The 288,358-nt window shown below is 40.5% G+C and overlaps 6 protein-coding genes and 1 long non-coding RNA gene across 16 annotated transcripts; 4 read left to right on the top strand and 3 right to left on the bottom strand.

Moving 5' to 3' along the window:
• Positions 1 to 19,358: 19,358 nt before the first annotated feature.
• On the top strand, positions 19,359 to 73,945 carry rhd (Rh blood group, D antigen). Its single transcript, XM_043717645.2, has 10 exons — positions 19,359 to 19,575; positions 23,612 to 23,798; positions 31,925 to 32,075; positions 37,072 to 37,219; positions 41,200 to 41,360; positions 46,132 to 46,269; positions 48,071 to 48,204; positions 50,340 to 50,422; positions 60,330 to 60,403; positions 70,903 to 73,945. Exons 1-10 carry the CDS (start codon positions 19,434 to 19,436, stop codon positions 70,927 to 70,929), a joined length of 1,245 nt encoding a protein of 414 aa, XP_043573580.2. The 5' UTR covers positions 19,359 to 19,433; the 3' UTR covers positions 70,930 to 73,945.
• A 4,547-nt stretch (positions 73,946 to 78,492) lies between these two features.
• On the bottom strand, positions 78,493 to 96,069 carry tmem50a (transmembrane protein 50A). Its single transcript, XM_043717647.2, has 7 exons — positions 95,981 to 96,069; positions 90,311 to 90,410; positions 89,018 to 89,130; positions 84,060 to 84,127; positions 83,201 to 83,293; positions 81,325 to 81,385; positions 78,493 to 81,187 (listed from the first exon to the last, which is right to left on the bottom strand). The coding sequence occupies exons 2-7, from the start codon at positions 90,407 to 90,409 to the stop codon at positions 81,142 to 81,144; spliced, it is 480 nt and encodes a 159-aa protein (XP_043573582.1). The 5' UTR covers position 90,410; positions 95,981 to 96,069; the 3' UTR covers positions 78,493 to 81,141.
• Positions 96,070 to 96,164: 95 nt separating this feature from the next.
• On the top strand, positions 96,165 to 97,389 carry snrpc (small nuclear ribonucleoprotein polypeptide C). Its single transcript, XM_043717646.2, has one exon. The coding sequence runs from the start codon at positions 96,192 to 96,194 to the stop codon at positions 96,675 to 96,677; it is 486 nt and encodes a 161-aa protein (XP_043573581.1). The 5' UTR covers positions 96,165 to 96,191; the 3' UTR covers positions 96,678 to 97,389.
• Positions 97,390 to 97,981: 592 nt separating this feature from the next.
• On the bottom strand, positions 97,982 to 115,100 carry mgst3b (microsomal glutathione S-transferase 3b). 2 transcript variants are annotated; one of them, XM_043717648.2, is made up of 4 exons: positions 114,847 to 115,099; positions 108,752 to 108,874; positions 107,702 to 107,774; positions 97,982 to 99,033 (listed from the first exon to the last, which is right to left on the bottom strand). In XM_043717648.2, exons 1-4 carry the CDS (start codon positions 115,000 to 115,002, stop codon positions 98,930 to 98,932), a joined length of 456 nt encoding a protein of 151 aa, XP_043573583.1. In that variant the 5' UTR covers positions 115,003 to 115,099; the 3' UTR covers positions 97,982 to 98,929. The 2 variants fall into 2 exon arrangements, with proteins under 2 accessions (XP_043573583.1, XP_087832954.1); XM_087976828.1 differs by having other exon boundaries at positions 98,928 to 99,056; positions 114,847 to 115,100.
• A 1,751-nt stretch (positions 115,101 to 116,851) lies between these two features.
• On the top strand, positions 116,852 to 127,389 carry rsrp1 (arginine/serine-rich protein 1). Of its 7 annotated transcripts, XR_015752149.1 has the most exons (8): positions 116,852 to 116,952; positions 118,751 to 118,803; positions 120,732 to 121,577; positions 122,524 to 122,684; positions 124,739 to 124,829; positions 125,694 to 126,124; positions 126,273 to 126,368; positions 126,836 to 126,876. XR_015752149.1 is itself a non-coding variant. In XM_043717650.2 (6 exons), the coding sequence occupies exons 1-6, from the start codon at positions 116,879 to 116,881 to the stop codon at positions 126,977 to 126,979; spliced, it is 1,374 nt and encodes a 457-aa protein (XP_043573585.2). In that variant the 5' UTR covers positions 116,853 to 116,878; the 3' UTR covers positions 126,980 to 127,389. The 7 variants fall into 7 exon arrangements, 2 of the variants coding, with proteins under 2 accessions (XP_087832955.1, XP_043573585.2); XR_006315678.2 differs by lacking the exon at positions 125,694 to 126,124 and having other exon boundaries at positions 126,836 to 126,974; XR_015752148.1 differs by having other exon boundaries at positions 125,694 to 126,368; positions 126,836 to 126,890.
• A 33,386-nt stretch (positions 127,390 to 160,775) lies between these two features.
• Positions 160,776 to 174,162, bottom strand: syf2 (SYF2 pre-mRNA-splicing factor). Of its 2 annotated transcripts, none has more exons than XM_043717651.2 (7): positions 174,129 to 174,162; positions 172,388 to 172,486; positions 169,857 to 169,982; positions 167,971 to 168,088; positions 164,198 to 164,288; positions 162,676 to 162,774; positions 160,776 to 161,552 (listed from the first exon to the last, which is right to left on the bottom strand). In XM_043717651.2, the coding sequence occupies exons 1-7, from the start codon at positions 174,144 to 174,146 to the stop codon at positions 161,387 to 161,389; spliced, it is 717 nt and encodes a 238-aa protein (XP_043573586.2). In that variant the 5' UTR covers positions 174,147 to 174,162; the 3' UTR covers positions 160,776 to 161,386. The 2 variants fall into 2 exon arrangements, with proteins under 2 accessions (XP_043573586.2, XP_087832956.1); XM_087976830.1 differs by lacking the exon at positions 174,129 to 174,162 and adding an exon at positions 173,383 to 173,463.
• A 137-nt stretch (positions 174,163 to 174,299) lies between these two features.
• On the top strand, positions 174,300 to 224,458 carry LOC122563646 (uncharacterized). Of its 2 annotated transcripts, none has more exons than XR_006315680.2 (4): positions 174,300 to 174,497; positions 213,067 to 213,206; positions 219,753 to 219,843; positions 222,486 to 224,458. It is a non-coding gene; the product is annotated as an uncharacterized LOC122563646 (long non-coding RNA). The 2 variants fall into 2 exon arrangements; XR_015752151.1 differs by lacking the exon at positions 174,300 to 174,497 and adding an exon at positions 206,203 to 206,244.
• Positions 224,459 to 288,358: the final 63,900 nt, after the last annotated feature.

Below are 288,358 nucleotides of genomic sequence, written 5' to 3' on the forward strand. Positions count from 1 at the left end.
CTGTATTGTTCTATGTTCTATGTTCTATGTAAACCCATTATCCTACCACTGCAATACCCAACCCTTTTTGTTCAGTTCTGAAGAAGATTTACTGGACTCAAAATGTTGACTCTACTTCTTAACCACAAAGCTTGCTCAGACCTGCTGAGTTTCTCCAGCAATTTCTGTTCTCAGTGCACTCTGCCCAGTTTTGCCATGCCTCTGGGCCTCAAAATATTGCAATACTCTAGCATTCATTCTTGCTTCCCTATGGGAGCCTTGTACTTTCTTCTTAGTATCTTCAAATGTCACACTTATCTCTTCCTCTAGCCCTATATCTCATAACCCCTCCTTTCTGATTCTCCCAATCTTTGCATCTAATGTGACTGCATTCCATTATGTCCATCCTTAAACTTAATGAAAACTTTCAGATTTTAGTAAAAATGAAATATTGCAGATGCTGGAAATCTGAATGTATGTGTGTGTGCTCTAATGAACGCTTAATTGATAAATATTATTGAAAAATGTAGTTAGTTTTAAGGCCAATGGTTTACAGTCTCTGTCAAATGTGCACAGTAAATCTTGAATTCAAGTATCAAATGAAGGTCTGCAACACTTCATTAAAATATCTTATTCAGTTAGAAATGCACTGAAAACAGTGCCTCAGGGAATTCACTAATTATAGATAAGGAATGAAATATTGATAATATATTATTAAATAATTCATAAATGTCGTGGCTCAATGAAAGTAATGCACTAATGTTGTAAACTTTTGTAATTATTTTACTTATGTGCATTTTTAAAATTGTTGACTGAAATGAGAAGAGAACTTTCGTTTTTAAAAAAAGGATTGCGAGGATTATTGCAAGGTTTGAAAGCAAGTAACTTGATACCCATTATGAGAAATGTATGCACAATTGTGGATTACAGTAGTGGTTGTAGATCAGCTGGAGTTGATGGGTTATGTGAAATGAAACTTGATTGACAACAAATAGCAAATTAGTTTGGAAACGTGACCAGTTTTCAGTGACAATGTTGATCACTTGCTAATAATTATATGGTTCATTCTCAAGTAGCTGAACAGCTTGGGATCATGAACAAGATACAGAAAGGCCACCAGACCTCCTTCAGGAGCTCTCTCTGTTCTCTGCAGTAAAAGCCACTTAAAGCCTGAAGAAAACCAATTTGTCTTTCCTTCAGCAATTGCTGTAAGCTTTGTTTCCAGTCAATAAGTAAGAGAACTTTTATAAATGAACCAGCCAACCAGTGCCTCTTGCAAACCAATAGAATCATCCAGAAGAAGAAAGACCAAACAGCATTTTGATCATGACAAGAAATATCTCGAGATCCTGTGGACAATGATCACTAAACTGCTTTCCCATTCCATCCTTCCATAACACTCATATATTCTTGTGTGTGTGTGTGTAAAGAAAGTGGAGTTTATAAGGACATTAGAGTTTTAATGTAGAGAGTTATATATCAACTGTTCATAACTGTTTACCTGTGGAGTCTATTTTACTTGTAATAAATAGTAGTTTTTGTAAGTAGAGTATCCTGGTCAATGCTTTCTGTCAATCTCGGTTCAAGGTCAGGTAAATTGGGGAATTATGCAAATTTTTTAAAATCTTTACTTCTTGCGACATCAGGAATACCAGTTCACTACACCAGCAAGTAATGACATATCCTCTTTCTTGAAAGCTACTAATTGGATTATACAGTAGAGCAAAACTATTTGCGTCAAAATAATTTCATATGACCTTCTGTATTTGACAGCTGTTATTGATGTTTGCTAAACAGACATTTGTTGCTAATCAAGATATAAGTTATGTCTCATTACAATCAGATATTGTTTTCCTGGCAAGTAGATGACAAACTCCAGACCTTGTTCCAAAGAACATTCATGTAAATAATAGAACATTTCATCATTGTCAGCATGCTTAAGATATTTTCATTTACACTCATTTTATTTTGTATTCCAATTTTACAGATGTCCAGAGATAATTAATGAATTACCAGAGAATATCTGCAATTTAACAAGATCTGTTTCGATTGTGGTTATGCAGGGCTTGGTACTGAGTCCTTTGAATTATATGATATATAGGATTCTACCAGGGCTACCCAAACTCAGACTCATTTTCAGCTTTAGTCGAACTTTGGACAGAAATGCTGGACTTTTGAAGTCAGGTGCCCCTGATATCAAGGCCGCATTTGACAGAGTGCAACATCAAGGAACTTCTCAAAACGAAGTCACTGGGAATCAGAAATACAACATTCAGGTGCAGACAATTAAGTAACCAGTAATGATTACTTCACCTAAGTGCCAGGCAGTGAAGGAAGAATCCTACTAGCTCTCATTCACAGTTAACAATATTACTAGTTGTCACTGACTAGAAACTTAACTGGTCTGTACTGAGGCTACAAGAGCTGATCCTGACTCCTCCAAGTCTGTCCACCATCTACAAGACATAAGTCAGGAGTTTGATAGAGAGTTCTCTGTACCTGTCTGGATGAATGCTGCTCCAACAACACTCAAGTATCTCCATAATATCCAAATTAAAGCAGCCCACTTGATCAGCATCCCATCTGTCTTTATATACATTTCCCCGTCTACCTCTCGCACATTGTAAGAACAATGTGTACCATCTAACAAATGTTTCTTTTCAAGAGCATCAAAGAAAAGGAAAGAGGAAGAGAGACAGATGTGTAAGGTTGAAGCTCCAAAACTTCGGAGCATGGCAGCCGAAAGCACAGCTGCCAATGATGGAGCGATCAAAATCAGGGCTACTCAAGACACCAGAATTGCAGAAACATCAAAACGAGGCTGGTGCAGATCAGGAGAGATGAGGATGCAGGAATGTGTAAACAAGAGTGAGAATTTTCAAATTATATTGTTTATTAACTGGGACCCAAAGTAGATCAGCAAACGCAGTGATGATGTGTGAATGGGACTTGGTGCATGTTACGATATTTTGGATGAGCTCAGATTATGGAAGGTGATTGTTGCAGGCCAGCCAGGAGTGCACTGGAGTGGTCAAAAATGATATTACAAAGGCACCGATGATGAGTTCAGCACTAGATGAGGGGTAGGGGTAGTGACTCTGATTGCCTTTGTGAGTTTCTAAGTTTTTATAGCTACTTGGACTGATAAGAACAGCACTGAAAATGTGTTGCTGGAAAAGCACAGCAGGTCAGGCAGCATCCGAGGAACAGGAAAATCGACGTTTTGGGCAAAAGCCCTTCATCAGGAAAAGAGACAGAGTGCCTGCAGGGTGGAGAGATAAATGAATCTCTCCATTTATCTCTACACCCTGCAGGCACCCTGCCTCTATTCCTGATGAAGGGCTTTTGCCCGAAACATTGATTTTCCTGCTCCTCGGATGCTGCCTGACCTGCTGTGCTTTTCCAGCACCACTCTAATCTAGAATTTGGTTTCCTGCATCTGCAGCCCTTGTTTGTACCCTGATATGGACAGCAGGTAATATCACAGCATGTGCTGAATCCAAATGGGCCCAATGTTAATGCATTCAGCCTGCTGACACCAACAATTCTATAGTGAATGGTGACCACGCAGGACATGTTCAGTTTTTAAAAACTGGGTAAGTGCATATGAAAGCACAATATAAAGCTGATCTGTAAAGATGAAGAAAACAATTCTGCCTTGTTCTCCTCCCTAACATACTCTTTTTTTTTTAGGTTTTTTAGTATTTGTCACTCTTTATTTGAATATGTTTGAAAGATTTTGCTGCTACTGTGCATGCTTCTGGATGTTAGCAAATGCAGTCTTTAAGTAAAAATAAATCATAATGGTGTTCTGTTTGAACTTACTTTCATCTTTGTTGTTACTCTAATAGAATCACCTTCATGTCAATGTTTGTTTGCAAATTCATTTTGATTTTCTGTTTTTTTTTCTGCTCAAACAGTTCACTCTATAATACCTTTACATTAAAAATAAAAGATATGGAAAAGCATATGTTTCTTGTTTCCAGATTCATTCTTTTGTTCAATGAATATTACTGTTACAAAAGATGGTGATCTTTAAACGAGTTCAATGTCAACATTTTAGAAATTAGAAGTAAAGAGATATTATAATTCTCCTCCACTCCAAAATCATACTACATTTTTAACAATACAGACACTGTGCTACATATTCACTCCACATGATATGTGCTTTGGATGGGCATGATATGAATTGCCTGGTACATCATATGATAATATTATTCATTCTATCAGGCAGGTAAGAGACGAAAGGTCTTGGGAAATGCCACCTCATGTAAAACATTGCTGTCTGGACTAGTAATCAAGTTATAACACAAAGAACAGTTGCTGGGCCAAAAGATGCAATGTTCATAATCTACAGATGTCACATAAAATTTACAAATGGGTGTAACATCAGAATTATATCTAATGAACGGATGATATAAGAACTGCATAAAGAATTAAAGATTTATTTAATAAAGCATTAATAGATAGAGATTTTGTTAATGATTTGTGGAGAGAAGGAGCTGTGAAAGAAAAGTCCATTGAGGTGTCAGAAAGAAACTTAAAGCCAATGAATTTAATATACCGTTAAGAAAACCATTTTGTATCATTTTAAATTGAGGTAGCTAGTTTGGACAGGGCAGTTCCTGTCGGTTTGCATAGTATAATGTATTATACAATGCAAATATAATTATTTATTGTGATTATCTGTTAACTGAAGAAAGCAGTGAGAATGTTTTCTGTGGAAAATGTGGTTGCTTGATAAAGCTTCACTTTCTAAAAAGTTCTGATTCCATACTGAAGTCAGGTGCTTAAATTGCATTGTATTCTAAAGGTAGAGAGCTAGCTCTATCTGTTTGTTGCTTTCTGGGTGTTCTTGCTTTTCCATGATGTAATTTTTTCTGCCTGATTAGTATAAAATTAATGGGTAGCTGTAATGCTATGGTACTCCCTCGTGAAGCATTTGTCAAAATAATCTTATTTGCATTATCACCTTGGCTCAGTAACACCCATAACTGAGTGTCAAGGGCTATGAATTTACTATAGCCATTCCTGATGAAGGGCTTTTGCCCGAAACGTCGATTTTCCTGTTCCTCAAATGCTGCCTGACCTGCTGTGCTTTTCCAGCACCATTCTAATCTAGACTCTGATCTCCAGCATCTGCAGTCCTCACTTCCGCCTCACTGTGGATTTACCCCCACGTGAGGTTTACACAAATATGTGTAATGTTTGGAACCAGGGCCAGATGAATCTCATTGGTTAAGAGATCCTTAACTGGAGTTGTTAACATAGGCCAATCAGGGAGCCCTGGCTGACAGATACAAACAGGAGAAAATATATATATAACTAGGAGATTGGAAACTTCTCAGTTCAGAAAAAAAGGAGATTCAGAAGGTGCCCTCAGTCTAGGGACTGTCTTCGAGTTGGCTAGTCAGAGCCTATGTACTGTGCACACATAAATAAAGGGTAACTTGGTGACAGGATACTGACCTCTGTGCAGTTATTTCAACATAAGTTGACACTCCGATGGAATCCTATGATTTTATAAATCAAGTGTATGGTTGCACTATATCTGAAGGGAGAAGGTTTCTTTCTCACTCTTTAGTTTACTTTGCATGTATTAGCATAAGTGTCTTTTTTTTATAAGATTAATTATCTTAGGGAAACCCCACCACTCTTCAAAGAAAGGCTTCACCTGGTGTCCTGTCCAACTTTCTCCCTTCAATAAACATCAATAAAGCAAAATGGGTCATTTGTTTCATTGCTTTTTCTGTTTCATTGTCATTTGTTTCATGTGAAGTAATTTGAGATATATCTGAAAGAAATGATAATCTCCTTTGCATGTGCAAGTTGTTTACTTTTTCCATTGATATATTTGGTAATGTAAGTGGGGTATCATACACATTCATTTTGCCATTATCTTTGGATCTGATTCCTGTGGTAAAGTGTCATGGATTCCATATATGTCAACACCAAGGTAATATCTACTATAAAAACAATAAACAAACATGTTTATTTTGTGAGTAATAAGTCATCTTATGTTGAAAACTTGGACTGTAGAAATAAGATGCATTTTAAAATATTGAGTTGCAAACAAGTTAGTTAAAATATTGAAGAGGTCCAGGAGGTGATGTTTAATTACAATAAACCAAAATGATTTGTTTATCTTAATATATTAAAATTAATATAGCTGTATGTCCAGTTACTACAAACCAGCTATCACATTTCAGATGTTACAATTTGCTGCAGATGTAAAACAATCTTCAAAAAGCCTGTAACTGCCAAGCATTTTCTAATCTCAGATTATCTCACCAAACAAGAAAATGACTTTTGACTGACTGATACATCTATATTTACTTCACAGCAATTAGACTTTACAGACTTTAAAGGGTATAATTTTGCAGCAGCAAAGTAATATTTTGTGCACTACCTGGTATAGCACCCCTTATAAAACTGTGCATCACCTGACTTTCTTTCAGCACCTTCACAGCCGTTCCACATTGTATTGCATCCAAAATGTAACTTTTTTACTACAACTCCTGTGTGACACTTTGAATGTACAACCATACATCTTAAAAAAATCCTGTGTCACACTTGCATTTGATTGACTGGAGACACATGTTCATAAAGCAATTGCAAATTATAATTGAGCTGATAGAAAGCACCCCAATTAAAATTCTAACCAAACAATAGTTGTTAACTAACAGCTACCAATAGCCAAGGGAAGTTGGTCAATATATATTTATCAAAATGTTTTTGGTCCTTTTCACTGCTCATGTAAGGCAATAGAGATAGAAAAAAAAGAACTTCTCTTCACATTGGGAAATCTGAATATTGCAAACAAAGTTACAACAACAACATGTATTTATTTAGTGTCTTCAATGAAGTTAAATGTCCAAAGGGTCTTCAGAAAAGCAGCATTGAAAAAATGTTGGTAAAGTATGACATAGAGAGGTATTAAGGCATGCGTTCAAAAGTTTGGCCATAGACACAGGTTTTAGGGAGTGGCTTAAAGGAGGAAAGCAGGAAATTATATTAAAGAAAGTTAGTGAGGGAAGTCCAGAGTCTAGAACCTTGGCAGGAGACGGAACACCATGTAAAATTATGGACACTTACTTGTTGAATTACTTTCTAGGTAAAGTACTCGAAGAGTGGTAGAGTTTACAAACAGTATATAGTGTACATTGTAAATGGTCAGCCATAAAAGCAATTCTGGAAGTGGTAGACAAGAGAAATGTTTGCCAAAACTTTTCATTTTGCACTCATCAGGTCAAGCACAAGAATGCCAAACCTCAAATGATCACAATAATTTGTACAACAAGAAAAGGGATATTAATTTGATGTCAGATCAACTCCGATGGTCTGAGGCATCACCCTGGAGAAAACAATAGGAAATTATAGATTCCCAAAGCTTCAAGATAACTTAGAAAAGGTGAAAGTATTGAACATACTCCTTTAGTTTGCAGAGAACAGGTCTCTGTTTATAAATGTAGCAAGTATAAACAAGCTGCTTTATAAACTTGACTGATTCTTAAATTGGTTTAGTGTAACTGTTAGCACACACAGGACTTTACATTATGTGCTGCTCAATCTCAACATCACGTATAAATGGTAGAGGTTTTGATGATGAATCAAACAGTATGTTGCTTTTTTACGTGTAATAATCAGAGTACAAACCATACTCAAACAGCCTGAGCTTTCAATGCTCAAATGCAAGAGTTGTGTAACTACATATTGCAACATTTCAATGTGGATTCATATGATTAATTATGGTTATGTAAGACTTATCTTTGTTATATTGACTATTTAAAGTGAAATGACTTTATTTGAAATTTCATTCGCCTGTTAATTCATATGTAATTTGCAATGGTTCTGATTCATGTTAAAGTAACAGTCACAAAAAATTGAATCTTGTCAGTGATTTTTTTCATTTGCAGGTCATTTAGAATATTTGGTTATTTTGGTTTATACAGTTTCCCGAAAGGGATCATAACAATAGCATAATAGATGTTGGACAAACAAAACTTTCAGCTTAAACTTTTGCCTTTATGTTTCATTTACAGTTGTCTAACTGTTCTGAATTAATTATGTTTAGATTAATTAGTTACATTTTAAAGTGTATTTGAAAAAGATTGTTCTATTTTCAAATTCAGATAGAAGTTGTGGATGCAAGTAATGAATTTAGATATTTTAATATTGTGACTAAATTGGTTTTCAGAGAAGGTCAGGTTTACAGTTGAGTTTCCCAAGTATCTGCATTGGGTCGCTACACTTCCTGGAATACAATAAAGGAAGCTGCTGCAATAAACATTGTAACATCTGCAAGTTTTGAAATTAAATTTGCAAGTATCATGAACCATAAAGAGGAAGGCATCATTTTCAAAACGAGATATACAAACTTATAGAATGGTTTGACTCATAGCAGATGATATTTAATGCAGAGAGGTTGGAAATTATTCATTTTCATAGAATCCTTACAGTGTGGAAGCAGACCACTCAGCCCAACAGGTCCACACTGACCCTCTGAACAGCATCCCATCCAGACTCACCACCCTCTACCCTGTCCTATAACCCTGCATTTCCTTTTGCTGATCCACCTAGCCTGCACTTCCCTGGACACTATGGCTAACTTAGCATGGCCAATCCATCTAACCTGCATATCTTTGAACTGTGGGAGGAAATGAGAACTCCTGGAGGAAACCCAACCTGACACAGGAAGAACGTACAAATTCCACAATTTAGGGAGTGGCTTAAAGGACGAAAGTAGGAAACTATGTCAAAGAAAGTTAGTGAGGGAAGTCCAGAGTCTAGAGCCTTGGTAGGAGAGGGGACGCCATGTAAAATTATGGACACTTACTTGCTGCCACCCGAGGGTGGAATCGAACCCATTTTGGTAGGACGAATGCAGAGAAATAATATAAAATGAAAGGTAGAATTCTGAAGGGAGAGCAGGAACAGATAGACTTGGCTGTACCCATGTAAAAACCGTTGCAGGTGACAGGTTGACAGAGCAGTTAATAAAACATGGACAACCTGGTCCTTATCAATAGACATATAGATTATAAAAGGTAAAGCAGTTATGTAACACATGTTCCCTTCTCAGGAGCACTTTTCTACATAGCCGTCCTATTGTAAAGGTTTCACAGGACTATCGTCCTGAAATTTCAAAATGAAACTAAAGTTTTTCTCTCTCAGCTATAGGTGTTTCCCCATTGCTTAAAAATAAATCCAAGTTCCTGAATACTCTCAGAAACCTTGAGACTACATCATTTCCCTTGTTGAGTCGCAAAACAATCTAAATAAACAAAAGTCAATTTAGACTGCACAAAACCCACTCTGTCTAAAAGCCAGGCTTCAAAAGCTGTTTTTAAAAAAAATCACCATGGCTACAGAATTATTTCCAGGCTAATTATTAACTTCAGACACACAGAAAACCCACTAAATACTCACGCAAAACCCAGAAATCCAAACTCACGGCAAATACCATTATATATGTAAATTACATAATTTACATCACACAATGGCATTGTAATTCAAAGAACTGATCGATATCAATACAAATTAACTCAAATTATTTGGTACTTTTATGTTTTTAGCATTAAGTTGTTCTTCATAGATTGATTTACATTGTCTAAAGTCTAAACCAGTTAGACATTTCAATTTTTATGATGGAAACATATTTTATTGTCAGAAACTGACAGTATCAGGCTAGAGGAAAGTAATAAGGCGGTAGATTGTTCAAGAAAAGAACCACAATAGATACAATGGCTGTCATATTTAAGGGGAGGTGGGAAGAGTGTGGGGAGGCAGAAGAGCCTGGCACAGGCCAGGACATGGACCGTTTTGATGACAAAGGTGTCTCCAGCAAACAGCAGGGAGAAGGTTGGCCATCAGGGCTAAGAGAGAGATTGGCACTTGTTATATGAGAAAGACAGGTTACTATATTTCAATGTTTCCTTTAAATACCAAGTTGTGGGAAGAGTGGGGTGAAGCATTCCCTTTCATTTTGACCCTCAAGGATAGCTAGAGTAGACATACATCAAATGAAGCCAGCAATCCAAGCTTCCCTTCCACTATGAACCTCCAACCCCATGCGGCTCCAATGTACGATTGGAGTCTATTTAGTGGATACGCAAATTCTATGGTATCTGTGACCAAACTAAGTGGGCATGTATGAGGCAAATTGATAGCCTGTTCCATATATTTAAGTCTTTGAACCCTCTCCTGTTTGATAATGTTCTAGCTGATACTCAAAATGGGCTCCTTCTGAGGTATAAATTTTCATGAGTTCTATGGAATAATTGACGTATAACAACATAAGGCCGTGTATGATGGCGTGTGAAAGAATACCTGACAGTTAAAGGGAAATGAGCAAAAGAAGGAAACATCAATTGCAGTGCACCATATCAGTCATTCCAAGAACATTGGTTGAGACAGAAGAGCCGAGAGTTGGGTCTGTTTTAGATTTCTGGAAGAAGGAAGGTTTAAGCTTCTTGATTTGTTTTGATCAAGTGAAGTTCACTGTCTGCTGTTTTAAACAAAATTGGGTAAGTTTGTATTGTGGCAATAAATCAGCAAAATGAAGTTTTAAAAATCATGCTCATGACAGGTTACATGATGGGAAATTAAAATAGTTAAGAATACAAGTTGTTTTCAAATTCAATTTGATCATTATTTGCTTCTAAATGAATCAACGTATACTATTATTGCTACATGTACACTCTTTGGTGAATGGAATAAATTTCCTTTGATATTTATCTGTCTTCATTGTTTGCTTTACTTTAAATCTATTCTATCAGCTGGCCTCATAATCTTAATTACTATTCAGTGAAATACCTGCACACTTAATTGTTGTCCCACAGTCACCTCATGTAGGCTGGTTTACGCTTCAGAACTGTTGGAAGCAGACATTTTGGATAGAACTCCTGTTTCCTGTGACATCATGAATGAAACGTTCTACCCACAATGCATTTTCCAATTCATGATGTTACTTTGGATGGAACTTTATGAAAATCTCAAGAGGAGACATTTGGTGTTAACAGATCTGCTGCCAGGTTGCACAAAATAGGGCACAAGAGGTAACTATGAGACATGGGCTTGAATATTCAGTTGGAGTGGTTCCCATTTGGAAGAGATCAGAGTAGAACTCTTAATTGTCTTAATGCCGAGTCATTTCCAGTGATAAAGAGTGGACTTCAGGTGGAATCTCCACCCATGAGAGAGAGAGAGCACTGTCTATTGCCAGAAGGGAGAAGCAGTAATGATGTAACAAGACATGTCCAAAAAGCTGCATGTCCCACTTAAAAGGGAATCGGGAGACTCCCCTCTCACCAAATATTACGGACTTCAAGCGTAAGTGTGGTACCACAAAGAAGGGAGAAGATCTCGCATGTAGGTTTTCTTTTAAAATTTAGGGAGTAAGCATGCTTCCCGTGCTGAATGATACATGACCATTTGTGTCCAGGTAGTCACCAAAGCTGGCAACAAGTGAAGCAGGGAGATTTATTGTGCCTCTGGGTTTCTTTTATCACCACTGTGCAGTGAACAGGGTCCCTATATCACTGGCAGTGGCAAGGAACAATCAACAAACCCCTTTGCCCAAATCCCCTTGATTCCCCAATAATATTCATTCCAAATTTCTAATGAAAACTCCAAATGATTTTAATTTGGTTTTCAATTTTCTCTGACAATATTCTTTACTTCAATGATAGGCTCCAGTTTCATTAAGGCTAGAGCCTCCAAGTACACCTTACGTGAACTCCTTTCCATCTCTATTGAATGTACACCATACCGCAGCAAGATTTCTTCTGCCCACAATTAATTCCACAAAGTATCACATCCCACTGCTTGACTGAAATTTTTCTAGGATGAAAATTTTAAAAGTGAGGTTGGGAAGCTTAATTTGGATGTGATGCAAAAAATTCAGTTTTCGGACCAGGGGTTACAGTTTGGATCTTAAAGTCTTGGAGCTAGTCAGTTTTCTGATCTTGATAGTTTGTACTGTCTTTCGCATTCAATATCATGCCACAAATACTCATTAATACAGCTGCCCACTGACATTATGTTCACAGTGCAATCTAATTGGGCAACACGGGGAAACACTATTGTTCACAAACTTGACTATATATATATGTGAGGTATGTAATTGGTGGATAGGCATCTTTCTTGAAGCTCCAATGAATTAAAGCATCTTCAGTAACTTGACTCCTTCATATCTAAGTTATGCTAACAATATAATAGGTAAAACCTGGCCAGGTTAACTAGTTCATGAGAAGTCTCAGTCGTATGTGGCTTTGCTTGTTGTTGTGTACAGTGTAAAAATGAAGAAAACCCAGGTCATCAAGTTGGCCCAGGTGAGGCAGCCACATTGGCTGAGACCAGCAAACCTGACTGGGGTAGGCAAGCTTAAATCAAGAAGAGCTTCAACTCAAAACAAAGGTTCTCAACTCAAAAGGTTTGGATAAAAGTTGGTTAGAGAGAAAAGAATGGAATTTAATGTGTGTGGTTGTCAGGGACACTTGAAACATCCTGAGGAATGGAGGTAGAAAACTGGAATGCAGAGGGAAGAATCACAGTGATAGGGACAAGAGGGACAAAGAAGGGTGGGAGCTGCACATTCTTTTGTGGGATGTACAATAGTGTAATTAGGTGCACCAGGGAGAGAGAAAGAACAGCGTGGGGCGGCACGCTGGCTCAGTGGTTAGCACTGCTGCCTCACAGCACCAGGAACCTGGGCTCGATTCCAGCCTCGGGTGACTGTCTGTGTGGAGTTTGTACATTCCCCCCGTGTCTACATGGGTTTCCTCCCACAATCCAAAGATGTACAGGTTAGGTGAATTGGCCATGCTAAATTGCCCAGAGTGCTCAGGGATGTGTAGGTTAGGTGCATTAGTCATGGGTAAATGTTGGGGAATAAGTCTGGTGGGTAACTTTTCGGAGAGTCGGGGTGGACTTGTTGGGCTGAAGGGCCAGTTTCCATACTGTAGGGAATCTAATCTAAAAAAACAGGTGAATTGAATAAAAAGCATAGTAGGGCTGAGACTTGGCACTACTATCTGAAATGACAGTAGACTTCAGGGAAGAGCAGGAACTCTGCTTGGCAAATGCAACTAATGGGGTGCCACAGGATCTGGTCCTCAGGCCCCAACTATATACAATCTATATAAATGTAGAGATAGAAGAGAGATATAAATTTGCAGATGACACAAAAATAGTTGGGAAAGTAAGTTGCAATAACGAAACAAGAAATTTACACTTGGATAAGGATAGTTTAGATGAATAGGCCAAAACTTGGCTGATGGAGTTTAATGTGGACAAGTATGAGGTTATCTATTTTGGTCAGTGGAATAGAATGGTAAATTAATATATAAATGGAGAGAAACTTCAGAATGTATTGGTACAGAGTGATGTGGGTGTCCTCATACATGAAGAGCAGAAAACTATTATACTGGTAAAGCAGGTAGCAATGATGGCAAATGGAATTTTGGCATTTATTGCTGAAGGAATAGAGTGTAAAAATAGGGAAATGGTGCTGCAACTGTCCCAGGCATTAGTGAGAGTGCTGAAAATGTGTTGCTGGAAAAGCACAGCAGGTCAGGCAGCATCCAAGGAGCAGGAGAATCGATGTTTCGGGCATGAGCCTTTCTTCAGCATCCTTGAAGAAGCTCTCTTCACTCCAGCATCTGCAGTCCTCACTTTCTCCATTAGTGAGACTGCACCTGGAGTATTGAGTACAGTTTAGGCCCCCTACTTGAGGAGGGATAAGACCATAAGACATAAGAGCGGAAGTAAGGCCACTCAGCCCATCGAGTCCACTCCGCCATTCAATCATGGCTGATGGGCATTTCAACTCCACTTACCTGCATTCTCCCCGTAGCCCATAATTCCTTGTGACATCAAGAATTTATCAATCTCTGCCTTGAAGACATTTAGCGTCCCAGCCTCCACTGCACTCTGCGGCAATGAATTCCACAGGCCCATCACTCTCTGGCTGAAAAAATGTCTCCGCATTTCTGTTCTGAATTTACCCCCTCTAAGTCTAAGGCTGTGTCCATGAGTCCTAGTCTCCTCACCTAACGGAAACAATTTCCGAGTGTCCACCCTCTCCAAGCCATGTATTATCTTGTAAGTTTCTATTAGATCTCCCCTTAATCTTCTAAACTCCAATGAATACAATCCCAGGATCCTTAGCCGTTCCTCATATGTTAGACCTACCATTCCAGGGATCATCGGTGTGAATCTCTGCTGGACACGCTCCAGTGCCAGTATGTCCTTTCTGAGGTGTGAGGACCAAAACTGGACACAGTATTCCAAATGGGGCCTAACCAGAGCTTTATAAAGTCTCAGTAGCACAACGGTGCTTTTATATTCCAACCCTCTTGAGATAATTGACAACATTGCATTCGCTTTCTTAATCACAGACTCAACCTGCATGTTTACCTTTAGAGAATCCTCAACTAGCACTCCCAGATCCCTCTGTACTTTGGCTTTACGAATTTTCTCACCATTTAGAAAGTAGTCCATGCTTGTATTCTTTTTTCCAAAGTGCAAGACCTCGCATTTGCTCACATTGAATTCCATCAGCCATTTGCTGGACCACTCTTCCAAACTGTCTAGATCCTTCTGCAGCCTCCCCACTTCCTCAGTACTACCTGCCTGTCCACCTAACTTTGTATCATCGGCAAACTTCACTAGAATGCCCCAGTCTCTTCATCCAGATCATTAATATATAATGTGAACAGCTACGGCCCCAACACTGAACCCTGCGGGACACCGCTTGTCACCGGCTGCCATTCTTAAAAAGAACCTTTTATCCCAACTCTCTGCCTTCTGTCCGACAGCCAATCTTCAATCCATACCAGTAGCTCTCAACTCGAACACCATGGACCCTCACCTTGCTCAGCAGCCTCCCGTGTGGCACCTTATCAAAGGCCTTTTGGAAGTCTAGGTAGATAACATCCACTGGGTTTCCCTGGTCTAACCTACTTGTTACCTCTTCAAAGAAATCCAACAGGTTTGTCAGGCACAACCTCCCCTTACTAAATCCATGTTGACTTGTTCTAATCCGACCCTGCTCTTCCAAGAATTTAGAAACCTCATCCTTAATGATGGATTCTAGAATTTTACCAACAACCGAAGTTAGGCTAATTGGCCTATAATTTTCCATCTTTTGTCTTGATCCTTACTTGAACAAGGGGGGTTACAACAGCGATCTTCCAATCATCCGGGACTTTCCCTGACTCCAGTGACTTTTGAAAGATCTCAACCAACGCCTTCGCTATTTCCTCAGCCACCTCCCTCAGAACTCTAGGATGTAGCCCATTGGGGCCAGGAGATTTATCAATTTTAAGACCTTTTAGCTTTTCTAGCACTTTCTCTTTTGTAATGGCAACCATACTCAACTCAGCCCCCTGATTCCCTTTAATTGTTGGGATATTACTCATATCTTCCACTGTGAAAACTGATGCAAAGTACTTATTAAGTTCTCCTGCTATTTCCTTATCTCCCATCACTAGGCTTCCAGCATCAGTTTGAAGTGGCCCAATGTCTACTCTGAAGTGGCCTGTCGTTTGTTTCTTATGTATTGAAAGAAACTTTTACTATCATTTCTAATATTACTGGCTAGCCTACCTTCATATTTGATCCTCTCCTTCCTTATTTCTCTCTTTGTTATCCTTTGTTTGTTTTTGTAGCCTTCCCAATCTTCTGATTTCCCAGTGCTCTTGGCCACTTTATAGGATCTCTCTTTTTCTTTGATAGATTTTCTGACTTCCTTTGTCAGCCATGGCTGTCTAATCCCTCCCCGGATAATCTTTCTCTTCTTGGGGATGAACCTCTGTACAGTGTCCTCAATTTTACCCACAAAGTCCTGCCATTTTTGCTCTACTGTCTTCCCACTTTTGTGAGAGGCTGTTTTCATTAGAGAGAAGAAGGTTGAGAGGTGACTTAATAGAGACATATAAGCTAATCAGAGGGTTAGATAGGGTGGACAGGGAGAGCCTTTTTCCAAGAATGGTGACGGTGAGCATGAGGGGGCATAGCTTTAAATTGAGGGGTGATAGATATAGGACAGATGTCAAAGGTAGTTTCTTTACTCAGAGAGTAGTAAGGATATGGAATGCTTTGCCTGCAATGGTAGTAGATTCACCAACTTTAAGTACATTTAAGTCGTCATTGGACAGGCATATGGACGTACATGGAATAGTGTAGGTTAGATGGGCTTCAGATTGGTATAACAGGTTGGCGCAACATCGAGGGCGGGAGGGCCTGTACTGCACTGTAATGTTCTATGTTCTATGTTCTATAATACCCAAGATTCTATTTCACTGAAGTATAACTCCCATCTCCATATAATCTAGTCCACTTGAGATACAAACCGGCATTCCATTAGCCTTTCCAATTGGTTTTTATATCTGTATGCCAGCTTTAATTTAGTTTTGAATTTGGATGCCCAAATCTTTTTGATCCTTTTTGTTTCTTAACTTCTCTCCATTTAGAAAGTTCTCTTAGAAAGTTAACTTTCCTCACCCCAAAGTAGATGGCCTCATGCCTGCCCACATGAAGCTCCATTTTCCATTGCCTCTCTAACTCATTACATCTGTCTATGGATTGAATTGGGGTTTTTTTGGCTAATTCTGAGTTGTGTTTTGGAGAATTTTTCAATGAGAGGCCTAATGAGTTCTCTCATTGTATCTTAGCAAATTTCTGCATTAATTACCAAGCGACCCCCAGGAGTGTCCCTTGTGTCCGCTTACCACACACTGTTCCTGGAACATGTCTCCACTCACCAATGTACACTGAAAGACCGGCATCCCTTGTGCCCATGCTACCTTTGAAAGACTGCTGTACACCTGGACAAATGTTGGCAATCTGCTACTGTCCCTCCCTAGAAATATGATGGCACAACAGCCATAAAACACTTTGCTCATGACACACATCCGGGCATGGCTGACACTCCTTGGCACATACAACTTCATTCTTTCACTCCAGTTGCCATTTAACCACAACATCACAAACTTTACTTGTCCGTAGATCCATCCCAACTGAGCATCTGCTAAGTTAGTGCTACCGTTTCCCTAATACCTACTATAAACCCAAAGCTGGCCATTGTTCACTTGGGGAATGTCACATTTTGGACAATTCCAAAAACAAAGGCTTTGATGCACAGAAAGCAAAAGGAACACAAATAGAGGTTCCGGTTCGCCCTGAAAATGCAAACCAGATTATGGCATCATGAACATAATAGTTTGCAGTCCACAATTATCTACTGCACCCAGCTCTCATTTATTGGAAGGGGATGACAATGAGGTTCGGTTTGGCTTTCAGCTGCTGACACAGCGGAGTTCTCGCACGGAAAAGAACATCCTCCTCCCCAGTGGCAGCCCCCCTCCTCCTCCCCAGTGCCCCTCCTCCTCCTCCTCCTCCCCAGTCCCTCGTCCTCCTCCTCCTCCCCAGTGCCCCCCTCTCCTCCTCCTCCCCAGTGCCTCCTCCTCCCCACTGTCCCTCTCCTCCTCCTCCCCAGTCCCTCTCCTCCTCCTCCCCAGTGCCCCCTCATCCTCCCCAGTGCCCCCCTCCTCCTCCCGACTGTCCCTCTCCTCCTCCTCTCGTTCCCCCTCCTCCTCCCCCCACTGTCCCCTCCTCCTCCTCCCCAGTCTCCCCCTACTCCCCAGTGCCCCCTCCTCCTCCTCCCCATTGTCCCCCTCGTCCCCAGTGCCCCCTCCTCCTCTCATTCCTCCCTCCTCCTCCTCTTCCCCACTGTACCCCCTCCTCCTCCCCAGTCCCCCCTCCTCCTCCCCAGTGCCCCCTCCTCCTCCTCCCCACTGTCCCCCTCCTCCTCCCCACTGTCCCCCTCTTCCCATTGTCCCCCTCCTCCTCCCCACAGTCCCCCTCCTCCTCCCCAGTGCCCCCTCCTCCTCCTCCTGCCCATTGCCCCCTCCATCTCCTCCCCAATGCCCCCTCCTATTCCTCCCCACTGTCCCCCTCCTAGTCCTCCCCAGTGCCCCCTCCTCCTCTTCCCCATTGTCCCCCTCCTATTCCTCCCCAGTGCCCCCCTCCTCTCCACGGTCCCCCTCCTACTCCTCCCCAGTGCCCCCTCCTCCTCCCCACTGTCCCCCTCCTACTCCTCCCCAGTGCCCCCTCCTCCTCCCCACTGTCCCCCTCCTACTCCTCCCCAGTGACCCCTTCCTCCTCCCTACTGTCCCCTTCCCCCTCCTACCCAGTGCTCTCCTCCTCCTCCTAGAAGACTGCTCCTATTTCCCCAGTGCCTCAGCATCCAACTGTTGCCTGCTCTAATTGTGCAGCAATACAGAGCAGACCAAGATCACCTGGCATATTCTGTTAGGAGCAACATTCCCGCAAATATGTTTTCATCAGCATGAACCTCCACGGTGTGTGCATAGCAGTGACTTCCAACATTGGAGGTTAATGCTGTGAAAGGTGCCGGAATGCTGATCTCCATGCATGAACCCTCAAAGTAGCTGCAGGGAATGTTGGTCCAGACTGTATTGGAGGGCCCATCCCTTGACCGGCCCAAGTAACAGAATGGTAAATTCAGCAGCCCTATCGTTGGCTCCACACACCATGGTCAAAGCATTAAATCTGTGCTCTGCATCAGTTAATGGAAAGTGTAGCCACTGCCATGTTGCCATGAGCCATGGTCTCAGCAGGTAGCCCTTGTAAAGCACCCAGTTCTCCAAAAGCATCAGCTACTTGAGAGTGCTCCAGAGAGAGATGTCCGTTACTAGGGTAATGAGCACAAACCTTGAGGAAGTGGAAATAGTGAGCAAAGATGATGTGTCCTTTAATCGAATGGAATTTCTTCCTAATGATGAATTTGGCAATGTTGTGATACGAGCCTCTCAGTACCACATATGTGCACTCAACGGTCTGAAATACAGTTGTATTGATTTTGAAATATAACTCTGTTTCCTTCACCACAGACACTTCCAGAGAAGCTGCTGTTGAGTTCCTCAAGCAGTTTCTGTGTTTGTTTCAGATTTCCAGCTTCCACAGTATTTTGCTCTTATTTGTTCTCCCTAAACTGGACCCTAAGCACCTTAATTTGTTCCTGGTGGATGATCAGGAAGGTGCATAATGTCCATTATCCATGTAGCAATTATCAAAGTCAATAAAATGTAACAACAAATGGATTTGCAGATTAAGATCCTAAATACAAACTTGTATCAAGAGATATTAAAGGAGATGACAAATATTAAGTATGATTTGATTAAAAACATAAATGGGGCAACAAACATATTTTACATGATAGTTAATTTGTTCAATGTGTTCATAACTTTGCATCTGATTAAGTCGCAGCCCCTTGAAGATATAGGTGTGGCTAATAAACTTATCTAAAAGCAGCTTTCGCTCATGACTACGTAATAATAAACGGGCAAAATACGAGGACGTTACACATATTCATTTTATTGACATTTAATCGAAAGGAAAAAGTGGCTAAAATATTTAGAAAATCCACAATGTCTCCAAAATTAGGTCCAAACATTGGGATTAGCTTTGCTTTGCTGGCTCTGAGTTTACAATGTATAATCATAGTATTATTTGTATTATATTTGGATTACCCTGAATCTTGCTCAAAGAAATACACTGCGACATATGCAGGTAAGTGTACTTTAAACTATTTTCTTTGCAGTTAAACTCTTAAGTGTGTGTATTTTGTAATGATTAGTGCTATGAATTCCTATCCAATAGAAAATGGATTATGATTAACAAAACTTAGCTCATGCTGGAACCATCCTGACTGTCAGAAATAGGAAATCTACAACCACACTATTCGGGTTAGATTTGGAATTTAATTTAAGAAGGAAGTGTTCGAACATTCTCCAGCACCATCATTGACCACTAGCAGGCTTTCGATACAGTTAATTAAGCCCCCTTTATGTGAAGGTCAGTAACAAAAATGTCCTCTACATCCGAAGCTGTATTGGATTATTATTGCAAATTATGCAGTCAAGAACAAGTATAAATTTTGAGGTAAAGATTGGGTTGCATGCATCAAAAATACTTGAATTAACAAAGGAATCAGTTCATATTGCTCAGAACAAAAATAGGTAGCTGTAAATATAAAATGTTGTTCCCTGTTTGTACACATGGCCACTTCTTTCATATTAATTAGTTAACGAAGAAAAAAATATAGCTTTGGAATAAAGGCAACAAGATGAGAACACAGAGATCAAGACTAACGTTTCCTGAACTTTAAAGTTGTTGTTAAAGAGATGACAGTGGCAGACCTTGACATCAAGGCTGTATTCGACCGCATATGGCTTCAAGGAACCCTAACAAAACTGGAATCAATGGATATCAGGGCGCAAATTCTTCACTGCTTGGAGTCACACGTGGCACATTGGAAGATGGTTGTGTTTGTTGGAGATCAGACATCTCAGCTCCAGGACATCTCTGCAGGAGTTTCTCAGTGTAGTGTCTGAAGCCCAACCATCTCCAGCTGCTTCATCAGTGGTCTTCAGCCACCATAAGGCCAGAAGTGGGGATGTTCATCAATGATTGCACAGTGTTCAACACCATTCACAGCTCCTCAGATACTGAAGATGTCCGTGTTCAAATGCAACAAGATCTGGACAATATCCAGATTGATTTGGGTTGAGAAGTGACAAGTACCATTCACAACACTATTGGCTATTTCCAATCAGAGAAATCTAACCACCACCGCTTGACATTCAAAGGTGTTACCATCACTGAATCTCCCACTATCGACATCCTTGGGGTAACCATTGACCAGAAACTCAACAGGCTTTGTCACATAAACACAATAGCTACAAGTGCAGATCAGGGGCTAGGAAAGAGTTCCCCTCATGCCTGGATGGTTGCAGCTCCAACAAAACTCAAGAAGCTTGACACCATTCAGGAAAAAGCAGCCCACTTGATTGGCACTACATCCCCAAGCATCCACTCCCTCCACCACAAACGCTCAATGGCAGCAGTGTGTACCATTTACAAGATGCACTGCAGAAATTCACCAAATATCCTTAGACAGCACATTCCAAACCCATGACCTCTTCCATCTAGAATGACAAGGGGACAGATATATGAGAACACCACCACCATCAAGTTCCCCTCCAAGCCACTCACCATGCTGATTTGGAAATATATCAGCAATCCTGGAATTCCCTCCCTAAGGGCACTGTGGGCCAATCTACAGCACATGGACTGCAGCAGTTCAAAAAGGTTGCTCACCACCACCTTCTTAAGGGCAACTAGGGATGGGTAATAAATGTTGGCCTGCCAGTGAATATAAAAGAAAATACCACTCATTGGAGTATTTAATGTGCTGATGTCTGATGCTTATGTTTATGTAACATTAGCCCAATGCAACTTTTGACTTTTCTTACTTCCACATTTTCTTCATTTTTGTGTTAAAGTTCTCTTCTCCTTTCTGTACATCTCTTTGCTCTTCATATCTTCTTTGACTGACATTTGTTAAGTAGGAATGTATATGGCTCACTCTCAAACTTCTTGCTATGTGCAATGGGGAATAACCCAACATCAATCTTTCCCTAATGCACAGCTAACATCATGAATTTTTTATGCTTATGCTCTGAATTATAAGTGAAAACTTTGTTTATTGTTGTTAGTTGGAAGAACTCACTGGAGCAAAACTTCTTGCACCACCACTATGTTCTTTAGGTGTCAAGCTTCAAAAAGTAGTTATATATCCTATTCCAGCATTATTTCTTAATTCATAACATTAATACAGAAAGGCAATTGCACTTAGAAATATGTTATGAACTAAAATGTTACATCTGTAGAGTGCCTTGGGCTGTTTCCTTACGTTAATTATTTAATTACCTTTCATATAGTCAAAGAAAACAACAGTGTGTATATAATTAAATAGATTGAATAGCAGTCTCCAGTGATTGGAATTATTTATAAACTAGAAAACAAATTTTAATTACTATAGATTAAAGCACAGGACCAATGCCATATTGTTTAAATTACTGGGCAATACAAGTCATTTAAGTTAAAGTATATATTTTATGGTATGTTCTATAAGGCAACATATGAATAACAAGCCAGATCATTATGGAATATGGATTTTCTCCCAGTTATATTTAAAAAGCAATTGGAACTAAATCATAGGAATTCAAGCAGGTTTTAATATGCTCATGCATTTCAAAAATAAATTAAATAATCTCCAAACCCAAATGTAATGTCAGCAGGTTGGTGAGCTTGTTTGGCTAGTTTATGGTGTGCTGTGCACCTCATGATTTTAAAACTATATCGCATACTGTTTTAAACATTATCCTGTCAATATCATGTTACTAGTAGCTGAAAGCAGCAAAAGTGAGGCACAGAAATGAAAATGTCTGAAATCTAGGATATCAATGGAGATGTTTGAGCGTTATGTTCTGGCTTCTGACAGAACATGTTTGGGCGAGACTATAAAGATCAGTAGCTCACAGCAGTGACTTCCAAGATATGATAAAACCAACCCACTAGGTCTAGTATCAAAATAATTGGGCGTTAAAATCTGGAAGTTCTGATAAGAGAAATCCACAACTGCTTCCTTTTTAAACTCATTTTTGTATTTTAATTAGTTAGATTTTAATATTTAAACAGGAAGTATCAGAAATGGAAATTAGAATAGCATGAGAAGAATTAGAAATCATGAAGTAGTTTTTAGCCATATCGATTTACATAATTATGTATTATTATTATTGCAAAAGTTTCACAGTTACGTATCACCAAGTCAAGTTTGGAAGCATTTCTGAGGAGTTCATGGGCAGGCAAACATGACAGCCAATTTGAACAAGCAAAATCCAACAATATGGGTGAATGAGCATGAGCTTTGGTGGTATTGCTTGAGGGGCAGAATGTTAGTCAGGGCTTTGGGAGAACTATTTTCTCCACTTCAAACACTGACCTTGAGATCTTCAGTGTCCACCTGACCCATAGATTTGTGGACGATTAAGAACACAAGTTAATTGCCATTGCAACAATAAACATTGGTACATAGAGCATGTTCACAATGGAATCCAGATTCAGCATTAACTGCTGTAGACTTTAGGCAGATTCCTCTTTCCTGGAGGTGTTGAGCTTGGAGGCGGGAGTGACAAACACAAATCTCACCACCATTTTGCCTCTAATGGAATTACGTTTGCCATGGGAAGGTACACGGTCAACCTTCTCAGCTCACTGTCAATGGTCACCCTTAATTGACCAATTGAGGGTCTCTGCTTGATGTTGGAATTCACTCAGCTGTGGCCAGTCTTGCCTGCCTTCTGGTGTGCATAACCCAGAGTGAAACTGTGAGAATAGCTTGTTAGCTAGTGAGGGAATTTCCTCAATCAGTGCCTGTTTCTGGGTATCCTACCGACGTCAACCATGATTTCCATTGTGCAAGAGCTACAAGCATTTGACAAACTGACAGCTCTTCCTGGGCAGGTGAAGGGTGGCCAGGGTGCCATTAATGGTATTAGATTTGGTGAGTCTTCCCTGGCTCTCCAACTGGATGACAAAACTCTCAGTCCATCAAGGTTCTATTCGAGCGAATCTTCAGAATTTTATAACATAGATATGAAAGATAATTTTGGTTCACACAGACACACACACACAAAACTATGATGATCTCAAAAAAACTCAAAGTACTGCATTTCCCTCTTTCCCCTTTTTACAACAACAGTATTTCAAGATGTCAATACAATGGTCTTTCTTGGCTTTGGCTTCATGACTACGTTCCTGAAGAGATACGCACGGAGTGGCATTGCCTTTACTATGCTTCTTGCAGCCTTTGCACTTCAGTGGGCCACAATCCTAGAAAGTTTGTTCTTTGACTCTAAGAACTCGAAGATACGAATAAACATGACCAGGTAAAAGTTTCTTTGTACCTCATTATTAGAACAGACTTTAAACTAATATTTTGTTCAGAGTGTGAAAATTCTCAGTAAATCTATATTTTATATTTTTGTTTAGTTACACCTGTAGCCTAAAGTAAATTGCATTGGAATAGTAAATAATTCTATCTGTAATGGGATTATTTAAGAATGCAGCCATTTTGAGAAGCTCTAAGACAGCATGCTTGAGCTTCTCTTGATCAGGTCTTTGTTTTCCAAGGAGATCACCTGTATTTAAGCTCAACAGGTCCAACTACATTGATATCTATTGCTGGGCAGGTAATGTTGACTTGTAAAAACCGAAAGCACTGGAGAAACTCAGCAGTGAGTTTTGAGAAGGTTTGTAGCTCAGGTTTAGGTTTTGAATGTAGATTTGCTTGCCGAGCTGGAAGGTTCATTTCCAGACGTTTTGACAGTCTATTAGGTAACATCTTCAGTGGGCCTCAGGCAAAGCACTGTACATGATTCTTGCTTTCTATTTATATGTTTGGGTTTCTTTGGGTTGGTGGTGCCATTTCCTGTGGCGATGGCATTTCCTGTTCTTTTTCTCAGGGGGTGGTAGATGGGGTCTACCTCGATGTGTTTGTTGATAGAGTTCTGGTTGGAAAAACATGCTTCTAGGAATTCTCATGCGTGTCTCTATTTGGCTTGCCCTAAGATGGATAGGGTGTCCCAGTCGAAGTGGTGTCCTTCCTTATCTGTATGTAAGGATACTAGTGACAGGGGGGTCATGTTGTTTTGTGAAAAACACTACATTGGACAAATAGGCAGAAAACTAGCCACCAGGATACATGAACACCAACTAGCCACAAAACGACATGACCCTTTGTCACTGGTATCCTTACATAGAGATAAAGAAGGACACCACTTCAATTGGGACAACACATCCATCTTAGGGCACGAGGTTTCCTAGAAGCATGGCATTCCAACTGTTCTAGACATTGAACAGATTCATATGCTGGATCAACTGTGACCAATATGTAATGAAATTCCTATTAAAATGTCTGAAACAATTCCTCTTCTGACAGGTTTCTTCCTTAGCATAATTCCCAGTACACTGGGAAAACATTGCTGAACCATGGGTGAACATTTGTTCAGAGCATAGAATCTCTACAGTGTGGAAACAGGCTATTCAGCCCAACAAGTACACACTGATCCTCTGAAGAATATCGCACCCAGACCCATTCGTATCTACTATTACTCCACATTTTCCCTGATTAATACACCTAACCTACACATCCCTGAAAACTATGGGCAATTTAGCATGACCAGTTCACCTAAACTGCACATCTTTAGACTGTGGGAGAAACCAGAGCACCTGGCAAAACCCATGCAGACATGGGGAGAATGTGCAAACTCCTCACAGACAGTTGCCCAAGGCTGGGATCAAACCCGTGTCCCTGGTGCTGTGAGGCAGCAGTGCTAACCACTGAGCCACAATGCCACCATTATGTTTGATGAAGAAGGATAAAATATACTATTACCACTTTTTAGCATGATTACAATTGAAATGTTGCATACTTACCTCTTAATTTATCTGGTATATTAATGACATTGCCAACTGCATTTCCCATTATTACAGGATAATACAGATATCAATTAGTGGAAGCTATATGTACTCAGTAAACACAGAGTTGGCATGAAATAAGATTAAGCACAATATTAGAGATACCTTGCATCTCTAGAGGTTCTGCTGTTTTTGTTTTAGCCAATAAAATCTGTACACTAGTGATGGGAATTTAGAAAAATTGTCCATGGTTTTGTAAAGACTGATTGACAGCCTTTCGGGTCTTGAAAAATTTATGGATGGAATTTTTCCAGCCCCTGAATGATGTGGACAATAGCAAGACAGTTGGGAAAAAATTAGATTTTCAACTTAGAGAAATGAAGTTGGATTTTCCACCCAATGTTTGAACGGTGAGGCAAGAATCTTGCTAGTGAGTGACAAAGACTCATTCGCATGAATTAACATCTCATTGTCACCTTTATATGCACTTTGCTATTCTTCCATGCAGCAGAGAGAAACTAAATGCCAACAATTCCTCAAATGAAAGTCAAAACAGGTACCTAGCAGCTCCAGCTCACTGTGGTCCTCTGCCATCTTGGCCAGCATTGCCCAACATCTCAGAGCATGCTCATTGGGTAGCTATTACCAACACCACTTGTTCAGGGTGGTAGGCACCAGATATGCATGAGCCTCACCATATCATTATGGCACACGTCTGACTCAGAATACAGACATCCACTTCAATGCTGCACTTTCAAGTGCATCGCCACTTGCATTGTAATGCCATTGCTGCCAGGCTGACTTGCATGCAGATCATTGAATGGTGACATTCCTGATGAAGGGCTTATACAGTCATAGAGTCATACAGATTACAGCACTCAAACAGACCCTTTGTTCAACTTGTCCATACTGACCAGATATCCCAACCCAATCTAGTCCCACCTGCCAGCACCCAGCCCATATTCCTCAAAATCCTTCCTATTCATATATCTATCCAGATATCTTTTAAATATTGCAATTGTACCAGCCTCCACCACATCCTCTGGCAACTCATTCCATACACATACCACCCTCTGCGTGAAAAGTTACCCCTTAGGTCTCTTTTATATCTTTCTCCTCTCATCCTAAACCTATGCCCTCTAGTTCTGGACTCCCCGACCCCAGGGAAAAGACTTTGTCTATTTATCCTATCCATGTCCCACATGATTTTATAAACCTCTATAAGGTCACCCCTCAGCCTCTGACGCTCCAGGGAAAACAGCCCCAGACTGCCTCAGTCTCTCCCTATAGCTCAAATCCTCCAACCCTGGCAACATCCTTGTAAATCTTTTCTGAACCCTTTTAAGTTTCACAACATCAGTCTGATAGGAAGGAGACCAGAATTGCACACAATATTCCAACAGTGTATAGTACAATGTCGTGTACAGCCGCAACATGACCTCCCAACTCCTGTACTCAATAGTCTGACCAATAAAGGAAAGCATACCAAAAGCCTTCTTCACTATTCTATCTACCTGTGACTCCACTTTCAAGGAGCTATGAACCTGCACTCCAACCCTTTGTTCAGTTACACTCACTAGGACCTTACCATTAAGTGTATAAGTCCTGCTAAGATTTGCTTTGCCAAAATGCAGCACCTCACAGTAATCAAAATTAAACTCCATCTGCCACTCCTCAGCCCATTGGCCCATCTGATCAAGATCCTGTTGTAATCTAAGGTAACCTTCTTTGCTGTCCGCTACACCTCCAATTTTGGTGTCATCAGCAAACTTACTAACTATACCTCTTATGCTCACATCCAAATCATTTATATAAATGATGAAAAGTAGTGGACCTAGCACCGATCCTTGTGGTCCACTGGTCACGGCCTCCAGTCTGAAAAACAACCCTCCACCACCACCCTCTGCTTTCTATCTTTTTGAGCCAGTTCTGCATCCAAATGGCTGGTTCTCCCTGTATTCCATGAGATTCAACCTTGCTAACCAATCTACATGAAACCTTGTTGAACGCTTTACTGAAGTCCATATAGATCACATCTACTGCTCTGCCTTCATCAATCCTCTTTGTTACTTCTTCAAAAAATCCAATCAAGTTTGTGAGACATAATTTCCCATGCACAAAGCTATGTTGATTATCCCTGATCAGTCTTTGCCTTTCCAAAGACATGTACATCCTGTCCCTTCTGAAATGTCAATTCTCCTGCTCCTCAGATGCTGCCTGACCTGCTGTGCTTTTCCAGCGTCACACTTTTCAACTCTAACTTGAATGCAGGCACAGTTATCTGGCTCATGGATTAGAGTAACTGGTTTCTCAGAGCCCTTTGCTTACTGACTTAGCACTCATTCACTTTATCTCTAACTGGATGCTCAAACATTCCTGCTTTGTCTTTTTGCATAATACTGCACCATTCAAAACTTACAGATTCACCATACATCATCTTGCTTTCCCACTTATTAGTGCACAAATCAAGGCAGCTTGTCAAACTAGTCAACAGTAATCTATCAAGGAAGCAGACATGTTGCTTTATGATAATGGTACATCAATGTTGTACTGCAGCATGTGTCAGCAGCTTACATGGCAAACACACAGTATGTGCATCAACCAAATAATCATATATCAAAGTCAGGAATTCTCAGCCAGGTCAAGGTGGTCTGTCATCAGTCGGTAAGTGCCAGCAAAGGAAATTAAGTATGTGGCTTGTCATCAGTCCAGGGACCTGTCTGGTCAGTAGGTGTTTGGGGCTGGTACAGTCAAAGTTTCCATATCATTAGAGACCAGGGAGTGGCTCACAGTCAGTCCTGAACAATAACAAGATGTTATGCTACTGTGGGCAATAGGGAAAGAGTAGCAACCTCTTTAAAAGAGTTCTAACATGGTATAGCACTAAGGATGTGAAGAACTTGATTCTTGTAGCTGCTCTTACAGCTGATCAGGTAGATAATGATGTAAAGTTGTAACACATTTAGCATGAATTTCTATTTCCAATGAAGAGCCAACATGCACGTTTGTGCCCTCAGAAGCTTCTATTTTTCATTTCCCTCCCATTACATTTACTATCTAGGACTATTCGCAAAGACTGGCAGTGATTTACCTGGTATGTATCTGGGCTCTAAATGTGGCTCCAGTCGCAGAAAACCTATAAGGTCCTGAAAATGCTGAGTATGTCTGCCTTTGGTAAGTGCAAGGTGGCACAGGAATGGGGCTACCTAAGTGGGTAGCATAAAATAGTGCGAGAAAACTTGCTAGAGCTCATGGAGAGAAACATATGAAACTCTCTGAAATTATGGTAAAATTCAGCTCAGTGTTACAATCTTGGAGTTTCATTTCCTCAGATGAAAGCTAATGCCAGAGATGTTTTGAAAAATATTTCTTCAAACTTATGTGTAAAATATAAACATTTCCACGTTAGTGTCAGAAATTCTGAGAAGTTGCAACATCCCTTGGAGTTCATTGCTATCTGTACTCCTGCTAAACCAACACATATACTCTTCAAATACTGATGATATCCATGTTCAAAGGGGGCAAGACATGGACAATGTACAGGTTTGGGCTGACAGGTGGTAAGTAACATTCATGCAACACAAGTGATTGCTAATGACTATCTCCAACAAAAGAGAACCTAACCTTGCTCCTTGGCATTCAATGACATTACCATCACTGAATCTCCCAATATCAACATCCTGAGGGTTGCCATTAACCAGGAACTGAACTGGACTTGCCATATAAATACTGTGACTAGGAAAGAAGGTCAGAGGCTCAGAATTCTGCACTGAGTAATCTACCTCTTGACTCCCCAAATCCTGTCCACTATCTACAAGGCACAAGTCAGGAGTGTGATAGAATACTCTCCACTTGCCTGGATGAGTACATCTCCAACAACACTCAAGAAGCTTGTCACCATGCAGAACAAAGCAGTCTGCTTGAATGGCACTACATCCAGAAATTGTCACTGTCTTCACTAGTAATGCTCAGCAGCAGTAGTGTTTAGCATCTACAAGATGCAGTACAGAAACTCACTAAGGCTCCTTAGACAGTACTTCCTCAACTGATGACCATTACCATAGAAGAACAAGGGTAGCAGACGCATGGGATCACCAAACCTTGCAAGATCCCCTCCAAGCCACATACAATTCTTAATTGGAAATGTATTGCCTGTCTTTTAATATTGCTGGGGCAAAATCCTGGAACTCCCTCCGAATGGCCCTGTGGATGTACCTGCACCAAATGGACTGCATTAGTCCAAAAGGCAGCTCACCACCACCTTCCCAAGGGCAACTAGAGAAGGGAAATAAATACGTGCACAGCTAGTGTCACCCACATTCCATGAGTGAATTAAAAAATAAGTTTCAAAAAAGTGAATCTGCAACTTCGATCTCCACCAGAAATACTTGATCAATCTGGTCCAATGCAAGTGAATATTTTGAGGTTGGAAAAGTCTCAAGCTTGTCTTGAAGCCATCTATGTGGGAATACTTTTAATTGGCAGAGTTTTAAACAGGAAGGCAACATTTCATCAGAGTTGGAAATCTGTGTAGAGAATTTAAAAGTTATGTTGTACAGAGTTCAAAGGATGAATTCAGTATAGATGATTACACTTGCCAGACAGGCATAGCTTTGAGGTGCTGTTTCCATACAGTTCTTGCCTGATCATTGCAAAAGAGACAGCAGAATATTACCAGGTAAAGTGAAGGGCTACAGTTTAAATTTCACTTCTTGAAATAATTGGGCAGAAATCAGGGAGAACCACGTGTAATGTTGGACCTTGGTCTTAGACTATCCAATGGGCTATCCAATGAAGTCTCACTTTTATCCATAATGCTAAATCTGTGAAGCTTCATATTGAACGTTATGAATTTCTTTCTCCTGATTTTCTCACTATGTCCAAAGGATGACTTTTTGAGATTTTCTTCTATGAACTGTACTATGAAGAAGTAAATTCACCATATTATGCACCAAAAAGAACAGGATTGCACAAATGTGGAAATAATCTCAACTGGTTATGCTTATAATTGGTATTAGAACAGAATTAGCAACACAAGAACACTGGAAATGCAACAAAACACTGGAGTGGAGTTACACTACAGCTAAATTTAGATTTAGGTTTTATTGTCATGTGTACTCAAGTATTGGTTACAAAGAATGCAGTGAAAAGTGCACAATGTTGCCACACGCTGTGCCATCGTAGGTACAAACTTTTAGTTACAGAAGTAGAAAAATAAAGAAATAAGAAGTTCAGTACCACAATCTTCTTTGTATAAAGTGGAAAAGTAAAGAAATAAAATTTTAAAAATCAAACATTATACTCCATTCTTAAGCTGTCGGCCTGCAGATGCTCCAAGCTGGGCTTTCCCCAAGAGTGCTCGCGTTTCCCTGCTTTGGGCATGCTTTCACTCACACTGGGGTAAGACCTGCCTGTGTTCACCAGTTGCCCTTGCTGCCAACCACTGCTGCTGACCCCCATAGGGCACAACAGGCCTCACCACCTCCTCTCACAAGGCTTCAGCCAAGACTGCTGACTTGCTGCTGCTGCCATCCTTGACTGCCCCACCATTGCTGCCATTTGGCCCCCTGCTGGGCCCCAGCTGCTGCCAGGTTCCATTGCGACTTCAGCTGCCTGCCTGCAGAGTCCTGCTTCAACACTGCCAATCGTGACCAGCCGCCTTGTGGCCCACCATGAAAGTCCCCCAGCCATCGCCATTGCTGCCTCCACCCCTGAGCTCCAAAGGACAATGAACCAAAAGAGAAAAGAGAAAAACGAGAGAAAAAGAGCAGTTGCAGCAATGAGCCTCAGTGAGAAGGCCTACTCCTTTGCCATCTTGGGTTTTGCAAGCTAGAAGTAACTGTTTGGAAGTACTGCAGAAACATTGCAGAAAATAGTGTACATTTTATCAATATTTTTCTCATCTTGCACTCTATTAGGACATTTCACAAGAATAACATGAGAGGAGGCTTGACAGGAGAGCACTGATTGGTTAGATGTGCACTCTGATTGTTTCATTGCAGACATTAAGAACATGTATTTGCACTGTGCCTGTTTCAACTCAACAAATTTGGTGACATTCATTCAAAGATTCATTTCTCAGGGCAATGCACTGACCAATCAGAGTCAAAGTTAATCTGCTGATTTAAAATTTAAACTAGGCCTGGTAGTGAACTCTTAAATCAGTATTAATGAATGTATTCTCCATGTCAATACCCTTACCTCTCGTGCAATGTAAATGTCAGTTTTGCCGTTGAATTGGTATTCTTGAGAAATGTCCAGATGAGTATAAGTTGAAAGGCTTCATCAAAATATGTCTTTTTTCAGCACTATTTAAACTAGAACTGATAAGGAAATCTCACACCACTTTGCTTTAGCATACTGAATGTGAAATGAGGATCTGACTCATTCGCCAATACTTACATTGATGCGTTGAACAATGGTGCTTTAAATGAAACAGCTGGTTAAAGCTCAGTAAAATTACAATATATACTTTCAACTGGTGTTGCTCAAAAGACATCGATACATTTCATGTTGTCCCGATATGCATTCATTTGCCTTTGATTCATTTTTATGATCGCTTATCTTGGCTAATCGAATTTACTGTTATTTTTAGCATACTCCATGCAGACCTGAGTGCAGTGTCTGCATTGGTTTCAATGGGTGCTATACTTGGAAACACCAGTCCTATACAGTTACTTCTGATGGCCATCCTGGAAGTGACATGTTTTACTACTAATAAGTGGCTTCTGATGTATTTGTTTCAGGTAAGCGAACAAAGTGAAGTGAAAAGCTGCATTTGGAAGGTTTCAATTGAGATATTAATTGCATTTAATTGAAAAATTACAAGGGCAAAAGAAGTCTAAGTTCTCCCTACTGTGGTATGTCAATGCGTTTTTATATCTAACATTGTCCTGGTTCAATTTCTCTGTAGGTGATAATAGGACATTTGGTCCTTTGCTATATAAATATCAGAGGTTCATGGATAATAATATTATCTGCAGAATAGTATTCTTTTCAATTATCTTCCCTGACTTTTCACCTTATTGCTTTAGAGTCATTTTAAGGAATGATTTCACAGGCACCAATGATTATGGATATGTTACTTAAGTGATCCAGCATACAAATTCAGAGACTGATTGTTGGTAGGTTGAATGACTCATTTACAGAGCAGAAGGAGGCTATTTGGCCCATCATTTGTTGGTTAGTCAAAAAGGATCTGATTACACTAATTCCACTTTCCAGTTCTTAGTCCATACCTCTGGAGACGGTGACCACATAAATGAATATCTAAGTACTACTTGCCAGTTAAGAGAGTTTTTGACTCAACCACTCTTCAGATAGTGAGTTCTCTATTCACTTCTGCTCTTAGCCAGCCACTTCTTACCTTAAATTATGCCCCCAAGAATAGAAGACTAGCTCTCTACAAATGGAAAAATGCCTTCAATTCCATCCCATTCATATAGCTCAAAAGCCTATCCACTTCTATCAGGTCCCCTTTCAACATTCACTGCTCCAAGAAAAACAGCCCTGCAAGTGAAAAGAAGTAGGAACAAATTACTGCAGATGCTGGAACCTTTTCTAAAAATCTGAACCGCTGTTATCCTCAGCACATTCAATCTTTTCTCATTCTTAGACCCTCCAGCCCTGGCAACATTCCGGGAAATCTCCTCTGCACCCTCTCAAGTATAATCACATCCTTTCTATAAGGTGTAACCAGAACTGCACACAGGTGTCCCAATTGTGGCCTAACCAGTGTTTTATACAATTTTGCAATATACCCCCTGTTCTTGTATTCCATGTCTCAAATAATAAAGACAAATATCCTCTTTGCCTTCTTAGCCAGCTTTTCTACCAGCCTTGCTACCTTCAGGGAGCTGTCCATATGACTTTGACCTTCTGTACCTTCCTAACATTCATAATGTAATCCCTTGCTTTGTTAGTCCTCCCCAGCAGCTTTATCCCACACTTTACTGGGTTTAATTCCATTTGCCACTGGTCTACCACCTGAGCAGCCCGTTGATATCCTCCTGCAGTCTACACCTGTCCTCACTGTTTATAACCTGACCAATTTACACATTGTAGAATCATAAAGTCATACAGCTTGGAAACAGACCCTTTGGTTCAACAAGTCCATGCTGAGCATAATCCTAAACTAAACTAATCCAACCTGTCTGCTCCTGGCTCACATCCCTTTAAACCTTTCCTATTTGTGTTCTTACACAAATATCTTTTAATGTTGTAATTGTATCCGCATCCACCACTTCCTCTGGGAGTTCATTCCAAGCATAAATCATGCTTTGTATAAAAGATTTGCCCCCATGTAGTTTTTAAATCTCTCTCCTCTCACCTTAAAAATGTGTCCCCTAGTCTTGAAATCCCCCATCCTAGGGTAAAGCCAACTACTATTAACTCTATCTATACCCTTTATTATTTTATAAACTTCTATAAGGTCACCGATCAACCTCCGTTACTCCAGTGAAATAAGTTAAAGACTATCCAGCCTTTCTTTATAACTCAGATCTTCAATGCCCAGCAACATTTTTAAACTTCTTGATCATACTCTCAACATTCAAATCCAGATCATTAATGTCCATCAAAATAACAAGAACCCTTGTAGCAAGCCCTGCAGATCCCCACTTGAAACAGACCCAGTCACACAAATATTCATTGACCACTGTCATCCATTTTCTGCCTCTCAGACAATTTTTGTTTCCAGTACCTTGCATTCAATGAACTCTTCCTTTCCTGACCAGTCTGCCATAGGGACCTTAACAAAAACCTTGCTCAAGTCCACGTAGGGAACATCCAATGTATTAGCTCCCTGGTGACCGTCTCAAAAGATTTGATCAAATTTGTCAAACATGATCTTCCCTCCACAACTCCATACTGTCTATCCCTGGTTGTACTGTGTCTATTTGGGTGCAGACATATTCTGTTCCTCAGAATTCTTTCTAATTACCTCCCACCACTGGGTTAGACTGATGTAATCTCCTGGATGCAATTTAAGAAATTTGCTCCCTCCCTGCTTAGCATATTAAAACTATCTCAGTTAATATTTGGATTGCTAATATCCCCCTATCACGACTCTCTTATTATTCTTCCACTTCTCTGAAATTTGATTCCAGATTTATCTTCTATTTTTTGCCTACTGTTTGGAAATCTAAACCACCCAACCATTAATGTGTTTGCATCTTTTGTGTTTTCTATTTCCACCTGTATGGTCTCATTTGATGATAAATCCAAGATATCATCCTCCCTCTCTGGGTTAATTGACTCCTTGAGCAATAATGTAACATTCTATTCTCTTCTCCCCCACCCCCTCTGTATCTTGTCAAAATATTCTATAATCTGATCTGCCAGTCCATCCATCTTTCAGCCAAGTCTCAGTCATAACTATGACATCATCCTCCTACGTTCCTATCTGTGCCTGTAGCTTGTCTGCCTTATTCCTCCTGCTCTTTGCATTAAAACACATTCCATCTAGCCTTGCTAAATTCACTTCTTTCTTATGTAGCCTATATTTCCTCTGCCACACTTAGTTGTGTTTTAACTTCTAATTTCATAACAGCTACTCTCCCCTTTAAACTGCTTCCCATCCCCCTGCCAAATGCAGCACAGTGGCTCAGTAGTTAGCTCTGCTGCCTCACAGCACATGACCCGGGTTCGATTCCAGCCTTGGGTGACTGTCTGTGTGGAGTTAGCACATTCTCCCGTGTCTGGGCTTCCTCCAGGTGCTCTGGTTTCCTCCCACAATCCAAAGATGTGCAGGTTACGTGGATTGACTGTGGGAAATGCAGGGTTACAGGGATATGGTAGGGAAGTGAGTCTGGGTGGGATACTGTTTGGAGGATTGGTATGGACTCGATGGGCCGGGTAGTCTGCTTCCACACTGTAGGGATCCTATCATTCTAGGATTCTATAATTCAATCCAGTTTAAAATCTGCCCCAAAAGCACTAGCTAATATCCCCAGAAGGGTGTTGGCCCCATTCCTGTTCTGGTGTAACCCATCTGAGTTGTTCAGATTCCACTTCACCCAGAAGTGCTCTCCATGCCTGAAACGCTGAGTTCAATGTCATCTCTTCAGCCATGCATCCATCTCCTTAATCCTTCTGTTCTTACACTAACTAATGTGTAGCATCGGGAGCAATCCAGAGGTTACTACCATTGAAGTCCTTCTTTCCAATTTTTTTACCTAACTTCCTAAGATCTGCTTGTAGCAACTTATTTCTTTCTTCTTATGTCATTGGTTCTAATATGGATTACTACCTCTGGCTGTTGACCCACCACATTAAAATTGCTCTGTAGCCCTGATACCTGGGAGGCAACATATAATCAGAGAATCATAGAGTGCCTACAGTGGAGATTGTAGCCATCCGGGCCATCAAGTCTGCACTGACCCACCAAATAGCATCCCAGAACCATCCTTCCCCCTGCCAGTCTATCCCATAACCCGACATATGCCATGGCCAAGCCATGTAGCCTGTACATTCCTGGATGCTGTGGATAACTTAACATCGCCAATCCACCTTACCTGCAGGCTACCACTGCTGCCTCACAGCGTCAGGGACCCGGGTTCAATTCCAGCCTTGGGTGACTGTCTGTGTGGAGTTTGCATATTCTCCCCATGTCTGTACGGATTTCCACTGAGTGCTCCAGTTTCCTCCCGCAGTGCTAAACACCAAGTCACCAGGACTATCCTGGAGTCCTGTCTACATCTGCAAGAGCACTTGTTTACTGTCACACCTCACTGGCATACTTCACTGGAAATCATGTCCTGATGTTCCCGGAGTTGTCACAAAATGTTAAAGATTTTTCAAATAAGTATGTAGTATTCCCAAATTTACCTGTAGTTTAGATTCAGATTGACATGAGGCATGGATTGGAGTAAGTATTTATTGCAAAATGTAAAGATCCTAGCTACAGGTTAACAGTTATGAACTATCAACATATAACTCCACTAGTCTAAACTCTAAACCACTTATAAAATTCCCCCGCTACACACACATACAGACAGATACAAGAAAAACATTGGTGATATGGGTGAAAGGAAAACAAGTAAGGCAGTTTAGTGATCCCATTAGGTTTTCTGAGATGTTCCTTTTATGATCAGAATACTGCTCCTCACATCTCCTGTGTCTCACCCTGTGAGTGGCTAATAAATCTCCATTTGGTAAGGGACCTGTACCATATCGTCACCCAGCATCATTATATCAGCAGAGACTCTCGAAGCTATCCTCTTGCTATAAACCTCTCAGCCCATGAATTCACGGATGCCCCCAACAGTTTGTAAGCTGGAAAACCCCGGATACCCAGAGGCACCTCTTGTACAGGATCACACCCCTCAGATTGCCATGAACATTAAAGGGATCATCATTTACAACATTGTCACTCTCTGCCTCAAAAGGCTGTGAGTGCCAGGTCAATTACGTTTCCAAAATGAGATAAGGACAATTTAGTGTGGCAAGTTATCAAGGGAACAAGAATGAGTAACAAGTTGGGGCACACATCAGCCATGATCTAATTGAATGGTGAAACAGGCTTGTGGTCCGAAATGGATTAGAGTCCTGTGGCCACGTACTTTCCAAACTGGGCTGACAATCTGTCTTGATGTATCTCATGGGTAAGCCCTCAGGGAGGCTGGAAGTGGAACTGATGCTACTTATAATGTTGCTTTGGAATAAGAGAAATAATATTCAAAATTAATTCATCATTTAATTGAATTGGAAGCAGAGTTAAGTTCTCATGCTCTTCCACTACAGATTGACCGCAAAACTAGTGCCATGCATCTGCACCTTTTCGGAGCTATGTTTGGATTGACGGCATCACGAATTCTCTATCGCCCGGGGCTACGTAAAGGCCATGAAAAAGAAGGATCGTTGCGAATATCTAACCTTTTTTCCATGATTGGTATGTACCAATTTGGGGGTCAGTTAGCTGAGTTGGTGAACAGCTGGGTTGCAATGCAGATAGTGTTGGACACAACTCCTGCACCAGCTGAGACTACCATGATGCTCTGCTCTTCTCAACTTCTCTCCTTCCCTGAGATATGGTGAGTCTCAGGTTAGATATTAGCAGTTATCTCTCTCCAATGAGAGAAATTTACAGGTTGGTTTTGAAACTCAAAGATACCTTCATGTATAGAGAGTGTGGTGCTGGAAAAGCATAACAGGTCAGGCAGCATCTGAGAAGCAGGAAAATTTATGTTTCAGGCATAAGCCCTTCATCTCCTGCTCATCGGATGCTGCCTGACCTCTGCTTTTCCAGCATATGCAATCCTCACTTTCTCTTATATCTTCATGGATACCCATCAGTTATTTTAAGGTCTGTTTTTCATCTCTGCTACTCACTGCAGGTGCTTCATTCCAGCTGGCACCTCCATGAGCAGGATGCATAATATGTGATTACCTGTAAAGCAGGTTAGGACAACTTACTTGAGGTTGCGATAATTGGTTTCCAATTACACTAACTTCTACCAATTATCATTCCCTAAGGGAAACTTTAACTCCCTCCAGTCAATGAAGTATGGTTGAGAGATTCAAATGGAAGTAATTGGTTGACTGCTCCACTGCTATTTTTTCTCATTGCTTTCTTCATAGAGAGGCCTCATTATGCCTGCAAATTGGAGAATTAACATTAATATGGAAACCTGATTTCAATTTCACTGCCTATTTCATGAAATAGCAAAGAAGATGCTCTTTCTATACAATCTGAGACAATAGAAAGTGTTTGAACAAGTTAAGTGTTGAAATTGTTTTTGTGGAGAAGGAATGCTCTGCCTATTTTATCCACCCAAGTTCCCTCAGCACATGATCACAATTCTTCTTTCTCCCTCTGCTCTAAATATACCTGTTTCTCCTTGGTCACTCCTTGGCCTCCCTGTTGTTGCCTTGGCTTAGTGATAATGAGCTGCATGAGGCTACCTATTGTCACATTCAGCCTCTTAGACTGCAAGGGAGGGTTTGACTATAGTGGAAGTGGGTAAAAGAGCAGTTAGTGGTGCTACATGAAGAGAGATGGTGATGTGTCCTGAGTGAGTGAATGGCAAGCACAGAGACGAGGGATTAATAGTTTGAGACAATGAGTAGACTTGAATCATTTAATATTGAGAGTTGTAGTCCATGAGCCTTGGTAAGATGTGTGCTCAGTGGCAGAGTTAGAGTGAGCATTGGCCCTGTGGGTGTGAGATACCAGAGAGATGTGGAGAATAGAAGATCATTGACTTTCTTCCTGCATTGTTCAGTGTTCTAATTCACTCAGGCCACAAATGGCCAGACTGGTTGGATCCATTGCCTTTTGTAACAGTCAGCTGGAAAAAGGACTGTCCTCCTTTACACCACACTGTTCACCATCACCTCCAGGACTCTGCTGGGAAACCGGGAGTGAGGTTTTCTCTCCTCTATTGAATGTTGAAGTTTGCGTACCACAGGCTGAGGGGCAATTCCTGGCTTGCAGCATCTGAAGTTTGTGTGTTGGACTTTAAGTTTGGTGCCAGAGGCATAAATGGTGGTGGCAGTGATGACTACATCCGGCTCTCTGGCCATCTGATTCCCTGAGAAAGGAGCCCCAGAGCCTAGTTGCATACCTATTGAAGTAAAGAATGGAAAATTGCTTGAATAAAATCATTGAGCCATGGAGGACCAGATGCCATGAATTCTTATCCGACAAAACACATCCAAAAAATTCAGTCCAATATCTCAATATAATGTGAAATAAATACATAGTATGCATAATGTTTTTGTATTATTGATAACTCAATGTTTGCATTTTTTAAAAGTTGTGTATTACATTGAAAAAAAAAGTTTAATCAAAATCAAACCATGTCCTTCACCCTGCAGTGTGGAAGAGCCATTATCATATATTGCAATGTGGCAAATATGTCTGCAGCCCTGCACATTATATTTCATATTTCAAATTGTCAAAAGAACTAAATTATGAAATAGCTAATATAATAGCTATAATAATAACTAGGCTCACTATTGTTATTGGAAACATGTCTATACATTCCTGAAAACAAGGGAAATGATAAAACCTGTCATGAGGCTTTTCTTTACATAGTAAGAGGTAGCTAACAGGTTGAGGTTTTACATAGTACATTAAGAAATGTAATAATTTTGGCCTGGAGTTTGCAGTCAGTCTCTAAGCAAAGGCAGTTGTTGTCAATCTCAGACAAAGCTACCAACAAAGGTCTAATGATCTCTTTGGAGTGAATTTCACCTTTCCCAAATTAAACTTGATTCTGGGGCCAAGTCAGGGAGATCACCAGAGTCCAGCAACAACGATGTCATCAAGTTGGGCAAGCAACCAATCACATAAAAGAAATTCCATCAACAGCAAATCAAGCACTGACCAGGCTTGTAGTATTGGTTTACCAAAAATGAAATAAAGATTGGGAAATACACAGAGGATACCATAAAAAATAAGCATAATAAACATGCTTTAAATAACACGAAACATAAATGTATATTTTTGGTCCTAGGGGAGAAGTTTGACATTCTATAAATATAGAATCAATTTTTCATGGTTGCAGTGGTGGTTTTGCAACATAAATGAACAGCCTACATAGTTAAAAACCTACGTTATGCCTCATTGAAGAAGATGTAACATTTCAAAGGGTTTTTGCAATGTGTCTTATACTACAAAAATGGAAATTCTCACCACTGCTTAGCCTGCAGATGAGTGGAGAATCACTGAGAGGAACTACTGGATGTCTGTATTTAATTGCATGTATGAGGGCTCCAGAAGGTCCTGCCAGTTTCAGATGAATAACAAAAATGAATGCTGACAGTTTCACAATCATTCATACTGAGAAATCAAGCCAAAATCAGTTCTGGTCTCATGAGAAAGTAATGTTTTTTGGAAAATGGAAAATATTTAAACACAATGAACAGAGACTAAACTAAAAATGAGACACTTCTCCACTAGTTAATTACTTATTTTTTATATTCTGGCAAGAAAGGAGGAGTTGTATTTCTATGACTTCAGATATATCTGAAAATATTTCATATGCACAGAATCTAAATAATAATTGTGTGGGTAAACATAGCAGCCATTTTCCTTACAGCAAGATTTTGTAAACAGCAAGATGCTTTTGGCAGTATTCGCTAACAGAAAAATGTTGGTCATTACATGAAAACATTTCCCGGCCTTTAATTATGCCAATAATGTTTGGCACCACCCTTTGGACCACTGCACAACAGATAGGACAACAGATCAATACTTCCATCTGATGGTGTTTCACAGCTGTTTATCAAATGGAATTATTCCAAAACAATCTGCATTTATCAGATTTTAGAATCCAGTCCTATCCCTTTGGCTACAATCAGGTTTGGTTTCACTTTTGTATGCTTCTAATTACTTTTCAAAATTTACAAAAGGGGAAAAAAAAACTGTAAAATGTCTTTAAAAACAGCAATATTATTATAAGTAAAGGAAACAGTCAATCAAGGCACGTGTATGCAATGAACTGCCAGAAGAAGTGGTAGAGGCTGGTGCAATTACAATATTTAAAAGACATCTGGATGGGTTCATGGAGAGGAAGGATATGGGCCAAATGGTGGCCAATGGAACTAGATTAACTTAGGATATCTGGTCAGCATGGACAAGTTGTTTCCATGCTATACATCTCTACGACTCTATGATTCTATAAATGAACAAATTCAGTAACTTTCCAGGAAACCTGTAAAGTTACTGAATTTGTTCATTTATAGAACCTGTAAAGTAGTGTGTGATAGTCCACTTGCAATAATACATTGAGAAATATTTGTTACAAGTAGACAAAACTATAATATGTGTTTACAGTTGTTCTTTGTGCTTTTTCTCTACAACTGACATATTGAATATCTTGCAGTTCTAAGTCCACTGACTAAAATCCATCCTCCTGTCCACAGGTACATGCTTTCTGTGGATGTTCTGGCCCAGTTTTAATGCAGCACTTCTCGATGTGAATAGGGAAAAAGCTGTTTTCAACACCTATTACGCTTTGGCTGCTTGCACTGTTGCAACGTTTGCAATTTCCAGTCAGATCCATAATGAAGGGAAAATGGACATGGTAACAGAAGACTTTTCATCTACTTCATTTAACTGTGTTTATCAGTATTCTAGCAGTGACAACCATTCTTATTCCTCCGTATAATTACTGTACTACTGTTGCACAGTTATTATTCTGGGTTGTAAACAATGAGCTTGCGTGGGATCACAATGCTTCATTATTCACTCAAAGGGAAAAGTATATACCATTAGAACACTGCTTAAATAATAGATTTGCTTTAGATTTTTGAGGTAAGCATGCAATTCATTCCAGTTTTAAGCAGACTAAAAGCTAAGGTGTATGATCAATGTATTTGTCTCCAAAAAGTACTTTATTACCATGCCAAGATATTACATGCTTCTATTGTTTCTCTGCAAGCCTTACGTTTAAGTCCCAAAGTAGCACATTCTGTTCACTGGGACAGGGAAAAATACTCAGTCTCATGTTTTACCTGAAAACCTGTGCTACATACTGTTTTTAAAGCTATTTTATAGAAGTCAATGTAGGGTTTTACTGTCATAAAACAATCCTGAAGATGAGTCCTATTGGTCTTAAATGTTAATTCCATTTCTCTTGAAACTGCTTCAGTTTCTCCAGTAATTGCTGTTTTTATTTCAGATTTCCAACATCTGTCGTATTTTAGCTCTCTATAGAAATCTTTAGAGCCCTACCATCTCATTTCATAAGAATTGCTTTCCACACAATTCTTGGAAACAAAAACATATTATGCTGGAATAAAATGAACCAAGAGCATCTGAAAGATAAAGAATTGTCAATAACAAACAAGACCAGTTCTCAAGAAGGGTCACTGGACTTGAATTGGCAACTCTGCTTTCTCTCCATAGAAGCTGCCAGACCTGATGAGTTTCTACAGCTATTTCTGTTTTTGTTTCAAATCTTCAGCATCTGCAATTCTTTGTTTTATTAAAAAATGACCAATATCTGACTCTGTGGCAGGGTCTTGTCTGAAATATTAACCAATGTTATCTCTTCAGATTCTGCCTTTCTTTCAAATCTCTAGTGTTGGCCATTGTTCTTACTGACATAATTTTTATTCATGCGGAGACGTTGAAACTAATTACAAGACCAAACTGAGCATTCCATCGGTTTCAGTTGCTCCTGAATGGAGTGTTGAGGTGGTGTCACAAACTCTTCACAGAACTCACAATTTCAAGTACCTCAGTTTATTATAAAAAGAGGATTTCTTCTCCCAGTCACCGACAAACATAAGAATAATGAGCAAGAGTAGCCCCTTGAGTCTATCCCGCCATTCAATAAGAACATGGCTGATCTGATTGTAACTACAAATCCACATTCCTGTCTACCTTTGATATCATCACTCCCTTGCTTAACAAGAATTCATCTGCTTTAAAAGGATTCAAGAAATCCATTTCCATCACTTTTTGAGGAAGAGTTCCAAAGGTTCACAATCCTCCATATAAATAAAAGATTCACATTATCTGTTTTAAATGGAGAATCCTTTAATATTTAACAGTGAGCTCTACTTATATATTCTCCCAGCTGAAGGAACAGCCTCTCTGTATGCCCCTGTCAAGCCTGCTAAGGATTTTATGTCACAATCAAGTAATTTTTTATTCTTCTGAACTCCAGTGGATGTGGGCCTTTCCTCATTAGACAACCAGGCCATTTCCAGACATTGGTCTAATAAACTGTTTCCAATGTATTCAAATCCTTTCTTCAATAAGGTGACCAATACAGTATTCAGTACTCATGGTATAGTCTCACCAGTGACCTGTAAAACTGAAGCATAACCTCTCTACTTTTGTATTCAATCCCGCCATGATAAATAATCACAATCTATTAGCTTTCTGCATTAGTTACAATCCTTGCATCCTAACCTTGTGTGATTCATGCACGAGGACACTCAGAAACCTTTACATCTGAATCTGCACTTCAAAGTCTCTTTGTTCAGCAACACTTCCCAGGATCTTAGCACAAAGTGTATAAGTCCTAGACAATTACAAAAACTGAGTCTCTTGTGCTCCTCCTCTTTGGGTCCCCTTATCTGTCATACTCTCCCATCCCTGAACACTGACCAAATGAGACAATCCTGCATTAATTGGCATGATTGCCACTTGGTACAAAGAGTCCAGGCATCTTTCCCTATTCCCCATCAGGAGTGTCTATTATTCAACCTCTTGTTCATAAACCCTGAACCAAAGTTTCTCGAATTTCATATTGTTGCCACAGGCATATTTGCTTTGGTCAAAACTGACAAGCTGAAACTCTGATGCACAATTTGTCTTGCCCCCTTTTCTAAGGAACTACTTTATTCAATTTTATGTTCAGTTATGTTTTCACATATTTTGTTTTATTATTTGTCATCAATTGCTATTTTCTGTTGAACTTCAGGATATAATAGATCTTAGTTACTTATTAGATACTCACCAAGTAACCAGCTTCTTCTATTGTCGCACACTAAAATCAATTCCTGAGGCTGAAAAAAAATTAGGAAAAGCAAAACTAACAGAACACCTCTTTACCTCCCTCCTCTTAACCCTCTTAACCACTTAACTCTGGCACTCTATTCTAAGTCAGCCTTTAGTGCTGAATTGCACAAAGTTGACTGCGTGAAAATAAAATCAATCCACCAAAGCAGAGGAGGTTTAGATAATGACAAGCTGAGTCACCCAGGTCAGAAGTATGGCTATACCTTTTACTTTCACTCTGTGTTAGATTGGTTGCCAGGGCAGTGCTAATTTGTTCTGGAATTGTTTCTGACATCACTGCATTACAATGAGACAATTGACCAAAGTACCTGCTCCTATTCACTATCAGGCATCATCCACTGGAAGTCAGGAAGCTGTGTGAGGACAAGATGCAGAACGTGTCCATCCTGTATTTAAGCAATTCGCTCACACTCATGTATTGAAGCTCACATATGTACAGAACACCCTCAGTTTTCTGAACATCAATTATCCGAATGTTTGATTATCCGAACAAGTTCTCAAGGTCCTGTAAATGCTTCCTTTGTTTATGATCAGATCAGTTCGTGGGTGGCACGGTGGTTAGCACTACTGCCTCACAGCACCAGAGACCAGGTTCAATTCCCACCTCAGGCGACTGACTGTGTAGAGTTTGCACATTCTCCCCGTGTCTGCGTGGGTTTCCTCCGGGTGCTCCAGTTTCCTCCCACAGTCCAAAAATGTGCAGGTTAGGTGAATTGGCCATGTTAAATTGCCCGTAGTGTTAGGGGCAGGGGTAAATGTAGGGGAATGGGTCTGGGTGGGTTGTGCTTCGGCGGGTCGGTGTGGACTTGTTGGGCCGAAGGGCCTGTTTCCTCACTGTAAGTAATCTAATCTAATCAGTTATCTGAACAAAATACTCTCAGCCCATCTTGTTCGGATAATCGAGGTTGTTCTGCAGATGACAATTTCGTGAGATACCAGAGTGTATCTTATGTCTTTGGAATTATGTGCCAGGAAGGAGTCAATGCCTTCTGCAAGCAAGAAAAATGACTTCCAGGAAAAATAAAATTTCTGAGTTGAGAACATTCAATCAATTTTGGTGTGGAAATTGAGTGTTCCACAAGCAGAGATGCAGGTAAATGTGGCAAAAGCTATCTCCACCAGGTTTCCAACTAATCATAATTCCTTATCATTTTAATATAATTCAAATAAAATGAGTCTATTCAGTGTAGGTGACAATTTTATTCCAAAGAATAAGGTAGGGAACAAAGTAATAAATTTATTTGCCTGGTCAATGCTCACATTTCTGACCTATACAGAAATATCTCTCACTCAGGATTTGGGATGAGATTATGGCAAGGCAGATCAGCTCGGAGAGCAGTGCATGATGGGATTTCTAGCCCTTTCATTTGAATTCCTGTTCTTTGAAGTCTTGCTTTACCTCTTGTGATCTAAAAATTTTATTCTCATCTTTTTCTCGCTTTTGCTCTTCATTGTGACTCCACTTCCAGCTTTCTCTCCATGTTACTCTTTTAGATTCTGATGTTTTCTCTGTGCTGTGTGACTTATCAACATACTTCTGTGGACCGCTCTTTCTTTCCAATAAATAATTTACATGTCATTGATTGCACAGAGTTTTACTTAATGATCAAATTTTTTATCTAACATCTGGAAAGGTGCTCATAATTTATAACATTTTTGGTTAATAGTTTTTTGATGGTCCAGAACTTGAGTATTGTTGAAAACAGACACATTTCGTCAAAGATTTTTATCTGGCACTCATCAGGATAATTCACAAGAATATCAATTTAAGATCTTCCCCTTCAATTCATATTCTTGTGAACTCTACTGATGAGCATAAGACAAAAGTCGAACAAAATGTGCCTTTTTACCTTTTTTTGGTAAAGACAGACTCTATAATATTTGAGAAAAATATTAGAATATTAATATTAGCAGTGCACCACCACTTCCCCTATGACCCTTCACAAAGTTATAGCTTGTATCAGTGGACCAGAGCTTTGAGACTTTCAGCTTTTGAGATTTTACAGAGAGCAGGCAAGAGTTGTTGAAAAAAACAAGAGTAGAAAAACTCTAACAAATTAAACACAAGACGCTAATTTATGAGAGATGAAGGAGACTGATCCTAAACAATTTTGTTGCTGCGGTTTGCTGTACCTAAAAATGAATAGTTAGCAACCTCTGTTCATTTTGAACACAATTTTAAATAATATATCCAAATCCATGCCATGAAAATTTGAACAACAACCTATGTACAGGATTCTATCTTTCTACATCCAGTGTTTAAAATCATTGTTCAGAAATAATGGATGTATTACACAAATCTTTTAATCATGTCCCTACAGTCACATATCCGCAATGCTACGCTGGCAGGAGGAGTTGCTGTTGGGCTTTCTGCTCCTTTGATACCATCTGCTTACATTGCAATGATAATCGGCTTCATTGCTGGTGTTATCTCTACCCTGGGGATGAAATACTTGAAGGTAATATTGAAACTAAATCAGATATAAAACATTTATACAGGTTCCTCTTCAATTCTGTTGTCATTTAGTGTCTTTTTCAAACACCAAGAGTGAAAATTGAGTTTGCAGGACTTGCAGGACCAGCAGTTTGCAGTGCAAAGTCCTGTAAAACCCAGGTTGTTAAATGAACCTAAAGTCTCACAAATGCAGTGCTGTGAGCAGTTCTGGCCACCTCCTCTTAGAAAGGAAATATTGGTCTCAGAGGTGTGGGACATAAATTTACTAGAAAATAAATGGACTCCCAATCAATCTACATGGAGAGATTAAACAAATAGGGATGTATTCTCTGAAATATAGGAGCCTAAGGGATGAGTTTTTATTAACTCATTCATGGGATGAGGGCACCAGTAGATAACCAGCATTTATTGCCCATCCCTAATTACCCAGAGGGCAGTTAAGAGTCAACCACATTGCAGTGGGTCTGAAGTCACATGTAGACCAGACCAGGTGAGGATGGCAGTTTCCTTCCCTAAAGGACGTTAGTGAACCAGATGGTTTTTTTCCCAACAATCAGTGATGTATTTCTTGTCATTACAGACTTTTGATTCCAGATATTTAGTGAATTTAAATTCCACCATCTACCATGGCAGGATTTGAACCCAGGTCCCCAGAACATTACCTTGGGTCTCTGGGTTAAGAGTCCAGCAATAATACCACTAGGCCATTGCCTCCCCGTTAGTTGACTGAGCATTCAAGTTGGTAAGGGTAACAGACAGGGTAGGTTTGGAGAAAATATTCCCATTGAATCCACGACTGGGGAGGTGGCCATAATAAAAAAAATTACAGCCAGATCTTTCAAGGGTGAAATTAGGAACCTGAATGGGGAAGGGATAGACATTTAGAGCTCTCTTATGCAAATGAAAATTGATGAAAGAACAATTGTTAACCCGAAAACTGAGAATAATAGATTTTTATTGGTCAAAAGTGTTAGAGTATGGAGACATTGTACATGTACAGAATTCACTCACCACAATCTCTCTAAATGATAGAATAGACTCAAGGGACTAAATGGCCTACTCTAGTTCCTTAATTCCCATTCTGTTAACATGACAGATCTTATATTAACTGGCCCATCATAATTCAAGAATACATCTTTTCAATGTTTGTCAGCCACTTACTGGATTTTCTGGAAGCTACTGTTAGTACACAGATGGTTATCAGAACAGTTTGGAGAAAGTCTGCTTAAGAAGCTCTCTAGCTAAGCAAGCCAAATGCATAAACATATGTCAATGTAAGAATGCATTCATCCATGCAGACTGCAGGGCCTGGTTTTGATCTCTGGTTTCTGTAGATTTGGCTCATCATAACTGAACTGCTGTACTAAGGCACAGAGAAGGAAAGCAGTTGACAAAACACCTACTGTTGATTGATGTTCAGTGACTTGGACTGGAGAGTGTACAACTGTGGGGAGTAGGCATATGTTCAGTCCTGGCACACATCCAAAGTTGAGCTACCTGCTAATACTCACTGTCAAAGCTTACATGTGACGAATGGGCAGTTGGGTCAGGAACCAGAGGGTTACAGGCATATGTGAAACTGTACACCTGCAAGAGCAATACTTTGAAGAGAGGGAGGAGAAACCTAAAAATATATTTTTTAAAAGGTGCTTTCACTGTCAAACTAATCATACTCACATGGTCAAGGTTCCATTATTGCATTTGTCAGGGTTAATTTTCGATAAAGTGCTCTGAAGTGTAGCTGCTGTCTTTGCTTGTTTACATATATATGTAGACCATGTCTAACATTCTAGCATCTTTTCTAGGGCAGATTGGAATTATATTTGAAACTCCATGATACTTCTGGCATTTTATATACCCATGGCTTACCTGGAATTATAGGATGCATAGTGTATGTTGTCCTACTTTCAGTGCCCTCTGTGAGTGAGGATTTGCAAAGGTATGTTTTCAAAGGTAATGCTAAAATTACTATCTGAGACATCTTGCTACATACGTGTCTGAGTGCATGATGCATTCATACACAAATGAATTTATTCATCATTTTAATGAAGGAGTTATTACATTAAATCTCTTTGAACTCCTTATATATGACCTTTCTTTTACATCAGTATGATTCATGTTGCTTTCTAAGAAACATTCCACTTTCATTTTCAGTAAGTTCTGTATCATTCTCTCTTTTTATATTTTTTCCAAATTTATTTTTAGTCTAGTTTCCATGAAGTAGAGAATTCTTCAGTTTCTTTTCCTATTTCATATAATTTTACATTGAAGAATTGAACATTTCTGTTTTTAGCATTTGTGTCAGAATTATACACTTTCAACTGAAACAGACTGTCCATAAAATTGTCACAGACTGACCAAGTAAGCATGTTGGTCTTTGAATTAGATTTTAGTGTAATTTTAGTAAGTTATTTCATTTTCAATTAGTCTCAATATGATTTCCATAAGTGACCCACTTCACACGTGATTCTGTAACTTTGGAATACTTCTCTCACAGAAAATAATAGTTTTACATAAAGACAAGAGAACAATGTTAATTTACCTCACGCTGAACAATTGGGGAGTTAATAAGTGCTAAGTCCAGGTGGCAAGCAAAAAACCCCTCCAAATATACAGTTGTGTTTGGAGATATGGAGGGCAATAGTCTCACCTGCAGGAAATATTGGCTTACTAATCATTGAACATTTGATTGTCAGGTGCAATTGGATTTTCTATACTAATTTGTTAAATAAATTGGTTTCTGCTCAGGTTCACAAAGTAAAGGTTCACAAAGTCCCTTTCTTGAAACGTGGATCACAATTGCTCTGGCAGAGGAAAGAGAACTTGACAAAGTAGAGGTCCAAGATGTTCCTGAGCAGGAGGGTCAATTCTCCAAGATTTAATAACAGTGGAAACCACCTTTGAATTTCACCTGAGCATAGAATCAGAAAGATGTGTTATCTGAGTCAGTATTAGTGTTCCATCAATTCATATTGGTGAGTGCTGAAATTTCTCTTTTGTTCCCAGCTCAACCATGTTTGTTGGTTGTATTGTTTTGTTTTTGAATTCAATCTTCAGTTAGAAGATGATCAGCTATATTAGGCTTGGGGCAACACAACAGCAACCAGATGGAGTGGTGATAAGAATGGACCAATTCATAGCTGTGGGAAAAACCTCTAGCACCACTATGGGCTAAACTGGTAGAGCTTGGAGCACCTCTCTTTTAAAATTAGATGGAAAAGCCTTGGTTGGGGTTTGGGCAGTAATCTTTGGTGAGAGCACTACACAGATACTGACTATAGTCATTGCAGGGAGAGCAGTTTACTACATTTGATTGATAGCCTGTGGCTTGGCTGGCTGGTGACAGGAAACGGACTGACTACAGATTGATTAGTAAGTTAGTTCCTGTCCACAGTCTGTGCATTCACTCTTGCTCCATTGCTGCTTTCTGTACCTTCTTCTTCTCCTCATCTGAGACCATATGTTTAAAGTTCAAAGAGTTGAGATCATAAATATTACCTGTTGCATCATCCTTAAGTCATAGCTATACTTAGTTCATTTGGCAATGTGCCACAAAATCTAGATTCCTTTGCTAAATCGATTAAATTGGAGTGTTCTCTCAAAAAACCAGCACAGGTACATTGGGGCAAATGGCCTCTTAAATGTTCTAAGGTTCTCTCATTCTATGCAAAACCTGATATAAGCTTTATAGCAAAAAATGACTTTAAAGTTGCAGAATTCTAGTGATCCTGCTTAATACTGACACTAGGAGTAAAGTTGAAGAGATATCCTATTCTGCAGCAATCATGTAATTTTCATTAGCACAAAACATGATGTATTTATCTTCCATCTAACCATATTCTAATTAGTTTATTGTGATTTCTATGGTCTCTGATTCCTAAATAAGAGTGTAATTTTCAAGTCCACCAGTCCAGCCCAAATTGAAAATACACATTTATGCCATAGAACTTTTCATTTTAATGTCTGCCTGCATGACTAATTTTTCTTGATGATGCCCCAACAATTCTGTAGACTTGTAACAAGTACACTCATAGGTTTCTCAATTTTATACTCTGTGGATTTTTCTGTTTTCAGAGTTAAGGTGTCGCATACAGACTACTGGCAAACAGCTTTGTTTGTTACCATGACAATGGGCAGTTTAACAGGATTTGTCACAGGTGAGAGACAGCTGTCATCCATGAGTGATGCAATAGAATCTGGGTACAGAAAATGATCTAACTAGTTCTGAGAGATTAAAATTTCTCCAGCCTAATGATTTTCTAAATATTTTAAAACTGTTGTCAAGCAAACAATGAATGCTGAGCGGGTTTGTGTAACTGCCAACATTACATCAGCATTACAGAATTGTTAGAATGAATGTCTTTTCCTGACAGAATTTTATGGCCACAACAACTTGTATTTAGATGACAGCTTTAATATAGAAAAAGTCTCCAAAAGTGCTTCACAGGAGATGTCTATGTGGACAATGAGACAAATGTAAGAATTTACAAAGCAAGTGTTGCCTTTGGCAGACTTCAAAGATAGCCTGGGAATGAAAAGGAATAACTCTGCCACCCTAACTGAGAGTTTGTAATGTAATCACCTGCCTGCTCTGCTACACACCCACAAGACTTGGGCAATGTAGCAGCATTTTACCAAGAAGCTCAATTAATGGCATAGCAGCTGCATTCAGAATCATCTGAAGATCAGATAACAATGTGAAATACCAGATACTCACATGCTCATTCAAACTGGCATGCCAAGTATCCATACCATTTTGAGACAGTCACAACTGAGTTGGCCTGGTCATGTAAGTGGAATGCTAAAGTGAATTCTTCATTACAGAGCTTGTGTCTGGGAGTCAATACAGTGATACAAGTTTCACTTAGGAATTTTGATAAGAACTTCAAGCCCTGGAAGAAGTCTGTCCAAGATTGCAGAACCTAGCACAACAAAAAATAGAAATGGTAAGTGGCGTCCTTCCAAACCAAAAACACATCAGGCAGAGGGAAAGCAGAGGACAAGAAATCTCAAGTCAGCAACTCATCCAAAATTCAATCATCTGCTGTATCCTGTTCAATGTTTAGCAGAATCCTCTGGGCATAGACTGGCCTCAGTGGTCACTTAGGATCCATGGGAACCCTGCCAACATCCAATCACTTTCTGAAAAAAGAACAAAGTTTGACACTGAGCTGCATGAGGTGTTATTGGGATTTGGTCAAAGAGGTAGATTTTAAACATTTTTTTTTAGCTTGTAAAGAGGGAAATAGAAGGAATTTCTGAAATTGCAGAACTTAGGGCCTAAACAGCTTGGGGAGTGGAAACCAGAGAAAGAGTAATTAATATCTGGAATGCTCAAGAGGGTAGAAGTGAAAGACTGCAGATGGTTTTTGGGCTGGTGGAGATTATCAGCATAAAGAGATGAGACCGTGCAGGAATTTGAAAATAAGGTCTCATCACTGATGTAGAAAACTCATGTGAATCATCTTGGAAGATTTTAGTAGATTAAAAGCGCTGTGTAAACACACATTATTGTGGCCATAAAATTCAGTTAGGAAAAGACCTGCATTCTAATAATTCGAAGATGTTAACATAACGTTGGCAGTTACACAAATCTGGCCAGTATTCAAAGCACCGTGGGCGGCACGGTGGCACAGTGGTTAGCACTGCTGCCTCACAGCGCCGGAGACCCGGGTTCAATTCCCGCCTCAGGCGACTGACTGTGTGGAGTTTGCACGTTCTCCCCGTGTCTGCGTGGGTTTCCTCCGGGTGCTCCGGTTTCCTCCCACAGTCCAAAGATGTGCAGGTCAGGTGAATTGGCCACGCTAAATTGCCCGTAGTGTTAGGTAAGGGGTAAATGTAGGTGTATGGGTGGGTTGCGCTTCGGCGGGTCGGTGTGGACTTGTTGGGCCGAAGGGCCTGTTTCCACAATGTAATGTAATCTAATCTAATCACTGGGTGAATGTGTCTTCGTGCAAGTTAAAAATCACACAACACCAGATTATAGTCCAACAGGTTTAATTGGAAGCACACTAGCTTTCAGGTGATGAAGGAGCGATGCTCCGAAAGCTAGTGCCTCCAATTAAACCTGTTGGACTCTAACCTGGTGTTGTGTGATTTTCACTTTGTACACCCCAGTCCAACACCGACATCTCCAAATCGTGCAAGTTAGGACAAAAACAGTGCTAACATGGAAGATCTCAAATTCATGGAGGATAGAATGTGGGAGATCAGCATGGAGTGAATTGGAATAGTCGAGACTAGAGGCCACAGGGTTGTGGCCTTTTTGATGGGTTTTCAGCAGCAAATGAGGAGAGGAGGGGTTTGAGCACTGTTATGGTGCTAGAAAAGGTGGTTTTAGTGATAATGTGGATTCGTCATTGGAAACTCATCTTGGGTCAAATATGAAATCAGGTTGTGAAGAGTCTTATTCTGCAACAGGCAGTTTCCAGGGAGTGGGATGGAATAGGTGACTCAGGAATGGATTTATTTTTACTGACGAGTGAATAACTACAATATTCTGTGTGTTCAGCTGGAGGTAATTTCCACTTATCCAGTACTGGATGAAATAGCCTGACAGTTTAGATACAGTGAAGAGGTAGGGGTACGTGGTGGTGAGTTAGATCTGGGTGAGATGGTGTGCACATGGAACTGTCACTCCATTTTCAGACAGTGTCACTGAGAGGCAGCAAGTAGCTGTGAAATAGGAGGGGGCTGAGATCGAAGAACACAAGAGATAACAACACAGTCGTAGGAAGAGAGATCATTGCAGATGATTTTCAGGCTGTGGCTGGAAAGGTAAGATTGGAAGTGAGTGAGTGCAGTGTCAACTATATTACAACAGTAGAGAAGCTTTGGAGGAAGATGATACAGTTAAACATGTCAAAGACTGCATACAGGTTGAGTACGATGAAGAGTTTTTGATAGGAAAGTAATCACATTGTATCTTTTATTGGATTAGATTGAGGACAATAAAAGTTGTGAATGCTGGTGATGACATCTTTGAAGGAACTCTTAGGATTGTCTGATCAGTTAAAGTGAAAGATAGACTATTATTGATGGTGGAGTTCAGGTAATTGGCTTAGTTTTGTGGTACGTTCTCTCAGGAATGGAAAGCTTATCTTTGCATGAGGATAATAGACTGCGTAAAGCAGAGAAAATTCTTGTGGATTTTGACAGAGGTAGGTTGGATGGTGACAATGATCATCGAGAGTTGGACAATGTATTCATGGCTCCTCGGATGCCGCCTGACCGACTGTACTTTTCTAGCGTCAAAATTTTTTATTCTGATCTCCAGCATCTGCAGTCCTCACTTTCTCCATATTCATGGATTAGGACAGATGACACTAATACTTGAATTGAAGTACTGATCTCAGAAGAAATAGTGATAAAGGTAGGGCGGTGTTAATGTGAAAAAAAACAAACTATAGCCTTAACAAATGAAATGCATTCCAGAATGAAAGTTCCTTAATTTGATTGTGTAGGAACTGTAGCAATACATGAAAATCGATGGAAGAACATAAGTAATTAATTAATGAAAATGTTATTTGAATTATCATTTAAACATTGTAAAACTAAAGGATTCGTATTTGCAGAGGTTTCAGTGATTTTCAAGTTTGCAGATTGAGAGTCAAGGCAGAGAAACTTTCAGTTTCAGCGGTATCTCAGAGAGTACGCAGAGGAACCTTGATTATCTGAACAACACGGACAGGGAGTATATTGTTGGATAGTCCATTGTTTGGATAATCAAATGCCGGATAAGACAGTTTAGCCAAGCATCGGGACCTTCAATCTCGCTGGATAATCCAAAATTCGGATAATCGAATGCAGGATAATTAAGTTAAAAATCACACAACACCAGGTTATAGTCCAACAGGTTTAATTGGAAGCACACTAGCTTTCGGAGCGATGCTCCTTCATCAGGTGATTGTGGAGGGCTTGATCGTAACGCAGAATTTATAGCAAAAAATTTGCAGTGTGATGTAACTGAAATTATGCATTGAAAGATTGATTGTCTGTTAAGCCTTTCATCTGTTAGAATACAGTGATAGTTTAAATTCTTTCATGTGTAAATCACAAAAGCCTTTTTTTTAATGTTGCATTCTCGGGTTAGCTGTTAACAATGGTGATAGCTAGACAATATGTTGAAGGTGTTAGCCCACTGTGTTCTCTGTCTATGACCTGATGTTTAGATTGATTCTAATCTAAAAAGTGAGATAACAGAGTTTTACATAAATTCATGCAGTTTTTGAGCTCAGAGTTCTACATGAATGTATGCAGTTTTTGAGCAACACACCTCACAAAGACCTTTCCCACAATGTAACTCTGCAAGTACAAATTCACCACACAAAATATATGTGTGCATGTGGGTCTTTGTCTGTCTGTGTGTGTATGTCTGTCTAGGGTGAGGGTTGTGAGTGTGAGAAAGTGTGTGTGTGTAGTGAGTGCAGAGTGTCTTAAGTCTGTGAGGGGGTGCATGTGTGGGAGTGTGTGTGTCTATAAGGGTGTGTGTGGGTGTCTGTGTGCGCGTCTGTGTGTACCTGTGTCCGTGTGTATGTGAGTGTGTGTGTGTGTAGGAATATCTGTCTCTGTGTGTGTAGTGCAATGGTGATCACCTGTAATGTGACATGAACCCAAGGTCCCGGTTGAGGCCCTCCCTATGGGTACCGAACTTAGCTATCAGCCTCTGCACTCTCCTATGCTGCCTGTCCCGAAGTCCACCTTGGAGGATGGTCACCCGAAGGTCCGAGGCTGAATGTCCTGGACCACTGAAGTGCTCCCCAACTGGGAGGGAACCCTCCTGTCTGTTGATTGTTGTGCGGTGCCCATTCATCCGTTGTCGTAGCCTTTGCTCGGTTTCTCCAATGTACCATGCCTCCGGGCATCCCTGCCTGCAATGTATAAGATAGACAACGTTGGCTGAGTCACATGAGTACCTGCCATGTACAAGGTGGGAGGTGTTCCTACGCGTAATAGTGGTATCTATGTCCACAATCTGACAGGTCTTGCAGCGTCCACCGTGACAGGGTTGTATGGAGTTGTCCTGAGAACCGGGCAGTTTGCTACGAACAATGATCTATTTGAGGTTTGGCGGTTGTTTAAAAGCAAGTAGTGGAGGTGTGGGAAAGGTCTTGGTGAGGTGTGTTGCAGGTCACGAAGAACATGGCGTAATTTTTCAGCCCCTGGGAAGTACTGAACAACAAATGGTACCCTGTCAGTTGCAGCACGTGTCTGTCACCTGAGGAGGTCATTACGGTTCCTTGCTGTGGCATGTCGGAACTGGCGGTCGATGAGTTGAGCATCATACCCCGTTCTTGTGAGGGCATCCTTGATACTTCCAGGTGTCTGTCACGTCCCTCCTCATCTGAGCAGATCCAGTGTATGCATAGGGCTTGTCCATAGGGAATGGCTGTTTTAATATGTTTTGGGTGGAAGCTGGAGAAGTGTAGCATTGTGAGGTTATCTGTGGGTTTGCGGTAGAGTGTGGTGCTGAGGTGTCCGTCCTTGATGTGGTGAATTTGTACTTGCAGAGTTACATTGCACTTTGCTCAAAAACTGCATACATTCATGTAGAACTCTGAGCTCAAAAACTGCATGAATTTATGTAAAACTCTGTTATCTCACTTTTTAGATTAGAATCAATTTAAACTTCAGGTCATAGACAGAGAACACAGGGGGCTAACACCTTCAACATATTGTCTAGCTATCACCATTGTTAACAGCTAACCCGAGAATGCAACTTTAAAAAAAAGAGTTTTGTGATTTACACAAAGAAGTGAAACTATCACTGTATTCTAACAGATGAAAGGCTTAACAGACAATCAATCTTTCAATGTATAATTTCAGTTACATCACACTGCAAATGTTTGCTATAAATTCTGTGTTACGATCGAGCCCTCCACAATCACTTGATGAAGGAGCATCGCTCCGAAAGCTAGTGTGCTTCCAATTAAACCTGTTGTACTATAACCTGGTGCTGTGTGATTTTTAACTTTGTACACCCCAGTCCAACACCGGCATCTCCAAATCATGATAATTAAGGTTCCTCCGCATTTATCAACTGAACCACATTGTTTTTCTAACTTATTAAAGTGACACAATTCCTCCCTCTACTGGTCATTTTGATCATTGCACCAGAGTCTATCTCAGTACGTTTTTCAGTAATTGGTGATGGCTTTGTTCAGAAAGGTAAAAGTTAGAGTCATAGAGAGGTACAGCACGGAAAAAGACCCTTCAGTCCAACTTGCCCATGCTGACCAGATATCCCAACACAATCTAGTCCCCCGTACCAACACCCGGCCCATATCCCTCTAAACCCTTCCTATTCATATACCCATCCAGATGCCTTTTAAATATTGCAATTGTACTAACCTCTTCCATTTCCTCTGGCAGCTCATTCCATACATGTACCACCCTCTGCATGAATACGTTGCCCCTTGGTCTCTTTTACATCTTTCTCCTCTCACCCTAAACCTATGCCCTCTCGTTCTGGACTCCCCCACTCCAGGAAAGAGACTTTGTCTATTTATCCTATCCATGCCCCTCATGATTTTGTAAACCTCTATAAGGTCACCCCTCAGCCTCTGATGCTCCAGGGAAAACAGCTCCAGCCTGTTCAGCCTTTCCCTATAGCTCAAATCCCCCAACCCTGGCAACATCCTTGTAAATCTTTTCTGAACCCTTTCAAGTTTCACAACATCTTTCCGATAGGAAGGAGACCAGAATTGCACGCAATATTCCAACAGTGGCCTAACCAATGACCTGTACAGCCGCAACATGACCTCCCAACTCCTGTACTCAATACTCTGACCAATAAAGGAAAGCATACCAAATGCCTTCTTCACTATCCTATCTACCTGCGACTCCACTTTCAAGGAGCTATGAACCTGCTCTCCAAGGTCTCTTTGTTCAGTTACACTCCCTAGGACCTTACCATTAAGTGTATAAATCCTGCTAAGATTTGCTTTCCCAAAATGCAGCACCTCGCATTTATCTAAATTAAACTCCATCTAACACTTGTCACCCTTTGGCCCATCTGATCAAGATCCTGTTGTAATCTGAGGTAACCTTCTTCACTGTCCACTACACCTCCAATTTTGGTGTCAGCTGCAAACTTACTAACTATACCACTTATGCTCACATCCAAATCATTATATAAATGATGAAAAGTTGTGGACCTAGCACCGATCCTTATGGCACTCCACTGGTCACAGGCTGACAATCAACCCTCTGTCTTCTACCTTTGAGCCAGTTCTGTATCCAAGTAGTTAGTTCTCCTTGTATTCCATAAGATCTAACCTTGCTAACCAGACTCCCATGGGGAACCCTGTCAAACGCCTTACTGAAGTCCATATAGATCACGTCCACCACTCTGCCCTCATCAATCCTCTTTGTTACTTCTTCAAACAACTCAATCAAGTTTGTGAGACATGATTTCCCATGCACAAAGCCATATTGACTATCCCTAATCAGTCCTTGCCTTTCCAAATACATGTACATCCTGTCCCTCAGGATTCCCTCCAAGAACTTGTCAACCACCGACTTGCTCACTGGTCTATAGTTCCCTGGGCTTGTCCTTACCACCCTTCTTAAACAGTAGCCAACCTCCAGTCTTTCAGCACCTCACCTGTGACTATTGATGATACAAATATCTCAGCAAGGGGCCCAGAAATCACTTCCCTAGCTTCCCTCGGAGTTCTTGAGTACACCTGATCAGGTCCTGGGGATTTATCCACTTTTATGTATTTTAAGACATCCAACACTCCCTCCTCTGTAATATGGACATTTTTCAAGATGTCACCATCTATTTCCCTACATTCTATATCTTCCATATCCTTTTCCACAGTAAACACTGATGCAAAATACTCGTTTAGTATCTCCCCCATCACCTGCAGCTCCACACAAGGGCTGCCTTGCTGATCTTTGAGAGGCCCTATTCTCTCCCTAGCTACCTTTTTGTTCTTAGTTCTTTTTCTTTAAAATAAACTTTTTTTAGAAATATTTCATCAAAGTTTGAAGTCATGAACATGAAACTGGACTTTGTCTTGTTGTAAAAAATCTAATTGGTTCACTAACGCCCTTCAAGAAGAGGTCTGTCAACATGATCCAATCAGGTTCAGTAATCACGATGAAACTCATTTATATGAGGAAAATCAGGCAGACCTATCAGCCATAAAGTCAATCTAAAACTAAGGTAATGTCAGCTCAGTCAACTGTGAGAAATCCTCTACATCAAAACTTGGTGATAACTTGTTCAAAAGAAGACAAAGAAAACAATTAACCGTATTTATTGCAGTATTTTTCTTAAGATTAAATTTTATATTTCCGGACTGGTCCAAATCCGGATTGGATCCACCGAAGATTTCCAATTCCCATTCCTCAATATTAACCTTTCCCCAAATGACATTGCAGACCAGAAAAAAACACACAATACCAGTAATAATTTTGTAACTAGTGAGGTGCCATGTGGATTAGTGCTGGGATGACAATTATTAACAACATATATTAATGACTGAAGTGAATATACCATCGGCAAGTTTGCAGATGATACAAAAAAGGAAGGTAAATAGTGAGAATGACATAAAGAATCTACAGACGGATAATGTCAGGCTAAGAGGCTGGGAAAAAAAACCTGGTAGACACAATATAACATGGAAAAATATAAGCTTATGAAATTTGATGGGAAGAATAGAGGAGCTGAATAGTTTTCAAATGGAGAAATCCTTTTAGAAAGCTGAAGCACTGAGTGATTTGGGGCTCTTTGTGCATGAATCTCAATAAGCTAAGTCAGCACATAATAGCGAAAGCAAATGTTCTGTTGGCATATATTTCAAAGGGAATGGAATATAAAAATAGGGAGGTCTTGCTAAAACCATGCAAGGCACTGGTCAGACACAGCTGGAATACTGTGAACATCTCTAGTTCCCTTGTCTAAGGAAAGATATATTGACATTGGAAGCGATCCAGAGAAGGTTCACTAGGCTGATATCAGGTACGCAGAGTTGCATGAGACATGGGCGTCGCTGGCTGGCCAACATTTGTTGCCTGCCCCTAAGGTGCTTTTGAATTAAGTGGCTTACTAGGCCAATTTTCTTATGAAGAGTTGTTGAGTGGGACCTGAGGGCATAGTCTCAAAATAAGTGGTCGCCCATTTAAGACAGAGATGAGGGGAGTGTTTTCCTTTCAGGGGATATTGCCTGTGGAATTCTTTACCACAGAAGGCTATCAAGGTTCTGTCATTATACGTATTCAAGAATAAGATAGATTTTTAATCAGCAAGGGAATCAAGGATTACATTAAAAGGTAGGTAAATTAAGGATTGTATGATCAGCATTGATCTCAATAAATGGACCAGATCTGAAGGGCCTACTACGACTTTTCAATCTAATGGCTATATATTTCAAGATTTTATGTTCAGAATAAACCTTCCTGGAAGAACTATTTTGAAATGAAAACTCTTAAAAAAGCATTTCGTTTTTACCAATGGCAAATGAAGGTGGGATCCAAGGCACCTGCCTCACCTGTTCATGTGAAACTCTGAACGCAGAAAAGCATACACATTGATTCTGTGCTGCAGATATACCCACAACTGAAAGAACAATCAGTGCAAAAAGTTTAACTCACTTGGGAGGGATAAAGCTAAATTAACCTAAAATTAAATTATGTTTTTCAGAAATCTCTCGAGACATCTGTTGTTCTGTGACCTGGTTTGAAGTCCAATGATTGTTGATATCAAGCAAATGTTGTATCCATTCCTATTGTAAAAAAATTCTATAAACAGTAATCAATGGTCAGTTGTACTGGTTTTCGATTATTCTAACTGAAAGAAAAGTGTTGACCAGAGCACTATGGACCAGTTTTCTGCTTTGTGTGACATTAATATATCAGCAATTTCAAGTATCAAAGTAGATACAAGGAACCACAGTTTAATATTTTATCCTAACTATGACATCTCTGACAATGCAGCAAAATGTTGGAATATTGGTCCAGATACTCAATTCTTGAATGGAAGTTGAATGTAGTTTCAAAACCATTGCGTTTGTGCCTTTAAGGATACAAGCTTACAACATTTTGTTTTGTTCACAGGTTTTATCCTGAAGTTAAATATTTGGAAGCAGCCCTCTGATATTAAATGCTATGATGACCAAATTTATTGGGAGGTAAGGAGCAAACTACCTGTGTTGCACAGAAGTGACAAAAATGTTACTGAGTTCTAAATGAGATTTCACTCACAAATTCAAAAATTAACATTGAATACATTTTAATTTTGTGAATAATATTTATCGTTGCGGCAGTACAATTCTGGATGTGAATTTCCAATTATTTGATATTCTTTGACTTGATAATTCATCAGACGTTTCTTCTCTCCCCTCCCCCAACTCCAGTGGGAGTGTCTGTTCTTACCAGTCTGTCAGTTAGACACACCATTGTTCTGCCTTTCTCACATTTCCGCTCACTTAACCTGCACTGTCTGTATCCTTTCTCCTTCTGGATCAGTGGTGCTGGAAGAGCACAGCAATTCAGGCAGCATCCGACGAGCAGCAAAATCGACGTTTCGGGCAAAAGACCTTCATCAGGAATAAAGGCAGAGAGCCTGAAGTGTGGAGAGATAAGCTAGAGGAGGGTGGGGGTGGGGAGAAAGTAGCATAGAGTAGCTTCAGGGCAGAGGAAATGACCTGGGAGTTGCAGTGGGAGAGGGACTCCCTGAGATTCTTGTAGAGAGAGGAGGAAAACTTCTTCAAGGCAGGCATCCTTGCAAGAGGATTCGCAGTAGAGTTAAAATCAACAAGGTAAAAACAATGACTGCAGATGCTGGAAACCAGATTCTGGATTAGTGGTGCTGGAAGAGCACAGCAATTCAGGCAGCATCCGGCGAGCAGCAAAATCGACGTTTCGGGCAAAAGCCCTTCATCAGGAATAAAGGCAGAGAGCCTGAAGCGTGGAGAGATAAGCTAGGGGAGGGTGAGGGTGGGGAGAAAGTAGCATAAAGTAGCTTCAGGGCAGAGGAAATGACCTGGGAGTTGCAGTGGGAGAGGGCAATCCGACCCCTTCCTCCACCCCCCCATCCCCGAACTACGGCATAAAACCGCCCCTCCTCCACCCTTCACGTCAGCTCTGATGAAGTGTCATCTCGATGGGAAACCTTAGCTTGCTCTCTCTTCATGGATGCTGCCTGACCCACCGTGATTTCCAGCATCTTTTGTTTTTTAATTCATACCAATGTTTTAAACAACATCTTTATCTTCCTATTTCTCTTATTTCTTACCTCATTCTGCACCCAAATCAATGGGCAAATTACTTGATCACTGACTCTCAACGGCATTGTTTTTTAACCAGAGTGAGAGATAGATGACTATGATTGTCTCTGTCTCCATCTGGGGAATTACCTTCCATCATTTCACATCTCTCAATAGTCATGCAGCTGAGGTCAGCAATTCATTGCTGGGGGCAAGGGGACAAACTGGAAGTTTAAGAAGGAAATTGAAGGGAAAGTTAGCACAAGGAAGTCAAGAAAGACAACGGTATCAATGAAGCAGAAAACTCAAAAAGGGATCATGCCGTAAGGTTGAATGAAATAGGGGCTGATAGGAAGGGTGAGGGCAGTAACAAATTAAAAATACTATATATGAATGCACGAAGTATTAGAAATAAGATGGATGAGCTTGAGGCTCTTTTGGAAATTGGCAGCTACGATATTGTGGGGATAACTGAGACGTGGCTTCAAGTGGACAGGGCCTGGGAAATGAATATTCAAGGCTACACATGCTATCGTAAGGACAGACTGACGGGCAGAGGGGGTGGGGTGGCCATGTTGGAAAGGATGATATTCAGTCCCTTGCACGGGGGGACCTAGAATCAGGGGATGTAGATAGAGCTGAGAAATTCTAAGGGTAAAAAGACCCTCTTGGGAGTTATCTAGGCCCCCAAACAGTAGTATGGACGTAGGGTGTAAGTTGAATAAGGAGCTGAAATTGGCCTGTCGCAAAGATGTAACTACAGTTGTAATGGGGGATTTCAACATGCAGGTAGACTAGGAGAATCAGGATGGCATTAGACCTCAAGAAAGAGACTTTGTGGAGTGCCTCCGAGATGGATTCTTAGAACAGCTGGTGCTGGAGCCTACCAGGGAGAAGGCAATTCTGGATCTGGTATTGTGCAACGAACCAGAATTGATCAGGGATCTCGAAGTGAAGGAGCCATTAGGAGGTAGTGACCATAATACAATAAGCTTCAATCTGCAATTTGAAAGGGAGAGGGTAGAATCGGTAATGACAATATTTCAGTTGAATAAAGGGAACTATGGAGCTATGAAGGAGGAGCTGGCCAAAGTTCAATGGTGCAATACCTTAGCAGGGATGACAATGTATAATGCAGAAGAAGCAGGATCAGTTCATTCCAAAAAGGAAGAAAGAACCTATGAGGAGGCAGGGGTGGCCGTGGCTGATGAGGGAAGTTAAGAAACACATAAAGTCAAAAGAGAAAAAGTATAACATAGCAAAGATAAGTGGGAAAACGGAGGACTGGGAAGCTTTTAAAGAACAACAGAGGATTACTAAGAAGGAAATACGCAGAGAAAAAATGAGGTACGAAGGTAAATTGGCCAAAAATATAAAAGAGGATAGTAAAAGCTTTTTTAGGTATGTGAAAGGGAAAAAAATGGTTAAGACTAAAATTGGGACCTTGAAGACAGAAACAGGGGAATATATTACGGGGAACAAAGAAATGGCAGAAGAGTTGAATTGGTACTTCAGATCTGTGTTCATTTGGGAAGACATAAGCAATCTCCCAGAGGTAATAGTGGCTGAAGGACCTGAACTGAAGGGAATTTATATTTGCCAGGAATTGGTGTTGGAGAGACTGTTAGGTCTGAAGGTTGATAAGTCCCAGGGGTCTGATGGTCTACATCCCAGGGTACTGAAGGAGGTGGCTCTAGATATTGTTGCGTTGGTGAGTATTTTCCAGAGTTCGATAGATTCAGGATCAGTTCCTGTGGATTGGAAGGTGGCTAATGTTGTCCCACTTTTTAAGAAAGGAGCGAGAGGGAAAACAAGAAATTATAGGCCAGTTAGTCTGACCTCAGTGGTGGGAAAGATGCTGGAGTCAATTATAAAGGATGAAATTATGACACATCTGGATAGCAGGATAGGTCAGAGTCAGCATGGATTCATGAAGGGGAAATCATGCTTGATTAATCTTCTGGAATTTTTTGAGGATGTAACTCTGAAAATGGACAAGGGAGATCCAGTAGATGTAGTGTACTTGGACTTTCAGAAAGCCTTTGATAAAGTCCCACATAGGAGATTAGTGAGCAAAATTAGGGCACATGGTATTGGGGGCAAAGTACTGACTTGGATTGAAAATTGGTTGGCTGACAGGCAACAAAGAATAGTGATAAACGGCTCCCTTTCGGAATGGCAGGCGGTGACCAGTGGGGTACCGCAGGGATCAGTGCTGGGACCGCAGATTTTTACAATATATATTAATGATATAGAAGATGGTATTAATAGTAACATTAGCAAATTTGCTGATGATACAAAGCTGGGTGGCAGGGTGAAATGTGAGGAGGATGTTAGGAAATTACAGGGTGATCTGGATAGGTTAGGTGAGTGGGCAGATGCATGGCAGATGCAGTTTAATGTGGATAAATGTATGGTTATCCACTTTGGTGGCAAGAACAGGAAGGCAGATTATTACCTAAATGGAGTTAAGTTAGGTAAAGGGGCAGTACAAAGAGATCTGGGTGTTCTTGTACACCAGTCAATGAAGGCAAGCATGCAGGTACAGCAGGTAGTGAAGAAAGCTAATAGCATGCTGGCCTTCATAACAAGAGGGATTGAGTATAGAAGAAAAGAGGTTCTTCTGCAGCTGTACAGTGCCCGGGTGAGACCGCACCTGGAATATTGTGTGCAGTTCTGGTCTCCAAATTTGAGGAAAGACATTCTGGCTATTGAGGGAGTGCAGCGTAGGTTCACCAGGTCAATTCCTGGAATGGCGGGACTATCTTATGTTGAAAGATTGGAGCGACTGGGCTTGTATACCCTTGAGTTTAGAAGACTGAGAGGGGATCTGATTGAGACGTATAAGATTATTAAAGGATTGGACACTCTGGAGGCAGGAAACATGTATCCGCTGATGGGTGAGTCCCGAACCAGAGGACACAGCTTAAAAATAAGGGGTAGGCCATTTAGGACAGAGATGTGGAAAAACTTCTTCACCCGAGAGTGGTGGGTGTGTGGAATGCTCTGCCCCAGAAGACAGTGGAGGCCCAGTCTCTGGATTCGTTTAAGAAAAAGTTGGATAGAGCTCTCAAGGATAGTGGAATCAAGGGTTATGGAGATAAGGCAGGAACAGGATAAGGACTGAGGATGATCAGCCATGATCATAATGAATGGTGGTGCAGGCTCGAAGGGCAGAATGGCCTACTCCTGCACCTATTGTCTATTGTCTATTGTCATTGAGATGCAGAAATAAATGAACATTGTCTGGCAGCATGTAGTAGTGCTCCAAACACTACACTATTGTCTATGCTTCTGTAAGGAAGTTTCTTGGTTATGTTTGCTGTTAACTTTAATCATGAATTTGAACAAAACCATTTGATTTAGTGGTTCTCACACTATGCTCTCACACTCAGGCCCCATCAACCTTGTCTGATATTTTTTACCGCAGTACCTTGACTGATCTTAGCAAAAATAGAGAGGATGAAATTAATCTTAAGCAGCAACAAAAATAGGCAAGCATGCATCAACAGTCTATTTTATGCAGTTTCCAGTTTTCTTTCCCATTGACTTCAATCTATCTCTTGTTAAAATTTCTGTTCTCCTTCACATGAAGATTTGGACAGGTAGGAGTAATCCATCCAGTCCCTCGAGCTTGCTCTGCATTTAACAAGTTCATGGATTCATCTGATTGTAACCGCAAATCTATGTTCTTACTTTTCCCTATAATTTTTCAACTTCTTACTCATCAAGAATCTATAGAGCACTGCCTTACAAATATTCAGACTCCCTTCCACTGCCTTTTTTTGGAAGAGAGTTCAAAATACTTATAATCCTTTATGAGAAAAATAAAGTTTGTCTCATTTCTGTTTTAAATGGACAATGCCTTCTTTTAAACAGTGTCCTCCAGTTATAGTAGAAAGTGAGGACTGCAGATGCTGGAGACCAGAGTTGTAAAGTATGGTGCTGGAAAAGCGCAGCAGGCCAGGCAGCATCCGAGGAGCAGGAGAATCGACGTTTCGGGCATAAGCCCTTCTTCAGGAATGAGGCTGGTGTGCCAAGCGGGCTGAGATAAAAGGTGGGGGGGGGGGGGGGGAATTTGGGGGAGGGGCACTGGGAATACGATAGGTGGAAGGAGGTGAGGGTGATAGACCGAAGAGAGGGTGGGGGCGGAGAGGTCGGGAAGAAGTTTGCAGGTCAAGAGGGCGATGCTGAATCCGGGGGTTGGGACTGAGATAAGGTGGGAGGAGGGGAAATGAGGAAGCTGGAGAAATCTACATTCATACATGTGTTTGTTGGAGGGTTCCTAGGCGGAAGATGAGGCGCTCTTCCTCCAGGCGTCCTGTGGCCAGGGTCTGGCACCAACCCAACCGCCCCATGGCTGAAAACTTTAACTCCCCCTCCCACTCCGCCAAGGACATGCAGGTCCTTGGCCTCCTCCATCACCAGACCCTGGCCACACGACGCCTGGAGGAAGAGTGCCTCATCTTCCGCCTAGGAACCCTTCAACCACATGGGATGAATGTAGATTTCTCCAGCTTCCTTAATTCCCCTCCACCCCACCTTATCTCAGTCCCAACCCTCGGATTCAGCACCGCCCTCTTAACCTGCAATCTTCTTCCCGACCTCTCCGCGCCCACCCCCTCTCCGGCCTAACACCCTCACCCTCACCTCCTTCCACCTATTGTATTCCCAGCGCCCCTCTCCCAAATTTCCCTCCCCACCTTTTATCTCAGCCCGCTTGGCACACCAGCCTCATTCCTGAAGAAGGACTTATTCCTGAAACGTCGATTCTCCTGCTCCTCGGATGCTGCCTGGCCTGCTGCCCTTTTCCAGCACCACACTTTTCAACTCCTCTAGTTATAGACTCTCCATGAGAAGTATCAACTCTCCACAATCACCCTGTTAGAGTAATAGAGTCATAGAGATGTACAGCATGGAAGCAGACCCTTCGGGCCAACCCGTCCATGCCGACCAGATATCCCAACCCAATCTAGTCCCACCTGCCAGCACCTGGCCCATATCTCTCTAAACCCTTCCTATTCATATACCCATCCAGATTCCTTTTAAATGTTGCAATTGTACCAACCTCCACCACTTCCTCTGGCAGCTCATTCCATACACATACCACCCTTTACATGAAAAAGTTGCCCCTTAGGTCTCTTTTATATCTTTCCCCTCTCTCCCTAAACCTATGCCCTCTAATTCTAGACTTCCCCACCCCATCCTATCCATGCCCCTCATGATTTTGTAAACCTCTACAAGGTCACCCCTCAGTCTCTGATGCTCCAGGGAAAACAGCCCCATCCTATTCAGCCTCTCCCTATAGCTCAAATCCTCCAACCCTGGCAACATCCTTGTAAATCTTTTCTGAACCCTTTCAAATTTCACAACATCTTTCCGATAGGAGGGAGACCAGAATTGCACGGAATATTCCAACAGTGGCCTAACCAATGTCCTGTACAGCTGTAAATGCCCTCGTAACTCCTGTACTCAATACTCTGACCATTAAAGGAAAGCATACCAAACGCCTTCTTCACTATCCTTTTCTGCGACTCCACTTTCAAGGAGCTATGAACCTGCACTCCAAGGTGTCTTTGTTCAGCAACACTCCCGAGGACCTTAACATTAAGTGTATAAGTCCTGCTAAGTTTTGCTTTCCCAAAATGCAGCACCTTGTATTTAACTGAATTAAACTCCATCTGCCACTTCCCAGCCCATTGGCCCATATGAACAAGATTTCTTTATAATCTGAGGTAACCTTCTTCACTGTCCACTACACCTCAATTTTGGTGTCATCTGCAAACTTACTAACTATACCTCTTATGCTCGCATCCAAATCATTTATATAAATGATGAAAAGAAATGGACCCAGCACCAATCCTTGTGGCACTCTGAAAAATAACCCTCCACCACCACCCTCTGTCTTCTACCTTTGAGCCAGTTCTGTATTCAAATGGTGAGTTCTCCTGTATTCCGTGAGATCTAACCTTGCGAATCAGTCTCCCATGGGGAACCTTGCCGAACGCCTTACTAAGGTCCAAATAGATCACATCTACCGCTCTACCCTCATCGATCCTCTTTGTTACTTCTTCAAAAAACTCAATCAAGTTTGCGAGACATGATTTCCCTTCACCCTAACAGGAATATACTTTCTCTGGATTCTCATTTTCTCATTTCTGAAAGCTTCACATTTTCCAAACTTCCTTTTACCTGCGAACATGTGTCCCCAATCAGCTTTTGAAAGTTCTTGTCTAATACCATCAAAATTGGCCTTTCTCCAATTTAGAACTTCAACTTTTGGATCTGGTCTATCCTTTCCCATCACTATTTTAAAACTAATAGAATTATGGTCGCTGGTTCCAAAGTGCTCCCCCACTGACACCTCAGTCACTGCCCTGCCTTATTTCCCAAGAGTAGGTCAAGTTTTGTACCTTCTCTAGCAGCTACATCTACATACTGAATCAGAAAATCTTTTTTGGATTAGATTCCCTACAATGTGGAAACAGACCCTTCGGCCCAACAAGTCCACACCAACCCTCCGGAGAGTAACCCACCCAGACCCATTTCCCTCTGACTAATGCACCAAACATGGCCAATTCACCTGACCTGCATATCTTTGGGTTATGGGAAAAAACTAACGCAGACACAGGGAGCATGTGCAAACTCCACACAATTGCCCAAGGCTGGAATTGAACCTGGGACCCTGGTGCTGTAAGGTAGCAGTGCTAACCACTGTGCCACCCTTCTTTGTACACACTTATCTAATTCCTCTCCATCTAAACCCTTAACACTATGGCAGTTGCAGTCTATATTTGGAAAGTTAAAATCCCCTACCATAGCCACCCTATTTTTCTTACAGATAACTGAGATCTCCTTACAAATTTGCTTCTCAATTTCCCTCTGACTATTAGGGGGTCCACAAAACAATTCCAATAAGGTGATCATCCCTTTCTTATTTCTCAGATCCCCCCAAATAACGTCCCTGGATGTATTTCCGGGAATATCCTCCCTCAGTACAGCTGTAATGCTATCCCTTATCAAAAACGCCACTCCCCCTTCTCTCTTGCCTCCCCTTCTGTCCTTCCTGTAGTATTTGTATCCTGGAACATTAAGCTGCCAGTCCTGCCATCCCTGAGCTATGTTTCTGTAATTGCTTTGATCTCCCAGTCCCATGTTCCTAACCATGCCCTGAGTTTATCAAATCACCACATATTCTTCCAAACTCCAGTGGTTACACCTAATCTTTCCTCATGAGACCACCTGCCCATTCCAGATTGGTCCAGTGAAAGTTCTCTGAACTGCCTACTTACACCATTCTTTAAATACGGTGACCAAAACCGTGCACAGTATTTCTAATGTGGTCTCACCAAATACCTTTATAACTGAAGGACCATCACCTGACTTTAGTATTTAATTGTATTGTGCTTATGAAAAATGATGACACTCTATGAGCTTTCTAATTACTTGCTGCACCTATGTACTGGCCTTTTATGGTTCATGCGCTAGGACACCCAGGTCCCTTTACATATCAGAACAAAACAATTTGTTTGATTAGCACCACATCTACAAACATTTAGTCCTTCCACTGGTGTTGCTCAACATTGGCAATGGAAACCATCTACAAGATGCGCTGCAGAAATTTATGAAGGCTCCTTAGACTGCACCTTCCAAACTCACAACCATACCACCTAGAAGGATAAAGGCAGCAGGCACATCTGCAAGTTCCCTTCCAAGTCACTCACCACTCTGACTTGGAAATATGTTGCTGTTTCTTCAGTGTCGCTGGGTCAAACTTCTGGACTCTGTACCTGTGTCAAATGTACTGCAGAAATTTAAGAAGTCAGACGCCCAGTACCTTCGATAGGACAATTAGGAATTGGGCAATAAATGCCAACCCAGCAACCCTCACACCCCATGAATTAATTTAAAGGTCTATCAGAACCCAAGCATTTATCAATTCACTGTGCCATTAATTTACTCAGTACCATCTTGTACATACTTGCTTTTGAAATGTTCGCAGAAATTCCTCCTATCTATCTAGCTTTCTTTCACACTCTAATCTTTCCCTCATTAACTCTCTGATTATCATTTGCTCTTTGCTTCCCCTTTATGTCCTCCGACGTTGAACAGTTATTTGTGCCACATTGCTGTGGTTAATTAGCTCATCAACTGTGCAGCACCCACTCTCATACAAATAAGCTGAACAAACCTCAAACCTCTTGGATCCTTTCAAAGCCTGAGGCTCCAATGCTCCTGTCCTCTGGGTCCCCTTACCTGCCTCAAACTTTATCTTGCTATTTTTCCTTTTTTGTCCTCCATGGAATACTGGGAGAACTAGCTATTTGGATACAGAACTGGCTCAAAGGCAGAAAACAGAGAGTGGTGGTGGAGGGTTGCTTTTCAGATTGGACCAGCAGTGTGCCACAAGGATAGGTGCTGGGTCCACTGCTTTTCGTCATTTATATAAATGATTGGGATGTGAACATAAGAGGTATAGTTAGTAATTTTGTAGATGACACCAAAATTGGAGGTATAGTGGACAGCGAAGAAGCTTACCTCAGATTACAACGGGATCTTCATCAGATGGGCCAATAGGCCAAGGAGTGGTAAATGGAGTTTAATTTAGATAAATATGAGGTGCTGCATTTGTGAAAGGCAAATCAGGGCAGGACTTATACACTTAATGAAAGATCCTGGGAGTGTTGCTGAACAAAGAGACCTTGGAGCGTAGGTTCATTGTTCCTTGAAAGTGGAGACAAAGATAGACAAGAGAGTGAAGAAGGCATTTGATGTACTTACCTTGATTGGTCAGTGCATTGAGTATAAGAGTTAGGAGGTCATGTTGTGGCTGTACAGGACATTGGGTTGGCAACTTTTGGAGTACTGCATGCAATTCTGGTCTCCCTCCTATAGCAAGGATGTTGTGAAGTTAGAAAGGGTGCAGAAAAGATTTACGAGAATGTTGCCAGGGTTGGAGCAATTGAGCTACAGGGAAAGGCTGAATACACTGGGGTCATTTTCCCTGGAGCGTCAGAGAATGAGAGGTGACCTTAGAGAGCTTTATAAAACTATGAGGGGCATGGATAGGGTAAATAGACAATGTGGAGAAAGTGAGTACTGCAGATGCTGGAGAGTCAGGGTTAAAAAGTGTAGTGTTGGAACAGCACAGCAGGTCTGGCAGCATCCAAGGAACAGGAGAGTTGACGTTTCAGGCATAAGTCCTTCAACGTGAATGACACAAAAAACAAACAGCCAGAGTAATATTGAATGAACTGCAGGGAGATTAACCTTTCGTTATATCTAATTTTTCTTTGTAAGGAAGAATTCTGTGAAGAACAATTTTTCTGTGAGCCGTTATGCTGTAAAGAATTAATGTCTGCTGTAAACTGGGCTCTAAGTAGTTGACAATGGAGCTGATTCATTTTTCTTTTTTTATATAGTTTCCACACTTAGCAACAATAATTTGAAAACATTCACCATCATTGTTGCTATTTGGGCACAACAAGACTACAGGTGATAAATAATTTCCAAAAGGTTGAAGTAATTTCACAAGAAGTGTACAAAAGAACAATGGACTCTTGAATTTAAGCAAACAATAATGTATGGCTTTGTCTGCTGATACCACTGCCCAAATGTAATATGAAACATGTCCATGCATGTTGAAAACACACTGGACTGTATAAGCATTTTTCAAAATGCAAGAGCTTTATACAATACTTGGTTGTTTCTGTTTTTGATTAAGTATTGTATTGATTGTGTGAAAATTTGTATTTTCTGATCATGTGAACCTTGTAAGCCAGCATTAAAAACGTTGAAGAAATTTTGATGTAGTAACTATTTAGAAAAAGTGAATCTTCCTTCATGGAGTATTTAACAAATGTAATAGCTGTATGACAGCTAGTCATACAGACCAGAAGTTTACATGCTCAAGATTCCATGGTCTGTGCTGTTAGATAATGTCATCTCAGCCAACTATATGGTTTTGTAATACCTCTTAGATCCCTTGGAAAGGAATAGAAAAATCAGCTTGTGTTATTATTTCTATCCAGGATTTTTGGTGGAAAAATATCCACAAATAAAAAAAATCAATCCTTCACATCCAAATAATCTGCCAAAGGCAACTGTTTGGGTTCACTTATTTTAAAAAATGTCATTTGGTAATATTATTTTTTTAAGGTGAATGATTCCCCCCCGCCAAAAGTAGACAGTATAAATTTTACTAATCTGTCCACCACTGGCTTTGTGGGCCAACAGTATACGAGAGAGATTTGGAAATGAAGGACAGCATACCATGTTTTACAAATAATTTCTTTTAAATATTTTCCACACCTGAAAAACCAAATCTGAAATCATCCAAAGTAGACAGATATTCCAAATTTTTGACATTTCCGTAGTGCAAAAAGATCTAGACCAACTGCATAAATTCACAAAATGCATTTTTATATTTCTACAAATACAACACCATCCCTGAAAATTGACATCAGTTTATTTTCCTGGTTTATTTGAAATAAAATTAGTAAAATTGAGAATTTTACAGATGCTACAAGTACAATCAGAAATGCAATAAGATTCAATTATTTCAATTCATAAGCCTGACTCAGCCATATACCCACTTAACATTGAACCCAACATCACTCAACTCCAGAAGTGTTCTTATTTATCTTTTATTCGGTAAGATGACAGCAGCATCATTGTTATATCGTGAACACATTTTCCTGATTTTGATTCTTATCTGCAATGTAAGTCACTTGAAAAAAGAACATATGGCTTGCTTATGTGATGCAAATGTTCTTATCACATTTTAGAGTCTTTCTGTAGTATTGTACTAATTTCAATCCAACTGCAGAGGTTGGATTGTAGATATAATGATGATATAATGTGTGATTATTTGTCAGCTAAAGATTTGACATGGAATATTAAGTGTGGGGTGGTGTTACAGTTCACTTGGAGTCAAAGTTGCTGTGTCAACATACACTTTTAGTTGTTTTCTCTTACTGCATAATAGATTTCTGTTTTATTACTTTCATATAGCATAAGCAAGCATAGATATTGAGAAATTGTGCTGCTTCATTGGGGCCATTGTATTAGCATAACATGATATACACCAGAGGTAGAGAGAAATTATGCTATCTCCCTGCAGTTCATTCAATCTTTAGAATTGGGTGTCACTTATACTCAACGGCTGAGTATCTATATTCAATTCAAGACAGACGTTGATAGATTTTTGGGAAATTGGAGAATTTTGAAATAATGGAGTAGCACGGGAAAGTGGAATTGAGGTAGAATATCTGCTATTAAGTGGCTGAGCGGGTTCAAAAGCTTTATTTTAAATGCTCTTATGTGCTCATTCACAACCTCTCCTTATTCTATTAACAATCCAAGCTGACTTGTAAAATACTTAGGAGTGCAGTGGAGCCATTTTAGATTTAAATTTTTATTGTCACGTGTAGAGAATTACAGGATTAGAGTGAAAAATGTATCATGTTGCAACACATGGTACCATCTTAAGTACAAAGGTACCTAGGTACAAAAAAAAACTTAGGTACAAAGTAGCAAAGGAGACAAAGTTAAAAAAGGTTAAGCATTATCTTCATATAATAAGCAGAAAAATAAAGAAACAAGGTCATAGTTAACAGATTAAGGAATTTAGCAGAAAAGGTATGTTTAGTGTAGGAGTGGCCCATACATGCTTGTACCAAAATGGTCTGTCAGCTCACAAAAAATTGGCCTACAAGGATTATGTAGATTGAGGCAGCCTGTCCCAGCATTAAAACCCTAAATGGCTGAAAATAGATAAACGACACAAACAGCCTTTTGATAAGAGCATGCCTAAAGACAAATAAGTGATGAACCGCAGCCACATTAATGAAAGTATAATTGGCCCAGTAAAAACATTTAAACCTCGATCTGGGGATTAATTAGCTTTAGGAACTGACTTCTCTTATGCCCTGAACAAAAGAGGCTGTTCACAGCCCACCAATCACAAAGTGCTACCAACACTAGTTGTATAATTTTACACGTTATAACTAATATCATATCAGAATTCAAGCTGTCCTTAGACATAAGCCAGCCTGAGACAGATCCGAAATTGTAAGTTTGGAATGCGAATGATTAGGATGCATAGAAAGATCCAAGGCCTAGAGATTATTGTGTCTGTTAAACACTATGAGACCATGGGAATCTGAGGTTGTCTGCAGGGATGCCCATCATTAACTAGGTGTCCATCATTGATTAGGTGTCCCTTAGGATTGGATATATGAAGAAAGAAGGAAGGACAGTTATTGCTGTATTTGATTATTGTAACAAAATGTATAAGAATATTGCTTTTTACTGGAAAGACTGCGTGTCATTGATCTCTTCTGATCTAAGCTAAAGACTAAGTGAATAATTAAGTTTGTATGTCAAGGCTAGATTTGGGGGAAGATCCTTTGGCCCTCTCCTTGCTTTAAGTGGTTTCTACTTAAATAAAAGAATCCTGCCTGCCTCCTGAGTCTTCATCCACGACTGGGGATTACGCTCCTATATTTAGTTTCAGGCTTCCATTAGCAGGCTTGCCATCTTGAAACTACAAAATAACTTTACTTATGATTAGTCCCCTGAGCATGCCAGGTACTGGTCTAAGTTAGACTTCATTGTTCCCCAATTAATTTCCAGGAAAAAGAGATGGCAATATATATGGCAATTTGCAGTTTGGCATCTTTTTGTGGTATAAAATGAGCTCGTGTATCAGCAAAATATTTGAATTGATTTTTAAGACTGATCAGCTGCAAGGTAACATTTTTACAAAATGCTTGGTCCTGTTATATAATCTGGGACAGATTACACATCCAAACAACTTCCAGTGACATGAATGCTTTCTCGTATAGGTCATCTCAACAGGTCAGAAATGGTTAATTAAGAATCGGGCTAAAGTGCTCCTAATTTCAGAGTCATTCTCAAGTCAAAGTGAATATTATCTGCCATATTTTCACTCATTCACTTCATACAACCAACTGCTATAATGGAATTAATGAGACTTCTTCTGAACACAAAATCTTTTGGAAAAAAAGTACTCATACAAAGATCCTGGGGTGTGTTGCTGAACAAAGAGACCTTGGATTCTTAAAAGTGGAGTCTCAGGTAAATAGGATAGTGAAGGCAGCATTTGGTGTGCTTTCCTTTACTGGACAGAGCATGGAGTATAGGAGTTGGAAGGTCATGTTGCGGCTGTACAAGACATTGGTTAGGCCACTTTTGGAATATTGTGTTCAATTCTGAAATCTCTCCTATCGGAAGGATGTTGTGAAACTTGAAAGGGTTCAGAAACAATTCACAAGGATGTTGCCAGGGCTGTAGGGCTTGAGTTACAGGTAGAAGCTGAATAGGCTGGGGTTGTTTACCTTGGATTATCAGAGGCTGAGGGGTGACAGTACAGAGGTTTATAAAAGCATGAGGGGCATGGATAGGGGAAATAGACAAGGTCTTTTCCCTGGGTTAGGGGAGTCCAGAACTAGAGATCATAGGTTTAGGATGAGAGGAGAAAAAAGGGATCTAAGGGGCAACTTTTTCACACAAAGGGTGGTGTGTATTGAATGAGCTGCCAGAGGAGGTGGTGAAGGCTGGTACAATTATAACATTTAATAGGCATCTGAATGGGTATATGAATAGGAAGGGTTTAGAGGGATACGGGCCAAGTGCAGGCAAGTGGGACTAGATTAGGCTCGGATATCTGGGCAGCATGTACGAGTTGGATCAAAAGCACAGAAACAGACCCATCTATCGCTATAGCTCTCTGACATCCAGACCCATTTCATGGTAAGAGAAAAAAAAGAATTAATACTGGAGGCAGCATGGTGGCTCAATGGTTACCACTGCTGCCTCATAGCGCCAGTGACTTGGGTTAGTTTCATCCTTACTCCCGCCCACCTTCCGAGGACCCCTTCGCCCACCTCCAACACACTACATCCACCTGGACACCCCGCGCTGGCCTATTACCTGCCCTCGACCTCTTCATTTCCAACTGCCGCCGGGACATTAACCGCCTCAACCTGTCGACCCCCCTCCCCCACTCCAACCTCTCACCCTCACAACGCGCAGCCCTCCAATCCCTCTGCTCCAATCCTGACCTCACCATCAAGCCAGCGGACAAAGGGGGCGCAGTGGTAGTCTGGCGCACTGACCTCTACATCGCTGAAGCCAAACGCCAACTCGAGGACACCTCTTCCTACCGCCCCCTTGGCCATGACCCCACCCCCCATCACCAAAACATCATCTCCCAGACCATACACAACCTCATCACCTCAGGAGATCTCCCACCCACAGCTTCCAACCTCATAGTCCGGGAACCCCGCACTGCCCGGTTCTACCTCCTTCCCAAGATCCACAAGCCTGACCACCCTGGCCGACCCATTGTCTCAGCATGCTCCTGTCCCACTGAACTCATCTCTACCTACCTCAACACTGTCTTATCCCCCCAGTCCAGGAACTCCCCACATACGTTCGAGACACCACCCACGCCCTCCACCTCCTCCAAGACTTCCGTTTCCCCGACCCCCAACGCCTCATCTTCACCATGGATATCCAATCCCTCTACACCTCCATCCGCCATGACCAGGGCCTCCAAGCCCTCCGTTTATTCCTCTCCAGACGTTCCCAACAGTACCCCTCCAGTGACACTCTCATTCGTTTGGCCGAACTGGTCCTCACCCTTAACAATTTCTCCTTTGAATCCTCCCACTTCCTCCAGACCAAAGGGGTAGCCATGGGCACACGTATGGGCCCCAGCTATGCCTGTCTCTTTGTTGGCTATGTAGAGCAGTTGATCTTCCGTAATTACACCGGCACCACTCCCGACCTCTTCCTCCGCTACATTGATGACTGCATTGGCGCCACCTCGTGCTCCCGCGAGGAGGTTGAGCAATTCATCAACTTCACCAACACATTCCACCCTGACCTTAAATTTACCTGGACCATCTCTGACACCTCCCTCCCCTTCCTGGATCTCTCCATCTCCATCAGTGACGACCGACTTGACACTGACATTTTCTACAAACCCACCGACTCCCACAGCTACCTGGATTACACCTCTTCCCACCCTACCTCTTGCAAAAATGCCATCCCGTATTCCCAATTCCTCCCCCTCCGCCGTATCTGCTCCCAGGAGGAGCGGTTCCACCATAGAACACACCAGATGGCCTCCTTCTTTAGAGACCGCAATTTCCCTTCCCACGTGGTTAAAGATGCCCTCCAACGCATCTCATCCACATCCCGCACCTCCGCCCTCAGACCCAACCCCTCCAACCGCAACAAGGACAGAACGCCCCTAGTGCTCACCTTCCACCCTACCAACCTTCGCATAAACCAAATCATCCGCCGACATTTCCGCCACCTCCAAACAGACCCCACCACCAGGGATATATTTCCCTCCCCACCCCTCTCCGCCTTCCGCAAAGACCGTTCCCTCCGTGACTACCTGGTCAGGTCCACGCCCCCCTACGACCCACCCTCCCATCCTGGCACTTTCCCCTGCCACCGCAGGAACTGTAAAACCTGTGCCCACACCTCCTCCCTCACCTCCATCCAAGGCCCTAAAGGAGCCTTCCACATCCAAAGTTTTACCTGCACATCCACTAATATCATCTATTGTATCCGTTGCTCCCGATGCGGTCTCCTCTACATTGGGGAGACTGGGCGCCTCCTAGCAGAGCGCTTTAGGGAACATCTCAGAGACACCCGCATCAATCAACCAAATCGCCTAGTGGCTCAACATTTCAACTCCCCCTCCCACTCTGCCAAGGATATGGAGGTGCTGGGCCTCCTCCACCGCCGCTCCCTCACCACCAGACGCCTGGAGGAAGAACGCCTCATCTTCCGCCTCGGAACACTTCAACCCCAGGGCATCAATGTGGATTTCAACAGTTTCCTCATTTCCCCTTCCCCCACCTCATCCTAGTTTCTAACCTCCAGCAACTCGACTTGTCCGGACTTGTCCGACCTGCCCAGCTCCTTTTCCACCTATCCACTCCACCCTCTCTTCCCTGACCTATCACCTTCATCTCCTTCCCCACTGACCTATTGTACTCTATGCTACTCTCTCCCCACCCTCACCCTCCTCTAGCTTATCTCTCCATGCTTCAGGCTCTCTGCCTTTATTCCTGATGAAGGGCTTTTGCCCGAAACGTCGATTTTGCTGCTCGCCGGATGCTGCCTGAATTGCTGTGCTCTTCCAGCACCACTAATCCAGAATCTAGTTTCCAGCATCTGCAGTCATTGTTTTTACTTCATCCTTGGGGTGACTGTCTGCGTGGAGTTTGCATGTTCTCAGTGTCTATGCAGGTTTACTATGTGTGTTCCGGTTTTCTCCCACAGTCGTTATATGAGCAGATTAGGTTGATTGGCCATGGTAAATCACCTATAGTGTCCAGAGATGTGCAGATTAGATGGATTCACCAAGTGAAACACGGGGTTACATGGTTCAGAGTCTGGGAGGGCTACTCTTTAGAGAGTCTGTGTGGATTCGATAAATCGAATAGCCTGCTTCCACACTGTAGGTATTTTGTGGAGTCTGTGGCCTTTCATCATAACACTTCTGACAAAGTCACACCCCTAAAAGGTTAACTGTTTTTCTTGTTTGACAGCTGCTATCAGATGAGTATTTCTTGCTTTTTCTATCTTTGTTACAAACTGTCCAATAAATTTTCCTTGAAATAAAAATTCTTCTCTCTTTTGGGCCATGTGGTATTCCAAATCAAGACCTGCAAAAAGTAGTTGCCAAATCTCTGCAAATTGGCTGAACTGCCAATTAACCAAATATAAGTAAGCCCTGAGTAACTTCCACAATAACATTTTTACCCTTATGAGGAGACAACCTTTATTATTGTCTTGGTCGCCTGAGTCAAAGTGTCAACAATGCAGAGATTTATAGTTAATCTTCTTGCTGATTATTTCATTGTTTATCTTCCATGGCACAGCATATCAAACAATGGCTTCTTATATCAGAAGGAACATGGAGAGTTCTAAGTACTACAATAAATAGATCCAGTTATTGCTCATCATTTTTGAAATTTATGATTTTAATACTTGGTAATTTTGCAATTGATGGATTACACATACACTTCATAATTAAAACAAATGAAAAAGTATTGATTACACAAAATAGCAAGTAATTAAAATATATGATTGAGCCCCATGGTAACTTTAACAAAGCAAAAGAAAGCTCATAAATGATAAATCTGCACTAAAGTCAACTTTTCATTACTTGCCTGTGCAAAATCAAGTTAGATACCAAAGAATTATTATTATGGCATTTTATAGGAATCCTTTTTACTTTTTTATTTTTAGGAATGCAACAACTATAGCAGAATATATAAACAACAATTACTAATAAGCTACAACTTAAAAGACCCTGTGTATGTCTGTATGAGAGGGGTCAACATGATTTGTAGTGGACATGGCTGCCAACATAATTCCTGAATCTCAAGATTTCACATAAACTAACATTCTAAGAATGCCACCACTGATCACTGGAGCTTCTCTATCATCAGTATTAAATGTTAGAAATATGTTGATAATTACCTTCAATTTAATCTTAAAACTGTCATTACAATATTCCCTCACTGTATTAGCACAGCTTTCTCCAAATCTGGTAACAGTCATCTTTCTTTGAACTACCCAAGTCAGTTATTGCTACTTACTTTTTCTGTTCAGAATATAACAAGTCATGTATTCCATCAAGTTGGACTTCTCATTGGAAAAGGGAGAGCATAAGAAAACCAGTAAAGTTAGAGGGACATTCGCCAGGAATCTCCAACTTACAAACACCAAAATCTTTAATGCAATCTTGCAGTGTTCACAAATACATCATTGTTTTAGCAAACAGGGGGTTTTAAGAGATTGAACAATGCAGATCTTATTTAGTAGGTAAAGTACCGAGATAGTAACTACACAAAGTATTTACCTGGCTCGAAACACCCAGAACATCTTAAGCTTGTGTAGAAGCATCATACAAACTAACATTAGTTTTAAATCCAAGAGCTTCTATATTTAAAACAAATATTAGGAATTTCCTGGAAACTTCTGCTGCAACAATATCCATAATATAAAGTTGCTTTCCAGCACAGGAGTTGAGGAAGATGTTGTGTGGGATAATCTGGTCAATGCTATTCTATTTTGGCAGAGCATTTCTGAATTAGGTTAAAGTGCTCGTCAAACTCTCCAAAACATAACAGGTCTGTCCCAATTTAGAACCCTGCAAAAACAAATTTTTTAGATTCATGCTAGTTGTAAGACAGTTATACCAAGTAAATCTAGACAGAGTGGGTTTGATATCAACTAATGTAGACTGACTCAGGACTTTCTGTTAAGTAAAGCTATTTGAAGTTTGATTTCTGTACTGCAGAATTGATTTTTTTTTCTAGTTTCCTTTTATTGGCATTTTGCTTGGATCAAATTTCCAAATGCAGAGATCAGCAAGTTCTAAATGTTAATAGTTATAAGAATCCCAAACTACTCATCATGTTCAAAATGATATAGTAACTGCACTGCCTGCCAGATTGGATATTTTCTGGTTATTCTAGAGGATGGAGTCTGAGACAAAAGGCAAGGTGGAGACGAATACCCATGTTAGAAGACAACAGCTATTACTTCCTCACTCCAAAAATGTGGTAAGAATGGACTTTCTAGATTAACAAAATAGATTATGTAGTGGGAGAAAAAATTAATATATATGATCAGTGAGTGATAATTCACCTTGAAACAAAGCAGAAATACAAGGCGGATTTGTGCCAAATAATGAGGCGGCTGGACATGAGCATTATTGTTGATGCTCCCGCTTTTAAGAAAGCTTTGTCTGTACAATACTTGCATTTGATTTGAATTTGCCAGTATGCACTTGGATTACTTTCCATACAGCATGGAAAGGTTAATGCAGCATGTTGTCTTTGTTGCATTTGCCAGTGCAATCAAGCCATCAATTATCAGGTCAGAAAATATCTCCAAAAGGTGTTAATTGCTGCTTACGGTTCAAGTCAAGCAGTCACATGACATCTTCAGCGCTTTTATTCCTTGTTCTATGATGAGAGATTGACTCCCTACTTGACAAGATCTGAATCATGAACCTTACAATTAGGCATGCATGGGAATTACAGTATGGGAATACTACAAAGAATGAGGAATATGTGACCAATGATCATAGTAGGACTAGCCAGAGAAGCATAGAACACACGGACAGAAATAGTTGAGCACCTTGTGAAACTATGCCCACCTTTGTATTACACTTCTTCCAGGGTTGATGGAACAGCATGTTTGCTATACCCTGTATGAATTAGTTTCCTGGAAATTATGGAATAAGGACATCACTGGAAGATTAACAATAAAACCAGTGACTCCTAACCCACCCTGCCCAGAAAATCCCAATCATTCTAAAAAAATAATCACAATGTTATACGGAGACTATTATCCTCCATTTTGAGTTCAACTATTGCTAGGTAACATTTTAATCTGTTCTACATAATTATATACCACTCATCCTAACAATGCCCATAAATAACCAAAAACATATCAAAGTCAAATATGAGCTCCAAATGGAAAAATGGTACAGCGTCAACATGTAAACTCAACAGTAAAAGTTACATTAAATACAGCAAGATGCAAGTTGTGAGAAAATACAAAATACGTAGTCAGTGAACCTCAGTGCCACATATTTACTGCCACAGATCCTCGGTACGTCCAAACTTGAAGACCAGACCTCTGCGTGAAAAAGAAATTTCAATTTTAAAAAAAGTTCTAAATTTCAGTTGCTCTCAATTGCTGTGCACTTTATTTTCTAAAAGGTTTTGGAAATAGCTCTCACATAGAATTTATATTACTGTAACATATATGCTTACCCAAAGAAGATAAATGCATTTTGGAAGAAGACAGCTATACCAGGGTAAACATCTGACTTTTCTAGAAAGAAAACATTTTTTTTTAAAAAAAACAAAGTCTGGAAATACTGAAAAGCAAAATAGTGCACATTTGTATCACACCAATAATCTTCAATACTCTCTGTTTTGCCCACAAGGCATGTTGTCTACTCAGTCTCACATATTCATATATTCATTGCCTACATATTCAGTTATATTCCAGATTTCAGGTTTAATAGTCCAATAAAAGTAAAGAACTTGCATTTACATAGCAATTCTCATATGATTAAAAAGTACTGAATAACTTTACAGCAAAACACTTAAACTGAAGGGGAGATTTTAATACCCTCCCCTGTGCTGCGTTTCTTGCGAATCATTTCAGAGAACATCTCTGGGACACCCGCACCCATCAACCTCACCGCTCCGTGGCTGAACACTTCAACTTCCCCTCCTAATCCGTTAAAGACATGCAGGTCCTGGGCCTCCTCCACCGCCAAACCGTTACCACCCAACACCTGGAGGAGGAACACCTCATATTCTGCCTTGGGACCCTGCAACCACACAGGATCAATGTGGATTTCAAGGGCTTCCTCATTTCCCACCCCACATTATCTCAATCCCAAGCCTCCAATTTGGCATAACCCTCCGGACCTGTCCATCCCCCTCTGACCTATTACCTTCTCCCTCACCTTCATCCACCTATTGGGCGGCACGGTGGCACAGTGGTTAGCACTGCTGCCTCGCAGCGCTAGAGATCCGGGTTCAATTCCCGCCTCTGGCGACTGACTGTGTGGAGTTTGCACATTCTCCCCGTGTCTGCGTGGGTTTCCTCCGGGTGCTCCGGTTTCCTCCCACAGGCCAAAGATGTGCAGGTCAGGTGAATTGGCCATGCTAAATTGCCCATAGTGTTAGGTAAGGGGTAAATGTAGGGGTATGGGTGGGTTTGCGCTTCGGCGGGGCGGTGTGGGCTTGTTGGGCCGAAGGGCCTGTTTCCACACTGTAAAGTAATCTAATCTAAAAAAATCTATCGCTTTCTGAACTACCTTCCCCCAAACTCCAACCCCTCCCATTTATCTCCAAGCCCCGATCCACTAGCCTCATTCCTGATGAAGGGCTTATGCCCGAAATGTCAATTCTCCTACTCCTCGGATACTGCTTGATCTGCTGTGCTTTTCCAGCACCACACTCTCGATTCTGATCTCCAGCATCTGCAGTCCTCACTTTCGCCTTGTCTATATCCTTTGGCAGACTGTTATCCACATCATTTGGCTACCCACTATTTTTATGTCATCTGCAAACTTAGTTATAGTACATTCAATTCCACATTAATATATATTGTGAATAATTGTAGCACCAATACTGGTATCTGAGGGGCACCATTAATCACAGATTACCCGAAAATATCACCTTTATCCCAATGTGCTATCTTTGATTAGTTTATCAAGTCCTCTATATATGCTAACATATTGCCTCCGAAACCAAGAGTTTTTATCTTATTAAGTAGCCTGTGTGGAACCTTATTAAATGCCTTCTGAAAATCCAAATAGGTTACATCCATTGCTTCCCCTTTATCTAACCTACTTCAGTAAATTTGATATTGAATATTCAGGGAATATTGAAAACAATGGAAATTCCATTTTAAAATCTCAACCATTGTTAAATAGCAACCTACATGAAAGCCTGAAATTTACTAAGCACTATTCACAATGATTACATTACTATCAACCTTTTTGCGCTGTTACTTTCTCTTTAGACTTTGAGACACTAACAAAGAAGTGACCTAACAACAGAAATAAATTATACTTAATCACTGGAGTTTCACAAAAGCAGATTAGAGGAATTACTTGCATTCACTTACGTGGCACAACATAACCACCAAAGAGGATCCACATGGACGCAATGAGAGATCCAAATGCCAACATAAAACCAATGAACAGCCAAATTCGAGCACCTGAAAAAAAAATCAATTCTCTTAAGGGAGTACAATACACAAGCACGGATAGAAAACTGTTCATGTTTGATCAAAATATACATTTGCAACTGCAGGACACATGCTCGGGAGTCTTTCCAAAAGTGTGCTACAAATTCATGTGCATTAGAAAGAAGATTCTCTATTAAGTAACAAGTTGGAACCAATGTGAATTAGAAAAATATTGATAAGATAATCTATTGCAACCATGTTATATTACAATAGCAGTACATTTTTGCTATGATTAAAATGACAGCCAGATTATTTTTAATAATAAGTCATAGATGCAATAAATTTCCTAAGATGATTAGCAGAATTGTTTTCCTATTGCTAATCTACTGCATAAATAAATACACAAAAGACATCTGGCTGGCCATGAGGTGAGCAGGAGCACAAATCAGATCCTTCAATGGGCAATACAAATCAACAGCAGAAATTCTGATGAAAGATGGACAAGAACATCCTGACCCTCATGGGTTACATTTGTGGGCAAAGAAAAATTGGTGTAACAATTCACCAATGTACTAACTTTATATATTTATTTTCTACATTTTTCTGTTTCTAAATCGATTCTGTTAAAGCAGCCATCAAACTAAGAGGATTCAGGCTCAACTTGATTACAGAGAATCCACAATACGAAAATCAAAACAAAGTAATAAAAAAATCAGGAACAGAATCTTTCTGGGAACAACCTTAGAGATAGCACAAATCACACCATATTATCGATTCGAATGATAAAGAAATATACCTGTCTGGCCCATACAACCTTCGCTATAGCCATCACCACGAACTTGTCCATTTGAAACAGCATTTATCCTGAAAGAAACAAACAATTTCAAATAAAGCTTTATCGCAGAATATGGTTGAAAACTTATGCTTCTGAAACAAATGTCCGATTTCCTGCTGATTCCATTAGGCAATTCAGAGACCATGTATAATTCTGCAACATTACATTGCAAGCACAACACATGCTTGACTAATGTAGTGATGATTTGGAGATGCCGGTGTTGGACTGGGGTGCACAAAGTTAAAAATCACACAACACCAGGTTATAGTCCAACAGGTTTAATTGGAAACACACTAGCTTTCGGAGCGCCGCTCCTTCATCAGGTGATTGTGGAGGTTCCAGTGCATTAATTAGAATTATGCATTCAATTTCCAGGACAAAGCAACTCCTTTCAATAGAAATAATCAAGAGTTAGATCCATTGCAAAATGTAGATGCTTATCAAAAAGAACAAACTTGGACATGCAACTAGCCCGGAAGGGCTATCAGAAATGAATGAGAGTATTTTTGAAGTAGCCAATACAGTGAAAACTTGAGTATCTGAACAAGATGGGCAGACACTATTTCATTTGGATAATTGATTATTCAGAAAATCGATTAAATGCTCGGAGTTTTAAAGTCTGCTCCCCATTCAGGAGACTGCAGCAGCAGATATTGTGCAACACCCCGCCCCCCCCACTCCCGTCCAGCACTGCCCCCCAATCCGGTCCAACCCCACCCCCGTCCCCAACACAAAGCACACGAGCTCCCCCTCCCCCCACTACAGGGTAGCCAACTGTACACCAAGACTGCTGCTGCCTGTGTGGGGTAAGTCTGAAATAGTACACACACAACTTTTTGACAGGTTCCATGTTTGCCCTGTACAGGACGATGGTGGAGAGATTATACCTGGGAAGCAGGGGTGGGGGGTTCGGGTACACCCCTGTGTAGAACTCCAGGGAGAGGGAGGAGAGGGAGGAGAGGGAGGAGAGGGAGGAGAGGGAGGAGAGGGAGGAGAGGGAGGAGAGGGAGGAGAGGGAGGAGAGGGAGGAGAGGGAGGAGAGGGAGGAGAGGGAGGAGAGGGAGGAGAGGGAGGAGAGGGAGGAGAGGGAGGAGAGGGAGGAGAGGGAGGAGAGGGAGGAGAGGGAGGAGAGGGAGGAGAGGGAGGAGAGGGAGGAGAGGGAGGAGAGGGAGGAGAGGGAGGAGAGGGAGGAGAGGGAGGAGAGGGAGGAGAGGGAGGAGAGGGAGGAGAGGGAGGAGAGGGAGGAGAGGGAGGAGAGGGAGGAGAGGGAGGAGAGGGAGTCATTTGGAGACGGTGCTGGTTTAATCACTGCAAACAAAAGACGCGATCACTGTTGGAAACACGTCCTTGATGTAATGTTTCTATCAGGACCTCGAGATCTCTTTCGGATAACTGGTATTCGGATAATCGAAGTTCCTCTGTATTTATTACCATGTTCAATTTTCCTCAGGATTTGTATCTTTTCAAATATTAAGCAATCTAATGCTTAGCAAATAGACAATAATTGTGCTCAAACAAAAATTAATTCTTAAACATCCTGCTCTATTGTATCCCAACCATTATTTATGTAATAGAGAACTCAAAAATTTAAAAAGTTCTAGTATCCTTTTTGAAATCTGTCACACCCTATTAAAAGGGGTTACATTTCCTCAGCTCTTTACAGAGTATCATAATTGACCACATTAAATTAAATATCTTTGGTTGTTGGAACAAACTCTATGTTTTAAATATCCAAATAGAATAAGTTCAACTTGATTTTAGACTTTGCCTCTTCCTTTTTCAGTTTGGTATGCCCATAGTGTTCAGGATGTGTAGGTTACATGCATCAGTAAGGGCTAAATATAGGATAATAGGGTAGGGGAATGGGTCCAGATGGGTTACTCTCCGGAGGGTTGGTGTGGACTTGCTGGGCCAAAAGGCCTGTTTCCACATTGTAGGGAATCTATTCTATTCTATATACATATTAATCTTAATATTTTGTCAAATCCACAAGACTTGGTTAGAAAAAAGCAAAGTTCCCTTTCACACACATATAGTTTACTTAATTTATATGTTAAAAGGAATTATACAATCATGAAAAGTTAAATAAAAAAAAAGACCTCATCTTAGCACAAGCATTTGAAATACAAAATATACAACAAACATTCTACTATATTCAGTTGGATCAGGAGAAAGCAGGCCTCTACAAACACTGATAAACACAAGAATTACTAATACCTAACAGACCAATATCCATACATTGAATTAGATAACAAAAGGTTTTAGATATTTAGAGGCATAGAAGTGTACAGCATGGAAACAGACCCTTCGGTCCAACCTGTCTATACCGACCAGATATCCCAACCCAATCTAGTCCCACCTGCCCATATCCCTCCAAACCCTTCCTATGCATATACCCATCCAAATGCCTCTTAAATGTTGCAATTGTACCAGCCTCCACCACATCCTCTGGCAGCTCATTCCATACACGCACCACCCTCTGCGTGAAAAGGTTGCCCCGTATGTCTCTTTTATATCTTTCCCCTCTCACCCTAAACCTATGCCCTCTAGTTCTGGACTCCCCCACCCCAGGGAAAAGACTTTGTCTATTTATCCTATCCATGCCCCTCATAATTTTGAAAACCTCTATAAGATCACCCCTCAGCCTCAGACGCTCCAGAGGAAACGGCCCCAGCCTGTTAAGCCTCTCCCTGTAGCTCAGGTCCTCCAACCCTGGCAACATCCTTGTAAATCTTTTCTGAACCCTTTCAAGTTTCACAACATCTTTCTGATAGGAAGGAGACCAGAACTGCAAGCAATATTCCAACAGTGGCCTAACCAATGTCCTGTACAGCTGCAACATGACCTCCCAACTCTGACCAATAAAGGAAAGCATACCAAACGCCTTCTTCACTATCCTATCTACCTGCGACTCCACTTTCAAGGAGCTATAAACCTGCACACCAAGGTCTCTTTGTTCAGCAACACTCCCTAGGACCTTACCATTAAGTGTATAAGTCCTGCTAAGATTTGCTTTCCCAAAATGCAGCACCTCGCATTTATATAGAAAGGTTTTATTGTAAATCTATAATTGAGCATCACCAGTTTCTATATTTTCTTTCTGAATCCATGTCCTATCTGGAAGCCAACCCACTCGTGGTGAAAAACCAAACTCTTCTTTCAAAAATATTTTCTAATCACCTTGTTCGGAGTTGTTATTACACACTGTTAGAGCAGGTGGGGCTTGATCTTCAGTCTCCTGGCTCAGAGGTAGGGACGCTACCACTGTGCCACAACACCCATAAATCAAGTTTTAAATTTTCTTTTAAATCAACGAGTTTAGAGATGCTACGACACACCTCTAAAGCAGGTGGCATACAAACCCAGGCAGGCCTCCTGGCTCAAAGGTAGGAACACATTACTAAAGTGCCACAAGAATAAGCCTAACCCAAGCTTTTATTTACAATAATTGATTTGAAACTTCACTACTGCCATGATGGGATTTGAACTTGTATCTCCAAACATTAGCGGCCATAAACTTCTTTTTAAAAACCGAATTCACGTTTATTTCAGTTGGCCACACTTCATCAAACTCACCCGTTTTTTTACTACCTCCACGTCTTTATGCAACTAATTTAAATCTGCTTGATATATTTCCTATTCAACTACTCAGAGATGTTAAGACACACCTTTGAAGCAAGCTGGATTTGAACCCAAGCTTCCTGGATCAGAGGTAGGAACACTACCACTGCACCACAAAAGCCCCTAACATTTTTAATCCAGCTGTTCACAGATGTTAAAGCACATCTCTGGGATGGATGGGACTTGAACACAGATCTTCTGGCTTAGATATAGAGGTAGAGATACTGCCACTGGACCACAAGCTCTTGATATTTTCTAACCAACCTGTTCGGAGCGGTTATTACACACTTCAGGAGTAGTGGACCTGGACCTGCTTGCTCCAAGGTAGATACACAATCATTGCATCACAAGAACACTTATCCAAGTTCTTTTTTTCCCCCTTACTCTGAAGGGTTATCACATACAACCGAGTGACCCTCCCACCATCAAAATTACCGTGACTTCTTTTTGCATTTTTAAATAAAGTAATAATCACCACCAGTGAAAGCACCCATGTAGCAACTGAGCACTTTCAAGCAAAGCCCACCATGGGCAATGCAAATCATCATATTTTTTGGGGGTGCGGAAAGTAAGAAGCAGGAAGGCACTAAATCAAAATGGAGTTGGAGGGGGAAATAAAGCACTGTATTGCCCATCCTATCCTACCTATCTCTCTCTCTCTAAAAGGCATAGAGAATACTGATGGGCACTGTGTGCTCCCTCTCCCAGGACACCCAGGCACAAATGTAACCAGAGAATCCAAGCTCTTAAATATTAAGTCCAATGAGCATCATCTATCCTTAAGTAATTCTGGATCCATTTACAGTTTATACTTAAAGCATATTGTCAATTTTTTTTCTCTCAGAAGATAGACAATCTGTGGAATTCTTTACTGCAGAAGGCTGTAGAGAATTGATCCTTAAGCATATTCACGGCTAAGATACACAAATCTTTAATCAGAGGGGAGACAAGGGTTAAGGGGATAAGAAATGAAAGTAGAGTTGAAGTAGGGCTGAATGGTTGACTTCTGTTCGTGACTCTTGTGGTCTTATGATGCGGCACAGCTTATTAGAAATAATAAATGCAAATATAAATAATAACTTTCAATATATAGCACCTTTAATGCAAGTAAATATTCAATTATACTTATCAGGAATTGACTGCACAAAACTGGAGAACAACAAGGACCTAAGGGTGCACCATATCAAACTCAATGAAAATAGCAGAAATGAGAATTACAAGAAAGATTGGGGTGGCTCTCTGGTGGTAATGGGGAACTGGCATCATCTTCAAGACAGCTAAAGCCCACTTCTACTTACATGAGAAATGCAAGTGTTGCTATAACACCACAGGTGTGGTAGGAGTGGTTGAATTTGTCCATTTCAGGGTACTTCACAGCAGCATCAATGATAACCCACCAGCCTGTGAAAAACTAAAGAAACAAAATACTTCAAGATTCTATAACTGAATCATATAAATAAAATTTATGACTCGATTTCATCAAATCAAACAGCCATATTTCAGTGTACAAATAAAATACCTTATAAACGAAATTAACGGACTAAGACAGGGCAAAAGAAGTGTTCACAAAGTTCGTTAACACAGAGAAGATTCAATCTCTCCTCTCCTTCAAATTTAGTTGTTCTAAAACCAAGACAGCAGCACCAATGTTTTTTACTTACCTCAGCTTATAGGTTGTGATAAAGTTACTAGATACTTGCTCTTGATCATATTATAAGCAACCTTTGACAGCACTTTCCAAAGCCATAAACTCTCCCAATTTGAAGGCATCAGATCCACCTGCAAGTTCCCCTCCAAGTCATACACCATTCTGATTTGGAACAATATTGTATTCCTTTATTGCCACTGGGTCAAAATCTTGGACCATTCTTCCTAACAGTACTGCAGGTACTCTTACATTGCAAGGTGGCAGTCAACACCTCCTGCTCCAATTAAGGGTAGGCAATAAACATTGACTTCACTCACATCCAGTGAATGAATAAAAAAAAAACATACATACAACATTGGGTAAGAATGGGATTTGGGCTTAACTACAACTATCCTATAGTCAAACATATGCCAAGACTTACTTCTGAATATTAGTTCGAGTAAAGTAGTAACCGCTATCCAGCATCTATGCAATTGCCAAATCCAAGGTATTAATGTCTTCAGGATAAAAAAAATTATGAAATTTTGAAGAGTGGAGGGAGAGGGGAAGAAAAAATGATTTGTGTTGCACAGAAATGAGTAGACTTCAACTAGCAGCTGATCCACTTGACTGGACCAACCCATAAACTGTGTGCACTTTCCTATTACTATACTTACTACTTAAATGCTGAATCAGTTGCATAGATCAACTATAATAATCAATTCCTGAATCAACATATCAACGCATATTCAAGTGATGAGGATACTACTTAATTGTGGAAGAGAGCAAAATAGTGCAACAGGTGGTATTATAAGGATTATGGTGAGAACAAGATGCTCTAGAGCTTAGTTACAACATCAACTTATTAGCGCTTCTTCATCAGGGACAAATCTTGCACCCAATCTAGTCCGAAACATCAAATCTATGATTATTTCTTACAGAGCAATAATGCAGGGATACATACCAACACACCAGCAGCCATTGATGCAATGGCATTTCGTTTTTCACTCCAGTCAATACATTCACATTCTGGACATCTGATGTTATCTAGAAATCCAGACATCCTGCAAGCCCAGAAAAAAGTTTTTTTACATTTAGTTTTTCTTTTCCAACTAAACACACATCTATATTCAAACTGATAAATATTACAAAACCAGAATTGTTCAACACATTCAGTTGCTTCAATCAACATTTGATCTTTTGAAGAATAATTCAGTTAGCCTCATTCCTCCACTCTTTCCCTATATCGTTGATTTTTTTCTCTTCATTAATAGCTGTTCCATTCAAATTCCAACCCCTTATTATGTAAAAACAATTTTCCTTACGTCGCCTCTGGTTCTCTTGACTACTTCCAAATTTGTGCAATCTGTTCATTAACCTTTCCACCACTGGACACACATTCTCTATTTCCACTATCAAAATCCTTACTAATTTTGAATCTTTAAAATCTCTTATCCTTTGTTGTCCAATGTGGAACAATTTACAGTCACATAGATCAACTATAATTATCAAATCATGGAGCATTCCAGGTCAAGCTGTTTAGTATACTGCCTAAATCCTTATGATGGTGTGGTGTCCAAAATTAAAGACATTTTACCAGCTGGGAATGAACTATTTTAAATAGATTTAGCATAACTTCCTGACTTTTGTGTTTTTGAGAACAGAATCACAAAGCAAGGTTTTGAATTGAGGGATGATCACAGCAAATTGGGCCAAATTGCTCATAGGTCAACCTAAAGATAAATGCTGAATAATATTCACTATGATACAAAACCAGTTTACATCCTTGGTGCAAACACCTGACTTGGATAGTTACTCAACCATGGTCAACAAATAAGGTGAGAGATATTCCTGTACAAAAACTAGTAAAACCTACACTGTTGAAAGGATTTGATTCCACTGGAGAAGGTGCAAATGAGATTCATCAGGATGTTGCCTGGGGTGAGAAGTCTCAGTTATAAGGAGAGATTTGATAGACTAGGTTTCTTTTCCTCGGAGAAGAGGAGGGCGAGAGGAGATCTGATTGAGTTATACAAAATGATAGGAGGCATAGACAGAGTAGATCAAAAGAACCTCTTACACACGGCAGACATGTACATGACCAGAGGGCAGAAGTTTAAGATGAGGAGCAAATGGTTTAAGAGAAGATATAAGAATAGGAAGGGTTTAGAGGGAGATGAGGAAAGGCTTTGTCCCCCAGAAGGTGGTAAGACATATGGAATGTGCTACCTGAGAGGCTGCTGTAGGGAAGTGCTCTCAACGAAACACCAACCCTCTGAAGAGTATCCCACCCAGACCTGCACCCTTATCCCATTATTTTACATTTTCCCTGACTAATGCCCCTAACCTACACATCCCTGAACACTATGGGCAACTAAGCAGGCCAACTCACCTAACCTGCACACCTTTGGACCGTGGGAGGAAACCAGAACACCCAGTGGAAACCCACACAGATATGGGAAGAATGTGCAAACTCCACACAGTCACCCAAGGCTGGAATCAAACTTGGGTCCCTGGTGCTGTGAGGCAGCAATGCTAACCACTGAGCCACTGTGCCGCCCACTTAAGAAGCATTTGTATGAGTACTTAAAATGCCAGGGTATAATAGGCCATGAGCCAAGTGCAGGTAAATGGTAATAGTGTCTTTTGATGTTTGTTGATTAGCATAAACACAGTGGGCTGAAGGGCATGTTTCCATGCTCTAACTGATGCCCTATTGTTTAAAGGTAGAGCTTTTCCAAAAAAGTGCCTTAATCAGAGTTGAATAAATAGGGGAAAGCACTACTTAACATCACATTATCTCCACAACTTCAACTCAAATACAGTCTCCAGCCACTTAAACTCAGGCAGAAATCACTTGAAATAACTTTAAGGGCCTGGAAAGCAGACAGTTTCAACGAGGGAAAAAAAAACTTGCATTTGTCTAGCATATTTAACATCAAAATTAAAAGTCCCCATTTTACTTCACAAACAGAAACCAAAATAACTCGGGGATATTACGAGGAATGACAAAAGGCTTAGCCCAAGACTAGGCTCCAAGGAGAGTCTCATGCAGAAACGATTGTAGCCAGGAAAGTTTAAAGTGATTTTAGTCAGATGGGCAATGGGCCAAGGAGCAGTAGATAGAGTTTAATTGCAGATGGAGTTTAATATAGATAAATGCAAGGTGATGCATTTTGGAAAAGTGAATCAGGACAGGACTTATACACTTAATGCTAAGGTCCTGGGGAATGTTGCTGAACAAAGAGACCTTAGAATGCAAGTTCATAATTCCTTGAAAGAGGAGTTTCACGTAAATAGGATAGTGAAGAAAGTGTTTGGTATGCTTGCCTATTAGTCAGTATATTGATTACAGGGTTTGGGAGGTCATGTTGCAGCTGTACAGGACATTGGTTAGGCCACTTTTGGAATACTACATGCAATTTTAGTGTACATGTTATAGGAAGGATATTGTGAAATTTAAAAGGGTTCAGAAAAGATTAACAAGAATGTTGACAGAGTTGGAGGGCTTGAGCTACAGCTGAATAAGCTGGGGCTATTTTCCCTGGAGCATCGCAGGCTGAGGGGTGACCTTCTAAAAGTTTATAAAATCATGAGGGGCATGCATAAGGTGAATAGCCAAGGTGTTTTCCCCTGGAGTGGGGGAGTCCAAAACTAGAGGGTATGGGTTTAAGGTAAGAGGAGAAAGATTTAAAAGAGACCTAAGGAGCAACATTTTCATACATAGCATGGTGTATGTATGGAATGAGTTGCCAGAGGAAATGGTGGAGGCTGAGACAACAACATTTAAGAGGCATCTGGATGGATATAAGAATAGGAAGGGTTTAGAGGGAGATGGGCCAAATGCTAGCAAATGCAATTAGATTAATTGGGATATCTGGTCGGCATGGAGGAGTTGGACCGAAGCTTCTGTTTCCGTGCTGTGCAACTCTATGACTCTATAATTCCAAGGTCTGGAGCCCAAATAGTGAAGATACATGTATCAATGGTAGGGTTCAGACAGTATGCACAAATGGAAGGAATAAAAGGAAGGACTCCAGGGATTGCAAAGGAAGTTGCAGGAATTAAGGAGGTTATACAATGAAGGCATTAAATATGTAAATCAAACTTTTAAGCAAGGACATGGGTGATGTGTGCAGAGCTCTAGATGATAATAATTTATTAAAGTATAGAATGAGGTACCAGAATGACGATTTCTGTAACAGATGAGTTATTGGAGGAGCAGGCAGGTCATAACACAGTAAATATGAGACCATAAGCTCAGCTCACAGACTGAGGACAGGGACAAAGTGCCAGAATGCAGGGTTTGTGAAAACATAAGATAGAATGATCATGCAATATGCTCAATTCAACATGAGATCAACTAGTTGATCTGATAATATAAATAAGTAGTTTCAATAATTTAATATAGGCATTGTTCAATAGTTCGATATTACTGTTTGGAATTTCAAAGAATGACAGGTGATCTTTGAGACACACAAGATTCTTAAAAAGCTTGACAGGATAAATACTGACAGGATGTTTCCCCTCATGAGAGAGTCTCGGATCAGTGTACATCGTCTCAGAATTAAGGGGCACCAATTTAAGACTGAGTTGAGGAGGAACTTCTTCACAACAGAAGGTTGACAAACTTTGTAACAAGATTAGAGTGGTGCTGGAAAATCACAGCAGGTCAGGCAGCACCTGATAAGCAGAAAAAATTGATGTTTCGGGCAAAAGCCCTTCATCAGGAATGAAGGGCTTTTGGAACACTTTGCCACAGACAGCTGTGGAACCAGAGTCATCGTGTACATTTGAGAACATAGCAATAGCCCTTCAGCCCCTTGAGCCTGTCATGCTACCATTTAATGGATTGATCTGTGGCCTATCTCCAAATACTTGCCTTTGTATAATGTCCCGTAATACATTTGCTTACCTGAAATGTATCTAGCTCAGATTTAAAAGCAACAACTGATCCAGCATCCACTGCTGTTTGTGGAAGAGTTCTGAACATCTACCACTGCGTATAGAAGTACTTCCTAACATCTCTCCCGAACAGTCTGGCCCTAATTCTCAAACTATCCCCTAAGTCTACAAAGTTCAAAGGCTAGGATAAATATTCTTGATGAGTAGGAAATCATGAGTTAAGGAAAGGGCAGGAAAATGAATATGAGAAGCCATGTATTGAATATCAGGCTCAAGGGGTCAAATGGCTTACATCTTGGAGTGCAAGTTCATAGCTCCTTGAAAGTAGAGTCACAGATATCTAGGACAGTGAAGGTGGCATTTGGTGTGCTTTCCTTTATTGGTCAGAGTACTGAGTATAGGAGTTGGGAGGTCATATTGAAGCTGTACAGGATGCTGGTTCAGCCACTTTTGGAAAATGCAATTCTAGTCTCCTTTCTATCAGGAGAATGCTGTGAAACTTGAAAGAGTTCAAAATAGATTTACAAGGATTTGCCTGGGTTGGAGGATTTGAGCTATAGGTAGAGGCTGAATAAGCTGGCGCTGTTTTCCCTGGAGCTTTGGTGGCTGAGGGGTGACCTTATAGAGGTTTATAAAATCATGAGGGGCATGGATAGGGTAAATAGACAAGGTCTTTTCACTGGGGTGGGGGAGTCCAGAACTAGAGGGCATAAGTTTAGGATGAAAGGGGAAATGATATAAAAGAGACCCAAGGGGCAACATTTTCACGCAGAGAGTGGTGTGTGAATGGAATGAGGATGCCAGAGGAAGTGGTGAAAGCTGGTATGATTGCAACTTTTAAAAGGCGCCTGGATGGGTATATGAATAGGAAGGGTTTGAAGGGATATGGGTCAAGTGCTGGCAAATGGGACTAGATTAGATTGGGATATTTGATCAGCATAGGCAAGTTGGACTGAAGGGTCTGTTTCTGAGCTGTATATTTCTGTGACTTTATGATTCTGTCAGTTCTTATTTCTTCTGACTTCTTCATTAAAAAAAAAATCAGTTCTGGTACGTCAGCATACTTTAAAATCTACCTACATTGAAAATAAAACCATTCTAGCTCCTTCCAATATAGAATAAATATTCTTAAATATAGTATCATGAGAGACTGAAATTTGCCTAAGTCATGAATGTCATCGAGAGGCATAACATTTGCTTAAGTAACTACGTACAGCTTCTTAAACAAAAACAGAAATCGCTGGACAAACTCAGCCGTTCTGACAGTATCTGCGCAGAGAAAGCAAACGGCCGAGTTTTTCCAGCAATTTCTATTTTGTTTCAGATTATCGTCATTCGCGGTTCTTTGCTTTATTTTACCACTACCTTCTGGACACGATAGGAAATAACCATGTCTTTAAAACATGGTTATTTTTGGAGGAGGATGTAAAGCCATCACAAATTTTAGACTGAGACAAGCCTGAGAAGCGAAAGGCTCGGCCTTACAGTGCTCTCGGGATTTGTAGTCCTGCAGAAATTTCACTTCTTCCCGGGAGCTGAAGACACAGCTTCCAGAAAACTACATTTCCCAGTGCGCATGCTCCACCCAAAGCGGTGCCGACCCTTTAGTGCTCCAGCAACGCCTCAATATATCTCTATTTATAATAGTAGCAACGACGACGTCTACTGCGAAGCTGTAAGTTAAACGATTAAACTTAAAAAAAAACCGGTCTATACGAGAAATCCATACTTGCTCAGCCACCGATAGAGACGATCACAAACAATACTGCATCCACCCTCCAACAACAGCTGGAGATGCGCATGCCCGTTAGGGTCGGACCATCACGTGATCAATGATGGAATCGGCGTAGTGACATCAGATGGAGTGACGCAGAAATAGGTATATAAAGGACTGTGGCGGGTCCGGCGCATGCGCACCACCTCGGCGTCCGGCCGACAACATGCCGAAGTATTATTGCGATTACTGCGATACTTACTTAACACACGACTCGCCGTCTGTCCGCAAAACCCACTGCGAGGGCCGCAAGCACAAGGAGAACGTCAAGGACTATTACCAGAAATGGATGGAAGAACAGGCCCAGAGCCTCATCGATAAGACCACCGCCGCTTTCCGCCAAGGGAAGATCCCGCCCACCGCACCGTTTCCGGCGCCGGCCGGTCCTCCTCCCGGTGGGGCCGCTATCCCGCCGCCTCCCGGCAATGTCGGTGTCCCACCGCCGCGGCCTGCCATCCTACCGGGCCCCCCGATGGGAGGGCCGCCCATGATGCCGATGATGGGCCCCGCGCCTCCCGGTATGATGCTAGTAGGTCACGGGATGAGGCCGCCTATCGGGGGCCCGATGCCCATGATGCCGGGGCCTATGATGGGGCCTCACCGGCCGATGATGGTGCCTTCCAGACCTGGGGTGGTCCGCTCGGGAAGATAAGCAGTGATTTACATTGTGAGGTTTACTCAGTGCAACTTTTCATATTTTTCCCCCACCGAAGCAAAGGCCGCTGAAGGACAGCATCGGCGGTTGAAGATCAGATTTGTAAACTTCTTTTGTTTTAAGAAACTGCAGCAAGTCGCATGTCAGCCGCCATCTTCCCGGCCAACCACCAACCATGGTTAATGTGAGCGCGTTTCTAAATGACGAATCGTGATTCAAACTGAAATACTCTCTAGAAATCGCCATTTACATTCGGAAATGGCTGATACCCGTTTTCGAAAGCGTTTTGTTGATTCTGGCGTCCTCTAGATTGTGCAGGAAACATGGCCCAAGTTGCAATTTTTTTGACTGCCCCCAATCTATTTCACAGTTCAATGGCATTTTGTCTTTCTAAGTAATTTCAGTTCGAGTTCCTCCTCTGCCATTTATACTGTAATTCCTTTTTTTCTTTTACCAGTGTAAATTTTCCTAACTTTCTAAAAGATCTCCAAACACACTGGTTGACTGTACAAGAAGCAGTGAGCCATTAACATTAGGTTAAATTGTAATTGGAATGTATTGTTTGTTCCTTGATCTTGGGTAATTGAACAACCAACTGCAGATCTTAATTTGAAAATACTTATATTGAACATGTTGCATTTATTTTGTAATCCTTAATTTAGTGTTTGAAATATTACATTTTAAAAATTGTAATAAATGCTATATGTTGTATGATTTGTCGTCTGCATGTCTTTGGGAACTGCAGTTTCTAAGCCAACCGAAATAATTTTCATCTTGTCCAGAAATAACTTGTAATTCATTTGTTCCAGTAGAAGTTATGCATTTCTGCTCTTTCTAAATACCTTCTCAGTGGAATGAAAGTGCCATGTTCTATTTGCAATTATAGACTCAGTACAGGTATATTAGGATATCAAATATAATTTATAAGGGGTTAAGCTTCATTTCCATTAAAACTATGGACAATTACAGCTCCAGTGTAGCTGCACCAACAATTAACTTGAGTATTTGCAATACTTAAAGCTGTAAACTATAAAAATTGTCATAATTTGGTTGCACTGTACTGTATGTAGATCAATATAGCGAATCAATTCGTTTCAACTTTGCCTACTTAATGTCTGCTTGCAGTATATGAAAGGTTTTACCATTTTGATTTTTCTTCAGTCTGGAATTTGAGTTGGAAACAACAATGGCTTACTGGCCATAAGTGAACTGCACTATACAGAAACACTCATTTGTGACCATTGTTGTTCCTAAAGACATGTACTGGTCTTTCTGAAATTTGTTTCAAAAATATTCTTAAATGTCTTTAAATTCATTTTTAATTAGAAATGAAGTGAAACATACAGCTACAGTAAGATTTTATTCCCAAACAAACATTAGTTTAAACATTTCTTAATCATATAGGATCCTGATAAATGGTTACATGAAGAGTTTTATAGATAGCTAAGCAAGACAAAATTATACCTTGAGGCATTTCATTATTTAATCTGCAAAAAGTTAAACTAATCGCTTTTAATGGTGCTGATAAACTTAATAACAACCGAAACTGGAAAAGTAAAGAACAATGAATGTTTCATTTTATTAAAAAAAACTCCATTGTTCAGAAGTAACTTTTCAGCTTATGAATATTTAAATTACCCCTGTTCATCAGCCTGATGTGCACTTTGCCATTTTGTTTGTCTTTTGATTTGATATAATTTCAAGACATCATAATACATTCTGCTGTTGTGAGGTCATATTGAAAACTGTTCAAATATTGAGTACCTTTGGGAGCAGAGAAACATCTGAGGTCAGATTCAAGGTTAAATTTAATTCAAGATTACACAATAAATTTAAATTGGGAATTACATACCCTTAGCTGGAGTGAAGAAGAATTCTGTTACAGCAGAGAACGTAACAGCCAGTTCAATTATTTGGGATTTCAACTATAAATGCCTAGTTTGTATAAAATACAACTGTTTTACAATTTGCAATGCATCATTTTTGTTAAATGATCAGAAAGTATGAAAACATGTTGTCCCACAAAGTCTAATCACAATGGAATGCTTATGACAGTAACACTGATATTAAAGAAAACACCCATCGATGGTTGACAATGGTAAAAGGGATTAGCCATTAAACAAAGAGATGGTGAAGATAATCCTCATTTCAAACTGGCTGAGTATGTAAAGTACTAGAGAACCACAGCCGTGCTGTCAGTCACTGATTTTCTTACGTTCATCACAGTAGTAGCGTTAAAATTACTCTTTTCATCCTGACGAAATAAGGGTTTTAAATGCGACAACTATAGACAGAAAAATAACTCCCAGTAGACCAATGTATCCGTAGGAACCATTCATTCTTTTCTCTGGCACTGCGAAGAAGCGGAGATAACAGCTGAACAAAAGTACACAATCTGATATGGTTTCATTGAGATTGCTAATACTATACAGAAAAAAAAAAGGCTTATACAGTCTATAAAGTATGCATACTGGACCATATAGACATAAGAGTTTCATTTTAGTGTCAAGATTAGAGTGGTGCTGGAAAAGCACAGCAGGTCAGGCACCATCCAAGGAGCACGAAAATTGACGTTTTGGCCAAAATCCCATCATCAGGAATGAAGGGTGTCATGTAGTACTGTGAATTTTATAGCACCCTACCGCCGCCTCCTAATTTGCAGGCCACCGACAGATCAATGGCAATGGCTGGAAGGAACCAAAGAGTTCAGTGAAGTTTGGTAACTGTTTAGGGCCTAGAGAGAAAAACAGGCCGAGGGAGAGATGAGAAAAGCAAGTACAGTAGGAGAGAAAGAGAAAAGTGATATTTGTATAGGTACAAAAATGATCAGAAATGCAGAGTTTTGGAAATAACCAGTCAGCCAATGCTTGTGAAGAAATAAATGGTTGGTAACTTATCTGACATATCTGATAAGGTCACTTTCGCTAGATTGGGAAAGGGATTGAATCAACAAATATACCATCTGGAAAGTGGGATTAAATGAGATGTAATTGGCTTAAGGCATAAATAATAAAAGACTTAAGACAGAAATGCAGAGATAAAAATGTGCAAATAATGTGTCAAAAGACAGGAAATGCCATGTGAATGAAAATCTGAGACGAAACAAAGTGTTAGAACAAAAAATAAGGCCACAAGTAAAACAGGAAATTAATACAAAATGCAAGTCCTAGTAGAAATTGTAAATAGTTTTATGTAATTACGAAAAATGTAGGGACTTTTGAACAGCTTGAATCAAAGAAGATAGTGTGGAAAAGATGTCAAAACAGCAAGGTGTCAAGGAAGGTCTGCGAGGGGAATTGAAGGAGCATAAGTGATCTCTGAAAGGTGTTCAAGTGTGGAACCTTGCTGACTTGTAATGCTGGGGAAGGGAAGGGTACAAAAGAGACCAGAATCACCAAATGACAAGTCTGCTGCAGGGAATGGTAGTGCCAAGTTGTGTGTGACCCAGTGTATCATTGAAACAGGTGAGAAGCAAAAGCATGAAGGGATACATTTAAACGTGAGTTGTTCAGAGATTTTTAATGAGGAACTTCTGTATAATTAATGTTTTTTGAGAAGGTAACAAATGAAAATAAATGCCTGTCTGAAAGCAATGGGGGAAAGTGAGGACTGCAGAAGCTGGAGATCAGAGTCGAAAAGTGTGGCGCTAGGAATGCACAGCAGGTCAAGCAGCATCCGAAAAGCAGGAGAATCAATGTTTCAGGCATAAGCCCTTCATCAGGAATGTGGGGTGGAGGGGAAGGGAACGGAGAGATAAATAGGGTGGGAGTGGGGCTGAGGGGAAGGTAGCTGGGAAGGCGATAGGATGGATACAGGTGGGGGTCGTTAGTGATAGGTCAGAGGGGAGGGTGGAGCGGATTGGGGGGGTTGGTAGAAGAAAGATGGACAGGTAGGACAATTAAAGTGGACGGTGCCAAATTGGAGGGTTGGATTGGAGGTGAGGGGAAATGAGGAAACTGGTGAAATCCACTCCAGGCACCTCTTGCCGCTGCAAGAGGTGTAAAACCTGTTCCCCCATCTCCCCCATCACCTGTGTCCAAGACCCCAAAGAATCCTTCCACATCCATCAGAGATTTTCCTGCACATCCAAACACCTCAGCTCCTGTGTCCTTTGCTTTCAATGGGGTCTCCTGTAAACAGGACGCCAACTCATGAAATGTTTCAGAGAACATCTCTGGGACACATACACTTAACAGCTCCACCGCCCTGTGGCCGATCACTTCAACTGCCCCCCACCAGTCCACCAAGGACATGCAAGTCCTGCGCCTCCTCCATTGCCAAATCCAACCCACCTAACGCCTGGAGGAAGAATGCCTCATCTTCCACCTTGGGACCCTCCCACATACAACATCAATGTCAATTTCACCCATTTCCTCATCTCATCTCTCCCCCCACTTCATCTCAGATCCAACCCTCCAAATCGGCATCGCCGTCTTGAACTGTCCTACCTGTCCATCTTCCTTCCCACCTATCCGCTCCAACCTCTCCTCCGACCTATACCAACATCTGTATCTACCTATCGCCTTCCCAGCTACCTTCTCTCCAGCCCCACCTCCATCCTCCTATTTATCTCTCAGCCCCCTTCCCTCCACCAAATTACTGATGAAGAGCTTATGCCAGAAATGTCAATTCTCCTGCTTCTTGCATACTGACTGACCAGCTGTGCTTTTCCAGTGCCACACTTTACAACTATGAAAGCAATAGTCAAGGTTCCACCAAAAGGAACTCTTAAAGGGGCAGCCAATAGCTTTGAATAGGGAAAGAATTTGTTAGGAAAGAGGAACAATGATCAGGAAACAATAAGTACGTATTCAAATCTCTAGAATTTGATCAGTTATTTTGTACAAAAATCACAAAACTAATAGGGACAAAAATTAATTGAAAATGCTAATAGAATGTTGGCCTTTATCTCAAGGTGGCTGGAAATCAAAGGGGTGAAAGTTATATTCCATATTTCGCACTTCAGACAAACCTGTTTTGCACTGTGTTTGGACAATGCACCTCGGACAGTGTACACAGGATTTGTAGGAGCTGTAGTGTAGATTCAATTGAATGATACTGTGACTAAAAATGATTACATTATGAAGGGACAGTGAATGGAATAGGCTTGCATTCTTGTGAATTTTGAAGATAATGGATTAATCTAATTGAGGCGTTTTAAGATTATCAAAAGATTTGTGTGGAGCTGCAGAAAATGGGGGAGATACTAAATGAATATTTTGCATCAGTATTTACTGTGGAAAAGGATATGGAAGCTATAGACTGTAGGGAAATAGATGATGACATCTTGCAAAATGTCCATTTTACAGAGGAGGAAGTGCTGGATGTCTTGAAACGCATAACAGTGGACAGATCCCCAGGACCTGATCAGGGGTACCCTAGAACTCTGTGGGAAGCTAGAGAAGTGATTGCTGGACCTCTTGCTGAGATATTTGTATCATTGATAGTCACAGGTGAGGTGCTGGAAGACTGGAGTTTGGCTAACGTAGTGCCACTGTTTAAGAAGGATTATAAGGACAAGCCAGGGAACTATAGACCAGTGAGCCTGATCTCGGTGGTGGGCACGTTGTTGGAGGGAATCCTGAGGAACAGGATGTACATGTATTTGGAAAGGCAAGGACTGATTAGGGATAGTCAACATGGCTTTGTGCGTGGGAAATCATGTCTCACAAACTTGATTGAGTTTTCTGAGGAAGTAACAAAGAGGATTGATGAGGGCAGAGCAGTAGATGTGATCTATATGGACTTCAGTAAGGCGTTCGACAAGGTTGCCCATGGGAGACTGGTTAGCAAGGTTAGATCTCAGGGAATACAGGGAGAACTAGCCATTTGGATACAGAACTGGCTCAAAGGTAGAAGACAGAGGGTGGTTGTGGGGGGTTGTTTTTCAGACTGGAGGCCTGTGACCAGTGGAGTGCCATAAGGATCAGTGCTGGGTCCTCTACTTTTTGTCATTTACATAAATGATTTGGATGCGAGCATAAGAGGTACAGTTAGTAAGTTTGCAGATGACACCAAAGTTGGAGATGTAGTGGACAGTGAAGAGGGTTACCTCAGGAGTTAGGAGGTCATGTTGCAGCTGTACAAGACACTGGTTAGGCCACTGTTGGAATATTGCATGCAATTCTGGTCTCCTTCCTATCAGAAAGATGTTGTGAAACTTGAAAGGGTTCAGAAAAGATTTACAAGGATGTTGCCAGGGTTGGAGGATCTGAGCTACAGGGAGAGGCTGAACAGGCTGGGGCTGTTTTCCTGGAGCATTGGAGGCTTAGGGGTGACATTATAGAGGTTTACAAAATTATGAGGGGTATGGATAGGGTAAATAGGCAAAGTCTTTTCCCTGGGGTGGGGGAGTCCAGAACTAGAGGGCATAGGTATAGGGTGAGAGGGGAAAGATAGAAAAGAGACCTACAGGGCAACTTTTTCACACAGAAGGTGGTACGTGTATGGAATGAGCTGCCAGAGGAAGTGGTGGACGCTGGTACAATTGCAACATTTAAGAGGCATTTGGATGGGTATATGAATAGGAAGGGTTTGGAGGGCTATGGGCCGGGTGCTGGCAGGTGGGACTAGATTGGGTTGGGAAATCTGGTCGGCGTGGACGGGTTGGACCAAACGGTCTGTTTCCATAGTGTACATCTCTATGACTAATTGATGGGATAATAGAGATATTAGTTCCTCAGGTCTGGACTCCAAAACACAATGGTATAGGATTAAGATTAGAACTATGTCCTCGAGGAATGATGTCAGAAATGACTTCTTTACATAAAATATGCTGTGAATCTCACTGTTGAGGTGAGGTCAATTAAATTTCAGAACTAGTATAATTAATACCTTTGTCTAACAAAGCTTTAAAGGTTATGGAACCAAGGCAAGTAGATAGAGTTAAGGTATAAAATTGAATAAGATAACATTGAATTCAGCTACGGAATCGACTTACGGCAGAAACACCTACCCCTTTTGATTAGATTAGATTAGATTTTATTCCCTACAGTATGGAAACAGACAACTTTAAATTTGAAGTGGTGATCCACTGGGAGGAATTTTCTGAGACTGAGAGCTTGAATCAACATCATTTCTCGGGCCTATCAAACTCCTCCCCACTCCCAACAAAATTCCAGAGCAGCCAGTTGAGAGGCTGTCTTCTGGAATGCTGTTCAGTTAAGGTTGGTGAACTGGTTCCAGGGATGGCAGGCCTAATTGGAGTGCTTACAGCCCTGAAAGATGGCACTCCTACTGCCAGAGGTGGGCACAGCCAGTAAGAGAGAGGAGATTAGGCCACCTCCATCATGACGCACCATTTGAAAAGGTTTGATTTCAATTAACGGAAATCTGATTGCAGAGCAAGAGTTTCCCCACGACAGACTGGATGGGAGTGGTAGCAGCTGTGCCTCACTGATAGTATTGACTATGGCAGGAGATTAATACATGAGGCCCTGTGGACTAACTGCTAGCAAGTTGCCATGCTTGACCCACATTAGGCAACCCATCTACTACTGGGAAGATCCTGGTGGCAGTCCCAAACAGCTCAGAAGTGGGCAGTTAATTATGGAATATTGACCACTCACTATGCATCTCAGAAATACCTCCCTGTCCTGACTCAAAACCTACCCAAAACACCTGGTAGATTCCACCCACTGGTTTGATTTGATTTATTATTGTTATGTACTGAGAAACAGTGCAAAGTATTGTTCTGTGTACTGTCCAGGCAAAACATACCTTACGAAAGTACATCATTGAGAGCCAGTGCAGGTGAGAGAGAACAGTGATCTTTGGGAAGCAGTTCATGATGCCAGTACTCTGTCCATAATCAGAGCTTTGGAAATTTTACAGAGAAAAGCTCACTAGGAAAAGCATTCTAATAGTTAACACTGGCGGTGACAAAGTCAGAAATGAGAGTTGAAGCTTCAGATGGATTGAATGGAGGTAAGTGCAGTTCCAGAAATGGAAATAGTTGTTCTTCACTGTCATTAAAGGCTTTTATTGGCTGTTAGCTCATCTGTGGTTGTTCATCAGCATTTATCAGTTTTCTAAAGCTAGCATCAAGAATGCTGAGGAAATAAAATAGACACATTTCAAATGAGTAGTATGATGGGAGACCTAGAAAAGGGGTGCTTGAGAGCAAGGGTCAAACTATCCCCCACCCTGTGGGCTCTTCCAGACGTTGTTCAATGACTACAGTTTTTGTTCTCTAATTTGTTCATTAAATGAGATGTAATCATGTAGTAACAATCGTGGAATTAGAAAACTTCAATATCTTCAATTATCATCACTCAAACATTAAACTTAAAACTACAGAACACAAGAAAATGTTTTACTTCCTATATAATGACAACATTAGCATAAGATAACAGGCAAAAGTTAGCAACAAAAGCTTTTTAAAAAATCAAAACAGTTAACATACCCCATAAAAAAGCACTTTTAATTTGTAAAGAAATCATTATCTCAATGTCTTCATGTTTCCACAGTTGCCAGTTAGCCAAATATTGCTTTGTTGACAGGTTTAAAGCTCTGTTCTCCTTCATAGTCACAGTGCCATTTGTAGCTACCTACTTCTCACACCTCCCCTTTGAAGGCATTCACATTTCTTCCCAATTCCTCTTTGCAGCCATTTGCTTCTCCCCAGCCTTGCATTTTTCCTGTGGTCTCACCAAAACTTTGATCACCACAACTTACCAGAGACCCGGGTTCAATTCCCGCCAGAGACCCGGGTTCAATTCCCGCCTCAGGCGACTGACTGTGTGGAGTTTGCACGTTCTCCCCGTGTCTGCGTGGGTTTCCTCCGGGTGCTTCGGTTTCCTCCCACAGTCACAAAGATGTGCAGGGCCAGGTGATACTAAATTGCCCGTAGTGTTAGGTAAGGGGTAAATGTAGGGGTATGGGTGGGTTTCGCTTTGGCGGGTCGGTGTGGACTTGTTGGGCCGAAGGGCCTGTTTCCACACTGTAATGTAATCTAATCTAATCTAATCTTACCCTTTCACTGTTGCTTCAATGCAAGTGATCACATCTGTAGCAAGTAAGTAGTCTGTAACTTGATGGGCAGTTCTTTTCAAAATTTCTCAATTTCACATAAGGAGGGTGATTTTTCTCTGATTGGTCGCACACTGAGTTTTGGGTATTTTCAGCATTGCTTGCAAAACCATAGATTCTGGGGTGTCAAGATGTTGATGAGACCAGAGACCTGGATCAGGAGATTTGCTTGTGAGGCCAAAGAACTGGAGGTGGAAGGGTTTGATAATTATCAATGCAGTCAAAGAATTGCCCAACCTCCAACTATGCTCCTTGCAAAATTCCACTTGTCAATACTTCCCTCATGATTTACCTTTCAACCCCACTGATGCTCTGCATGTTGCCCCACTCCACATTGTTCCCATCACACAAACATACACACCCTTCCCTACCATTTCCACTCAGATCCTCTTTCCACACCCCTTTCTAAACACATTCAACATATCCTCAAGTCAACCTCACTCCTTTACCAATTCAGCAACCCCATTTCCCATCTGTTATGCCTCTGGTCAAAAGTCTTCTCACCAATCTGGTGCCCCATCACCAATTCAGTAGCCCCTCTGCACTATATCCCCCACACATCCCCAGCACTGCTGCTAGCTCTTCTTGAGTTGCACGCCTGCTTGGTCCTACTGCTGCCCACCCATAGATCCCTGCACATTTAGCAACATTTTAGCCCCCTTTCAGATTCAAAGGCATGGTACAAGCCAGTCAATCCTCCTTGTGGCTGAGTGAGCAGCATAAAGTGCAGCATATCCACCACCCCACCACCCACATGTACAGCCACTAAAAATATTTGGACAGAAGCAAAAGGAAACTGCCCATACGTTTTCCCAGTTGCTACCGAGAAATATGAGACAAATGAAATCCCGGAAAGCAAACACATAGGACTTGGGCAAAAGCATAAAACTGCAGGTCACCTGGTTAGAATATTTGTATCATTATGTAATGAGGCACTTAACCAAGAGAATTCTACATAAACTAAAAGGATGTTATGTGTTTTGATTGAGAGAAACAACTCCTGCTTTTCTGTTATTGAACTTGTTATTTTGCATTCTGGTTTGTCTAATTTGGTATTGCCTGCCTCCACTACAAAAAATAGGGTCAGAAATTTAATATTTTGTTACTGCATTGGAAAGGTTACCCTTCAGAAGAGAGATTAAACTCAGGTACAGTTTGCATGTTTTGGTGAAATAAGATCAACTAGCTGCTCATCTAATTTCTGTTGTGAAAATACTAGATGCACTTACACTGAACCATACAATTATTTATCACCAATGGAGGAAATTGATACTTTTCTGAAGGACACTCGAGTTATTATTATCTATAGAATCCATCTACCAGGCCTGCTGTCAAGGAAAGGCCGCCAGCATTCTCAAAGAGCCATCCCACCCTTTTAATGTTTTTCCACAACCTCTACCATCAGGGAGAAGGTACAGAAGCCTAAACACATACACCAGCCAGTTTCAAAACAGTTTCTACCCTATTATTGTTGGAATACTGAATGGACTCACATTCACCTGTACCTGTGTTTTTGTTTTTGCCGCTATTTACCTATTATTTACTTATCTATGCTACTTAGCTATGTGATCTGCCTGTATTGCTTGCAAGACAACGCTTTTCACTGTGCCTTGGTACACGTGACAATAAATTCAATTCAATTCAATATAATTCAAAGTACTGTAGAAAGGGTAGAAGCAACAGATTCGATAATAGAATTCAAAAGATAATTGATTTAAGTACATGAAAAGAAGCTATGACAGGGTTCTGTGGAAAGAGAAAGTGAGTGCAGTAAATTGAATAACTCAACAAAAAGTTAGCACAATGGACCAAATAGGCTCCTTCTGTGCTGTATCATTCTGTGAGGAGATACATTATCCTCAAAGTGAATCCTTCTCTCCCACTAATCCTATGGTACACATGATACTTTAAAATAACATTGTTAAATACAATGAGATGCATTTGTTTTCTTCAGTAAATACAAAGAGTAAAAAGGGAATTTGAATACACACCTCCTGAGTAATATCCCCACGCATATGTAAATCGACTGGTTACCCAGATGATGCCAAGCAAAGAAGCAGTGATCTGAAATATTGAATAACTAGATTGTCACTATTCATTGCATGTAATATGAATTAATATTAAGAAACTGCAATGAAGTATATCTTTATGAAATACAAATATCATATGAAAATACTTCGCAAATGAGGCTTGTCAAAAATTAATATCATCTCTCTGGTTGTTCTAAATGTCACTGCACTTCAAAGCATGTAAAGTACTTTGAGATGATTTTTAAGGTGTATCCCAATGTTATACAAATGGTAGGATGCAGGAGAAACCTCTTTACCTCAAGATCTATAATAATGTTTAAATACAGTAACATAGTTTTTTTATTAGGCAATGCACATGCTGACTTGCCCATGGTCGAGAGGACAGAAAGCATTAATATTTGTTGTTTCCAAGGGGGAAAGAATCACTAGTGTACCAACATTTCCCACAGTGAAACTGAGGCATGCTAGTTTGAGTGGCAGTGAACATAAGGAAAACATTTTTAGTTAGCTGAAGTTAGATGACTCAGGTAATAGTTCGAGGATTTTTTTTTGCATTACTGTATTTAGAAATAAAGATAAATTATATATTTCAAGAAAAATATTTGTGGAAACACCAGGATAATACTTAGAAACTCATGAATTTTAGTCCTTTGGATAAAAGTTAAAGAGTTCTCACACTGTCAGTAACACAAGACTAGTGGCCTTACTGGCTAAAAGGTGGCATTAAAAAAAGCACAGAATATTGACTGAAAACAACAAATGTTGGAGATCACAGTGGTTCAGAAGGCATCCATGGAGAGACAGCAAGCTAACATTTCGAGTCTAGATGACTCTTCATCAGGGCTGAAGTGAAGTATGGAGGGTACAGCATTTACTTGCTCTCTCTCCATGGATACTGTCTGACCTGCTGTGATCTCCAGCATTTGTTGTTTTCAAATTATATTCCAGCATCTGCAGTAATTTGTTCCTCACACAGAATATATCTTTGGATTACCATTTCCTCATCCTTACCGGATAGACAACTCCAGCTATCAGTTGGAAGATCAGCCACTGAGGATATATCTCCACCGTACTTTGATGTGCTCGTTGGATGCAGTTGAATAGTGGATCCTTATCACTGTACATGTTTGGATACTGGAAGGAACTATTATGCATTATTACCAAGCTAATGTATGATTGCATGACTAAATTCCAGAACTCTTATGCAAGTTTCAGCTTTTAAAATGTCCATCGTTAAAGACAGTGAGTAAGAAATTAATCTAAATAAATCAGGCATAAGGGGCAACTGTTTCACACAGAGGGTGGTACGTGTATGGAATGAGCTGCCAGAGGAAGTGGTGGAGGCTGGTACAATTGCAACATTTAAGAGGCATTTGGATGGGTATATGAATAGGAAGGGTTTGGACGGATATGGGCCAGGTGCTGGCAAGTGGACGAGATTGGGTTGGGATAGCTGGTCGGCATGGACGGCTTGGACCGAAAGGTCTGTTTCCATGCTGTACATCTCTATGACTCTATAATCTGAGTAAACAGAACAAAGCTTTCCAGAAATGCTTCAAATTACTTGGGCAGTTCATAAACTAGTGCATTTTAATGCACTGTAACGGTGAGATTAAGAATTCAAAAAATGTCTTCCAATTAAAATCTTTTCCTTCAAACCTAAAATTAGCAATTCTTGTTGAAGTCCACCTGGAGGAAGTATAAGTCAAAGTAACCAAACAATTCACTCTTCATAGAATTTTCATGGAACATGAATCCTAATCAATGTAAATTAAAATTGAATTAATGGGCATGTGATGCTTCAACTAAAATGGTCAATTTTAAATAATCAAACAAAGATACTTAACAAAAACATCCCAGTTCATGTTTTGGCTACTTGTGGAAAACAGCCAACTCTTGAGGGTGTCTAAGCTATTCATATTGCTACCCAGATTTTAGTTATTCACACATTACATCCACAAGTTCCACTTTCTTTTGTGCCAACAGAGAAACTGATGCTCTTCCTCACACAAGAATTCTCAGTTCCCCTTTCTGTCTCCATCTGCTTACTGTTTGTGTCTGCATCTGACTCTTCACCTTCACCCACCAATAGCTGCTCTACTTTTAGCTCCCCATTGTAGCTGCAGCTCTCTGCCAGCCACATGCCTTCTTTTGTAACTTTCTTCCTGTTGGGACTGCTTCCAAGTTAAGGGTAATTGGGTCATTTGGGTCAGTATTCCTTGTTATCCATAAAATTTACTACTGATCGCCTTACAGTTGATGCAAACCTTTAAAAGTCCACTTCAAATATCCTTAAAAACAATTACAGATTTCTTGGGCACGTTTTTGTAAGGTTACAAATTTTCCTTCCAGTACTGTTTCTGGATGAAAGTTTAGCTCACTGTGAAAATTGCAGTAGCTCTGTTCTAACCCACTGTATACCAACTACAACTGGAAGAGCAGTTAAGTTGGTAGAAATACAAATAATACCCTCTTAATTGCATAACTTGAGTTTCAATACCAAATTCTACTAAAGTAGAACATTTCTATGACTGATTCTTAGACAGCTTAACATGGAAAATTCCTGAACATGTGGTCTTTTATAAACAATAAATACTTGGGGTATGAAGGGAATCTAGTCATATAAACTTATTTTATTCTTTCGCAGTATGTGGAGGTCACTAGTTAGACCTCCAATTATTACCTATCCTTTTTTGCCCTTGAGAAGGTGGTGGTTAGCCTCCTTCTTGAATTGTTGCAGTCTATGTGGCATAGGTATATCCACAGATGAGATGACAAGTTGTTGGAGCTACAGTGCAGAACTACATGCCAGCTAATTAGAAGCAGCATACAACTGATAGAGAGAAGCCATCCCACAGTCATGGATCAGAACAAATCTCTGCATGCCTGCCTCTTGCAGATATGAATGATAACAAGCACTTAAACAACTGACAGGAGAAGAGGTCTTTGTGAGCTTTTTCCATTCTCAATGCCAGTAGAGACCAAAACATGAATGCAAAACACAAGGTTGAAGCAATTGGAACCATCTTCAGCCAGAAACGCTGCATAATCCATTTCAGCCTCTTCCTAAGATTCCTAGAATCAAAGAATCCAATCTTAAAACAGTTTGATTAATTCCACATCACATAGAGAAATGGCTGAATGCTTTAGTTACAACAAAGGCTATGGTCCAACCAATATACCAGCTGCAGTGCTGAACATGTGTGCTTCAAAACTAGATGTGGTTCTAGCAAAGCCATTTCAATACAACTACAACATAAACATCTACCTGACAAAATAATTTTAAAAATTCCAAGTATGTCTTACCCACAGAAAGCAGAAAAAATCTATTTACTAATTCATCAGAGTAGTCTCATACACTGGAAAGTGACGGGAGCTGTCATTGATAGTGCTTAAAGCAACACTGTCGTCAATTTAATTTGCTCACCAATATCAGGACCATTTGCTTCAAGACCTCTCCATAGCTTAGCTCCAACCATTCATAAAACAACTGAATTATGCTGAGATGAATGTGATTTCACTTGGCACAAAGATATGATGTAGTGTGACATCAGGAGTCTGCTCAAAAACAATGTCAATGAGAATCATGTGGAGAATTTTTCACTGGCTGAAATCATACCTAATGCAACTTTGGCGGCTAATCAACAGCGTCAGGATAGTACTGCAGAGTTTCACATGATAGTATTCTAAACTCAACCATCTTCAGCTGTTTCATAAATTATCTTTCTGTCCACTGTAAGGTTGAAAATGAAGATGTTCACTTATTATTACAGTGTTCCATTCTATTTTCAACTCCTCAGAAAATGAAGACATTGAGGTTTTGGGCTGGTAAGTAACAAGTGACACTTTTGTTTTATATTGCTTCCTGGGATGTAATTTTCCATCCATTATTGCCCTTAGGAAAATAGTAGTGAACTGCCTTCTTGAACCACTATAGTCCATGTGCTGTACATCTTCAATGCTGTTAGGAAGAGTTCCAGGCTTTTGGTCCAGTGAAAGTGAAGAAAAAGCAACATGGTTCCAAGTTAAGGTGGTGTATGCCTTGGAGGGGAATTGTAGTGACAGGTAATGACCATCTCCATCAAGACAGAGTTTAACTAGCTAACATTACAGAGATCTTAATCAATTGGGTCAATGCTCTGAGGAGTGGCAGATGGACTTTAATTTGGATAACTGTGAGGTATTGCATTTTGGTAATACAAACAAGGACAGGACTTGTACAATTAATGGTAGGGCCCTTCGTAGTGCTGAGAACAGAGCGATATAAGGACTCAGGTACATAATTCTTTGAAATTTGCATCACAGATAAACAGAGTGATTAAGAAGGTGTTTAGCAAGCTTGCCATCACTACTCAGATCTTTGAGTATAGGATTGGGACATCATGTTGAGGTTGTACGGGACATTGGTGAGGCCTCTTCTGGAATACTGTGTGCAGTTCTGGTCGTCCTACTATAGGATGGATATATTATTAAACTGGAGAGGGTTCAGAAAAGATTTATGAGGATGTTGCCAGGAATGGAGGGGTTTGAGATATAAAATTACACTGGAAAGACTGGGACTATTTCCACTGGAGCATGGGAGGTTGAGGGGTCACCTTATTGAGATTTATAAAATCATGAGGGGCATAGATAAGGCGAATGACAAGGGTCTTTTCCCTGGGATTGAGGAGTTCAAAACTAGGAGCATAGTTATAAGGTGAGAGGAGTGAGATTTAAAAGGGACATAATGGGTGATCTTTTAATGCAGAGAATGGTTTGTGTGTGGAATAAACTGCTGGAAAAAGTGGTGGATGTAGGTACAGTTACACCATTTAAAAAGACATTTGGATAAGTTCATGACTAGGAAAGGTTTGGAGGGATATGTGCCAAGCGCAGGCAGATAGGACTTGTTTAGTTTAGGAACACTGTCAGTGTGGATTCCCCTTGATATTAATGAGACATCATAATAGAATCCCTCATCGTCAAGACATATAAATCTTGTGTCAACAAGAACAGATATAAAGCTGAATTTTCTGAGACAAGTGACATATTTGCTTACTTGCCAAAGCTTTTCCACCATCAACAAGGCACAAATGGCTGATAATGGGATGCTTCTTCATCAGAATATTTGTGACAAACAGGGAATGTTTTGTTTTTCGTTTAAAGTTTTCTGTTCACCTAATTTCACCCATTTTTTGTTGTTAATAGCTAGTCAGCTGTAATTTAATCCACTCCTACAGACCTTTCACCTGAACAGTGGTTATGTTCCAATGAAACATCAGTATTTTTTCCATGAATTATTCTGAAATTATCAGCCACATATTTTGTAGAAAATAGATTTATAATTTTTTTCTATTCAGATTTTCTAAGGCTGTAAGTAACTGAAGGGACATCTGTGGTGTAGAGGATTATGAGAAAACGAGGACTGCAGATGCTGGAGATCAGAGTCAAAAAGTGTGGTGCTGGAAAAGCACAGCAGGTTAGACAGCATCCGAGGATTTGACTGTTTCAGGCATAAGCCCTTTATGAGCAATTACGACAATTCTAGAAGAAGCAAACAAAGAAAAGCCTTTTCCAATAGCAGGTGACACAAGAACTACACAAGGACTATCGAGTCATAGAGATATTCAGCACGGAAACTGATGCTTCGATCTAACTCGTCCATGCTGACCAGATAGCCTATATAAATTTGCCAGCATCTGGCCTATATCCCTCTAAACCCTTCCTATTCATATACCCATCCAGATGCCTTTTAAATGTTCTAAATGTGCCAGCTTCCACCACTTCCTTGAGCTACTCAGTCCACATACGCACCACCCTCTTCGTGAAAAAGTTGCCTCTTAGGTTCCTGTTATATCTTTCCCTTCTCACCTTTACCTTATGTTTTGGACTCCCTCACCCCAGGTACTTACCCTATTCATGCCCCTCATGATTTTATAAACCTCTATAACGACACCCCTCAGCCTCTGACCCTCCAGGGTAAATAGCCTCAGCCTATTCAGCCTCTCCCTATAGCTCAAACCATCCAAGCCTGGCAACATCCTCATAAATCTTTTCTGAACCCTTTCAAGTTTCACAACATTCTTCCTACAGTATGGTGTCCAGAATTGCAAACAATACTCCAAAAGTGGCATAACCAATGTCCTGTATAGCTGCAGCATGACTTCCCCAACTCCCATCATCAACACACTGACCAATAAAGGCAAGCACTGTTGCTGGGGTGGTACGGTGGCTTAGTGGTTAGTACTGTTGCTTCATAGTACCAGAGACCTGCGTTCAATTCCCACCTCAGGCAATTGTCTTTGTGAAGTTTGCACATTCTCCCTATATCTGCGTGGGTTTCCTCCCACAGTCCAAAAATGTGCAGGTTAGGAGAATTGGTTAAATTGCTTGTAGTGTTAGGTGAAGGGGGGAAATGGGTTGCTCTTCAGAGGGTTGGTGTGGACTTGTTGGGCTGAAGGGCCTGTTTCCACACTGTAAGTAATCTAATGCCTTCTTCACTATCTTATCTACCTGTGACTCCACTTTCAAGGAACTATGAATCTGGCAGATTTGTGGTTTTGACAAAAGATGTAAGGGGAACATATGGAAGAACCATTTTATTTGGTGTGATAATGACCTAGAAACTGCTGCATGAAGGTTGGGTTGATCAATCAGTGATTTCAAATCAAATTTAGATGAGCAGTTTTAGGGAATACAGCAAAAAAAAATAGACAATGGAATGTCCTATAGAGAGAGCTGGATATGATCATTGCCTCCTTATGTTATATAATCACACAATGACTGAATCAACATTTGAGTCCTATCACTGGAAGTTCAGTCAGAGGCCATGGAGCAGAAACCCAAAAGTCACCTTTCAAACTGGAGGCTATTAGAAAATCCTAGATTCTTTAAATTGCAAACCTTCCAAAATAATCATAGCTGAAAATTTCATTTTTAAGAAAAAATTGCAAAGACCTGAGCAAAGGATGAATTAAAAATAAAGAGACAGCGCATGGCCAAGGGGCAATGGGCAGGAATGTGGACACTTCACATTGGTTAGAGCCTGGTTGTAACAATCAGGGTGTGGTGACAGTAAAGCTGGCGAGTGAGGCCTGTGCTGATGGTGCAGTGTCTTTCTCCTTTACCTTGACATTGTATTTCTTCCTGGCAAGGCCCACTTTCAATCCCAGGTAGGCCAACATGACCCAGCTGTAGATAAACACCAGGATCACATAGCCGAAGTGCGGGTGTATGAGTTGGTTCGAGTGGGCCTGAATATTCTGCGTGGGAACGTATTGCATTAGAGACGATGGGGTCCACAGCGACTGGCAGAGGGGTTCCCTGGAGACTCGAACCAAAGGGGTCGGAAACCGAGCCCCCCTCCGGGTCGGGCAGCCGTCAGCGACCCCTCTCGCTCTACCAGAGGCACTGCAGCTCCTGGAGGACCGATCCTGCGCATGCGCTTTACGAGGTGTCCGGGCTGAGGGAGAGGAGAGTGGCACCTGGCAAGGACAGGGACACTTCTGCCAGTCCACTCAAACCTGAGCAGCTTCACAGAAAAACACCCATGGGACACACTGAAATAGCTCGGATACTGGTTCTGAAGATATTACACTCGAAACGCCAACTATTGTTTTTTCTTGATCTCCCTGCACAGGCCAGCTGGTTAGCCCCAGCATTCCCTGTTCTTAATTATATGGGACATAATTGTTATTAAAAATATTTCAAAACTTTATTCATAGAAAATACATACATAGTCACGAATGCAGTTCGGTTCTGTACAATAGCATGTGAAGGAAACAAATAAAATTGAGTTTGACCCTATCCAAACAAACCAAGGACATCTCTTATATATGCTGAAAATGTGTTGCTGGAAAAGCGCAGCAGGTCAGGCAGCATCCAGGGAACAGGAGAATCGACGGCTTATGCCCGAAACGTCGATTCTCCTGTTCCCTGGATGCTGCCTGACCTGCTGCGCTTTTCCAGCAACACATTTTCAGCTCTGATCTCCAGCAACTGCAGACCCCACTTTCTCCTCATCTCTTATATATGCAAAACTACTTACATGCATTTGAAATACTAGGGAACATACTGATGAGCAACATAACAATGGCTTATTTTTATGCAGGTTCATTGCCACATGAGATAGAGTTGGACTTCATTGTTTAGACACATAAAAATTAAAGACACACGAAAACACGTTCCTAATTAAAGGTCAGAGAATGAAAATCCATGTAGGAGACTTTGATTTTATGATTGTGCATTGTAGTGACTATTTACCTCAGTAGTCCTTTACAGGGCAAGGTGGTTGTGCAATCATGTAATGGTAATGCTTGCTTCTTATCTATCATTTATCTATTTTTATATTATCTATTGCAAACGTAGCTTTTCGTGATTGTTTGTATTTGTCACCACAGTAAAGAAGCAGTATTGTTTACTGCTGTGTATTGCGTCAACCAAACAAATGCTGATTCTGCTGAAGAGGACGGGTTTTGTTGTGTGGGGGCCGTGGGGGCAAGTCAGTGACTACTGATGACAATGAAATCGACAGTTAGCAGGAGTAGATGAGAATTTGGAATTCTAAATACCATCAGACCAGTCTTTATTTTGTTCACAGCAGGCTCGTGGGGCCGAATCGGCTTCTGCTCCTATTTTGTGTGCACTTTTATTTAAAATAGGGGGTTAATAAACTAAAACATCACGCCCCAGAGTGTAAAATTCAAATAAAGTTTTTTAAAATGCGAATGGTGTAATGACATGTATTTCAAATGAAAGAAGCTTTGAGACGGGTTTCAAGCAGTATTTACAGCTAAAGCATTAACATTATCTTCAAATTCCTTCTAGAATTTTCTGTGTATTTGTTTGTTTCAGACTTGCAGCATGTGCAGCATTTTACAGACGCCTGCGTCTTCTTGTTGATTGACAGCGCATGTGACCAATGAGGCGTCGAGTCGCCGGCAACTGCGCGGGCCACATCGTGACTGACAGCTCCATAAACCAATAGAAAGAGAGGTCCTACCAGCACCCACCGTTCTATAGGCTAATATCGCAGGCAGTTTCCAAACAAACGAATAGAGACGGCGATCACGGAGCGATAGCCAATGAAAAAGGGAGGTGGAGGCGGGATCAAATAGGTTATAAAAAGGGCGAGCTCAGTGCGATTGCCGCAGTGACAAGATGGTGGTGGTTATTGATGGTCACGTTTGTGGTAGTCCAACCGCATCTAAGGTTCAAACCGCCCATTATACTCGGTGAGTCTTTTTCAGTATATGAAGGAGGCGCGCTATTAAAAAATGTTCTTCCATTGAAAATTTCTTGAGAGGGGTATGGATGATGTAATTCCGTGAAACGGTTTAAACTTTCGGCCTAGGGTCTGACGCAGTTTTGACCAACTGGCGAAATGAGGGGGGAATGAGATGGTTTGAGTTGGGATCGAGATTTTGTTGGCTCGGGTTGTCGAGGTCTGTGATAGATGTAGAGCATCGTTTAGGTTGCCGTAGCAAGTAAGGTGCTATTTGGGGGAGTGGGGCCACAGCTAATGGGTTGGGCTGTGGGGAAGAGGAGAATGGAATGGAGTGGGGTCAAAGTCAATGGGTTGGGCTGTAGTGGGGGGGAGAATGGAATGGAATGGGGTCAAAGTCAATGGGTTGGGCTGTAGTGGGGGGAGAATGGAACGGAATGGGGTCAAAGTCAATGGGTTGGGCTGTAGTGGGGGGAGAATGGAACGGAATGGGGTCAAAGTCAATGGGTTGGGCTGTAGTGGGGGGAGAATGGAACGGAATGGGGTCAAAGTCAATGGGTTGGGCTGTAGTGGGGGGAGAATGGAACGGAATGGGGTCAAAGTCAATGGGTTGGGCTGTAGTGGGGGGGAGAATGGAACGGAGTGGGGTCAAAGTCAATGGGTTGGGCTGTAGTGGGGGGGGAAGAATGGAGTGGGGTCAAAGTCAATGAGTTGGGCTGTGGGAGTTGAATAGAGTGGGGTCAAAGTCAACGGTCTACATTAGTGGTGCTGGAAAAGCACAGCCGGTCAGGCAGCATCCGAGGTGCAGGAAAATCGATGTTTCGGGCAAAAGCCCTTCATCAGTCAATGGGCTGGGGAGGGGGTGAATGGAGTGGGGTCAAAGTTAATGGTTTGGGCTGTGGGGGCAAGCTGAGTGGGGTCAATGTGCATTTTTCGAAGTGTACTCTTAAAACAATTGTGGAAGCTTTAAGTGCTTGTTTGTTTCCTGTTTTACGGTGTCATAATCAGGTTTAACCTGTTGTTTCTATTGTTAAAACTAAAGTTGTCAACATGAACCATTTTCATTGTTTTAATTTTCTGTGAAATGAGAAGCTGGATTTCTGCATAACGGTGTTTACACTGGTGAAAGCCAAGCCCTGCTGACTCATTGTAGATTAGCTCTGTCCTCTGGCCAATTGAAATCCTTAAGCAGTGGGGAATTTTCTAGAAAGTGACTCACTTGGGTGGTGATGTAGCTAAGTGACATAGGCACTTGTCTTTCGCTTTAGGTTTAAAGATAATCACTAACTTATCAAATGAATGGAATGAAAAGGCTCCAGTGTAATAGCATCTTGCATTGTATGATGTAAAGCATTGCAATATGCTTCACCAAAGTAATCTTACAATTTTAAAAAAATCAATCGGATAGTGCGGGTGATAACATTAATTAATGCGAAGCTTAGATGGTTAAAGGTATCAGTCAAAGGAAGGGCAGGAAACCTATATTGTCAGGCAGTTGGAGTAGTCGAGCGATGTATGGCATGAGACTGGCTTTTGCCCGAAACGTTGATTTTCCTGCTCAGATGCTGCCTGACTTGTGCTTTTCCAGCGCCACTCTAATCGTGATGCTAATTTAAATAACTCGAGTTAAGACTTTGATTGTTCTGGGAGCAGTGGAGACACTTGTCATGTAAGCAGTTTCAGGGGTAATGCAATTTAAAATGAGGTGAAGTTTCTGGAAGGATTTTGGATTTACTGTTTAAAAATCATGTTCTAGTATTATAATTCCAAACCAAGCTTTGTCTATAATATGTATTTTTTTGTTACAGGCTAAATTCCTCTAATCTTTCCTGGGAAACTCTGGAAGAGAAATCCAGCTATGGTAAGTTTTAGTTGTAGTTGAAAATCAGTGAGTCCAGCATTCCATAATGCCCAAGAGAAACTGTTTAGAGTTAGGGAATAATTTTTGTACTAAACAATCAGTATTCATTTGAGTGAAGGCATTGTTAATGTAATGGCAAGGATTCATTCAGTGTGAATTTATTTTTCCTCTTAGGTTAATGTTGGAACTGGAGTGAGGTATTTGAGAGCTTACCATTATTTAGCACTGTTAATGGATAATAGAAATAAAACTGTTTCATAACTCAGGTTTTTGTGCTGTTGATTTGTGTATGCATTCCAAAAAAATGCAGTCCCAAAATGTCTCTTTCCAATTGTGTACCAGAGGCTAATGCTGACTGAAGGGGTTGTTTAGTTCAGCTGGATAGATGGTTGGTTTGCGATACATAGTACTGTCAACAGCATGGGTTCAATTTGCCCACCTTGTGTTTACTGTGAATTGCACACTCCAATCCCTCCCTTGCCTGAAGTATGGTGATCCTTGGGTTAAATTCATCACCAGTCATCCCTCCTTAATGAAAGGGAGCAGTCTGTGGTCTGGTAAGACTATGGCAACTCGCATTAACGTTTAGTGCTGACTGATTATAAATCCGATCAGTTCTAGTGCATGGAGCACAAATGTCTGGTGGCATCAATATATAGAGAAATGCAACATTGCTGTAGCACCAAAATATGCAGTACCTGTTAAAAGCATTTCTCTGCTTTAAAATTAATGGCAAAAGAATACTTCAAAAATGGGACAGTGGCACAGTGGTTAGCACTGCTGATTCACACTGCCAGAGACCTGGGTTCAAATCCCGCCTTGGGCAACTGTGTGGAGTTTGCACATTCTCCCAGTGTCTGCGTGGGTTTCCTCCCGCAGTCTAAAGGTGTGCAGGTTAGGTGAATTGGCCATGTTAAATTGCCCATAGTGTTAGGTGAAGGGGTAAATGTAGGGAAATGGGTCTGGGTGGGTTGCTCTTCAGAGGGTTGGTGTGGACTTGTTGGGCTGAAGGGCCTGTTTCCACACTAAGTAATCTAATCTATAACTCTGGTCATTGTCTCCAGGTGATTTGAGTTATTGAAAACAGGGTGGAAAAGCATTGCACTTCATTTTTAAATGATCACCTGTTGAAACTGACCCATTAGATCATTTTGAAAGATGAAACTGAAGCTGAAAATAGTTTTCCACACTGAGTTTAAAATTTGAAATTTCTGTAAATATTGTACGGAAGGTTAACTTACAAACTTGGAAGAAAAATGCTGTAGTTTCTAGTCGACTTGCAACATAAAAAACTTCTGATCCTTTCAGAAGCTGTATATGATGTGTTGGGCAGGGCACGGCAGTGATTTTTGGGGGTGGGTTTGGCAGGGCACGGCAGTGGTTTTTTTGGCTAATGATGCATGACTTGTTCTGTTGAATGAAGGGGAAATGTGATAGCTCTCAATGGAGCAACACAAATCAAAGGGAGATTTATTGGCGATGTTCCAAAGTTTAGGTTTTGCTCACTTAAGAAAATGTTTCCTGTCGCAGGTAGGTTAGTAATTGGAGACAGAATTATGATCTGGTTACCCTACCTGACAGGTGGGAGTAGATTTAATGGAAAATTTCAGCATATAATTGGAAATATGCAGCCCTTAAAATTGAAGGGAAAAAGGTGCATAGCTGTGGAGAAAGGGCATAGAATTGATTTAATAATGCCTTTAAAGCAGATTGGCGTAGTTGTGTACTAAATAAGTACCTATGCTTCATAATTGTCAGATGCTAGTGATTAATACGAGACCCATAAATGTAATCTTTATAAAATAATGGAAAGTAGCAACATGAAATTGATTTGTTGCACCATCTACTAGATTTGGTTCTTGTGTAATGGTGTTCAGTATGATTAACAGAAGATTTGACTTCATTCTAATGTTTGTTGATCCATATAGGTAAACCACATTTACAGCAAGTGTGTGATAATGTTCTGAAATCAAATGCAAAAGTGGTGCAGGTGATGGAGAAAGACATTGAAATGGATTGTGAAACAGGTGGGTGCCATGTACAAGAACAGAAGACTGAAAGTATATTTGCTGCTGTGCATGAATTGAGACTTAATTCTCCTTGTCAAGGAACTGACAAGAATCAGAGAATGTCGCGTTCCAGAACACTTGCTATCAAACGATCTAAAGATTCCCGATCGAGTTCAGCATCCTCTTCAGGCAGTTCCCGATCTGGTTCGATGTCGTCTTCGGGCAGCTCCCGGTCAAGTTCTGCATGTTCTACAGGCAGCTCCCGGTCAAGTTCAATGTCATCGTCAGGTCGTTCCCGGTCAATATCAGTATCATCTTCGAGAAGCTCCTGTTCAAGTTCAGCATCATCAGCAAGCTCCCGATCAAGTTCATTGTCACCTTCAGAGAGGTATGGTTCAAGTTCGGATAATGTCTCTTTCTCTTCGAGAGGCAGATACGTATCACGCCAAAGGAGCTATAGAAGATCAAGGCGAAGCTGTTCAAGGTCCCGGTCTAGAAGCCGGTCACTGTCTTGTTACCGAAGATCCAGATGTCGAATGTCTTACCGGTCACCCCAAAGATACAGGTATAGATCCAGATGTTCCAGATCATACCAAAGACAAAGGTCCAGCTTGAGGTACAGAAGGTCCAGGTCCAGATCATGGTCTCGGTCCCCGTCCAGATTTCGGAGAGGTTACTACGGCTTTGCTTACAGAACACAACCACGATCCCACCAAAGGAGTCGAAGCAGATCAAGGGACAGATCTTTCTGCTTAACGCAAAAAGGTAGTAGATTTTTTGAATAGGAGTAAAACCTTTGCAGTTTTTTTCAAAATGGGGATATAGGTTCAGCTGCAATGTGCATTTTGTTAATGCAAATCTGCTGTAACACGATTGGCAAATTGGGTACACGGTTTCTAAAATGTGAACCTTTAAACTTGTGCTGACTGTAATGTGATTATATTGCCAACAGTTTGTGCTGTCTCTAAAGCACGATTTTTCTGTAATTCAGATTTGTGCAAGAACACAGCCAGAGTGCTATTGAGGAACTGTCTGTTTTATAATCTGGTCACTATCCCTGTTAAAAAGTGGGTCTTTTAAAGTATTGATAAATTGCTGTTTTATCCATCAAGTTACAAACTAGTCTGTTTGAACAAAATCCTGGGAAACTAGAGCAATTTGTAAATCTCTTGATGCGCAAAACTAAGTTTGCAGCTTGCTATTGAAGTTAAATAGCATTAGATTGCCCCATCAGCTAATGGCAATGGATGTTGGGACAGTATACTTTTGGTGAATTTATAAATGTTGCAATGTGTCCATTATAAAACAAGCAATTTACGATTATTTTCTAAACAACATTACATAATGGTTTAATCCGCCTTTCAGAATCTGGGAGAGATGTCACTTGGTCATGTGATATCTTTAATAAAAGACCACAGCCAGTTGTTTTTAAGTTTTAGGTGATTATTCAGTATTGTACTTAGAGTTCTGACTGCTCACTGTGCACTGTTATGCAAACACAAAAATGTTTTACCTATTCAGTGCTACATCATGAGACCAACAGACTGCAATGATATTCATGGATACCACCACAAATATTTTAATTTCATTTTCAGTTATTTTAAATTGTACCTTGTGATTTAGTACTGTTATTGCCTGTCAGCACTTCAAGCTTTTGACACCTTTATTAAATGTAGGAAGAATTGCAGCCTAAAGTGTTTTTTTGTTTCAGATAAACAGAAGTTACTTGAAATTGCAAAGGCAAATGCTGATAAATTATTGGGAAAGGGTAACATCTGGTTGCCTTCTAACTTGAGGCCTGCCAATCCTCTCTCTGAGAGACTTTTTGAAGTGAAAAGTAACAGCGATGCAGTAAAAGCAGTAACCAGAAAGGTGAGTGATAAACTATTTGTTTAATAAATTGATTTAGCTGCATGCCATTGTCAAAACAAGTGCTTTCTATATTGATATTTGAGCACTTGCTCACTTGTACAATGTATTGTATGATCTTTCTTAAAGTGGCTGTTGTCAATTTACCCAAGTTTTGACATTCTTGCCGATTGTTGCTACTGCAGCAAGATGGAATAAACTTGGTGGGTTTAATCCTTTTCAACTCAACCATTTTTACAATGGTTTAATATCCAAATTATGCTTGATAAGTAGATCAGTTTTATTCACACAACGAATTGCAGCATGTAACTATTCTTAAAAACTAGTGGAAATTGTACCATGCTGCCTTATACTCTAAGGGAAAGAGACAATTTACACTTGTATTGTGTTTTTTGTGACCTCAGGTTTCCCCAATGTTTTTTATAGCTGATTAGTACTTTGTGTACTTTTTGTTGTAATGTACAGTAATCGTTAAACTCAGTAGCTTGTCAACATGTCATTCAAACGCTTCCCATATATAAAAACTAAAGTTGGTTTGTGTGACTTGATTTATTTCTGTTTTATAGAAGCCTTGAAATGGACTGCACTTCTTGAAGATATGAGGTGGTATCTTTGTATCTGCGTGTGTGCAGTGTTTGGGGGCAGCTAGGCCAATATAATATAAAGGACAATTGCCTTTCAAATATTCTATATAAATGAAACTGGGGCATTGTCACCGCAAAAAAAGTTAAGTGGGAAGGATGCTTAGGGTTTTTGTGTAATGTTAATACATTAGTTTTTTATGACATTTCCTGGGACTAAGGGGTGAGCCATTTGGCTCTCTTCCTGGGGAATCCTACAATTAGCTGACTGCCCACTATTAATATGTGGAAGGATAAACCAATGTGTATGAACTTTTACTGCTGCTGCTCCTGTTTTTTGTTTGTTGGGTCAAGGAGCTCCGTGATCTGTCAAGCCAGAAGTATGGTCAAATGGGGCAACTAAGGAAAATGTGGTAAGCTAGGTCTCTGTTGTGCCACGCAAGTCAAGGTAGCACAGTATGTTGGTTCTTTAATATATTGTATTGTCCCTTTATGAAAGGAGATTTATCCTGATGTATTAGTGTTCTGACATCTGATACTTAGTCTAAAATCTTGATGATGATATCAACAGATGCATCATTTCTTCATGTCCCATATTTTCAGAATCATTGTTTAGCAATATGGTCAAGAATTTTTAATGGAAATATAACTACATAGAACATAAAGCACAGAAATGGTGATTCTCCCCTAATAGACTGGGTGTTCACATTTCATGAAGTCATCTCCAGTTCTATTTACCTCTCGTCTGCCATTCAGCATTGTTTTCCTTTTTCTCATGTATTAATCTAGTTTATTTTTGGAATCTGTTTGAGCTGACAACTTGTAATAAATTCCACATTCTAGAATTCTTTCTATTTAATTGAATACATTCTTTCACAAGCAAAACCATGCTCCTAACTGTCCAATCCTATCATTGTTTTCAAAATCTTTTGTAAAGTCAATTTTCTTTTAAGAAAATCTTAAATCTCCCATCTTGTGCCATTTTTGAATACATCTTTTATTCTCCAATTTGTGTCCCTTTATTGCATAGGATCTAAGCAGTACACCATATTATCCCTCATGTGGCATCATTGGCTCCTATATAAGTTTAACTTCATTACTTTCAATTGCGTACCTCTAGAAATTGATCTCAATGGTTTATTAGCATTTGAATTGCTTTACTGATCTGGAGGGCTGCTTTTGATTTGGTCACCTGTATTTCTAGCTCTTTAGACCTCCTGCTATTCAATTTTTTAATTTCCAAGGTGTTTTTGTTTTGTTTGCCACTTAATTGTGCAATTTACAATTCTTCTGATATATCCATATGGTATTTAGCTTTTTCCTCTTATACCCTCCAGTTTGGAATTAGCCAAAATTTCAATAGTTTCTCAAGTACATTCAGTTATGAATAAAAATGGACCCATCCTTTGTGGAGGATCACTTTTTTGTGCTGTAATCTGAATAATAGTTTTCTCTTACTCTGTTTTCTATTTTTAGCCAATTTTGTATTCATCCACCAGTTTATTTCATGATTCCACCTGCTCCCTGGCCTTTGTTACAAGCCTAACTGAGTGGTATCTTATAAAAGGTATTTTGATTACCGGGAAATGTAAAAATGTCTGATTGCTTTCCTAAGTACTTGTAATAGAATCTCAAGTTTTGAGCATTCCATACATATAGCAAATCAATAAACCCAGTTTAATTTTAACTAGATTTGCAAATGGATACACAAATTTAGTTATGAATTAATGTCAGTGGTTCAAGTCACCCAAGTGACCTCAAATACCAGAATGGTCCCCTGTAGATTTTGTTTCAAAATGTTGGCTGCTTTGTAGCTGTGTTCAAAAGAAGCCTGGACAGTCTATTATTTAAATGGACTACGATTGCCTGTTTCCTTATTCTGAGCAGGTCTGTGCCCATAGTATGCACTGGTCTGGCCATTTAATTTTATCATGTAATAGGCTGTAAGTGGACAAGTTGAGTTGTCAGTGTACTTTCTTGGTTGAGATGTAGTGAGGAGGGAACTTCATTTTCAATGTATCCTTGTTTCACTTGACCTTGGAGTGCTTGATCTGATACTGGGTCCAAAAGCATTTGGTGCCCACTCCGTAGAGGAATCCAAAACAGTGTGACTGCAAAGCGCTTTATGCTGTAATTCTGTACCCTACAGAATCTACTTCACAAACTATTCCCTATGGTCTAGGTCAGAGTGGAAAACACTAAATTTTCCAAATCTGGATAATGATTGTGCTTATCAGTTTCTACGTGCTGTCAGCGTTTCAAGTTGATCAATATTATACTTTTGACTCACTTTGTAATGTGAGAAATCATACTGCAAATTCACTTCCTCCTGCGGCTTGACTAGATGCTGCTTTTGGAATCAGTATTGATCATGCTTTACAGCTTTGCTCTAGGATTTTCTTGTCCTCATAACTTATTCACTGTGTTCCAGGAAATTTTGAATATCAGATCTTTGCCGAAGAAGAGGCCAACAGTTTTTTTGAAGATAAGTTTATTGGCTAATATAGCCTAGAAAATATACCTTGTCAACAGCTGCATTTGTAGTGATTAATGTGTTACTGAAAATGCTCAGAAGCATTTTGAGCTCTGAAGTTGACATTGTCATTGAAATAACCGACATTGGGAATTCACATTGACCGGAGATATCGATTATATTGCAGTAGTTGATACCCATTCAGCTTGATCAATGGTCAGATATTTTGGAATTTATCACTCCAAATCTCACTCTTGTATCCTTGGGTCAGCATGATAAAATCAGGTTTGATGTGTTTTAAACTGTTAATTGTTTTGGTGAAAATTTACAGAATTAGTGTCAAGCCAGAAGGAACAGTAACAACTTTACTACAAATTCTGCCACATCAGGTAGAAGTGCCACTTATTACTCAGTGTTGGGTCTGTCCAACCAGTGCTAAAAATGCTTCATTTATAAGGGACTGTCTAATGTGGGTCGCAATATATTACTTTGGTCACTTTTAAGAGTAACCTGTGGATATTCTGTATTTTTGTGTAGGACTACAAAAAAGAAGCTGAAGGTGAACCACTTCAGAAATTAACCAGTCCCCCTGCAAAGAATGAAACAAACCACTGGATAGCTTTCAGTGTTAAAGTAAGAAAGAGCATAAAATGTTTATTGCATTATTTCCTCCTTGACTATCCTTTAAATTGATTATAAATTCTTGCTTGGAGAAATGTATGGATGTGAAGTTTACAGCACCTTGCTAAGCCTAGTCTGTAGCTGTTTTTCCTGCTTTGATGTGACAATGTGCTATCATCTTTGTTTACCAATTTTTTTATTGGTTTCCATTGTGAAGTTCTTTTATGTATTAGTATATTGTGCCGATACGGCAGTTTTGTATCAACATTAGTTGAGGTGGCTTCAAACTTGTGCTGTGCTTGTTACTGTGACATAATATATTGATGAAATAGCAAGCTATAATCCATTCAGGTAACACTTAACCTGAAATAATGGCATACTTAAATTATTATTCAATCTATACCTATAATGCTAAACTAAATCTTTGCAGTTCTGGTTGCTTTTGGCAGCTACTAAAAATCTATTTATTCCTTTTGCAGAATACTGTGGCAAAACCATTGAGTCAAAAAACAGCAAACACTTCTAGAGACTCTCCTGAACAGAAGCCGAAAGGAAGCCCGTATGGACAGTGGGTACTGGTTCATAATGGCCACAAGAACACTGATAAAACAAAGACTTGTTGAACACCTTTTGAAATGTTTTAAAATATATATTTTTGTACATAAGACTAATTATCCTGAAGACCCTGGTAGAACTGTTTTGCTGAGCAGAATATTGTGATAGCACTCCACTTAATTTGTGAATCATGTACCATTTAGCTTAATCCCAAGTGTTCTAGCTTTTGTAAAAGTTAACAACTGGAATAACCGTGTGGATCAGTATGTTGAGTGGACAGATGTTTAGACTTTGATAGTTATGCCAAATGAAATACCATATTTCTGAAATAAATTGCTGTTTTGCAGGTAAGATACTGGCGATTTTATCCAAGATTTCAGGTGGGACTTCATTTTGTTTTTCCACAGAAATACTTCCATTTGTTTTGTCGATATTCACTGTTTTGCAAAATTCAATAAAGGTAATTTGTGAATTTAAATTGTTCTTGTATGTTTTCTTTTCAATAAAATATTTATGTATATACTGTTATAGTTCACAGGGAGACCTTTTATAGATATTTAAAGAAACTTTAGGATGGTGGGCAAATACCCACCACAGAAGCAAAGAATATTGATAGATCAATTATGCAAGTGATTTTTTTGTTTGAATTATTGGGGTTTCACAGCTGAATTTCCCAAGACTGAGTGATTAAATGCAGTGAATATAACACTTGGATAACATCAAATAATATACAGCTCCCAGTATTGAATTTCATTTAACAATACTTTATTAATTTAACCTGGTGCAGTGTTTTGTAGAGGAATAAGACTTTTCTGGGCCTGTAGATTGTAAATGATCAAAAATGGTCTTTAGTAGAGTATGCTCATGTGGGAGTTCAGGCAGACTTTACAGATTAATGAGAATTATATCTGCAATAAATGCTGTTGATTGAATCCTAAAGGATCGAATGGATTGGTTGGAGAGACAGTTAGAGGCAATGAGGAATTTACAAGAGCAAGGGTGGCAGTTATAGGAAGGGGATACAGTCCCATGAGTTAATTCCAGGAAAGGTAAGAGGCAGGCAGTTAATGCAGTAGTTTCCTGTGGCTATCCCTATTTCAAACAAGTATGCTGTTCTGGAAAATGTAAGGGGTGATGGATTCTCAGGGGGTCATAGCACAAACAGCCAAGTTTCTGGTATTGAGACTGGCTCTAATGCAATGAGGGGTAGGTCTAGTTCCAAGAGATCAATTGCTAGGGGACTCTCCAGTCTGAAGTACAGACAGATGTTTCTGTAGCCAGCAGTGAAAAATCATCAGAATGGTGTTGCTTCCCTAATGCCAGGATCAAGGATGTCTGAGGGTGCAGAATGTTCTCAAAGGAGAGGGGACAGCAGGAGGTCATGGTACACTGGAGCCAACCACCTAGGAAGGGGAAAGGTTGAGATTCTGAAGGGAGATTAGAGTTGAGTAGGAATTTAAAAAGGAGGTCTTCTAGTAGTAATAACTGGATTACTCCAAGTGCTACAAGCTAGTGAGGGTAGGAATAGGAGGAAAGAGCAGATGTATGGCTGAGAAGCTGGTGTATGGGAGAAGGATTCACATTTTTGGATCATTAGAATCTCTTTGGGTAGAAGTGACCTGTACAAGAAGGACGGATTACACCTGAATTGGTAGGGGGCTAATATACTGGCAGGGAGATTTGCTAGAGCTGCTCAGGATTTAAACTAGTAAGGTAGGGGGAGAAACCCAGGCAGATAGTGAGGAAAGAGACCAATCTCAGACTGGCACAGTTGAGAACAGAAGTGAGTCAAACAGGCAGGGACAAAGCAGAGAACAAGGTAGGACTGATAATTAAACTGCATTTATTTCCATGGAAGGGGCTAACAGCGAAGGCAGATGAACTGTGGTTAGGAACATGAGACTGGGATATCACAGCAATTATGGAAACATGGCTCAGGAATGGACAAGACTGGCAGCTTAATGTTCCAGAATACAAATGCTACAGGAAGGACAAAGGGAGGCAAGGGATAAGGGATAGCATTACAGCTGTACTGAGGGAGGATTATCCCAGAAATAAATCCAGGCAAGCTATTTGGGTGGAACTCAGAAATAAGAAAGGGATGGTCATATTATTGGGATTGTATTATAGACCCCCTAATAGTCGGCGGGGGGGGGGAAGAAAGAGAGGAATTGAGAATTTTGTAAGGAGATCTGTTATCTCAAGAAGAATAGGGTGTTATGGTGGGGGATTTTAACTGTCCAAACATCAAGTGGGATTGCCATAGTGTTAAGGATTTAGATGGAGAGGAATTGGTGTACAAGAAAATTTACTGATTCAGTATGTGGATCTACCTACTAGAGAAGGTGCAAAACTTGACCTATTGTTGGGGGAAATGAGGCAGGGCAGGTGACTGAGGTGTTGGGGAGCACTTTGGGGCCAGCGCCCATAATTCCATTAGTTTTAAAATGGAAAAGGATAGACCAGATCTAAAAGTTAAAGTTCTAAATTGGAGGAAGGCCAATTTTGACAGTACTAGGCAAGAACTTTTGAAAGCTGATTGGGGGCAGATGTTTGCAGCTAAAGGGATGGCTGGAAAATGGGAAGCCTTCAGAAATGAGATGTGTCCAGAGAAAGTATATTCCTGTTGGAGTGAAAGGAAAGGCTGGTAGATGTAGAGAATGCTGGATGACTAAAGAAATTAGGGTTTGGTTAAGAAAAAAGAAGCACATGTCAGATATAGACAATAGTTCAAGTGAATCCTTAGGAGTATAAAGGAAGTAGGAGTATACTTGAGAGGGAAATCAGGGCAAAAAGGGATGTGAGATAGCTTTGGCAAATAGGTTAAGGAGAATCCAAAAGGTTAACTAGGGAGAGAATACAGCCCCTCAAAGATCAAGGTGGCCTTTTGTGTGGAGCTGCAGGAGATGGGGGAGATAATAAATGACTATTTTGCATCCGTATCTACTGTGGGACAGGACATGGAAGATATAGACTGTAGGGAAATAGATGGTGACATATTGAAAAAAATCCATATTAGAGGAAGTTTTGGATGTCTTGAAATGCATAAAGGTGGATAAATCCCCAGGACCTGATCAGGTGTACCCTAGAACTCTGGGAAGCTAGGCAAGTGATTGCTGGGCCTCTTGCTGAGATATTTGTATCATAGTCACAGTTGAGGTGCTAGAAGACTGGAGGTTGGCTAAGTGGTGCCTCTGTTTTAAGAAAGGTGCTAAGGACAAGCCAGGGAACTATAGACCAGTGAGCCTGATGTTTGTGGTGGAAAAGTTGGGAGTCCTGAGGGACAGGATGTACATGTATTTGGAAAGGCAAGGACTGATTCGGGATAGTCAACATAGCTTTGTGCGTGGGAAATCATGTCTCCCAAACTTGATTGAATTTTTTTGAGGAAGTAACAAAGGATTGATGAGGGCAGAGTGATAGATGTGATCTATATGGATGTCAGTAAGGTGTTTGACAAGGTTCCCCATGGGAGACTATATTCGGTGAGATCTAACCTTGATAACCAGAGAACTAGCCATTTCGGTACAGTGGTAGTGGATTGTTTTTCCGCCTGTGGGGTGTACCGCAAGGGTCGGTGACCAGTGGAGTGTACCGCAAGGGTTGGTGCTGGGTCCTCCATTTATATAAATGATTTGGATGTGAGCATAAGAGGTATTGTTAATCGGTTTTCAGATGACACCAAAATTAGAGCTGTAGTGGAGAGCGAAGGTTACCTCAGATCACAATGGGATTGTGATCAGATGGGCTGAGTGGCAGATGGAGTTTAATTCTGATAAATGCAAGGTGCTGCATTTTGGAAAGCAAATCTTAACAGGACTCATACACTTAATGGTATGGTCTGCGGGAGTGTTGCTAAACAGAGACCTTGGAGTGCACGTTCATAGCTCCTTGAAAGTGGAGTTGCAGGTAGAAAGGATAGTGAAGGCGTTTGGTATGCTTTCTTTTATTCGTCAGTATTTAGTGCAAGAGTTGGAAGGTCATGTGTCTGTACAGGACATTGGTAGGCCACTTTTGGAATATTGCGTGCAGTTCTGGTCTCCTTCCTATCAGAAAGATGTTGTGAAACTTGTAAATCTTTTCTGAACTTGTCCAAGGATGTTGCCGAGGATTTGAGCTAGAGGGAGAAGTTGAATAAGCTGGGGCTGTTTTCCCTGGAGCATCAGAGGCAGAGCAGTGAGCTTGTAGAGGTTTACAAAATTGAGGGGCATGGATAGGATAAATAGACAGTCTTTTCCCTGGGGTGGGGGAGTCCAGAAGTAGAGGACACAGGTTTAGGGTGAGAGGGGAAAGATATAAAAGACCTGAGAGGCAACTTTTTCATGCATAGTGCTGTATGTGTATAGAATGAGCTGCCAGAGGAAGTGGTGGAGGCTGGTATGATTGCAACATTTAAAAGGCATCTAGATGGGTATATGAATAGAAAGGGTTTGGAGGGATATGGGTCAGGTGCTGGCAGGTGGGACTAGATTAGGTCAGGATAGCTGGTCGGCACCTATGACTGTCTAACACTGCCTGCCTCTCACTTTTCTAGATTTTATTTCAAATTTGAGTTTTGTATTTTTTGGTGGTAACAAAGATGATTTGTAGTCATCTAGTTTTGCATATCAGCAATTGAAAGGAAAATGAAATGCTATGGAGTAAGTTTAAGTTATCAATTTGCACTTTAAAGCGACAGCACTCTGCCTTATTTGGTGTCCATATCACTAGCAGTATTTAGTGCTGTAGGTCTCATGGAGACATTGTCCTTTGGTATGGTGGGCAGATAGTCACAAAATAGAAGCAAAACTGTTGATAATTCTGTTATAGGGAATGTTCTTTAGAATGAGGGTGTTGCAGTGAACTTGCTCATTGGTTCATGAGTAGATGCAGGTAAACTGCTGGTCATGTGATCTGGTGAATAGCAGAGGGTGAACACAAGGTAGTTTTACAATCATAGTAGCATAAACAGCATTTTGTCCTACTCATTCATCTCCCGAGCAACCTATTGCTAGATTGGTGTAAGAATGTTGTTGTCGTCGTCATCGTCGATCTCCAACTGGGTTAATTCATGTGGACAGGCAGGTGTTGGACTGGGGTGGAAGTTTCAAAATCGCACACCAGGATATTGTCCAACAGGTTTCTTTAGAAGCACTAGCTTTTGGAGTGCTGTTCCTTCAGATAGCTGTGTCAAAACATAGCAAAACTTTCAAAATCGTTGGCACTAAAGATGTTAAAGCTAGATGATAGATGATTGTGGCTTTCTACCTGAGAAATACATACTGCAAGAGATACTCATAAATTCCCAGGAAATCATGCTATCCATCCACGTCCACAGCTTCTAATAAGGTACTGGAATCAGAATCTGACTATTGGTGCAATACTTCTCAAGATTTAGTCAATTTTTTCTGTATGTACATTCACAATTTGCAATGTCCAACCTGATTCATTTTGATACTCGACTTTTAAATGTATTTGTGTATTGCATAAATTGAGTCAAAGATAAGTGATGTTTCCCAGAGATTTCCAGGTTTTTTTAATATAAAAAATACCTGGGCTCTTTGAGTAGAAAGCGCAATTGCATTCTGTAAAAGTATTGCAAATGACAAATAATAGGATCCAGAATACAGGAATATAAACCTTTGCAACAGTCCAATAGATTGGGTGTTCTCAGCCTTGTCTGGATGAGAGGGACTGCTAGATGGATGGGCAAACTAACCCTCTGCACGCTACAAGAAATCATTCAAATGGCGGAGCGATGTGGAAAGTAGGTGATTGTCAACCCTCCTTACTAAACAATGTCCTTCGCAACAAAGAGTGAGAACGCAGATGGTTGTATCAGTTGTCAGGATTCAGGATATTTGCTGGAAGTAACTTGCAATGGGAGAGGGAGGATCCTCCATGTAGATACCACTGAGATTGGTAAAACTAGGAAAGAATTGCTGCACAGATATGACTTGCACAGATGTGCATGTAACTAAATTTAAAAGCAGAATCTCAAAGGTTAAAATCTGAATTATTACTTGAGCAATGCCATTAGCATGGGACACAATTAGAGAGGTGAATACTTAGACTGGTGTTAGGAGAAGGTTGTATTCGGCTTTGTGAACCACCGGCACCAGTACTAGGGAAAGTGGACTGTGGCGATGTTTGGCCCAGTGTTATTGTAAACTGAAGAGAATATTATGCACTAAATTTAGGGAGAAAAGATCAAATGTGGAAAGCTGTAGTATATCAAAGAGTAGAGACAAGGTAGGAGAGGAATGACAGGAAGGGGCAGAGGAAAAAAACTTGGAAATACGCCATGTTCAAGACTAGATACGATGAAAACAATGACAAAAATCTGATTCTGCATAGAATTAATAAAGTAAACAAGTTGATAGTATAATTTGCCATAAATATGATCTCATAGCCATTAAAATAGTATAGCTTCAAAATGACAAGATATTGAAGGGTATAAGATATTTAAGGAAAAATGGGAAGCTATATAGTAGTGGAACAGTAGCCCTTTTTTTAACAATAAAGGTGGGCTCAGTATAGAAAATTAGGATGTGGAGGTGAGGAATAGTTAGGGCAAACAGATCACTAGTGGAAGTTTGATTTGCGATAGCATGTCTTTGTGAGGGGCAAATGATGTCTCACAAACCTTACTGAATTCTTTGAGGATGTGACAAAACAAGATGAAAGAGCAATGGATGTGTACACTGATTTTAGCAAGGTGTTTGATAAGGTTCACCATGGCAGGCTCATTCAGAAAGTAAGGAGGCATGGGATACAGGGAAACCTGTCTGGATGCAGAATTGGCTGGCCCATAGAAGATGGAAGATGGTTGTAGAAGGAAAGTATTCAGGCTAGAGCTAGCTGACCAGTGGTGTTCTGCAGGAATCTGTTCTGGGACCTCTGCTCTGTGATTTTTATAAATGACTTGTATGAGGAAGTGGAAGGATAGGTTAATAAGTTTGCCGATGACAGGAAGGTTGGTGGTGTTGTGGTTAGTATGGAGGTCTGTTTTAGGTTGCAATAAGACATTGACAAGATGCAGAACTGGGCTGGTAAGTAGCAGATAGAGTTCAACCTGGAAAAGTGGGAAGTCATTTACTTTGGAAGGTCGAATTTGAATGCAAAATATGGAGTTAAAGGCAGGATGCTTGGCAGTATGGCAGAACGGGGGATCTTGGGATCCATGTCCATAGATCCCTAAAATTGCCACCCAGGTTGATAGGGTTGTTATGGTGCGCTGGCTTTAATTAGCAGCGGGATTGAGTTTAAGAGCAGTGAGTTTATGCTGCAGCTCTGCAGAGCCCTGGTTCGACCGCACTTGGAATATTGTGTTCAGTTCTGATCACCTCAATATAGGAAAAAGGTGGAAGCTTTAGAGACGGTGCAGAAGAGATTTACCAAGATGCTGCCTGGACTGGAGGGCATATCTTACGAGGAAAGATGGAGCTTTACTTATTGGGGTGAAGAAGAATGAGAGGTGACTAGATAGAGGTGTACAAGATGATGAGAGGCAGAGATAGTGTGAATAGGCCAGAGATTTTTTTCCCATGGTGGAAATGTCTGTCACGAGGAGGCATAATTTTTATTGGAGAAAGGTTTATGGGAGATGTTAGAGGGAGGTTCCTTCCATTGAGAGTGGTGGGTGTGTGAAATGCACTGCCAGCAGCGGTGGTAGAGTCAGATGTATTAGGGACATTTAAGCGACTCTTGGATAGGTATATGGAAGTTATTACAATCAAGGGTATGTAGGTTAGTCTGATCGTAGAGTAGGATTAAAAGTTGCACAACATAGAGGGTCAAAGGGCCGGTGCTGTACTGTTTGGTGAAGTGGTTGTCGGTCCCACTAACAGTAATGAGTGTGGCATTAAGTCTATAAGAAGTAATATTAGATGCTTGTAATAAAGTCACCCAATAATCATGGGTGACTTTAATCTTCACAGAAAAATTTGATTAGATTTCAGTGGTAGTCTGGAAGAGGAGTTCATAGAATGACTTGGAGATTGGTTCCAAAAAGCACTGCTCGAAGAGGGCAGGTTACTCTCAGCACTGCTGCCCCACAATGACAGGGGCGTGGGTTCAATTCCAGCCTTGGGTGACTGTGGACTTTGCATATTCTCCTTGTCTGTGTGGGTTTCCTGAGTGCTTCAGTTTCTTCCTACGGTCCTAAGGTGTATAAATTAGATGGATTGGCCCTGCTAAATTGCCCATTGTGCCCAGGGATGTGCAGGCTAAGTGGTTTAACCATGGTAAATGTGGGGTTAGGATGAGGGTCTGGGGGCGAATGATCTTTGGAGGATTGATGTTGAGTCAATGGGTTAAAGGCCTCTTTCTGCACTGTAGGGATTCTGTGATATGGTTGATATGGTTTTGTGTAATGTGACAAGATTAATTCATGACCTCAAAATTAAAGCTCTCACAGGTAACAGTGACCACAATGTAATTGAATTTGCTTCACAGTTTGAAAGGGAGAGGATTAGATCGAAACCTACTATTTTAAACCTAAATATCTATGAACACATGAATGTTGAGTTAGCTGAAGTGGACTAGTGTATGAGACCAGGAGATGGATCAATATAGACACACTAGTAGAAATTTAAGGGGATATTTCAGAACGCTCAAAATAAGTATATTTCTACTATTTAAAAAAAATTCTCAATGGAGGGCCCACCATTCTTCATTAACTAAAAGAAGTTACAAAAACATCAAACTTCTGGAAAAAGCATATAACTGATAAGCTGAATGGCAGGTTAGACGATTGATTAGAATATGAAGAATGGCAGACAATAACTAACTGGTTAATCAGGAGGAAGAAATCAAAATGAGGAAATTAATATTTAAAAAATGGATAGTGAGTTTCTGCAGGTAGTTACAAGAGCAAGTGAAAATGGGGAGTTAGTAGACAGTAAGGAAACAGCTGATGAAATGAACAGCTGTTTTGCTTTTGTCTTGACTATTGATGATACAAATAACATTCTAGTAATAGCTGTAAATGAGGAGTTGGAGGGAAAGAATGAACTTAGTGAAATTACAATCATAAGGGAGGTACCACCGAGCAAATTGATCTAGCTGTGGACTGACAAACCTCCAGGTCCAGATGGATTTTGTTCTCAGCTCCTAAAGTGGTTGCTAATAAGATGATGAATGCTTTGGTGTTAATTTTTCAATACTCCCCAGATTAAGGAAAGTTCTCTGTTCTGTAAAGTGATAAATCTGATCTCTCTATTCAAGAAGGGAGGAGGAGAGAAAACAAAACTATAGGCCAGTTACTTTGCCATCTGTTGTGAAGAAGGTATTAAAATTGATTATTAGAGATTACAGCGACACATAGAGAAAAACAAAGTAATTGGGAAGAATCAACATGGCTTTATCAAAGGGAAAATCGCATTTAACCAATTTATTTTGATGAATGTGGATAAAGAGAATCCATAGATCAGGTGCCACAGCAATGATTATTCTAAAAAAATAGAAGCTCTCATGTAGGGGATACCGTATAAACTTGGATGGAAGATTGGCTGGCTGGCAGAAATGTTAGAAGAGTTAGCAGAAGGTATTAAAAACAAATTGCTGGAAAAGTTCAGCAGGTCTGGCAGCATCTGAAGAGAAAGCAGAGTTCTGCTTTTTAGTCCAGTGACTCTTCTTCAGAACTGTTCTGCAATTTAATGCATAAATGGGTCTTTGCCAGGAAATGAGTGAAGGTGCAGTAGCTAAATTTGCAGATAAATAAGGAAATCATGCTTCAATTGCATAGGGCATTGTTGAGACCACATCTTGAAAATTGTGTGCCATTTTGGTCACCTTAAGGACTTAAATGCAGTGGAGGTGGTTCAGAGGACCTTTTCTAGATTGATGTCAGAATAAGTCTCAGGAAGATCTGTTGGCCAGGCTGTGATTATTTCCACTGCAGTTTAGAAGAGTGAGGAGTGACTTATTGAAGTGAATTAGAATGAGCACCTCGCCAAGACCTTCCCCACCCCTCCATTCTTACCTTTAAACAGCCACCAAACCAGATCCTTGTTCGTAGCAAACTGCCAGGCTTTCAGGACAACACCATACAACCTTGCCATGGTAGATGCTTCAAGACGTGTCAGTGTGTTGACACATACCACCATTACACGTGGAGACATCTCCCACTGTGTACGCAGTAGGTACTCATGACTCGACCAATGTTGTCTATCATGTGCTGCAGGCAAGGATGCCCTGAGGCATGGTACGTTGGTGAGACTGAGCAGAGGCTACGGCAATGGATGCATGGACACTGCACAACAATCAACAGACAGGAATGTTCCCTCTCAGTTGGAGAACACTTCAGCGGTCCAGGACATTCAACCTTGGACCTTCGGGTAATCATGCTCCAAGGCAGACTTCGGGACAGGCAACAACACAAAGTGGCCGAGCAGAGGCTGTTAGCCAAGTTTGGTACCCGTGGGGATGGCCTCAACTGGGACTTTCGGTTCATGTCACACTACAGGTGACCGCACTGCACCACGCACATGCACAAACACACGTACTCCTACAGACCCATACACTCACGCATACCCTCTCTCATATGCTCACATATGCACCCTCTCACAGACTTTTACACTCACACATACATACTCTCTCACAGACACTCGTGACCCTCCCACCCACCCACCGCACGCATGCACACAAGTTTGTGGGATGAATTTGTACTTGCACAATTACATTTGATTTTGCTCAAAAACTGCATGAATCCATGTAAGATTCTGTAAATCCCTTTTTTAGATTAGAATCCATCTGAACATTGGGGCACAGACAGCCTTACACAAGCCTTACCTTCAATGCACTATCTGGGTCAACATGATACCATTGTTAAAGTTCCCTTGCGAATATAACTTTAAAAAAGTTCTGGGATTTACATATGAAAGAACTGAAACCAACATGTTCATGCTACAAATGAGAGACTTAAATAAACAATCCAGGTCTTTTTCAATATATCATTCCAATTACATCACACTGTAAACTTTTGCTATAAATTCTGTCTTACCATTTTATACTCCTTAACCACCTGATAAAGGAGCAGCACTCCGAAAGCTAGCGCTTCCAAACAAAACTGTTGGACTATAACCAGGTGGTGTGTGATTTTTAACTTTGTCCACCCCAGTCCAACACCGGCACCTCCAAATCATAGATCCTGAATGATCTTGACAAGGTTTATGCGAAGAGGATGTTTTTCTTGTCATCAATCCGGAACAGGAGGGGACTTTGTTTTAACATTAAGGGTCAGCCTTTCAGGGCAGGTTTGTGTCTATTGTGCTACTTTGGAATTCTCTGCCTCAGAAGACAGATATTTGTAAGACAGATAAATCAATTCTTGTCAGGCATAGGCATCAAGTGTTATCGGGGTTAGATGTGAATCTGGAATTTGGAACACAAATGGATTAGCTTGATCTCATTCAATGGTGATACAAGCTTGAAGAGCTGAATGGTCTCTGTTCATATTTCACATGTTAATGGCCTTTTGCATTTGTCTGACAGTTTGTAAAATAGGATGCAGATTAATAAACCTGGAGGCTAAAACTTGAGTATGTTTGTGACTTTAACTATAAAGACAAAAAAAAAATCATTTGTCCTTACTTGTTCACTTAAAGCTAATAAAAACCTAGTGTGTGGGATCACAGTTAACAAGAAAATTGACTCTTTGGATCTGATAATCTGGTCCAAATTTTTTTTTAAGTATAGAGACTCAGTGAAGAATCCATTTGTACAAATAATTTTATTCAATATTTCCACTATCAGGAAAAACACTCCTGTGGGCAGGGAACCAGGGACAAGCAAGGCTTGATAAGGGCAACATGGTATTCAAGGGGTTGTGTTCAAACTAAGGTACTGTACATGTATTGTCGGGATTTGCACCTAGGATCTCCTGCTGACAAAGCAGGCACTTTAACCCACTAAGCCACAGCACTTGTTTGTAATCACAGTGACCATCAGCTGTTTTGACCGAGCATCCACCATTTGTCATGACATTATCTTGTATGAGGAGAAAGTGAGGACTGCAGATGCTGGAGATCAGAGCTGAAAATGTGTTGCTGGAAAAGCGCAGCAGGTCAGGCAGCATCCAAGGAACAGGAGAATCGACGTTTCGGGCATAAGCCCTTCTTCAGGAATGAGGAAAGTGTGTCCAGCAGGCTAAGATAAAAGGTAGGGAGGAGGGACTTAGGGGAGGGGTGTTGGAATTGCGATAGGTGGAGGGGGGTCAAGGTGAGGGTGATAGGCCGGAGTGGGGTGGGGGCGGAGAGGTCAGGAAGAAGATTGCAGGTTAGTAAGGCGGTGCTGAGTTCGAGGGATTTGACTGAGACAAGGTGGGGGGAGGGGAAATGAGGAAACTGGAGAAATCTGAGTTCATCCCTCGTGGTTGGAGGGTTCCCAGGCAGAAGATGAGGCGCTCTTCCTCCAACTGTCGTGTTGCCATGGTATGGCGATGGAGGAGTCCAAGGACCTGCATGTCCTTGGTGGAGTGGGAGGGGGAGTTAAAGTGTTGGGCTACGTGGTGGTTGGGTTGGTTGGTCCGGGTGTCCCAGAGGTGTTCTCTGAAACGTTCCGCAAGTAGGCGGCCTGTCTCCCCAATATAGAGGAGGCCACATCGGGTGCAGCGGATGCAATAGGTGATGTGTGTGGAGGTGCAGGTGAATTTGTGGCGGATATGGAAGTGTCCCTTGGGGCCTTGGAGGGAAGTAAGGGGGGAGATGTGGGCGCAAGTTTTGCATTTCTTGCGGTTGCAGGGGAAGGTGCCGGGAGTGGAGGTTGGGTTGGTGGGGTGTGTGAACCTGACGAGGGAGTCACGGAGGGAGTGGTCTTTTCGGAACGCTGATAGGGGAGGGGAGGGAAATATATCCCTGCTGGTGGGGTCCGTTTGGAGGTGGCGGAAATGACGGCGGATGATACGTTGTACATGGAGGTTGGTGGGGTGGTAGGTGAGGACCACTGGGGTTCTGTCCTGGTGGCGGTTGGAGGGGCGGGGCTCAAGGGCGGAGGAGCGGGAAGTGGAAGAGATGCGGTGGAGGGCATCGTCGACTACGTCTGGCGGGAAATTGCGGTCCTTGAAGAAGGAGGCCATCTAGGTTTTACGGTTTTGGAACTGGTCCTCCTGGGAGCAGATGCGGCAGAGACGAAGGAATTGGGAATATGGGATGGTGTTTTTACAGGGGGCAGGGTGAGAGGTGGTGTAGTCTAGGTAGCTGTGGGAGTCGGTCAGTTTATAGTAAATGTCCGTGTCGATTCGGTCACCCGAGGTAGAAATGGAAAGGTCTAGGAAGGGGAGGGAGGAGTCTGAGACGGTCAAGGTGAATTTGAGGTCGGGGTGGAAGGTGTTGGTAAAGTGGATGAACTGTTCAACCTCCTCGTGGGAGCACGAGGCAGCAGTCATCGATTTAGCAAGGAAAAGTGGGGGATGGTGCCAGTGTAGCTGCGGAAGATGGACTGTTCCACATATCCTACGAAGAGGCAGGCATAGCTGGGGCCCATGCGGGTGCCCATGGCTACTCCTTTGGTTTGGAGGAAGTGGGAGGATTGGAAAGAGAAGTTGTTCAGGGTGAGGACCAGTTCAGTCAGTCGAAGGAGGGTGTCGTTGGAAGGGTACCGGTTGGTACGGCGGGAAAGGAAGAAGCGGAGGGCTTTAAGTCCTTCGTGATGGGGGATGGAGGTCTACAGGGACTGGATGTCCATGGTGAAGATAAGGCGTTGGGGATCGGGAAAGCGAAAATCATGGAGGAGGTGGAGGGCGTGGGTGGTGTCCCGAACGTAGGTGGGGAGTTCTTGGACTAAGGGGAACAGGACCGTGTCGAGGTATGCAGAGATGAGTTCGGTGGGGCAGGAGCAGGCTGAGACAATGGGGCGGCCGGGGCAGTCAGGTTTGTGAATTTTGGGCAGGAGGTAGAAACGGGCGGTGCAGGGTTGTGGGACTATGAGGTTGGAGGCGTTGGATGGGAGATCCCCCGAGGTGATGAGGTTCTGGATGGTCTGGGAGATGATGGTTTGGTGGTGGGAGGTGGGGTCATGGTCAAGGGGCCAGTAGGAGGAGGTGTCCACGAGCTGGTGTTTAGCCTCAGCGGTGTAAAGATCGGTGCGCCAAACTACTACCGTGCCTCCCTTGTCTGCTGGTTTGATAGTGAGGTTGGGGTTGGAACGGAGGGAGTGGAGGGCTGCTGGTTCCGAGAGTGAGAGGTTGGAGTGGGTGAGAGGGGTGGAGAGGTTGAGGCGGTGATAGTGAGGTTGGGGTTGGACATCCGCCGTCATTTCCGCCACCTCCAAACGGACCCCACCACCAGGGATATATTTCCCTCCCCTCCCCTATCAGCGTTCCGAAAAGACTCTCCCTCCGTGACTCCCTCATCAGGTCCACACCCCCCACCAACCCAACCTCCACTCCCGGCACCTTCCCCTGCAACCGCAAGAAATGCAAAACTTGCGCCCACACCTCCCCCCTTACTTCCCTCCAAGGCCCCAAGGGACACTTTCATATCCACCACAAATTCACCTGCACCTCCACACACATCATCTATTGCATCCGCTGCACCCGATGTGGCCTCCTCTATATTGGGGAGACAGGCCGCCTACTTGCAGAACGTTTCAGAGAACACCTCTGGGACACCCGGACCAACCAACCCAACCACCCCGTAGCCCAACACTTTAACTCCCCCTCCCACTCCACCAAGGACATGCAGGTCCTTGGACTCCTCCATCGCCAGACCATGGCAACACGACGGTTGGAGGAAGAGCGCCTCATCTTCTGCCTGGGAACCCTCCAACCACAAGGGATGAACTCGGATTTCTCCAGTTTCCTCATTTCCCCTCCCCTCACCTTGTCTCAGTCAAATCCCTCGAACTCAGCACCGCCTTCCTAACCTGCAATCCTCTTCCTGACCTCTCCGACCCCCACCCCACTCCGGCCTATCACCCTGACCTTGACCTCCCTCCACCTATCGCAATTCCAACGCCCCTTCCCCAAGTCCCTCCTCCCTACCTTTTATCTTAGCCTGCTGGACACACTTTCCTCATTCCTGAAGAAGGGCTTATGCCCGAAACGTCGATTCTCCTGTTCCTTGGATGCTGCCTGACCTGCTGCGGTTTTCCAGCAACACATTATCTTGTATGATACAATTTTAAAATTCCCCTATTGACTAAGGTACCCACAGTAGTTTGAAGTTTTCAATTTGGATATTGATCCAATTTTACTCAGGAGAAAGTGAGGTCTGCAGATGCTGGAGATCAAAGTTGAAACTTTATTGCTGGAACAGGCTGTGCCCGAAACGTCGAATCTCCTGTTCCCTGGATGCTGCCTGACCTGCTGTGCTGTTCCAGCAATAAAGTTCCAATTTTACTCAGTACTATCGTAGGTTGTGCAACATTACCACTAGATGGCAGCAAAACAACAGTCTAATCTATAAAGAAAGCACCATGTTTGCAGTCACCTTATGCTCATCATTTTGGTGAAAAAAATTGAATCTTTCACTCAAAAACCGCAATTGAACAGTGATGAGAGGAGCACAATCAGCTCATTGAAAGTACCTGTTTCAAATTGATTCTTGTTCATTAATTGTACATTTTTCAGTCCTCTGGGACCCTCCCTGACTCCAGTGGTTCCTGAAATATCACCATCAATGTTTCTACAATCCTCTCAGCAATCTCCTTCAGAACTCTGTGTGTAGTCCATTCAGGCTGGTTGATTTACTTATCTTCAGACTTTTAAGCTTCCCCAGCACCTTCTTAGCCATAGCCTCTACACTCACCTCTGGCCCCAGATTCTCTTGAAATTCTGATATATTGCTGGTGCCTTCCACTGTGAAAATACCTATTCAGTTCCTCTCATTTCTTCAGTCCACATTGTGACTTCTCCAGTCTCAACTTCTAGCAGTCCAACCTATACTCTTGCCCTTCTCTTACCTTTTATACATCTAAAAAAATTATTACAATCTGCTTTTATATTACAAACTGGCTTACAAGTCACCATTTCCCCCCTTATTGCTTTTTTTAGTTGTCCTCTATGTTGGTTTTTAAGTTTCCCATTGGTCTTTACCACATATATGCTTTTACTTTTGTGCAGTCCCTGACCTCCCTTGTCAGCCATGGTTGTCCTGTCCTCCCCCTTAGTATATTTAGTCTTGCTTGGGATGAATTTCTGCTGTGCCTCCTGAATTACTCCCAGAAACCCCTGCCATTGCTGCTACACCATCTTCCCTGCTGGGTACCCCTTCCAATCAACTCTGGCCAGCCCCTCCCTCATATCTTTGTAGTTACTCAGTTGTAATACATCTGATTCCAGCTCCTCCCTCTCAAACTACAGAATGAATTCTATCATATAATGGCCACTGCCCGCTAAGGATCCCTTTACCTTAAGCTCCATAATCATGTCTGCCTCATTACACATCACCAAATCCAGAATTGCCTGCTCCATAATGGGCTCTATCACAAGCTGCTGCTGCAAAAAAATGATCTTATAGACATTCTAAGAATTTCTTGGAATCTGCTACACACAATGCTACACATTGTGGTGCTCAGTCCACCTGCATATTGTAATCCTCCATGGTTATTGTAGTGACCTTTTCTATCTTCTGATTTATTTTCTGCCCCACATCCTGATTACTGCTAGGAGGCCTCGACATAATTCCCATCGCAATTTTCTGTCCTTTACGAATCCTCAACTCTACCCCAACAGATTTTACGCCTTCCAGTCCTATATTGCTTCTTCCTATGGACTTAATTTGATTTCATATAAACAAAGCAATCCTGACCCCTCTGCCCATCATCTTTTCTTTTCAATAGGATGCATATCCTACAATATTTAGTTCCAAATCCTGATCCACTTGCAACCAAATCTCTGTGATACCCACAACATCATACCTGCCAATTTCAATCTGCACTACAAGCTTATTTACCTTGTTTTGTATACTGCGTGCATTAAAGAACTTTACCTTCACTCCTGCGTTGACTTTCCCCTTCATTTAACTGTCCCCTTATCTGCTGCGCCTGAAGTTAGATTCCTGACCCTTTCCATACTCCCTGCCCTTTTACTTGTTCGAGAAACTTTACTAACTTCTCCTCAGCTGTCATCCCTTTAACTAGTTTCAAGTCCTTATGATGATCCTAATTAACATTTCCATCAGCATCTTGGTCCCAGATCGGTTCAGGTGGAGCCCATTCTGATGTACAGTTCTGTCCTGTCCCAATATTGATGCCAGTATGCCATGAAATGGAGCCCCTCTTTCTTGCACCACTCCTTTATTCATGTGTTTATTTCTTCTTATCTCTTTGTCAATTTGCATGTAGCTCAGGTGATAATCCAAAGATCACAACTTTTGAGGTCCTGTTTTTAACTTCTGTCCCAAATTCCTGAAATTCACCAAACAGGACCTCTTGTCTTCTCTTGCCTATGTTGTTAGTGCCAAGATGGATCGCAACAACTGGATCTTACCCCTCCCTCTCCAGTATCCTTTCAAGTTAACTTGAGATGTCCTTTATTTTGGCACTAAGTAGACAATACACCATGTGCGACTGCTCATAAAAGATGCAATCTGTCCACCTAATTATAAAATCCCATACCACTATCCCTTTCCTTGTGCTTCCTCATTCAAAAGGCTTCCCAGACCATCCTGCAGACTCTTTCCTCATCTATAAGTACCTCATACCTGTCAGACAAGGTCAAGAGCTAAGGCTGCGCCATTGCTCTGTTCAGGATTCCTCGATCTGCCTCACTTGTTTGTCACACCCTCCTGTGCCTGACCAGTGGGCAAATTTAAAAATAATATTTAAACTACAGGAATATGACTGCCTGGAATATAGCATCAAGGTAAGTCTCAACCTCCTGGATGTGCCGCATTGTCTGAAGCTCAGATTCAAGCTCCACAGCACTGAGCCAAAGATCCTCGAGCTGTCGACACTCTCGGCAGATCTGGTCATGGAAGTTTACAAGGGGATCCTCTAGATTCCATCCCATATAAGAACAATGTACTGGTATTTCAAAATAATTGGATTTATATCGTTAAAAATGTGAATTCTCAGCTAGTTCCCAAATTATTATTATCCCGCTTTCTGATTCTACTGATATTTAAGGCCAGTCATGAAAGTGGATTGCTTACCAACCAATCACACCACACCTTCTGTGATGTCACTGGCACTCCCTTTTCAATCACTTCAAATGTGAACACATACATCAGCTCCATTCCCAGTCTGCCTCACCACTCCATCCTAGTCTCCTTCACCGCTCCATCCCAGCCTGCCTCACCGCTCCATCCCAGTCTCCCTCATCGCTCCATCCCAGTCTCCCTCATTGCTCCATCCCAGTCTCCCTCATCGCTCCATCCCAGTCTCCCTCATCGCTCCATCCTTGTCTCCCTCATCGCTCCATCCTAGTCTCCTTCACCGCTCCATACTAGCCTGCCTCACCGCTCCATCCCAGTCTCCCTCATCGCTCCATCCCAGTCTCCCTCATCGCTCCATCCCTGTCTCCCTCATCGCTCCATCCCAGTCTCTTTCACCGCTCCATTCCAGTCTCCTTCACCACTCCATTCCAGTCTCCTTCACCACTCCATTCCAGTCTCCTTCACTACTCCATTCCAGTCTCCTTCATCACTCCATTCCAGTCTCCTTCACTACTCCATTCCAGTCTCCTTCATCACTCCATTCCAGTCTCCTTCATCACTCCATTCCAGTCTCCTTCATCACTCCATTCCAGTCTCCTTCACTACTCCATTCCAGTCTCCTTCATCACTCCATTCCAGTCTCCTTCATCACTCCATTCCAGTCTCCTTCACTACTCCATTCCAGTCTCCTTTACCACTCCATTCCAGTCTCCTTCACACACTCCATTTGCTTTCTTGGTGATTAAAATTTTATGATTAATGTAGCAGGACACTCTGATGTCTTTGTACCTCTGAGTACATCAACTTCTATCCACTTACACAAAGTACTGTTTTTGTCGTTTTCCTGTCAAAGTAGTCAAATTCACATTTGTCCACAATACCACCTGACAGAAAGCGAGGACTGCAGATGCTGGAGAGTCACATTGGTGCCAGAAAAGCACAACCGGTCAGGCAGCATGCGAGGAGCAGGAGAGTTTGTTTACTCTCTTCCTTTTAAAATATCGATAGACACTATTACTGTTTTTATATTTCTAGCTAGCTTTCTCTCATTGCCTAATTTCTCTCTCCTTTTTAATCTTTTAGTCGTTCATTGCTGTTTTTTATTTTCTTCCAAATTTCTGTTGTATTACAAATCTTCGTGGTGTTGACTTTCGTTCAATTTGATATTATTTTTAATCGCTTTAGCTCGCACAGATGCAACATCCTAACCTAATTTTTGCTCAGAAAAATCCACATTTTTTTGAGTATTCCGAAATGCCTGCTATTGCATATCCATTTACCCACCTATTAATATAATTTACTGACTAATTTCAGTCAGCTGTCTCATTGCCCTTAATTTAAAACTGCAATATTCGACTCATTCTTCTCATCCTCAGATTGAATATGATATTCAGTCATATTATCATAAATGTTCCCTCTAAATTTCTCTGCTGCTACATGAACCTCAGAGGTCTGTGCATGATAACAGCTTCTGCAACCTGAAGCTAAATGTTAGCATGCCAATGGTGTACACACAGCTTCCATGGCAGCACAGTTTACAGGGATGACTGGTTATGATTACTGTTACCTTGTACCTTTCCTATGAGGGCATTAATTAATTCTGCCTCATCGCTGATTAACAGAAATAGTAAAGCTTTCTCTCTGGTTGGCTCTAAAATGGACTACAATTATAAACTGTTCCAAAAACATTCCACAAATGCATGTTACCTTCATCATTTAGATGCATGTAGATTAAAATCACTGATGATTATCACTGTACGTTTCTCACAAGCCCCATTATTTCTTCCTTACTCTATCCTATATATTGCTAGGGAGTCTATAAACCACTCCAACTAGTGCTTTCTTACTATTGCTATTTATTTTCTCTAAAATAAATTATTTTTTTTACCGTCTTGATTTCTAGAAGAAAGCTTATTTCTCTCTGCTATATCAATGCCACAGTTAATTAACAGTGTTATCTCTGCACCTTATCTTGGCTTCTGGTCCTTCATAGACGCTATGTGCTTGAAATAACTGCACTGAGGCTGGTATTCTGTCACTGAGTCACCCTTCATTCACATGTACTCTGACTAGCCAACTCAGAGCCAATCCCTAGGATGAGGAGACCTTCTGACTCTCCTGTTTATTTTTTATTTTTTATGCTGTGTGATCAAACAGTGAAGGGGAGGCCCAGGGGTTAAATCAAAATAGAGTTGGAGGGGGAAATAATGCACTCCACTCCCTGCGGCGCCCACCTCTCCCTGAATAACTCCAGGGTGTTGGTGGACACCGCGTGCTCCTTCTCCAAGGACACCCGGGCTCTAACGTAACCGCGGAAGAGGGGCAGGCAGTCGGCCCTAACGACCCCCTCCACGGCACGCTGCCTGGACCTGTTTATGGCCAGTTTGGCCAGGCCCAGGAACAGACCCACAAGGAGGTCTTCAGACCTGCCCTCCCCGTTCCATACCGGGTGCCCGAAGATCAGGAGCGTGGAACTGAAGTGCAACCAAAAGCAGAGGAGGAGGTTTTTGACAAATCTCTTACTTACTTTTTTCTTTTTTTTTGTTTATTTTCTATGTTTTTTTCCTTTTTGTTCCATTACCCCCACACTACCGCCTAACTGCGGTAGTGCTTATTTTTCCCCAGCACCCATGTTGTGTGTGTGCAGGTGTGAGACACAGTGAGAGACACAAGGTGCACGAATCTTTATTCAGTTTCCACCACCAGGAAGAAAGGAAACACCCAACTGGCCACTGACAAGCAGTGCCCTTCACTTCAAAGGGCAATGCTGTGAGATCAAACAGTGAAGGGGAGGGTAGGGACTAAATCAAAATAGAGTTGGAGGGGGAAATAATGCGCTCCACTCCCTGCGGTGCCCACCTCTCCCTGAACAACTCCAGGGTGTCGGTGGACATTGTGTGCTCCTTCTCCAGAGACACCTGGCTCTAACATAACTGCAGAAGAGGGGCAGGCAGTTGGCCCTAACGACCCACTCCACAGCCCGCTGCCTGGACCTGTTGATGGCCAGTTTGGTCAGGCCCAGGAGCAGACGCACGAGGAGGTCTTCAGACCTGCCCTCACTCCTCCGTACCGGGTGCCCAAAGATCAGGAGCGTGGGACTGAAGTGCAACCAAAAGCAGAGGAGGAGGTTTTTGAGAAATCTTTTTTTTTACCCCCCCACACTCGGTAGTGCTTATTTTTTTCCCAGCACCCATGGTGTGTGTGTGCAGGTGTGAGACACTGTGAAAGACACAAGGTGCATGAATCTTTATTCAATTTCCACCACCAGGAAGATAGGAAAACACCCGGGTGGCCAGTGACAAGCAGTGCCCTTCAAAAAGGGCAATGCTGTGTGATTAAACAGTGAAGGGGAAGGGTAGGGACTAAATCAAAATAGAGTTGGAGGGGGAAATAATGTACTCCACTCCCTGCAGCACTCACCTCTCCCTGAACACTCTAGGGTGTTGGTCGACACCGCGTGCTCCTTCTCCAAGGACACCCGGGCTCTAACATAACCGCGGAAGAGGGGCAGGCAGTCGGCCCTAACGACCCCCTCCACGGCCCGCTGCCTGGACCTGTTGATGGCCAGTTTGGCCAGGCCCAGGAGCAGACCCATGAGGAGGTCTTCAGACCTGCCCTCTCTCCTCCGTACCGGGTGCCCGAAGATCAGGAGCGTGCGACTGAAGAGCAACCAAAAGCAGAGGAGGAGGTTTTTGAGAAATCTCCTATTTATTTTTTTTCTTTTTTCTTTTTTTTCCCCAGCTCCCATGGTGTGTGTGTGCAGGTGTGAGACACAGTGAGAGACACAAGGTATGCGAATCTTTATTCAATTTCCACCACCAGGAAAATAGGAAAACACCCGAGTGGCCAGTGACAAGCAGTGCCCTTCACATCAAAGGGCAATGCTGTGTGATCAAACAGTGAAGGGGAGGGCAGGGACTAAATCAAAATAGACTTGGAGGGGGAAATAATGTACTCCATTCCCTGCGTCGCCCACCTCTCCCTGAACAACTCCAGGGTGTTGGTGGACACCGCGTGCTCCTTCTCCAAGGACACCCAGGCTCTAACGTAACTGCGGAAGAGGGGCATGTAGTCGGCCCTAACGACCCCCTCCATGGCCCGCTGCCTGGACCTGTTGATGGCCAGTTTGGCCAGGCCCAGGAGCAGACCCATGAGGAGGTCTTCAGACCTGCCCTCTCTCCTCCGTACCGGGTGCCCGAAGATCAGGAGCGTGGGACTGAAGAGCAACCAAAAGCAGAGGAGGAGGTTTATGAGAAATCTCCTATTTATTTATTTATTTATTAAATTTAACCCCCACACTACCACCTAAGTGCGGTAGTGCTTATTTTTTCCCCAGCACCCATGGTGTGTGTGTGTGTAGGTGTGAGACACAGTGAAAGACACAACGTGCACGAATCTTTATTCAAATTCCACCACCAGGAAGATAGGAAAACATCCGGGTGGCCAGTGACAAACACTGTCCTCCACATCAAAGGGCAATGCTGTGTGATCAAACAGTGAAGGGGAGGGTAGGAACACTCCTGTTTCTTTTTTTTATTATGTTTTTTTTGGTTTTTTTTCCCTGTGGTGCCCACCTCTCCTTGAACAGCTACCAAACCTTTTTTTTTTAAATAATTTAACCCCCACACTACCACCTAAGTGCAGGAGTGCTTATTTTTTCCCCAGCACCCATGGTGTGTGTGTGCAGGTGTGAGACACCGTGAGAGACACAAGGTGCACGAATCTTAATTCAATTTCCACCACCAGGAAGATAGGAAAACACCCGGGTGGCCAGTGACAAACACGGCCCTTCACATCAAAGAGCAGTGCTGTGTGATCAAATCAGTGAAGGGGAGGGTAGGGACTAAATCAAAATAGAGTTGGAGGGAGAAATGATGCACTCCACTCCCTGCGGCACGCACCTCCCCCTGAACAACTCCAGGGTATTGGTGGTCACCGTGTGCTCCTTCTCCAAGGACACCCGGGCCCTAACGTAATTGCGGAAGAGGGGCAGGCAGTCGACCCTAACGACCCCCTCCACGGCCCGCTGCCTGGACTTGTTGATGGCCAGTTTGGCCAGGCCCAGGAGCACACCCATGAGGAGGTCTTCAGACCTGCCCTCTCTCCTCCGTACCGGGTGCCCGAAGATCAGGAGCGTGGGACTGAAGAGCAACCAAAAGCAGAGGAGGAGGTTTTTGAGAAATCTCCTATTTATTTATTTATTTATTTATTTATTTATTTATTCTTTTTTTTCTCTTTTTTTTCTTTTCTCTTTTTTTATCACCCAAATCTCCTGTTTTTTTCCCCTCCTTTATATTTTTCTTTACCCCCACACTACCACCTAAGTGCAGTAGTGCTTATTTTTTTCCCCAGCACCCATGGTGTGTGTGTGCAGGTGTGAGACATAGTGAAAGACACAAGGTGCATGAATCTTTATTCAATTTCCACCACCAGGAAGAAAAGAAACACCCGGTGGCCAGTGACAAACACTGCCCTTCACATCAAAGGGCAGTGCTGTGTGATCAAAACAGTGAAGGGGAGGGTAGGCACTAAATCAAAATAGAGTTGGAGGGAGAAATGATGCACTCCACTCCCTGCGGCGCCCACCTCTCCCTGAACAACTCCAGGGTGTTGGTGGACACCGTGTGCTCCTTCTCCAAGGACACCCGGGCCCTAACGTAACCGCGGAAGAGGGGCAGGCAGTCGGCCCTAACGACCCCCTCCACGGCCCGCTGCCTGGACCTGTTGATGGCCAGTTTGGCCAGGCCCAGGAGCAGACCCGCGAGGTGGTCTTCAGACCTGCCCTCTCTCCTCCGTACCGGGTGCCCGAAGATCAGGAGCGTGCGACTGAAGAGCAACCAAAAGCAGAGGAGGAGGTTTTTGAGAAATCTCCTATTTATATCTGTCAGCCTGGACTGCCTGATTCACTCAGGTTATCAACCCCAATCAAGAATCTCATAGTCAATGAGATCCACTTGGCCCTCGTTCCAATCATTTCAGTGCTCTAGAATATTCAGTTCACTGTCTTTGTCATCTTGAAGCCAATTTTCTGTATTGACTATTGCATGAAATATATTTATTTCTATGTCTGCTGACAATACATTTGTTTGTTTACAAACTTTATGTACATTGATAACAAATCTGAATGGAAGGAAAACCAGATACTGGTTATTTTGTGTGTGTAATCCCCCTGCTGGATTTTCCTTTCTGTGCACCCCAAGGTGATGCTTCATATCCAGACTGCAAAGATGGCAGAGGAAAGTTCCTTGAGTCCATACTGTAGTCAGACACTAGAGTGTAGTATTAATGGAGAGTTGCAGCATCAGTGTTGTAAAAGTGGTGTAGTAAAAGATTTCATGGCACTAAGTAGAAGATCTTTAAGAAGACCTCTGAGCAGTACCATGGCTCAGTGGTTAGCACTGCTGCTTCACAGTGCCAAGGAGCTGGGTTCAATTCCACCTTTGAATGACTGTCAATATGGACTTTTCATATTTTACCTGTGCCTGTTTGGGTTTCCTCCAGGTGCTCTGGTTTCCTCACACAGTCCAAAAATGTGTTGGTTAGGTGGATTAGCCATGGGCAATGTAGGGATGGGGTAGGTCCGGGTGCGATGCTCTTCAGAAGGTCAGTGTGAACTCGTTGGACCAAATGGCCTGCTTGCACTCTGTGGGGACTCTATGATCTGGGAAGTTCTCCCAGTATATCCTTTAAGTGAAGTGACTAAAAGACAAAGATGATCTGGTTATTGGTTAATTCTGTTTGTGGGATCTTGCTGTGCAAAATACTTGTTATATTTGCTACATTAAACACACAATATACTTCATAGAAAATTACGTGGTAATGAAAGGTGGCATATAAACATAAATCTTTGTTGTACATTTATATATACAAATTGATTGGGGTGGCACCGTGGCTCACTGGTTAGCACTGCTGCCTCATGGCACCAGGTCCTGGGTTTGATTCGTGCCTTGGGTGGCTGTCTGTGTGGAGTTTGCACATTCTCCCCATGTCTGCTTGGGTTTCCTCTGGGTGCTCTGGTTTCCTCCCACAATCTAAAGATGTGCAGATCAGGTGAATTGGCCATGTTAACTTCCCAAATCAGGGGTAAATATAGGGTTACTCTTTGGAGGGTCTGTGTGGACTGGTTGGGCTGAAGGGCCTGTTTCAATATTGTAGGGAATCTAAGTCTAAATCTTTGAAACACAAAATATGTAGGAATTACCATCATCAATAACAAAAAAGTTACCAAATTCAATCCTGTCATGACTTTTGGAAATTAAGATTTAAATGTGAACTCTAATATGGCCTGCATTTGTTTAAACAGAACAGACTGAAGTACCTGTGTTGGTGTCTTAAGTGTATTAATATGATCTTGATTTAAATCCAGACATCAAAAGGAATCATTCTGAACTGAGTTGAACCTGATCCGAGTTCTCACAGTTGGACAAAGATTTGCTTGATCTTTTACCAATTAGCGTTTTGATGGTTTGATCTAGGTTTTGGCTCCTGCACAGTAATCTGTCACCAGGGCAGTTTTTATGTCTGTTCATCAATACAAATTTAGGCCTTTGAACAAGTCCCTTCCTGATCCCCTGGTGAACAGGTGTGCTATGGAACAGCCAAAATCAGTTTTTATTTAATCTCATGTGCTTTCTACTGAAAAAAAAACCCCTAAAAACAAGTTTAATATGTATTTCATGCCATTGGATTGAACCATTTACTTATATGTCAGGCCAAGTTGCAGATTGGTAATTGAACTCATGGTACTATCTTTCTCTTCTCAAAGAGCTTTGGCTGAGAAAGATATGACGTTGAAATAAAAGATCATTGATGGAATTCACATTAATTTTTAAGAGGTTTAGCCATTTCCCTACAAATCAAACTAACAACAATGGTAAATAATGGAAATGTCTGAAGTACTTAGCAGTACAAGTTAAAGTGATGCAGTCCTCAAAGGATTATACAGGCTATTAGTTATAACTCTCTTTATCTTCACCTTATCAAAGGTTCATCCTGATTGCCAGTTTTTATGTATTGTAGCAACTCCTTAAAAGGAGAAACACAATTTCTTTGCGATGTTGCTTAAAGGAACATAGGAAGTATGAATTAACATGCCAAGCAAAGTTATTTTATGCTGTTTAAATCCAACTTTCTATATAAAAGACACCATCCAAAACAAATACATTAATAAACAGGCAAATATTCACAGAAATATCATAGAATGGGGTGGTTCAGCAAGGTTAGGGTTCATGAATGTTGACAGGGGATTCAACGGAGTGAGAACTTTGAATTGTATTCAACTCATATTACAGCAATCTTTATAAATGATACTCTCAACCTGAAATTAACTGAAAATGTTGATTAACAATCACTGAAAACGGCAAATAAATATATTCCACATAATGTTGTCTTTTTGGGAAATAGTTCAAGCACCATCTAGTATTTACATTGTTTTCACCTTCTTGTAACTTAACTATATTAATCCCGTTTGTATTAATCAATGTCTTGGCTTCGTATTCAGATTTGAATCAGAATGTCTTGTTTTGAATTGAACTTGAGAAATTTGGGTATTTAATGTATGACACTATAGCTACATTTTGCACTGAGAATGTGCAGTTCTGATGGAGGTACTATCAGGAAGTTATTTGGGTGGAACTGAGAAATAAGAAAGGGATGATCATCTTATTGGGACTGTATTATAGACCCCCTAATGGTCAGACGGAAATTGAGAAACAAACTTGTAAGGAGATCTCAGCTACATGTAAGAATAATAGGGTGGTTATGGTAGGGGATTTTAAATTTCCAAACAAAGACTGGGACTGCCATAGTGTTAAAGGTTTAGATGGAGAGGAATTTGTTAAATGTGTACAAGAAAAGTCTCTGATTCAGTATGTGGATGTATCTATTAGAGAAGGTGCAAAAGTTGATCTACTCTTGGGAAATAAGGCAGGGCAGGTGACTGAGGTGTCAGTGGGGGAGCAACTTTGGGGCCAGTGACTATAATTCCATTAGATTTAAAATAGTCATGATTTGGAGATGCCGGAGTTGGACTAGGGTGTACAAAGTTAAAAATCACACAACATCAGGTTATAGTCCAACAGGTTTAATCGGAAGCACACTAGCTTTCGGAGCGACGCTCCTTCATCAGGTGATAGTGGAGGGCTCAATCGTAGCACAGAATTTATAGCAAAAATTTACAGTGTGATAAAACTGAAATTATACATTTTTCAATGTATAATTTCAGTTTTATCACACTGTAAACTTTTGCTATAAATTCTGTGTTACGATTGAGCCCTCCACTATCACCTAATGAAGGAGCGTCGCTCCGAAAGCTAATGTGCTTCCGATTAAACCTGTTGGACTATAACCTGGTGTTGTGTGATTTTTAACTAGATTTAAAATAGTGATGGAAAAGGATAGACCAGATCCAAAAGTTGAAGTTCTAAATTGGAGAAAGGTCAATTTTGACGGTATTAGGCAAGAACTTTCAAAAGCTGGTTGGGGCAGATGTTCGCACGTAAAGGGACGGCTGGAAAATGGGAAGCCTTCAGAAATGAGATAACGAGAATCCAGAGAAAGTATATTCCTGTTAGGGTGAAAGGAAAGGCTGGTAGCTATAGGGAATGCTGGATGACTAAAGAAATTGAGGGTTTGGTTAAGAAAAAAAAGGAAGCATATGTAAGGTATAGACAGGATAGATCGAGTGAATCCTTAGAAGAGTATAAAGGAAGTAGGAGTATACTTAAGAGGGAAATCAGGTGGGCAAAAAGGGGACATGAAATAGCTTTGGCAAATAGAATTAAGGAGAATCCAAAGGGTTTTTACAAATACATTAAGGACAAAAGGGTAACTAGGAAGAGAATAGGGCCCCTTAAAGATCAGCAAGGCGGCCTTTGTGTGGAGCCACAGAAAATGGGGGACATCCTAAATGAGTATTTTGCATCAATATTTACTGTGGAAAGGACTTAGAAGATAAAGACTGTAGGGAAATAGATGGTGACACCTTGAAAAATGCCCATGTTACAGAAGAGGAGGTGCTGGATGTCTTGAAATGGGTAAAGGTGGATAAATCCCCAGGATCTGATCAGGTGTACCCTAGAACTCATGTGAAGCTAGGGAAGTGATTGCTAGGCCTCTTGCTGAGATATTTGTATCATCGATAGTCACAGGTGAGTTGTCAGCAGACTGGAGGTTGGCTAACGTGGTGCACTCTTTAAGAAGGGTATTAAGGACAAGCCAGGGAACTATAGACCAGTGAGCTTGACGTCAGTGGTGGGCAAGTTGTTGGAGGGAATCCTGAGGGACAGGATGTACATGTATTTGGAAAGGCAAGGACTGATTAGGGATAGTCAACATGGCTTTGTGTGTGGGAAATCATGTCTCACAAACTTGATTGAGTTTTTTGAAGAAGTAACAAAGAGGATTGATGAGGGCAGAGCGGTAGATGTAAGACCGCTCGACAAAGTTCCCCATGGGAGACTGGTTAGCAAGGTTAGATCTCACGGAATACAGGGAGAACTCACCATTTGGATACAGAATCGGCTCAAAGGTAGAAGACAGAGGGTGGTGATGGAGGGTTGTTTTTCAGACTGGAGGCCTGTGACCAGTGGAGTGCCACAAGGATTGGTGCCGGGTCCTCTACGTTTTGTCATTTATATAAATGATTTGGATGCGAGCATAAGAGATATAGTTAGTAAGTTTTCAGATGACACCAAAATTGGAGGTGTAGTGGACAGCGAAGAAGGTTATCTTAGATTACAACAGGATCTTGAAACGGGTAAAGGTGGATAAATCCCAAGGACTGAGGAGTGGCAGTTGAAGTTTAATTCAGATAAATGCGATGCACAGGTAAATTGGATAGTGAATCAGGTGTTTGGTATGCTTTCCTTTATTGGTCAGAGGATTGAGTACAGGATTTGGGAGGTCATGTTGCAGTTGTACAAGACACTGGTTAGGCCACTGTTGGAATATTGCATGCAATTCTGGTCTCCTTCCTATCAGAAAGATGTTGTGAAACTTGAAAGGGTTCAGAAAAGATTTACAAGGATGTTGCCAGGATTGGAGGATTTGAGCTATGGGGAGAGGCTGAACAGGCTGGGACTGTTTTCCCTGGAGCGTCAGAGGCTGAGGGGTGATTTTATAGAGGTTTACAAAATTATGAGGGGCATGGATAGGATAAATAGACAAAGTCTTTTCCCTGGGGTCGGGGAGTCCAGAACTAGAGGGCATTCGTTTAGGGTGAGAGGGAAAGATGTAAAAGGGACCTAAGGGACAACTTTTTCACACAGAGGGTGGTACGTGTATGGAATGAGCTGCCAGAGGATGTGGTGGAGGCTGTTACAATTGCAACTTTTAAAAGGCATTTGGATGGGTATATGAATAGGAAGGGTTTGGAGGGATATGGGCCGGGTGCTGGCAGGTGGAACTAGATGTTGGGATATCTGGTCGGCATGGACGGGTTGGACCAAACGGTCTGTTTCCATGCTGTATATCTCTATAACTGTATGACTAATTGGATAAATTAAAATGAGGTTGTGTCTAGGGCAGTTGCTTAGAAACTGCTGTGATGCACTGGGGATGATGTCATTAGAATTAGAATTAGAATTAGAAATAGGCTATCCTTTAATGTCACATATACAAGTACAGAAGTACTGGAATACAGTGGTTTACAATATTGCCCCAATATTTACAAAGGTTTACAATATTGCCCCATATGGCAGCATCTTGGGTACAAAGTACCTCGATACAGATCTTAGATACAAAATACAGAAATAAAGCGGAAAAGAAAGGAAAAATTTACATTATACATGACATCTATTGTGATTTGAGATGGAAATGCCAACTGCTCGCTTACTTAAATGGGAGATGGTGTTGGCGAGAAAAAGAACGAAAACCAACCAATGTTTTCTGTGTCCCAGTCAGTTAAGGAGGACAGTTTATAAATAATATCAATTGAAATATTGTATGCTATGTTATTTTAAAAAGTAGTCAATGTAAAATTGTCATAGGCTTGAACTGCCAAATGAGGAATCACTGTAACTATTGTACGAAGGAATAAGTGAGGACTGTAGTTGCTGGAGATCAGAGTCAAAAAGTGTGGCACTGGAAAAGCACAGCAGGTCAGGCAGCATCCGAGGAGCAGGAGGGTCAATGTTTCAGGATTCCTGATGAAGGGATTATGCCTGAAATGTCAATTCTCCTGCTCCTCGGATGCTGCCTGACCTGCTGTGTTTTTCCAGCACCACAGGTATTGTACAAAACCTGACAATGTAGTTGTTTAGTATGTGGGTAGTATATTTTATATGTATTTGAATTTTTTTATGGTCATTTGTTGAACACTTTTATTTGACATGAGTTTTAAGAGTCTCAATTCAAAAGTGTGATTTGGTTATATGAAAGGTATTGTATCAGTATAAAGCAGATATTTTGTATTCGTTTTCCCCTATTTTGCTGCCACTTTTCAATGATTTACAAAAGGTTTGCATCCAAATAAATTTTGTAAACAATTACAATTATTCTGTTAATTTTCACTCTATGTATTCAGACCCCCAAGTAATACAGCTGCCAGTCAGGTGAAATATAACATTCCTGGAGAGAACAGAAGAAGTAAGAGCAGCAGTACCTGCTCCACCATACAATAACATCATGATTGATCTGATTGTCACTTTCATTCCATTTTCTTGCTTGTCCTGCCCTGAACCTTTGCCTATTTTCCTTGCCACATTATAGTCCATTTGCAACCATGTCTGTACATGCTAATTCCTGAGGTCAAGAAAACATACTTCAGCACACAATCCTTGCAGTTTCAGAATTCAATAAACCATCAAGCTTTTATTCAACTGCAACAATAACCAGTAGAAGTTGACCAACAACCAACCTGAAAAATGTTGTATTGTTCCAATCCCTTGAAGTAGAAGCTGGGAGGGAATGTTGCCTGTGAGTCTGAAAGGTTTAGTAATGAGTGCCATAAGCATCAACCATATGGACTTGTTAGCAGAACAGATTGGTGCTTTCTAAACCTCTTCACTCTGTGACCTCATTTCAAGACTTGAAAATTGTTGCAACTCCTTAATGTGAACCGTTGAAACTTGGGCACAACTGTTTTAACTTGGCCAAAGGTCTACAGTAGCCATTAATGACCCAGGGTGAGTTTTATAACCTTAAGATCCCACTTGGAGTTCTGACCCCAACTTTGGGAAACTGTTTTAACTGGTTGCTAACCTGTAATAAAATATATATTGTTAACTGGGCCAAGCACTGGCAAATGATACGAGAGTAGGCTGGGATATCTGGGTGGCATGGAAGAGTTGGACTGAAGGGTCTGTTCTGTGCTGTACGTCTCTTTGACTCTATAAGTTTACATTAAGAAGTAGTTTTCCTCTACTATGTGAAACCAAACAAGCTGTGTAGATTCCTACATTTAAAGATGATGGTGGCAGTAAACTTTGTCATGAGCTGCAACTCCTATAGCATGGTGAGATGGCATAGCCATACACGTAGGAGAGATGTCCTTCTTGCTGATGAACACATTTTCAGTCATATGTTTTTCAGAAATGGTTTTAGCAGTTGAGCTCCAAAGTGGCATTGAATCATCATATTTGGCCCTCCCTAAAATTGCAATAAGCTTCTTCAAGATTGCTATGGATATGCCAATTCTATTCAGCTATCATAGAGCAGGATTTTGACATTGGAATTTAACTGACATTAACAGAAAATGACCTGGAGTTTGCAGCTGTATTAATAGCAAAACTATTAGTGTTTGCCATCATTACAATTATGGAACTGATAGCAACGTTTGACATTAGCATTTGCAGTTAAACATGGAAAATTCATAAGTTGCTATCAATGGATTCCTTGCCCCTTCACAGGGATGGCTGTGAATGCTTCACATGGAAACCTGGCGTAATTCACATGGTGTAAATGTTCACTTTTTATGCTTTATAGTCTCTATGTCTTGTAATTGTATTGCTACTTCCTCCCTCAATGCTGTACCAGAGCAAGTTGTGGCTTGAAAAGTGAAGGATTATTAATCCACACCAGAAGTCATTAAACTTTTGTAAATGGCTTTTACTGGTAAGTGCTATTGATTCTAAAATCTGGGATCATATTAAAGTTAAGAATTTCAGATCATGGGGACTTATTTGTAACATGGACACGTGAAGATGTTTGTAGTTCAGAAGCCAAGCATTTTAACCTCAGGAAATTGCTGGAGAAGTTTTGCAAAATAATATCCAAGGCACGATCAGCTTGAGCTCCTTCACTTCTGATCTTGCCGACAACACAATATCTGGAATGTTTGTTGAGGGTTACATCTTGTTTAATACAGCTTGTAACTCCTCAGAAACAGTCTGTGTTAGCATGCAGCAAGATCAGGACAACATTCAGACTTGGGCCATTAAGTGGCAATTAACATTCATTCCACAAAATAATAGGTAATACCACTTTCAACAGCAGAGAGTCTATCACCGTGATGACATTAAATGCACATTACTTTTACAGAATGTCCCATCACCATCCTGAGGTTGAAGTAAACCAGAACCTAACAGGACTATGCATATAAATAGCACCTGGAAAACAGGGCAGAAATTGAGAATTCTACATCGTGACATTTGCCTGCTGATATTCCAAAGCGTATCTAGCATCTACAAAATGTAAATCAGTACTGTAATGGAATGCTTTCCACTTCGTTGATAAAGAGAGCTTCAACCACACTTGAGAAGTTCAACTCCACAAAGCAGTTAACTTGTTTGAAATTCATCTCCCAGTTTAAATTTTACCTAACCCCCACAGGAATATTGCAGTGTCAGTAACATCCAAATAACTACCATCTGGAACAATTATCAACAAACTATAGTTCATGCACGTCTCTTTTTGCATCTCAGTTGCAGCTTCCAACTTTTATCAGCCACTTTGCATTTCATGAAACAATCCTAAAACTGAGTAAATGACAGCACAGAGAAATAGGAGACAATTTATGACTTCCACAGTGAAATGGTATTAAATAATTTTGGTAAATTTTATTGGTGCTAAACAAAAACAGCACCACGAGCTTAAAATAAATTGATTTGGGTCACATCTACACACAATAGGTACAATGTGTTCAAGGGTTGTTTCACAACTGACACGTTAGCTTTATCATAGCTGAACACAATTATTTTGTATGTTGTATTTTTATATGACTAGAATTTATGGGCTGGAAAATGACTTCATTCTTTAATTATGATCTTAACACAAATTTAACAATTTTGCTGATTACAAACATGAAAACAAAAAGCATTTATTTTTCGTCAATTTTGAAAAAAATAAGTAGGTAATTGATGTTTTGTTGCTGTGCTGTCTTGAAAAGTTTGCATTTTAGGCAAAGTCCTAAAAAGAGGGACAAGGGAAGCTGAAACATAGGAACACCATTACTTGAAAGTTACAAATTGCCCTGACTTGAAATTATGTTGCTGCTCATTCATGGTCACCAGATCAAAACTCTGGAACACCCTCCCCAATAGTGGGCATAACCATACCCATGATTTTATGTGGTATGGTGACAAAACATCTGAAAACAAACCTTCCAGCTCAACGAGCACACCTACATCCAGACCTCAACCTGAGCTACAAATCTTCTCGAAACTTGCTAATACCCATCCTACACAGACAGCGATGAAAGCTCATCATTACCTTTTTGAGGGTAATTCGGGTGGACTGTCCTTGCATACCCCACAAATGATTAAAATATAAGTCTCTTCCAAAGAACTCTATAGAAAATTTATTTGAATCCCTTTCAAAATTTGAAAATAACTTAGGAACATGTACTAAGTTAATGTGAAGCTTATTTAATCTGTACAACTTATCCATACACTATTACAAGGATATTTACATTGAATAAATTTTACAGAAAAACAAATTTTCGACAGCAAAGATTGGTGTCCAGTGCCAATTGTTTTCTGTTGAATATATTTACAGAAGCTTTACATTTGTATTCACCAATATTTTGTCAACGCTTGCAATTAAAATAGTTCCATGACTGATAAAAGCAAGCTTTATTCAACAATGTATCCTCAATCTTCATAAGAAGCAAAAAATGACTAAGACTTTGACAAAATCATCTTAGACATCATACCAAATTCCTTTTGAATAACGAATAGATAACAAAAGTCAAACAATCTTGATTGCTTGATAATCCAAAACAAGTCACAAAAAACACTCTGCATGGAGACATAATCTAGGATGACATTCTCAACATTTGCAGTCATCAGAAAAGCATATTCCAGTAAATGATATGACATACAGACACTCTGTTAGAGATCACGAGTGATGTTCATTGCATTAAATATTTTGTAACACCAGTAAAAGGTTGAATTTGTACATCAGTCCAGGATAAAATCATAATCTCTACACAGCATACAAGCGTAAGCAATTTGAATCTTTTCAGACAGCAGTTCCTCTCTCCAAATTCTGCTTGATCTCTGCAGTGTATTTTCCATAGAATCGTTCTGCCTTCTTATTAAAATTGGCATTCCTCTCATTAATATAGTCAATGTCAGCATCATCATTGTAACGACGACGTCTGCTGTATTTGGCACGCTTCTCAATTCTGGGAAGAAAAATGAGGTACATTTTATACTACTGCAAATAACAACACAAAGCAGAATGATATACCAAAAAACTGTCCAGGAGAAACTTCTGTCATCTGTGCTGATTTGAAAGGTCTCATTGATGCCAACACTACTGACAGTATTCTTGGTAGAAAGATGTGTATTTACAGACAATACTATTTCATGACTACTCAACACATTCGACATACATAGGAACTGCAGCTCTTAGTATCTCAATGGAATGCAGTTTCTCCAATGGCTCCCAAAGGAGACATTGTAAGTGAGGTACTGACACTCGGAAATACTTTGTGCAACCTGTCTGACTGCCTTGTATTCTGACAGTCTGGTTAGCTCCTGAAGCGTTTTCATTCAATGGCTGTAATTAGAATTTTACAGGGAAATTTCATTGGAATGGGGGTGGGGAGTACTTTCAGAAAAGTACTCCTATCACGACTGTAAAAGAACAAGCTTATTTGTTCCAGTTCAGCAACAGCCTCATGGAGACTCACTGTGTTGGGTTTCCTGGCCGGAAAAGACATGCTTGAATAATGTATTCAAGGGATTTGTTTCCCGACAGCTGTCATTGAGACGAGAGGAGGAATTAGCTCCTTCTAGAGCTCTGGATGCCAGCCTTGGCACCGGGAAACAACTTTAATATTCAGAACCAGCCAACATCCCCATAGGGTCTGTCCAGTAATTTGATGCACATTCCTCACCAATCCACAGATCAGAGCAACATGGAAACTGGGAGTCTTCCAGCTAAACACAGACACATCAGGTAGGATAAGTAATTTAAAAAAAAGTCACCAATCCCTGGCAGCATCTTAGAGAACAGTGCAAACTATTATAGGCCACACCTAGATTATCTATAATCATTGTCTCGTCACACCTATTGAAATTTACAGTTAGGTACAAGTTGGTTAAAACACAAGATAGTTCAACACATTCATCAGCACCTTATAAGTTCCTAACACAGCATTATCACAACTAAACCATAACTATTAGTTTATATCAGTTATGTATGCTACTATTCTGTCTTTCCAGTTCTGCAAAATTAATTCCTTCTGTATTAGTTACATTTTACAAACACAGATTAGGCACTAAAGTTATAAAAACACTCACTGCTTTTCAACATCTGCCACCAGCCTGTCCACACCTGCTTTGGATGGAACATGAGTTCCATGTATTAGACTGTTTGCAGTTGCGTAGAACTCCTCCCCACTGTTGGAAAGAAATACAAAAGCAATCCCCTTAATACAATGAGAAATGTGATTTAACATCAATAATAATTTTAAAAAAGCAACTAATGATATCAGTTCTTCCACTGTTTGAAAACCAAGTGAAATGTGAACTGTTCATGAGAAAGGAAAAGTACTTCCTAAATAGAAAGGTTTTGCAATTATCACATTAATTCAAGCCTAGCAGAAACCCACAAAACAACTGCATTCAAATTAGTACCTTTACTGCACAACACCACTTCTTTAATATCAGTATTTCTAGTTATCCAAACCCACGACCACTTCTTTCCAGTAGGGCAGCAGATGCACAGAAATGCCACCATCTGCAAGTTCCCTTCCAAACCACTCATTATTGTGACTTAGAAATATGTTATCATTCCTTCTCTGTCTCTGGGTCAAGATTGAGGAATTCCCTCCCTAAGGCATTGAGGGTGTACTTACAGCACACTGACTACAACTGATCAAGAAGGCAGCTCACCACCACCTTCTCAAGAGCAACTAGGGGCAAGCAATAAATGTTGGTCAGCCAGTGACACCCACATCCCATCGGTAAAATTTAAGAACATCCAAGTCACTGTGTCAATGGAAGCAAGTTATAGCTTTCTTAGTCACTAAAGAACTGAAGGTCTCAGGCAAACAATAACGATTTTGAATGTAACCTGCGGAGAGTTCTTTAAAGTCTAGTATAGATGCAGATTTATCGACTTTGTGCACAGCATTTGGTCAACAACAAATATTAGTAAGTTCATGAGAACTACTTTGAAATTGAAAGTTTGTAACGTAAATGAGGATATAAGATGGAGTTGAGCCAGGGGTAGGGTAACAGGTAGCTAAGTGGGTCATGATAAAATATGCCAGGTGGGTGACAGGGCAGAGTGTATCAGATGTTGTTGGGGGGCAGCATTTGGACGGGGGTGATGTTGGTGGGGAAATATGTGGGCTGCGGCATCAGCTTCCTGTGGGTTTGTTGGTTTTCTGGCAGGTAGTTGAGGGGGATGTCAGAGTGATGAGGGATTAATTTTATAATTAACTAGGAGTTAGAGCAGGGTTTAATCCTGGTAATTTATCAACGCAACTAAATTAGAATCATGTGGAGTCACACGGGACCATGTTGGTACATTCCAAATGCCAGGTAATTGCCCATTAGATGTTATAACTTCTTGGACAAGAGAAATTTGACATTCCACAAAATATAAAAATTAGCTTTTCATGATCATTGAGGGTATTTATCTATAAATAAGTTAGTACACTTTTAAACTCCAGTTACAACAAATTCAATAAGGTATATCTTGTTTAAGTGTTATAATGATAAGTCTTATCTTTATGGTTAGTGGTTCTATATCACATTTGCCTTTATTTTCTTCTTTTCTTCCCTGGTCAGTGAACAAATTTAAAAAGTGACTCACGCATCATCCTTCTGCTGGTCATATGCCTCCAAGTCTGGTTTAATCTGCTTCACTAATCTCTGATATTGGCGGAACTGAGCAGCTGCAAAGTCTGGAATAAAAATATAAACATTGTCTAACCAGCACCTAGATCATAAATGAACCAAGTTTGTGATAATGTAATTAAACAAAACATTACAAAATCTCACACTTCTTTGTTTACAAATGAAAAAGGCTCAGCCTGGTAAACCTCAGAGTGTTCCTGAAATGTAAGACTGAAATAAAATTGTCACCCCAGAATTCTTTGTTTTACAATAAAAGGAAGTACAGCACAACTGTGATGGATTCAACAATCATTTATACAATCAGGAGACTCATACAGTACAGAAGCAGATACTTTGGTCCAACCAGTCCATGCCCAACATAATCTCAAACTAAACTAGTCCCACCAATCTGCTTCTGGTGCATATCCCTCCAAACCTTTCCTATTTATGTACTTATCCAAATGTCTTGTAACTGTGTAATTGTAACAGTGTAATTACATCTGTGCCTGCATGTACTGCTTCCTCATGAAGTTCATTCCACTGCGAACTGGTTTCAGTGCAAAAAATCTGTCCCTCATGTCTTTTTTAAATCTCTCTCTTCTCACCTTAAAAATATGCCCTCAGTCTTGAAATCCCCCATCCTAGGGAAAAGAGACCCACCATTAACTCTATCCATACTCATGATTTTATAAACCTCTATAAAGGTCACCTCTCAACCTCCTATACTCCACTGAAAAAAGTCCCAGCCTACCCAGCCTTTCTTTGCAACTTTAAACCCTCATATCCGGCAACATGCTGGCAAATCTCTTCTTAACCCTCCCTCGCATAATAATATCATTCTTCTAACAGGGAGACCAGAACTGGTCACAGTACTCCAGAAGAGGCCTCACCAATGTCTTGTACAACCTCAACATGCTCTCAAGAGTTTGAAAATACAAGTTATATTTAAGGCCGCATCAGAGTATTTGGTAATGAATCACATGCCTTTAAGTGATATTCCTGAATATCTCTACAATAAGTTGCTTGCTAGGCCATTTCAGATGGCATGTTATAGAGTTAAAAGTTTGGTTAGACAGGGATCCTGTGACTATACCTTTAAGAGTCTTAGAAATGTACAGCATGGAAACAGACCCTTTGGTCCAACTCGTACATGCTGATCAGATATCCCAAACTAATCTAGTACCATTTACCCGCACTTGGCCCATATCCCTCTAAACCCTTCCTATTCATATACCCATTCAAATGCATTTTAAATATTGCAATTGTACTCACCTCCACCACTTCCCCTGGCAGCTCAGTCCATACACGTACCACCCTCTGCGTGAAAATGTTGGCCCTTAGGTCCCTTTTATATCTTTCCCCTCTCACCCTAATTCTATGCTCTCTAGTTCTGGACTCCCCGACCCCAGGGAAAAGACCTTATCTATTTACCCTATCCATGCTCTTCATGATTTTGTAAACCTCTATAAGGGCTCTGACACTCCAAGGAAAACAGCCCCAGCCTATTCAGCCTCTCCCTGTATTGCAAATCCTCCAACCCTGGCACTCCACTGGTCACAGGCCTCCAGTCTGAAAAACAACATTCCACCACCACCCTCTGTCTTCTAACTTTGAGCCAGTTCTGTATTCTGAATAGTTCTCCCTGTATTCCATGAGATCTAACCTGGCTAACCAGTCTCCCATGGGGAACCTTCTCGAAAGCCTTACTGAAGTCCATACAGATCACATTATTCTCTCTCAAAACAAAACTCTAATCCACTAATTACTCAAAATCTTTTCTGAACCCTTTCAAGTTTCACAACATCCTTCCGATAGGAAGGAGACCAGAATTGCATGCAATATTCAAAAAGTGGCCTAACCAACATCCTGTACAGCCGCAACATGACCTCCCAACTCCTGTACTCAATACTCTGACCAATAAACGAAAGCATACTAAATGTCGCCGTCACTATCCTATCTACCTGCGACTCCACTTTCAAGGAGCTATGAACCTGCACTCCAAGGTCTCTTTGTTCAGCAACACTCCCTAGGACCTTACCATTAAGTGTATAAATCCTGCTAAGGTTTGTTTTCCCAAAATGCAGCATTTATCTGAATTAAACTCCAACTGCCACTCCTTAGCCTATTAGCTCATCTGATCAAGGCCCTGTTGTAATCGGAGGTAACCTTCTTCGCTATCCACTACACCTCTAATTTTGGTGTCATCTACAAACTTACTAATTATAACTCCTATGTTCATATACAAATCACTTATATAAATGACGAAAAGTAGTGGACTCAGCTCTGATCCTTGTGGCACTCCACTGGTCACAGGCCTCCAGTCTGAAAAACAACCCTCCATCACCATCCTCTGCCTTCTACCTTTGAGCCAGTTCTGTATTCTGAATAGCTTTCCCTGTATTAAATGAGATTTAACCTTGCTAACCAGTCTCCCATGGGGAATCTTGTCGAACGCCTTACTGAAATCCATACAGATCACATTATTCCCTCTCCAAACAAAACTCTCATCCACTAATTACTTATAATATCCAGTTCTCACCCAATTATCCATTCATTAACATGCCACCATGTTCCCTCATTTCATTTGGTTATATTTTGGTTAGTGCTGTATTTTGTTTTATAATTCATCTGTGAAGCACATTTTATTAAAGGTGCTACGTAAATACAAATTGTTGCTGTTGAGTTTACCGTGCAGATCTTTATCCAGATCATAGCAGCTGTTTATGAAGTAGTAAAGGCAGAAGACTAAGAACAGGTTTGTTGCCTGTGCTTTTAGCTACTGAATGATGCTTGCAGAAATTTCAGTAACAATGAGTCTAATACAGATATCAAATCAGGTGTTTTATAGAAACAGTTCTTTCCATTCTTACACTGAATTCCAGCAGAAAAGTTACTAATTAGGATGTTTGAAGATTTTCTCTAAAAGTGGTTGAACCATACAAACCCAAGTTAATAATTTGCGCTGGGTTAGCTGATCTCAATCAGTGTAGCAATACCCCTGTTACCATTAGCTTCAACATCTCAAAGGAAATAGCAATAGAGGGAGAATAAAGCAAGGTAGAGTTTCTCTTTCAGATTCAAGTCCAGTGGCTCCTACAGTCTATTCTGACATAACGCAATAGCTCTGTTCCCGTGAGATCCCGCATTATATGAAAATTGTGTATTAGCAGTACCATTTAAAGCTATGGAGCCGGAATCACACTGTAGCCAATACAGATAAGGAAAGTTCACCTTCTGCAAATAATGGTCTAAATTCTTCAACTGCGAAATGTGCATAATAGCAGATCCGACTTTATTTGATGCAGGCACATGGGTGCACTGGGGGACAGATAGGTTCTGAAAATACTCATTGTTAAAGTTCACACATGAATAATAACCACTAAGTGAGAATAGCCACAAAGCCACACACCAGCAAAGTGAGAAGGCCTTTAAGAGACAAAAAGTGGCAGAATTTTTTTTAAAAAACTTCCTGCACTCTAAAGTGAATTGAATTATTTTTAAAACAGTAATACACTGTCGGAATCACTAATTTATTCTGGGCTGTACCAATGTTTTTCCAGTCTGATCCTTTGGAGCATGCTGTCTAGAAAAAGTGGGCAAGGACATGCTGCTATAGTACCAGGTGGTCATCAAACAACTCCTTGAAAACCATAGTATGTTAAGTTTGATAAAAATCAAAATATTTTTGCAGAGTTATTAATGGACAAATGACACTATTTCAAGCAGTGAATAGTTACTGAAGCCAAGTACCTGAAAAACCTGGATCGGAATTTTTCTTTTTTTTCTTTCTTTCCCATCGCTCTGCATCATCAGCACTTATTTCCAATAGTTTAACTCGTTCATAATTTTCTCCCTTTTCCAGACACTCCTATAAGGTTAAGCAGGAAATAGAGATGGAAATCACTGCTCTAGAATCATTATACATAACTGTTTCATGCTGAGGCACTTTTCAGTTTGTCAAAGACCAAACAAATATGCTCCAATAACTTAAAGGCAAGAAACATTTAGTTTTACGCAAGAGTTAAAAATGTATTTACTGCTCTTTGTTGTGAAAATAATATCAGGCTAAATGACGTCCCTCTGTGGGAATCAATTTTAAGATTTAATTTTATACACTTGCTGAGAAAGATTGCATCGGACAGATTGCATGGTGGCATCCCTAGACCTATTTTCACTGTGGCGTTTCTCCAGTTACATGCAACAATAGTACTCATTCTACTATAAACATCCGGATTGCTGATACTGTAAAACAGACCTTTAGCAGATTAAATACCCAACTGCACTTCATAGTTTGATTACTTCCAAGATTCCCATTTCAGTTTACTTCATAATGAGATATTTAGAGATGTATTTGAGTGAGCTGATTAAACACAAATAGCAATAACAATACAATTCCTGCCCCACAAACATACAATTTATATTTTTATGTAATTTCTGTATTAGAAGTAAGAGAATTGCATTTAGAGTCCCATATTATACTTCCGGAGGAATGGGTCCAAACTTTCACACAAAATGGATTTCTTTGTATTTGTGATTGCTATATTGGCAAATGTGAAAGCCATATTGACAAAAAGCTCTGCTTTTCTTGGGCAATGTCATTTACTTGCCATTTAAGTAGCTAACAACCCAAAATATTGATATACTTTATAATCTCATACTTTCAAGGAATGCTTAAGGTTAGCATAAATGCTGGTTTAGTGACTGGTAAACTGAAGATGGTACAAATTTCATAATTCTGAGTTAAAAATTCAAACAATATTTTTCCAAATGGTGAGATGCTTTGTATCACAAGATCAAAGGGAACTTTGTTTTGAAAATTAAAAAAACTTTAGTCCTTAGCCTCCAATTTGTGAATTGCTACAAAGGACTTAGAGTCATAGAGATGTAAAGTACGGAACAGACCCTTTAGTCCAACTTGTCCACGCCAATCAGATATCCCAACCTAATCTAGTACCATTTGTCAGCACTTGGCCCATATCCCTCTAAACTCTTCCTATTCATAAACCCATCCAGATGCCTTTTAAATACTGTAATTGTACCAGCCTCCACCACTTACTCTGACAGCTCATTCCATGCCTGCACCACCCTCTGCGTGTAAAGGTTGTCCCTTAGGTCCCTTCTATATCTTTCCCTCTCACCCTGAACCTAAGCCTGCTAGTTCTGGACTCCACACGCCAGAGAAAAGACCTTGTCTATTTATCCTATCCATGCTCCTCATGATTTTATAAACCTCTATGAGGTCACCCCTCAGCCTCCGACACTCCAGGGAAAACAGCCCCAGCCTATTTAGCCTCTCCCTATAGCTCAAATCCTCCAACCCTGGCAACGTTCTTGTAAATCGTTTCTGAACTCTTTCAAGTTTCACAACAACCTTCCGACAGGAAGGAGTCCAGAATTGCACGCAATATTCCAAACGTGGCCTAACAATGTCCTATACAGCCGCAACATGACCTCCCAACTCCTATACTCAATACTCTGACCAATAAAGGAAAGCATACCAAACACCTCCATCACTATCCTATCTACCTGCAACTCTACTTTCAAGGAATTATGAACCTGCACTCTGAGATCTCTGTTCTGCAACACAGAACTTGACAGTTCAGATACTCAATGAGAGATAAAAATATTGTGGACACCTTTTTTTTCTCTTCCACTTTCAGCTCCCATTCCAATCGTGCTTTTTTAGACTCCCAGTTAGCTGGTAATTTCAGGATTCTGTCCTCCTCTGCCACTGCCTGATGATTCAATTTCCGAGATTCATTCTGGGAATAAAGGAACAAAGACTTTTGCAGCAAGAATTTTTAAAGAACCTGTGCACTGTCATAACACGATAATTTTCCAAATTCATACTTAAAAGGAGGTAGCAGTCACAACAATATTAAACTACTTGCAATTTGATCACAGCAGGTAGTTACCAGAAGGACAACAGAAAAGCTTTGGGAATATCTTCAAATAATCACTGAAGAGGTCAAACAGCTCCATTTACAATGGGAGCCCCCGATTTGTGACCAACTAGAGTGAAGAATATTCATGTTGAAATCCAGTGAACTGATTTAGAGACTTTATCAGGAACCTACAAAGCCAAAGGCAAGACATCAGAGAACACACAAACCTCCCAGTCCCAAATCATCTACCGAGACTCCAAGCATCAACTGCATCACATACAGTAGAGTCTGCAGATTAAACAGAAGACCATAAGATGGTAGAGCTGAGGTAGGTCTTTCAAGCCATTAAATCAGCTCCGCCACTGAATGAGATCACAACTCTCAACTTCTCTTGCCTGGCTTTTCTCCATAACATACGATTCCCTTACTAATTGAAAATCTGCCTATTTCAGCCTTGAATATAAATTAATGACCCAGCTGCAACAATTGTGATAATAATATTTCATAGATTCATAACCCACAGAGGGAAAAAAAAAGTCTTCCTCATTTCTTCTTGAATGGGCTATTCCTTATACTGAGATTATGACCTCTGGTACTAGACTCAGAGCAAAAACCTTTCTATATTGATCTTGCAAGCCCCCTAACAATTTTATATTTTTCAAAAAATTCTCCTCTCAATCTCCTAAACTCCAATGAGTGCAAGTCCAACTTACCCAAACTTTCCTCCTAAGAAAATCCCTCCACACCCTACGTAATGAACTTTCCCTGGACTGCCTCCAAAGCCAGTATCTTTTCCTTATATAAGGGGACCAAAACTGCTCACAGTTTTCAGGTGCAATCGGACTAGTCCTCTGTAAAGTTTTAGGAAGATCCTACTACTTTATACCCCCTTCCTTTTGAAATAAAGGCCAACAGTCCATTGGCATTCTTTATTACCTGCTAAATTTCAATCCCTCCTTGCTGCAGGTTTCTGTAGTCTTTCGCCATTTAAACAAATTCAGCTCTTCCATTCTTCCTGATAAAGTGCATAATCTTACATTTTCCCACATTATATTCCATCCACCATGTTTTTGCCCACTCACATAGTCTACGGGGCAAACAGGCAGTTTATCACCCTCATGACTTACCTTCCCACCTATTTTTGGGTCCTCTGCAAATTTGGTGACTGCACATTCACTTTCCACCAAGTCATAAATATATATTGTAAATAATTGTGACCCCAGCAACAATCAGTATGGCAGTCCAGTAGTTACAGGTATCCATCCTGAAAATGTCATGTTTATCCCAATTCACTGCCTTCTATTAGGCAGCCAATCCTCTAAAAATATTAATGCTAATAAACATTTTTAATCACAGTTCAGAGGTCAGATGTTAGGACATTATTGCTGTGTCACAGGAGCCTTTACCCATGTTAATGTACTACCTGCAATGTGTGGGTTCTTAGCTTGTTAAGTGGGCTTATGGGTGGTACTGTATTGAACGCCCTTTGGAAATGCCAACATATTAATGCATGGTTTTCCTTTATCCATTCTCTTTGTTAACTCTTCAAAGAATTGCAACAACATTGTCTGGCATGATTGTCCCTTTCTAAACCAAGTTGATTCTGCTTACTTATACTGTGCATTTCGAAATGCCCTGATATAACACTCTTCATAATAGGGTCCAACAGTTTCCCAATGACAGATGTTAAGCTAACTGACCTATAAATACCTAGTGTTTGTGCTTCTCCCTTTCTGAATAAAGATGTTACACTGGCAGTCTTGCAAGCCTCTATGACTACCAACACATCCACTACCTCTGTAGATACTTATGCTAAAACCCAAGGATGCAAATCCATCAGCTTCAGGGGGCAAAGGTTTTAGGTTTGTGATCATCTTACCAATAGGATCCCAAAATGTTTGAGTTACTAGCAACAGCCTTCCCAATTTCAAAACAAACTACTGCACAGCAGATTGGGGAATATCTTCTGCTAACAACCACGTGATCTACATTACCTATGCTGAACATAAATCAGCAACAATGCACAAACAATATGACAATGATCAATTAAGAAGTACCATATACTTTAACGAGTTAACATGACAAGAAGACGGTCCCAATATAACTTACCTCTCAGTAATCAAAGGAATTTTATATACAATTAAATTCATACATATTTCTCTTATTAGCTGATTTGCATTGATTTAATACATTTAGTAGCTACTGGTTGCTTTTTCCATTAAAAACCAGCTCAGTCATTGAGGTATACAAGATACTACATAATGTAGTCAGTGATTTCTCACCCGCTTAAGATGCAGATCTCTGAATCTCTTCAGTCTTTCCTCCCGTTTCTCTGCTGCTGAAATTGTAGGCTCTCCACTGCTACAAGGAATGTCCTGGACCTGCAGATATTAAAAAAAAACAAAATTCAGGCAGAAATTCAAACTTATTTCTAAAATAAGATAGCTTCCAAATGTAGTTTGATGCAGAGAAAACCTTGGATAAGAAAGTAAACTCATTGTGTTCACTGAAAGTCAGTGGTTATAGAACACAGGTAGTGCCCGGGGTAAGAAAGGCCAGGATTCTACAGGCCAGTACAAAGAACAGAAGTTCACAGAAAAAGTCAGAAAAGGACAATTGTATGTACTTAACGGGGTCTGTCATACCTCTGTGAATCCACAGAGTTACAAAAAATAAAGGAAGTAGTATGTCATGCAGATCATTGACCCTGCAGAATAAGATTCAGGCAAATCTTTGGTGTCAACTCCAATTTCCTGCCAGTATCCAGTTTTAATTACTCCCTTAAGAAACCAAAAAGCTACACGTCAGGCTTGAATATACTTAATGTAAACAACTACAGCAGTCACAGGTACAAAATTCCAAGAACTCAGAATTCTCTACACGAAGTAGTCATTCTTCATCTCAGTCTAGGTGGCTGACCCTTTAACCTGAGATTACATAGCTGGCACTCAAACCTGCATTGTCTGAGGTACTATACAAATGGAATTTGTTGACACACATCAGTGGAGAACCATTAAAGTCAGTAAAGCTCATATCATTATTAAGCATTCAAGCCTAATGCCCATATTTGAGACCTGTAGAATGCAGCTTATCAATCAAAGGTATTGTAAAGGAAAAAAAATCAGCAATGCAGTCAAACAGGCTTTATTGTGTATTCAATATCAGCCTGGATATTTTAATTAATAGTATAATGATTGGAGTTTCTTTTCTTTTCCTGACACATTCTGGTAATTAGTATTCTTTCACCACGGGGCAGCACAACGGCTAGCACTTCTACCTCAAAGCGCCAGGGTCCCAGGTTCAATTCCAGCCTCGGGTGATTATCTGTGTGGAGTTTGCACATTCTCCCCGAGTCTGTGTGGGTTTCCTCCAAGCGCTCTGGTTCCTCCCACAATCCAAAGATGTGCAGGTCAGGTGAATTGGCCATGCTAAATGGCCCGTAGTGATAGGTGCATTCGTCAGAGGGAAATGGGTCTGGGTGGGTTACTCTTCAGAGGGTCGGGTGGACTTGTTGGGCTGATGGGCCTGTTTCTACACTGTAGGAAATCTAATCTAAACAACAAGCCTATTTTTGTAAATATTAGTGTATTTATTAGGCCATGAGGATCACCGCCGCTATCGGACACGCCATTGTTCTAAACTCAGAAAGAACTGCGGATGGGAGGGGCGGATCTGAAACAAGGTAAAAACAATGACTGCAGATGTTGGAAACCAGACTCTGGAGTTAGTGGTGCTGGAAGAGCACAGCAGTTTAGGCAGCATCCGAGGAGCAGTAAAATCGACGTTTCGGGCAAAAGCCCTTCATCAGGGATACAGGGATCTGAAACAAACACAGAGGACGCTGGAGAAACTCAGCAGGTCTGGCAGAAGCCGTGGAGAGAAAAGCCGAGTTAATGCTTCAGCTCCGGTTACTCCTCATCAGAACTCAACATCACTACTCCATTAGCGTCTCCTCCTCCTCCTTCCACACACTCCAGAGCCGACTCCAGGCAGTACTCGGCAGGGACCGCACCTCCCCCTCACCTCGCTATCCGCCGCCATCTTCCTTTCGCTGCCGCCCTGTGCGGAAATGACGCGATAATCGAGCGCCGCGGCCACGTCACCATGAGACGGTCGGTTGCCATGGTAGCGCGTGGCCTTCGAGGTGGTCCGGCGGCGGAGGAGAGGGGAAGAGGGACTAATGTCCCGGCGAGGAGGAGGGTGCAGCACCGGGCCAGCGGGGAGCTGCCGAGTCCCCCTACCCCCGGGGTGGGAGAGATGGACCGCCCCCACCCCCACCCGATCAGCGTGAGGAGAGCAACAGCCCTTCACCATCTGCACAGCTCGATCCGCATTGACTGGAGTGACCCTGGACAACAACAACAACAACAACAATATACACATATAATACAGGTACCGAAACTGCCCGCAATCTGACATTCCAATTAAAAACAAAACACGGCTGGAAATGCTCACCAAGCGTGCCTGCACCTCTGGAGTTCTGACTGAAGGCCAGCCTTAACCTCTGCCTCCCTCCGTGCTGACTACCACATCTTATCTTTATATTTATTCCTCATAGTCACCGCTTCACCCTGAACCGTTCTGTTCTCTCAAATCCAGCTTCCAAATCATGTCCGCTCTCAAAGGTTGACAATGGAAAAAGAAACTGCACTGAGGATATGTCCATAAAATAAAATGCTTATAGTTGGACATGTTAAAGTTAGTTGTGAGCAAGATTCTACTCCAAAACTCGTTTGAAGCAATGATGATCTGAGAAATAACTAACAGGATTTGCTTTTCCTTTTTGGGGACTGTGGTGTCTATTATGGAACTGACTTTCAAACCAAAATTATTGTTGACAGCACAGAGACATTTTAAGTATGAAAATGAAGTAGTTGTACAGGCTTGTTTTGTCAACTTAAATTGTGTTCCCCATTAATGCAATCAAAGGTTAAATTATTTTAGATAGAGTCATACAACAAGGAAACAGACCCTTCGTTTTAACTTGTCCGTGGTTTCCCAAACTACGGCACGGTGGCACAGTGGTTAGCACTGCTGCCTCACAGCGCCAGAGACCTGGGTTCAATTCCCACCTCAGGCGACTGACTGTGTGGAGTTTGCACGTTCTCCCTGTGTCTGCGTGGGTTTCCTTCGGGTGCTCCGGTTTCCTCCCACTGTCCAAAGATGTGCAGGTTAGGTGAATTGGCCATGCTAAATTGCCCGTAGTGTTAGGTAAGGGGTAAATGTAGGGGTATGGGTGGGTTGCGCTTCGGCGGGTCGGTGTGGACTTGTTGAGCCGAAGGGCCTGTTTCCACACTGTAATGTAATCTAATCTAATCTAATCTAAACTGGTCCAAATTGCCTGTGTTTGACACACATTCCTCCAAACCTCTCCTATTCATGCACTTGTCCAAATATCTTAAATGTTGTAACTGTACCTGCATCTACCACTTCCTCTGGCAGTTCATTCCATATACAAACCATCCTCTGTGTGAAAGTTGTCCCTCAGGTCCCTTTTAAAATTTTCTCCTCTCACCTTAAAATTATGCACTCTAGTTTTGAACTCTCCAATCCTATTCACTTTATCTATCCCTGTCATGATTTTACAAAGCTCTACAAAGTCACACCTTAATCTCCCAATCTCAGTGAAAAATGTTGCAGCCTATTCACCCTGTCCATAACTCGAATTGAATTGAATTGAATTTATTGTCACGTGCACAGTGAAATCTTTGTCTTGCGAGCAATACAGGCAGGTCACAGAGTTAAGTAGCATAGATTAGTAAATAATAGGTAATCAGCAGCAAAAACAAAAGCACAGGTACAGGCGAATGTTAAGAGTTTGTGATTCCATTCAGTATCTAACAACAGTAGGGTAGAAACTGTTTCAAAACTGGTTGGTGCGTGTGTTCAGGCTTCTGTACCTTCTCCCCGATGTAGAAGTTGTAGAAAAACATTGCTGGAGTGGGATGGATCTTTGAGAATGCTGGCGGCCTTTCCTTGACAGCGGGCCTGGTAGATGGATTCTGTAGATATGAGATTGGCCTTTGTGATTGTCCGGGCCGAGTTCACCACTCTCTGTAACTGTCTCTGTCTCTGATCTTGAATAGTACAGTTGCCATACCAGATAGTGATACATCCAGACAAAATGTTGGCAAGGGTATTTGCCATCATGCCAAATTTCTTCAGCTGTCTGAGGAAGAAGAGACATTGTAGAGCCTTTGTAACCAGTGTGTCCCAGTAGCATCCTTGTAAATCTTTTCTGCAGTCTTTCCAGTTTAATAATATCTTTCCTGTAGCAGGGTGACCAGAACTAATTTGATATAGTTTTTAATATGTAGAGCAAAAATACACTTAAACTAATAAATGGTATAGCAATGCAGCTAAAGATAATAATTGATAGAAAGATGAGAACCCTACATCTCTTCGTCAGTTATTCTAAATCAACATTTCCAGTATTTCAGAGGTATTTCAAGTACTTTTATCAGTTACAGAAATAAGGAATCTGACCGTATCGATTTGCAAAAAAAACCTGCTCTTTCTTGAAACAAAGCTTTCAGAGAGGCAACTTAGAATAACTCCTAAGACCCCATTGATGCAGCACGTTTTGAACACTGAGTGAAATCTGACCTATTGTGCAGTGCCCATAGCTCATGTGCAGAAATAAAAGCCTCTGGGGCGACCTCTAGGCAGTTTAGGAATTTTATATCAGAAAGATTTTAACCTAGAAACATTGGACATTAGGATGAAATTGTGACAATATTAATTTTACTTCCTTACATATAGTTCAATAACATATTTAAGAACTGCAGGTCAGTGGTGCCTTCTTTTTCTTCAAAATATCTCATTTCTACAAGTGCAATTTTCAGTCGCTGACATTATCTGAGTTCACTTTACAATAATTTAGCAGCAGACAAGAACAATCTCAAGTTTACAGGCAGTATCTTAGATTTTTAAACTGAAATAGAATTGGAACTCCTCTTTAGACAGTCTTATTATGAAGATACGTTTCTATTCCCTCATATCTCTGACCCTAGGGCCCCTACCAAATATTTACTCTATGTTTGTTGAGTTTGAAACCAAAAAAGAGAAAATGCTGGAAAATCTCAGCAAGTCTTGCAGATTCTGTAAGGAGTGAAAAGAGCTGACGTTTCGAGTCTAACTGACCCTTTGTCAAAGCTGAGCTTCCTGAAGAAGGGCTTATGCCCGAAACTTCGATTCTCCTGTTCCCTGGATGCTGCCTGACCTGCTGCACTTTTCCAGCAACACATTTTCAGTACAGGTGGAAACAGCCTGTAGAAGATTAACAACAGAACTCATGGAAGATATTTTTCAATTGAAAAGCCATCAGCTCAGGTTTGACATGATAGCCCATTGCATGCACTCACAGCCATCTTTGCCATTGTTAAAGATGGCTTACTGATTCAATATTAATAAGTAGTTGGCGGAGCTAATGTAATTATGAGTAGTGAAAATAACTAGTATCGATTTTCTGGAGTCACAGTTATGTAATGACAGCTGGAAGATGTGAACAAATAATGATTGAATAATAATAGTTATATGTATTAGTTTAATGCGATTGGACAATAAAGTCATATGTACTTACTTGGAATATAAACTATGCAAACACGTGTATGGGTAGAATTATAGGTGAGTAAATGTATAACCTCTTGACTGGAAATTATTATCTGTAAGAATAGTGGTTAGGAAGCTCTGTAAAACTGCTCTTCAAACCTTTGTTCTTCTAATAAAGGTTTGAACAGTATGTCATTTTTTGAAGTGTACATTTCCCATGCATGAATAAAAGTTTTAACATAAAAACCTGAGTTCTTCTGGTTTAATAGAAACAAAGGATTAACTCACCCTTTCAGTGAGAGATTCCATTTTCAATTGCTTTATCATTCCCGTATAGCTATAGATGTGATCTCATGCTCCTTGACACAGAACAAGAAAATAGGCAACTCTCTGGGATGGTATATTTTATTGCCAATTGCTTCTGAGACTTTCAGAAGTATTGAACATCATTGATTGGCTGATTTCATCTCTCTAAGAGATTGACTATCAATTTTCTGTTACTGGATTTGGTCACCACAGTGTAGAAGTAACTGAACAGTTAGTACTGAATACAGAGATATAGATTAGAGGAAATCAAACATATTGCATTTTTTATTTTAAATTTATCTAATTCTATTTTACACTGTCCTGCAGATTCTCACATTTTCCTAGGGGACAGTTCCACAGTTCTGGTTGCTGTACAGAGCTTTGTTCAACTTGTCATATATTCACATATGAACTTTGGTACTAAATTCTGATAGCACATTAAAATAATGGCAATATTATAGTTAAGCCTGATGGTACCCTATCTGGCATCAACATGCATAGTTAGAACTGGAAGAGTTAGATAACACTGGATGATTTTCTTATGTAATCCAGAGGTACTGAGGACCAAGATAATTGTCTTTTCTGAGATCATAATCCCAATAATGTTGAAAGTTTCTACTAGGTGTCTGTTAATGATCCCCGTTCAAAGGAGTCCTAACATTCTGAAGTCCTCAACCTTGGTATATCCTGGTAAACCACAATGTCTTTCTAAGGCCTTTGCATTCTTTCTAAAGTATGGTATCTGTAATTATCCACAATTCTCCAACTGCAACTTAATCAGTGATTTACAAACTTAGAACATGTTCTCTGCTTTTTTTTTGTTATCAGTTCCTTGATTTAGAAACTTAAGCAATGCATATGACTTTTTAATTATCTTATGAATTTACCCTATTACCTTTTAAGCATTTGTATTTATACATTCACAGAGTCATGGCAAAGAACGAGACCAATCAGTAAACTGAGTTCATGTCAGCTCCCTGTAGCTCCCTGCAGTGCTCCGAAAGCTAGTGCTTCCAAATAAACCTGTTGGACTATAACTTGGCCATGTGTGATTTTTAACTTTGTCCACCCCAGTACAATACCGGGTCCTATCACTCTATTGCTGTTTCCTGGAAGTTAATTTCTGTTAAATGCCTGTCCAATTAAAAAAAAAATCTCTGTTTTCACTTTATAGACACCGAATTCCAGGTATTTGTCACTTGTTGTATAAAATGTTCTTCCTTACAATCCTTTCCACCCCTTGCCAAAAACCTTAATTCTGTATCCACTCATCCTTATACAAACAGCAAAGGGAATAGATTTTCTGATCAACCATATGTATGTCAATCACGATTTGGAGGTGCCAGTGTTGGACTGGAGTGGACAAAGTTAAGAATTGCACAACACCAGGTTATAGTCCAAAAGGTTTATTCGGAAGCACTAGCTTTTGGAGCGCCGCTCCTTCATCAGGTGGTTGATAACCTTGCACATACATGAAAAAAATTAAAAGAACTGTAGGCGCTGGAAATCAGAAACCAAAACAGAAATTGCTGGAAAAACTCAACAGGTCAGAACATGTTCTAAAGAAAGACCCAAAGCAGTAATTGTGCTTTCTCTCCAAAGATGTGCCAGACCTACTGAGTCTTTCCAGCAATTTCTATTTTTATAATGTGCATTTCCATTTGATCTACCTAGCTCTTTTGCTCCAAGTAGAACAACCCTACTTTCTCTAGCCTAACCTTGTAGCTAAATTATCTCATCCCAGGAGCCATTCTGGCAAACTTCCTCTGTTCTTCAAGGACTTTCACATCCTTTCTAAAATGTGTTCACCAAAACAAGGCATAGTACTCAGTTATGGCCAAGCCAAAGTTTAGTAAGGGTTCTGTATAACTTCTGTCATTAACTGCTTTTGTATTCAATACCTCAATTTATAAAGTCGAAGATCCCATGTACTTGCTAATGACTCCCTGTGTCCTTCCACATTCAAAACCTATGCCCATGAACCCCCAGATTCTGACTTCTCTCCACACTTTCTGAACTATATCATTAAGTATAGATTGCCTCTCCAAAGCCCTTTTGCCAAAATACAATTAACATTCACACCACACAAGTGCCAGACAATGAACATCTTCAGTGAGGGTGAGTCTGACCATGACTCCTTGACATTCAAAGGCATTAACTGAAATCATACTATTGACATTCTGGGGTTACTATTGACTAGAAATTGAACTGGACCAGCTACATGAATACACTGGTTACAATGACATGTCAGAAGGTGGGACTTCTGCAGCAGGTAACCTCCCTCCAATCTCCCCAAAAGCTAGTCCATCAAGACATTTTAGGAGCCTGATGGAATACTCCACTCTTACCTGGATGAATACAACTTCAGCAACACTTAAGAAGCTTCACACTGTCCATGACAAAGCATCCTGCCTGACTGGTACCCCAGCCAACACTTATTAGTCACTCCCTTCACTATTTGACAGCACAATCCAAACCTGTGACCTCTACCACCTATGAGAATGACAACAACAGAGCATTGGGAATGTGAACACCTGCAAATTGATGTCCAAGAAATGCATCAATCTGATTTGGAACTATATCGCTAACTGTCACTGAATCAAAATTCTGGAAATCCCTTCCTAACAGAACTGTGGGTGTCCCTCTACCACAAGGACTGCACCAGTTCAAGGAATTGGCTTCTGCCTTCCCAAGTGCAAACAGGGATGAGTAAGAAATCCTAGCCTAACCAGTGATGCCTGCATCTATTGTTACCATCAACAAATTCACACAACCCTCCAACGAGATTTTACCACTTACAATGAATGAAAATATATCTCTATATTACATTCCATGTGTCACTCATCAACCCATTCTGCTAGCCCATATATGTCTTGTTGCAAATGGATTGTTGACATTCTTCACTGTTTACCATTCCTCCAAGTTTAGTAATATTAACAACTTTTTGAAATTTTACTTTGTAATGTAATCTCTAATTCATTATATATCACAAGCAGTGCTCCTTGCACTGATTCTTGAGGAACCACTAACAACCAACTTCCATTCTGAAAAACATTTCAGTTTTTTGTCCTTGAATCAATTTTTGATTGAAGCTGACACTAACCATAATCCCTGAGACTCAATACTTATGGCTTCATAAAATCTATATAGACAACATCCACTATATTTCCTTCATTGCCTCATCATGATGTTATTATATGAAAGCAAAAGTTATGTTCAAATGATGTATTCTGACCGCAGTCAAAAGATACTTGGGGTGGTAGAGGAATGTCTTCCTCAGTTGACCAATAATGAGCCTAGAGTTGTCTCTGCCATGCTCACCGAACGTATGGAAAGTTTGCCCAAAGACAGGATACGTAACATTTTTTTTGTTTTGCTCCTGGTCTCACCTTAGCCCTGAAATTCTAATACATCACCCAGGTGGTGATGTATTATATGGGCCACCTGGAAGTGCACCTTCATTTGTAACATTTTGAGATCAGCACCACTTTGTACTGAGTCCGGAGTATCATCCATGGCTATCTATCTTTGATCACAACTCTACCATAAGATTTTTACTAATGGGACATAAAATTGAGTACAACCTTCCTTTTTTAATTGGAGGAATAAAATATTTTTAAAGATTGAAAATGATTAGATTACAAAATGTGAAGAACAAAGGACTATGATTTGATAATTAGTCAGAGAAAGAAATGCAGGGCTGAGAAGAGATAACAGGGAAATAGGGATAATTGTATAGTCCTTTACAAAAAGCGGATACAGGCTACATGGTTCTACTTCAGTACTGTATTATTCCATGATTCTATTGTCCTGTAGCTTTGTCTACATTCAACCTCCTTTCATGGTGCATATTAGGGTTATTACTGGTGGATAATGCTTAATTACCTGTAGAGAATGAGGAAATCTTTGTTACCAATTAGTGTCTGTTCATACTCACCTCTGTCATATTCAAATATGTCTTCTGAATCTGAGAGACCATGTAATTTCCCAGAAACTAGCTCTAATTTTCATTGTCTAAGTGGAAGTAAATCCCACTGAAGGAACAAAATTAATCCCATTAAACCAATCTTCTGCAGAATTCCCTTGTGGGCAGCTTTGGTTGCATTCACATACATCTCACAGACAGTAAGGCCCTGATAAAGTAGTGCCATGGGTAGGAGCTGCTGATGGATTCTCTGACAGCTTTAAAAGCTATCACTCACATACTTAAAACCCATTCAAGAGATCAGGTTGACAAATATTGATAAATGATTTCCCGGAATTACATTGAATGGCATACCAATATATCGACACAACTGACTTCCACATTTAACGCTTCAATCTCTCTGTTTAAACTTCAGGGTTTAAGGGTATAACTTATGTTTCTACACAATCAAATATATATGCTGTTTCTGACTTCTCCATTTCCATTGAAATGCTGAGGTTCTCGGTGATAGAATCATAAAACGGTTGCAACGTAATCACAGAGAAATATAGTATTAGCATAAATGAAAGATATGACAAAATGAAATGATTTATGGAGACTTTGTTTTATCAATGAATTGTGTCGTACAAATCAAATTATATTTACTACTGGATAAGAATTAATTATGTGATTGTCTTGATTTTCATAAACAAAATGGAAAATCTTCCATAAACTGCAGTAGGGATGGGTTATAATTGTGGTATTCAAGGGGAATATGAAATAGGATACATATATTGATAGGCAATTGATTGAAAAGGATGCTTATAAAATAACACTTCTCATGATGGATCAGTAATGAGTGGAGTTGAGGATTGATCTTTAGGTGAAGTTGTAAGATTGGCACTTTGTGTTATGAAGATGGAAGTTCTCGAGAATGAGAGGCCAGGGGCACATGAGAAAACTATTGGCAAATCCCATGTTTATGACTGTTAATAACACGTATTGTTTTAGTGCACAAAAATGTAAATTTTAAAGAAGATATGTCAGAAGAAGCAGAACTGCAAAATCGAAACAAAATTAAAATATTGCAAGTGCTAGAAATCTGAAAGGAAAATTGGAAATGCTGGAAGTACTCAACAGATCAGATAGTATCTGTAGAATCTGTTTCTCTTTGCCGATGCTGCCTGATCTGCTGAGTATATGGAGTATTTTCTTTTGTTTTTATGTCTCAAAACTTAGCATGAGATGAAAGTGACAGGCTAGATCCTTTTTATCCAAAGATTAGGATTACAGAAGAGTGATTTAGATTGTTTGAAGAGCATTTCCTGAATTTGCTATGGTCTAATTACTCCCTTATGATCTGAAATTAGACCTGGATAAATTGATAGAGAAAATAAAAGATAATGGAGTTGAAAGATCAAAATAAACCAGTAAATGACTAGTTCTGTGACTTTTAAAATGTAGATTTTGTTAATGTTTTCTTTTAACATAGCATTTTGTTGAATAGTCGTAACTACCCAAAGTTCCAGATGTAGAACTGAAAGAAAGCAGATGTCATTGTTGTACTGTGAGAAGTGCCCAGAGGAAAGTGAAGATGAGCTGTAAACAGGAAATCCAGTTCTTTTATGTTCTGTGTGTATTCTAGTTTAGGAATTGATTTCAGCTGACCTAGCAGCCTATCTATTTGTTAGCACATGTAATTTATATTCAAGATGATTTTACTACCCTTTGTTACTGCTTGCCCGCAGTCTCCTCATCAATGATCTTACTAGGCATTGAACTAAATATAATGTTCGCTCAGTAAGAAATTATAAATATGATTAAAAATATCCTTTTATAATTTTATTTACCACATAAAATACAGAAATTATATGACTTTGCAGTACAACAGTATGCTGTATAGTGTAATAGATTACTTAATTCAACAATTGATAAATAAAAACCTGGGCAGATGTTTAATAGCATAATAGAAACATACCTGCCATGCTAGATGATCTGTTGCTCAAGAAACGATCATATCCTTAAGCAGTTGACCATTCAAAAAAGTTCTAAAAGGCTTGTCATATCTAAGCAGCAGGTGTACCAAATATTCCATAATTTTTATTGAAGTTAAATGTCTACAAAAAAGCAAATTCTGAAGCAGTTGTGTGTTTAGAAATTATTGAAAGGGATATGAGTACTGAAGGCATGGGAAACCAAATCAGAAATAGCTGGAAAAACTAAGCTGGCCTGTGGAGAGAAAGCAAAGTTAACGCTTCAGGTCCAGTGATCGTCCTTACGTTTACCAAATAGGCTCATTGTCACATCTTTCCCATCTCGGGATCCCATTGAAACCCAAAGACTATTGTTTAGAGTAATGGTTCTGATTTATAATTTTGGAATCTTCATTAAGCTCTACTCAATGTAGTAATTTCAAGAGGATTGGATGAAAGGTGCATAGATAAGGTGAATAGCAAGCATCTTTTCCTTAGGGTGGGGAGTTCAAAACGAGGGTGCATTTTTTTAAGGTGAGAGGAGAAAGATTCAAGAAAGGACATGAGGGCAAGGTTTTTACACAGAAAGTCTTTCATATTTGGAATGAATGGCCAGAGGAAGTAGTTGATACAGGTATAGTTACAACGTTTAAAAGACATTTGGATAAGAACATGAATAGGAAAGGTTTGAAGGGATATGGGCCAAATGCAGGCAAGTGGGACCAGTTAGGTTTGGGAACATGGTTGGCCCGGACTAGTTGGACTGAAGTATCTGTTTCCATGCTGTCTGACTCTCTGAAAGGAAGAACATGGGCTCCTGAAGAGGACAGACTTGTTATGCTAAGTATCCTCATTGACTTCTTTTAAAAATTGGTATTTAAGTGAAATTGTGTGATTGGCACATTGTGTTATGAAGATGGAAGTTATTGAAAATGAGAGGCCAAGCTAATGAGAGAACCATTGGCAAATCCCACATATATGACTGTTAAAAGCACACATATTAGTTATCAGTGCACACAAACATGTAACTTCAAAAGGAGCAAAAATGCAAAATCAAAAAAAAAGCTAAATACTGCAGATGCTAGAAATCTGAAAGTAAAATTGAAAATTCTAGAAATATTCAACCAATCAGACTGTATCTATTAAGATAATCTGTTTCTTTCTACAGATGCTGCCTGGTCATATTCCAGAAAGTAGCATGAGATTGAAAGGGACAGGTTAAAAATCTTTTTATCCAGAGATCAGGATTATAGAAGAATGATTTAGATGTTTTGAAGGGCAGTCTTGATTAATCCTTTGTGATCTGAAATTATGCCTGGATAAATGTGAGTTGAAGGATTAAAATAAACCTTAAAATGACTTATTCGGTGACTTTAAAAAGTTGCTTTTGTTAATGTTTTATTTAGCATTTTGTTCATGATGCACTCACTGTTGTAACTTAATTGCTTTTATTTAATAAACTGCACCTTGTTTAAGACAAGAGTCTCTTTTCGTTAAGACTCACAAATAGATTGCCTCTACCACTGTAAAGCAAGTAGATCCTTAGACACATCAAGGAAAGAGGATAGTGAAAGCAAACTGCCCCTACCCCAAGCTGGTAGTGTTTGATATCACAGCACATACAACAGAAACCATCGGGGGAATGAGCTGCATTGAGAATATGTTGATTTAATGAAACTGTAATTATTTTAATAATGTATCAATGATTGTATATTACTGGGACAAAAAGGAATTCTGATAAAAATTACATCAAATTATTGGCCTCTCCCGCCCCCATTTTCTTTTAGATTGTGTAGTTAGTACAGTTCAATAAAACTTCTAAACTAGAAACAGTAGTTAACAATGTTTGAGGATAAAATACCCAAAGTAGTCTGTAACCCTGCAGATTAAGAAGATAAGATATGAAAAGAATCCTCTTCAGAAGTTTATAAAGGCTTAAAAATATTCATTGCAATTATCAGGCTTGCTAATCAAAAATGCTTAATGCAGAGTATTAATACACTTCATACATGGCATAGTATTTTAAAATAAACGAAGCTGGTTTCAACTCAAAACCTTGTAAATTCACTGGGCGCTGACATAAATAAAACTAGTTAATGCACTTACACCAGGCAACATACTTTTTTCTCTCTTCATCTATTAGAAAACGGCTACAACAAGAATACGGATTAACTGGCTCCCCTTCTTTCTTCCACTACCTTCTTTGGTTTGTTATAACAGAGTTTATTTAAAAAGGATTCCTTTCCCTTATCCAAGACCCAACTGAACATATGTTTTAAAAATGAGCTAATTTGATGAGGCTACACTTGATAATCAATAAGTGATGGAAGACATCATCAATAGTGCTATCAAGCAGTATCTGCTCAGCAATAACCTGTTTGATGACACCCAGTTTGGGTTCTGCCAGAGTCATTCAGCTCCTTACTTCATCACAGTCTTGGTTCAAACATGGACAAAAGAGCTGAATTCCAGAGGTGAGGTAAGATTGACAGCCCTTGACATCAAGGCTGCATTTAACCCAGTGTGGCATCAAGGATCCCTAGCAAAACTGAAATTAATGAGCATCAAGGGGCAAAATCTCTGCTGGTTGAATTCATACTTGGCACATTGGAAGATGGTCATGGTTGTTGAAGGTCAGTCATCTCAGCTCCAAGACATCTCTGCAGATGTTCCTCAGGGTTGTGTTCAACGCTCAATCACCTTCAGCTGCTTCATCAATCACCTTCTCTCCATCATAAGTGGAGATGTTTGCTGATGATTGCACAATGTTCAGCACCATTTGCAACTCCTCAAATACTGAAGCAGTCCATGTTCAAATGCAACAAGATCTGGACACTATCCAGACTTGGGCTGACAAGTGACAAATAACATTCACATCATACAAATGCCAGTCAATGAACATCTTCAACAAGAGAGAGTCTAATCACCGCCTCTTCACATTCAATGTTGTCAATGAATCCCCATTATCAACACCCTTGGGGTTACCATTAACCAGAAATTCAACCAGATTCACTACATAAATACAGTGGCTATAAGGTAAGTCAGAGGCTAGGAATACTGCAAGTAATGTACATCCTGACTCCCCACCATTTAAAAGGCACAAATCAGGAGTATCTATGGAATACTCCCCATTTACCTGGATGTGTGCAACTCCAGTAACACTCAAAAAGCATGGCACCATTCAGGACAATGCAGCTTGCTTGATTGGCATCACAGCCACAAGCATCCACTCCTTCAATTACCGATGCTCAGTAGCAAAATTTTGTACTATCTACGAGATGCATTGCAGAAATTCACCAATGATCCTTAGACAGCATCTTCCAAATGCACGACCACTTCCATCTAGAATGACAAAGGCAGCACATGGGAACACCAGCAGCTACAAGTTTCCCTCCAAGCTACTCACCATCTTTGAAATACATCGTCGTTCCTTCACTGTCGCTGGATCAAAATCCTGGAATTCCATCCCTAATGCTATTGAGGGTCAACCCACAGCAGGTGAACTGCAGCAGTTCAAGAAGGCAATTCGCCACCACTTTCTCAAGGACAACCAGGGACAGGCAATAAAGGCTGGCCCTGTCAGTGATGTCCACATCCTACGAGTGAATAAAAAAAGTCATGCTTTCTTGAACATAAATCACGAGTTTACTAACTGCTAAGGAAAAAGAACTTAGAATGTAACAAATGTATCCACAAAGTAGAAATAAGAGGTGAGTCCAAAAACATAAGTTTAAAAGAATATCATACAGATCAGTCTCTGAATTATATGTGAAGAGTGGAAGGTTGAATGTACAGACACTGCAGTGGAGGTTATCGTTAGCATTGACTTTGGGAATTGAACTGTTGTATTCTGAAATTTTGGATTTTGTAAGCTGATTGAAGTTCTTTTGTTATGATTCCTTTAGTAACCTGGTATGCAGCACCCAGTAGAAAAAGTCTTTACCTGCAACTCAGAGATATCTAAGTAACAGTTCTTCAACTGTGACTTTCATTGCACACAAATGCTTGAATACAAGCTCATACACATAAGAACTTGCAATTCCAACAGCATGTTCCTGTACAGCTTAAAGTGGCTTTTCAGCCCCTGTACTTGTGCACTCTTCACAGGACAAAGGACAAAATGTATCTCCAATTTGGGACGTAATCAGCAGAAGGTCATCAGCTCCTTGCTACCTTTGTAGTCAAGCAATCTTAGTCCAGTTTGCTTTAGGTTTCTTTATCAGCTTTAGGTGTTGCATCCAATTGGTCTTGTACAGAATTGTTTAGGTCTGCAGTTATCTTATTTCTGTAGCAGTTCTCTTTTAAACTTTATTTTGAGGCTCTGTTCTATCGTCATAACAACTGTTTGTTGCATGTGTTTGACATTATGGGTGGAATTTCACGCTCCCTTGAGCAGTGTAGGCAAAGGAGAGAATTGTGGGAAAATATGATGAAAACGAAAACAAAGTCAGAACCTCAACATCAAGAAGTGTCCGTTATTTTCCTGAAGGTTTAAAATGGTAAGTTCAACATGTTGCTAATGAGTGACAATTCCCTTATTTCTATACATTTGCAACTCGTATATAGCCCAACTCACTTTATTTCTGTGAATCATATAACGGAAAATGGGTTGAGTCTATGGGGAAGATAGAACATCATAGCATTCAAACAGTTAATTTTGCTGTCAGTAATTTCTTGAAAAGCAACAGGCTAAAGATATCAATTACAAAAATACCATGTGTTTTCCAGTATTTTACTATAGGTAGTAGCAGCAACCAGTGGGACCTGAGAAGCATTAGCTTGCATCAGTGACATCCCTCATTTCGGAACCTGATCAGCTTTGCAGTCTGCGAATACTCATTTATTTTAAAGATTATTCAGGCTAATGACCTCTTTAGAAGCTCAGGTATCCTCCTGAGGTTGCTGTTTACAAATCCACCTACTCTTCAATATTTTTATAACATCACTGATTTTTGTCAAACAGAAAATTTAGTGGGAAACCTGATTCCAAGAGGTAAATCTTAACATGAACTTGTTTTCAATTATTGAATGGCTTGCTGTGTGGGCTACAAAATGGGTTTAACAAATGATTGGAACACAGTTAAAAATGTACCCTTTATACCTAACTAGGTCCTCTTGATAAAGTTTTAGCATGAATTCTTTACAGAATTATTCCAGACTGTGGAGAAAATCAAACCACTGTCTACCTCTTTGCTGATGGTCAATGGCAACTGTTTGAAATTATAAAACTTGAAGGTAGCACTGAGCAATGTTATGCCATTCATTTGTATCAAATTCCTTTACCCTCTATTTTAATGTCAATGATAAGCTGTTCAATTTTAATAATGAAAATCCACTTCAAAATGCTAAATACAGGTATCATACACAAAGATGTTGCCACATGATGAGTTTCTTGAGTAAATATTTTCAAGCCAAATCGCTTGCAAGGACCAAAAGGGAAAGCTGTCAATCACTTTGGGCCATTTTTGCAAATCTCTTTATGACTCGTTACAGAGTGGTGTTGACAAGAACCCAGGGAGTAGATACTCTGCCCTTTTCCAGATGGGAATGAAACATAATCTAGGAGCCTTAAAAAAAGAAAATATATTGAAAGAATGGGTTACAGGAATAAGACCTCTGGTTCGAAGATTGACAAAATATTAATAACATACAACCTGAAAACTTTCAGAGCGAGGGATAAGATGGCAAGAGCGAAAAAAAGTATATAGGAACTGGCATTAATTCACATTAATATGGCAGCTATTTGGTGAGATCACAAGAAACGTAGGAAATGAATAAGTTCTACATTGCTTCAGTTTCCCTGAGGTTAGTTTTGAAATCATTCCATTGTTTACATAATATGTTATCTTTGCTTGATATACCTCTTCACACAAATCAAGTCAACATATGAGCACTCTTTTGGGTGGATTTACAATTGTCATGTCAAGCTATTATTACTTCAAAACACTTCACAGCTAATTATGTACTTGTGCAAAACTTGGGCAAACTAGACAGTGAATTTCTACATCTTAAAAATGTGTTGCTGGAAAAGCGCAGCAGGTCAGGCAGCGTCCAAGGAGCAGGAGAATCGACGTTTCGGGCATGAGCCCTTCTTCAGGACAGCTAATTTCTACTTGGCAAGAAAAAAATATACATGTTCTGTTGATTTGTTTTTATAGCCTTGTTTAAAGTGTGAATATGAAGAACCTCCTACTCTTCTTTCAATATTTCTTTGGTATCTTTTGCTCGCTCCTCAACAGTCAGAAAAGGCACTAGTTTAGCTTCTCATTCAAACATAATGTAGTATTATTGCTGTACTGTGCTGATAAATCAGTCCAGATAGTAGTACTTTCTAATCAACCTGTTACACATGTTTTTTCAGACTCTGGAGCATGTGGCATTTAAACCTAGGTTTTCTGGCTCAGGGATTGGGACATTCCTATCTCTTAATCCAGATTACTTGCTTATATCCTGAAGTGGTTTTTGAACCCATAACAAATTGACTTCAAGGGGTAAGTGTTATCAAGAGACAAGCTGACACTTAGCAGGTATTAAATGATACATTTTCATTGCAAGTTCATGTCAATTTATCAGAACCTAATTAGTCAATGGGACATACGTCATGCTGCACAAAGTTGTGGAAAATGTTTTTCTTAACTTTTATCCTAATGTGAGGATATAAGAAACTGTAGTTTATCCTTCGTTCATTCTTCCTCCTAGCTGAAAGGATCAGTGTGGAGAAAGCTAATGATGACTTTCAGTCCCCCTTTTCCAAATGAAACAAGTTATGTGGGACAATTATTCATTTTCATTCTCTGCCACATAAAACTGGCAACATGGAGATCAGTTTTATTGCGCTCCTTTTACTTGGAGCCTCGCAGAACATCTATACATCTTGTTCTCCAGCTAAAGCTGACTGCTTCAAAATTATTGTTTGCTTGTCCATCTTAAATTAAGTAGGACAGTGACTTCCTCAACATTTCAGTTGCAGCTATGATGTGGAATTCAACCTTTCCTCTGCTGTCCTTAGCGGATAGGTAACTTTGTGATTGAGACTCTGCCCCTATCCCCAGTCTGTTGAGCTGAAGCAGGCCATTTGAATTTTGAAACACTAAAGGGACAAAAAAAAACTTAGGGAAAGAATAAAAAACAGTGGTTACACCATGGTCAAATCATTCGTTCTTCTGAATATGGAATAAAATAACATTAGCAGCAGTACAGCTGCTTCACATCTGGAACAGTCATCTAAACAGTGAGGTTTATAAATCCGTTCCGTGCTCTTAATTACTATTCCTGTAATTTCCACTCTGAGTGCACAGTTATTCATGGGGTTCCAAAACAAACACACTTTGGTAAAAACTAAGAGTCTTTAGGAACAAACTCCCCTCTCTCCTCTACCTGTTTTTGAGCAGTAGAAATTCCAAATGTCATTTGAAACATGCAGACCTGTTTTTTAAAATAGCAAAGTCCATCTGTGTGGGCCATTCAGTGGAATGTTTTGGCACATTCCAAATTAATTTTAATACTCATTCATTTCTCCTTGTGCTTGAGCAATTAAACACACAAAGAGAAATTGATTAATTGAAATCGTCTCAATATCCTGGATCCTCTTTGCTTCTCTTATTTTCCTTTCTAATTTCGTTAAAGAGTGGTAAGAATTGTTTTCAAGGCATAAACAGCAGAGCTAACCTAAATACAGAATTGGTCAGGTGAAATAATACTTTGCCGCTTGGTGCTCAGATGCTCAGTGACAAAGAACAATCTGTCTCGGTCTATCTACATGGATGCTGCAGTCAAGAAAGCACACCAACGCCTCTACATCCTCAGAAGGCTAAGGAAATTCAGCATGTCAACAATAACTCTTACTAATTTTATAGATGCACTGTCGAAAGCATCCTTTCAGGATGAATCACAGCTTGGTATGGTAACTGCTCTGCCCAAGACCACAAAAAATTTACAGAGATTTGTGAATGCAGCCCAGCCCATCACGCAAACCAGCTTTCTTTCCATTGACTCCATCTGCCGAGAGAAAGCATCCAACATAATCAAATACTGCTCGCCCTCATCCCGGTTACCCTCTCTTCCACCCTCTTCCTTCTGGCAGAAGATAAAAAGGTTTGAAAATATGTACCAACAGGTTCAAGAGTAGCTTCTTCCTCACTATCATCAGAATTATGAATGGACCTCTCATATATTAGAGGTAATCTTTCTCTGCACCTTGCTGTAGCTGTCACACTATATTCTGCCTTCTGTTCTATTACCCTGATGTTCTTATGTAAGGTATGATTTGTCTGGTTGGCATGGGAAACAATATTCTTCACTGTATTGGTACATGTGACAATAATAAATCAATCAAATCAAATGAACAACATTCCTGTGCAAATGCTATTTTCCGTATTTTTGTTCTTACAACATCTAAGAACTAGACTCACCAAACCGGTACTGGCTGAAAGCTTTTTCAAAATGTTTATATGGACTTGAAGTAAACTATTCAAAAAATTAACCTATAACAAAATATTGGATAATGGCAGAATCTGCTTTGGTATACAGTATATTTGAATTGGTTACGCACTACCAAAGATTTGTACTATCACAATATCTTGCAAAGTTAGGAAATAATGTGAGAGGCAAGGTTAAATTCTAATAGATTTTAAATTGGTTGTCACACTATTTTTACTAATATACACATGAGCATTGTTCCACTAATCTTCAAATGATCTCGTTAATGTTGATCTTGCTTTGTGCACCTCCTACGTAGTGTAACCTGTATTCCTTACACTGTCCAAGCACCCAATGATCTGTATGTCCTTGCTTACTATGATCTGCCTTACTGCTCATGAACAAAGCTTTTCACTGCACTTAGGTAAACGTGACAATAAATCAAATCATCATCATAAATCAAGTCATCATCCTCATTATCACTATCAATACTAATTTGTCATCATTAGGACCTGGTAATATTTGACGTAATATGGCAAGCAGGAGCTTGCTTGCCATATTAGACTCAAAAAGATAAGTGTAAAATTTGTGGGATGATTTAGGATAGTCAGAGATTTAATTTCTGCTTCTGTGTTAGTTGACCATAGCCAGAATGCTGGTCAGGATACACCTCAAGGTCTTAGTTTCATTGCAGAAAATTGTCCTAATAAGTCTTCCTGGCTGTTATCGAAAACTCCTTGTAGGAGGTTAATATGAGGAGGCTTTAGGTGAGGCTGAAGCAGTTTGGCTGTGGTGTTCCCTCCATCCCTGCATTCAAAAATTCCCCCAATTCTTAGTGTTGAACGTTATACTTGGATAGTGTCCAAATTATGCTAATGCTTTCAGGAGAGAAGGAGAAAGATGCAATTATCATGGTAAAAATGTAGTACTTTTGAAAAGTGCTATAATCTAACAGCCTTCTTTTTTGCTAACAGTGAAACGAAAGTAAACAAAAATTCCTGCAGGGTCTGTAGTTTTGCTTTTAATGACCATCTTCTGTCCTAATTATAAAATTGTCCAAAATATCAAGCAATATGAAATAGATCCCTGCAAAACAAAATTAAGTTTGAAAAATGGAAACTAATAGATAACAAACATAACTGGGGTTGCCTACTTTTGATTGTTGAGGTCATATAGCTCTTTGATTACAGCTCAGGAATTACTCAATGCTCAGTCACTCAGAATATTCAAGACGTATAAATAATTATATAATTTTGCCTACTAAAAGAATTAAGGGATATTGAGATAATGCAGGAAGGTGGAATTCAGGGAGAAGATCACCATGGTGTTATTTTCTGGATCTGTAGATTGTGAAGGAGCAAAAATGGCCTTTGCAGTGATATGTACTTCTTGTCAGATGTGGGAGTTTAAAGAGAGTTTAAGGGTTACTGCGGATTATATCTATCATAAATGCTGTTGGATGCGAATCTTATCAGACTGAGTGGATTGGTTGGAGAGACAGATAGAAGCGATGAGGAATTTGCAACAGCAACAGTATGTGATGGATGGCAGTAAGAGGAAGGGGGGAAAGTCTCAGATACAGTCACATAGATGGGTTAACTCCAGGAAGGGTAAGACAGGTAGGCAGCGAGTGCAGGAGTCTTTTGTGGATATACCCATTTCAAACAGGTGTGCTGTTTTGGAAAATGCAGTGAGTGATGGATTCTCAGGGGAACGTAGCACGAACAGCCAAGTTTCTGGTATTGAGACTGGCTGTAATGCAACGAGGGGTACACTGGCTTCCAAGAGATCAATTGTGTTAAGGGATTCTGTAGTCAGAGGTACAGACAGACGTTTCTGTGGCCAGCAGAGAAAAAGCAGAATGGTGTGTTGTTTCCCTGGTTCCAGGATCAAGGATGTCTCAGAGAGGGTGCAGAATGTTCTCACGGGGGAGAGGGGCCAGCTAGAGGTCATTGTCCACATTGGAACCAACGACATTGGAAGGGAAAAGGTTGAGACTCTGAAGGGAGATTACAGAGAGTTAGGCAGAAATTTAAAAAGGTGGTCCTCAAGGGTAATAATATCTGGATTACTCCCAGTGCTACGAGCTAGTGATGACAGGAATAGGAGGATAGAGCAAATGAATGCATGGCTGAGGAGCTGGTGTATGGGAGAAGGATTCACATTTTTGGATCATTGGAATCTCTTTTGGGGTAGAAGTGATCTGTACAAGAAGGATGGATTGCACCTAAATTGGAAGGGGACTAATATACTGGCAGGGAAATTTGCCAGAACTGCTTGAGAGGATTTGAACTAGTAAGGTGGGGGGGGTGGGGGGAACCCAGGGAGATAGTGAGGAAAGAGATCGATCTGAGATGGGTACAGTTGAGAACAGAAGTGAGTCAAACAGTCAGGGCAGGCAGGGACAAGGTAGGACTAATAAATTAAACTGCATTTATTTCAATACAAGGGGCCGAACAGGGAAGGCAGATGAACTCAGGGCATGGTTAGGAACGTGGGACTGGGATATCATAGCAATTACGGAAACACGGCTCAGGGATGGGCAGGACTGGCAGCTTAATGTTCCGGGATACAAATGCTACAGGAAGGATAGAAAGGGAGGCAAGAGAGGATGGGGAGTGGTATTTTTGATAAGGGATAGTATTACAGCTGTGCTGAGGGAGGATATTCCCGGAAATACATCCAGGGAAGTTATTTGGGTGGAACTGAGAAATAAGAAAGGGATGATCACCTTATTGGAATTGTATTATAGACCCCCCAATAGTCAGAAGGAAATTGAGAAGCAAACTTGTAAGGAGATCTCAGCTATCTGTAAGAATAATAGGGTAGTTATGGATTTTAACTTTGCAAACATTGACGAGGGCTGCCATAGTGTTAAAGGTTTAGATGCAGAGGAATTTCTTAAGTGTGTATAAGACAATTTTCTGATTCAGTATGTGAATGTACCCACTAGAGAAGGTGCAAAACTTGACCTACTCTTGGGAAATAAGGCAGGGCAGGTGACTGAGGTGTCAGTGGGGGAGCACTTTGGGGCCAGCGACCATAATTCTATTCGTTTTAAAATAGTGATGGAAAAGGATAGAAAAGTTGAAGTTCTAAATTGGAGAAAGGCAAATTTTGACGGTATTAGACAAGAACTTTCGAAAGCTGATTAGGGGCAGATGTTCGCAGGTAAAGGGACGGCTGGAAAATGGGAAGCCTTCAGAAATGAGATAACAAGAATCCAGAGAAAGTATATTCCTGTCAGGGTGAAAGGAAAGGCTGGTAGGTATTGGGAATGCTGGATGACTAAAGAAATTGAGGGTTTGGTTAAGAAAAAGAAGGAAGCATATGTCAGGTAGAGACAGGATAGATCGAGTGAATCCTTAGAAGAGTATAAAAAAAAAGGAGTATACTTAAGAGGGAAATCAGGAGGGCAAAAAGGGGACATGAGATAGCTTTGGCAAATAGAATTAAGGAGAATCCAAAGGGTTTTTACAAATATATTAAGGACAAAAGGATAACTAAGGAGAGAATAGGGCCCCTCAAAGATCAGCAAGGCGACCTTTGTGTGGACCCACAGAAAATGGGGGAGATACTACATGAATATTTTGCATCAATATTTACTGTGGAAAAGGATATGGAAGATGGTGACATCTTACAAAATGTCCAGATTACAGAGGAGGAAGTGTTGGATGTCTTGAAACGGTTAAAAGTGGATAAATCCCCAGGACCTGATCAGGTGTACCCAAGAACTCTGTGGGAAGCTAGAGAAGTGATTGCTGGGCCTCTTGCTGAGATATTTGTATCATTGATAGTCACAGATGAGGTACTGGGAGACTGGAGGTTGTTTAAGAAGGGTGGTAAAGACAAGCCAGGGAACTATAGACCGGTGAACCTGGGCAGGTTGTTGGAGGGAATCCTGAGGGACAGAATGTACATGTATTTGGAAAGGCAAGGACTGATTCGGGATAGTCAACATGGCTTTGTGCGTGGGAAATCATGTCTCACAAACTTGATTGAGGATTTTTAAGAAAGAACAAAGAAGATTGATGAGGGCAGAGCAGCAGTCTATATGGACTTCAGTAAGGCGTCTGACAAGGTTCCCCATGGGAGACTGATTAGCAAGGTTAGATCTCATGGAATACAGGGAGAACTAGCCATTTGGATATGGAGCTGGCTCAAAGGTCGAAGACAGAGGTTTGTTTTTCAGACCAGAGGCTTGTGACCAGTAGAGTGCCACAAGGATCGGTGCTGGGCCCTCTACTTTTCATCATTAACATAAATGATTTGGATGCGAGCATAAGAGGTACAGTTAGTAAGTTTGCAGATGACACCAAAATTGGAGGTGTAGTGGACAGCGAAGAGGGTTACCTCAGATTACAACAGGATCTGGACCAGATGGGCCAATGGGCTGAGAAGTGGCAGATGGAGTTTAATTCAGACAATTGCGAGGTGCTGCATTTTGGGAAAGCAAATCTTAGCAGGACTTATACACTCAATGGTAAGGTCCTAGGGAGTGTTGCTGAACAAAGAGACCTTGGAGTGCAGGTTCATAGCTCCTTGAAAGTGGAGTCGCAGGTAAATAGGATAGTGAAGAAGGCGTTTGGTATGCTTTCGTTTATTGGTCAGAGTATTGAGTACAGGAGTTGGGAGGTCATGTTGCGGCTGTACAGGACATTGGTTAGGCCACTGTTGGAATATTGCGTGCAATTCTGGTCTCCTTCCTATCGGAAAGATGTTGTGAAACTTGAAAGGGTTCAGAAAAGATTTACAAGGATGTTGCCAGGGTTGGAGGTCTGAGCTACAGGGAGATGCTGAACAGGCTGGGGCTGTTTTCTCTGGAGCGTCGGAGGCTGAGGAGCGACCTTATAGAGGTTTACAAAATTATGATGGGCATGGATAGGATAAATAGACAAAGTCTTTTCCCTGGGGTCGGGGAGCCCAGAACTAGAGGGCATAGGTTTAGGGTGAGAGGCGAAAGATATAAAAGAGACATAAGGGGCATCCTTTTCACGCAGAGGGTGGTATGTGTATGGAATGAGCTGCCAGAGGATGTGGTGGAGGCTGATACAATTGCAACATTTAAGAGGCATTTGGATGGGTATATGAATAGGAAAGGTTTGGAGGGATATAGGCCGGGTGCTGGCAGGTGGGACTAGATTTGGGTTGGGATATCTGGTCGGCATGGACGGGTTGGACCGAAGGGTCTGTTTCCATGCTGTACATCTCTATGACTCTATTGAATGGTGGAACAGGCTCAAAGGGATGAGTGACCATTTCTGCTCTTATTTCACATGTTTTAAATGGGAGTATCTGTGATTCAAAGTATACTCAGTGTTGCTTCAGCTGGACTACACCTTGTACTCAACTGTTTTAGAAGCTAATGACACAGTATTTGCTTTTCAGCTTTGACCACATTGTAATGTTTCTAAATTCTTGGTTAGGACTGTACTAACATTCTCGGCAGTGTGTGAAAATCCACAGTAACCACATTCTACCTTGTTTGTTATTTCATCGAGTAAGACAGTGTATTGGGGTTCAATCATGTTCTTGAATATTTTTTGCGAGCCAAAGGATTATGCTAGTAGAATTTAAGAAAATTTGTTAGTAGATTTGTTAAAACCTCATAGGCACCTTGTGTTCACAAAATACTTCAGATTATGGTACTAATTGCAATGAGTCTGATTTTGTTGCTGAGATGTATATCAGCTATACAGTTTTTTTGTTAATACTTTAGCCGAATTTTAAAAATGAATCGTCTAATAGGCTCCTCATCTGGAATTGATTTTTTAAATAAATATTTATACAGTTGTGAAAAATATTCTTTAATAAATAACATAAGATCTCATTTGAAACAATGTCTTTTTATAATGTAACAGGCAAGTTCAAGGAACATCCCAAACAATGGCTGAGACATTTGGTGATAATTGTAATATTGTTATGTTATTTGTAAAGAGCTAAGAACTAATCGTTCTTATACATAAATCAGGATATTCCATTCACGGCTGCACTGTAGTCATGTGCCGATTAACAATGGGCTAAATTTTACCAGAAATCAACTGTGTCAATTTTGATGAATTTCATGAAGGCTTTCTCTGTGAGCCCCAGCAAGATTTCTCATGCTATCATTCCAAACTCACCTCATTGTCTGTGCACCATTCTTGAAGCTGAGCCGTGCACCAAGCCAGATGCTGGTACTTCTGAGTTGCCTTGCACTGTCCCTGTCAATTGCCCAAATATATCAAACAGAGGGAAATTGCCCACTTTTATGACACGGTCTGGAGTTCTTGGTAGATGAGGGGTGCGTGTGGTTGTAGCACAAGATTCGAGGACTGGAAGAATAAGCGGCCAGCTGGGGTCACCAGGTTACTGTGCTGAATTTCATGTCAGGAATTGTCACCATCAGTCTCTATCCAGTGGTAGGAGAATGGAAAGCTTCGTAACAATGAGGTGAGATTAACTAACAGCGAGATGATAATGCATACAAATAGTCTTCTCATCACTTGCTAGTGAGAATCTTGTCTCACTATACAATTGTTGGTTCCACGTTGGAAATCTCCCCACTGCTAATCTCACATGATTTTCCCAACTTTCTCATCCATGCACATGGTTGTTCAGTGACTGGGAAAGTTCTGCCCAATGTTTCAGTTCATCAGCCGCATGGAGAGAAGCAAGAAATACATCTGATGAAGTTCCAGTCTTTTGAATCTAAAGTGTGGTTTTATCTAATAGGATTCAGAAGATATAACAATAACCATGTCTATTTTACAGGCATGAAGAAGCTTAAATATTCAATATTGAAGGAGCATGCACATAGTGCACCAAAAATGTATTACCTGCTTATCATGTTAGTCATGGTTCACACCTGAAACAAATGTCTGTCTGCATATTAAATAGGAGATCTATGGCTAGATACTGCCATAAAAATGGTGTTTAGAGTAAAATGATTATCCTAGATCTTGGAGAAGCTTTGTGATCTTTATGTTCCTCCTGGGCTCATTGCATTCATAAAGATCATTTAGTTTCCAGATGCTCTGTCCCCTGCCTGATCATCACCACCCCCAGCCTGAAGGCTCCTTCTGACAATGAAGTGGTTTTTTTTCCAGTTAATTTATTTCAGGATATGGGTATCACAGAGTCATAGAGCCTTACAGCATGGAAACATACTCTTCGGACCAACCAATCCATGCCGAACATAATCCCAAACTAAACTAGTCCCACCTGCCTGTGTCTGGCCCATATCCCTCCAACCATTTCTTATTCATGTACTTATCCAAATGTCTTTTAAACATTGCACCTGCATCCACCACTTCCTCTGGAAGTTATTCCACACGTGAACCACCCCATGTATTTTTTAAACTTTCTCCTCTCACCTTAAAAATATTCCCCCTTGTTTTGCAATCCCTCACCTAGGGAAAAGATACCTGTCATTTACCTTTATCTATACCTCTCATGATTTTATAAACCTCTACAAAGTCACCCCTCGACCTTCTACACTCCACTGGCTAGGCCAGTATTTATGCAAATCCCTGGCTGCCAGAGGACAATTAAGAGTCAACCTCTTCCTTCACTCCCTATGCCCATGGCACCTTCCCCTGCAAACGCCAAAGGTATAACACCTGCCCATTTATCTCCTCCCTCCTCAATATCCAAGGGCCCAACTATAACTTCCAGGTGAAGCAGCACTTTTTCTGCACTTCTCACACATTGCTGATGAAGGGCTTATGCCTGGAATGTCGACTCTCCTGCTCCTTGGATGCTGCCTGACCTGCTGTGCTTTTCCAGTGCCACACTTTTTGACTCTGATCTCCACCAGTATCTGCAGTCCTCGCTTTCTCCTACTTCTCTCAATCTAGTTTACTGCATTCACTGCTCACAATGTGGTCTTGTCCAAATTGGGGAAACGATGCATGGACTGGGTGAACAATTCGCAAAACATCTATGTTCTGCCTGCAAAAAGACCCCGAGCTTCCAGTTGCCTGCCACTTTAATACACCACTATATTCCCTGGCCAACATCTCTGTCTCAGACTTGCTGCAGTGCTCCAGCGAAGCTCAGCGCAAGCTGGAAGAACAACATCAGCCAGATCGTTATTGACTTCTTTGTCCAACTGTTCTTCTTTATCTTTGGGCTTGATCCCTACTATAGTTTACTCCTTATCCCCTACCCCCACCCTATTTTTAAAATAGAAACTGACATTTTCCTAGCTACCATCGGTACTGAGGAAGAGTCACTGGACCCAAAATGTTAACTCTGAATTATCTTCACAGATGTTGCCAGACCTGCTGAGCTTTTCCAGCACCTTCTGTTTTTGTTTTAAGAGTCAACCTCTGTGGGTCTGGAGTCACATGTAGGATAGACCAAGCAAATTCCCTTCCCAAGGACCTTAGTGAACCAGATGTGTTTTTCCCAACAATCGACAACAATTTTCTTTTATTAAATTTGAGTTCCACCATCTGCCACAGCCAGATTTGAATTCAGGTCCCAAGAATGTTATCCGGGTGTCTGGAGGATTAGTTGAGTGATATTGTCACTCAGCCATCATCTTCCCTAAATCCTACAGTTTACATTTGTTTCAGACCTTTGTGCCTCCTGTGCCCTCAGCTTGGTGGTCTCATTTAAAAGAGGCTTGAAGTCAATTTCAAATGATGGAGTGAGCTGGCCTGGCAAATGGAGGAATACCAGATTGCCTTCAATGCAGATAAAACCAGAAAAGTTGTCAAAGAATGCTTTGCCAATAGCATCAGAGTGGTTAGTTAAATGACCCATTCTGACCAATGGACTGTGCTCGCTGTCTAGTTTATTAATATTTTTAAAATGTCACTCCTAATTAATTTAACATAATCAGTTTAAAAACTGGGAGCAATTTTAAGACAGTGCACTTGAAGGTCTCCTTTCTCGCTAGACTGTAAATAGAATTACTTGATATAAATAACTGCTCAGCTATATTTGATGCGAGAGTTCTGGAGAAAAGTAGGATATAGTTTTGTGTCTGCAGTCAACCTCCACCAAGAGCTATCAGTATTAATGCACTGTGCAGACTAGTAGTGATTGGAGTCCAGAAGCTAATATGTTTGATGAGGGCAGAGCAGTAGATGTGATCTATATGGATTTCAGTAAGGCGTTCAACAAGGTTCCCCATTGGAGACTGATTAGCAAGGTTAGATCTCATGGAATACAGGGAGAACTAGCCATTTGGATACAGAACTGGCTCAAAGGTAGAAGACAGAGGGTGGTGGTGGAGGGTTGTTTTTCAGACTGGAGGCTTGTGACCAGTGGAGTGCCACAAGGATCGGTGCTGGGCCCTTTACCTTTTGTCATTTACATAAATGATTTGGATGCAAGCATAAGAGGTACAGTTAGTGAATTTGCAGATGACACCAAATTTGGAGGCTGCAGTGGACAGCGAAGGGGTTACCTCAGATTACAACAGGATCTGGACCAGATGGGCCAATGGGCTGAGAAGTGGCAGATGGAGTTTAACTCAGATAAATGCGAGGGACTGCATTTTGGGAAAGCAAATCTTAGCAGGACTTATACACTTAATGGTAAGGTCGTAGGGAGTGTTGCTGAACAAAGAGACCTTGGAGTGCAGGTTCATAGCTCCTTGAAAGTGGAGTCGCAGGTAGATAGGATAGTGAAGAAGGCGTTTGGTATGCTTTCCTTTATTGGTCAGAGTATTGAGTACAGGAGTTGGGAGGTCATGTTAACAGCTGTACAGGACATTGGTTAGGCCGCTGTTGGAATATTGCATGCAACTCTGGTCTTCCTATTAGATAGATGTTGTGAAACTTGAAAATGTTCAGAAAAGATTTACAAGGATGTTGCCAGGGTTGGAGGATCTGAGCTCAGTGAGAGGTTGAACAGGCTGGGGCTGTTTTCCCTGGAGCATCGGAGGCTGAGGAGTGATCTTATAGAGGTTTACAAAATTATGAGGGGCATGGATAGGATAAATAGGCAAAGTCTTTTCCCTGGGGTTGGGGAGTCCAGAACTAGAGGGCAGAGGTTTAGGGTGAGAGGGGAAAGATATAAAAGAGACCTAAGGGGCAACTTTTTCACACAGAGGGTGGTACATGTGTGGACTGAGCTGCCAGAGGATGTGGTGGAGACTGATACAATTGCAACATTTAAGAGGCATTTGGACGGGTATATGAATAGGAAGGGTTTGGAGGGATATGGGCCGGGTGCTGGCAGGTGGGACTAGATTGGGTTGGACTGAAGGGTCTGTTTCCATGCTGTACATCTCTATGACTCTGTGACCTGGGAAAGCTAAACAAAAGGGGAAGCCTTGTATCTATAAAATATTTAAGACTAATGCAGGTTTCAGTTTTTAAGTATTAAAATTTCAGTTTTTAAAAATCAATACGTATATTTTAATTTTAATACAACCAGTTAATTTAAATATATTGTCACTATTTAAGTAAAGTTAATCCATATCAAAGCCATTTTAAAAAATATGATATGCTGTGTTGGGAAGATGCAATACAAATTCTATTTCCACAATTATGTCTCTGCCAACATTTTTGAGAAATGAAGAGCAATATTTATTGGAGGTCTTGTCCACCTGTTGAAAAGCCAGTGAGAGACTCGTATCTCCTTCTCCCAGGAAGACATTTAACTGGGCATCGGTGGGCAGGTTAAAGGACCTCAGACTAGAAATCCAACCACTCCATTGGGAAGCAATGGCTAATCAAAGGCCAGCAGCAGTTCATTGCTTGACAACTGCCAACAGGAGCAGGTGGCATAGCACTCACGAAAAGCTGAAAAATTGGTCACAGACCAGTCCATGGTTGCTTGATGACAAGTTATGGCGGGAATGGAGGAAACTTCATTAGCAAGAGCATGAGGTGACTTTGAGTTGGCTCTCCCCTACCCAATGCGGGGCCCCTTGGTTAGGCATTGATTGCCTTCAGACAGGTCTCCCCTAACCTTGAAATTCACAGATAAGTCTGACAGGAATCACAGTTAATTGAAAGACCCAATAGTGATTAGCTTAACCGTGGAGTAAGACTGATTTTGTGGGCAGGGTCAGCTTCTTGAGTGATTTTGTTTTTGCTTTTCGAGTTTCCATGAAGTGAATTCACCGCCCCACTGTTCTGGGCAGTGGCAGAAAGGTGGCCGGCTCCCTCCCAGCACCCTCCCATGTGATGAAATGCACCCTGTCACAAAACCAGCTTCAGGATGGGCACTAACACCCACCCAAACTGAAGTTATGAGTTGCTGTATTTTTCACATTACACTTGGACTGGATTCTGCTAATCCAATCTATTGACCTGGGTACAGGATAAATTTTGTATCTAAAGCATCCATCAGAGTTCCAATACTAACTTCCAAGTTTCACATTATGTATAAATTATCAACAAATCATGATAGAGCAATTATTTTTAGAAAAAAAAATATATTGTAAAGGAAGTATGGTCATTTCCTGGTATGGTTTTCTACTGAATTAAGCTGACCTTGTCAAAGACTAGAAGCTAAGCTACTGCTACAGACACAACAACCTCTCAATTCACTTATATAAGCTATTTTCTCACAGGGAGTACCTAAGCTTTAGGTTTAAAGATGGAGCACAGATTGGCAGCTGAAATTACGAACAAGAATTTATTTTATCCCATTCAATATTGCGAAACATGCACAACATTGTATGCGTTTTCAAAGGTGTTTTTGAGCTCTAGTTTCTGTCCGAGCTCATTTGCTATTGCTAAAATGTAAAATCGACCATGGACATGGCATTGGGCAATGTTTATAGTTCAATAAAAAAAACTTTGTTGCGTTAATATATTATCTGATATAGTTAAGAATCATAACCCGATGCGGTTTCTTAATCCATCTGAAAATGGGTTTACCACAAAAAAAAACGTTTAAATCAATCGTCCAACACCTGTTAGTAATGCAATTTATAAACTCACAAAATATAAATATTTACTATAAACATCGGTTTATAGTTCACTATAGCATTACAAACATTGGTGTACAGTCAAAACGCAAAAACTTTAAAACGTGCCGATTTGCACCTGAAAGAAATTTAATGTTAAGAACCTCCTTGAAGACTCACAAAGGTTCGCAGTTAATTGTAATATCCACTAGTGACTAGTTTATCTTCATGGTCTGGTTAGTTTTGTGTGCAGGTTCAGCTTCTCGAGTGACTTTTTTAAAGCTAACAACGCAAAAATATATCATGGAACCACAATTTGTGTTGGATATAAACTGTGCTTAAAACCTTGAGACCATTTGTGCTGCTTTGGCCGAGACTGAACGACGTTGTCAAAAGAGAATACAAATTCTTGTCCGACAATTTTGCCAAAGGTATGGGCTACCTATGAATAATGCTGTGGAAATTGGCCAGTTACAGTATTTAAAATGTTTTCATTTATTTGATCATTCAATTGAAATTGAGCTGCAGTAATACAGGGGCTGTTAATTATTAATGTTTCTTAAATCACGTAAATTTGACCAAAGATGTTTTCCTTCAATTGACACCACCAACAAAAACATAATTATCTGGTTATTCATTCTTTTGCTGTTTGTGGCTATTAAATTTGACAATGTAAAGATGATGGATAATCAAAAGTTACATTTATTGTACAGCATTTTGGAGCAACGTGGGAACTGGATATGGTGCTGTATAATTCAAGTTCTGTCCGTCTTCCTGCCTGCTTAGTGTCTGCTGCTCCTCTTCAAAAGATCCTTGGGACATTGTGCCAAGTGAAAGGAGCTATACAATTTCTTGCTCATGATATTGCACTGGATTATAGGAAATCATTCCATGTGTTATAGACCACATCTGTGGTATAATGTGCAAGCCATTATTTAAATCTGTGGTAATGGAAAAGTACTGAATCATTTGCAGTAAAGGGTGACAGTAATTTTGTTCTCAACTCTCTACGTGCATTTGTGTCATGAAAGGGGTGTGCAGTTAAATGATATTATTATAGAACATCATGGTATAAACTTTGCCAGATACTTAAATATTAAAACATATTCATATTTAAATAGTGTCTTTCACATACAACTGTTTAAACCTTCCGTCTCACAAAAGTTTTTAAAAAAGTCTTTATCTATGTGAAGCTTTTGTACAAATTTTCTGTCCATTGATATTTAACTGAGCACATTTAGCTATTATCCAGGTTGATAATCAGGGACCTTGTGTCACAAAGCTACTCCTTATGCTTTAATGGATAAAAAAAACTACAGTCAGAATACACAACTTGTCATTGGGTAGAATTGCAATGCAGTGAATCACTTCCCAATCACCCCTATGCGAAACAGTATCTAATTAGTCATTAGGGATTAATTATGATTACAATATTGGGTGTTAGAAGTTGCTTATTTTCACTTGGGCACTGCAATCCCAAAAGTTAACCTCTAAAACCTCTAAAACCTAAAGCTGACCTGAATTCTTGCTCATACATTTTCTAGTGGGCTACCATTAATACTTACGTACTGAAATAATTATTTACTTGTGTGCATACCTATAGATTAAACAGGAAAAGCATTGTTGGGTGCAGATACTTCACCATCGATTCTTATTAATGAACTGTGTTAAAAACATAACGTGACATTTTTCTTTCCAGATATGCTTGGGCCTGCTGTAGATTTCCAGCATTTTCTAAAGATGTCTTTAAATTTTCTAAATCTCCACATTTCCCCTTCAATGTTATTATAAAATCATTCATAAGAACAGCATACAAAAACATATTCCATTGCATTCTATTACATGCCAACTTTGACTCTCTTCCCTCTAAGTCTGAAGGTCATGAGTTTAAGCCCTGCGTTAGGGTTTGAGCACACTTGGTAGGCTAATATTTCAGTATAGCTTTGTGAGAATGCTGCAGATGTGAAAGTGACGTTTTTCAGATAAGACTTTGAACAGAGAACCTGTTTGCACTCTGAAAGGGATACAGCCAACCTATGGGTTACAAATGAATTCTGTTCCTGAATATGTTCGTAAGTCGATTTATATGGAAGTCAGGACATAATACAGTATAATATAAAATAACCATTTGTAAGTACTAACAAATATTTGCATGTTGGATCTTTAAAATTAATATTAATCCCTTATATGGGATCTTGGTTGTAAATATGAAAGTCTGTAAGTTGGGCATTTGTAAATCAGGAACTATCTGTAAAAGAAGTTCCCATAGCACTTATTTGAAGAGCAGAGGACATATTCTCTAATATATTGATGAGTCTACACCCCTAAGCCAACATTACTAAGTTTGTTGGATATCACTGCTTGGAGGTGATCTGAGCACATGAATTGCTGGAGCAGGACTTGTGACCTGAAAGAGTTAGTGGTATCCTATTCCAATGGCCATTAAGGTGATAGCTTGAACTGTAATATGATTTTTTACTTCAAAGGAGCCAGAGGAAATGATCTCTCAACCGTTCACCCACATAAGTATCAGGGTTGGTATTGATATCATTTGTGCCAGAACACACTGCTTCATCTCATTTCCCCCTGATAAGGTTAGGGCTGCAGCTTGGTCAGTAGGCTTTGCCAATATAGCTGGATTCCACACGTGCAGGGCATGATAGACTATATACACATTATGCTGAGAGGACCACATCATAATGGAACTGAGTTCATCAATCAAAAATGGTTCCATTCCATCAATGTGCAAATCAGCTGTGATCATCAGTTATGTTTCATTAGTCAGAAGTCACATGACACCAGGCTATAGTCCAACAGATTTACTTGAAATCACAAGCTTTCAAAGCGCTGCCCCTTCTTCAGGTGAAGTCCTGTTGAAGAGGCAGTGCTGCAAAAGCTTCTGATCTCAAATAAACCTATTGGACTAGAACCTAGTATCATGTGATTCTGACTTTGTCCACCCCAGTCCAACATCGGTACCTCCACATCATGGCTATTTTCTTAGGGGTTTGCACATTATAACCTGCAGCTTCCATGATCTCTATATCCTTGGAAACTCTCCTGTCCTTGCTGCATTTGAAGGGACACACAGCTCACAAAGATAGTTTCTGGGAGACAAGGCTACTCTCTGCATAAATGGAGCATGCAAATAGAGAATGTAAAAATGCTAATGAACTGGGGGAGTGGGAGCAGTCTTCTGAGAAGTGTGAGGACGTTGAACAATTGAGTGGGAGGAACATCACCTTCAGCTTGATGGAGCACTGCAGAGTTGGGCACTGCAAGTCAGTCAGGACTTTAATGACACCCGATTCCAGTAAATAAGAGATGGTACAGTGATCGTTCATTAACTGTAAAATTATAGGTTCTTGACAAGCAAACAGTTTGTTTCTGTTCTGAGAAACAAATACAACTTCTGTTTGTTTAATTTCTGTTTGGTTTTGGTGTTGGTGAATAAAGATGATGTTTGAACTGTTTGAAATCTTCCCTGTGTGTGATGGTCCCACATTGAACAATGATAAGATGCTGGGCCACTGTGAGCTTTGGCGAAAGAGTAATAGTGACTTACAGGGTTGTATGTGGGAATATGGCTAAGGACAGGTGATCTCTGGCCTGATGCCTATTCTGCAATAGGTATAGCAATGTGCTTTTGTATATATTAGGAAATGTCAGCCTTGCCACCTGTGTGCCCTGAGAAATGTTGGTTTATGGCTGCTTATGTTCACAGTGAATGGCAACTTTGACTGGGTGCATGGCTGGGGACAATGCTTGACTGGGTGCATGGCTGGGGACTAAAGATGGTTCCAGTGCAGGGATGCCAGGACTTCCCAAGATATCCCATCAGTAACAAGTATTTCTGACTACAACTAGTGAGAGAATTGGGTTGGCGTCTGATGAGAATGGTGCCAAAGGGGCATGCTATTTAATTCATGAACTGAGTTTTGGATGAAGAACAAAACTCAACAAAAAATACATTTAGCCAAAACATATAAAGATTCAGCCTGAGGTGTCTGTGAGCTTATAGAGGCAGTCAAGGTGGTAAGTAGCATTGAAAAAGCAAATCTGAGCCATCACTTCAAACTGAACTTGACAATAGGACAAAGAACTTTCAATTTAAACTATCAAAGATAAAGTTTGTTCTTTACACAAAAAGATGATCAATCCATTTCCTAGCAATATACAGAAGCAAAAGTCTGGCAATCATGTAATAAATAATTGAATATTATCACAGGAAGTATGGATGATTCTTCTGAAAGGATAAGTTAGGATATGTCAAGTTTTTTTTTGTTTTCAGGATGTGCATGATATCTAGTCTTTTAATGAAAGTATTTCACAGACCTGCTGTGCAGAAGCTACCATTAATTTCCTTGCAGAAGGTTGATCTGTGGAAATCTAGATCAGCATGTATTTTTGGGCAAAATAGCTGAATTATTATCATTTTTGAGCAGTAGTTTGCAGCTAGAAAAAATTCAAAAGTGAGAAATAGTTATAGCCTGATACTTTGGCCCTTATTGGAAGAGATTGTTACATTTAAATATAATTTAAAAATAAATTCAAAGTCTGAAACAAACACACAATTTTCAAAGGGCGGCACAGTGGCTCAGTGGTTAGCACTGCTACCTCACAGCGCCAGGGACCCGAGTTCAATTCCTGCCTCGGGCAACTGTCTGTGTGGAGTTTGCACGTTCTCTGCCCAGGTTTCCTCCGGGTGCTCCGGTTTCCTCCCACAGTCTAAAGATGTGCAGGTTAGGTGAATTGGCCATGCTAAATTGCTCGTAGTGTTAGGTGTAGGGGAATGGGTCTGGGTGGGTTGCTCTTCGGAGGGTCGGTGTGAGCTTGGTGGGCCGAAGGGCCTGTTTCCACACTTTGGGGAATCTAATCTAAAAAATAATCAACTAACTGAAGAAAATTCTTTCTCATATTCTTATCCACTTCGATCACATACTTCATTCTCATGGGTTTCTTTTAGATGTCATATGTTAAATGACTGAGCAAGGACATGAATAAACAAAAATATTATACCAACTTAATAGGCTAGCTCCTGATCATGGCTATGAAAGGGGGCAGCGACTTGCAATGGAGAATTCCCTACAGAAGAGAGGTAAAATCAACAGGCTTGAGGCTAGACTTTAATATTTAACCAGGTAAAAACAATGACTGCAGATGCTGGAAACCAGATTCTGGATTAGTGGTGCTGGAAGAGCACAGCAGTTCAGGCAGCATCCAAGGAGCAGCGAAATCTGGCTCCAGAGTACTATAAGTAGAAAATTGGAAGTTGAATATGGATATGGATAAGGGATGAAGGTGGCAAAGCAAAACACGTTAATGTAAGTGATCAGCTGTCATCTCACATTGCATTATGCAACAGGTTAGAGGCCGAAATAGAATATATACATTCTGGGTCCTTAACTTTAGCAGAAATATATTCCAGCTAATATATTTAGTGCTTGCCTGTATTTTATGCTTGTATTTTAATTATTGTTTGGCTTTCTGCTGTTTAACTGTGGAATATCAAACTACTTAAAAAGCAATGACCTCAGAATTAGACGATTCATGGTGACTGGGTTCAATCGGAGACCTTATAAATGTGGTTAATTCCTGTTTGAAAAGACATGATGCTTTGCCAGTCTCAATCTAGTTCCTTGCTTGAATCCAAAGGACAGCACTGCTATCAATTTGCAAATCTAAGGATGGTTAACAAGTGGCATCCTGGTCACTAAGAGTACTCTGCTGAGATTGAGTTTGGTACACTATGTAGAAGAAGCTTCAGTCTCTTAAACCAGAATTTCAATTAAACCAGAATTGTGAAATACTCCATTCTCCAACATTAGCTTCCATCATCTTGATATGAAAACAATCACAAGTTGTCTAAGTACTTTTGCGACAAAGGAGGGCAAGATCTCCATCTAATTATTTCCTGACTACATTTTGTATTAGCTACTCAGTTTAAATAGCATGTTGGTTTCAGCAACATCCTGCAGAGGGCATCCCTACTTCAGGTTTGAGGATAACTCACAGCAGTGAAACATTTATGCATAGTTTTAGGTATTTCAAATAACCAATCACTTCAAGATAATTTAATATACAAAATTTCTGAACCACATATAATATGATATACATAACACTGTTCTCTAAATAAAATCAGTTCTGATGACAGCTTTAAATATTCCTTCGTTTGTGAAAAATGTTATGATAGTAAATGATTTTTGAATTAACTTATTTTCAAAGGTGAAATGGATCATGTAATGGATTGAGGTATACTAACTGAAGCTAATTCTTTTATACCTGAAACTCTTTACCATGCAATAATTCATGTTAAATGTATCTCTATTCATATGTAATTGCATTGGAATGACTGTGCCTTAAAAGGACTTACTGAAAGTATGGCACCTGGTTCCAATGTCAAGATTGTATGAGGAACTATTGGGGATAATCAATAATATAGTGCTGCCAGTAGTGAGCTGTGCTGGAAGGGACTGTAGGTAGGGACAGGACTACAATACTGTTCTGTAACCTATGGCTGTCTTTATATCTGAACTGATGAATTTACTCATGTATGCCAGAATCATTTGGTCAAGTCATTGTTGCAAGGATTGTTGTAGAATTTCAGAAAATAAACAAAGCTTAAGTGTTGGTTGCTTTTTCTATTTGGGAACATGTTTCCCAATTCAGCTGATTATTTCTGAGTGGAATTTTCTCAACCCTTGAAATTTTGTTGTAAGCTTAAAGGAAAACCAATATTTTAACCTATTTGCTTTAGGAACAGTGAATGATATAAGCCTTAATTTTGATACAGAGCCTGACTTGTGTTTGGATTTAACAGTGCACTATTAGTGTATGCCTGACCTTTAGGGTCTTGACCTACTATCATTTCCAGAAATAACTTTCTTTATCACCAACATTGCCCCCATTAATAGTAGGTGGGGGCAAAGAGGTATTGCACTGTTACAAGCAAAGATTTTTCCCACGGAATCATAGAATTTTACAGTACAGAATGAGGCCATGCAACCCATTGTGTCTGTAACTGTTCCTGAAAGAGCCCCCAGCTAGTCCTATCCTTTAGCCCTAACTTCGTTATTCTCTAAATTCATCACTTTCAAATATATATCCAGCTTTCTTTTGTAACCTCCCATTGCATCCATGTCTGCCACTCTTCCAGGCAGTGCATTTCAAATCCTGACAATTTTCTGAATGAAGAAGTTTCCCTTCATCTCCATCCTAGTTCTCTTGCTGACAAACTTGATATTGCAATCCCTAGTTACTGATATACAAATGAGGAAAAAGAACATCCTTCTTTACTTTGTCAGAATAGTCCATAATTTTGAACATCTCCAAGGACATTAAGCCCAATTTTTCTCATCTTTCCTTGTATCTAAAACTCTCATTCCTGGTTTCATTCTAGTAAATCTACTTTGCATTCTCTTCATCCTTCCTTAAATAAGATGCCCAGAACTGAATACAATACTCCAAAAGTGGTCTCACCAATGATTTGTAGCGAGGTAGCATCACTTTCTTGTTTTTATATTCTATGCCTCTATTTGTAAACGCAAGGATCCCATATAAGCTTTCCTAAAAATTGTGTCAACTTGCCTGGCCACTTTCTGAGAATTATACATGTGAACCCTGAGGTCCTTCTGCTTTTGTTCACCCCTTAGGGTTGTACCATTGAGTCTCTCCATGTTTCTTCTACAAAAAATGCATTACCTCACATTTGTCTGCCCATTTGGCCAACTTGCTAATGTCCCCTCTGAAGTCGCTCAGCATGATCCTTACAATTCACTATTCCCTATTCTCCCTAACTTAATTTAGAGATTTTGCCCTCAACACCCATCTCCAACGGTGATAGTGATAGAGAATCACTGTCACTTTCCTCAACCAGTTGTGTGGGCAACAAGAAGCTGATTTTCTGATGGAAAATTAAGATTAGAACTTGCTGACCTATAATGATTTGGTTGAAGACCTTCATCTGGCACTAGCTGGCATGAGAGAGAGCACAAATTGAACTTGTCTGGATTTTTAATAAAATCGATTTTCACTTGTGCTCAACCCTTTTTAACTCAGGAAAATGTTCATTTTTTGGTCAACTGGTTAGCAGATCAAGCTGTGGTATATATTCTACATTCCTGAAGAAGGGCTTATGCCCGAAACGTCGATTCTCCTGCTCCTCGGATGCTGCCTGGCCTGCTGTGTTTTTCCAGCACCACATTTTTCAACTCTGGTTAGCAGATCAGCTCACTGTGTGTGGCTGGAGGCTGTTACAAATGTGAATTCCTATTGTGCTATTCAGCATGCCTTAGTTATGATTTAAACATTTTAATAGCCTCACTAAATCCCTTAAAGTAGGAGATAACCAGAGATCAATGACCGGGGCACAGAATTAAGGCAAAGGACAGAAGGTTTAGAGGAGATGTGAGGAAAAACCTTCCCACCCAGAGGGCAGTGGGAATCTGGAACTCACCATCTGTAAGGGTGGTAGAGGTAGAAACCCTCAGAACATTTAAGAAGTAGTTAGATGTGCATTGCAATGCCCAGGCATGCAAGGCTATTGGTCAAGTGCTGGAAAATGGGATTAGAATAGCTACATGGTTGTTTTTGATTGACATAGATATGATGTACCAAAGGTTTTGTATTTGTGCTGTAGATCTCTATGACTCTATGCACTCACAGCCTATATTAATGTTATGCACTAAACATAGATATTACCTAGAATTTCTGTCACATACAGTTGTACAGTATTTTATTTTCTGCGTGGCTCTTACTGTAGCAGCAACTGTACTTTCAATGCACGGAGTATTGAATCTTTAATACGTTCCTCTGTGATAAACCTTCATATCTCCAATCTCTAGATAATAACTGTATAATGATGCATATTGTCACACTGACTATGTGTGAGTATGTGCTGACATATGGCAAAATCTGTATTTCTTCTGCTATTTTTTTCTTTTCTATTTGCAGGGAAAACAATAGTTGAAAAGATAGAGAGAACCACCAAGGAACAAACCACATCCTCCATCCTCATACCCGATTGGCAAGTCGATCCTGAAGACCTTAAAGGATCAGTGATTAGGGAAGTAGGAAGCCTGACCACAGTGCAGGTATGAAATGATCATGCACTCTCTTTTGCACATTCTACATATATACTCCAGGCACTGGAGAAACATGTGGAAGGTGGATAAAGATAGCATCTTACTATACCAAACTGAGAGATTCTCATTATAGATTTGAACCACACCACGTTACTGCTTGTGTTGTAGATTGCTGACTGTTTGATTCCATTGCATCATTGGCCTGTTGTTGAAGTTTGTTATGGTAATGTTGTGATGGTTTATAGAAACTTAAAAAGTAGAAGCATCTGTAGGTCATTTAACCCTTTGAGCCTGGTCCACCTTTCAATAGAATTGAGGCTGATTGTGTAGTTCAATATGATATTCCTATTTTCTCCCAAACCTATTGATGTCTTTAAAATATTAAAAAAAACTATTGCTTTCTAACTACCTCCTTACTGCTGCCATCACTGACCCTGGACTATTTGCTGCAACCTTGCTTGGAAGTGCACAGCATTTCAGAGTACTCCAGAATTTGATAGAACTCTCCAACAGGTTGTCCTGAGTTTTGAAGATTGTTACATTTTTCCCTGTAGTTGTATTCTTGGGCCTTCTCCCACTCCTCTCTCCATGAGGTAAAACTTTTCACTCCATTTGTTTTCTTGTATTCCCTTCACTCAACATTAATTCACTGGCTGCATAACCAAGAGCAAGGCAGCGACAAAGACCCTTAAAATAAGGTTGAGAAGAGGACTAAATCTTACCAAAAATTGATTAACTTTGTGGAATTTCATGGATGATATTACTCTGTGGGCTGTAGCTAATTATCTAACCTTATTCTCCATTGCCTGCCCCATAGCAATGCACTGTGTCTCGACAGTGCCCACTCACATTACTGTGCATTTGCCAGTGATGGGGATATTTGGTGCTGTCAAGACCACTTGGATTTTGGGTGCCATTTAAAATGTAGCTGTACAGAGGTTGTGTGCTGTCAGCCTGGAGCTGTCCTTCCTGGCTCCTGTGCCTGAGAAAGGGAAAGTTAACTTTCTGCTCCTGTGACAGGGATTTAAGGTTCTGGTAGAGGATGGTGCAGAGGAGGGCCAGCCTCTTTCCTCAGGACTGCCAGAGGAGAACACTGCAGTGGATCCTGACAGCCTGAGCTAACGTTGAAAGCTTGGTCAGTGCATTGATCACAGTCCAGAAAAGCACTCAGCAGTGCTGCAAGAAATGTTATGACTTTATGGACCTGTACGAAGGTAATTGTCACCTTCTTCTCTCGGTTACTTCGCACTCACTCTATCTCTGCTATTGCATTAGCTCCCAGCAAGGCTCATGGTCTACCACTCTCACTATTGCATACAGCATCTCCCCTCACTTACTCTCACTGACAAAATCTCCACGGACCAATAACCCTGCATACCCTTTGCATTGTTTATTCTCTCACTTGGGACACTTCATGACCTTCCCTCCACCTGCTGCAGCATTAACAGCCTTGCCACCCACTTCCATCTCACTAAACTCTTCCTTTTGTCTCATTCCAGAACAAATCGTCCCACAGTGTGGGGTCAAGATCTGTGTTGGGGTGACTCATATATATTTCTTCACCCTCGAGAAGGTCAGGATCTTTGCTCTAGCGGGAGACGAAAGGGCTGCTCATTTGGTGATGCCGAGACCTTTATCCTCTGGCAACCAAATAAGAATTGTGGTAAAATACTATGCTGCTGTCCCACCACAACCACTTAACATTGCCAAACTTCAACCCTTGCTTCAAAATCTATTTATGATCTATGCTTGCACTTGTAGGCACCGGTGTCATCTGCACAGTCTCTGTCCTGAAGAAAGTAGATATCATGGCCTTCTCTATCTCTAAGGACAAAGCCATGAATCCTTCAGCAGCAATACCAGCAAGCTTGCCTACTGCACCCCTCACCAGCTCAGATACTGTCAACTCATTCGTTAGACTACAGTCAAGAGCACATTCAGGTGAGCATGTCACTGGGACACCTCCACAGCTGGCTGAGGCAGAAATGCTCCAGGTTGCTGGCACAAAGAAAACTATGAGAGAACAGACATCTGCTTAGTCCCTGGCAGGGGAGAACGCCATGGTGTTGGGGACTGCTGTCCAAGATGGAAACCCGAAGGAGTAAACGGAGAACTGATGCTGCCAAGTTCTTGCTCTTACTTTCATATTGGGAATTGTTGCTATTTTATTTCTGCTTGACACCTGGGAAAATGGGAAACTGCTTATCAAAGAGTTGAGGTAAGGTACTAATGCTATAGAAGTGGATGCAAATAAGCCTCTCATCACCACACGCGAGATTCTTGTCTCACGGTTCAAAATTTAGTTGCAGAATCGGACTTTTATTCTTAATGTTGAGAACCTAATTTCTTCAAATTTTAGAAATATTTTACCAACTAATGCATTGTTGCCCACATCATTCAGGGGCTGGGAAGATTCTGCCCATTGTTTCTATGTTAAAATTCCTAGAGAAGTTACATTGTGCATTCTGTAGCAAGTCAGCTGGTTCTGAATGCAGATTTAGAACCAAAACTTTTGCAGTCAGATTTTGATCTTATCAGTTTACCATTATTCCCAAACCAAAGACCCCTACCAAGTAAATGTGAAAGATCCATGGCATTATTTCAATGAAAGGAAGGGGAATTCTGCTATTCTGGTCAATGTTTATGGCTCAATCAACATCATTAAAATAAATCAGACAATCGGGTCATTATCACATTAATTTTTGAGGGAATTCTTTGAGTGAAAATTAGCTGCTACATTTCTCACATTACAAAATAACTCCACTTCAAAAGTAGTGAGTTGGCTGTAAAGTATTTTGGGACAGCAAGGGGGTTGTGAAAAGGTGCTGAATTGCAAGTTTTTCCTTTTGTTTTTCAACCAACAGCACTACATTCCAACCATAGTAGCAGAGGCCAATAATAAAATCTTTTACAACAAAACAAAGAACTGCGGATGGTGGAGATCTGAAAAAAAGAGTTCTGATGAAGTCACCACATACGAAAGATTAACTCTGCTTTCTCTTCACACAGGCTGCTAGACCCGCTGAGTTCTGCCACAATTGCTGTTTTCTTTGGAGTGAAATCTTTTCCCTCTTATAAATTGGACCCTCCAGCACTATAGCACATTGTCAATACTTACTGGTTTATCAGCCTTGGTTCTTATGCTTAGGTCTCTGAACGGGGACTGAAATTTATAAACTTTGACTCAGAGGCAATAGTATGCCTGACTAAATGAGAACTAAAGTAAGCTCACAGTAATTTTATTGACATCAAGTTGATGGTTTTTAAGTTTCTGCAAGATAAAATCAGTGTTTTAGTACATTGTTATGATTTTTAACATAATTACCACTTTTGTTAACACATTTAATAACGCAAACTAATTTTTATTTCCATTCTATTGATTCCATCCTTTTCTCTGGCCATTGCCTCTGGTGAACCAGGCTATCGGGACTTATGTATTCCACTTGACTGATGGATGAACTCACTCCATATATTCTGCATCATCAAGACCTCCTACTTCCACTTCTGATACATTGATAACCTTGCTGTCTTCCTCAGCTCATCTGTCACTAAAACCTGAAAGAATTTTTGTTTAAGTTACATTCGTTACATTGAATCTAATGACGTCGAACACAGTCTTTGGATGGAGACAGAGAATTAAACACTTGCTTTTGTTGGGGCAAATATATAATTTGCATCTCCCAAGAGTCCTAGTAACTGTGCTTGACTAGTAATGTAGTTGTATTTTTCATTGTTTTGGAATATACCATCTTGTTAACTAAGACAAGTGGTTGTTCTGTTTAGACTGAACACTGGTCTATCTTCTACCACTGATAATTAGACAGGCCCCAGAATCAATACAGATAAAAGAAGACTGGGGATTGTGAACTAACTCAAACAACTCTTACGCTGTACCACATACTGACAGAATGGCAGTGCCATAGAGTGCTATTGCTGACAATCAAGACAAAAAATACAAAGCCTGTCTTTGCAACCTCTAGATTTGGCTATTTGAATGTTCTCCTGGCGGGCCTCCCATCTTCTAATATTCATAAACATCAATCAAACAAAAACTGTGCTGCCTGTTCTCTAACACATAGTAAGCAGTGGGTGGCACGGTGGCACAGTGGTTAGCACTGCTGCCTCACAGCGCCTGAGACCTGAGTTCAATTCCCGCCTCAGGCGACTGACTGTGTGGAGTTTGCACATTCTCCCCGTGTCTGCGTGGATTTCCTCCGGGCGCTCCGGTTTCCTCCCACAGTCCAAAGATGTGCAGGTCAGGTGAATTGTCCATGCTAAATTGCCTATAGTGTTAGGTAAGGGGTAAATATAGGGGTATGGGTGGGTTGCGCGTTGGCGGGTCAGTGTGGACTTGTTGGGCCTGTTTCCACACTGTAATGTAATGTAATCTAATCTAAAAAAAATGTCATGTTCACCCATCACCCATGTGCTTACTAACCTATATTGGCTCCTGGTCTGCCAGTGCTGTGATTTTGAAAGTCTTATTCTTGCTTTCAAATTCCTCATCCCTGCCTATCTTGGTAACATCTTTCTGTTCTCCAACACTATGAGATTTCTGGACTTCTCCAATTCTGATTTCTTGAATGTTTCTAGTTTAATCACTGTATAAATGTGTTATATTAGTATTCAGCCATTGAGTCCCTAAGGTCCATAATTCACTTGCATAACCTCTCCACCTCCCTATATCTCCTCCCTCGATGTTCCTTAAAACTCATCTCCTTGGTTATCTGTCCCAGTGATTTGCTCCTGTGCCTCTATGCCAAATTCTCCTGGATGTTATTGTGATATGCTGGCAAGATTGGATCAAACAGGATGGAAGTGGCCTCAAGGAGAATGTACTCTGGCACAGACCAGTTGAACTGTGCTATTTGTTCTATGAAATTCTATGAACCCCACATGTGTAATATGTTCTCAGATTGGTCTCAGTTCTCAGTTACCTGTCAACTTACCTGGAATCATGAGGAAGTTTGATCGCCATCATTTTGCAGCAATTTGCCTTTGATACTGCCCACTCACTAACTTTTTTTAAACCACTATTGTGTGTTCTTGTCTCTTGCTAATATTGCAACAAGTTGACCTTGATCCACTTTTTCAATCATAGAATAACTTGAAAGAAATAATATCTGATCTCCCCACAGTGTTGAACAGGATACCTTGGTGTAGATCAATGCTAAGATAACTCTAGACTGGTTATCTGTACAACACCTGTGCACCTGTTGTCTGACTAGGCAACTTTGAACTGAAGCAACTATTTCTTTCAAATGTGGGTTTGATCTTTGGGACCTGACTCCCCCTTAATCAGTCAAGTGCTGAACCTCTCACAAATGAGTCAGTGCACAAGTAAGTCTTCAAAGCAAGTTTGGCTCAGCAGGTATCATTTAAAAAAAAGATTTTCACACTATTTTTAGAACATGAAATGTTTTTCTGCAAGCATATATACTTCAGGGCAACAAGACGTATTGACAGAGTAGTTAGTATTGTGTATGGGATCCTGGACTTCATAAACAGAGACACTGAGCACAAAAGTACAAAGATATGCAGAATCTTTATAAGTTCTAGTTCGACCACAGTGAGAGGATTGCCTCCAATTCTGGTGACCACATTTTAGAATGAATGTGAGAGTCCTTAAGAAGGTGCAGAGGAAATTTAACACAATGGTTTGAGCGTTGGTGGATTTTAGCTATAAGGTGACATTAGAGAACTGAGATTGTTCTCCTTGTAACAAAGAAGATGATGGGGAATTTGGTGAGGTTCTGACAGATTTAGATAAGGCAGGCAAAAGCTTGTCCCATTATCTTATGATCTAAGGACCAGCAGACACCAATTTAAGGTTTTGGGCAAATGGTGCAGGGGTATGTTAATATTTTTATGCAGCATGATAATGATTTTCATGTCACTGTTGATGAAAGTGAGGAATTGGAGAATATCAATGATTTCAAAAAGAAATTAAGTGGAAACTTGTGGGAAATAAATTTGTAGCGCAATGGGGGTAAAGTGGGGCAAGGGATTGACTAGATTGTTCTATAAAGAGCCTGCATGCATATAATTGGCCAAATGACCTCCTTCTGTGCTGTAATGGCTCAAAGGCAATCAATGTTTAAGGTAGACAGTAGGATATAATTTAAAACAGAATTGCATAATTATTTGGGAAAAAAGAATATAAAAAGACATACAAGAAAATAACAGGGAAGTACGTGAACTGTGACATTAATCAAATGCAAATAGTTATACTTCTAAATATATCTGCATTTCAAAGCCATTCAGTATGGAAATGATAACATAAAGGGAAATAATCTGAGCGAAAAATCTAATCAATTTACTAGTGTCTGAATTCCATTGGTGTGTTAATATGTGAGTACACATGTGCAATGTAATTTATATAATTCAAACTACTTTTAAGCAAAGTACCAATCCATATATTAAATGTATAATTATATGCTGTGCTAATAGTTTCTACCCAAAAGTATTTGATAAAGTAAATATTATTGTAACTCTTAACATACCTCAAATTAGTTTAGACATTGAGGTAGATTTTAACTTTTATGTTTGTTTTAGTGCTGGCAGGTGACCCAATCAACTTTGAGGGTGGTGCCTAGTTGTGGGTGCTAAACTGCCACCCTGAACCTACCTGCTGGCCCTGGGCCAGGTATGATCTTACTGAAGTGTAAATTGTTGCCGTTTTATACACATGTTAATTGAAAGACTCAGGTGTAAGTGTGGTGTTCTTTGTGGCAGATGCAAGACTTTTATCATATGTTTAGATAGATGTAAGAGGAAATTATTTGAATTGTGTGCTTCTGTTGCCAAACCTTACCAACTCACAATACATATAAGGACATCACAAACACTCATGACTTCCTAATCTATGTTTCTGACAATCAATGAATTTTGTAAAATAATCTTTTACGGTACTTACTTCAGTTCTTAGTAATCTGCTACAACCAGCTTACATATGTTTGTGTTAATTTAGTAATGCCACATCTTTTATTATCACCTTTAGTACTTCCTACAACTTCAGCTTGCCACTGCCATTGTGCTCAGAACATGATAAAATAAATAATACAATCAATCAGCCTTACAGTTAAAACATGTTATGCCAGTTTAGCAAAAATGCATCTCAATGCATCAAAAATGCCTTCCTGATCAACGTGCCTAAAACGTGGGCTCTCCTGCTCCTCGGATGCTGCCTGACCTGCTGTGCTTTTTCAGTGCCACACTTTTCAACGCTGACTCTCAAGCATATGCAGTCCTCACTTTACCTCAAAAATGCATCTTAGACAACTTTACTTCAATTAATGTGCATATTTTTTCATCGTTTTGTGCAATGTCTAATATTTTGAAGACCAAAATAGAATGCTGATGTTTTAAGTAAAATGTCTAATCTCTTACACAATGTACATGGAGAAATTATATTGTATTCTATTTTTGAAAAATTAATCAAGTCAGCCTGTCATGGTCATAATGGTGATACTTTCCTCAACCTCCTGTAATGGAATAAATTGCATTTAATTGAAACTGGGACAAACAATATCTATTTCAGTGATAGTCATGTGGATGGGCTGATGACTCCTGGGATTAAGGTGAAAAAATTTTCCTCCCATCCCCATTCCAAACATGAAATATTAATGCAATAATTTATTCGAAAGAGTTTAAGCTAGTATCTAATGCAGGTGTCTGAATTGCTATGTAATCTGATGCTCATATTAATTACTAATATGAATTGATATTCATTGACAAGACTTGATAATATTGAGGTTTTAATGGATTTTTGCCTATCCTGATCAAGACTAATTTCCTGACTTTAAAGATAATACAATTCAAATTGCTTTCTCATCATCTTTACTAATCAGGGAATCTCACAGCATGGAAGGAGGTCACCTGTCCTATTGTGCCCACCTAGATTTCTGAAAGAGCTGGACGTAGCATTCAGTATAAATTCAATGGTAAAGAACTATAGCATAGAACATAGAAAAGTACAGCACAGAACAAGCCCTTCAGCCCATGATAGCAGTTAGAGAGCAATAGATCATTTTGAGCCAGTGAGCTATACAAAATAATTTAACAAAGAAAAGGTAATTCTGATGAATTGTTATCAAACTGAAATATTAACTATGATTCTTTCCCTGCAAATGCTGCTAGATTTGTTGCATTTTTCAGACTTTGTATATATCAGAAAAATATATCAATATTATCAAGTGTCCCAACAGTGACCCCTGGGGAATTCTACTACACATATTCCTCCAGTCTCAAAACAACCGATCAACCACTGCTCTGTTCCTTGTGACTCAGCCAAATTCTCCCCATGCTGCTTTTGTTCCTTTTACTCCACAAACTATAGTTTACTCATTGGTCTATTGGACAGTACTGTATCAAATTCCTTCGGAAGTCCATGCACACCACAACAACAGCATAGCTCTCGAGAATTGTCTCTGCTATCTTTTCAAAAAGCTCCAGCAAGTTAGTTAAAAATAAATTTCCCTCCGCAATCCACGCTACTTTTTCTTAATTAGCCCTCTTTGTCCATGAGACTATTATTCCCCCAGTTAAGCTGATTGCCTGTCGTTACTGGATCTTTGTAGAACCTAAGTCTAAAATGCTAAATATGAACTGTTACAGAGAATACCAGTTAAGCTTTGGTAGGTCTCACAGGTATTGCATTGAGGACTTCTCTTGTCTGAAGTATTTTTCATTTTTTTAAATGTTTGAAACCTTTTTTCTATGAAAACATTAAGTATACGAAGGCTTCATTACTAAACTGAATCGAATTTGTAGCCTAGACTTTGTAGACAGCAAAGAAATGAATATTCATCACTGGCTTTGAAGGAAGCTACCCACAAATCACTAGTGAGCCCTAAAATGGCCCTCCCCTCTCCTGACGGTAGTTTAAATAAAGTGCCAAGTAAAGGGGATTTCTCAGCATGCTGCAGGATTGAGGGGGAAGCTGCCAATCATGTTAAAATATTGTTACAGGCAGCAAACTAGGAAGCTTAAAGCACTTTGGCCTTCCCTTTTAATTTAGTTTTTTTTGATAATGATGTAAATTATTATGGTTGGATTTAAACAGAAACTAAAATATCAATATAAACAAGGAACAACTATTTCAAGAGTCTTTACAGTGAGACTAACTGTGCAAAAATGGAAACTCTCAGCAATTCATTGGTTGTATTCTAGGGGATCTCAACACTGCACTTGCTTGAGGACCTTAGAATCAATAACTGTAACTTCTGTATTTCTGTGCAGTCCTGTTCATGTATAAATCCCTGAGGTAAGGTTTTATGCTCTCCACAGATAGTTTTGCGGAGGGATGAGGAGGAGGTTTCCTAAAATACCATGGGCATCTTTTCCAGTGAACCTGTCTTGGACATAAATCACAAAACACTGTAGCAATCTGCCTTGGTCCAACCACATTGACGCGACGGTCAAGAAAACAGAAGAATGCCTCTACTTCCCCAGGAGGCTAAGAAAATTCAGCATGTCCATAAAGACTCTTACCAGTTTTTATTGATGCACTATTGAAAGCATTCTATCGGGATGTATCATGGCTTGGTATGGCAACTGCTTTACCCAGGACCATAACAAACTATGGAAAGTTGTAAACAGGCCAGTCCACCACTTCCATCCATTGACTCCACCTATACTTCTCACTGCCTCAAGAAAGCAGCCAACATAATCAAAGACCCTATCCTACTCAGTTTATAATCTCGTTCAACTTTGTCCATCAGGCAGAAGATACAAAAGCTGAAACATACATACAAACAGATTTGAGAACACCTTCTTCCTTGTTGTTATTAGACTTTGGAATGGACCTCTCATATTTTTTAATTTAATGTTAATCTTGTTCTTTGTGCACCTTCTGTGCAGCTGTAACATTGTATTTTTTGCTCTGTTCTATTACAGTACTACACTTTCTATGGTATGATCTGCCTGTACTGCATGCAAAACAAAACTTTTCACTGTACCTAGGTACAGGTGACAATAATAAATCAAATCAAATCAAATCAAACCCTGGTTCTCTGAATGATACTCACTATGAGCGAGGCAGCAGAGCTACACAAGGTTATCCTTCATAGATAATAGCATCCGGGTCAGAATCAAGCAATTAAGCAACACAGGAAAGGAACTGCTTTGTCAAACTGTCACTCTGTGCCACAGAGGCATTCTGTCCTCAAAACTGTCATCCCTCTGCACCTGGCTGAACAGATGTGAAAAACAAGTGAAATGAAAGGAAATCTATTTCTGTGAAATATTAGACAGTATTGTTCAAGCCCCAGCCGAGATGTTGATGAAAGTTGGGATTTCATTTCTGACGATCCACTGGACACATTTGAAGTTGCTGGCAGAGAGCCACTATGCGAGCACGATTCAGCTTTGCTTCAGATTCCCAAACTGTTTCTTCTTCTGCCAATTTCTGCCACACTCTATAGGAATAAACAAGATCCAACATAATTCAGAATATCAGGTTTTACAATCTGAAATAAGTAGTACACAATACTTGGATAATCCTACACTATGCAGTTACTTTAATATTCTGTATTTTTCTGAGTAATTTTGTGGGAATTCCCTCCTTCCCACTCTTTCATGTTTCTGACATTTTATTTATTATTGTGCCAGCTAAGTAAAGAATGACGGTGTTGTCTTGCAAAATAACTGTTCAGATTGCCTTATTAGATTTTATTGTATCACAGATGTCATTAAGATAATAATTATTTTCCGATGCTTGCACATGTGCTATGGAAGATTAGAGTTTTGAAATAAGGGAAGTGAAATATCCGTGACAAGGAATTAAGAGCACAGTTTTGATTGGGAAATAAAGCAGTGCAATAGAAGGTTCTCTGCTTGTCTGCTTGTTTCATCAGCTGCTTCATGCTTAACATTCCCATCTGAAAAGCTGTCATAGAGTCATAGTTATAGAGTCATAAAAGAAAAAGACCCTTCAATCCAACCAGTCCATGCTGAACATAATCTCAAACTAAACTAGTCCCACCTGCCTGCTCCTGGCCTATATCCCTTCAAACATGTGTACTCATTTGCTTACAGTTGTAACTGTGTCCTCATCCATCATTTCCTCAGGAAGTTCATTTCGCATGCGAACCACCCTCTGTGTAAACATTTCCCCTTAATGTCTTTTTAAAATCTCTCTCCTCTCACTGGAACTCAGCATAATTTTATTTCATCTTGTACCCATCCTTCCCCCCCAGAATTTATGTCTCTCCATCCTTTCAAAACTTTCCATCACTAATACTTGTAAGTTTCTGCTTTCTCTCCCTGCAGAAGAAATTGAAGAAGTCCAGGGAGACGCAGGGGACCAGGGCTAGCACTCTGGCAACTACCACCCTGGCTGCTGTGGAGGGTAGTGTGATGAACATCAGCAGAGTGGCAGAGTTCATGGACGTGGGAGTAGAACTGGAAGCCTCCCCGAGACCTCGGACAAGGGTGTACCTCAAGGCCCAATTAACCAGGGCCCAGGGGCTGGGGGGATGGTGGGGCGTTGATCCTAGTTCATATACTTATCTATCAAATTGTGACACTCACTCAAGTTGAATTAGTGTCATCAGTAACCAAAGTATCATCATCTGCACAATGATAACTTTGAAACCTTCTCCTTGCCAGTTTTAATACAGATCCTTCCGTGTTCTGTGACAGTGATGGAGAGTTCCCATGAAGGGTGTGATATTGACGAAGAGAAATATTCTGGAACAGAAAAAATGTGAGGCATTCTACCAGCATTTGCAGATGCATTGCACATCATGAGAGGGAGATCCACCTCCAGCATAGTTTTGAGCTGATGTCCTCTCCTGTGGAAAGAGGGCCACCCATGCTGACCATCACATGCAGCAAGTATCAAAGTGCATGCAGACCCTCATCCAATGGCTTATGCATTCAAACTACTTTTATCCCTTCTCGGTCAGAGTCCCACATGCTAACATGTATTTCAATGGCCAGTTCTAAGTCTGCTCCTGAAGAGAACTCAAAAATCCATAGGCTATTTGTCAATAGCACCTCAGCCAACAATGCAAGGAAACAATTGGCTTTCCTCTAGCTTTGTTAAAGACATGGGTATAGAGGTAATAGGAAAAGGAAGAGAACAAGTTTGAACTTCACAATGGGAGTCACCTAGGTGTTTACTGTAATGTCACATTGTCAGTTTTATTGTTAATATTTATTAACTACAGATTTGATTTAAAGCTTCCACTGTTCAATCAACTCTATTGTTTCTTCTTGCAAGCCAAGTAGATATCAGCCTTGAGGAAAATGGTCTAATCTGAGTAGAAATCTAGCAATGGGGTTCTGTCACATGGAAGGATTGTTGACTATTGAATAGTTTGTGTTTGGAAGAGATGGGAATATTGGCAGGAAACTTCACTTTTGCTGTGCCATCTGACTTCACAGCCTCAGATTAATTGAACTGTGTCTGTGTAAGTCTGATATGGGTATGTCTGGTAAACAATTGAAGGAAACCTTACCATGCCAGGTTCTTCATCTTGTTATATATCTTCTTTGTCTGAAGAAGATACAGAGCCAATATAACCTTCATCTTCCTGCAGCTTCAGTCTTCCCTGCAGCATTATGTTGTGATATATGTAGCAGACCATTATCATTTGGGATACTCTGGCTGGTATATACTGCTATACTATATTGGTGTACAGACAGATTTCAGGCACCTGAAGTATGTCTTCAGCACTCCAGTGACCACTTGATGATTTATCTTAATATGTTTCTAGTTGTACATTTTCTGTCCACTAGTTTAGGTTTCCTCATAGGTGTCATCAGTTACATACCTAGAGGATATCCCTTAACTCCAAGGAATTATCCACTGACTTTGTTTGGTGGTGCAAAGGTCAGTGGGATGTGACTCGTGCAGAATAAGCATGGCTGCTTACAGGATATTTCACACAGACATGAATAAAAACCTTCCAGTCGTCACATATAAGGTAAATATTGATTTAATAGAACTCCTTTCAAGGAGCAAGACGGTTGATTGATCTGAGGGAGCCTTGATTGTCACGTGGCTGCAGCCCATGACTTTCAGTACTAGTGAGAATCCAGCCATTGCAGTCCAGTAAGTGATGGTCCTGAGAAAGGTGACATTGGTCACTTGGGGAACATACTTGTGCAGATTGGAAGATCTTACAGCTGCCATTAGTAATCCTGGGAGGATCCAGAGCTAGAGTAATTGAGAGTAATGTTGACTTTGTAAGGTGGGGTGTGCCTGGAAGAGTTCTTGTTTCAGGAAGCTGAAGGTGTCAGTATAACCTACTAACAAAGCCTGAGACTCTTGACAGACTCTAGTACTGAGTTCTGTTTAGAAAACCTGAATCTCCGTTGTTATGGCTATTCCTCTGAACTGGAACTCTGTTTTCATCCACTATGTCCTTGTAGAGTTGTTAAGCAGACAACAGCTATTGCTCTGGTGTTCCTGTTGCTCCATATCAGAGACCCAAGGGAGAGTTGCATAGGATGATTCCATACTGCATGAGAAAGCTGATAGTAGGAATGCGTAGGTCAAAGGAAAAAAAAATGTCCACGGTAGAAGAAATGATGGAAATCATATTTGAAGCAGAGAAGGAGCAGTCTTAGAACAAATCCTGAGAGAAAAACACACTCACTTAGATAAGAAAGCAACTGTTGTAATTCAACAATTAAAGATTTTCCACCCTGTCCATTTCACAGCCCCATTAATCCCTGCTGTGCTCTTGTATCAGTTTTACCTAGGATACTGCAATCCATTTTATACTATCATGGCATAATTGTAAACTCTGATAAAACTAACTTTATATGAAATAATACACTTTCCCAGTAAAGCACCATGTAAACATATCTCTAAACGAGTTGGAGCCAGGAGATAGCGAAATGTTATACTTCACAGTACAGATGTTCACTAAGTTATACCATTATACACAGATGCTACATTGTTGCTGAGGTGCTTTGTTATGAATGACGTTTAGATCAGGCCATGATCAGATTTGGGATAAAAATAGGAATTCTGTCCACCTCCCATGGGGAGACTGTGACTTATTTAATAAAGCATCTGCTGGTGTGCATAAAATTTGGATGAATGTGTTCATTTTGCTAAATAAGCAATGAAGTATTAATAAAGTGGTCAAATGAGAATAGCAGCAACATCCAATCATGCCTTCTATAACCTAAACTATAGACAGAAGAATGGGATTTCATTTAAATGAAATGTTGAACATTGTGACTAGATCTTTCCTAAGCTGAAGTCTTAGACTGTGGGGATCAATTGGTATACTGCTCCCAATCCATACTCTGCAATGTGAATCCTGAATATATCAAGAAGAGCATTTTAAAAATCTGATATCAATAGTGGGTTTCTAAGTTAACTCATTTAATTGGAATTGTGAAATTCAATCATCAATAGTCTAACTTTTATTGCAATAACAGATATTATCAGCAAAACCCTCACTACAATATGCTGTCCTTGTACTCAAAGACATTTTCCAGTTCAATAAACTCATTGACATAGTTTGTTTAGTGGATTATAAAAACTGCAAAGTAGATGAGATCAGCCTTTCAAGTATGCACACTAATGTGATTTTTCAGAGACCCAAGAGTGATACCAAGCATGTGTGAGAATGCACATTATATCACACACACATGAACATATTCTTAGATTGATGTTACCAGATGTGGGAATTTGAGATCATTGTTACCATGCTCAGTGGTCAAAAATCATTTGGAATTGCTTATACAAATGTAAAGTGATTATGCACTTAAACGATCAGTGCAGAAACAGCTGACGTAAAATGTTCTGGATTTAATCAAATTGCCATTTTCCTACTCCTCCAAATTTACATGCCCCAACAGAAAATGTATTCCTTCATTTTAAAGTAAAACGGAATCTGCTTCTATTAGCTACTGCCTGTCGCTACACTGTGATTCCCACCACCACTTAAAAGGAAAGAACATTCAAAATACTTATCCTTTGAGAAATCAACCACATTTCCATGTAAGTAGACAGTTTCAAACTGATGAAGAGTCATTGGACTCAAAATATAACTCTGCCTTCTTCCTATAGATGCTGAGTTTCATCAGCTATTTTTGCTTTTTAGACTACTTACATTGTGGAAACAGGCCCTTTGGCCCAACAAGTCCACACTGACCTGTCAAAGCACAACCCACCCAGACCCATTCCCCTACATCTAACACTACGGGCAATTTAGCATGGCCAATTCACCTGACCTGCACATTTTTTGGATTGTGGGAGGAAACCAGAGTACCCAGAGGAAACCCACGCAGACACGGGGAGAATGTGCAAACTCCACACAGAGAGTCACCTGAGGCGGGAATTGAACCCAGGTCTCTGGCGCTGTGAGGCAGCAGTGCTAACCACTGTGCCACTGTGCCGCCCATTTGTTTCAGATTTCCTTCACCTGCAGTTTTTCGTTTTATTTTCAGCCTGTCGCACATGCTTTGCCATTTAATATGATTATGGCTGATGAAACAGTTCAATGCTTTGAAGATAATGAACACCAAGGGACAGAAAACATTGGTGGGTGTTATCTGTAGGCACCCAAACATCAGTGGAGGCATTAAACAGGAAATTAGAAGCACATACGACTTTTCTACGCATACATTGGACAAACCAAGCAAGCAATTATACTGTGGAGGAAGATATTCTGGAATGTATACACGGTGTTTTTTTAAGACCAAATTGTTGAGGAACCAATTAGAGAGGAGATTATCCCAGACTGACTAATATGCAACATGAAAGGGTTAAATAACAGCCTTATTGGTGGGGCTCCATTAGGGAAGACAAAGCATAAAATGATACAATTGTTCATGCAGGTGAAGAGTGAAGAAGTTGAATCCAAAACTAGGGTCCTGAATCCAAGGGAAAATGTTTATGTCTATAGTGGTGTACTTCAGGATTCAATGCTTGAGACCCAGCTATTCACAATATATAAATACTTGCATAAGGGAACATGTTGCAATATTTCCACGTCTGCTGACAACACAAAATTAAGTGGAATTGTGATTTGTGAGGAAAATGCAGGGAGGCTTCAGGGTGATCTAGGCAAGTTGAGTGTGCAGGCAAACACATGGCACATGCAGTTAAATGTAGATAAGTAAGAAGTGATATACTTCTGTGTGAAAAATAGAAAGGCTGAATATTATTTAAATGTTGATATATTGGGAAATGTGGATGTGCAAAGGGATGTAGGTGTTCTTCTATACCAGTTGATGAAGGTAACTGGCAGGTACAGCAAGCAATGAGGAATGGAAATGGTATATTGGCATTCATTGTAAGAGGATTTGAGTTTAGAAGTAGGGAAACCTTACTGCAGTTATACAGAGCCTTGGTGAGATTGCACCTTGAATATTGTATGCAGTTTGTGTCTTCCTTCTGAGGGAAGGATGTATTAGTCATTACGGGAGTACAGCAAATGTTCATTTGGCCGATACTAGGGATGGCAAGACTGAGGTTGTATGAGGAGAGATTAGTTTGACTGGTCCTGTATTCACTACAGATTGAAATGCTTAAAATTCAAACAGGGTGAGACAGATTAGATACAAGATGGATATTTCTCCTGATTGGGAGTGTGTAACCAGGGGATACAGTCTCAAGAAGCAAGGTATGAATGAGATAAGATGCTGGAATCTGTACTGAAAAACTATAAGTGCTGGTGATCACAATGCATCAGGCAGCATCCATGGAGAGAGAGCAAGCTAACGTTTTGAGTCTAGATGACTCTTCATCTAATAATTATCAGCTTGCTTAATTGAAATAAAGGCTTTCATCAAAATCATATGACTTAAGATAAATGACTCAACAAGTTACCTGGTGAGTTCATTGCTTTTTATTGTTGATGGAGTTTTTATGACCCATGGAAAAAATAGGTAGCCAAAAGCCATAAATATGTTAAGTTCTGAAGGAAAGATCCACACCAGCAGAAGGGCAGTTTTGTTTGAGGAAGTCTTCAGATCATCAGAGCTAGAATGTCTCAAAGTAGTCAAAGTCAAAGAAAAGTCAGTAGGTTAGCCTGTCTGCATGTCTTGGGGAGAGTGAAAGAGATTCCAGTGCAGTGAATGTGCAGAACGTTATGACAAGGAAATGCTTATGATTGACAGTTCTGAAAGTATTTTAAAGATAGAAGTGATACTTCATTAATTGAGGTAAAGGGCTTTTTTTTGCTTTTTATGATAAGATCTTTCCAAATTGTCATTTGATTTTTTTCTTTTCTATTGTTAAAAATATATTGACCACCTTGTGTGAATGCGTTCAATGATTCACCACCACGCTATGCAAATTTAAAAAAAAACCTAAAGTCTATCAAATCAAGTTCACTCTGGAATCTGACTTTTCCTGTGTGAACATCAACTGGGATCATGACAATACTTAAATTTATTAAAAATTTAAACTTGCTTGGAGACTCTGAAAGTTTAGCTTTCTGCCTGGAAAAGGTAATATTTATAATCTAGAGGACTTTTTATTTACTGTTGCTGTATGCTTAGCAGGAAATAGAGTAAGCAGCATTTACTTCAAATGTACATGTAAAGATATATATTTCAGATCTAAAGATAATCTAATCGGGAAATGAATCAGTCTTTATTAAATTACAGGAGGATCAAACTAAACTTATCTACATTGAGGTGAATATTTTGTACCTGAGCTAATTTGTATCGTGTAAACAAGCAATGAGTTTATTTTTGAATTACCTCATCTGTGAATTTCCTATGTTTGATGTGCATTAAAATTAAAAAAAGAACAAATGGCTCCTGTTGCTCTTTCAGCATAGATCTGATGGAGTGAATGAAGATAATCATTCTATGATTCTACAATGTGATCTGTGACATGTAAAATCCCATTTAATCTGGTAGTTTCTCCATTTTATTGTGCAATTCTTAAAATTGTTCTTAAAAAAATTGCAGTTTGAGAAACTAATGATCCTCCGTGTTTATCTCAAGTTTCACTCTATTTCATTGAAAAGATTAAAGTAATGATTTCGTGAATGACTTAATGTTTCTGGTAATATAGATGAGCAAAGAATTTCTCATTTTAGTATCTCAGGCCAACATTTCAAAGCAGTTGCTATATTCTAGGTTTTAATCTTTGAATTGAACCAATGTGGCTGAGACGTAATCTCCAAATAAAAAGAGAGATCAGTATACTCATCAGTTGAAGACAGCACAAGTTCTCACTGATGGTTAGTGAGTATTTATTGTACCCACAATTAAAAGCAACTTGGAGCTGTCTGTGTGGATGTGCTCCCCAGTAATTAAATCTTCTGGTTATAGTGGGATTAGCAGAGTCAGTACATGCAATAATAAACTGTGAGAGTCTGGCGTAGTTACTGGAATGGTACAGTGATTCCTTTGTACTCATTCACAGGATGTGGACATTGCTAGCTAGGCCAGCATTTATTGCTCATCCTTAGTTGCCCTGGAGAAGTGGTGCTGAGCTGCCTTCTTTCATCATTGCAGGCCTTGAACTGTGCTTACATCCATTGTGCTTTAGGGAGGGAATTCTAGGATTTACACCCAGAAACACTGAAGAAACACTGATATAATTCCAAGTCTGGCTGTTGTGAGAATTGGAGGAGAACTTGCAGGCTGTGATGTTCTCATATTCATCACCCCTTGTCCTTGTAGATAAAAGTGAATGCAGGTTTAGGAGATGCTGCGAACGAGCCTTGGTGTGTTACTAAAGTGCAACTTTTAGATAGTACGCATTGCTACTGCTGTGCATCAATGGTCAGGGGAGTGAATGTTGAAGGTGGGGCCAATGGTGCTAATCAAGAAGGTCTTTAATAGTTGGATGATGTCAAGCTTCTAGAGTATTGTTGGAGAAGCACCTATCCAGCAAGGGCTGAATACTACATCACATTCCTGATTTGTGCCTTCTAAATGGTGGTCAGGCACTGAGAGAGAGGACATGGGTTACTCATTTTAGTGACAATACCACTTCACAACTATCTCCCTGACCCTTAGCTAATATGTTGAGGAGTAGATAAAGCCAGTCCAGCATTCCTGAATGTTCACATTCTTGAAATCCTACATGTATGGAATTAGTTACCTTTAACAGAAAGCTCTACATCAAATAAATGAAACAATGACTACAGCTAGCTTCATGATTCAGCATAGTGATTTCATCCTATATTTTGCACATTACTCCTTCTACGTTGAACTGACAAGTAATTTATTGCATACACACTAGTTGTGTAGTGGTATTGTCACTAGAATGAGTAACTTACGTCCTGTATACTGTCATATTGAACTATTGCTAAAGCTCCTGCCCCTCTTTCCATGCTGTTCTTGGATATTCCAATATTGTTAAAAAGAGAATGGAATTTTTTATAACCATTGCATACATCGAACATGGCTTCAATTCACCATTGGAACATTTTAGTTTATTCCAGGGCAGAACATCCATGATAATTAGTATTACCACTTCAACTCTTGAGATTGAAAGGTATTGAATTCTATCTGGGAACAAGTTAACTAACTTAGACTGTATCCTGCAGTACACAAGTGACTACAATTCAGAAGTACTTCATCTGCTGTAGAGCATTTTGAGATGTCATGAGGTCATGAAAGGTGCTGTATGAATGCAAGCCTTTACTTTTTATTCTTTTACATCTTTTGAGGAGAGGCTTTAACAACTATTCCTTCAAATGGTTGTTAGCAAGATTCAAGTTTCTTTGGTCTGAATATGATATGTCTGATTCAAAGGGATGTGTTAACCAAAGGTATTATTCTTATACCTGACTCTAGGTGAAATGCTGGTTTATAAAGGGCTAGTGTCCAAAGACACCTGGGGGTTCGGCACTTTAAAAAAATATAGTTGACAATTGCTCAATTTGTGAAAGTCTGTAGAGTGAAATGTTTAGTACCTGCTTCAATCACTGGACATGATTGTCTTATTTACTATCAATTACAATCCTTCAGTTTAGACACATAATCATTGCAAAGGAAAGGGAAAGAAAGCAGAGTAATGTATTTAAAGAAAAATTAACCTGGTTACCGCCTTGCTCTGTAGAAAATGAGAAACTGCTGATAGCAAAAATCAATCTCGTTAGGACAAAAAATTAGTTCTTGGCTGGGTTTGAATTTCAACTAAATGGGAAACCCGAAAAATACAGATGCTAATCCTGTTAAATCAGATTATTCATCACACAGCTGAAATAATTTTTTAGTTAATTATATTATCTCTTTTGAAAAGAGAAGCTGACTGCAGGACCACTATGTGCAAAACTAGCTTCCTACAGTATGAAATCCACTTGTGAAATATCCAAAATATCATCATGAATACTTCACAACTTTATATTCTAATGGTATGCTATTTAAGGTTGTCGTGTCTCACATTATTTTACTGGAAGCCATGGTAGCTGTGACTCAGAGGCTGGCTGTCATTCAAAATTGTTTGACATGGTTAGAATACACTTGGCTAACTTTGGGTAAGTGTCAGTAGTGGCTCAGCTACATTCTCGTCTCTGGAATAGAAAGTCATTGGCACAAATAGCGCCAATACAGAGATGGTGGCACAGTGGTTAGCACTGCTGCCTCACAACGCCAGAGACACGGGTTCAATTCCCACCTCAGGCGACTGACTGTGTGGAGTTTGCACGTTCTCCCCATGTCTGCGTGGGTTTCCTCCGGGTGCTCCGGTTTCCTCCCACAGTCCAAAGATGTGCAGGTCAGGTGAATTGGCCATGCCAAATTGCCCGTAGTGTTAGGTAAGGGGTAAATGTAGGGGTATGGATGGGTTGCGCTTCGGCAGGGCGGTGTGGACTTGTTGGGCCGAAGGGCCTGTTTCCACACTGTAAGTAATCTAATCTAAATGATATTTAATAGAGAAGAAAATTGTCTCTTTTAGGGAAGGTCTTCCAAAATAATTGCCACTCACGGCCTTAATTGGGCAGCAACCTGCCCAGTGAGAGGCTAGCAGCTGTACTGAATGGCAGTGCCACTGTGGTGGTGGTGGCTACTGCCAGTATAATGCCCACCTGAGGCCTAGTATCATATATGCATCCCAGGTGACTGGTGATTAATGGTGGGAAAGGATTTGCAGGGTGGAGAAGAGTTAGTAGGAAGGGCAGGGGCTGACTCTTTGGGGGAATTCCTAATGCTGGGTTCCTCAATTGAAAACTGAGTGCCTGTTAAGGGACCCGTCCCTCCATCCTGGGTTGGCTTTATTATTGTGCTATGGCAAGTCCCTCCCCCATGTGATGTAGGATTAATATCGACTGTGATGGGATGAGACCCTTACATGAGCATTAATTACTATTTAATGACATTGATTGGTACCAGGGCATGAAAACCATCTGAAGGTCTTCCTGCCACAAACCTAATAGAGGTGGAAACAGGAAAGTGATAAGGTCTCCATTCATTCCATCTGATTAAACACCCTGTCTGACCAAAGTTGCTATGGTGGGGAGGCATTAAGACTCATAAAGACTTCAGGACATGAGCAGAAAAATCAAGGTCGACACTCCAGTTCAGTACTAAGGGATTGTTGCATTGTTGGAGGTGGTATATTTCTGAGGAACTGTTCATTCAAGGTCCGTTTGCCCTTTCAAGCACACATACGATATCTTGACAGAGCATAGAGGAGTTCTTCTCAGTGACCTGGCTCATACAAAACCCTCGATCAACATCACAAAAAGCAAAAACAAAAGATGCTGGAAAAGCTCAGCAGGTCTGGCAGCTGCTGAGAAACCAAAGTTATCTTTTCGGGTCTGGTGACCTTTCCTATTTATAGCTCCACAGTTCTTTTGGCTTTTATCACAGAAAATAAACTAGCTGGTCAGCATCACATTGCTGTTTAGTGGGTGATTGCTGTGTGCCAAATGGATGTTGCAATTCTTAATTTGTAACAGTTACTATATTCTAAAAGTCCTCTTCGTTGGTGTAAACAGAGATGGGAATCCTGTCATAATTAGTGATGCGATATAAATATATAGATGGGAGGTAATAATCTAGTGGTACTACCTCCAGACTATTAATCAAGAAGCTTAGCTAATGTTCCAGGGACCCGGATTCAAATCTTGCCTTGTCAGATGATGGAATTTGAATTAAATTAAAATCTGGAATTAAAGAATCTATAGATGACCATGAAATAATTGCCATTTGTCAGGAAAAATCAGAGAAGGAAGTCTGCCATCCTCACCTGATCTGGCCAACATATGATTCCAAACCCATAGCAATGTGATTGCCTCTCAACCACCTCTGAAATGTCTATCAAGCCACCCAGTTTTAAGGACATGTTGGCCAGCCAGTAACACCTATGTCCCATAATGAATAAAAAAATGGAAAGTTGGTTAATTGAAAAGAACTGTCTTATTATTCACAATCACTGTTTTGAATGTGATGTTCTCATCTGTAAGTTGCAAATTGATTTAGTGTATGGTTATGATTGAAAACACAGAGACATTTTAAAACAAGTAAATCCTTAGGCCTGAATTCCTTTATTCCAGGTCTCCACATTGCATGAACTTAACACTTTAGATCTCTCATGAAGCAGGGGGAAACCCGTAGCTTCATGCTGTCATTGCTTTGCCCTGTGATGAGTTTGACTCCTCTTTGTCATTAGCATCCGGCAGCATTATGTATTTCACCAGTACCCCAGCCACCTCAATAAGGTTTTTGACTAGATCTCGAATGGGAGACAGGTCAAGAAATTAAGTGCCCATGGGCAGGGCGTGTACTGAAATCGCACAAACCCTTGAGTGAATGCCAGCCTTCTTGACTTGATGGAGGCCTGCTGATAACTGTGACAAGCCTTCTGGCTTTGTAACTACACTAAAGGGAAGTCCACATTTGAGATTTGAAGGGAAGTCCACATTTGAGATGTAGAGGCTTTCAAAGATAGGTTAAAGATAGTGCAGGATAGGCATGTCCTGTTGAAGGCAAAGGATAGGAAGGGCAAGATTTGTGAACCGTGGATGACAGGAGAAATTGTGTGACTAGCCAAGAGGAAAAGGGAAGCATACATAAGGTCCAGGCAGCTAAGAACAGAATGGGCCCTGGAGGAATATCGGAAGAGGAGGACAAGTCTTAAGCGAGAAATCAAACAGGCTAAAAGGGGTTATGAAATAGCTTTAGCGAGCAGAATTAAGGAGAAATCCAAAGCATTTTATTCTTATATAAGAAGCAAGCGGGTAACTAGAGAAAGGATTAGTATACTAAAGGATAATGAAGGCTGTGTGTTAAACCTGAGAGAATGGGTGAAATTCTGAATGATCACTTTGCATCAGTGTTCACTGAGGAGAGGAACATGATGAATGTTGAGATTAGAGATAGAAGTTTGATTAGTCTGAATCACGTTGACATAAGTAGGGAAGATGTGTTGGGTAGGCGAGAGGTTATTCAAGTGAACAAATCCCCAGGACTGGATGGGATCTATCCCAGGTTGCTGAAGGAGGCGAGAGAGGAAATAGCTGGGGCCCTGACAGATATCTTTGTGGCATCCTTAAGTACAGGTGAAGTGCCGGAGGACTGGACGGTTGCTCATGTTGTCCCCCTGTACAAGAAGGGTAGTAGGGATATTCCAGGTAACTACAGACCAGTGAGCCTGACGTCGGTAGTGGGAAAGTTGCTGGAGAAGGTACTGAGGGATAGGATCTATTTATATTTAGAAAAGAATGGGCTTATCAGTGATAGGCAACATGGTTTTGTGCGGGGGAGATCGTGCCTTACCAACTTAATAGATATCTTCGAGGTAGTGACCAAGTTGATAGATGAAGGAAGGGCTGTTAATGTCATATACATGGGCTTTAGTAAGGCGTTTGATAAGGTTCCCCATGGTAGCCTAATGGAGAAAGTGAAGTCATATGGTGTGCAGAGTGTTCTAGCTAGTAGTAGTTGAAGGGAGTTTCTCAAAATGGAGAAAAGTGACCAGTGATGTTCCACAGGGATCAGTACCGGGTCCACTGTTGTTTGTAATATACATAAATGATCTGGAAGAGGGCATTGTTGGTATGACCAGTAAGTTTGCAGATGACACAAAGATTGCTGGAGTAGCTGAAAGCATAAGGGACTGTCAGAGAATACAGGAGGATGAAGATAGACTGGAGAGTTGGGCGGAAAGGTGGCAGATAAATGATAAGTGATGCATTTAGGTAAGACTAATTCTAGAGTGAATTATACAATGAACGGAAGAACCTTGGGAAAAGTTGATGGGCAGAGAGATCTGAGAGTGCAGGTCCATTGTACCCTGAAGATTGCTGCACAGGTAGATCGAGTGGTCAAGAAGGCATATCGTATGCTTGCCTTCATTGAACGAGGTATTGAGTATAAGAGCTGGCAAGTCATGTTAACATTGTACAAGTCATTGGTTTGGCCGCATTTAGAATATTGTATACAGTTTTGGTCGCCACATTAACAAAAGACGTGGACGCTTTGGAGAGGGTACAGAGAAGGTTTCCGAGGATGTTGCCTGGTATGGAAGGTGCTAGCTATGAAGAGAGGTTGAGTAGGTTAGATTTATTTTCATTAGAAAAAAAGGAGATTGAGGGGGGACCTGGTTTATAAAATCATGAAGGGTATAGACAGGTGGATAGAGACAAGCTTTTTTCCAGGGTGAAGGATTCAAGAACGAGAGGTCATGCTTTCAAGCTGAGAGGTGGAAGGTTTAGAACATAGAACAATACAGCACAGAACAGGCCCTTCGGCCCACGATGTTGTGCCGAACATTTGTCCTAGCTTAAGCACCCATCCATGTACCTATCCAATTGCCGCTTAAAGGTCACCAAAGATTCTGACTCTACCACTCCCACAGGCAGCGCATTCCATGCCCCCACCACTCTCTGGGTAAAGAACCCACCCCTGACATTTCCCCTATACCTTCCACTCTTCACCTTAAATTTATGTCCCCTTGTAACACTCTGTTGTACCCGGGGAAAAAGTTTCTGACTGTCTACTCTATCGATTCCTCTGATCATCTTATAAACCTCTATCAAGTCACCCCTCATCCTTCGCCGTTCCAATGAGAAAAGACCTAGCACTCTCAACCTATCCTCGTACGACCTATTCTCCATTCCAGGCAACATCCTGGTAAATCTTCTCTACACCCTCTCCAAAGCTTCCACATCTTTCCTAAAGTGAGGCGACCAGAACTGCACACAGTACTCCAAATGTGGCCTAACCAAAGTCCTGTACAGTTGCAACATCACTTCACGACTCGTGAATTCAATCCCTCTGCTAATGAACACTAATACGCCATAGGCCTTTTTACAAGCTCTATCCACCTGAGTGGCAACTTTCATAGATCTATGAACATAGACCCCAAGATCCCTCTGTTCCTTCACCTCACTAAGAACCCGACTGTTAACCCTGACAACAGCCCTCCTCACTATCCACAACTCCACCAATCTTCGTATCATCTGCAAATTTACTGACCCACCCTTCGACTCCCTCATCCAAGTCATTAATAAAAATTACAAACAGCAGAGGACCTAGAACAGATCCCTGCGGAACTCCACTTGTAACTGGGCTCCAGGCTGAATATTTACCATCTACCACCACTCTCTGACTTCGACCGGTTAGCCAGTTTTCTATCCAATTGGCCAAATTTCCCTCTATCCCATGCCCCCTGACTTTCCGCATAAGCCTACCATGGGGAACCTTATCAAATGCCTTACTAAAATCCATGTATACTACATCCACATGCTCTACCCTCATCCACATGCTTGGTCACGTCCTCAAAGAATTCAATAAAACTTGTAAGGCAAGACCTACCCTTCACAAATCCGTGCTGGCTGTCCCTAATCAAGCAATGTATTTCCAGATACTCATAAATCCTATCCCTCAGTACCTTTCCATTACTTTGTCTACCACCGAAGTAAGACTAACTGGCCTGTAATTCCCGGGGTTATCCCTATTCCCTTTTTTGAACAGGGGCACAACATTCGCCACTCTCCAGTCCCCTGGTACCACCCCCGTTGACAGTGAAGACGAAAAGATCGTTGCCAACGGTACTGCAATTTCCTCTCTTGCTTCCCACATAATCCTAGGATATATCCCGTCAGGCCTGGGGGACTTGTCTATCCTCAAGTTGTTCAAAATGTCCAACACATCTTCCTTCCTAACAAGTATCTCCTCTAGCTTACCAGTCCGTTTCACACTCTCCTCTGCAACAATACGGTCCCTCTCGTTCGTAAATACTGAAGAAATGTACTTATTCAAGACCTCTCCTATCTCTTCCGACTCAATACACCAGTCTCCCACTACTGTCCTTGATCGGACCTACCCTCGTTCTCGTCATTCTCATGTTTCTCACATACGCATAAAATGCCTTTGGGTTATCCTTGATCCTATCTGCCAAGATTTTTCATGCCCTCTCTTAGCTCTCCTAATCCCTTTCTTTAGGTCCCTTCTGGCTATCCTGTATCCCTCCACTGCTCTGTCTGAACCCTGTTTCCTCAACCTTACGTAAGCCTCCTTCTTAGTCTTTGCAAGACATTCAACCTCCCTCGTCAACCAAGGTTCCCTCACACGACCATTTCTTTCCTGCCTGACAGGTACATACATATCAAGGACACGTCGTATCTGTTCCTTGAAAAAGTTCCACATTTCCACGACATCCTTCCCTGACAGCCTATGCTCCCAACTTATGCTCCTCAGATCCTGTCTTACAGCATCGTAATTACCCTTCCCCCAATTGTAAAACCTACCCTGTTGCACGCACCTATCTCTCTCCATAACCAAGGTGAAAGTCACAGAATTGTGGTCACCATCACCAAAATGTTCACCCACTAACAAGCCCATCACTTGTCCCGGTTCATTACCGAGTACCAAATCAAATATGGCCTCCCCTCTGGTCATGATTCCTGAAGAAGGGCATGTGCCCGAAACGTCGAATCTTCTGTTCCCTAGATGCTGCCTGACCTGCTGTGCTGTTCCAGCAATAAAGTTTCAGCTCCCCTCTGGTCGGACAATCTACATACTGAGTTTAAGGGGGATACACGTGGCAAGTACTTCACAGAGAGGGTGGTGAGTGTTTGGAACGTGTTGCCAGCAGAGGTGGTAGAGGCAGGCAGGGTAGATTCATTTAAGATGTGTCTGGATAAATGCGTGAGTAGTTGGGGAGTAGAGGGGTACAGATGCTTAGGAATTGACCGACAGGGTTAGACAGTACATTTGGATTGGCTCAGGCTTGGCTGTAAATTTTCTTAAAATGGCAAGGTAAGACAGCAGAAATATAAGCTTGGTATCTCTGGGTGAAGGGGATAAAGTGCAAAAGGATGTTGTGAGATTCGAGAAGGATCAAATTGAGTGAGTGCTATGATAGCTAGCAAGGAGTCCAGCCTGGTCCAGTCAATGAGCTGAGTATATGCCTCTGAGTGCATAGTATCCTTACTGTGGCATTACAATGATAATGACCAGTGTAGCCAGGTCCTGCATTGAAATGAAGTATACTGTAAGTGGATCAGAAATATGTCATGAGGGTTCTTAAAGGCTAGCATAGGTTGAATGCCAGTGTGCATGAATGTTCCCTGAGGTGTTGGTGCCTGATGTCCAACATAGAGGTCAATTGGAGCAAGCAGTGAGCTGAATCTACTAAGAGGTGGTTCTGGTTTCCTCATCGAGTTTTCCTGACATTAAGCTTGGTTGACAAGTTTGGTAAGAAGGAGGCTGATTATTAATTAGATGAATTGTGCTGTTAAATTAATTTCAAATAATTTTAAGTACTGAAAGCAATCAGATTTATGTGTGGAACTAAGATAATTTGGGTTGTTGCAATTAAATTCAATGGCATGCATACAATCCAAATTAATTTGACAATGCACTTGACTCATATGCCATAGGTTCTAATATAACGTACTGAAATGGCTGGTGATGGCCTGGCTAGCATAGTCTTGTCAGTCTCTTGAGACTGTGCACTCTGACTGACAATATACATCACGCAATACTCAAACTTCAATTCCTCTGTTTTCAAGGTCAACTGAAGAAACTAATTATTTACTTTCTTTTAATTAAATCTAACATTTTCAAAGGCCAGAGAGAAAGCAATTATAGACAGCATTTTGAATAACCAGTCCTTACTCTTGTGCTGAATCTTTAAAATACTAGAGCCAGCATTCTACATTGTGACGTTTCTCCCCATTAAAAAACTGAAAGAACAATGGATGTTGTAAATCAGAAACAAAAACAGAACCTGCTGAAAAAACTCAGCAGTTCTGGCAACATCTATGGAGAGAAATTAGAGTTAACATTTTGGATCCAGTGATCCTTCCTCAGAACTGATGATAGCTAGGAAAAAGTTGGTTTTTAATGCAGATGATAGAATGGAGGAAGGGGCAAGGGATAAGGAGTAAATGATAGGTGGTGATAGAGCCCAAAGACAGAGAAGAACAGGTTGGACAGACAAAGGATTAGATAGCGATCAGCCTAGGAGAATGAGTAGTCACTAATGGGGACTCTTAGTGGCGAACAATGGGTTTTGAGTAATAGCAGACTGTGTGGTAACAAGGCCTGTTGTGTGGGGGTTGAGGTAAGGATATGAGAGGAGGTGCCTCAAGCCTCTTTTCTCTTTACAGTATATACCTGAGCTTTCAGCCTCAATATTAATGGTGCTGTTAACTGTGGTCTTCTGAAGCAGTAATGGTGTATTGAGAGAACCTTTTACGAAACCAATTGCTAGTCAGGAGTTGTAAAAACATTATATAAGTAAAAAGTATTGTCATACAAGCCCATAAAGATTACAGAAACTCTCAAATCTCCACTCCAGGAGTTGAAGTCAGCTGTCAATACTCCATCTCCATCTACTGTTACATATCAGATGTGCAAACATTCTCTTCTAATGACCTGGCATTCTCTCACATTGTGTGTTGTGTTTTCCAGCGAAGGGAATGCACAGGGCTAATCAATTGTTGGAGTCTAGAAATTTATCTTAGGCAAGGAACACAAACTGGACCAAAACAAACTAGCAGAGACTTTCCTCTCTGTTCCATTGAGTTTTCCAATAATTTTAATAGTAAAGGAAATTGAGGGGATAATATTGCAGGCTTTGCTTCGCTATCACCAGTTTTGCAATACTATCTCAGATTCATTTCTACCTTCAGCTGCTGCAGTTTCAACCAGTAAGGATTTGTAGAATTAATCGTAATCATAGTAGGTGTAAAAGTGCAACTCCTAGGATGAGATATTTTCATGCATGTCTGGTTGGAAGCTGTTAACACAGTTGTAGCAAAATGATTTTGCTTCTGCTACCAGGAACCCTAAAAGCTGGTACCATAAATGGCAATTCTTCACTATTACTGCAGAGATAATCCATGTACTGTTCTGTAACTTAGTTATCTGCTGTTATTTATCCAGAAAAAGACTGCCACCTTTGCTGCTACAATGAAATCATTACATATTTTCTAACACCAAAAATGATGGAGGTGCCATGATCCTATTGAATGGCAGAGCAGGCACGAGTCACTGAATGGTCTATACCTGCTCTTAATTCACAGCTTTGCAAGATGGGTGGAGAGAACAGTTAATAAAGCAAAATGTACCTCAGGCTTTACTAATTGGGACATAGTTTACAAGAGAAGGTAGGTTTTGCTGAATTTGATTAAGATTTTAATCGGAGAATTGTTTTGGGCATCACATCTTAGGAAGGATGTGAAAACTTTGTAGAGAGAATAGAAATGGTTTATTAGAATAGTTCCAAGGATGAGATACTTCAGCTGTCAGGAAAAATCTCTGAAGATAGATTCTCTGAGGAGAAGTTGGAGCATATAAATACCTCCCTATTTCTCCTTTTTTTTTAGCTTTGACAAAGGGTTAGTTAGACTCGAAACGTCAGCTCTTTTCTCTCCTTACAGATGCTGCAAGGCTTGCTGAGATTTTCCAGCATTTTCTCTTTGTTGGTTTCAGATTCCAGCATCCGCAGTAATTTGCTTTTATTTAGATGTTGGAGCAGTTTTCCTTGAAAAGAAAAAATTAAGCAGAGATCTAGTCAAACTTTCAACACCATGAGGGATCTGTGAAGAAAAGCTAGGGAGAAACTGTTCCTACTGCGTTGGTTAGCTCAGTTGGCTGGATGGCTTGTTTACAATGCAGAGTGATGCCAACAGTGTGATTTCAATTTCCAAACCAGTTGAGGTTGCCATGAAGATCCCTGACATGAGCTGTGGGGTGACCCTCAGCTTAAACTCACCACCAGTCATCTCTATTTAATGAGAGGACAGCGCCATAAGAGTATGGTGACTCTGCCTTTACTTTATTCGTAAGGGGCTCATGAACAAGAGAGCACAGATTTAAAGTAATTTGCAAAAGAGGCTTATTAATGGAGTGAAAAGAAATGCCACACAACAAATTGTTAGGACTTGGAGTGCACTACCTAAAAGTGTGGTGTGGAGATATTGTATCTACAGAAGCTTTCAAGAGGGCAGTCAATGATTATTTGAATAGAAGTGATGTGCAGGATTGTGGGGAAAAGGCAGGAGGATGGCACAAATTCCTGATACATTACATGATGTGGAGGTGCTTGTGTTGGACTGAGGTGGGCAACGTTCCGAAAGCTTGAGATTTCAAATAAACCTGATGAAGGGCTTTTGCCCGAAACGTCGATTTCGCTGCTCCTTGGATGCTGCCTGAACTGCTGTGCTCTTCCAGCACCACTAATCCAGAATCTGGTTTCCAGCATCTGCAGTCATTGTTTTTACCTTTAAAATAAACCTGTTGGACTATAACCTGGTGTCATGTGACTTCTGACCTGGTACATTACATGTTCTTTTGCATTTGCTTGACAACAGAGATGCACATGTCCTTGACAAGCCATTTGAAGAAATTTGCAATGCATTCATTTCCTATGGAATATCTAGTACAGAGTGGATTCTGATTCAGCAGCATGAAACAGTAAGCTTGCACATACCACCAGCACCATTGCTGCTGGTTTTATTCCCACAGGCAGTTGTTTAAAAAAAATGTAAATACACATTCATGGATAGCATGAAAGGAGCAACATTTGTACAATGTCACTTTGAAGCCTGCTGAGCTGGCTTCAATTTCCTGATGAGTTAGTTTGGACTTGCAGTAAACCACTTCAGACCCCACTCAAACCCACAGTTGTTGGGAAACATTTGACGGAGAATACGTTGACAGACATTTATTTTCAATATATCATCCAAAAAGAATATAATCAAGCTTACGGTAGTTGGTTATGATTCAGAGCTGCAAGTTAGCTGTAGAACTATGTGGTTTTGTTCTGCCTGTTCTCAATTAGTGCTCTGCCATTAATGCATAAAAGATGCATAACAGACAATTGGCCATGGTTGGTTCAATGGAAAACCTATGATACTAAAACAAATATAGCAATGTTCCCATTACTTAGCATATGAGACAACATGAGTAAAATCCCAGTAATTTAAAACAGGAAAGCAAATTGAGGAAGCATGTTTAAAGAGTCACCATTATTTGGAACCTTTCACTAGAACTGATGATTGAAAGAGTGCAGTGTGCTGGAGATTTGATGTGTATTGGAAGGTAGGTTTGAGCTCCTGGAACTATTGGATTCTTTGACTGCGTGGCTGTATTTTCTTTTAGAGAAATGAGAATTTGAGACCCAGAACACTTCTGGGGAATGAATGGGAAAGGAAGCTCATGCTGACTTCAGGTAAGCAACCTCCAAGAGATACAAAACAACACAGAATCACCGAGCAGAAACTGATAGCCAAGTTCTGTGCCCATGAAGATGGCCTCAACTGAGATCTTGGGTTTATGTCGTGCGACATGTGACTCTACCATATTGCTCTGTACACGTAAAATCTTCCTTACTGTCCTGTTTTGACACCATCATCTGTTATGTGTAAATTGTTATGATCTCTTTACCTTAATGAGTTTGTACAGTTTTGAATTACTTATTACTTTGATTAGACCCTCGGCATGCGACCCTTAAACATATCATGTTATTCCAGTCATTTAATTTGCATCCAGCACCACCTTATTTTTAATTCTTTGGAATTATCTCTCTGCCACATTTAATAGGATTATAGGTCATCCCTTCACTGGTTATTCAGCTGTTGACACTTTACTCCCTGTCCAACACTCTTGGTCACCTGCAGAGACTTATTATCTGACACTCCAATCACACCTGTTGTATGATCTCTTTGATCTCTCTGTCCTTGATCTCTCTGCCTATAAACTCTTGTGCCTGTGTGCTCTTCTCTCTCACTGCACCTGACAAAGGGGCTGCAGTCCAAAAACTTGTGATTTCAAATATACCTGTTGGACTATAATTTGGTGTCGTGTGACTTCTGACTTTGTCCATCCCAGTCCAACACTGGTTCCTCCACATCATGGCTACATAAAAAGAAATTAATTGTAGAAATTAAAAAGTCTGAGTGTTCTTGTCAAAAATTAAAATTGCTGTTATCATTTGTGATGTTGGCTTGAAACATATAGTCACCATATAAACACACAACACTTAAGTTATTCAGGGTTGATAGCAAACCAATCAGCAATGTTTTCTTTCATAATATAAAATGTTGTGATACTTTGAAATTTGGCCTTCTTGCATTTGTCCTGATGAGCTCAAAATGAAAAGCTTCAGCAACATGTTTCTCTTTTGAGCAATATTTAATTAAAAAACATTTTAAAATATTTTTAAGTGATTTATAAAAATATTAAAACATTGTCTTTCTCACTTGGGCCAATATGTTGTATGCTTGGATTTCATAATTTTAATGAGCAAAAAATAATAGATGCACGAATTAAACTCTAAACTTAGAATTCCAAAATAAAATTGCATTCATTGTGTGTCTCTGCTTGATATTGTGACAGCGACTCTATTCTTTACCAAGTAAATGCCCATGAGCAGGGTGTGTACTGATATCGCACAAACCCTGAGTAAATGCCAGCCTTCCTGACTTTTTGGAGAACTGCTGATAACTATGACAAGCTTTCTGGCTTTGTAACTGCACTAAATGGCAAGGTAAGGCAGCAGTAATATGAGCTTGGTATCTCTGGGTGAAGGGGATACAGAATGTTCTTGAAACTCCAAAATTACTTTTATATTCCAATTATAGCATTGGTGTTTGAATTAGTACCACAGAGGCCAATATCCTATCACCAAGCTACCCTTTCTTTACACTTGACTCATCCAGACTCAGGTAGCAGAGTAGCAAAGTCTCTGACACTCATCCTTTTAATGTCAATCAATGCTCCCTGATTGAACCAGATTAACAGCCTCAATCAGGGAACTCATAGTCTATGAGGCCCAGCTGACTGACCTTGTTATAATCACTACAGTGTTAAACTATAATACAATGAGACTCAATCTCACTTCAAAGCCAAATGTTGTGAGAGTTCACTTCCCCAGGTTCATTCCTCAAATTAGGCTTTGACTCTGAAAACAGATGATAATTCATATCAGTACAAAACAATACCACTTAATTTCAACATAACAAATATGATATATATGAAGCTTCCAAAATAAAACAGGCATTTATATCTGTAATGTGGAAGGTAAGGGAGGTAATGTTTTAAAATAAACAAAACATGATCAACTTGATCTATAGATTTAGATCTTGTAGTAATAATTAATGGTGAGGCTCATTGTCATTAAAGAGTAGATGAGAGACCAGTTTCTGGGTTACTGTACATGCAGCAGAATTGTTGTCCACATTGCTGAGTTTTGATCTAACATTACCTCAACTCTACAAGTATGTTTGAGTGCGAAGTTGCTTGCTCACCCATTAGGTATCCACCACACATTTCATAATGTGTTCATCGATTTTGAATATTATGATAAATATTAACTATTTCCAAGTAACCTCACTGACAATAGCTTTTGCAAATGTGGGGTCTCAATTCTTTTGGATTTCAATTATCATTGGAGATTTAAAATAATATTTTTGCTTTTACTTTTCTTTCAGGGTCTTTTATCTCATTCAATTTCATCTTTCATTCTTTCCATTTCTTTAGTACTATTTTACATGATTTTCCATCAAATTAAATGTTTTAACTTGCACTTATTACTTTAGAGTTTGTCGCATGCCCATTTTTTGTAGCAACATAGAAGCTGCAGGATGTCTTTATTTAATAGATAGTCAAGTTTCATTACATACACCTTTAACTCAGTAATTCACCTTGTTTAGTATACTTTAGAGTCATTGTCAAGGGAAGTGGGTGATACAACTGCCAGTACTGTGATCCTGACACATCATTCTGGTGTGTTGTGCTCTGTAATATTGGATACAGAAGCTCACCTTGTGCATTCGAGACCTCAGCTGCATTGGGTTCCAACATGGAATTAAGAATAGTCATTGGTCATCATGCCAGCATTTGCTTTGCATTATTAGGGCAAATTTCAGTGTTTGATTTGTGTCTGTTTCTTTTTGGTGGCTGCAAATAAAACCTCATCTTTAGATTTATCCAATCATTTAACTGTGTGTGATGTTTCCTATCTAGACAGTGACAATATGCAGATTGACAGTGGGCACTGCTGGTAGAGTAGTGGTGCCCCAGAGATGGCATTTAGACAGGATGTATCATAGGACAGTTGTTGGCATGGATAGTGGTGAAACAATGACAGGGTGAGAGAACAGGGTTGCATGTGCGAGTGAGTGTCAGACATGCTGGCTGTGTGCCATGAGTAGTATGACATTGTGGTTGAGTGCCATTATACTGCTAGTGAGGATAATGCTGGATTGCCATTGTTGTCCAGGCACACTGTGGCCTTTTAAAGATGGCAGTAGGGATGCCGGTCTTCTGGTGGATATCCTTTATGTGGGGAGTTCTTCCAGGAACAGTTAATGATAAGATGGGCCTAAAGGGCACCATAGAGGTGAGGTAGGTAGGTAATGAGGCTGGTTTAATAAGATATATCAGGAGATATCACTAGGCCTCATGAAGAGAAACCCTGCATGAAACATGACAAAATTGGCACTTACATATTGTAAGATTTAGTCCAATGGTTTTTGTGTACATTAGAATGATTTAGAACTGAGCAAGGTAAGCAATTGTCCATCACGATTTCTGTTAGAATTCTGCATTGTCTTTTTACGCTTAGGGGAAAACACCCATGGTGAGAGATCCTTCAATTTTAGTTTCAGTTTCAGTGCAGTTCCTCTAAGGTCCTTGGATGAAGATGGAGGTATAAAGCAAGGGTCCTGAGAAAGCAAGAATATTGTTTGATTTGTTGACACTGGGGTAGCTTAGAGTTGTGGTCTCCAACATGTAGAACATAACCAACTGGTCAATTGAAGGGTCTCTGGTGGTTGTCTTATGTCTGTGCTCCCTCACTTCATGCACAGCAAATGTCATTCTGCAGCATGGCTTTTATTCTCTTGAGCTGCATGGCTGGAAAAAAATACATACCCTTAACAGGCTTTACCAGCTTGATGCATCATATTTCAGTTTGGTCCAGATGGACTATCGTTACAGAATACAGTATGTTTTGTGACAGAAAATACAAATAAGTGAATAAGAAATATATTATGATCTGATGTGTGAACTCGAGTTATGTTAGAACTAGAAACTTAGGAGGCACTTCAGCCCATTATGTACAGTTAGACTCTATTCAACAGTAACTCAGCTAGTCCCACTCCTCTGCCTGTTCTCTGTAAACCTGCAAATTTTCTCTTCAGCTATGTACATAATAGGTCCATGCAGCATGTTGTAAGTAATGGGGAACACTACTGTCCCCCACTTTCAATATTAGCCAACGAGGGACCCTTGGAAGCAAATCACAACAGAGGTGACCACCCACGCTTCCACTTGAAAGCAACCAGTATTGTCCTGAATGCTACAGAATTACACATCCAGAGCAGGACTTGCAGTATGACCAGCAGCAAAGTTACAACACGAACTACAAGGTGAAGCAACAATGATAAGTGATGAACCCAGACCATCTGAAAAGAAACCAAAAATGAGCAACCTCCACGCGGAATGGGAAAATAAATTTCTGTTCACAACTCCAAAAGATAAACCTATTGAGGTGTTGGAGAAAGGGATTCTCTGGTGTGAGTGCTGTACAAGGGATGTATTGGTGTTTGTAAAGGAATACTTTAGGATTAATGGGATTATATATTTGCTTGGTGTTTGAAAATCTTTATGTTTGTGTCATTTGAAACTCAATTGGATGACTTAATGTTATGTTTTCCTTTGGTTAATAAACTTCTGTTTTATTGTTAAAACCAAATCTGCAACATTTTGTGCTTATGTTTCAGTGAGAGACCACCTCATTAAAACCAAAACAAAACATGACCTGGCACTGCAAAAGGCATTTTCTGAGAGCAAGTCCCTGCCCTTGCTGCTGAGTACTCACCTCTCAGAACCCACTGTGAGTCTGTTCTATCGCCCCTATCCTGACGTGTGGTCCCTTGGTGATTGTATGCCTCTCCTTAGGTCCATTAGTCAGTAGCTGCCTCTATTCCTACTGGCACTGCCAACAATGACAGTAGCTGTCATTCTTCGAAACGTCAGCAGCTCTCTGCCAGAATTTCTCCATGTTGGGTTTTTGATTCTAGGACATCTCCCTTGCTTGCTACTTCAGCATCTAGTGATCACTGTACTTAGTGGGTCTTCCCCAAAGAACCCCTTTTACTGGCTCACAGACCAATGGACAAGTCCACCATTGCCTCTGTGTACACAATTTCCCTGAATAACTAAAGGTTCAGAATTGGGCATGACTAACAATGAACAGATGCTGTACCTTTGGAGGACATCAGTTCATGAAACTGACCTGGTTTGGAAAGTGTCAAGTGTCGTAAACTACTAATAATAGGTAGATACTATTGCATATATTTTTGTGGGATTATATGGGTCTGTGGTAAGATTTGTGACAAAGGTCAGATGAGAAACATTTCACAAGTGGTGTGGTGAGTTTCTTTCTCGGCAGTGGTGAGTTGCCAATAAAGGGGGATTATTGTTTGCTAAAAACCTTATTAATGGCACAACTTGCCTCACTAATATTCAGTTTTTATATCTTACCGAATTCACCAAACTGTTTATTGAGAAAACTCAACAAGACACCGCAGCAGGTACCTGGTGAATTCAGCTCACCGCTTGCTCCAAAGGATCTCTATGTTGGATACTAGCCACCAACAACTCAGTATACACTCCATGGGAACTGGTCCCATGTCCATCCAATATGTGCCAGCCTTCATCAATCCTCATGGCACAACTCTGAACCACTTACAGGATGCTTCTGCAATTCAATACTGACCTCGGGTGTGCCAGTAACTCTCAGTGTAATAGTGCAGCAAGGAAACTGTGTGCTCAGGGCACACACACAGCTCATGGACTGAATAAGGGTGCACTTCTGGGTTTCATTGCATCCTGTAACTCAGAATATGGCTTGATACTCATAGCATCTCTGCTTTGCATTGCATTGCCTTGTCCTTTTGTGCTCTGCTCCCTCAGCCAGAGATGCCAGATTCACAGTACTTCTGTTTCTCTTTGCCATTAAGCAGAGGCACAAAGGCAACATGGTTGTCTGGAAACCTCAATCAAGTCAAAGGAAATAACCTTCACTACGAGGATCCAGGCACAATAAGTTAAAAGCAGCATCCGATACGTATCCAGGAGGTTGGAAATGGTTACTCAGCCACTTGGGGCAGTCAGTATCAAGATGCACTCCACATGTGGGATGAAGAGAAAGACGTTGGGCAGTCCACCAACCAGTTTGACCCTTGCTGTCCTATTGGGGCTGTTTCCTCCTGCAGTGAAAGAAGGCAGGTATTAAGGGAGATGGAAATGAATGGCACAGCTGTTACTTTCCATGCAGCTGGCTAAGTAGGCAGGGTAGTGGTACCAGAGTCTTCACAGGCAAAAGTGTTAGCCTTGCCAGTGATGCTGGCACCCTGAGGATTATAAAATGGTTTGTGGGACATCCTGATTACTGACCTCAAATGAATACTTGTTCAAATACAGCCACAGTGCAGGACAAATAAAATTTGTTGATGACAAAAGAGTTGATGTTGCCTGCCAAGTAGCGGAATTCACATAAACACAAGAGTTTGTGACACACTTTCTTTCTCCTCAGAAATGGAAAACAACTTATAAACTTTGAACTCGAGACAATGGTGGTTGACAATGGAAAGGAGGTGAACCTAAAAGGAATAGAAATTAGAGTTTGATAAGGAGCTATAATCCAAAAAAAGACCATAGACATCTGGCGGGGGAGGGGGGCGTGGGGGGAGCAATTGGTTACGTATAGATTGAGGGTAACCACTCCACAAGCATGGAGTAAGGTGATGCGGTAAGACTTTTTATGAACCACCACAGCTGATATGTGGATTGAAACCATGCTGTTAGCTTTATCCTGTACACTCTCTAGTCATCTAACCAACTGAGCTAACCAAGTGACACATTAAAGGACAGTACGAAAGATAGGAAAGCAAGAAAGAATAGCACTTACTTCACACTTGTCATGACTTCAGGACATCTCAAAGTATTTTACAGCCATTGAAGTATTTTTGAAGTGAATTCATTGTCAGAAATGTGGCAGCCAACTGTGTCTGCAGCAAGCTCTACAAACCTCAACATGATGATAATCAGAAACTTATTTTATTGTCATTAACTGAGGGATAACAATTTTGAAGGGCACCAGAGATAACTGTCTTGCTCCTCTTTAATATAGTGCCCATGGGATCTTTTTGTATCTAATTGAGAGGGCAGTTGTGGCTTGGTTTAGTCAGCTTACTTGAAAGATAATCCCTCAGTACGACACTGAGATATCAGCAAGATTTTTGTCTCAAGTCATTGAGTAGACCTTGAACACACAACTCAGAGGTGAGAGTGCTATTAACTAAATGATGATTGGCAGAGAGCTATTAGAAATGTAAAAAAATTATGTAAATCAGAAAAGTTGATAGAAAGAAGCTAAAGATATAGCAAAGTGAGAAGCCTAGAGGATAAGTGCCCTAACAAAGCAAAACATAACATTCTCATTGATAAAAACAATTCTATGTGAATCATAAAGAGTGTACAAGTTAATAGTGTTTGGGCAACTGACTGGATTGAATGAAAAAAGGTTTTTTGCATGTTGCATAAGTCTCTAAAATGGTTTTATTACTGAACCAACTTTCAATACAGTGGTCACATTTTGCATTGGCATTTTAGCAGAGCATTAGCTACTTCAAGTAAATAAGAAATGAAGAGCATCACATAAATGTGTTAAATGTCTAACCACTATTGTTGGCTGTTGGATTGAACCTCATAAGCAAACAATTTTCTTGTATATCAATTCTCTAATAACCAATTCAGGTCGTGGGTTTGCTTTCAGTGTGATGGGTAGGCTTTGTACCCAATTTGTGTGCTTTGTTAGATTTTAGAGGCACTTGAATCATTTCACCTGGATGCAGAAAAATATCAATCTTTTCTATCATAGATTGGAAGATAAATATGATGCTGGCAGTTGTAGAGAAACCTGTGATCTCATCCAACAGTACATTGGGTTGGATGAACAAACATCAGAGATGGCCTTAAGGGAGCAATAAAGAAGATGCTTTAGGAAGAAGAATGAAAAGCGAAAGCAAATGTTCATTTCTCCGCCACTGTCATCCTTCACCTTGATAAGCATCAAACCAATTTGGTGTGACAAGATGTGACAGTAATAGCCCATTGAAATTACAAACACATGGCGTTATGGACAAATCTCCTGGTCCAAATTCTTAATGCCTTATACTCATGTTACCTCACCCTCTATTCCTTCAGATTCTTCATAATGCAAGGAATACACGGCTCCACTTTCAACGGGAATGTGCAAGGAAATGGTCACATGATTTACTGTTGCTCAGGATGCACCTTTGGTTTTGTCTGAAAGCAAAAAAGGATAAAGTATCCAAAATTAAGCATTTTAAATACCACAGTGTTTGCCATTTCTACCCAGTCCCTGCAACATCAGAACCATTTTCATGCTCACACTGTTACCTTATACTTTGAAAATACATTTTTATTGCCATTAAATATTTATGAAGACCTTTAGCCCTGAAAGCAATATCTGTATTGCAGGGAGTAGCAAATCTTTGCAATCATTGAATCAGACAGAATGTGAACTGAAGAAGGATACCATAATGAAAGCTTCAACTAAAAGCTGTTGTAAACCATAAAATTAATATTGTGTGTTTTTTCTCTTTACGTTTTAGCATAGTTAGAGAATGTTGTTAACTTGTTGAGTACTATAGGAATTTTGCTTTAATGAAATTGAAAATCTGTAAGGTTATATTTTCTACCTTATTTTGGGAATGTTGCAATTTCAGAACTGCTTGATGCCCTTGTACTGTTTGAGATTACTCTACAGCTGCAGCTACTGTTCTAACTGCATTCGGCTTTCTGTGCCTCAATATATGAAACCACAGCGGATTGTTCTTTTCCACTGTTGCATTTGGATAACTTGGAACCAATTCTTGAAGTGAAATAACTGCAACTCACGCCTCACAGTCAGGCTATCTAAACTTTGGAAGCCTTGTGATGACCAACATTCACTAAAATAACATTTTCTTTGGCAGTCTACGCTCATCAATCTAAGTTATGTTTGCAAGTTTGCATAACCCACATGATTTAAGCACTGTTATCGACTGGGTCCAATTTACAAAATTCTGTGAGGTACAAAGAAGGGATATTGTCTCTGAGAGCAGCCATGTTTTACCTCCTTAAAAATGAACCAAGAAACATCGCAGAGTCATGAAGATCTGTCCATTCTAAAAGTGACAGGCCAGAACTGATCTGAAAAAACCTTCTTTGATATACAGAAATTGTGGAGTTTTGAAATTTAAAGTGAGTTATGCAGCTTGAGGATAAAGCATTCTGTTTAATTTCCATCAAGAAGTATTTAAGTCTGAGACTTTCCAAATACCTAATCTGACTGAAAACTTTGTAGGTCGATCTTCAGTATTAATGTTCATGGTCCCAGCTCCATTGGGAGGTCAAGGTTTAGTCGGTAAAAGGTATTTGACTTTTCAGGAATGCTTATGGTTAACCCCAAATTGCCCGAATCTTGAGCACTGACAATATTATAGGTCATCCAGAGAAACTAGAAAAAAAGTAAAATATTGCAGATGCTGGCAATTTCGAACAAAAGCAGAAAGTGCTGGAAATGCTCAGTAGTCTTAGTCGCAACTATAAAGAGAAACAAAACTAAAGTTTTAAGTCAAAAATGACAGGGATTTGAAGAAAATTCATGTTCGATTTGAAACATTATCTTTGTCTCATTCGCCACAGATTTCATCAGACCTGTTGAGTAGTTCTAGCACTTTACATATTTAATTTAGATCTGCAATGTTCATAGTATTTTACCTTTGTTTTAGTGTTTCTCCTCCAGGAATGCCTACCCCAAGAAATTTGTTCTTTTCTATAATGTAGTTTCTGTTTGTCGCTTTTATTTCATTCACCTTCACTGTTTTCCATTTCACTCCTGATGTCTATCAAAACTTGCCTTCGCAGCCACATGTCCTTCCTCAGCAACCGTCTGCGACGCTGAATTGTTCCATTTGGACTCCATCAGAAGTTCTATTCTTCATATTTCCAATCTGTCCAGGTTTACAGGTATCTCTGAGGCATGTCACTTTCTTTGGTTTGCTGTTCTCAACGCATCCCTGCAGTCATGTACAAGTCTGTCTACACTTGATATTCTTCTCCAACAGCATTGACTCACCCTATCTCAAATTCAGAGCTGTTCTGATCCACAGTTTCATTTCATCCTTGGCCTCATCTGACACTTCAAAGAAAGGTTTTCTCACTTTCTTTCAGAAATCAAGATAATGCTAGCTCCAACAACTCATGCCTACCAAGGTCTGTCTTGCTCTTTCTTCTCCTTCACTTCCCTCTGCTCTCATCTCTTCACCTAATCCTGCATCTAGCTGCGTATTCACAGTACCTCTTACCTGTCCTTTGTTACACTGAGACTGTAGAGATTGTTGTTTATTTTAGAAACAATGCCAATCCTATCACAACTGACTTCACTGTTATGGTTAGACCAGATTACGAACGTGAGAAGCAAAACCGACAGAGTTTGGACATTTTCCTTTGTTAAACAGCAATGACAAAGACGTGTAAAGTTCCCATCCTCTATTGTTGCTTCAATAGCCCAATTCTTCTGTTTCAAAACTTCTTTAATCTATGACTTTAATTCTTGTGCATTAATAAATGGAATAGTACAAACAAAGATCTGGATTTAGTGGCAGTAATTATGGTGAAAGTGCCATTGTTCATAGTCACTACTCTGAAAAAGGCAGGAGCTGCAGAAGTCCATACACATGCAGTTGAACATGGAAATGGTGAATTTGCTGTCATTGATTTTGCATTTCCCCATGGGTTGTATGGTTGAATTCCTTCAGACTGCAATCAAGTAGAAACTGATGAAATAACAAGAATGTGCCCTCTCATGTCATTAGTTTTGCTGTAAAAACTCTTGAGAAGTTACACATTGTTCAATGAGTTTTAATTGGATTTTGAATGATGTACAAAGTTCACAATTATTACTGAACATCCTCAACGGCCCAGAAAAAGTGATTTTCATTAGAAGAATGTCAAATTCCTCCATTATGAGAAACAAATCACAGTTCTTAATACTTGTTTATGATATTTTAACTTCTACCTTAATTCCAAGTGTGTGGCCCAATCACATATTTTAGTCTCTGGAAAATTTAATTAAAAGCAAATTATTTGAACAGTGCAATCTGTGAGAATACTTCAATACTCCAAGGCTACATGGTGTGCTCAATTACATCACTGTTGTGAGATGGCCAACAAACTCCATGTCTGTGCCATATATAATGAGAATTAATGGGAAATCCAAGTCACAATGGTTGCTAGATCATTGTGGGCTGTCTTCTCTGATAACAGCAATGAACACTCATTTTTCTGCTGACTACAAAATTCGAGTCATTATTTTCACATCTTGCAAACTTTTCCATTGTTAAGTGTTATGAAAGTATATTAAATTTGTCACCTGAAGAAATCAGGTAAAATTATTTATTCTATATTTTTCAGTATATGGTGACTGTTTGCCACAGCGTTATCATATTCTTAAAGTAAAAAAATTATCTTGCAATATTACAGTAATACAAATAATGCTGCTTCTGTTGTTCACATGGTGACAAGCTGTTCCCCAATACACACAATTGTGCTTTCCCTATAATGTGGCGACTGTGTTTACCAGTTTACAGGAGAAAATAACAACTCACTTCAGTGGCTCTGGAAGTCAGGAATCCTTGCTCATACAATAACATGCCTCACAATAACTCACAACTGCAAATGGCAGCACATTAGATGATCCAATTGTACTCACTCAGAGCTAACAATCCATCTGCTACGTGCACAGTATATGTAGGGGATCAGATCAGAAGCAATTAGCAGTACAGTAGCTTCATCATTCTAGTCTGTATTTGTGAATTTCTCATTTAGGGTCAGCAATATAAATTCAGTTCAAAACATGACTTTGCTTAGAAAAGTCTGAAACTAAATTAATTATAAGCTTTACCTCTCCATCAATGCTGTTTGCTTGGATGAGCACCACCAACAGGAGAGATGACTAATCTAAACATAATTAGCAAATAACTTTTCAAGATGTTCAACTTTGGTTTGCTTATTGTCAGCTGTATATTTTGAATATTTTTAATTGTCTGCTTTGCTCCTCGGATATCTTTAAAACTGATTTGCAGAGATCTGCTTTATCTGTCCTGGATTCAGTTAAAAATCACACAACACCAGGTTATAGTCCAACAGGTTTATTTGGAAGCACTAGCTTTTGGACCGCTGCTCCTTCATCAGGTAGCTGACCTGATGAAGGATCAGCACTCCGAAAGCGAGTGCTTCCAAATAAACCTGTTGGACTATAACCTGGTGTTGTGTGATTTTTAACTTTGTCCACCCCAATCCAACACAGACTCCTCCACATCATTACTTGTCCTGGAAATGGAAGGTGTCCATCAAAAACATGTATTTGCAAAACAGTATTGGAATTAATCTTTCTTCTACCTTGTTGAATTTCCCAGTTTTTAATACTTTAACTATAATGTGTTACAATACAGCCCTCTGCCCTGTTTCTCCACATTCCATTTTATAAATTCCATATTAAAGAAGTGCTACATATGTTTTAACAAGGCTATATGATTACAGTCTCATTATTTTTCTTCAGGGACAGAGGGAATATCTATCTGTTCTTGCCAAGTGAACGAATGCATTCATTATTAGGATCAAACAACCCAAATGTCAATGTGAAATAAAGCTCCTCCACACTGGCTCAAAAGTGAAGAGCGAGTACTTGAAGTGAAATCATAAATATGTGTTTGAAGACTAGAGGATTTGGTTTGATTTGATTTATTAGAGTCACATGCATCTAAGTACAGTGAAAAGTTTTGTCTTGCGAGTAGTCCAGACAGATCATAGCGAACAAGGATGTACAGATCATAGGGTGCTTAGACAGATCAAGGTAAACAGGTTACATTGCATGGTAGATTTTCCCTAAATGCTCTACACTCCAAGTTCCAGGAATACACCATCACTTGAACTGCTTTACACTTATGTTCTGCACATTGGTTAGTCCTTTGACAACACATTTTGTGAAAATGTGTGTGAAATCAAGAGATGCTTAAACATTGGATTGAGACTGACCAAGCCCGTCAGAATTAGGAACCATACAAACAGTAAAGAGAGATAAATTATTTTGTCTTCAGTGTAGCTTTCTTGTTGCTACTTTTTGCAAGTGAAGTGTTTTATCATTTTTTTCCATGGTACTATCTTAAAAAAAACTATTCAGTAGTGAGAAATGTATATTGTCTATCTCAGGATATTACTGTTTTTTAAAAGCATATTGATGTGCACTGTGCAGTCTTTAATGTAAATGCAGTGGAAAACTCAGGTTCCTCACTCTTATGCTCATTACATTTTAATGTTTAATATTAAACTGATAAAGTTTTGCTTTTCTCATCCATCCTGTTTTATAAATGAAACATGAAATGCTACTTCTGGGGATTCACACCTTTTCACATAACAATCGCAAAACTCATTAAGTCGTCCATTAAACCTCCACAAAAGAGCTACAGCTGATGCACTGGAGGCCGTTTTCAATCCCATTATCCTGTCTAGCCTGTGATTGTTTCTCTTGAAATGCTGTCACTTTCAGCCTATAACAGTGTCAGTCATACTCCCTCCAACAACCTGCATGTTATATGATGTCATATATGAAGCAAAATTGAGAGCAGAGATACAGTAGTGTGAAACTGAAGATGTTATCAACAAGACAGAAACTGTTGAGCACACAGGTTTTAATAAAGAATTCTTTAGCTTTGTTTTTTATAAATATCTTCAGAAGGAAAGAAGAGATTCACACAGGATTCACACAGGATTCACATGGTAACCAGTCGGTCTGAATGTAAGGGTCTGAACTTGGCTCCATATCCTTTCTTTTCTGAGGCAAAGGAAACACAAGTTTGAAAAGACTGACATTCCTTGTTGAAATGTTGATGTAACCTGCTGATGAAAACAGACTGTTATTCATTCACATATAATAAAAAAGGTGACAGATTATACAGTCCATTTGCGTCCACTGTTGCCACTGTACCCTTGTGCCTCCCATGTCCTCTACCCATCCAACAGTAGCATTGTTCATTTTTGGGGGAGTTAATACAAGAGCAAAGACTTATTGGGAGCTATTGGGAAAGGTTCTTTACAGTGAGCCTACCTATGTAAATAGGCAACTTCTTATCACTTCGATAATTAATTAGTGTGAACACAAACAGAAAAATGAACACGCTTGAAGTACACAACAGGTCAGTCAGCATCTAAAAGGAAACTATTTCATTGCAACCTATATTTGCTTCAGCTTGGTCATTATAAGCATTCTGAAGGCATCACAGTTCACCACATAACATTTAGTCCCATCAAATATTTATTAAACATATTCTGTAAAATTGCAATTTGAAAACATAGTGAGTCACATGCAGGCCGGAAAACACTTTGAAAGGCACAGATCACACCATAAACATATAATAAAAACTGAAGTGCTGCTATTATGCTGTTTGAAATGGAATCACAATGTCATTTCACTAAATCGTATGGAAGAATTACATTCCCTTTATATAAAATACTAATAAAATACACTTAATGGGCTTGAGCTTTTCAGATTGAGACAATCGTTGGAGTGAATCTGATCATTTGTTTTATTTTGATTTGCACATCATTTGTTTGTAGTTTTTTTATGAATTTATTTTTCTAACATTGCTGTTACCCTACATTCAGATCCCAGAATGAAACCTGGCCCGGTAGATGATATCATTAATATTTGCAGTTGGTTAATATATATGACAGTTAGTTTTTAACACAAACAGCACAAGTTTCAAACTGTTCTTCAATAGGATTCCCTGTGACATTCGATTCCAGTGAAATTTCACTTCTAACTCAACTCTTAAAGTTTATAGGAGAAAGTGAGGACTGCAGATGCTGGAGATCAGAGTCAAAAGTTGTGGCAGTGGAAAAGCATAGGAGATCAGGCAGCATCCGAGGAGCAAGAGAGTCGACATTTTGGGTATAAGCTTAAGCCCAAAATGTCAACTCTGCTCCTCAGATGCTGCCTGACCTGCTGTGCTTTTCCAGTGCCACAGTTTTTGACTCTTGAAGTTTATACTTAACTGACTCCTCCCAGTTTCTTTTCCTCGAGCTGCAGAGACAATTTTATGACTCCTAGAGATAGTTTTATGACTCTTTTCTGGGTGCATTGGCATGAACCATTCACCATTCTGATAGCCTAAACACTCTCAATTATACCAACTTGAGGATTTTTATCCGAAGTCTCCTGGCTTAGGAACTCCATAAAACTAAAACATTTCAGCTGAGGTCACTCATTTCCCTGAACGAAAAACTTGATTCCTCTGCTGAGGAACTGTTTTCCTTTTTGACCTGAGCTCCTCATTCTTCTGAACTGAATTGAAATGAAAATTAATGGCTTTCTGTCTTGTTGTAAACCGATTAATATAAATATTCCATCCATTAGCTCTCACACATTCTATCAGGATGACAGCAGTCAGAGGGAAATTGAGAAACAAATTTGTAAGGAGATCTCAGCTATCTGTAAGAATAGTAGGGTAGTTATGGTAGGGGATTTTAACTTTCCAAACATCGACTGTGACTGCTGTAGTGTTAAAGGTTTAGATGGAGAGGAATTTCTTAAGTGTGTACAAGACAATTTTCTGATTCAGTATGTGGATGTACCCACTAGAGAAGGTGCAAAACTTGACCTACTCTTGGGAAATAAGGCAGGGCAGGTGACTGAGATGTCAGTGGGGGAAAACTTTGGGGCCAGCGACCATAATTCTATTTGTTTTAAAATAGTGATGGAAAAGGATAGACCAGATCTAAAAGTTGAAGTTCTAAATTGGAGAAAGGCCAATTTTGATGGTATTAGGCAAGAACTTTCGAAAGCTGATTGGGGGCAGATGTTTGCAGGTAAAGGGACGGCTAGAAAATGGGAAGCCTTCAGAAATGAGATAACAAGAATCCAGAGAAAGTATATTCCTGTCAGAGTGAAAGGAAAGGCTGGTAGGTATAGGGAATGCTGGATGACTAAAGAAATTGAGGGTTTGGTTAAGAAAAAGGAAGCATATGTCAGGTATAGACAGGATAGATCGAGTGAATCCTTAGAAGAGTATAAAGAAAGTAGGGGTATACTTAAGAGGGAAATCAGGAGGGCAAAAAGGGGACATGAGATAGCTTTGGCAAATAGAATTAAGGAGAATCCAAAGGGTTTTTACAAATATATTAAGGACAAAAGGGTAACTAGGGAGAGAATGGCGCCCCTCAAAGATCAGCAAGGCGGCCTTTGTGTGGAGCCACAGAAAATGGGGGAGATACTAAATGAATATTTTGCATCAGTATTTACTGTGGAAAAGGATATGGAAGATATAGACTGTATGGAAATAGATGGGGACATCTTGCAAAATGTCCAGATTACAGAGGAGGAAGTGCTGGATGTCTTGAAATGGTTAAAAGTGGATAAATTCCTAGGACCTGATCAGAACTCTGTGGGAAGCTAGAGAAGTGATTGCTGGGCCTCTTGCTGAGATATTTGTATCATCGATAGTCACAGGTGAGGTACTGGAAGACTGGAGATTGGCAAATGTGGTGCCACTGTTTAAGAAGGGCAGGAAAGACAAGCCAGGGAACAATAGACCAGTGAGCCTGACCTCGGTGGTGGGCAAGTTGTTGGAGGGAATCCTGAGGGATGGGATGTACATGTATTTGGAAAGGCAAGGACTGATTCGGGATAGTCAACATAGCTTTGTGCGTGGGAAATCATGTCTCACAAACTTGATTGAGTTTTTTGAAGAAGTAACAAAGAGGATTGATGAGGGCAGAGCTGTAGATGTGATCTATATGGACTTCAGTAAGGCGTTCGACAAGGTTCCCCATGGGAGACTGATTAGCAAGGTTAGATCTCATGGAACACAGGGAGAACTAGCCATTTGGATACAGAACTGGCTCAAAGGTAGAAGACAGAGGGTAGTGGTGGAGGGTTGTTTTTCAGACTGGAGGCCTGTGACCAGTGGAGTGCCACAAGGATCGGTGCTGGGCCCTCTACTTTTTGTCATTTACATAAATGATTTGGATGTGAGCATAAGAGGTACAGTTAGTAAGTTTGCAGATGACACCAAAATTGGAGGTGTAGTGGACAGCAAAGAGGGTTACCTCAGATTACAACAGGATCTGGACCAGTTGGGCCAATGAGCTGAGAAGTGGCAGATGGAGTTTAATTCAGATAAATGCGAGGTGCTGCATTTTGGGAAAGCAAATCTTGGCAGGACTTATACACTTAATGGTAAGGTCCTAGGGAGTATTGCTCATAGCTCCTTGAAAGTGGAGTCGCAGGTAGACAGGATAGTGAAGAAGGTGTTTGGTATGCTTTCCTTTATTGGTCAGAGTATTGAGTACGGGAGTTGGGAGGTCATGTTGCGGCTGTACAGGACATTGGTTAGACCACTGTTGGAATATTGCATGCAATTCTGGTCTCCTTCCTATTGGAAAGATATTGTGAAACTTGAAAGGTTCAGAAAAGATTGACAAGAATGTTGCCAGGGTTGGAGGATCTGAGCTACAGGGAGAGGCTGAGCAGGCTGAGGCTGTTTTCCCTGGAATGTCGGAGGCTGAGGGGTGACCTTATAGAGGTTTACAAAACTATGAGGGGCATGGATAGGATAAAAAGGCAAAGTCTTTTCCCTGGGGTCGGGGAGTCCAGAACTAGAGGGCATAGGTTTTGGGTGAGAGGGAAAAGATATAAAAGAGACCTAAAGGGCAACTTTTTCACACAGAGGGTGGTACATGTATGGAATGAGCTGCCAGAGGATGTGGTGGAGGCTGGTACAATTGCAACATTTAAGAGCCATTTGGATGGGAATATGAATAGGAACGGTTTGGAGGGATATGGGCCAGGTGCTGGCAGGTGGGACTAGATTAGGTTGGGATATCTGGTCGGCATGGACGGGTTGGACCGAAGGGTCTGTTTCCATCTCTATGTACATCTCTATGACTCTATGACTCTATGACTCTATGACATGCTTACTTGGAATTCATGCATTCAACACAATTCATGCATTGTTCCCAAGTGATTTTCAGACATATTTTTTAAAATTGCCTTCACAGAACTGACCCAATTCCTCTGCCTCTATTTCAAAATCCAAATTCCAAAATGTGGTATACATTGTACATCATCACAACAGCATTTTACATTTAATTTTTACCTTGAAAATGAAATTCATAAGTACAGATTCAGAGTGCACAGGTCAAGGAAAATTGGTGTGTTACTGTTTGCTAATTGGCCTTGTATGTTTGCATTGTTGATAAATGGTCTAATAAAACAGTTACAATTCCAAACACTGCACAAGTTTTTTTAAGTTCAAAAATATACTTTATTCATAAAAACTTTTATATGCATACAAAGTCACTAGAGCAGTTCAATTCTGTACTCAGTCTTTACATATGTAGAACAAACAAACCTAATGCATTTTTAACTTATACAAGACTATATTGACATACATTTGAGGCACTGGGAGAATCTGACAGACGCCCATTGTACTTTGGCAGAATGTTGCATGTTGGTGGCAGCTGCCTCAAACTTTAGTCTATCCCTCAGCACGTGGTCCTGGATCTTGGAATGTGCCAGTCTGCAACAGTCGGTCAAGGTCAGCTCCTTGCTCTAGAAGACCACTGAATTTTGGGCAGACCAAAGAGCTTCTTTCACCGAGTTGGTGGTCCTCTTGGTGCAGTTGATGTTTGTCTCAGTATGCATTCCGGTGAACAGACCATAGAGCAGAGTCCTGCATCACAGAGTTGCTCGGGTAGAGCCTCAACAAAAGTCATTCCATCTCTCTTCAGACTTCCTTTGCAAAGGCACAATCCAGAAGGAAATGTTTACCCACTCGCAGCCACTTCAAGGGCAGCATGTGGTGGTACAGAGAATCCGGGAGCACGTGAAAGATCTTGTAGGCAGTGCCCATCTCACCACCAACCAAGTGATGTCTTGGTGCTTGTTAGGAAACTCTGGTGATGAGGTATTCTACCAAATGACTTTGACAGTCTGTTCAAGGAACAACCCCTCCTTCTCCTGCAAGGTCACCAGTGCTACGTGTTGACAACTTCCTGATGGATTTGTGATCAAAGGTGTTTTTCTTTGCAGACTTCTCCTTGAAGGACAGGTGATAAGGAACAGCCCCATCCACTCCAGGCTGGCCACATTCTTTTTATTTTCTCTTTCTCTCTCCCTTTCATCTTTTTTCTTTCTCTTCTTTTCTTCATCTTCCTGATGTTGTGAGTAGGCCGGAGTGTGTTGGTGATGACTGGAGCGGGGACTCCTGGCTTGGTAAGCCCAATGCCTGGACTCCTAGAATTGGCTGAAAGGAGCATCGGCTGCAGCGATGGCAGAGTGGGAACTCCTGACTGTATTAGGCCCGAAGCGTGAATTCTTGCAGTGACCTTGCATACATCCTGGAGCCATGTTTGGGACCCTGGACAATGAAGATAAACTCTGTTTAAGTACTGTATCTCAAAATGGTGCTGGATTGTGGTGATAGAACACTTTTCACTGTATCTCCATTGATATATGTGACAACAAATCATTCATTCATTCATTCATTCATTCAAATCAAACTACTTGGAGCATTCCATGGCAACAAGGCCAGAACCAGCTTTCACAAAGCTTTCTAGGTGAAGTGACGAAGGACCAGCACTTCGAAAGCTTGTAATTTCAAATAAACCTGTTGGACTACAACCTGGTGTCGAGTGACTTCTGACTTTGTCCACCCCAGTCTGACACCAGCACCTCTACATCATATTTCACAATACCGGAGGCAGGTAGAACCTCAGTACGTAGTGACATTTGGTGTTTGTGTGCTGACAATCTACGAATGATGGCATCGGGTATATTCTCGCCACCGCCCTGCCCTTACCCAGAACTTTGACATGGTGTCCCTGTGGACATGGTCCGTCTTAGATCTCCAGATGGTGGAAGATGGCTTAGGTGACTGCCATGGTGCCGGTTCAAGGGAATGGGCCAGACCTATTCTATGTTCAATAGCAGAGAAAGAACCTTGCACCTGATGATCAAACTTTTACCTGCAATGGAGAGGGAGCAGTGCTCCCAAAATCCCAGTTTTTGCCTCACTTTTGCGATACACTCCTCCCAAACTTTTCCTCATGGTTGGCACCTCTGAACCATATTCCCAACACCTTCAGGTAATCTGTTCTGATGGTGAAGGGGATAAAGGATTGTTTGGCCCAGTTCCCAAAGAACATGACCTCACTCTTGCTTCGATTTATCTTGGCTCCTGAGGCCAGTTTAAACTGGTCATAGATGCTCAGGAGTCTGTGCACTGACGGTGGATCCGAGCAGAAAAAGGTGATGACATCATGTACAGGAAAGCTTTGGCCTGCAGGCCCCCGCTGCTTGAAATAGTCACCCGTCTTGAGCTCACATTCTTCCTGACGGACTCAGCAAAGGGCTCCATACAACACACACACAAGGCAGGAGAGAGTGGGCAGAACTGCTTGACTCCAGATCTGATTAGGAAGCTTTCTGATTCCCACCAGTCGATTGAGACTGCACTCACGATGTTGGTGTAGAGCAACATAATTGCAGATTCCCTCCCCAAAAGCCATTTTGGAGAGCACGTCCCACATGTATGTGTGTGATATCCTGTCAAAGGCCCTCTTCTGGTCCAGGCTGATGCAGCAGGCATCCATCCCCTTGCTCTGCATGGAGGCGGTCGTATCCCTGAGGAGCTTGACAGTCTCAGAGATCATCCTGCCCGGTACAGCACAAGTTTGGTCGGGGTGAATCACTGATCCCAGAGCAGACCTGACCTGGTTGGGGAAGATCTTATTCAGGATTTTGTAATCTACATTCAGCAGTGAAATATGTCACCAATTTCTAATTTCCTCCCTCTCCCCATTCCATTTGCAGATGAGGACAATGAGGCTTTTGTGGGCGGCACGGTGGCGCAGTGGTTAGCACTGCTGCCTCACAGCGCCAGAGACCCGGGTTCAATTCCCGCCTCAGGCGACTGACTGTGTGGAGTTTGCACGTTCTCCCCGTGTCTGCGTGGGTTTCCTCCGGGTGCTCCGGTTTCCTCCCACAGTCCAAAGATGTGCAGGTCAGGTGAATTGGCCATGCTAAATTGCCCATAGTGTTAGGTAAGGGGTAAATGTAGGGGTATGGGTGGGTTGCGCTTCGGCGGGTCGGTGTGGACTTGTTGGGCCGAAGGGCCTGTTTCCACACTGTAATGTAATCTAAACTAAACTAAACTAAACAAATCTAAACTTTTCTCATGGATTCACCCAGGCTACCTGCCAGAAACATACTGTCATATACCTCCAGCAGGTCCTGGCCAATCACGTTCCATAGAGCCGAAGATGACTCAGCCAGTAAGTTGTCACTTTTGGGTGTTTTATTCTTTTCTAAAGAATCAAGGGCTTTGGTCAGGTCATCTAGAGATAACAGCTGCTACAGCCTCTGCAATTGTCATCTAAGACCTCCGTGATAGAAGACAGGATTGTTCAAGAGGCCACACTATCTGTGGACTTCATGTCATACAGTCTGGCATTAAAGGATTGGCTAATCCTCAGGATGTCAGACTGAGATGATGTTACCAAGCCATCTTCATCCTATGGGCTACAGAGTTCTCCTTGTGCACTTTGTTGAAGAAAAAATGTGAGCTCATTTCATCTTACTCCATAGTGTGGGTCCTGGACCAGAAAACTATCTTGGAGGCCTCCAAGGCATAGTGTGAGGCTTGCTGGCTGTATTGTTGATCCCCTGGCCTCGGGTGTGGGCACTTGTAGACATCATAGCTCTGGTTGACTGGTTAGTTACTGAATTGGTGCTAGGCCAAAACAGCATAAAGATTTAACAATTTCAGCTCAGCTCAACCTGCGATCTTTCAAATTGCATTCAGAGTCATGATCCAGTGATGATCTTCTTCCGATAATGTTGATGGTGATGAAGATTCTCAGCTCAGACTCATTTTGGGAGAACTACCTTCTGGATCATGGTCTGTCCCATCAGTCAGAGTGACAATCAATTTTAGACACAGTGTGTAACGAAGTGCCATGTATAATAGGGCTGATACGCTAATTGGATTTCAAGTATGAACCTCCTGCAATCGTGTGAATTCCACAGTCTATTAACATTTACTACACTATTAAAATTCAGATCGATGATTATGGTGAATTAATATTGACCCAAATCTTTTACAGTGAAATGTTCAGTATAGAATCTTTTCTACAGCCAGTGGTAGGTGAGAGGAGAAAGATTTAAAAGGGACTTGGGAGGTAATTTTTTCGTACAGAGGCTGGTTCATATGTGGAATGAGCTGCCAGAGGAAGTGGTCGATGCAGGTACAGTTACAACATTTAAGAGATATTTGGACAGATTCATGAATAGGAAAGATTCAGAGGGATATGGGCCAAATGCAGGAATGTGGGACTAGTTTAGTTTGAGAAACTTGGTTGGTGTGCACTAGTTGGACTGAAGGGTCTGTTTCTGTGTTGTATGACTTTATGACTATGTGACAGGGTTGGAGGGTTTGAGCTATAGGGAGAGACTGAATACGCAGGAGTTATTTTCCCTGGAGCATTGGAGGCTGAGGGGTGACTTTATACAGGTTCTCTAAATCATGAGGGGCATAGATAGGGTGAATGGTCAAGGTTTTTTCCCTGGGTTGAGGGAGTCCAAAACTAGAGGGCATAGGTTTAAGGTGAGAGGATAAAGATTTGAAAGGGACGTAAGAGGCAACCTTTTCACACAGAGGGTAGGTGGTATGGTGGAATGAACTGCCAGGGGAAGTAATGGAGATTGGTACAATTACAACATTTCAAACATCTGGTTGGGTGTATGAATAGGAAGGGTTGAGAGGATATAAGCCAAATGCTGGCAAATGGCTCTAGATTAATTCAGTATATCTGGGCAGCATGTACAAATTGGACCTTTCAAAACTGAGCCAATAATTCTCAAGGCCAAAGAATAATAGTGTAGGAAGAAGACAATTAGCCAACTATGTGTAAGACCACCCCATAGTGCCCACATGTCAATATCTAATAATTCCTTAAATCATTTTAGGAATTTTATACTCCACAGAAAATGAATTTCTCATGTAGGAAGTTTCAGCCTTAGCCTAATCATTGGGAAAAAATATTGAATAGAGCCTAGTCATCTTTGCAAAGGACTTTGGCTAATAAGATGCCTCAAGGCATTTTTACATGTTTCTAGTCATCACTGTTCTGGGAGGAGGCCTGTTAGTCGAGAAACAGCGAATGATGTGGGGAGAAGAAATGGCATTTGGAAGATTAGAATATTTTCAAAGAGGGGTATTGAGTGAGGGGTATTTGAGCTTGTTCTATAACCTATAAAGAGTGCGAAATGTTAGTGGAACCGGAAAGTATTCTATTAGCAGCTTTTATATATTTCCAAAGGGACACCGTCTCTTTAAAACTGTCTTCTAATTGTATGTTAGATGAATTTGTAGACAACTGCTTTATCTTTTACACAGGATATAAAATGGTTGAGAAGGCTTAAATACGTTGGTAGTTTTTATTAATTTTAGAAGCTATTCGCTTGCATTCCTTTCCACCTACACAAGTACTAAACATCCTGACCTTAATGAGTCTGGTTTAAGATTTAACAAGCAAACACATCTTGAAAAATAGCAAGACAGACATAGCTTAACTAATTAGCATTGAACTCTTTCAACTACTATAGTAACGCAGTTCTAGTTTTAGGGAGAGTTATTTTGCAGAGTACAGAGTTAAGAGCAGCCTTGGTGTTTCTTATGGCTATTGAACAGACAAGCCATTCTGTTTAAAAGTTTTTAAAGGGATTTTTTTCTTTGAAGTGATCAACTAGAGAATGATGAGAGAAACCTCAATTCTAATTTATCCTTTTAATGTGTGTGTCTGCTACAAATTCTTTGTTCTTTTCATTGACTTTTTAATGCTGTGCTCATAGAATCCCTAGAGTGTGGAAACAGGCCCAACAAGTCCACGCCGACCCAGTATCCCACCCAGACCCATTCCCCTGCTCTATTACTCTACGTTTTGTCCGACGAATGCACCTAACCCACACACGCAGGGGGAGAATGTGCAAACTCTATACAGTCACCCGAGGCTGGAATCAAACCCGGTCCCTGGTGCTGTGAGGCAGCAGTGATAACCACTGAGCCACCATGCTGCTCTGAACTATTTTCCCATTGCAAAGCTTTTTGATTCATTTATTAGATTTGTGTTGCTGCATAAAGCGACATAATCTTTTTGAACAACTGAAAAATAAACTGTAGTTCGCCACTCTTTAAGACAGGGACTTAATTGGATTCAGTTGAAAAATTAGATCATCTCTGAATGTTGGGAAAGAAAATTATACCAAAGGAAAGCGGAGTGCAGACTGGGTGCTATTTTCAGTTTCAGTACAGTTTTGGTGCATTTTCTTGCTCAATAGTACACACTGGAAAACTCCTATTTGGCTTTGTGACAAAGCATCATATATCACTGACTGAGTTTTCTAACTGAATGCCACAGGAAGTTACATCTATAATTTCAAGAAGGTTAAAGAGGTTACTTGCTATTCCAATCACAAGAAGGCCACAAATTGTAACTTTACTAATCATATTGGGAAGCCAGGCTCATTCATGAGCAATGTCTGTGAGTGGTGAAGTTTTAACAAGTTCAGTTTTATAGTTTTGAGTTGTGGGTCACACTTGGCAAGCAGGAGACCTATAAAAATGCAAACACCCCCAAATAGCCACCTGCTCTGCCACCACTGCCATTTCTCTCGAGGCAGAGGAAGTATCAGGAATCCTAGTCAAACTTTTGACAAATGAAGACCTTAAGTGTGTAATTAATGAACACTTAAGGGCCACAACTCACCCTCATTGAGACTTAACCAGCAGCAGGAGAAACTCATTACAAGGGTCCAGCCCAGCAGCTTTCACTGATAGTACCAGAGCAGATGTAAGGGACTCTCCGGCGCCGCAGGGAGTGGAGTGCATTATTTCCCCCTCCAACTCTATTTTGATTTAGTCCCTACCCTCCCCTTCATTGTTTTGATCACACAGCACTGCCCTTTGATGTGAAGGGCAATGTTTGTCACTGGCCACCTGGGTGTTTTCCTATCTTCCTGGTGGTGGAATTTGAATAAAGATTCGTGCACTTTGTGTCTTTCACTGTGTTTCACACCTGCACACACACACACCATGGGTGCTGGGGAAAAAATAAGCACTACTGCACTTTGGTGGTAGTGTGGGGGTTAAATAATAATTAAAAAAAGAGGAAAAAAAGAAGAGGAAAGAAAAATATAACCAGGCGATCTCCTCAAAAAAAGAAAAAAAAAATAAGGGACTCTCCGGCGCCGCAGGGAGTGGAGTGCATTATTTCTCCCTCCAACTCTATTTTGATTTAGTCCCTACCCTCCCCTTCATTGTTCCTGGTGGTGGAAATTGAATAAAGATTTGTGCACTTTGTGTCTTTCACTGTGTCTCACACGTATACACACACACACCATGGGTGCTGGGGAAAAAATAAGCACTACCGCACTTAGGTGGTAGTGTGGGGGTTAAATTAAAAAAGGAAAAAAAAGAAAAAGAAAAAAAAATAAACAGGAGATTCTCACACAGCACTGCCCTTTGATAAAAAAAATAACAAACATGGGACCGCACACAGCATTGCCCTTTGATAAAAAAAAGAAGAAAAAAAAAGGGACTCTCTAGTGTATCCCTGGCGCCATCAGAAAGCTTGTCTCCTGGTCTTTTTCACTCTCCTGGTAATCCTCCCACTAAAAGCACCAGCTTGTCAACTGTTGGTCACACATTTTTAAAAAGCAAAATGGATTACTGTCACCTAAATTTTATCCTCTATGTTAAACTCCAGATGGGTGTGATTATATAATTATAGTTTTCCTTTGGTTTCTCAGCTGCAATGCTAGTTGATCATCCTTCTCCATTTCCTTCTGCCATTGACTTATTCCTCTTCCAGTCCCTTGCCACGTCAACCTTCCAGCTGGCCTTAGGTCTTCCTCTTCTTCTTCCTGACAGTCCCATGTCTATCACTCCCTTAAACACATATCCTCTCTCTACAATGAACCAGCACAATTGCAGAATGCTAGAAAACCTCAGTAAGTCTGGAAGCATCTGTGGAAAGAGAAACAGTGTTAATGTTTCCAATCTGGTAAGACACTTCTTCAGGCTGTTCTTGGAATAAGGGGTTAAAAAGAAAAGGTTGCTGCAAGTGATTTGACTACTCAGCTATCACCTCAAAGTGGATTGCAGAGAGACATGCCGTGACATGTAAATATTGTTGAAATATCAGGAATTTACAGGCAATGGAGGCATGAAATTTTAGGTTCAGAGAGAAGCAAACAGGAAGAAGAACTTCAAAAAGGGACTCAGCAGAACTGACCACTTTGTGGAGCTCTCAAAGATCACATTGTACCATATTGAGCTTTTGAACTGCAGAAAGAAATCTGGCTAATAGCCTGGGAGAACAACTCCAAGAAAAAGACTCTGAGTGTTCAAGGGTACAGGCCAAGTGCTAGAAAATGGGATTAGAATAGTTAGATATGAATTGGCCATGCTACATTTCCCATAGTGTTCAGGGATGTGCAGGTTAGGGGCAACTGTCAAGCCTACATGTAGAGTAGTCGGGAATGGGTCTGGGTGGGTTACTCTTTAGAGGGTCAGTGTGGACTTGTTGGGCCAAATGACCTGTTTCCATACTGTAGGGATTCTACCGTTATATGATTTCTATACTTGATGACTGGCACAAACGCAATGGGCAAAAGGGCATTTTTATGGCTCTATTTCTCTCTGACATCCACCATCAGAGGGGGATTTTGACCAAGAGAGACAAAGAGAGAGAGAGATTCCATCTTGAACCATTCCAGAAGAAAACACTAAGAGGAAGAAAAGCAAGCAGATATAAATGAACTGGACCATTAAAAATATCATGTCTGCAGAACCAGAAACCAGGAATTTTTCTGTTCTGTGGAAGATACCTGAACATGAAAATACCCAGCTCTTCAACTCCCAAAGCATTACAGCTGCTGGATTTGATTGTTATTCTTTTTGTGTCAACAACAAGAAACAAATCCCAATGTTACACCATGGATACTTATTGGGATTCTTCTGAGAAGTAGCAATCTTCTGTTTCTTTGGTATTTGTTTTAATCTTGTAACCTATAATTTCTCGTTAATAAATTTCTCTTTATGCCCAAGCAAATTGCAGTAATAACTTGCATTAAACTAATCTTCAGGCTTGACTGCTGGTTTGTTTTAACCTGAAATTTTATAATTTAAACAGGAGGCTAGGGGGCTCAGGGACATATGTTAATCTTCAGTTCACTGACCACGTGATAGCTACACCTGGTGATCATGACATGGATGCTGAGCAGGTTTCTGAACAAGGCCAGTCTCAATCGTCTTGCAGATTCTTCCTTTCAGTTTTATTGTTTTTCTATCACACAAGCTTCTACCGGTCTTCTTCCAATTATTTCAGTTAATTTTTTGCTTATTTTCCATTTTTATGTCCATTTACTTTCCAAGACCCAGGTACTTGAAACTGTTGACTTTCTTCAGCTTAATCTTTACTACTTCAAGCTGATAGTCCAAAAATTGGGTATTTAGTTGATAATCTTCATAGTCCTGCCTTTCAGCCAACCTTCCTCCAGTTCTCCAGGTATTCTGACAAGTTCTCATCATTTCCACCACATAGGTCAATGTCATCTGCAAACATCATTGACAATGATCCTTCCTATCTCACTTGCTCAGTTAGAATATCCATGCCAATTAGAAGGAGGAAGGCGCTCAGTGCCGATTCTTGGTGCACAGCAACTTTCCCTTTGGAACTCTCACTCTGATCCATGCTGCTTCTTATACCTCTCTGGTACTCCTTGTACATTATCTGTAATAGGTAAAAACAAGGGTTGCAGATGCTGGAAACCAGATTCTAGATTAGAGTGGTGTTGGAAAAGCACAGCAGTTCAGGCAGCATCCGAGGAGCAGGAAAATCGACGTTTCGGGCAAAAGCCCTTCATCGGGAATAGGGCTATTCCTGATGAAGGGCTTTTGCCCGAAATGTCGATTTTCCCGCTCTTCGGATGCTGCCTGAACTGCTGTGCTGTTCCAGCACCACTCTAATCCATTATCTGTAATAGTCATATGTACAGCTCAGAGACACCATGCATTTTAGTGCAAATTAAGGCTTCCTCTGTAGACAGTGATCAAATGCCTTCTCTAAATTGATGAATGCAATCTTCATGTGGCGTTGGCCTTTCTGCACTTTCTCTATCACTTACACTAAAAACAGAAATTGCATCTGCGAAGTTTCTTTATGGCATGAATTTGAACTGACCTTTACAGATTTCCATTGTTTTTTTTTCAGTTTAATGGCCAGCTCCCATATTGTTTGGAAGTTTTTGCAATTTTGAACAACTCCCTTTCCATTCAGTGTTGGTACCATACTTTGCCTTCCTGCCGTTGTGATTTTCTCTCATATCAGCTTGTTCAGGAGCTGAACTCCATTTTCCCCTTGACAGGACCATATGTTTACTGGTCCCTCATGCAATCCTATTGCTTTATTGTTTTCCATTCCTTTCAGTGCTGTAGCTATCAAATCAGAAGGAGAAACCTTTTTTTCCCAATATTTAGGGCATTCAAAAATAATAGAATACAATTAGATGGTGAGACTCAGTGACTGTATAAACGAATGGCTGCATGTACAAATTGACTCGCTGCTTCTATTGACGGGGAAGAAGGTGAGGACTGGAAGAGTACATAGAATCTCAGAGAAATTCGCAAAAAAATCAAAGAAAACATGGTGAGACATGTTCTAAACCCAAGTTCTGATGAAGAGCTATTGGAATGAAATGGGCTGATTTGTACCAGCCCAAAACCAGTGCCACAAATTGTATGACAAAGCGTCAATTTCAGGGAGATTCAATCAAGGTTTTGTCCCAATGAGCTCTTGCAAGTTCTCACCCTGTGTTTCTCAATGTCTTGTTAACAACACACCATACCTCTATTGCACCCTGCTCACATTATTGTGTGTGCAGCAATACTCATCACTGTCAGGACCTTTTGAGATTCCTAGAGTGAGGACCCTTTTTAAAGATTAGATTCCCTACAGTATGGAAACAGGCTGGCCCAACAAGTCCACACTGACCTACCGAAGAGTACCCCACCCAGACCCATTTCCCTCTGATTAATACAACTCACACTACAGGCAATTTCCCATGGCCAATTCACCTAACCTGCACAGGTTTGGACTGTGGGAGGAAACCAGGGCACCTGGAGGGGATCCATGCAGACATGGGGAGAATGTGCAAACTCCACACAGACAGTCGCCTGAGGCTGAAATTGAGCCCAGGTCTCTTGCGCTGTGAGGCAAAATGCTAAGCACTGATCCACTATGCTGCCCCAAAGCAAAGCCATCTTCCGGGTTAAGCACTGCCAGCCAGAAGCTGCCATTTATAGTGCATCTAATGGAAGGGGAATAAAAAGAAATGCTTGTGAGAGCACATTAATGGTATAGAGTGCAAATACAAGCTCAAGTCCTGAAATGGATTATCACCTGTCATTGCAAATACAGTTGTAAGAATCAAGCTGCCCTTAGCATTAGTTTAGATTAGAATGGTGCTGGAAAAATACAGCAGGTCAGGTAGCATCCAAGGAGCAGGAAAATCAATGTTTCGCGCAAAAGCCCTTCATCGTGGTTCTCGATGAAGGGCTTTTGCACGAAATGTCGATTTTCTTGCTCCTCGGATGCTGCCTGACCTGCTGTGCTTTTCCAGCACCACTCTAATCTAAACTCTGGTTTCCAGCATCTGCAGTCCTCACTTCTGCCCTTAGCATTATCCTATTTTGGAAGGAGTGCTATTGTTTCCCCAGTCCCAGCAGAACATAACATTTCATTGTTCAACATGCAAGCAACATGTACTACACAGCCTTCAAATGAGTGAAAATGGTCACTTTTGTACAAACAACAGTAAAGTGAAGAGAAAAAAACCCAAATGAACCTGCATCTGTTTTTGGGAACAAACAGGGATCATTTTCCTTTCAAGTAACAATCTTAGCCAATGAATGGTCACTGCACACAGCTCTCATCTATTGAATCCAAGCGTCAATGAACTCCTGTCTGGCTGTTGCACTTGACGCTGCACTTCTTTATCAAACATAAAGCAATGTTCCTCCTATCAATGACCTCATCTTCCTCCTTGAATGATTGTTGTCACTCTCCCAACTCTTCAGCATCCATCCAGACTTACCTCTACCCACTCCTGTTGTGCAGTGTGCAGCATGCTACAATTTTGCTGCACACCTTGTCTAAAGTGTACTCTGAACCCTCCTCCCCAGACTGATTCAGGTTATTGCATCCTTATTTTCAGGAGGCTGATCATCTGCTCCATGATGAACTTGGTTGAAGAATGGGCTGCTTTGTATCTACACTCAGCGTTAGTAAAGAGGCTGAGAAATAGAGCCATCAGCTGTGGTTGTGGAAAATAGCCCTTGTCTCCCAGTAAATTGCCCTTATAAGGCATCCTGCCCTTGAAATGAATCAGGGTAGTTCTCAAGAATCTAGGCATCGTGGTAGCTCCCAGGGTACCTGACACAGATCTCTAAGATGTGATAGCAATAATCACAGATGAGTTGTATGTTAATGGAATAAAGCCATTTTATGGAATCCTTACAGTGCAGGTAGAGGCCATTCAGCCCATTGAGTCTGCACCAACCCTCTGAAACCTTTCCCACCCTATCCGCCCTTATTAACAACTTAGCCAGCACACTACAGGTCAGTTTGCCATGGACATTCCAACTAACCTTTGCATCTTTGGACTGTGGGAGGAAACTGACCTCCAGAAAAGCTGCAGAATCAGCAGATAATGTGGGTCGATGTCACTGAGGACCTCCAGGAGGTGAGGAACCAGCAAACCTCGCTCGTTGCCTTGAAGGCCCCCTCCAAGATAATGCTTTTGGTCCAGGATTTGCTCCGTGAAACAGGATGTGATATGCTTGTGTTTCTTATCATAGAATCCCTATAGTGTGGAAGCAGGCCATTCAGCCCATCAAGTCCACACCAACGCTCCAAACAGTATTCCACCCAGACCTAACCTCTACCCTATCCCTATAACCCTGCACTCCCATGACTAACCACCTAGCCTGCTCACCCTGGACACTATGGGATATTTTAGCATGGCCAATTCATCTGTGGTCAGATTGAACTAGCCTCAGGAGCAAATCGAGGCAAGACAGAGGCCATGTTTTTTGGGAATTGGGCCAACCAATCCTTTACCCCCTTCACCGTCAGGATAGATTATCTGCAGGTGCTGGGAATATGGTTTGGAGGGGTTCAGGCGTGCGCAAAAATGTGGGAGGTGCTTATCGCCAATTTGAAGCAGAAACCAACCACAGTGTTGAAAGATCACTGTCTAAGGTTTTTCGGCCAAAGTATAATGGGGGTCGTTCGGTTGTCAGACTCTTTCGTTGCCTCAAAATGAATGTAAATAGCCTACTGCATAAGTAAGAAATGCCGTGGATCTGTTGAGAGGGTCAAACTCCAATGTTTGTTTGCTAAGACTGTACAGAACTGAACTGCTTTAGTGACTATGTATGCATGTAAAAATATTTTTTTCTGAATAAAATATATTTTTGAAATAAAACAAAATACTGAGGTACAAACCAGTTAAGAACAGAAATAGACAAGACTGAAGAGGACTATGCTGGTAAGAGATTAATGCGAAAGATCTTTTTGACCTTTTCAATTAATAGACCAGCCTCACGGAAAGCAGAAGTGATTCAGAACACTTAATAGCTTAAAACTATTAGAGATAATATATAGGAATAATTTAAAATGCGAGTTAAGAATGTGTTTTGCAAAAAAAAGGTTCAAAGGAAACAAAATTTTTCAAACCTTGTTCAGAAGAATCACTGTACAGCACATGAAGTTGATTGGGTAGTAATGACCAGGAAAATGAGATTGTTCCTAAGTGCATTGTAAAGGGTAGGTTAAAAGTGACCAGACCGATTTGGTCATTACTAGATTTCATTGCCCATCTGGTTTTATTCTGCCTTCAGGAAAAAGAAATACAGAAATTGTTTCAGAAGTGGAAGGCAAAGGTTTCCATTTAATATGTTCTTAGAATTTAAATGTACATTCTGTAAATAAATTGCTTTAATTTCATCGTTTGGAGGCAAATAATTTCAGAACAAATTTTTACAGGTGTTTGCAAGCATGTTCTTTGTTTTGAATATGAATCGATAAACACTCATCAGTCTAGTTATGGTTTACCAAATTGTCTGTGGTATTTTGTAACAAGACAAAAGCACATTGGGTCCCAGTTATAACTGAAATATTAAAATGAGAATTTGGTGGTGGTGAAACATTATACTGAGGAGTTTATCTTACATCCTCTTTAGTATCCCATTTTCCATTAATGCACTAAATCTCATACAATAAGTTCTTAGAGTACAAATTAGAATATGCGACATGAGTTATTTAGGTGTAAACTGGTATTCATTGTTACTTACTAAACAGTGTGACAGTCTGTGCCCAACTTCAAGAAACCCTTATTCTGCTGTTAAATTTGTTGACATTTTGTAGGAGTCCCTAAGGCCTTAAACAGGCAGGACCTTTTTGCATTTATGCAAACTAAAGCTCTATTCTTATAATAGTACCAAACATAATTTTAACCCAGGACTAAGAAGGCTTGTTGCTAGTCTGTTAACAGAACAGGTCCATCTAGTACGTGAAAATATTCTGTTGTAGTTTCTGGAGGACCAGGTATGCTCTCTGAATCTGACCACCAAACTCCTATTTCCTTCTTCCATAACACCCTAGCTGCAAATGAAAAGGTATCAGTAAGTTGATCATTTTTAAATACTCAACTGCCTGGAAGAATAGAGTTAAAATTGACGTCCGTATCTGTATCTATGGCTGCACTTCAGTGTAATTATAACAACCGTAAATATACTGTTGACATGTTTGGCTATATCTGTATAAGTGAACTGGTAATGATGAGTCAAACCATGAGACACAACAAATGATATCAATTAGTCACTGCATGTGCAAATGACAATATCCTTGAAATTTAATGTATATTCCATAAATAAATTGCTTTGATTTCTTAAGTTATTTGCAAATGATTTCAGAACAAATTTTTCCAGATGTTCACAGGTATGTTTTTTCTTTTGAATATGAAATTGATGAATACTTATCACTCTATTAATTAACCTTTGTTAAGAAAAAGATTAAAAAATTACTCATTTACTGATGGTTAAACTCTGAGGACATAGTTTTCCTGTACATTTTGTATTTCCAGTCATTTAATTTTTATTTTAGATTACAGCGATATTCTTATTTCACACTCGAAGGTAACTTTCGATATGTGTTTTGTATAGAATATTACAATAGTTTATTCAATCTCACTTGCCTTTACAGTTAACCATGATGCGTTAGAAGTCTTAAGTCAAAGAGATGATGGATGGTAATCTAGAACTCTATTATACTGAGTGGAAATAGTTCAAAATAGTCCCCAGGCAGAGAATGGAATGTTGTCCCAAACATTTACTGCTGTGTCTTTCTGACACTATGAACTCAGTTTTAAGTGAGGGTGGTAGTTTTTAATGGTAATTATCAGTATTTCTCTGTCTGGTTTAAAAATAGGCACATTTATTCTGAAGGTTCTTAATGTTGTTAAGATTCAAAATCCGAGTACCTAGGAAGCTGGTTCTCATGCAATTTAAAAGCAGCTCAGAAACTCGTGTGAACTGAAATTACGTTAAACACTCTCTGAATGAAGCAATAGGGCCTGGTCAAGTCCAATAGATTCGAGTAATAACTTTTGCTCTTCTGAAATTTGAAGAAGAAATGATATTCTATGTATTTTGTGTACACAGCAAATGGAGTAGAAGATCACCAGGGAGGAGGTCACTTCCTGGTGCATGGTGGTGCTTGTATACAGTTAATTTATTTGTTCATGTTGGTGAAACACTGGATGTATTTCTGTTTCATAATATTTGCACAGGAGGTAATGTGCACCTCTGAGGGACACCATACTGAGAAAAAGAAGCTTTTCTTTTAAAACAAACTGGAAACAATAGGTGGCATTGATGGTCTAGCTGAGGCACTGGGTCGACTTCACTTCAGGACTGTGGCTCAATCAAACTAAAACCGAGAAAATTACCATACCAGGCAGACAGTCTCGACATAATGGGTTGGGTGTTTCTTATTTTTGTATGCAAACATGTTATGACAGCCATGTTCGTCATCACCTCTGCTATTTTAAGTGTGCATCTTCTTGTATACTGTTTGCAATATTTCTGTACTGTGGTAACATGTTCTCACTGTTCACATATTTTTTTGAAAAGTATCTGTAATGTTAATTTCTTTCAGTAATTAAGAATACTTCAAATCCGCTTTTGTTCATGTCTGTTTTTTTTATAATATTTATGTACTCAGGAAAGAAATGAGATGCAAGTGTTACAATGAGATGAGAAAGGGTTACATAGCTCTGTTGAATTCCATCTCTCATTTGATGGTAATAGGTTCTTTGGAAAAGGATATAATTACTAATTCAGTGAAATGTTCATGCTTAAACAGACAAACAGGTTTTCTTGACCTTTTAAAGAAAAGAGATAATTTTTACTGTACTTAACACGGTAACAACATTCTGACACACACACATACATGCACACACATTAAACAGATTACCGGGCAGTAAAATTAAATGAGTATGCAGCCAGTGATGGTTGGTGACTTGGCTAGTTTCAAGCTGATATTGGTGGTGGTCCTGCTGCTTTTTGTGTCAAGGCAGTTTACAGATGTAACTGGACAACTTATCTGTTCTCCTGAAGAAAATAATGTTGGTTTGAGTTTTTTTTTTAAATCTACAGCACCTGAAAAGTCAAAGCATTGCAGACAGCATTAAAAATGTACAAGTTGTTTGGGGAGAGAGAGTGAGACAATCCATTCATATTCTTGCTCCTTCAGTGTCTCAGTTGTTTTTCCTCCTCTGTGAATACATGTTTGGCCTCCTACTCTCTGAGTAAAGAAACTACCTCTGACATCTGTCCTATATCTATCACCCCTCAATTTGTTGGCAGAAATCTTACTTCTCTCCAGCCATTGACATCTATTGCTATCTTTAGGTTTACAAGGATTCATTCATTACTATCTCTTTCAGAATACCACTCAACAGACCAGACTTTGTATCTTCCAACAGACTGGTGGCACAGTAGTTAGCACTGCTGCCTCACAGCACCACGGTGCCAGGTTCGATTCCAGCTTTGGCGACTGTCTGTGTGGAGTTTGCACTTTCTCCCCGTATCTGCATGGGTTTCCTCCAGGTGCTCCAGTTTCCTCCCACAGTCCAGACATGTGCAGGTCAGGTGAATTGGCCATGCTAAATTGTCCATAATGTTAGATGCATTAGTCAGAGGGAAATGGGTCTGGGTGGGTTACTCTTCGGACTTGTTGGGCCAAAGGGCCTACTTCCACACTGTAGGGGATCTAATCAATCACCATCTGAAAATAACAAAACTTCCACAAGATCTCTAATATCAAACTCATGACCCTGAGTTCAACCAGGTCAAAACATTTTAAAAACCTATCCACATTTCATGTTATTGCTGCATAAATTAATATAAATTACTGAAATAGATCTCCTTGAAATCTGGACCTTACAAAAAAAATCCAAATGATGAAATGTGGGCTCTTTCTATAATTTAATACACTTAAGTCAGCAATCATTTTCTTTTTCTGGACCTTTTCAAAGCCAAAATGGGGAATGTTATTAGGTTCAATATGTTCCAGGTGAAGATTCCTGATGAAGGGCTTTTGCCCGAAATGTCGATCTTTCTGCTCCTCAGATGCTGCCTGACCTGCTGTGCTTTTCCAGCACCACTCTAATCTAGATTTGATTTCTAGCAGCTGCAGTCCTTACTTTTACCTATGTTCTAGGTGAAGTCCCCTCAACATATTACTCATAAAGCTCTATGATCATGGAGTCATTTTTATATTGAATGGTCTGGGAAGTACAATCTAGCATCTATTCCGTTCACAACAACCATCCAACAGTGACTATTCATAAGTTTCTCTCCCTTCCCGTAATCTTTAACATACGCTGATACATCTTACATGATTTACCTAAATTCTGCACAACTGTTTGCATGACTCCCTATTTATCTCCATGATGAGGCCTCGATATCTCATTCTTTGTTTCATAACCGTTTACTGATAGTTAAAATCAATTCCCACTATAATTTCAAATACGATGAAATCTGGAAGGGTGCTAATTTCATTATTTGAAAAGAAGCTTCATACTAAATATTATATTTTTCTGAAATTACCAACCGCTATTGAGATTTTATTGTTATACAATGGTCAGTGGGCAAATCTGGGATGGAAGTAAAAATACACTCTTCTGTTAAACACAACAGTGGGGAGGTTATGCCTCTGTCAAAATAATCCAATTGCTGCCATTGGTGCCCATTATAACAATTAATCAACTGCACTCCCACTCCGTAGCAGTGTGCCAAGGAAATACTTTTTGCTAATGGGAAAGGCTGATGAAATAATTGAGGGAATTGGCTCAGATGTGATTCTTATATGGACAGCAGAAAAGAGCTGAATTAGCTGTTAAATTGGGAAATGCCTACATGAGTCATGCTAAATGACTCTGAAAATAATAATTCAAACTCATTCCAAAATCTGGACAGACAACTTAACTACATTATTATTAATGCCTGCAGAATTTACAATGAAACTTTACTTTGGAGTGAAACAATAACAGTGGTGAGCATTTATTCTTCTGTAAGATATTGCGATAGAGTAAGTAAGGCTCATAAATTTATCCTAAAAAGAGTTAGCAAGGTGAACATTTATTCTATAGAGAAGTGATTCTAGGGAGCTAATAAGCAAAAATAAGATGATAGCCGATGAATTGGACAGGCATTTTGCATCATTCCTCATTCTGGAGGATGCAAGAAATATCCCAGAATTAGCTGTCGACTGGGACATGGTAAGGAGGGAGGAACTAAAGTTTGGTTGCTAAATTTAGTGATGACTTAATTGGGACAGTAAAATGTGATGAGGACATAAGGTACGAATAAGGGATATAGACAGATTAAGTGCTTGGAAAAACATATGGCAAATTGAGTATAATATTGGAAAATATGAAGTTGCCCATATTTGCAGGACAAACAAAAAGTAACCATATTATCTAAATGGTGAGATATCGCACACCTCTGAGATACAAAGGAATGTTGGTATCTTTGTTCATGAATCGTTAAAAGTTAATATGCAAGTACAGCAAATAATTAGGAAAGCTAATGGAATGTTATCATTTATTATGAGCAGAATTGAACACAACCTTAGGGAGGTTATGCTTCAGTTATACAGGGCATTGATGAGGCCACATCTAGAGTAAAGTGTACAGTATTTATCTCCTTATGTAAGAAAGGCTGTAAAAGCATTGGAAGCAGTTCAGCAAAGATTTACTAAACTGATATTTGGAATGAATGGGCTGTCTTATGTGAAAGAGTCGGAAGGGCTGGCCAGTGTTTTGAAAAAAGAGGCATCAGAGAACATTAATGAGTTAGAGGAATGAGCAGATAGGTGACAGACAAATTTCAATGCTGGGACATGTGAGTGATGCATTCTGGAAGAAAAAGACATAAGAGACATAGTCAATGTGTCCTGTAAAAAATTTTTTCCGCTGTGCAGATCTCTGGGGTCTGTGTGCTTGCAATGTCTTTAATGTGTTGACACGTTGACCAGTGTGCGCAGAACCTCCCAGCGACTTAGAGGAAACATTGGCAATAGTACGAAATAAAGGGCACTACTCTAAATGTATGTAAAGAGTATATATGAAGAAACTGTTCTCACTTATAAAAGGATTGAGAACAAGAGGGTACAGATTGCAAGTAATTTGCAAGAAGAAGCAAATGTAATGTGAGAAAAACATTTTCACACAGTGTGTGGTTAGGGTTTGGAATGCACTGCCTGGAAGTATGATGTAGGCGGATTGAATTGAGGCATTCAGGAATACATGAGATGAATATTTGAATAGAAACCATATGGAAAGATTTGGACAGAAGGTAGGAGAATGCTACTAAGTTAAAATGCTCATTTGAAGAGGCCCTGCAGGCATGATGGACTGAATGGCCTCCATCTGCACAAGAACAATTCTGTGATTCTCTTAATCTGAAGCAATTTAATTGAAACCTATAAAGATCCAAGAGGTTTTGACATGGAGCATGTGAAAAGTATGTTTGCTCCTATTGGTGAATCTAGAACCCGGGGCCACTGTTGAAAAATGAGGGATCGCCCACTTAAAACAGGGAAGAGGAGGTTTGTGAAACTTTGGACCTTTCTCCTCAAAAGCTGGTAGAAGCAGAGTTTTTCAAGATTTTTCAGGCAGTGGTGAATAAATTATTGATGAGCAAAAGGGTGAAAAATTCTGGGAGGTAGGCGGGAATGTGAAATAATCAATAAATGTGAGCTTATTGAAAATCAAAGCTGGCTGAATAGCCTATTCCTCCTCCTCATTCATATGTTTGTGTGTAATTCCTGAAATCCAGTCCGTTGCAGCAAGGCTCAATAAAAGGTTCTCAATCATTAAACGAACATAAAGGTGACCAAATTTTTGGGATTCATAATTTCTAGATTCGAGGCGAGTTCTTGGCCAAATATGTTACGCTTTTCTAGGGATCAAGCTACAAGCTTATCTACCTCATCTTTGAATGCAAATTTCTTATGCTGAAATTAAAATTTCACCTGTTTCAAAATGCAGGACTTGGAAAAAAATTCCCACAATGACTTATACTAGAATTTCTACAGTGCAGAAAGAGGCCATTCGACCCATTGAATCTGCACCAACCCTCCGTAGACGAACTCAACCAGATCATCCCCAAACTATCCCTATAACTCAGCATTTCCCATGGCTAATCCACCAGCCTGCATACTCTTTGGACACTATGGAGCAATTTAGCATGGCCAATCCACCTAACCTGCACATCTTTGGACTGATGATTTCATACAAATTGTTGAATATCCAAACCTTAGTTGAGGGTCATATTTATCAAGGGAGTGACAAACTCCAGCAGGGGCCTGACAAATGTTCATGGGTCAGATTAAAGTAATCTGCTGGTATTCCTGACTGTCCAATGCATGTCAATTGGACATGACATGTCCAGTAACTTTTCCACAGAGTTCAGACGATTGGTGGTTGGGGTAGAAGAGATTATAGGACGTGTGAGGGTTCGGGCAAAACTAAATGCTGGAAAGAGGAGGGGGTGGATAATGGCAGGGAGGAGGCCCATCACCACCTGAAAGGATTTGCAGGCGGTCACAATGGCTGCTAGGTGTGGAACTGGGCTGTGGCCTGGCTGACATGGGAAATTATCACGGATTTTAAAAATCAATAAAACAAAAGGAAGACCTCTAGTATTCACTCTTCAAACCTCATCTATACCAATTGATGCCACATCAATCCACTATACCCCCTCTATGACCCCTCATATGCTCCATGCCAATCAATGTCCCTTTACCCAACATCATCAACCTTTATTGGCTCTGTGCCAACCTAATTCCAAATCATGGAGTGTGTCCTCATCTCCACCCTCCATTCTTTGTCCTTATACCTTTCATGTCAACTCAATCAGTATCAAACCCAGGAAGACCTCAAAACCCATCCTGTCATGAAATAAGATAACTTTCATCAGTATCTATTGATGGATTCACTATTTCAATGAGCACCTCATTGATAAAAATGCATGTGCTTCATTTAATTTCCTTCAGCTACTTAATTGCATTGTTAGTAGCTGGCACTGCCTCCACTGCCAGTCTCTGTCGAGTAACGAAGAGCAGCTGCCAAACCATTCTGTGCTGTTCACCCTTAGCAAGGTTGAGATTCACTACTCCTTCCCTCAAGGTCCTTGGACTCAGGGACGGCCTCCAGCTGCCCGGCAAATACCTGCTTATTACTGTTATGAAGGTTTAAGGGGTACCGTACCATTAAGAGAGTTGAAGAACTAAGCAAGAACACAGAGCACTTGAGAATTTAGCTTGTAATATTTGGTCCAGCAGCTAACAGTACCTGGGTTGCTATGAGACAAAAACAAATACAAATTCGGCCAATCAGTTTAAATTATGCCCCAAGATACTAACCTCCAATCAAGTTTGAATTTAGTATTTTGACAATATTAAAACCAATGAAATGATCTGATGCTTTGGGGTATAAGACTGGGAAAAATTGAACAGTTGGAGGAGAACTGCCAAGCCACCAACGTATGCAGATTGCCTGGAGAATAGCTCTCTTAAAGGTGCCTTTATCTATCAATGACCTGTGAAACGGAAATCCCTAAGAAGATGGAGGAAAATACAAAGAGAAGATTCAAAAGCTGGCTAGTTTTGAAATTTGACTTTTTTGGTAAATCTTAATCGGGAGTTTTATCAGACCAGTATTGTAGAAGGTGAAGTAAAAGATAGGTTAGAGAAAGAAGTTGTAAATAGTTTTTAGTTAATATACTATGTTAGACTTAAAGAATAAAGTTCTTAATTTTTTACTTTAAATCGTGAATTTTGGGATAGTTCTTGGCCTCCTGAATTTTAACAGATTACAGTACGGGTTAAATCATTTCTGTGTTGCAGGTTTAAATTAGCAGGGGTGGGTAGGAGTTACCCCATGTTGTAACAGTATTTTCTGAGGTGAACCCTTGTAAAAGAAGGTGATGCAGATCTCTCACTAGCTAGCAGGCCCATGGGATTCTGCCCTCAGTCTTAGTCCATTCGTATAATTTTTGACTGACTCCATTTCCCTCCCAGCCAATCTTTCCAGGTAAACCAGATGATTTCCAATCCTAGTGTCCAGTTTGTCTTCATGCAGTGTGTATCCCTCTGAAGTCAATCTGCATAGATCTGATTTCATATCATAAAATCAAAGGATTGTTATAGTCTACATGATGGCTATTTAGCACTGGCTGCCTCACCAGTTTGACTCACTGCCAATCTCCTGTTTTCTGCCAGTAATCCTGCATATTGTTTCTATTGAAGTAAGCATCCAATGCCGTCTGGGATGCCTCAATTGAACTGCATCCATCATATTTTCCAGCGTATTCCAGACTCTAGCCAGTTAGAGTCATAGATTCATAGAGATATGCAGCATGAAAACAGACCCTTTGGCCCAACTCTTCCATGATGACCAGATATCCCAATGTAATCTAGTCTAATTTGCCAGCACCTGGCCTTGCAAACCCTTCCTATTCATATACCCATCCAGATGCCTTTTAAATGCTGCAATTGTACCAGCCTCCACCACTTCCTCTGGCAGCCCATTCCATACACACACCATCCTCTGTGTGAAAACGTTGCCCCTTAGGTCTCTTTTATATCATTTCCCGCTCACTTAAAGCTATGCTCTCTAGTTCTGGACTCCCCGACTCCAGGGAAAAGACTTTGTCTATTTATCCTATCCATGCCCCTCATGATTTTATAAACCTCTATAAGGTCACCCCTCGGCCTCAGACACGCCAGGGAAAACAGCCCCAGCCTGTTCAGCCTCTCCCTATAGCTCAAATCCTCCAACCCTGGCAACATTCTTGTAAATCTTTTCTGAACCCCTTCAAGTTTCACAACATCCTTCTGATAGGAAGGAGACCAGAATTGCATGCAATATTCCAAAAGTGGCCTAGCCAATGTCCTGTATAGCCACAACATGACCTCCCAACTCCAAACTCAATACTCTGACCAATAAGGGAAAGCATACTAAACACCTTCTTCACTATCCTATCTACCTGCGACTCTACTTTCAAGGAGCTATGAACCTGCACTCCAAGGTCTCTTTGCTCAGCAACACTCCCTCAGATATTACCATTAAGCGTATAAGTCCTGCTAAGATTTGCTTTCCCAAAATGCAACACTTTGCACTTATCTAAATTAAACTCCACCTGCCACTTCTCAGCTTATTGGCCACTTGTTATATGAAAGTTTTTCTCACCTCATTTGTGCTTGTTTTGCACAATATTTTACATTTTTGCTCCTTGGTTCTCAAACCTTTTATAAGAAGCAACAGTTTCTCCAGATCTACTCTGTTCAGGTACATGATGATTTTGAAAACTTTTAACATAGACATAGAAGAATACAGCGCAGTACAGGCCCTTTGGCCCTCGATGTTGCGCCGATCCAAGCCCACCTAACCTATACTAACCCACTATCCTCCATATACCTATCCAATGCCCGCTTAAATGCCCATAAAGAGGGAGAGTCCACCACTGCTACTGGCAGGGCATTCCATGAACTTACGACTCGCTGAGTGAAGTACCTACCCCTAACTTCAGTCCTATACCTACCCCCCCTTAATTTAAAGCTATGCCCCCTTGTAATACCCGACTCCATACGCGGGAAAAGGTTCACACTGTCAACCCTATCTAACCCCCTGATCATCTTGTACACCTCAATCAAGTCACCCCTAAACCTTATTTTCTCTAATGAAAACAGCCCCAAGTGTCTCAGTCTTTCCTCATACGATCTTCTTACCATACCAGGCAACATCCTGGTAAACCTCCTCTGCACCCGTTCCAGTGCCTCCACATCCTTCCTATAGTATGGCGACCAAAACTGCACACAATATTCCAGATGCGGCCGCACCAGAGTCTTATACAACTGCATCATGACCTCAGGACTCCGGAACTCAATTCCTCTACCAATAAAAGCCAGTACGCCATATGCCTTCCTCACCGCACTATTTACCTGGGTGGCAACTTTCAGAGATCTGTGTACATGGACACCAAGATCCTCTGCTCATCCACACTACCAAGTATCTGACCATTAGCCCAGTACCCCATCTTTTTGTTATTCTTCCCAAAGTGAATCACCTCACACTTAGCTACATTGAATTCCATTTGCCACCTTTCTGCCCAGCTCTGCAGCTTCTCTATATCCTGCTGTAACCTGCCACATCCTTCCTCACTGTCAACAACTCCTCCGACTTTCGTATCATCCGCAAACTTGCTCACCCAACCTTCTAACCCCTCTTCCAGGTCATTTATAAAAATGACAAACAGCAATGGTCCCAAAACAGATCCTTGCGGAACACCGCTAGTGACGGCACTCCATGAAGAAACTTTGCCATCAACTACTACCCTCTGTCTTCTTCCATCCAGCCAATTCCTAATCCAAACCTCCAACTCACCCTCAATGCCATATCTCCGTATTTTCTGCAGTAGCCTACCATGGGGAACCTTATCAAACGCCTTACTAAAATCCATATATACCACATCTACCGCTTTCCCCTCATCAACCTCCTTCGTCACCTTTTCAAAGAATTCAATAAGGTTTGTGAGGCATGACCTGCCCTTCACAAAACCATGCTGACTATCCTTGATCAATATTTTGTTAAATCTCTTCCTGGTGTTCCGCTCTCCAGGGAAAACAGTCCCAACTTCTACAACCCATCTTCATTAATAAAGTTCCTCATTCCTGGAAACACTATTGTAAACCTCTTCTGCATTTTCTTCAATGAGTTCACATCCTTACTAAGTGACATCCAAAACAGTTACACAATATTGCAGTTGAAGTCTAACTAGTGTCGTTCATAAATTCGACAAAGCCTCTTTGCTATTGTACTCAATGCTCCTATTTATGAGTACTGTATGCTTTATTAACAACCTCTCCACTTGTCCCATCACCTTGAATAACTTTTGTCCATATACACTCTGCTTCTGCACATTCTTTAGAATAGTCCC

Source organism: Chiloscyllium plagiosum, unplaced genomic scaffold (genome assembly GCF_037043375.1).
Source record: "Chiloscyllium plagiosum isolate Xiang-an unplaced genomic scaffold, Cpla_swu_hap1 HiC_scaffold_30, whole genome shotgun sequence".
Lineage (NCBI taxonomy): Eukaryota > Metazoa > Chordata > Chondrichthyes > Orectolobiformes > Hemiscylliidae > Chiloscyllium > Chiloscyllium plagiosum.

Excerpts from the sequence above, each read along its gene's own strand:
- mgst3b (XM_043717648.2), bottom strand. The coding sequence starts at position 115,002 with ATGCAATACGTTCCCACGCAGAATATTCAGGCCCACTCGAACCAACTC. Across the intron at positions 108,875-114,846 it reads GGAAGAAATACAATGTCAAG|TATCCAAACATGTACAGTGA; the intron begins GTAAAGGAGAAA and ends AGTTCCTTCCAG. Across the intron at positions 99,034-107,701 it reads GTGGGGATATTACTCAGGAG|TGCCAGAGAAAAGAATGAAT; the intron begins GTGTGTATTCAA and ends GCTTCTTCGCAG.
- tmem50a (XM_043717647.2), bottom strand. The coding sequence starts at position 90,409 with ATGTCTGGATTTCTAGATAACATCAGATGTCCAGAATGTGAATGTATT. Across the intron at positions 84,128-89,017 it reads GCAACACTTGCATTTCTCAT|GATAAATGCTGTTTCAAATG; the intron begins GTAAGTAGAAGT and ends TGTTTCTTTCAG. Across the intron at positions 81,386-83,200 it reads TGGTGGTTATGTTGTGCCAC|AAAAGTCAGATGTTTACCCT; the intron begins GTAAGTGAATGC and ends TTTTCTTTCTAG.
- snrpc (XM_043717646.2), top strand. The coding sequence starts at position 96,192 with ATGCCGAAGTATTATTGCGATTACTGCGATACTTACTTAACACACGAC.
- syf2 (XM_087976830.1), bottom strand. The coding sequence starts at position 173,448 with ATGTGCAAACTCCACACAGATAATCACCCGAGGCTGGAATTGAACCTG. Across the intron at positions 169,983-172,387 it reads GAGATCTGCATCTTAAGCGG|AATGAATCTCGGAAATTGAA; the intron begins GTGAGAAATCAC and ends CTTTATTCCCAG. Across the intron at positions 168,089-169,856 it reads AAGTGGAAGAGAAAAAAAAG|GAGTGTCTGGAAAAGGGAGA; the intron begins GTGTCCACAATA and ends TTAACCTTATAG.
- rsrp1 (XM_043717650.2), top strand. The coding sequence starts at position 116,879 with ATGGTGGTGGTTATTGATGGTCACGTTTGTGGTAGTCCAACCGCATCT. Across the intron at positions 122,685-126,272 it reads TAAAAGCAGTAACCAGAAAG|GACTACAAAAAAGAAGCTGA; the intron begins GTGAGTGATAAA and ends ATTTTTGTGTAG. Across the intron at positions 126,369-126,835 it reads GGATAGCTTTCAGTGTTAAA|AATACTGTGGCAAAACCATT; the intron begins GTAAGAAAGAGC and ends TTCCTTTTGCAG.
- rhd (XM_043717645.2), top strand. The coding sequence starts at position 19,434 with ATGTCTCCAAAATTAGGTCCAAACATTGGGATTAGCTTTGCTTTGCTG. Across the intron at positions 32,076-37,071 it reads TTCTGATGTATTTGTTTCAG|ATTGACCGCAAAACTAGTGC; the intron begins GTAAGCGAACAA and ends CTTCCACTACAG. Across the intron at positions 50,423-60,329 it reads TTTAACAGGATTTGTCACAG|GTTTTATCCTGAAGTTAAAT; the intron begins GTGAGAGACAGC and ends TTTTGTTCACAG.